The sequence below is a fragment of the Scomber japonicus genome, chromosome 17 (assembly GCF_027409825.1).
Source record: "Scomber japonicus isolate fScoJap1 chromosome 17, fScoJap1.pri, whole genome shotgun sequence".
In the NCBI taxonomy this organism is placed as follows: Eukaryota; Metazoa; Chordata; class Actinopteri; order Scombriformes; family Scombridae; genus Scomber; species Scomber japonicus.
Window position 1 is genome coordinate 13,234,720 of NC_070594.1, and position 288,358 is coordinate 13,523,077.

Here is a 288,358-nt window from a genome sequence, read left to right on the forward strand (position 1 = left end):
GAAATCATACAGAACTACTGGTACTTATTTTCAAAGGACAACACTTCATTCAAATAATCAAATGTACAAGATCAGCAGTGCACCATCTGAAAGCATGGTGTATTTGTAATATATTATATGATGTGCTGGAGCATCCTTTGCCTTAACAGTCAAATTTATCTTTGTATTTTTGACTCAAAAATCCACACACACCACAGTTATATTTAACTTTTTTTTGCTTTGAGCACAACCAGTGACAGAATATGATCTGTTTTTAAAATCTTTAACAATTTTTTTCGAACAAAGCTTATTGCAAATCTTGTGAGTGTGTTGGTTGTTTTCGGTGTGTAAGCCTTTGAATTAGGGCTGAGCGATATGGACAAAATCAAATATGATATTTTTGACCAAATGCCTTGATATCGACATTGCAGTAATATTGTAGGGATGACTGTTGGTGCCTTTTGATAAAGAATCATCAGTAATGTGGATATAATGACTAAGTGGGTGAAGGCAAATAATAGAACAGCTAGAACATTCTGGTGAGTTCGGAAAATTACATCACTTTACTGTAATGTAGCCTTTAAAACCAGGAAAGAATAACACTAATACCATATCAATTACAAAATCCATTATCAAAGACGATATCTAGTCAAATTGCCCAGTCCTACTTTGAATGTTAATTTTCAGATGTGTGCACTAAATAAGTGTGTGCTAGTGTGTGTGTGCGTGTGTGTGTTTTCCAGACTACATAAACACTGTCCTTCTCAGTCTCAGCTCCTCAGCAGAATCCCAACAGGCAAGAAAGGATAAGACAAGCCTGGTCGCCCATAACAACCACTGTGACCATTCAGAGGCCTCCATGCATACCGCCAACTAGGAAGTGAGCTAATTAACCCAGAGTTCAGGACGGAAGGACAGCAGCTTTTTAATAAGATTCTCTGGGTTATATAAACAGTGACGCCCCTCCAAACTCCCAGGAATATTCTCGCCCTGCGTCTGTCCATCTGCTGCAGGGAATGAGGAGGAGGAGGGGTCCTGTAACTGGGTTTTAATGAGGCACACCAGGACAGCAGAAGAGAAAAGGACCACAGAGTGCTATTTGGAAGGTACTCCAAACACACACACACACACATATGCATGCATACTTAAGATAGACGCATAAAGGCATTCACTGACATTTTAAAGTACTACTTGAAAGAATCTTAACTTACTACTTTCAGGCCTTGGCCCTCTCTGCTAAGCCTGAGATATTCTAAAATAAACCTATACCAACCTTAATCCTAAACCCAAGGCATAACCCTGAAGTAATGTTAATATTAAACGTTACTTTAATCTAGCCTGAATTCAATTCAGATTGTAATTCTAATATTATCCCTTAACACCATGTCCTAAAACCTAAAATCAACCCACTTTTAAGGGATGAGGACGGTGGCCCTGCTTCAGAGGATTTTCCTCACTATTCTTTCATCACATCATTTTGAGATAATTTAGTTTTCATAAGAAATACAAGGACATGCACACAGACTATATTATGTTACAGCAGTCTACTTTTGTATTGGGACACACGTCTTTGCTTAAGGTGCTGAAAGCATCAATGAGTCCAAACTGATAGAAAAGATGTGAAACACTGCATTGATCTAAGTGTGCAGACATGTTTAATACATGTCTACATGGTTAACCATGGAGTATTTTTTTTCAGGCACAGACACCTTTATTGATAGTGCATGGACAGGAAATAACGGGAGAGAGGGGTGTGTGACATGCAGTAAAGCTCCTCCGGCCATTCGGACCGGGGTCCGTTGCGCAACTGGCATGATCTAACCACTCGACTACCTGCGCGCCAACCATGGAGTATTTCACCGACTTTACACATGAACACCAATTTACTCGTCATGGGTCTGAGTGTAGCTGTTTAACAGAAAAGCCTGCATCAAAAACCTGGGCATGGAGTTTGAAATACGTTGGTGTTTACCAAGCAGGGAGCGCTATTTATCTTGACCATTTTCTAAAAACCTGTCTCTCCCAAGTGCAGCACTAACTTGCTGGAACAGCTCTCAGAAGAATAACGTGTCACAATCATTGCGAGAGGAGGATGCAATTCTGTCAACTATAGCCCCCCCCCCCCCCCCCCCAAGACCATATTTTCTCACTTGACACTAGCAGCCTGTTGAATGTGTCTATCCCGATGCTGGTTTACATCCAAATCTAGCTGTACAGTAGCTGCCTAGCTGATTTAAATAGTTTGACATAATTTAGATTATGAATTTTACATTATAAAGATCCATCTATGCTTGAAAACATTGGTAAACTCAATTGTAATGTTGTAAGAGTTACAAGAATTTATATCACTGGACTAATATTACATTAAGTGATGCTGTTGATAGAAAATAAATACAAATGCAAAGTGCCATGAACTGACAACTGAGCACCTGCACCTCTCAGACAGGTAGTAAGCGCATAGTATGGGAGTTAACTTGTGCCTAAATGATTAAGCAAAACCTCACAGCAACAGGTGAGGGCAGGTGTCACATGGCTGCATCCTCATTGGTAGTCAGGTAGTTTTGGCAGGGTTAATAGTACAAACTGAAACAAGTGGTACGATTTATGACTAATTATGTTATTGCCTCCCATCAATTAGTTAAACCCGAAAAATTCAGAACTGCTACTAAAAAATTCAGCAGTCAGTCTGAAAAAGGGACTGTAAAAGAGAAATGCTGATCAGTGAAAGAAAAATTGTTTAATGTTTCACTCTTGTATAGTTTTATGGTAAGTTTTGCCTTTGCCGTTATTCTCTGGGGTGTCAGTTTATTTCTATTTACTTTCAGTTCATTTTGTTTTGTTTGATTCTTGGGAGATTTGGTGCCATTATTATGTCACCAATTTAATAAAATAGGAGCAGCATAGTGCAGTGGTTCTCAAAGTAGAGACCGGGAATCCTTAGGGGTAGCCTACTTGAGGTAGCTCCCGGGGGGCTCCAGCAAAAAGGGGAATATTTATTTTCATATAATTCCTTCCATGACAGTAGGCCTACGTAAGACTATTTTGGCCACCTTATTTAAGAAAACGTCTAAAATCTTATCATACCCTGGGACAAAATCTTGTGAAATTGGGTCTAATTTGTTTCAGTTAGGGGGTCTTTAACGTGACAAAAGTTTAAGAACCAGTGGCATAGTGTGTCTTTACAAAGGGAGGAGGGGGGAGGTACTGTTTCAACGCATGGCGGCTACAGTAGTCAGCTGTTAGAAAAGCAGGGAGGAGCTGGATCTGGTTCTTCTGGATGACTCACTCTGTCAACCCAAGGCACACTCATTCACTTATTTGCGCACCACATAAAAAAAAAAAAAAACACAAGCGTGCGCGCGCTCTCTCTCACACACACACGCACACATTCAGGCGCATGCACGGTCGGGGGGGAGCCGAAGAGGGCTTCCTAATCAAATCGCATCAGGACCGTTCATTCTCCACTGGAGGGCGAGTGGTACAAGAGCACCGGGACACTCCGGCAGCAGAGGAGACGGGATAGAGCCTCGGCAGCAGCTGGAAGGCACACAGGCAGCCGCACACAGAGAAAATCCCGACCCGGACTCTGCAGAAAGCATCATTTATTTTCCGCCGTCGGATTAAACCAGTCCCCGTCTCTCCAACACCGCCGAAATAACGTAAGAAACAAACATAAACCTATCTTTAAAAAAAAATGTCTCTCATGGCCGCTAACGAAATATTCAGAGTTACTGTGCAGACTGCTCCGTTTTAACGTTGAAGCTACACTGTGCTGAATTAGACGTGTTAGTCCCGCTGGATGCTGTGCACCACACACACACACACACACACATACACACACACACATACACACACAGGACCTTTCATTTAAACTCCATCACGCTAGCCTTTTCTGAGGCTCACTCCAAATCCTCGCATCATTCAGACATCACACATCCTCTCTGTGTGTCTCACTGTCACACACACAGACACACACACAGCTGGAGACAGTAGCCTTTGCTAGCTAGCTAGTCAGAAGCATAAAAAAGGATCTTTTTTGCAATTTGATATTGAATGTACCTTCGCAGCGGCTTCTCTCACATGTATATATCGCACAGCAGAAAGCCGCTGCGGCTGGAAAACTTGATGAAATGCACGGGTTATTGATGTTTCCGACGGCTGGGAGGCTAGCCAGTGCAGCTAGCTGTAGCGGGACAGAGCAAGCAGCCAGCCAGCCAGCCGATGACAGGCACACTGCACACTGCATAGTGGCCATAAAAGTCAAGCGATAAACCCACATAACCTGGGTTTTTATGCCCGCTCTATTTAACTAACACACGCGTGAATGTGTACCTTGTGGTCTGCTGCACAGTTTTTGCAGTGTGTTCACCTGCCAGGTCATTTAATGTACAATGGGTCACTTGATGTGTGTGTGTGGAGCTGGTGCATCCAGAGACTGCTGCTGTGAGTCTGGGAGCTGCAGCCAGCTGCCATGCATACATCCCCAGACAGCAAGGTGTCATTGCTTTAGGGGCAACCGAAAAGTACAGGTTTCCTCTACAGGAACTTGGGTCTGTTTTATGTCAAAATCAGTGCGTTTTTTTTTGTGTTATAATAATGTTGGTTCAATTAGCAGCACAAGTGTTAGAATAAATATCACATTTAAGTGTTGTGATCTACAGATGTTGTGTTTGTTTAGTCAGTTTTTAGAGCATTCAGTCGCTCTGCATCAAATGACAGAGTAAAGAAGGTGTTGAATGTTGGATTTCAATGTTGCTACCTTAACATTAATTTAAGGTTACATCTGGAACTTTTCACCCATTTTCATTTACATGTAGATATATATTTATATAAAAGTGTCTTTCTGTTCTGTGATGCCGAAATAAATGGCAGGAGTGCTTGATTAGACATAGAGTCAGACAGCAGGTTTCTATTTTCAAAACCTGTTTTATCACACACACTCAGAAGATAGAGCGTGTTATTTGATCAAGAGCAACCTGCGGGCAACTCCATAGGGTTATTTGCAGTGTAAATAGAACATCATGTATGATTTTGCTCATGGTTTTTCTTGGTTTGACAGCTTCCAGAATGAATTAATTGATTAATAGATTTACAGAAGCTGGTGCCTGATAAACTTGTTGCATCAAATATTCCACTTGCTCTGTCTTGACATATTGCCTCATATAAGTTATGAGCCATTTTTTGCAGAGGAACCCGAATTTCCTCATGTAAAATGCAGCACTGGTGTATCACAGTGCATTTGGCCACTATATCTAATCTCACCAGGCTTTTGAACATGGGCCGCAGAGTGTGTGTCGGCCTCTATCATTGCAAAATTACAGAATGTGGTGTCCCGCTGCTCTTTTTGGTTGCGTGTCCTCTGCTGCCCATGAAAGATCGCAGCCATTATGTAAAGAAAAGCAAATTCTGCTCCGGCTTATTGACATTGCCGCGTAAACGTTTCAGTGGTGATTACAGAGGCAAACACTACCCTCCCTCACCCAATAACAATCCCTTACCTGTGGCTTAAACCCAGACTGTGAAGCATTTTGATGAATAGAGGTGGGCTAAGAAGCTTAAAGGCTAACTGAGGGTGTGCAGGTGTTTTATTTTCTTTTTTTGGACCAAATGGCATTGTAAGTGTTTTAGTGTCTTTGTGCACCCATTGGCCAGTGCTATTAATAGAAATTTTAGGGTATTTGTTTTCAGGAGTAAAAGGATGGCTGATAATCCTTATTATTTTTGATAATGTATTAGTTTTAATGATTTCACGGACAGTAGCAGCCAGTAGCTTACCATTCAAGTTGTCCTTTTGGCATTACGGATAATTAAAAGTATTCTCTTCTGAGTAGATTTTGTGAGCGCTGAATCTCCCACTTTTCAATTTTACTTGTTTAATTTTGATACCCAAGAAATTAATTATTCAGTTCAAACTGGCCAGTCCTGACCTGACAGGTGTGAGTACATACACAGTGGGCTCACTCACTGATTTATTTTAAATTGAATGAATTTGCCTTATGGTGTCCTGCTTGAAATGTATAGCATGGAAGTAGGCTGTGTGCAATACAGCCAGGGGTTGCACACTTTAATTTACTCTTCGGAGTTGGATAGATTGAAGGTGGATTGCAGCTCTTTTTTTTTCTCGACGTCTCCGTGCGTTTAGCCAGACAGAATAACAATATCTTTGCTTTGAGTCAAAGAGAGGCCAACAGTGAAACTAGATTTCGAGATGGAGGAAAGTAAACCAGTATCTTAGAGTCCTGACACATTAATTTCAAGCCTGCTGTAGCATTGCTTTTTACAGTTTCAGGGTTTACAAATGTGACTGATCCAGCCACACGTATGAGGTTGATCAGGCTATGAAACGTGTCTGATTCATACATTGCTCCCTGTTGTGTTTTGGGATGCTTGTAGTTCTATGGTGAGCTCGAATGTAGCTGTAGGGCTCCATTCAAACAACAATGAAGTGAGAAAATCTCTTTTTCTCTCATTGCTGTTACTTGCCAATATGATATTGAATTGCTCGGAGTTTAGAGGTTTATTCTAGTGCTACTTAAATTGGAATCCCAATGTCTGCATATTTCTTCTTTTTTTCTTTTTTTTTTTTCTTTTTTTGAGTGTTGGTGTACTCCCTCGCTCTCCTCCCTTGTTTATTTTCTGCTGCTTCTTCTTATAATCAGGAGGGTCTGGTTTTGATTAGCTCGGCTGTCTCCAGTTCCATTGCTTTGTTTTGATGAGACTTTCAGGTTTTTCGCAGCACAGATTCCTCCTCCCACAGCAGCCTTGACAAAACTGTCAGTCATCCCCATAGATGTTTCAAGGCCTCACAGAGAGATCTGTGAATGTGGAAGTGCGCAGATAGACAGCCAGATGGATTGATAGGCCAACAGAAAAGCAGAGCGGCACACCAACAGACGGGTCTAGTATTGTGGTAGTGTGTCGACAACATGTTGTGTCACAGCCGTCAGCCTGTCTGCCCTTGTTGTTAACTCTGACAAGCAAAGACTGCTGTTAAGTTGCTTGTTGATAGTGTGATTAACGTTAACGTTTTCCTTGGCAGTGGCGTAGCGGTATGTTGTATATGTGCTCCTTCCCGCTCTGCTCCTGCCCTTATAGCAGGTTTTTGATGTCAGCCAAATAAGTCCAGATTCAGTCCTCTGTGATTTATGAAATTCTCTTCCCTATCTTACTGTATATCCTTTTTTGTCTCTGCAGGCCAAGACATGAGCTTCTGAACGTTATTGATGCTGAACTGGTGAGTTTTGAGGCTATTCACTGCCCATGATCGCTGCTGCTCATGTTATTTTTATTCAATCCCAATTCTGCCTAACAGCGTTACTGGCTAATAACCATCTGGTAGCAATTGTTGAAAAGGCTCTGTTCCCAGAGATTGTTTAGCATGAACCTCTTCAATATTAGTTATTTCTTTCCAGGGCATCCGGTTCATGATTGCATATTAATAACCTACTCTGCATTAAGTCAATTGATTAAAGTGTTTGCATAATGTGTATGAAACATATGGCCTTTTCCAGCCTGTAGCTCTACCTGACAGGTTATGTAATCTAGATCTACGTGTGCATTATAATGTGTGCCTGATGCACAATAAAACAAAAAGGGGAAACATCTATCAAGAAAATGAGGAACTTTCCCACCATTCAACATGCAGCATAGATATCTATCAGATTCTGATTCAGTAGTGGTTTCATTATTTTGAGCTTTTAATTTTGACCTTCGAAATCACAAGCCAGTTCGCATATTCACCCTGGCATACAGTACTTGTGCGTGTTATCTCTTTTGCTGGGGAGATATTACATGACTAGCATCCTGGTTGTTCAGATCCTCCTGCTCTTCAACCAGCTTCCCCAGCTCTTCCAGAGCCATGGCAACAGTCCAACACGGACACTCAGCCTCTCCGGAGAATGTTAGCGATTTTCTCATTAAGGTTTGCGTTTTTTTCTAATTAATATCCCCCCTCAGGTAACAACAACATGAGACAAGCTGTAATACAGAAAGCAGCCACTCAGCTAGCACTTAGCATACTGTAGGAGCGACAGTGTATGTACGTAGTAATGATGATAGGTAAACATCATCATCTAAGGCTGTCCCTGGCACTGAGGTGTAGTTTTTAAATAACAACTTTATTTATATATATATATATAGTAATGATAAGTAATGATAGCATAATAATGATGAAAATAATAATAATAATAATGATGAAAAGTTAAGATGAAAAGAAAGGCTTTTTACCAATGATCTGATGATCTTAATAATTGAGACTCAATAGTCTAACAATGGCATAGTTGTAAGTGCTAAAAACAATGTGTATATAAAAAAATTTAAAAAATCTAATCATGACCTTAAAAACAAAAGTCAGATTGAAATGTGGATTTGGAGACTCATGAAACCCCTTTTATTTAGCATTCTTGTTACTCTGTCTTTGAGACCTCATTAGGGAATATGGACACATTTTCCTTCTAAGTGTTCAAGTAGCACTGAGAGCGGCAAACAACAGTCATTTTATTAGGTTTGTGTTGAATGATGTGGACACGGGGCCTCATGTTTCACTGTATCTCTCAAAAAAAGACGGATGTGCTGCGTTGGACAGTCCATAGCCAGACATCACTCATCGATAAGCAGATTGCGTGGCTGCTGCCATGTGCTCCGTCATGCCAAGCTTGAAACTGTAATGGGATAGAGAGGTGATTGCTCTCTATGTAATGTTCTCTATTAATGATATAATGTGCAGCATGAGGGCAGTCTGCTGGCGGGGCCTGATTCATTTTCAGATATTTCAGGCTTTATTTTTTTATAAAAGAGGCATGTATACATTTTCATTATCCCCAAGTAATGTTTGCTTCATTGTAAGTGCGCTGTAAATAATCAAACCTACAGACATACAGTACAGCAGTGAAGACTAGGAAAATCCTACCATAATACTTTGGGGCCTGAGCTTATAAAAAACTAAAACCAAACCGATTGTATTATGAGTCCAGTTTGATTATTTGAATTTTACAAGTGAACTGTAACGTTTTGTTATTTCAACCAAAAATTTCAACAGTTGAGATAAGCGTCAAGCAAAGTAAGGCATTTTTTAAACACATAGCATCACACGTTAACAAAAGATTTCACAGTTGAGTTTCGTCTTTCAATCATAAAAGATTATCCTCTTTAAATGTGCATCATACCGCTGGAACTGATATCACTTTATGTATTAAAGCGACTCTTACTTTTATTACATTTCACACAGCACTTTGAAAAAACTTGAACAGCAACAGCCCCTCCTCCCTCCTATGTCCCACCCCCGGCCAATCACATCATTCGGACCAAATGATATGATTGGTCAGAGTTTTCACTGAATATTATGAGAATGGAGTAATGATGAGTTTCTATGCCTGGTGGATCTCTCTAATATTTTAGAGTACCATTACCTTATTAATAGCATTTTAACCTAAACTACAAAATGTGTAAAAATGTAAGGTAAGGGTAGCTTTAATATTCGAATTACAGCACTAGACAAATGTGACTACATTAATCATAAAACAGAAGTTATCTTAAAGGACCACTTTGCAGTCTTCAACCCTATCTCTACATATCTGAATTTGGATTTTGTGTGAAAAAGTTTTGGGGGTCATAGGCTTTGTCTGTCATGGTGCCTTCAAGACGGTCAAATGTGGGTCTCCCAAAATAGTCTGCCTACCATGTTGTGCTAGCAGTAGGGAAAGGTAGACACAAAAATATCATACTCCTAAACATTTTAAAATATCAGCATATTTGCAAGAAAACGTGTCATGATACATGGCCAACGATGGCATTATGGGATCAGATGCTACACACTTTGGAGGAGAAAGCAGCCATTGCAGCAACGTTACATCAGCTTCACTGACTGCTGAGATTCTCAGTGGTTCCTAACAATAACGCAAACAAGCAACTAGCTTTACAATATCATTTCAGAGCAGAGATGTGACGTTACTGTTACAACTTATGAGGCTAAATTATGAGGCAAAATATCACGCTATATCAGACACTACAGAGTGTGGAAGAGGAAGTGACGAGACAGCTGATTGTGGTAGGATTCCCCTTTAACAGCAGTATGGGTAATCTATAGCCAGTTTTCTCTAGTCATAGATTTCAAAAATAATTGCACATTTCTGCTACATAGGTGACCTAGTTTTAATAAATCATCATATTCTCAGTCATGAATTTTCCCTTTAGGTTGTCACCCTTACTACAGTATATATATCACATCCTCTTCTCACTATAAACTTGCATATTGTCGCCTTTTTTGGTTGTTACCAGAATTTATGATTCCCACACACCACGGCATAACTACACACATTTGTTTGTAAATATCGCGTATATTTATATGACTTTGCATACTTCCAGGTCATTTTGTCTGACCCTGGCTTTGATTTTGGGTTCGCCTGCTGTTGGGATTTTTTTTTAAACACGAAGGAATTTTTGGCCTTGTGCCTAGGACAGATTCAGTATAAGAAGAAGCAAGCACTTGAACACTTGCAGTTTTTCCATTTTGTCCTAATGTGCCACATGTTAGCAAAGATATGACAAAAGGAAACACAGTTCCCCTCTTGGTAGTTGAGGGAGTAAATGGCTCACAGTAGACATGGTTTATGTATCTCAGTTTCATGGTTCATGGTCCAGTTCACTCCAACATGTACTTGGTAGAGCAGGGGAAAAGTGCATTTGCCCGTGATACAGTGGCTTCATGTTAAATCTTTAGCCTCTAACCACATTATGTAATCATGTAATAAAATACACTTTCATGTAATGAAAACTTTGCAGAAGTAATAATCAAAGACAGCAGGCTTATTATCAATTGCTTGTTTAAAAAGCTTTAACTCGGTAGTACCAGCCATTCATCCAAACTTCTAGGTACTATCAGCACAGTCAACATAGCTGAATCAATTCCAATTGCCAGTGTTTGCACGGATCCATCACCCTAAAACGCTGCATTACCCTCAGCTGCATTGTCAGACATTGACATTCATTGAAAATATGGATGCGACAGTCACTTACTTGAGGCTGCGACTAGGCAAAGGAAGCGGTCTCAAAGGTCTCAAAGGTCTCAAAGAAGCTGCATATTTAAGAAGAACATTGCAAAACCAAAACAGCTTCATGCTTGTCTAAAAGTGCTAAAGAAGCTTGTTTTGTCACATAAAAAGTGGAGTAAGGGAGATGTTTGGAGTCACTGTAGCATTTATGATTGTAAGAACACGGCTTCAAGGACTTCAAGTAGGGATATAAAGTAAAAATCACTACCAACACTAACAAGAATTGATTTAGCTAGGTTTTTTTAAAAGGAATACCAGCATAGACAACTTTCTGAAATATGACATGAAACACTTTCTCATCGTGAATGCTTAGTCCCACTCGGCTGTGACACAAGTATCCAGGCTCAGTAAACTCAATCTCTGCTCTCCGCACTGATAAACTACTCAACACCACAAGCCTTGCAAACACAATATAGCCAATCAAAACCAGGTCTCAACCTCATTGGTCAATGGTAATATGCGAGCACTTAAAGAAAAGAGAGAGATCAATGATGAGCGAGTGTGTCTTCCACTGCAAGGGTAAGTGTGGCTGGAGGGTGAATATAATGACAGGGGTATTCTCTGCTGTGTCTCAGTCAGCAGCAGAGAGGAGGAGGAGGAGGAGGAGGAGGAGGAGAGATGGAGAGTGGAAGCAAAGCGGATGGAAAGAGAGGGAGCCGCTTACTTTCACGCCAACAGATGGGAGCTGTAGTCATCATGTCAATATTTACTCTTTCTTAACAAAAAATTGGCAGCTATAGCTTAGCTCATTCAGTCACAGGCAGCAGGAGCATCCCGGTTTGAGTGAAAGCGTCTTAAAGGAGTAAAAACAACGCTCCAGTGGTAATAATTGTAGCTTGGCTCCACGTTTGGGCTCTAAAAATACATTGCAATTGAACAGGAAAGCTATTAGCCACCCCTACAGTCTTTGATTCTTTCCTCCTTCCACACCCCCCCTCCCTCTCCTGTTAAATGCACACACGCTTTGCAGTGTGCACTTTCACTTTACCCATGGCTCAATCCACTATGGGGATACACGTGAACGCAATTTGCACTTCCAATTAAACTGTCGACCTTCGCTCCAGAATGCAAAAACTTGATTTTGTACCATCCTCTCCTGGATTGCTATTATTACCCAGCCAGCCCAATAATAGAGAGAATGTGGCTTTACGACACACTGATGAGGATCATTGAAGTCAGCAAAATAATGAGTGCATTTATCACACTGTCAATATTTGAGAGGGTAAATTAGGAGAGCTGGAGAGACATTTAACTGACATTGATTTTTATATATTGTCTATTAGTGTACTGATTTATTATTCGTGTGACATAAGCAGCCAAGCAGAATCAATTCTGTTATTTGATCACTACAGATACCATACTACAACAAATGTTGTAATAGGCAGAGGACAAAAGGAAGAAATCAAAGTTGGTTGTAGGGCGAGAAAACTGTTTTCAGACACATATAATAGATCTGAAGTGATTCATTGATATAAATGATAATTAGTTAATCAACATTTTGATAAATAGTTGTTTCAGTCATATTTCAAGCAAAATTTCAAACAATACAGATTCCACTTTCTCCCATGTGAATATTTGCAGCCTTTCTTTGTCACATGTATGATAAGAGACTGAATATGTTGATGTTTTTGACTCTTGGTCAGATAGAACAAGTAATTTGAACATAGTTAAAAATATCCTTCATAAATTCTCAGAACCCAACGTGACGTCTCCATTCCCTTTGTGGATAAATTGATTAATAATAATAGTAGATCAGGTGGAAGTAATCATTTTTATTTATAGTTATCAATAGTCATAAACATTTTTTTCCCAGCAACCTCAAACTAGTGAACTACAAATGTTCAAATGTCAAGTTGCCGGTAACACTTTAGCAGTATATAAATGGTTTTCAAATGTTTATTAATGTACAGTTTTTATCAGCAACAATAACTTCTATAAAGACACATTTTATATTATCACACCTGTGTTTTGCTATGTTGTCATTCATTATCTGTTTATACACCAACATCCACTTATGGGTGCTCACAGGAAGAGTTATCTCCACTGTCACTGGCAAGTACAATAAACACTTATATCAGCTTATGACTACATTATAGTGTGTTATAAACCATTTATTAAGTATGTCACTGATTATAAATGCTAACTAGAGAAACTTAAAGTAAAGCAAGTTGTGTGTTCATGACAGTGCTTTGTAGAAGAAGCACAGTCTTTTTGTGTTTTATAGAGGGGACCTGACTTATTCACATGGAGTGAAGGAATAATAAGCCGAGAAGCTGAAAACACAGCAGAATACATTAGGCTAGGGTTAGCCTAAAGCAGGCTGTCGAGCCTCAAACACGGCTCCAACACATGACTCTCTGGCCAGATCAGATGACTAGATAAACAGCAGGAATGTTGCTTCTTCCTCTTTCTACAGCACTGCTCTTTTCTGTCTGGGAAAGGACAGAGTTAGACGCTGTTCTGTGTGTGTGTGTGTGTGTGTGTGTGTGTGTGTGTGTGTGTGTCTGTGTACAGTATGTGTGTACAGTATGTGCCAGAAAAGCATCTTTAATCAGCCCACTACTGTATGAGATAACAAGTCCAAGTAATTATGTAACATTTAGCAGCTAAGCTTATCACTTATCCTGTTCAGCTAAGTTGAAAAACAAAATATGGAGTGCAGCACAATTGTCTCTATTTTATTATTGACTTGCATAATCTAATGGCTGCGAGGGGATGTCTGGTTTTTATGCAGCGTGAGGTATTTAACATGGGTCTAATTTATGTCTTTAATTGTTTTGTGCACTAACAGACAAAGTGGATTTTAATAACATTTTTACCGGGTGTTCTTAAGACTTTACAACTAATAAAATAAAACTGCGCCCTGAACTCAAAGACTGAGGGAAATAAACAGATTTTAGGCTGAGTATAAACATTCAGTTTAACAGGCAAACAGTTCCCTCAGATGGATTTCGGACCAGTGGCAGATATTTGCCAAAGGTCAGCAGACATTTTTCATCCGCCACTTCTCGCATGTCATTTAAACAAACCTCCGGGCTGAGCACATAAATCCATTAGATGAATATCATAACAAACTGTGGAAGTAATGTAAAGTTTAGACAAGTGCCACAATCAAAGCACATCATAAGAGGAGTGACTTTTTTCTATTTGTTCTTCCTGGGAAAGAAAAGGAAATTATACTGTATATATCACATATTTAATGTCTCCAGTTTTAGCTTTGTCATGCTTTATTTAAATAGATGATAATTTGATCAGTTTGTCTTCTCCACCTCAGTTAAAACTGGCTCAATCATTTTCAGTCAACAATGAGATGAACAATTGTATGACTAGATGTTTTATAGTACAACATACTCATATATTTGGTTATAGTTACTTAAAAGATTGTTTACAATCTGCAGAAGCTGTTTCACTTGTGTACATACATTGTATGTTGTCCATTGTTGTTTCTATTTGTATATATGTATGTATCTATTTTTTCCCACCTATTTCCTTTATATTTATCTTCAGTTGTATTGTTGTTGTTGTGGCTGTACGTCCATGTGTATCTCCTGGACATTGTTGTGTGTAAGTACATTGATTCTAAGGCTGTAAATTAAACAGCTGCTCTTTGTTGGCATATTCATGTCTCAAGATGGTATACACTTTTCTGCTAAAGTAACAATTGAAATCAAACAAAGTCAGTTTTCATTAATTGATTGAACACAGGGAAAGTGTGGGCCATAAGATAAACATGATACCACTTGCCATACAGGTCAGAATCAGATCATTAATAATTCTTCTCTTTCCTCCCTGCCAACTTACAATATGAATATCCATCAACACATTTTAGTTCATTGTGCAGATTGGACTTGTTAAAGAGTGCCAACGTACAGTAACTATATTTGTAACAACGCTGGGGCACTGATAAGCAACATAACTATATTACTATATTCTATCTTATAAATGCTATATAGTGATAAGCTGCAGGGATAACAATCCCTCTCACAGGTCATTTATTAAGCTTTCCAAAGCAAAAAGGTTTTAAAATCCATCACTGATGCAGCCTTTGAGAGATGATTATTTTACATAACTAAAGGGGACATATTGTAGAAAGGGAGACTTCCATCCCTCTTTTAATTATAAAGCAGGTCTAGGTGCTATATAAATACTGTGAAAGTATCAAAAGGCTCAGTGAAACCCACAGAGGAATGCACACAGCACATAGTCAGAAATTGTGCCATTAAATGAGCTGTGCCACCCCTCCAACAGGACCCCCTGCCCCTCCTAAAAGAAGCAAAATATGTTTATTTATGTTATTTACTTAATTATGTGAACTTGACGTTTCATTTCATACTGCCTTTTGCTGTCATTTATGGTCGTGCTAGTTTCTCTCCTCTCCTCTGCTCTTTCTGTGTGTGTGTGCTACAATTCGTTACCTGTGGTTGGCCTCGGTTTGCGTCACTCAGAAGACAGTCAGCCAATCAGAAGAGAGGGGCATTGAGCAGACATGAACCAGTCCTTTTCTGGCTGGGTGAGACAGAGGGGTTGCATCCATTGATTGTACAGCTGTAACTAAGTGCTTTTTGACCATAAAAACATGAAAATATTAAACTGGGAAAGAGGCATTATATGAGCTCTTTAACTTCCATGCCTCCAGAGCCTAGTCAGAAACAGTTTTGATGATTGAATACTGCTAAAGTAATTTGTCAAGCAAAAATGCCAAATATTCACCAGCTCCTTTCATTTTGATTTAATCTTTAAAGGTTTTCATCTTACGCTTAAGTAAACTGAATATGTTATGATTGTGGACAAAAACAGCTCTGGCAAATTGGAAATTGATTTCTCATTTTCTGCTGTTATGTAGACCAATGTTTTTACAACTGAAAATAATCAACAAATAATGATATAAAAATAATGATATTTGATAATGGATGTAACTGTTGCAACCCTTAGTGCCATGTTCCGTAATGGTCCTATCTTGTTTGAGTAGAGACAAATTGATTCTTTTCATAATGGAGACCAATGTTTGACAGCCTGGTCTACAACCCTAAGCTTTCTCCTTAACAGATAACACTCAACAATGTCACAGATTCCATGTCTGAAAAAGAATAAAGTAACAGTGAAGTGCACTTGAACTTTGCACATTTGCAGTGGCTTCATCTATATAGTGTTACATGTCAATCTAGTGTATATAATAGGCATCAGTATTAACTATGGTTGGGTGGTAAAGAACATGGAAGGAAGGGTAGAACTGCTCTCCATGTGTGTGTGATGTGTGTGTTCAGAGAGATCTAGAGACCTAATTTTGTCTTAGTTAAAGACAATCGTCTATCATCCCCCAAGGCACAAAAAGTGATGTTCTCTGTGACTCACTTAGGTATGAAACTCTACCTCTCACCTTTTTCTCTTTGCCTGTATTTTACTCTCTGGCTGTCTCTTTCTCTCTTTTTGGCCCTCGGGGAGCTGGCTTCCTGACAGCATCACACAGAAAAAAAAAAAAAATTGAAAAGTCAAAGTGTATGTGAAATGTTTTTGTGTGTATGCATCTCTCTCTTTGTCTGACTGCCTTTCTCTCTTCTTCCATCATTCTCTGCTTCTCCCAGGACGCCTCCCCTTTTGTATTTACCTCCTATTCCAATTTCACCCACGTTTTTCTGAGAAGACAGTAGGAAAGTGTGTTGTTTCAAGTCATTCATGCCATTCAAGCCAGTGCTGGTCTTTTAGTTGGTTTGTATTTGTTTGTTTTTTAACTTTCAGGCATGTATAAGTCTATTCATGTATTCCTATTCATATATTTCTTCCTCCTGGCACATTCACACTGTAACATTTTTTCTACGTTTCTACACTTCTTTAGTGGTAGATTGGCCCATTGCTCAATTTCTCTCAGGTTTGATGGGTGTCATCTCCCAACTGCACAGATGTTCAATGGGATTCACATCAGGACTCATAACATGCCACTTCAGAGCGGTCTGATGTTTTCTTTTCATCCACTCTTGAGTGGTTTTTGATGTATGTTTGGGGTCTCTATTGTGCTGGAAGAAAAACTATCTATAGTACTGGCATGGATGTCTTCATATTTATCTTAGGATGCAATCTGTAAAGGTTGGTGAAACACTGTCTAGTAACATTAAGTGCACAATAGGTGTTCTAGTAGGGTCAATGTTAGGCCCCCTATTATTTAGCCTGTTAATGACCCACATCAACAGTGTCATGATGTAGAACTGCAAATGTACGCAGATGACACTGTTGTATATACAAATGTAAAAACAGCTGAGTTAACGGCTGCTGAGTTAACAGCTGCTGAGTCAACAGCTGCTAAGCTAAGAGCATGGTACAACATCAGAATGCAGATGATACATGATTGTCAAAAGTGAAAGGATTTTACACAGTCGATGATTTTAAATATATTGACGGGATTTTTGATCATTAAGAAACATGTTTAAAAAAAGATGAAACCCATGATGTACAACATGGCAAAATTTAGACACATGAGAAACTGAATCTCTCTAGACACAGCTAAAATATTTATCCATGCTATGATCCTTTCCCATATGACTTATTATATTACATGTTGTGGCAGGCTGGTTAGACAGCCATAGGACCTCTTGAGTAGTTATATAAACAAACTCTAAAAACTGGACAAAAAGAGCTTGTAGGGGCAGTGACAAAGCATTCCTTGAGCTGATACTTTGTCAGAAAGAACAGAACAGCAGGAATGCTGTATCTGCTAACAGTGCAGCCATACCAGTACACACAAACATACAGTATCAGTATGCTTTTAATGAAATGTTTTCTCAATAATTGGCCTTCATAATCTGATTTCATGGTGTTGTTTTCTGGATCCATTTTTGACGGTTATGTTCAGTTCTACCTGCATTGAAAAATATTACATTTTCTGGTGTCTGCTTTACAACAAAAGCCCTCCTGTGTTTCACCAGTTGACACTTACAATGTGAATTAGCAGTAGTAGGAAGTGTTTGATTTGCATTAGTAGTAGCATAAGCTCTGATACAGCCTTGGGAAGTGAAAAGCACAAACAGTGATCCTATTATCAATGAGGATAAAATTACAAATAGTAATTCTGGATTACATGCTTTGTTGTTTCATGTGAATCCCCCGTGGCAGGACCCCTTACTAACAATGAAAACTACTATGTAGAGAAGTTATTACAGAATGTAAATGTATTAAATGGCTGTTTTTGAAATATGTTGACCATAAATAGTATTAAAAACAGGGTTTGATTCAGTGTAAATCTCAAGGTCCATATCTAGTATTTCATTCATTTATTCCTTACATTCATTTTAAAATGAACACTAAAAGTTTAAAAATTGTGTAAGAATGTTAACTTGTTTTTCAAAAGTGCACAAAATAAGCAAATCTTTAACAGATTTATAGTCTAAAAAATGAATTTGCCTCTTTCAGCAGATTATGTAAAAGTACCCAGCATTTGAAGTCAGCAATATAGGTATTTATTTCACCCATGTATTCTTTTAATGAACAAATGAGGTTGGAAATTATAGTGATAAGTAGTTCTTAGTACAAAGTTGTACTACACTACTAAACAGCCAATTTCATTCATGTAATTGAATCAATCACCCCAACAGAATAATGGTTTGAAATGAAGTTATAGTGTTAGAATACATCCTTCCTATCTATAGGTCTCACTGTGTCATATTTCTGGCCACAGAATCAGCACTTTTCAATCTGGTGACCCTACTTCAGCCTTCTCAGAGACCTCCATCGCCCTATGGGACGCAGCTGCATGATAAGCAGGGGGCTGGGTTTTCTCAGAGTGCTTCTTCGGTCAGCAAGTTGGTGTTGTTTGATGTCCCTTCACAGGGACTCCCAGAAGAGCAATATAGAAAGGAAGAGGAAGATAGCTGCCATCAGGGACAAAAGGAAAGTTATCCTCTTAATACCCTGACAGGTGCTGTTCATGGCAGCAAAGCAGGCAACAGTGAGTCCCACAGAGAGCTGCATGACATTCTACGGGTTGGGTCGGTTTCCTGAAGTGGGAACATATGCTGTTAGCTCCTGATCTGTCCAGTTATTCTCTTTACGTCTAAACTAGCAATAACGGGTATGGATGGTATTAGGAATATTAAAGATACGATCAAAATAACATACTTTAAACTGTGAAAGAGGTTTGTAATTCTGAAGTGAGATAAAACATATGCAAAACACCATAAAAGATAATATGGAAAATACCATAAATTATATTAAAAATAACCGTAAGAGAAAACCAAGATGTGCCATAAAATGATGGAGGTTTACCATTAGAGACTAAAATAGCCTCAGTGAATGTACTTCTCTTCAACTGCTCATTCTAACAAAGCTGCCTATACTCTCTGAGAAGGAAGCTGCCTGGCAGTTACTTCTAACAACATTCAGGAGGTTGGGGTTAGGGTTAGGGGGGGTGGCCGGCCAATAATTTAAGATCCAGTGAAAAACATTGATCAATTCGAACCATTTGCTTCCTGCCCTGCAGTAAGTCAACAATCCAACAACAGAAACACATGGCATCACTGACTCCCATAAAATCTTTGAAAGAAGGTGTCTGTAATGCAATTAAAAACACAACTGTTATTGGACTAGTTTAAGAAGTTGTGGTCTGATCTCCTTTATGATGAAATGCTGAGGCTGAAGGATGACCGGCCACTCAACAGGTGTCACTGAACAAACATTCACCTACAATAAAGCTATTTTATTTGCATGTTTCCCTCCAGTGCATCTTTTTATTACCTGTTAGACTGCCCCTCCTATCTCATATTTCACAGCTTTATACATTACTTTATCTCCACTCTTAATAGCACCATTGTTATTTCCACAGAGACCTCTAAGAGCCTTGTTAAACAAGAGTTTGCTATTACTTAAAGTCACTGGTTTAGATTACAAACATTTTCACAGTAGTGTGAGTTTGTGTGTGCAGGTATGCTATTTTTAGATTAGGCTATTCCAGGTAACATGGATAATGTCACTTCCCCTGCCATATCCCATCTTGTGATACCTGTGGGAGATTGTGTGTGTGTGTGTGCGCGTGCATGGGTACATTTATGTGTGTAGTTGGCTGTGTGTTAACAGTGCTGTCCCTTTAATCAGCACCCCTGTGTGTTTCCCCTGTAGAGCCGTCATTGGTTGAGTGATGATGGTAGAGCTACCACTGTTTACACCATTTAAATCCTCATGCAGGCAGGGGTGAGATTACCAGCCTCTTACCTGTTGCCCTAATCAAAGTAATTATTACCACACTGCTAGATGTTACCGGAATAGCATCTTCTAAAAATACACACATACTCTAAACACACACACACATGCACACTGAAGGCAAGAGAGAGAGAGAGAGAGAGAGAGAGAGTCAGAGCCTTTCAGGTAGAAAAGTACATAGTATCCTTTGTTTGATAATGTGTATCCACCACTGAACTACTGTATACTAGCGATGGTGCTTGCTGGGAGTTTCCATGGTAGCACTTTAGCGCCTTAGTTTGCTTGTCCAGTTTTTTTTTTTCTTCAAGTATTGATCATAAGCGAGACTTACTTTTAAACCAGACAAATAGAATTAAAAATAGTGTTAATGTAGCTTTCACCCATGTGGCCACTCAGCAGCACTCTTTCTTTGATGTACTGAGGATGTCTGGCAAAAGACCAAAGCATTGTTTCTTAAACCTAGTAGTGCTGACAGTATGAAGGAGTGAATTACTTCCCTGTCCTAATCAATAAGCTGAGTGTTTAAGTCCTTATGAACCTACATCGGGGTGTCTAAGATGTCCCACAGTCCAAGCAGAAGAACAGGGGTGTCCAGGCCTTTTACTGAGGGGGCCCTAAGGCTATGATCTGCCTGAGGGGATCCGGTTGGCAAAATAATTGTCAGAGCTTTTTATACCATACATACTTGTACAGGCATGTTTATCCCTATTTTAGCTAAGAATGATCATGTTACATTTTTCAGGTCTTTGTTTTTTTGCTTATTTCATTATTTTCCCTGTTAAATTCTTTCTTGTATTTACATGTTTTAGTTTGTTTTCTTTTTAAGTAGTTATAGGCTATACAGCATTTTTTTGACTGTTGTTGAGAAAATGCACAATTCATATAGTTAACCACCATCATCATAACAAAACAGAAGGGGAAGTTGTTTTATTTAGTTATATAATTTAACCACAGAAAGGATGTTTCAGATTCTCTGAAAGCCATTTGAGATAACCACACATTCCTGATTTAGTAGTGGTTTTAACATTTAAATGACTTAGTAAATGTGTGTCAGATGTCTCCTCTATGGTAGAATAATGTATACATCTCAATTTATCTCTTTATATTTGTCTTTCTGTCTCAATTCTACTTCTGTGTTCTCACTAAAGTGCTCAGCACAACATAAATAGTAGCCTTTTTTGGTGCAGTGTACACTGATCCTCTACCCTGACTGAAGAGGCATGTGAACAGCTCTTGTCCATTGAGGCCACTTGACATGTATATAGAATATTTGATCCACACAAGAGGCCCATCCACATGGAGCATAGAGCAGAGAGAGAGAAAGAGAGGGAGAGCAAGATAAGAGATTACTCCAAAGACAGAGGGGATTGAGCAGGGAGAATATTGTGTGGATCACATGGAGAATACCTGTCCAAGAAATATTGGCTCTTAAAATCAGTTCCTTGCTGACCATCATATCCATCTATTGGAGAGCCTAATAAGGGCCTGTTGGGGTAATGTCTCACACAGGGACAGATATGGCTGGTGTCATAATTAAAACAGTGTAAATTCATATTGTGAGATTATTTTGCCATGATATTTTGCTGACCTTAATCTAAATAAGAGGTTATTTTAACCACTCTGTTAATATGGGCTTCTTTCATTCATAATCCTTTCATTGTGCTGGTGTACATAACCTGATTTAATACTCAAGGACTTTATATTACTATAAAAATGCTTTCAACATTGAGCTGAAATAATATATTTATTTATTTATTTATGATGTGTGACATTATGCATTCCACTGACTATTTTTGTCTATATTTTTAAAAACATTTTACGGGCATGATGGGTATCACTAAGCCTGTATAAAGATGATTCCTCCTGGGAAAGACACAACATTGAGGAAATGGCCATACAGGGAGTAACAGCCAAAGTTTCCAGAGGAACTTCTTAAGAATACATTTCTATGCAGTTGGGTTGCCGTATTTGTTGTACAGTGCAAGCTTCTTTAAACTGAAATCAGAAAAACATATAATCAATTACTAGCCAAGGATTAAAATTGTAGTTGTTATTGACATAGTAAATGAGTTAGACCATTGCTCATTTTAAACAAAGATGGAATCATATTCGTTTCATCCTTTTCAAAATGTACCAGAAGATGTATTACGAGTCCTCTGTGAGGTGGAACAAAGGGACCACTCACAGGATACATTTTTTATCGAGCTTTCAAAAATCAACATTAATAAGCTAGGATTATCTCAGACGTAAATACAATCTGCCGAACAGCAAGTCTTCCTGACTTAGTCGTTGAAATCTATCCTGCGCTGTCTGTGCTTATTTAGCCAAGTTTATCTTGCAAAGTGATTGTATAAAGAAACCATTACCGCCACAGTTCCTGTCCTGCACTGGGAAAATCTGGAGCTGTGAGGATGAGGTGAGGACAGACACGAGCAGAATCGCAGCCTTTGCTAAGTACAGGAAATGTTTAGGAATTTATCTTGTCTCCAGTGTGGACATAAAGATATATGATGCCTTACCAAGTGGAGGATTAGCCGTCTTTCCTTCTATACCTCTTTTTTTTCTCCCTGTCTCTGTGCTTGCTCCTTTGACCCAATCTGTACTTCATGTACATTTAAAGCTAAAGCAGACTCTCTTATCCTCTGTGACATACCTACCACTCAGAAGCTATGACAGAGCAGATGTGGAGGTGGTGCCGTTTGTCTAATTTGCCAGCTCATTTCCACCGCTCTCTCTGATGGAGGCAGCCTTTCTTAAGGGAAGCAGCTCCCTATTAAAAGTTTATTTAGCAGAAGCCAGAGGAATGATTAAAATTCTGCACCAGCCAAATAAGATGAGGAGTGTGAGGAGGGGGGAGGGGGGAGGGGACTGATTATACCCAAGTGTGTGTTGTGTGTGTGTGTGTGTATTTGTCTGTCTCCCCTGAAGGCATCAGGAGCATCTGTAATATTACTGTAAGTGTACAAGCTGATGCTGAATAATGAAGTCAGCAGCATGTTGGATATCTGTAGATTACACTCAACTTATTTCTTCATCCGTCCTTTTGATTAATTCCCCTGCTTTTCTTCCTTCTCTTCTTTTCTCTTTCTCTTTTCAGAGTGGTCCAGTGCTGTCCTCCAGTATTTCCCCTCCCCTGAGTTTTCTGCCCCTCTGTCTGTCACCTGGTAAGTACACTCATATTCACCCACTCTCCCACATAGACAGTATACCGTACCAAGGCTTTCAGTTTTTTCCAGTCCTTTACATAATCATCAACTCAGTGCCTTGAACTGAAAATTGCTGTCACCTTTAAAAAAAACAAGCATTGTGTCTTGTTAATGTACATGGAACATCATTGTGTGATGATAACATGATGGGTTTACAGACAGAGAGAGTGTAGGAAAACTCAAATAGATAATACTTGGTGTCATGTGCCAGATATCAAAGCGATAAATATAAAACTAAATATACACAAAGTTAAAACCCTAATAAAAAATCAGGCTGGGTCCATATTTCTCTCTCTAATATTTCCAAACAACAGACTCAACATTTTGCTGTTGTCACTATCAGCTGGCCTCACAGTAGTCATACACCTGTTGCATGCCAGTTCAATTGCATTCATATCATTTCTACTTCAGTTCAGTTTGAATTATCGTTATAAATATTTCTCATATAACTCACTCTTATAAATCAGTAGTCAAGTATCGTCTTTCACCCACTTGAGGCAGTACTTACAAGGATAAGAAATGATCCAACACTAATCTATGTAGGTTTTGGGGGAAATAACACTCTCTGTATTCATGTACACAACAACACAAGCCAGCTCTCATGTGTAATTCTCAGCTACATGTTATCACCAATTGTAAGACTTGTTTACTAAAATCAAGGGAGTTTGTGTTCGTGCGTGTGTGTGTGTGTGGTACTTTTAATGATGGGGTGGGGGGGGGGGGGGGCTTTGTTGAGAGATGCATGTTTTCTGGTAAAGCCTGAGGGGGTGTTTGGGCTGGGTGGGCTAGTGAGTCCCTCTGTCTCTATAAATACACACTGGGATCCCATTCAGAGGCTGAAATGTTCTTGTTTGTGTGTGTAGGGTGTATGTGTGCGTGCGTCTGCATGACGCCGCTGCAGCCAGGCGAGCTACAGGCTATTACTGGCCAGCAGGGTTGCTATGGAGACCAGTGGTGTCAGAGAGGAGCAACATCTGTGGAGTGTTTGTTTGTCAGACAGGTTTTCCTCTTTCTGTCTCCCCCCCCCCCCCCCTCTCTTTGTCAGTCTCTCAGTCAAACACACACTGCCTGGGAAAGACTAATGCTGACTGAAGTTATAAAGCCTGATGCTAAATATCCAGTCTCTGAACATTAGTGTTTTCAATCATTGGTAAACATGGCACTTGAATACGGAACAGATTTAAAAGCTGTAATTTCTTAGGTAATTGTTCAACTGCCTGTGCTCAATCATGCTCACAGTAGGTCCTTAGGCTGTGTCAGTCGGCAGGGACTCGGGGACTCTTTTTACTGGGTTCACGCCAGTGGAAAGCTCACATTCTGGGGAAGCATTTAACCCCTGGCCCCTTCCTGCTCCCTCTCTCTACAGCTCTCCTCTCTATATGGACATGTTCTATTTCTACAGCTTCTTTCTCTTGGCTGCCTTATCGGCAGCCCAGCAGGGCATAAATTCTCTTTTAATAGGTACATATTTGGGCAATGGGAGAAATCCAATATTTTCAAGCAATCCCTATTCCCTCCCCATGTCCTCCCCCTGCCCTGTTCTCCTTGTCTCAAACTCTCAAGCTTCTGTTTATTACTCATTTCTATTGCCGGGTTATTCCTCATTTCCCTGTGTCCCCCTTTGAGATAACAGAGGTCAGTCGTTATGGAGATTGAATGAAGAGTTTCATTTTAGGATACAATTTCAGATGTAACAGTGCTCTCCCGTGAATCGAGTTTCGTCTTTTGAGTAGTCATTCATTTGGAACATTTTAATCCACTTAAGGTGCTGTCCCAGGTCCAATATTGGGTTTGTGTTGCGGTTGCTAGCACAAACATGTTTTAATGTTAAGTTTTAAATCCTTGGAGTTTATCTGAGAAAAACAGAATCCTTCTCTAATAAAATTCGGGGGGGGGGTTTCTCAGGCACTTCCCATAGGTCAACCTAAACATGTTGTGTGCGTGTGTGTAAGCGTATGTGTATCCTTGGTATTTTTGACCATGTTTGGGCAAACTTGAGTGAGAAGATCCCTCCACAGGGTATGTGTAGCAAGGCAAACCAAACCTTCGACCTCCTAATCTGGTCTAAATGAGACTGTCACACACAGAGCACAGTGCTGCACAGGGCAGTGAGGCACAGAATCTGTGATGTAACATAGTAATTTTGGGATAATTTGTTATTTTCACTCTGCAGGCATCCCTCCGCAAAGGCCAGTTATCTAACGTCCATGCCCAAATTAACAGGTTTTTGCAGGTCGTCCGGCGCCTACCTTCATCACCTCGTAGTGAAACATCAATCCATTTGTGCCAAGATTAGACTAAGCCTTGAGTTATAGTTATGTTATATTTCTGGCTGTGTCCTCACATGCCTGCAGACAGATTATAATATGGATGCCAAATAGACGTCAGTGCGTCTTCAATATTCACTGATTCAATTGTGGGCCAACACAGCAGGAAAACTACTGTAGGTGAACAAGGTATAAATTTTCAGTTTATGTTCAGCCTTTAACAGAAAGTAATGGCCCTACTGCTTGTGTTCAGACAAAAGCTGCTTCAATATTACTTCCTGAGCCAGACCAAAATAGAGGTGAAACAATCACCTCGACTCCATTTTTCTATCACTTCTGAATTTACTTGACGAGCATTTCGAGGTTGTTCGTCTGTCAGAATAGAAATTTGTGCTGCAGTATGCTCACAGGCTCACTCCTCCGTCACATCCACATCACTGATGTCTTTGGCTTTAATAAAAAAAAAAGAAACATTTTCTTTTCTTCCCCACCTTTTAAAATCAATTGCACAGACTTTGACGTCTTTCTAATACCAGTGTTCCGGCGTGACGTTTTTATTATTAACCAGACACGGATACCATCTCCTAACGATCACCTTATGAAAAATGATCTTTTCCGTATTCCATTTGGTGGCTTCAGTTACACATATCCATCATGGTGCAATCACTGAGGATTCCTCTTCATATTTTTAGACTCTATTTGAACCATTAATCACAATTCTTTGTAGCATTTCGCCCCGTACAGAGCTACTTAAAACATCACTGAAATGTTGATTCTCATTCACCAGTGGTCGTAATACATTTTTTTCTTCAGTATTATTCTGGTGTAGGTCTACTCTCCAATTAACTGTGTCAAATTCCTTGTGCACCCTGTTATATTTGCAAACAAAAGATAACCGTATACTAATCAGTGTGTATTTACAGATAGCAGGGAAGGTTTTCCACCAGAGAGCTGTGTCCTAGTCACAGGGTTGGGTTAAGTGTGCTAATGCGTCAGCTTGGCCCCTCTACCTCATTACATTCAGGGAACTCCCTGACTAAGTGACTTTTTAAACAGACACACAAGCACGCACACACACAAACACACACAGTAAAACATGCAGTGCCTCTGATTATGATTGCTGATAACCCGGGGACAGCCCTTACCCTTCTCTCACCCCCTCCCACCCACCCAACCCCCCTTCCTCTGTCTCCCTCTGAGGGGCCTCAGTGTTCACTCAGTGAGGGAAGTCGTTGCCCTCGGGTCAACACACTCTGTCTCTGACACTCACACACACGATAATATCCACCATTTGGAAAAGGCTTCAGGCCATCATTTATTAGGTGGATGCTCCCTCCATTAGGCAATGTGTTAAGTTCTTTGTATAACTCAGTTCGGCAGAGAGTGTATGTGGATGGCAACAGGTATAAATAGAGCTCTTTTGGGGATGTGTTTGTGTATGTGTCCCAGGATACGTGTATGTTTTAATGAGCTAATTTACATCATGCAGTAGGAGTGAACCCTGCAAACTGACCTGACAAAAGATCTTGTGTTTGAAATGAGGGAGATCCTAGAGCTGTATTTGAATGTAGGAAGGTCAAACTCTGCTTTGGTCAGTGTAGTCATAGTCATGTCCATGCGCATGTAAAGTATGAGTTTTGTGTGTGTGTGTGTGTGTGTGTGTGTGTGTGTGTGTGTTTGTGTGCGTGTGCGTGTAGTAAGGGCTTGTATGTGCACATATGTTTTATCGGGCCACAGCTGGGCACTACACTGAGTGTGTATGACTGAAAGACAGCCAGTTTCCATCGCAGGCTCAAGTTAATTATGTAACCCCGGATCAACGAGTGAGCGAGCAGGGTGATCTTCAACTATAAAAGGCAAAGAAGAGGGTAGAACAGGGTCATTTGGCTTCGAAAAAGACATTCTTCCCTTCCACAGTATAATATGTCCTCAGCCATAGGCCCTGAGAAACAAATGGTGATTGCAGACTTTTGTACGTGCTGCACAAGAGAAGCATATCTGACCCCAGTAGACATTAGAAAGTATTTTTCATATCTCAATTAAGTACTGTAGCAAATTCTCTCCAACAGCCATTATGCACAGAGGGGTCAGTTCTGTTCTCCCTGTGTGATCACTAAGCAGATGCTTATACTGTAGATGTAAAATGCAATATTTTCTCACTAATTCTGACTGATGGAACCACTTTACTTGGAACACATTGTGGTTGTTGCATATTTTGTACTTTAGGAACAGGAAAGGCTTATAGTTATTGCCCCCATAACTCACTGTGTAATGATGTAGACTGTATGTGTTATATCACTTCTTGTTTTCTCTCACATATTCACAACTGGGAGCTGCCAGATACTCTTTCACAATCCAATGTTAGCCAATTACCAGCTCTACGGGAGCGTTTGTTTACCTTGGGTTGAACGCCTTGCTCAAGGGCATTTCTATGGTTTTTTGGGTTTTTTTTTGAAAGACACTTAAGCCAGGCTTGTATCACTTCTTGTATTTCTGATGAGTCAGAGGATAAATCAAACCTTTATGACAGTACACCTTTTCATCTATCCCATAAATGTACAAGTACCATCAGTTATAGATTTGCATAAGGAACTTGTAATAAGTTAAAGGGAGGCCACTTAGTCCTGTTTTTTTCTGTTGCTGAAGGAGTCAATATATCTGCTCCTTTGTTTTAAATGCCCTATTTCTATTCTGTCTGTACAAGTTTTCAATCCCATCACAATTCCTCTAACGTGTCCCGTCAGTCACTCTTCGAACTAAGAGGTTTGTGGGTAAGCACACACTGCTAGAGGGCCCACCGAATCCTCAGCTGACACTCAACAGTCAGTGAGCAACCAAAATGTAGATCAAGTGAAATAAACGAACATGAAATTCCAGAAAAGTAGCAGTTTGTTTTCACCACTCAACTTTTCTCTGCTCACTTACTCCTCAGTCCTGCAACTCTGTTCACTCATATGTTTCACTTGCAGAAATTGTTCCCTGCGTGCTAGGCTTTGTGTAAAATGTAGCTTACGTGCTACGTTAGGCTGTAGTTAAACAAAAGGAGGTGTGATAACCGGTGAAAATAAACATCTTACACAGGTCATATACAGACACATACGCACACAGGATCTCCATCCTTGTTAAGGTAAGTACATGTTTACATAGCGATCACTGTCCCTGCTGTTCAATGACTAAATGAAATGAAAAACACAAGCAGGCGATAGCGACATTGATTTCACTGCCCATATGTGCTTTTTCAGAGGTCTTCTTGCTGTAATAAAAACACTGTATTCCAGGCTGAGTGCTCTCATTGAATTAAAGACTACTTTTATCCAATGTAAACAGTAGAATTTTTATGGTATCGCTTTGTGTCACAGTCTAAGTGCTGTGTGAGGGATGTGGTACTGCAGTAGGAAGGTATGGGCAAACATGAACCCTGCTGCTAACTGGATTCCATCTGATAGGGCAGAATTTAATCTTATTCAAAGTAATGCAATTGAGGAAAACTGCCACCACCAGAATGTTTTAGTCTGTCTGTGATCTTGAATAAATGTCCCCTCAGACAGCTGCAAACCTGTTGAAGTTTGCTTCCAGGATATTGAGCATGTGTGTGTCCTTTTTTTTTCTCCTGTGTATCCTGGTTGGTGGTTGTCTTGCCGGAGGTCATAGCACAGACTGTTTAGTGTTTAACTAAACTAGTTGACCTGAGCCATGTTCTTTTATGTCCTGCTTTACCTCTTTTTGTGAATACTGGAAACATGCCACGTCAAGAGGTGGACACTATATCACACACTATTTGTATAATATTATGCAGTCCAAAAATCCTGCAGGAAATGTTGCCCTCCTAAAGCTTATGTTCAGTTTTTGTTTAAAGTGTGTCAAAAATATATTGATACATCAAAAATGTACTTTTTGAGTCCATAGTTTGAAGTGTTATGTTGGGATATAATATTTACTGTAGGGTGTTCTTGAGATAAGCAGTTGGTTTCATAATCAAAGGACAAATTACTAACATTTAAGTGATTTGAGCCAAATAAATAACTCACATATAACGTGAGACAAACAAGTGAAATGTTTGTATTTTGTCCTTCTTGACTAGAAAATTTGAGATGTGCCACCTTTTCCTATTTTTGGGAACACGCTCACTGGAACTTGGGTTTAACACTTCCCACTTTCCATTGTTGAAACGCATGCAATTGAATGCAAATACAACAGACTACTTGTATGTCTTCAGAATTTACTTTATCCTTAAATTAAAACTTTTCTTACATATCTCTTAGCTGAAAATGAAAAGGGGTGTCATGTCTAACCTCTGATAGACACACAGTATGTGTATGTACAGCAGTACAAAATGACCACGTAAGTGTTACCTAAACATGAACCTCTCACAGTGTTTGTCTACGGTCTACAGGAGTCTGTTTCATTTGCTTCCATTTTGCTCTCAGCCTTGGAGGTGGTGTTCATATTTTTCTGGCTCTGACATTGTACTGAGAATAATAAGACTTCAATCTAGACACTCTTCAACCAGGGGATATATTCAGAGCGTCACTGTAGATAATGATCCATTGTGCTTACCATGATTAGATATTGTGCAACCAACACCAGGCGATGGTAAAATAACCAGATAGATGTGTGTTTGGGCATACATGGGACTGGTTTGGGGTAATTTATTAGTTTCCTGGTTATTTTAATGCATTCTGGACTGGAGATACAATAGAGATGGAAATGTGCACAACAGCTAAAAGTTAACTTCTCTTTTATTGATTTTTCTAATGTTCACTCTCTTTCTTTCTCTCCTCATCCAAAAACCCCAGGAGTAGCAAACAACCACGTACATTTCCAGAATGTCTGCCAAAGTGCTGTTTAATTTTTAATTCTTAAGATGTTACTTGAATTGCAATATGATGTGATGCATCAGAATTATGAACCTAATTTGTGTTTGGTAGTCGTGAGGCAAGCAGCAAGTAATCGACAAAAAACACAAATCCACTTTAGTTAATCATGCTAAAAGGATTATCATGAAAATTCTTGATTGATGATGATGATGATGAACATCTTGAACATTTTAACCTACTGTCTCACTCACAGTTTTGGTAGCAGTTGCATTATTTTAATATGTAAAGGCAGACTTAAAAATGCAACATTTCAATATTTATACTATAAAGTCCACAACAGAGTCAGTAACTGCACATTATATTCATTTCATTAAGTGCATTATTGTGCTGAAAAACATTCTTAAAACATAAAGCACAAGAATGACTGACGACCCTTAAAATATCTCCTCCATTAACTTGCATTCAACTTCAGTGAGCTTTTGACAGCACTTAAGTTGATTTTGCCATTTGTGTGCACATACAAATGCTGTCTGGAGATGTATCCACAAAATCATTGTTAGAATAAGAGTTTTGACCTCCAGCCCTAGCAGAGGTACTGTTGTGTTCTGTGCACTGAGGTAAACAGCCTGTTTTTGTCAACTGACAAGGTGATGAAATGATTGCTGGTATTTGTCAAGACCTGAATGTGAATATGAATATTATGCAAAAATCTGACAGAATATGTGTATAATGGTGACCTGTATGATTAATATATGACTGATTGAGTATCTAAATTATTTGCTATATGCGGGTCAAGTTGGGACTGGCACAAAGATACACCATTTATATTTGTATTGCAGTTAATCATCTATTATAATTGGTAAAGTCAAACATATACAATAATCATTCAAATGGATCACAAAAACATAAAACTAGCCACATAATTTACATTTTAGTCATACATATAAATACTGTTGCTCTAGATTTGTGTCTCAAACTTTGTGATTCATTGAGAGAACTTGACTATTCTTCTATTCTTCCATATCAAAAGTGGAAGTTCACTTTTTTGTGTAAACTATCTTAGAGGGTGATTATCAGAGCTAAGAAACAAACAGATTTAAATTCACATCTTTGGCTTTTTGACAATTCAGCAGGTGCGTATGAAAATCGTTCTTAGTGGCGGTGGATGTGTGTTGGGTAGCAGAGAGTCAATGTAGGTGAGTTGGTAGATGTCCTAAGATGGCTTCAGCCCCAAGGGCTGCTCTGACCCTAATAGTGAGAAAAGAAGACTGATGCTATCGTTGAGGGGGAGGCACAGTATGAAACAGTGTAGGGGGTCAGCAGAGGTAACTTTCAACAGCTTTTTGCAGACATGCATACCAGGCCACAGTGTTTAATTGAAGAGCAAAATACTTGAAGTACTTATAGTTGTATCTCTGAATTTTTAACTGCACTCACAAAAGCACACTCTACACTCATGTTGTCATTGTTGGTCTGAAGTTTGGAGCTTTGTGTTTGTGAAAAGATTAGAGGATGTTACTGGTGCCTTCACTTCTATAGCTGGGAGACAAGGCAAATATCCTAGACAAACGGATAAGAGGACATGATGAGTCTTTGTCATATGTACTGTTCAGATTAGAATCCAGGGTGCAGCAACGAGACAGTCATATGACAGCATGTTCCTTTGTATAGGGGAAAAATAAGGACATGCTGCTGTCCTGCCAGACATGCAGTAAGCATTATGTCTGACTTGAATAAATATACTTTTCTTGCTTCTGTTTGTTTGTAAAAACCTGACTAAGCCAACAGTACAAATATGGAGCTGTACAGCATTGAACATTGTGATGTACACAAACGCTTGACTTCTCTTTAAACAAACCCCTGAAGTTGTCAGTAGTCATGAGGCACATGTATATTGAATCCCTGATGAACAAATGAAAGACAGTATTGAGGGGCGGCTATGGCTCAGAAGACTGGCGCTTTGATTCCTGGCTCCCCCGGTCCACATGTCAAAGCGTCATTGGGCTAAGACTGTGTCATCATTGTGAATATGTGTATATGATTGATTAGAAACTCCTCCTGATGAGCAGGTTGGTATCTTCTGCCATCAGCTTATAAATGTATGTGAATGTGGCATAGTGTGAAGTGCTTTGAGTGGTCAGAGGACTAGAAAGGTGCTAGATAAATGCAGTCAATTTACCTTTTTAAATGTAAAGTTTCAGCATAAAGTGCATGCTGTGTATCACATTAGTGTGTATAATAGGTTTGAGATGAACAACGGCTGCTTCTTTTTCTACCAGGCCCTGTTACAGTAGATTCATAGTTATTTTGTGTTAAATCATTCCTTTCAGTCTAGAATTGAATTTGTTTATTATCAGTCAGGTTACACAAATAACAGAACGCTTGTTTTTTCAGGTTGTGTTATAATTGGGGTGAAAGGAGTCAACCTAATAGACCTTTTTCACAGCAGGCATTTTGACATGTCAAAGCAGGAAAATTGCAGGCACAATTAATAACATGAGTGGCAGCTAAATCCCACTCATTTTATTTCAATTTCATTCCTGCAGTATAGTAGCTACTCGATGGTTCAACAGTACGCCTTTTTGAACACAGGAATGAAACTGAGCCGTTGCTAATGTTACCACTTTCACTTGTGCTTGTCCTGTCAAAATACCTGTCGTGCTGTTGGTGTAGATAACCTGCTCAGTCAAGGATAGTGAAAACAGGTGTGCATTGTTAGGTCATCTAAGCAGGGAGTGACAGGACAATGTCAAGTTGTGCGAGGAAGGGTATAACCGTCACTTGTGTGTAGGGTTGCAAAGGGGTGGAAAATAATTGTTTAATTATAAGCAAAATAATACAATTAAAACAGATACAATTAAAACAGATTTATTTATAAGTTGAACTTGATCAAGTTAAACAATCAAACAAAACACAAACATGAATGTGGAGTTAAATATTACTCAAAAATGAACACAAAAACACCCCCCCCCCCCCCCAATCCATAATCCAAATAAAGTCCCATTCAAAATGTTAAATAAATCTCTCCAAAAAAGTCCCAATCAACATGCACATAAAAAATGCACAGTGCATGTAGTGGGCGTGGTCTCAGTATGCACAGTGCATGTAGGGGGCGTGGTCTCAGTATGCACAGTGCATGTAGGGGCGTGGTCTCTGTATGCACAGTGCATGTAGGGGGCGTGGTCTCAGTAGCCCTGCAGTAAACAGTGTGCTATGTGAGCATGTGATAGCATAGATATTCAACTGTACTGCATGATATCTGGTTGTTTTAGTCAGGATTATGCTAAAATATTATTTTACACAACTATATTTAAGTTCCCTAATAAGAACATACCTTCAGTTTAGTAAATTCCTGAGTTTATTCCTGTTAATTCCCGTTAATTCCCATGAAAAGTTTCCAAGTTTGAAAATTCCCGGAATTTTGCAACCCTACTTGTGTGTCTGTACTTGAGGTCATTTATAATGCCAATTGAAACAAAGAAATCTTACAGTAGATGAATGTTTTTTGGGTTGTTGTTGTCTTAGTTGAAAGCTTTGTATTATTTAGCTCACCCCGTGCTTATCTGAACAGGTGGTGCGTTCCAGCCAGGTGAGGCTGAGAATGTAGAAGTCAGTGTTCAGCAATAGCAGCTTGCTGTGAGGCTGCAGGGTTTATCTGTTGATTCCCACCACCCCCCCCCACCCCCTTCCCACACACACACCAGCTTTGTGTTGGGTTTGCTTGAACTGCCCAGGGTTTATTTTGTTCTTCTGTTTCATCAGTGTTTTTGATAATAAACACTAACTTTCATTTTTTTATTTTTGCCATGGACACCTGCCAGCAGTGCTGCTTTGTAAGAGAAGAGTGAGGGGGAAACATGTAAATGACTCCTTTTTTAAAATCTGATAGGCTGCTCTAAATCTCGGGTGAAAATAATCCCATTTCATCTTTTCTCAGAATAGACAGATGAGCCAGTGTAGGTAAAGTTCACCACCAAATCATTATTTTATGCTGCAACCTTATATTTAATGCTCTATTCTAGTATTGTATATCCCTTTCATTCTATTTTTCTGTACTTTGTTTTTATTATATTTTTTATTAAAAGTTGGGGGTTGGGGGGGGGTAATTGTATATTTATATATGTATAATAATATTTTAATGTTTCCATGTTCTTACCATTAATGAGTTTTATATTTATTTCTTAAATTACATGTTTTGTTTATTTCCAATTTTTTCTGTTAAATAAAGCTGCCTTGCCTTGCCTAAATAATCTTTTTCTGATTTGATATGTCACAGCCTGAGATAGAACAAGACTATGTTTTAAAATACATTACTTAAATAATTAGAGGATGTACATGCAGTACTCCAGCATGCTCATGATGAGTGAAATGGAGCTTATGAGTCAGTGTTTATGTATTTTTTATTAGACAGGAGATTAGAGAGAGATGAGAGATGCGGTATGAGATGGGAGATGCAACAAAGGATAATGTTTTGATTTAGAGACGCTAGCCTGTGGTGTGGAATTATTGGTGGCAAAATTGTCTGTTGCATGTTTGTTTATCTCAAGCTACCCCTCTAGACAAGCACTTTAAAGTCTGACATTTTGGAAAACATTGTTATCATTCATACCCACAGTTGGACAAGACCAGAATAGACTTTAGTTTCATCTCTGTGCTCAGTACAGAGGTCCAGGCAAGGCATAGTTTAACAAAGACAAGAAGTGAGGAGAAACAGCTTGCTCAACCCATCAAAAGTGGAAAAAAATAGATCTAAGTTTTAGAGTTGTGCAGTTTTGATCCTAAAGATATAAATTCATAATATACTTTGTATACAAAAATAAAGCAAAAAGAATTGGTCCATCTTACATCTAAGACAAGTATTTAAAAGTCAAACCATACATGGTCAAACAATGAGCACCTTGGGTATCACTGTCAAGTTGCATGACGGAGATCGGGCTATACATCAAATCTTATCTTAAGCGCTAACTACAACCAGCTGTTTCAATCTGACACAGAGTGAAGAAACTTTTTTTTTCCCTGCTTCTGAGGCTACAAAAGGAGAAGACAGCAGGAAAATAGTCTTTTAGTACTTTTTATTAGCCATTGATGCAGTAGGTTTTTGTTCAGTTCCGCTGATAGACCACACTGTCCTGTTCCAGCTGTTATAAATCAGGTTTTAGAAGTGGAAACCTTTTGCCAAGTAGACTAGTGACTGAGTGTACAGTATGTACGGTATTGCATGTGATATTCTGGTTATCAGCCTTGGGAGGATCATACCCAATAGAACAGAAAAATAAGTAATGAACAGGATATGGTCTTAATTTATTATTTCAGGTGATTATTTCTTTTAAGTCATTTTAATAACAGTATTGGGACTGGTAACCCATAACTCTAAATTATACTTTATTTTCTGGTTTATCAGAGAAAAAGGGGAAACATGAAAATGAAACCCCTTTGAACCTCTTGTTAATCTAGGTATTGGTTCGGTGTTGGGCTTTTTTAAATCTGGAGATTCTCATTTCCCACAAGTGGACATTTTTGTGTAGCAGTATTATCCAAAACATGGGCTCAGAGGGTTTCAAATGTTAAATGTATTCATGATGACATATGTGACATGATAGCGCCAACAACATCAGGTGATGGTTTGTGCCGTAAGAATAAATGAAGCGTAAAATCAGGCCTCATTAAAAACGCCTGTTCCCCCCCCCCCTCAGTGTTCTGTGGTGTCACTGGATAATATGAAGCTGCAAAATATGTTATTTGTAATATTGGAGCTCTTTACTTAATACCTATTGTGTATTTCACAGTGAAGGAGAGCTTTAGTTATTATGGCAGCCACGTCAGATATGCCTCTCTGTGTGTTGCTCTCTTGTGTCCATTTGAGTGTGTCCCCAGTCAACCCCTCCACCGCTGGCTGACTGATGTAGCTGTAGCCTAATTTTAGTTTATGAGGTGTGGGACCGCTGGGTGTTACCCTAGCTGCCATTTTAGATGAGGAAGCTGGGAACAGTGTGCCTCACGGGGCTCCTATCTATCGTAATTATCTCATTGTCAGGGGTTGGACAGGGGGCTCGGACCTTACTCGCTTCCTTCTGCTTCCCTCAGCTCCTCACGTGCACACTCACACGTCCAGGAACTCAGAGGCCTGATGTGCATACTGGCTTGGCCTTACAGAACCTCAGTGTGCCGAGCTGCTATTGGACAGATTTCATCCCGCTGAGGAAAATGTTATCTAATGCATACTGTTGAGAGATCTAGGCTAATATCAGACAGGACAGCACAACCCAATTAGTCTAAATTAGATATGTGATTTTTTTCCTATCTTAATCATTTTAAATCAGGTTTTGGAATATGTAACATGTCTGTCAGGTTTGGTTTAGTATTACTGAATGAAATTTGGATGGTGTGCTGCAGCCGATTTACAGTAGTTTGGGTTGTGTTATAGGCACTCTGTGTGGTCTCAGTTTTTGATCTACACAGGAAGTGTGCATCTGTTTCATCGCCCTAACAGGATGTGTGTGTCTGCATTATGTACCACTGGTAGTACACCCAAGATTGTAGAGGACTGGATTTGATGAAGTTTGCCCCTCTTTGACATCACTATGTGTATTGACCTGGCCTGGCTGCTATACCTCCTGTAGCTCTGTGACATATAACAAACTGCACTTTTGGGTCAGGACCCATAATGAGCTAAACAGAACACCATATGAAAGGACTATCCGTATTTTTTTTTCTAGTATTCTATTGGGTTCACCTCCCATGTCAAGGGTAATTACATCTTTTAATGAACCCTCATGTACGAGTGAGATCAGCTCTTATTAGCTGCTGTATAATTGTACGCTCTTTCCGAATCATGCGTTTTCATAATGACAGCCCACAGACATCTAAAAAACCTTGCTTCAGCTGCATTTGTCATGCCGGGGGTGGACAGTAGCCCACCCAGCCAGGAGTGCTCTGCAGCCTCTGTTGATGTTGTCTGTGATCTGTGTTCCCCACATCAAAAGCAGACATTCCCCCCTGGTACTCACCGCCCCGAGCCCCAGCCTCTCCAGCCCGCCTCTGTCACACACAGCTGTTTCACTCGTCCATCTCTCCCTGCCCAAAACTGTTCTGTTTTATCTCTACGCTTCTCATGTTGCTCTCTCCTCATCTCTCATCTCTCTGTCACATCTCCCTGTCCCTCACCTCTTTCTACCTCTCACTGACTTTATATCTATCTCTTACTTTTAGTTCACTGCTTTTCTTTTCCCTTTGCCCATTCATTTTTCCTCTCTGTCTATCCTCCCATCTGTCTCTAACACTTACTCTGTTTATCCCCATTTCTTTCTCTTTCTGTTCTGCTTGTCCTCCAGCTCCTTCTTTGTAGTCTAAGCCATCAACATCCAGTTCACTTGTATTTATCCCTGGGAGGGAAATGGGTGGTTTCTGCATGAATTGTGGCACTTCCATTTCTGCAATATCTGCAGGGTGCTCACACACAAAGAAACATTTACGTACATTTGTAGACACACTGCTAAAAGTTGTGGTGAAGATACCAAAGATAAATTGCACCTTCAGAAGTCTTATAAGATGAAATTGCAGACACGCCAATCAGATTGAAAGTGTCTGTATGTATTTACAGTATTATCATGAAGGAATCTTAGAGTAGCCATGGCCAAGGCTGAAAGACCTCCAAATCAAAATCATATCACACCTCAGAGTATTCCCATAATGACTTAATAGCGGCTGAGCTCTTAGACTATACATAGTGTGTCACATTCTCAAGTGTGCTTCTCCCTCTCAGTTTTGCCTGACACATTTGAGGCTGACGTAAAAGAAACCTATATTTGGGTGGGTGGTGTCATCAACAAGATTACAGTTTCCTGTCAGGACCCCTTCCCCTCCCTACCCTGAGCTGGATGTCTTACGTGATGATACACGTGCACGTGTGTCACATGAATCGAGCCTGACTGAGTTTTTATATTTGAAGTGGAGTACAGTGCACATCCAGACTGTTTTAGGCCAAGTGCAAGATAAAAGTAGGCTTAATGGAAAATTCCACCCTCAGATACTCTTTAACTGTCAGATATGCTCAACCTGTGTTGTTCAGTCCCACCCAGGGGTTATCCTGTGATGATGTGGTGCACCTACGTTCCCTCAACCTGCCCTGTCTGCTTACACTTAACTACTTGTGTTGTACGTCTTACAGCTCCAATGCATTCTGATGTAATGAGGCTACTGGTGGAGAAACTATGTCTTTCACAGTAAATTGCTCCTGTTGTTACTAACACAACAGTTTTCTAGGGTTGGCTTTCTTTCAAACACCAGTTGGAAAATATATCTGCACTCTGTATTGCAACTTAACGCCACAGCACTATCTGCCTTGTTTGTTAAAACAGAAATACTGTGAGGCTGAATAAGGTATTTGTTTGGAGAAGCTGTGGCAGAGGGTTGTCCTGAGATGCAAAATATTTGTTAAAACTTGTGCTTCTCTTTATCTGCTCAGTAACTGCATGATCAAGTGATTGTGATTAGGAGCCCAGAAAGAAATTTCCATTGATGTCTTTTTACTCTGGTCAGAGGCTTTCTCTATGTCTTGTCACTAAATAGATCATTACAAATTTGTTTAAAATCACACTGCCTAAAGTAATAGGCAGTCTCTTTGTGCAGAGAGAGTCTGGAGAGATTGGATAAGTATGACTACTAAAATATGTCAGACTTGAATAGTTACTGCAGTTTTAAAGTTGAATTTCAGAGTGGAGTATAGCTTGGTAAGTAACCATGTTCATACATTGTGTATTTCGGAGCATATGGTCTCATACAGTGTATACGTTTAATTACCTGATGGTTTGGAAGTGTCATTCATATGGTTATCAAATATTAAAACATGCACAGTAACAACGTGAGAAGGCGAAATCAGCACATGTGTAAAGATGTCAAATAAATGTAGAGCTGCAATGATTAGCAAACATTCAATGGTATCAGCTTCTCAAATATGATGATGTAATGACATTTGAACATGTTACCTTGACTTTGAATAATTGGTATTTTCCTATCATTTTTTGGCATTTTACATATAAAATGATTTATTGAAAAAACAATTAATAATGAAAATAATCACCTTAGATGAATGATAAATGAGCTACATGTTTAATTGCAATGCTTCATGTAATGCTTACTGAAGTGCTTTTGTTGAAGTGAAACTAATGTGTTACATAATAACATAATAGCTACGCCTACATTTCTTCCCTGTATGCACTGCAGTGGCTCTCAACCTTTCTGGTGTCAAAGATCGCCAAATTGATACACACTGACTGGACCTGTATTTGCTTAGCTGTAGGAATCCCCGTCTGATAAGATTTAGTTATTCCATGACTGCTAATACTGCAAAGAATAACAGTGAAGATAGTGAAACTAATGAACACAATAGTTATTCTTATACATTCTCTCATTGGGCAAACAGTGAAATTAAAATATTCCCCATTTTTCTGGGGACCCCCTTGGACCTCTTCAAGGATCCCCAAGAACCACTGCTGTATACATTACTACTTTTTCACAAATACAGACCCACATTGATTACTTTTGTTCTGTTATTCATATTTCAAATAAATATATATCTCCTTTATATTTTAAATGAAGCAATTACTGTGGATGCAGACAGCTGTTGGCTGAAGGGGATTTGACCTGTTAATTACTCCATTTTTAGTATTTATTCCCCTTAATGAAAAGAAAACTATTATTACTATTATAATGTACTGTATTATTTGTGGTGTGTTAAACCATTTAACGGTTGTCAGATTCCTATTCTGAGCATGTTGTGGGTTTTAGTGCTGTAAACACACCCTGAAAACCTCACTGACTACAGTATCTGCTCTCACCCTTTTTATTGAATGTGTTTAACCCCAAAATACTCCTGCACATCAGGTCTTACATGTTACTCTATTTCATTATCTCATTACTCTTTCTCAGCAGAGGATATTTTTGGATGGGCCCCTGGAGGGCCACGTACAGTAGCTGTGCTCAGTGAATTCAGCATCTTTTTTATGACAACAGGAAAGAGGAAGACAAATATGAGTGTTCACATAACCAGCGTCCTGTTCTTGAAAGCATCACTAGCCTTTGCACCTCTTTGTTACAGATATTTGACTGATTATCTCTTTCTCTTTCTATTTTATTTGTGTCTCAGGTTTGTGAGCAGCCATGACAAAATCCTACGAGTTCAACTGGCAGAAGCACCTGCCTGAGTACATGCAGGAGGGTCGCTTATTCGACCGGTTTGATGAGGTAAAGATTGCACATTTCTCTGATGTCTATGATTTTAATGAAAATATAATAGGCTCTGATTGTAAAAATAAACAGCCTCGTAACCCTTTTATGCAAGATTGATGACTGATTACATCATCACATGATGGTGTGTGAAGTTTATGTTACCAGCTATGAGATTGTCATTAACCTTGTTGATACTGACACAGATAATTTACTCTGTCCTATTATCATCCTTCACCTTAATGACTGTCCCCAGGTCAGTCATTAGCATGGACACACACAAACACACACACACACACACACACACACACACACACACACACACACACACATACACACACACACACACACACACACACATGTAACAGAGCAGAGGCGTCTCCTTTATAACCTGATACGTCAGTGTTGTAGTCAGAAGTCGAGCTGTAGGCAGGTCACATTGATCAGGCTCATTAAGAAGCTTTGGTGTGGCGACTGTTTGTCTGCAACGCATCTACTGAGGGTCTTAACCAGCGCACTGAAGAGATTATCTGTGTGTGATGTCAGTGAGAGAGCGTGTTCTGTGTTTTTACACAGACCATTAATAATTTGCGTCATTGTTGTGTATTGGTTTATTGTTAAGTACAAGTGGAGTTGAACAATAAGAATGAAATTGGTAGAAAATGTGGGAAAATGCTTTATAAGAGAGTAAGGAGTAAATAAATGCAGATTTCAGTAGAGATCCTCCAGTGCTCACAGTGCAGCGTTTTTTTAAAGTGTTGAAGTCAGTGTCATAATAACTGAGATTGATAGATTATATCAAGATATAACTCACCCACTGAAAAATGGAAAATGATAACATTACATTTATATGGTAAACAATAAGACCTATCAAAGCAACAACAACAAAATCATTGAAAAGTTATAAACAGTGATAAGAATATAATTGAATAATATTGAATAATCACAGAGTTGTAGCCACTAGTGAATCCAATACCAATATAATTAGGAAAGATTCAGACATTAGCCAATAACATTAGTGTAACCAAATACTCATCTTGCTCAATGTGTGTCTTGTGTGTATCCGTATATATATGACCCTGTGTGTATCTTTCTCTTTTCGCCCATGTTTCCTCTGACTAACTTAATCAGGACAGTTAGCTAGGACATTTGCCGAGAAGAGGCAAAGTGTGTCACACACACGCGCGCACACACTGACATGCACGCACCCTTGCACACACCAGGAAATCCCCTCAGTCCTCTACATTTATATGGGCACAAGTGGGGGGAGGAGGATCCCTCTCAGCCAGAGAAGTAAACTTGAAATAGCGCAGGGAAAAGCATAGTCAAATCTGCAGCCATGTCAAAGTGGGCCGGCATGCTTGTGAAGATTGTCCTCAGTGTGTTGCTTCTGTGAATATCAGCTGGGCTTAGGCAGGATAGGATTAGGACTTTGCATTCGTCAGTCGCATTAATTAAGCTTTTTGTCATAACTGATATTACTCTTTATTTGATCTTAGCGGCAAAGAGGAGAATAATTTAGATAATAGTCTATTGTCAAATCTTTAGTACTCTATATCTGTTTGTGTGTGAGTGTGAGTGAATCGCTGTCGCTCTGTTTCCTGGAAAATAGAAAGCCTCCAGGGGACATCTGCGTCGATTAGAATGACATATGCCAAGTCCACCCACAGACATTCACATGCTCTTTATCAGTCCCTCTCATTCGGTCACTGACACACAAACACAGGCAAATATGCTAAACACCATAGATTTTTTTTTTCCTACAAAACAATCTCCAGCAAGTGAAACCCCATTGAGTGACAGATGGTAGAGACAGGTAATGTGCATGTGTGTGTTCGCCTGTGTGCCTGATTGGAGTGTCTGTGTGCTTTTCAGGGAGCTTTACACTGGACTTCTGTCACGAAATGGAGTCTCTCAGCATATTATAAGATGTCATTATCACCGTCCTCTCCTCAGATCAGTTTTATGTTCCAGACATCTGAATAATAGCTCTTTTTATCCTGTTTAGTCTGCTTTTTTTCTTTACCTTCTTTGTTTAACTTAACCTCTGTACAACACAGTGGAGGGGGCTTTAAATGCCCATTTATTATCATCCAATAATACATCAATTTTGTCCAGGAATGAGATATTTCAGATGAGTTTCACCCCCACTTTGACAAGTCCGGAGGCAGGAAGGTCAAAGGTTAAAGAGGTCATCAATTATCAGTCATGCTACTAGGCAAATGGCTTCCTCTTTCTCTTTCGCTTCCTCTGTGTGTGTGTGTGTGTGTGTGTGTGTGTGTGTGTGTTAGTCGTTGTTTAACTGATTGGAAATCAATCACTTAAGGTCTGTCTGGTATTTGGTTTCCATGGGGACTGAGCAGCCTCATATTGACAGACAGTTGATGAAGGCAGAATTGTGAGACACAGATTAACACACATTACTGTTGCTTATTCATTCTGTTAATTTTATAACATGTAATATAATATTGGTAAATATTACTGTAACTCATACAAAGCTCAGTTACCAGTCGTTATACACTGAATATTGCTGATCTATATACACAAGGGTTTAGTGCCAAAAAAATATCTGTCATCCATTTAATAAATTGACCTGCTAAATATAGCTGTTACCTCATTGTTAACAAAGCAGATCAGAAAAAAAGTACTTAGAAGATGAGGTAATATAAGCCTGTTAAAGCTACCCTTACCTTTGTTACATTTTTACACCTTTTTTTGTTTAGATTAAAATGCTATTAATAAGGTAATGGCACTCTAAAATGTTAGAGAGATCCACCAGGCATAGAAACTCATCATTATTCCATTCTCATAATATTCTGTGAAAACTCTGACCAATCATATCATTCGGTCCAAATGATGGGGGTGGGACATACAGTAGGAGGGAGGAGGGGTTGTTGCTGTTCACGTTTTTTTCAAAGTGCTGTGTGAAATGCAAGAAAGGTAAGAGTTGCTTTAATAATAGCAATATCATAAGAAAATTACATTGTATAATAGAATATTATAAATGGAGCTAGATTGGGTTGTAAGGGTAAATAATTACATCATTATAATCACAAAAAAGTATGAAGTGAGAATTATTGCCTTTTCATTTTTGCATTTAAAATCATTAATGAACTCTGTAGGGTTTCAGTCATTATCTGCAGAGCAACCAGCTGGTCAGAAGAGTCAGAGTGGCATGACATGAAATACTTCCTGTGTTTTCATCTCCCAGCCAATCTCGCTGCCTGTTAAATGCTCGAGGGCACATGTGCATGAGGGAGTGAGCGAGTGAGCGAGCGAGTGTGTGAGTGAGTGAGTGTGTGTGTGCGCGTGTGTGTGTCTGTTTTATGTCCCTTGGATGATCATTCATGTCGATGTAAACAATGGAGTGTTTGTGTGTGTTGTAATCTCCTCAATTAGCTCTCATTGAAGGTAGTTAATAAACAATAAATGGTCTGGTTATTTTTGTCGTAATGAATGAGACAAAAAAAAACAACTGAAAACAAACACACACAAACACTCACTCACTCTCTCTCTCTCTCTCTCTCTCTCTCTCTCTCTCTCTCTCTCTCTCTCTCTCTCTCTCTCTCTCTCTCTCTCTCTCTCTCTCTCTCTCTCTCTCTCTCTCTCTCCCCCTCTCTCTCTCCCCCTCTCTCTCTCTCTCTCTCTTAGCTGCTCTTGCCCAGGCACTTAGGAAATAGTGTACACATGTTTGAGTTCTGCCAAAACCAAGAGTCTGTCCGTCCCTTTTTGCAGAGAGACATTTAGCTAATTGTTCTTTTGCATGTGGAAGAACGGAGTGTTCCTATAAACCTCAGAGCTTTACAAGAACAAGCCATCTCATAGTCTAACAGTAGGCTGCTGTATGGTTTTTAACAGTGAAGGAGGCCTCATCTTTCATAGAGTTTGTTTTACAGTGTGCAACTGAAGCTTGTGTCAATCCTAATTGAGATGAAAGAGAGTCAAGCTTTTAACTGCAGTCTCTTATCTAAATGGAAGTAGGATTGTTCTGTTTTTTTCATGGTGGTTTGAAATGACAATGTAGAACAGTATGAACAACCAAATAACAAGACAGCTTATTCCTATTTGCAGCAGTGTATCTCATGGCAGCAACATCCTGAAATAATAAATGAAATGCGGGTATGTGCGAGTGTCACACTGTTCCCTATTCCTAATATTAGAGTTAGAGTGACCTAGCAGCCATCTCCTAATCTATTTTTTCTCACTTAGGTTTTTGTCTTTTTCAGATGTGTGATTTGAGTGGGGGAAAAAAACAAAAAGAAAACATACAAACACACCTGACAGCTTCATGATCACAGCTTTCAGCGGCTGATTGAACTGAGTGAAAGATGTTTTGGTAAAATAAGCTGGATAACGTTAATAGATTTTCACTCCTGTCGAACTTAATAGGGGTCGCTGCATGTTACATACCAGCTGATAGATGGAGAACTGAAGTATGTGTGCTCAGTAGCCTCATAGTAGCTGAGTAAGCACACTTTTGGATCCCTCTCAGATATATACACACACACACACACACACACACACACACACACACGCATCTCAGCCGGGGTTGTCCCCTGTCTCCGATGTACAACGCTGTGTTCTAGTCAGATGATTGCATTTAACAGCTCATGACGGTCACATTTATCTCACTCTGTGTTTGCTCTAACAATAGGTTTCATCTCCTCTGCACACAACATGTGTGTGTACATACTGAACGTGTTTGCACATTCTTTGTGTGTGTATTTTTGTGTTATGTTTGTGTGTGTGTGTGTGTCCTTGGGAAGGCAGGTACATCTTAGGAAATAGATTAGTGCTTGGTCTGTCTGGTTGCGTAGACTGTGTGTGTATTAAACTTGTTGGCTGTTTAATGTCTTTGCCATGTCTAATAAAATTGTGATTGATGAACCTTCTCCACTTATTAAAAAAACTATTTTTCCCCTCTGCAGGATCCGTACTTCTTTGAGCCCAACTGTCAGATGAAGGTGGATGAGTATGGCTTTTTCATCACATGGAAGAGTGAAGGAAAGGTACAACATCCACCTTTTTTTATATTGAGTCTTCCCTGCAAAAAACCTAATTATGATCATTATTTCGCTTTAGCACTGAAGTTGGTTGACATGTTTATGAACACACCTATTCTGGACTGTGTTATTCTTTGTTGACATTGAATTTGAATATAAGCACTTCTTCCTATTTGCAACAGCAGCCCGAGGATAAGGTGTTTTTTTCTTTTTTTTTACTACTCAAATAGTCCCGTGCTTAAAGCAAATAGTTCAACATTGTTTCAACACAAGGACAAAAGAGTAAATAAATGAATAAACATCACCTGACCACCAATGTATTTGATTTAAGAATAAAAGATATTTTAGGGAGGTAAAATTTAAGTCCAGTACCATCACACACATAGAATAAAATGAAATAAACACTTACATAAGAAAATAGAAAAGGATGCTATTTTGCAAAGTGCAGTAAAAAAATGACCTGTGTGTCCCCCATCACTCCCTGTCTCCCTCTTCTCCTACTTTCTCTCTGCATACTCCTCCTCTTTCACCCTCTCTCTTTCTGTCTGTGTATCTCTGCTGCAGGAAGGCCAGGTCCTCGAGTGTTCGCTCATTAACAGTATTCGTGTTGGTGCTGTCCCAAAGGTGAGACCTCAGGAAAGACCATTTCTTTGCCTCTGCCTCTCTGCCCCCTCCACCTTAACATTTACTCTCTTGCTCTTTTAGTGTTAATCGTGGTAAAAAATCTGGGGAGACTATCATGTCAGGCACGTTAGTCACTCTGAGCTTCTCTTTCCAATACCAGATTCATATGTAATATTTAACTCATCTATATTTATACAAGCCTGGGTTGAGCTGCAGGTTTTATCGGAAACGCCCTTTTTGCAGCCCTGGCTTGTGCTTTTGACCCAGAGAGGAATAATATCTACAGTATTATGATGGTCTGTCAGAGCACCACTGGCTTAAGGACTTCATACATTGGGATCACAGGTATAAGATCTTCTGTCTCTGTCTGACTGATTTTTCCTAATCCTGTAATTGGAAATGATGGAGCCCCTCCTGGGGTCAGCTGAGGAACAACAAAACCCACCCATGTGTAAATCTGTACTCTAGGTTTACAAATGTCTGCAATGCTAAACTTGACCGCTTAATAATGAGGTTCTTATTGGAAGTTTCCGGTCCACCTTAAAAGTGGTATAACGCCTGAAGATGGGGCAGTTCAGTCATTTTCAAGTTAATTCATTAAGTGAAAAACATAAATAGGGGGAAGATGAAAGGAGGATGAATCATAGAATGAATCTTTCAATCAATCAATCAATCTTTCATTAATTTACAATCCTAAATTTAGATCATTGTAACTGTAGCATTATTTTTCTCATTGCCCTTACTCGTCTTTTTTGCTATTTCTGCCTATATACTGTGGTCCTACCTGCCCAGTAGGAAAAAGAAAAAAGGAACCAATAGTATACAATATGTTGGCAGACACCACAGGGTATCATAATCCTGAGTTTTATTCACTTTTACTGCAGCTTTTTTTTTTTCTTATTGACTGAAGGTTCTTGTTCTCTGAAGACAAAAGTCGTTTGAGCGTATGGATTTCCAATTCCATGGTGACGGATTATGAATTTGAAAGCACAGTTTATAAAGCGTGCACAAGGATTTGTAAACCAAGAGTATAGATTTACACTCTTTTTTTTTTTTTTTTCAGGGAGACTGTAGGAAACTGACCTTGAAATAGCCACGTGCATCAACTAGCTGCATTATTATGTTTTGTATTTTTTCTATCTGGCAACTAAACAGTTGATATCAGCCCATATGGAGCCAGATACACAATATGGTTTCTCTGTATATCAAATATTGATTATTACAGCTTAGCGTCAACAATGATACATTGTAGTTTTGGGGCGTTGTGCAGACTAGATGAATCATCAAAGCTGTTATGGGAATACAAGTGTGGATGGATGCTGCTAATTAGGATGTAGACGTGCCAAGCCACTAAAAGTCAAAAGCCTGACGGGAAACACTGGTGGTTACACAGCCATTAGCAGGTTGCATATTGTTGACAGCAAGTGGTGATCTGTGCATCTGGTTGTCAGTGTGAACGTGTGTATGTACATGTGTAAGGGCACGTATACAGATACTGCAGCCAGATAGCAGCCTCTCCTGTTTGTTGAAACGCTGTATGCTGTTCTGTAAGTAGCAGACTAAGAACAAGTGATAGCAAGGCTTCTTCTCAGAGGCTAACATGGTTACCCAAGCCCTGAGAGCTGTTTCAGATAATCCAATGAACGAGAAAAGATGAATGTCATAGGATGATTGCTGGCTGAGGTTTTAAAACGACAGAGCCTGTTGCCTGTTGCTGTTAATTCAATCACATAACAAAAATACATTACTATCTTCCATGGTGACGATGGTGGCAGAGTGAAATTTGATTGAAAAGATGAGAGGGAGTAGTCGTGCTGACACTGAAAGAATGTTTCTCTTTCTACAGTATTTTACCAGTTTAACAGGAGTTTGAGGTCATTTCAGGCTAACCAGGAAATAACCAGGGTAACTACAGGTCTTTTAAATATCCAGAATATCTTAGAAGTGCAGGCTATTGTAATTAGGGATATTCTTATTTTCTGTGTTAAATATGGCCTTGAATTTAAAGCCATATAAATGCAAAAAATGTGCAGAATTCAGTAGAGCTCAGTATATATTGCTGTTTTTCTGAGTGAATGTAAAATTAGATCATGTCATTGATAGATTAAAGTGTAGGTCCATCAAGAGGTGAAGCAGTAATAGGGTCGGTTTTATTCAGTTACTGTATATCACATTATATCACATAGAGTCACATTTGTATCTCTAGTTAGGTAGTCACATCAAGAATAATCTACAGGGAAATTTGATTTTAGATGATTGGATTGGTTAAGACATTGTGTCAAGCATTTGAACATTATGATGTGCCCAAGCATTTTATTCCTGAGTGTGATTTTTATCGTAGTGCTCAATTACAGATAGCTTTCATACGTCTGTTCTTGTTTGCTTTGTGTTATAAACTCTTTAGTTTTGCAGTCTGAGACATTTGCCTAATCTGATACGTGACCTTTGATATTATGAAGGGTCTCATAAGAGTATGTGTATCTCTGTAGGCAGGCATCAACATTAAAAAACTGTGACTTTAGAGACAACAAATCATATATCAGTGTCCAAGAACTTGGATTTTCAGCAATCCCGTCCCACGTCATTGAAGCATGTTGTCAACAATATGGCTTCAACAAAAAAACTGCACGTGCCCTACTCACCTCACATAACTTCAGTTAACATTAACATTAGCTAATCCTTTTAAAATTTCAATTCATGTGAGTTACATAATGTTACACACCACTTGACAACTGTGCGGATCTCATTCACAGTCATTTCCTCTAACCTTCTCCAACCTGCTTCTGTTAAGTGGTGTCTGAAGTACTGCTTTCCAGCACTGTACTCAACCAAATCTGGATTCAGTGGAACTTTTGGATGATCTGTCACATCATTGGGATGAGTGATGACAACTAAGATTGAATTCCTTCTTTTATGATGGATATCAAGTATATCTTTAGCTGACATGGAGCTTAAAGTCTCCCAAGAATAATATGTACACTATATCATACTTTACAAAATGTGGCTTCCCCACAACAGCAATAAACGTTAAAGTCCCTCTCGCTAAGCTCCTTTCCCATTGTGTTTTCTTGTCAGTGACTATTTACTACAACAATACAGGAGTAAGAGATTAGAACCTCCCCTTAGCTTTTTTCCACATTACCCCTTCCAAGTAATCTAGATTTCTGAAATTATTTGACAGCCAAACAATAGTTTTCTGTACATATATTCAAATTGTCCTCCTCCCTTTTGTCACTTTGCTTACTACACTCTTCTTTTTCTCAGGACCCCAAAATCTTGTCATCGTTCGAGGCCATTGGAAAAACGGAGGCAGACTTAGAGGGCTGCATCATCTGCATCTGCAGCGGCACAGACCTGGTCAACCTCAACTTCATGTTCATGGTGGCGGAGAACCCAGACACAGCCAGGGTAAATACATGCATGCACCAAGCTAGCTTTTTGTCCACAGCTCAGTGCTTTGGCTCGGCTCTCTTCTGACTGAAGATGACAAATGGTGCAACGATTCGCTGTAGATGGAGTTGAGACCTTTGAGATTAAATTTGATCATTTTTCATGACAGTGTAAAATTGAAAGGCGGTGCAGCTTTTATCCAAATAGCACTGCAACGAGCACTATTTCCTATCGTCCCTATATTTCAACAAGGATAAATATAACTTTTTAACATTAACATTTTGTTGATACTCTCAAAATCATGGTGGCTTATCACAGTCCCAAGAATCAGTCTAGACAAGCATTTAAATGTATGTCCACGATGGTCAGAAGACCAGTTTGGTCTGAAAGCAAAGCCAGTGTAAACTCTGCTTGATGTATTTAACATTTCCACAATATATAAAAGCTAAAAGAACACCCAGACACAGCAAATATCTAATTCAGAAACTAAGCAAATTGCCAGGTGAATGGTTCATATGCCAACTCCTACACGAGGCAGATTTGGCCCTGGTTCACTCTGATAAATAGACACATTTTGAATGACTCATTTTCCCTGTCTCATCCCATCTCTATCTCCTTGTATCCCTCCTGCTCTCCTGCTTTTGCAGCTATTTTCTTTTCCTTTTGTCTTGCTCCCAGTCTCTCTCTCTCTCTCTCTCTCTCTCCCTAGCTCTGCCCATGTTATGCTGCCCACTCATTTAGAAAAAAAGCTCTGTGAGAAGTTTGACTGTCTTATTAAGGAGAGAAACACCTTTGTAGCTTTCACCTTATCTATCTCTCACTCTCTTAGTCATTTAATTGTGTGTTTCTGTTATGGGCTCAGACGGATGACACTTCCTCGTCTGTCTCTGCAGCACTCTCTTTTAATCAGTCGACGTTACAATTGCTGACCCCTGCTGGCAAACTTGCACTGTCAGTTATGGCATAATGTTTTACCAAAAAATTGTTTTTTCAATTATCAAATGCATTTGAAATGATCAAAACCAATATTATGTTCATCTGTCTCTCAATACTCTCCAACGTCAAAGCCAGTCAGTGGCATTCCACATCCCTGTCTTTCCTACAAAACAACGGGTCATAAATGTATAGTGTCATGTCTCAGCACACTTGTGGCATGGGTCTGTGGTTGTCAGGCTGAAACATCTCAGCAACTGTTGGATGGATTGCCATAAAATGTGGTACAGATACCAGTGGTCCCCAGACGATGAATCCTAATGACTTTGGTGGACTTATTATTTAGTTATTTTCATCTCATTTGTCGTTGAAATAACACTCCCATTAGCATCAGCTGTACTTTGTTGTCAGCGCTATTAGCAATTAGCAAATGAGCAAACAAACTAAACTAACATGGTGCACTTTATACCTGCTCAACATCAGAATGCTAGCATTGTCATTGTGAGCATGTTAGAATTAATCAAAGCACCACTGTCCCTAAGTACAGGCTCACACAGCTGCTAGTGTGGCTGTAGACTTGTTTTAATAAAGGCAATGTTGGGAACTGTTTGAGGATTAATACATATTTGGTGTGTGTTGGGTTGCCTAATGAAGGATTATGTCAGTCAGAGCAGCAGTGTGGCTCAGCGATGAGTTTTTAACTGTTTTTGGGCAACAATTAAGGTCTAAAGCTCAAAGGAATAAACTATGTCTGGCTTTGATTACTACTTGTTATTAGGATATATTCATTGTTGATTTCGGTACTTTCATGGGATTTGATGATAATTAGGTGAAAAATAAAATATGTCTAGCTTTTTCCTTAAACCTTTAGACAAATATTTGGATAAGTGAGTTAAAGATTACAGGCTGCTTCAAGGCAAAGAAGAAAAGGCTATGGAAAAAAGAGAACTGCGAAAGTCAGTTATCTTCTATTTAGTGACAAATCGAGTGTGGCCCAAAGGTGTGGCAGTAATTGAAAGACGCAAAGGGAAAGGGAAAAAAAGCACTTTGGCAACTTAAAGTGAGATAATTTTCTCGGCCTGAGGGATTTCTGTCAGGTAGTGCAGTCAATCCAGAATAAATAACATACAAATAGTTTTTGATAAAGTGAAGGATGAAGTATTTTTCAAGCAGAGAAATGTAAAAGTGAAGCCCACCAGCTGTGACGTAACACTAGAATTAAATTCACAGCACACTTCTAGACTTGATGAAAGTATTTTTATGTGTATATAAAGATGTCATTCTTCACACAAAAGAATTTCACAATCAGTTACAAACAAAACTGAAATCCATGTATGTTTTGTGCCAGTACAGATCTGTCATTTGGCACCACAGTGTTAGTGTTTATATATTTCCCATGAGAGGGTGTTTTTGTGATGATGGGTGTTACAAATGATGTTTGCGCTCCGCAGCACTTACTGCCACAGGGCTGCCAATGATATTCATGCAACAGCCTTCAGCAGGGAAGCCTGATGTTTCAAGCACAAACACACATGCACAGACACACACACACACACACACACACACACACACACACACACACACACACAAATCCAGATACACAGTGTCATCCCCCACAGTTTAAAACACATTCATTCTTTCTATTTCTGTCCTCCTACTACCCTCTAACACACACACACACACACACACACACACATATATATATATACACACACACACACACCATGACACCATCACCACCTCCCAGCATGCAGGTGGCCCTAAGTAGCAGACCTCGGGAGATGACAGAGTTATTTACATCACCAGGCAGACGTTCACACAAACACACACACATACACACACATACACACACACAGCTTCACGGACACCACATGCCCAAACAGACTACCCCTGCCGCACCCGTTATCTTGCTTAATGTTTTTATAATGATGTCTGTAATAATTTGTGGCAGAATTGGAGGAGAGACAGAGCTCAGCAGACAGAAAGGAAGACATGGGGGGGGGGGGGGTCAGAACATTTTCAGAGTATCGTCTTGCGTGACGTTTCTGTCAATGCATTTGCAAGCGTATTTATGTAAAGTTACAAGGCCCTTCTCCAGCTCTTTGTTTATTGTCACTGTTTGTAGCCCTGCAACAACTCACTATTTATCACTGTGTGTATATTGTGTATATGCGCTTGTGTTACTAATCGCCCCGTCCAGTCAAAGCACTGGTCCGTGTGTGTGTGTGTGTGTGTTTGTGTGAATTAAGAGGCAATTAATTTGCTTGTGTTCATTTCCCCAAAGGCACTGGCCTCTAAACACAGTGCACACTCTGGAAACTCTCTTAGCTGTTGTGTATGTGTGAGTTTTTGCTGTTCAGTGTGTCTTAGAGGTTGGGAGTGTGTATATGTGTGTGTGGGTGTGTGTGTGTGTGTTTATCCTGAATACTTGTGCTTATTTATTTTGCAGAAGTGGATCGAGGGTTTGAGGTCAGTGATTCACAACTTTAAGGCCAACAATGTCTGTCCAATGACCTGCCTCAAGAAGCAGTGAGTACATGTTGAAGCACACTCCCAACAACAAACTTTTGTTTTGCTTTCCTCAAAAATCTGCCCCATCAACATTATCTTGAAGGTCCATCTCTAATCTGTATTTTTCTTTTCCCTCTCTCATTTAGTTGGATGAGAATGTGCTTCCTGACTAATGTTAATGGGAAGATTCCTGTGAGAGGGTAAGAATGAATTTTTGAGATTTTTTGCCAACCCCCTGTTTCTTCCTCTGCCAGAACCCATCGTTCTAGTATAGACCTAATTCACTCAATTTTGCTCTCTCTCACCTGTCCTTGATCTTTCCCTCCGTCTCATTTATAGCATTACACGGACATTTGCATCAGGGAAGACAGAGAAGGGGATCTTTCAAGCTCTGAAGGATCTGGGTCTTCCTAGTGGAAAGGTCAGATGACAATGTGGACTGTCGTGGTCAGATTCATCAATCCATTCGTTAGTATCAAAGCTTTAAATCTGTGGCTCTAATCTTAATTTTTGGCGGTGCTGTTTCCACAGAATGACGAGATTGAACATTCAGACTTCACCTTTGACATTTTCTACGCACTCACACAGAAGATCTGCCCTCGCACAGACCTAGAGGAACTCTTCAAGAATATGTGATTATCCTTTGTTTGTTATTATTTTTAACCTGCCTGCACTTTCCTTTGTAAATATTATGTTCACTGATTTTTTTTGAACATTTAAAATCCTACAAGCAAACAACTTACAAGTACCCTTGCACTGCATTGTACTCCTGTTATCTTGTGCCTAAACATGAACGATGATATTCACTGTTAAAATATTCCCCCAAAGTGTGAGCTACTGCATCTTGTTGGAAATAATCAGGACAAATGTTTCTGCGCCTGCTGCACTAACGATGTCTGGACAGCCTAACCTGCTTCTACAGTTCAACATTAATTATATTCTACCTAATGACAACATTTAAAGAAAAAAAAAAAAGTCTTACCCAGACTGATGATTAACATGTTATTACTAAAAGTGTAACATTGAAGTATGATCCCCCTTCAAGACAGCTGTTCTGCTTTCTAATTTTAACTGAATGAATGTGAGGGTGTCTATTTTAAGAAGCATAACATTTTGTTGTTTTTTTTTTTCTAATTAATTCCTTTGCAGCAATGGGAGCAAAACTGATTATTTAACTGTAGACCAGTTAGTCAGCTTTCTGAATGAAGTAAGCTCTTTATCATTTGTTAACTTCTCTGTGTATTTGGCTTACGCGTGCCGCTCTCTGCAACTCCCCTGACCCCCCCCCTCCCCTCCCCCCCCCCCCGTCCTGCCCTGGGTGGAAGTTGCCCTCCGGCTCGGACTGCGCATCAGCCAACCCCTCATTATTTAAACTCTATTAAGGAGACAAAAATGTTTAACTTGCAGCCAGCCTACAAGGGCAACTTCATCCAGCTCCCCTATTCTGCATGCCCACACTCATCCCCATTCCCCATATTCCCCCTACTGTGGCTTGCCTCCCTGTGTCTGATTGGTGTTGCCATGGCAACGGGAGGGTAGAGGTTTCCGTCCTGTTGCTTCCTGCTCAGCTCATTTTGTTTCCTGCTGTCTGTGTCTGTGTTCTGTGGCCGTTCTCTTCTGTGTGGCTGCATACCTGCTTAGTCCCTCCACTGTGCAGTCGCGTGTCTGCTGTATCACGCTCTGGACCCGCTCATGCAGCCAAAGCTTTGGTTAGACTAATTCCCACCTGGTTTACTGAGTGGGCAGTTGTATTAGGATGTTTTGATGCTGCTGTGTTTTTAAAGTTGAACTGCCTCAAATCCCTTCAACATGCTCCAGGCTTTTGAGCAAACACTGCACCTATATGTGTGGCTCACATCTTGTAGTGAAATGTAGTTTTTGGTACATACTATTATTAATTACCCAAGTGCTACAATAATTAACCTAGTGAAAGCACCCATATTGCACATATGTATTATTCTACATATGTATGAACTTAAGACTAAATGAAAATTCTTTAAATGAGCCCTGTTGGTATACTTTGTCCTATGTTGCATTGAGTCGGACTTTGTGCTGTGTGTCAGTGCTTGATGTTTTTTGTATGTTATCTGTGGATTGGCGATCCTGTATGTGCAGACAATACGTGTGTATAACTGTGCATGTGTGTTGCTCCTCAGAACCAGCGCGATCCTAGGTTAAATGAGATCCTGTTCCCGTTCTACGACCCCAAGAGAGCCATGCAGATCATCGAGAAATATGAGAGAGATGATGAGCTGAAGAAGAAAGGTAAAAGACAGGCGTGGAGGGAAGCAAGACGCAGGGAGATATTTTAGGTTACGCTGCCACCTGCCTGTGTGACTCTGAAACTACAGCATCTGCCTTACTTCATCAACAGGATAGACTAATAATAAAATTTAAATAAATTCACTTTTAGAGAGACAGTCCAATTTAAAAGGCAGCATTTCTTGGAAAAGTGATAAATATATCCAGAATGATTTTCAGTTAATAAATACAAAATATATAGATCTCACTCTATCAATGTTTTAATATTAAGACTTTCAGTAATACACAGTAAATGGCCTTTTTTCATTTTAGGACACTATGTTAGTAGTAATAGACATAGATGTTTACCCTCAGTCTTACTAACTTCCTCTTCCAATCTTCTCCAGGCTATATGTCCACCGACGGTTTCTGCCGGTATCTGATGTCAGACGAGAACGCTCCAGTGTTCTTGGACCGGCTGGAACTGCACCAGGAGATGGACCAGCCACTGGCCCACTATTTCATCAGCTCCTCCCACAACACTTACCTGACAGGCCGACAGTTTGGAGGGAAGTCCTCTGTGGAGATGTACCGACAGGTCTTGCTGTCTGGATGCAGGTACTTAAGTGTGTTGAGTTCTGTGAGGATGATGGATGTACTGCATTACTATATGTGTGAAGGTGTCGAGGCACACGTGTGACACTCCCACATGAATGCACACTTTGATGCAAATACACCCTGTTACTTATATTGCAAACATACACAACACACGTGATATTTAACATGTGCGTTATATTACATGTACATCATTAGTGGATACCTGCACTCCAGTTAGGTTTCTCTTTACTTTCCTTCCTGTCAGATGTGTGGAGTTGGACTGCTGGGACGGGAAAGGAGAGGACCAGGAGCCCATCATCACTCACGGCAAGGCCATGTGCACAGACATCCTGTTCAAGGTGAACACACATAGCAGTACCATACAGTGCTGCCCTGCCCACTGCAAGTTTAGTTTTTTGTGGCTGCCTCTCAATATAATCTCATGATGTATGCCTGCCCCCTTGTGTTAAGAGTATGATATTGCATCTATCATGACTTCATCTTTGTCCTCTTATCCCCTTTTCACATTTTCCATCTTGTTTTCTTCTTCTTCCTCCTCCAACAGGATGTTATCCAAGCCATCAAGGATACAGCATTTGTCACATCAGAATACCCTGTCATATTGTCCTTTGAAAACCATTGCAGGTACTGTAGATTTACAATCAGTAATAAGGTTGTTACTGCATAATGGATTTTGTTTTTGTAAATAGCTTAGTTGCATTATTTTGTAAAGATACACTACATTAACTCAATTCACTCTGTACATGTTTTTGTGTATTACCAGTAAACCACAACAGTACAAGATGGCCAAGTATTGTGAGGAGATCTTTGGTGACTTTCTCCTCAAACAGCCTCTGGAGAACTACCCGGTGAATACTCCCCTCCTGATCCACAGTGCCTCTCAGAGTTTATTACAATTTAATGATAGTCTTCCATATTTAAACGTGTAATAATTTTCTTTGACAGATTGAAACTGGGCGCTCGTTACCCTCTCCAATCGAGCTCAAACGTAAAATCCTCATCAAAAACAAGCGCTTGAAACCTGAAGTTGAACAAAGTAAGTACAAAACTCAGCCTGTCAAACGGTTTCATCTGTTTGTCTGATTCTGTTTTCTGAGTAGAAGCCATCTTGTGTTTAATGTGTGTGTGTATGTGTGTCTGTGTGATACAGAGCAGCTAGAAGCCTTTAAGAAACACATGGAGGCAGGAGAGACCAACACACCTGCCATCATTATGGGAGAGGAGAATGAAGAAGACACAGAGAATGGCCTGCTAACTGTCGGTGTGTATTTTGCCATGTGTGAAATGATAATTATAAGGAATTAAGAACTTGACCCAGCTGAGTTTCTCACATAATTGCATAAATAGGACACTATAAGAAGTATATTAAATCTGAATGTTCACAAAAACACCAAGTTGTTCTCCGCTTGCTGGAAAACTAACACTGAATGCATCAAGTCATAAAATGTTTTTAATGTTTGGGGAAGATGTGTGCTTCAACATTCATTTTTCTGTTTTTGTGTTTGCGTGTAGGAGAAAAAGAACCCGAAGAAAAGGATTTGAATTCAGAGGCTCCCAGCAGCCTGTCAGAGACCAGTGAGAAAGAGGCCAACAGTGTTTCCCAGAGTAACGCTGTCAGCTTGAGGAAAGTGGAAGATCGCAGCAACAGTATCAAGAAGGTGGGCTGGCTTCTGAAAATACCAAAATGAACTATTTAGGATTGCCAGAAGCACTAAAAATGAGAAATGTTGTTCTGTAACTTCAACATAGCTTTAGAATAAATAGATGGCACTGTTAAGGTCTTCAGGAAAGCACACTCCACCTGCAACTATTAGGCCAAAACTAATTTGTTATAGTATGCCCATTTACTTCATCTAAAATTAAAGAAAAAACAGAACAGCCACATGTATGAGAAAAATAAAGAAATTACTGCTTAATAACAATGTTTATCAACTGTAATGATGTGCAGAAAGATACTTAAATTATAAAACTACAAACCAAAGATGTTGGTGCTTCTTATTGCAAGCAAGAAACAGCTGATCTTATGAGCAGTGTCCTCTCTGTATGGTTATGACACTTTTTTAATATAGTAATGCTTTTTCTCAATTAAATAAGTCACTGTCATTTAAGAAGTAAAGTTCTGAGATTGAGAATGAATGCTTGATCTAACATTTTCTGTTTGTATGTGTGTGTGTGTGTGTGTGTGTATGTGTATGTGTGTGTGTGTTTGTGTTTCCAGGTGCCTGACGATGAAGTGACAGAAATGTCTGAAGCCACAGAAGCAACAGATGCCACAGATATCTCAGAAGCATCTGACCAAGAAAACAAAAAGGCAAGCACACTCCTCTCTCTATCTCTCTGTCTCTGTCTCTCTCTCTCTCACACACACACACACACACACAATACATCTGTATAATCCAGTTTATATACATAATTAGGTGTGAGATTTATGTTTGTACCTGTGCTGTGCAGGAAGAGCCAGAAGACTCTGAAGAGGCTCTGATAGCTCAGTACACATATGTAGGAGCCACCACCAACATCCACCCGTACCTGTCAGCCATGGTCAACTACGCACAGCCTGTCAAGTTCCAGAGTTTTGATGTGGCGGAGGGTGAGCTTTGAGTTCCTTGTGTATTTTGCAACTTTTTATATGTTCCTACTTATGTACGTAAACATTTGGATCATGAATGCATAGGATATTTGGGATTGACCTTATTCCTTATTTCAAATATTAATTTTGAATATTAATTTGGCATTCTTAATATTAATCTGTTCCTCAATATAAAATAAGCACTTGGATAAATGCCATCAAAGTAAAAATATTAAAATATCTACAGAACTTTCCATTTGTTACATGTACTCACATCAAATCCTCCTGACAGTCCTATTTATTTATTTTCTTTCAGAGAGGAACATCCACCATAACATGTCATCTTTCAACGAGTCTGTTGGTCTGGGCTATCTGAAGACTAATGCCATCGAGTTTGTCAAGTATCCTTTGGGCTAATATATAATAGGGAATTAACAAATGGGGGGAATTATTTTAGCATCGATTTCATCACACATCTATCAGCAAATTTTCATTTTAATGAAAAATCAAACATAACTGAATGTGTCAGTGCTACCATGGTGATAAACTGTAATCTTGATGCATTATTTCACAATGGAAACACCTAACAAATTATGATCACCACTACTGTGATTTCCACTATTTTTTATTGAGCACAGTACATTAATGAGTGAAGCTATGTCTGAGTTTAAACTTAACAGATTGAGGTCACCTAAATGAGAGCTGAATGGTGGGTCAGAACGGATGTTTTTCAGACATATTTGTTTCCACTCTGCTGTCGGAAAAGGACTGTAGACCTCTAGAGACCAGTGTGCCTTTGACTGAGTGACTTGGCCTGACACACACACTCACTTTGCTTCTGTCTCTCTCCAATGGGACTGCTTGACCCAAGCTGTTCACACTAAAAATAGTTCTGCAGTCTGTCTGATGCACACACAAACATGTGCTGAAACACACTTGCTCTCCTCCTCTTTTTTTAAATTTTCCTGAGCATCAGCACAGCTACAACAAGCGTCAGATGAGCCGTATCTACCCCAAAGGGGGCCGGGTGGACTCCAGTAATTACATGCCTCAGATCTTCTGGAACGCAGGCTGCCAGATGGTCTCGCTCAACTTCCAGACCCCAGGTACCACAGCATGCAACATGGGACCTGTGACCTCACACACACCCATACAAGTATTCCAAATACAGTACATGAATATATATGACAAACACACGTGTACACAAAAGCAGGCACTCAACCCTCTGACCTAAGTAACTGCAACACGCACTAAACTTCTGACCTCACATATTTACACATCAAAGCTTCTTATGCATGTGTTGTTGGCTGAACATGAAGCCATTAATCAGCTACCCTCACTACCTAACCAACATTCACATGCACACAAATATTCATACAGGAAATTGAAATCATGCATTACAGTGTACTGGGACCATTAGGCTGTCACAAATGATAAGAATAAAGATAATTATTCATCCTCAATAATTAAAAACCTTTTAAATACCACAGATTTAGCTGGGAATATTTCTTAGGTTTAAAAAAATAATAATTTGAATGAAAACTGTACACATCAAGGTCTGTGGTCTGGTTTGATTTGGTTAAGCTACTGTAAATCTTTAAAGAAAAGGGCTGATTTGAGTCTGTGCTTGCAGAGATGTTGCAACTGTCATATGCAAATAAAGCGTGCAGGGTTTTGACAGCAGGCCAATCATTTTCCTGAAATAACATAGCAGCGTGTGTATGCTATACGTTCCGCCTTTAGAGGTTTAACACAAATTATTTTTTTAGTCTCTGTAATTGGTTATGTCATTTGGCCATATCTGGCTATGCATGCATCAACCCGAACACATATTTACTCTTCTTACCCACCTCATCTCTCTCTCTCTGTCATACACACACAGACATAACATTTTCACAAACTGTGGTTGCCGCATACACTTCTATACAGTGAGTGATGCCTGTTGGAGAACAGCTGCTGCCCTATGACCAGAGGCTAAGGGGTTGGACCATATGGCCTGCTGGGAATGAGGCATGTGCAAGGCTGGAGGGGGGTTCATGCAAGAGGTGGAGCTTCTGCAATGGAGAGATAGATGTTTAGAGGGGAGGAGAAAGAGAGATGTCAGGGGAAAATGTGTAAAGCCTTGGTCTTTTTCAGCCAAGAATAAACTCCACAGAAACAAATGCAACTGAACTAAAGTGTCAATTTAAGTGTTAGATTTTATGTTTGTTTGAGTAATGCAAGAACTTTATATGGGTCTCAGTCGCTAAACACCTCTCTCTCTCTCTCTCTCTCTCTCTCTCTCTCTCTCTCTCTCTCTCTGTCTCTGTCTCTGTCTCTGTCTTTGTCTCTGTCTCTGTCTCTCTCTCTCTGTCTCCCTCTCTCTCACAGACCTGGCCATGCAGTTGAACCAGGGAAAGTTTGAATACAACGGCTCCTGCGGGTGACAACAGCTCTTAACTTCTGTCCTTAGTACAGCGTCCCACCCCCCCCCTCTCCCCTCTCCAAAACTCATCAATTAAAGCTTGTCACATCTCATTAGTGGTTGCCGGCGGCAACCATCGCTACTGTCTGCCCTGAGAACCAATGAGTGCTTTAGAGAAAGCGAGCTCCTCTTCACTCGCCTCTGAGGCTTTCTGCAGTCATCTATCTCTTCCTCTCTCCATCGTTGTCTCAGTCCCTCGGCTCTAATACTGTCCCTGAGGGCAGAGATTTTACTGCTAATGCTGGAAATCTCATATATGGGGAGATCAGGGCTTTTGCAGATACCCATCATTACTAATGTCTCTCTGATGGGCCCTCTGTTAAAACACACACACATACACACACACACACACACACACACACACACACACACAGTGTATCCTCTTATGCTGGACCTTCTTATTCCCAATAGATCAGTGGGGAGCTCAAGTGACACTAAATACATATATATAGAACTATATTATTACAACTATTATTATTATTTATTAATCATCTGTGTTTGTGTGTGTCAGGTACCTGCTGAAGCCCGACTTTATGCGGCGGTCCGACAGGATGTTTGACCCTTTTTCAGAGACACCGGTGGATGGTGTCATTGCTGCAACCTGCAGTGTGCAGGTCAGGCCATCTGAAACTTTTAATTCAACAAGAAAACAATGAAAAGTTACAGCATTTGAGAATAAAAACTTTAATTAACTAATTAATTAAGGTAGATAAAATATATTGACATATTTATACAAGGGCGTCCTCCAGAATGAAAATTATTTCAAAGCATGACGGTTATCTTGTCTTCCTTATCTTCCTTTGTATGTGCTGTCAACAGCTTTTGTCTTATTAAACATCTTTACCTAACTTCAATTTTGGTTGCTTGAGTAATGCAGATGGTGCCTGATTGTATCTCATTCCTGCTACACCAGTAATATGGTCCACTGGGAATAATTACTTATTAAATATTATTTTTGTAAAATCTAAACCTCAAAATGATCATACTGATGTCCTTCCCTCACTTCAGGTGTTCTCTGGACAGTTCCTGTCAGACAAGAAAATTGGCACGTATGTTGAAGTCGACATGTACGGCCTCCCAACAGACACCATCAGGAAGGAGTTTCGCACACGTATGGTGATGAACAACGGACTGAACCCTGCTTACAATGAGGAACCCTTCGTCTTCAGAAAGGTAGCGAGAAGGGCAGGAGTGGGGTTGTTAGGTGGGTGAGGGAGGGAGGGAGGGAGCAGAGGAGGTGGAGATAACAGATACTGTGAGTTATAACAAATGTGCTGGATGCACAGGAGTGCTGACTGCATTGTGATGAAAGCGACAGGAATCAGAGGAAGAGGAGGAGGAAGAAACAGATGGAGGACAGCTAGTGACAGCGAAAGCTACTCACTGGGTCCTGTCATCAGGAAACCAGAGAAAAGAGATGGAATAGAAAAGAAAAGGGTAAAATGAGAAGTGTATGGTGGCAGTAGTATTAAGAGTTGGTATAAGAGAGGAGGAAGAGGAAATGGGGATAGTAATGCAAAAGTAGAACAGGAAAGACTGATGTAGTGATTTGGGATATTCTTGAAAAATAAAGATGGTGACTCTGGTCATTTGCAAATGTAGAGAGTGGGACAGAAAGAAAAAGACCAAGGGATATTAGTTTGCCTGTGTTTTTGGTTTAAAGAGAGGAAGAAAGGGAGAAAGAACAAAGGATGACAAGAAGAAAGGAGCATTCACTGAATCAAACAGCCAGAGATGAAGGAAAAGAAAGAAAAGGCGAAAAAGAAAGCGATGGGAGATATAGAGGGATAAAGTGAGAGGGAAACGTGTATGTGTGTGTAATAGTGCTGCTCTCAGCAGAATGAGAAGTCTCTCAGCCATGACTGTGACTCCAGCTCTCTAACACACACCATCAATCACAGCCTGCCGCAGTGCTGCTCTGCTCACACACACACACACACACAAACTCAAATCAAAGAGGGGCATCATAAGCAAAGCTGCTGGCAACACTCGTTTCTCACATCTACGCACACTCAGATACACAAAGACACAAATGCCCTCACATACCATACCTTTTGCATGCATACACAGCGCTGTCAAGATGACTCAGAACGAACAATACACGCCACCAGCAGTCACACACAGGGCTAAGTTTGCGTAAGCATACACACAAGCAGGTGCTTCCACCCATTCATCTCTAGTGAGTATTCTGTGGCCTTATCTCTTACCTTCCCCTTCGTCCAGGTATTAATCATCCTCCTCTCTCCGTCCACTTATCTCCACTCACAAGGCCAGTTAAGACTCTCGCTCCCGCTCTCTCTTTTTTCAAGGTGGTGCACACATGCTTATCCACAAACACAAGTTTTACACACACACACAACACACACACACACACACACACACACACACACACACACACACACACACACACACACACACACACACACACACACACACACGTGCGCGATATACAGCACTCCCAGGATACGTACTAGCTGTGGAGATGGCCTTGTCAGTAGTCAGATATGCTATATGTTGCTCTGTTATCATCTTCTACCTGTATCACACTGTGACCGTCCCCAGATAGTGTACCCTCCAGTTTCATCTTTGACCTTCTCCCTTAATGATGCTGCTTTTGCTTAAATGAGACTGTTTTACTGCAATGCTGTGAAATACTTTTCACACCAGAATGAGTTAAATAGACATCCCACAGTTCCATGGGGCTGATGACTGCTTCCTAACTGCAAGTGACTCTTATTTTCGGTTGCACTTTCTGTCCTCACATCCCTTTGCCTCCCCTGTTCCTCAAACCATTTTTTTTGGGTCTTTATTCTGGTTCTTTCTCCCTCACACCCTCCTTTTCCCTTCATCCCTCCCTCCTAGGTGATCTTACCGGATCTGGCAGTACTGCGCATCGCCGTCTACGACGACAACAACAAGCTGATTGGTCAACGCATCCTGCCTCTGGACGGCCTGCAGGCTGGCTACCGTCACATCTCTCTTAGGAACGAGGGCAACAAGCCCCTCTCGTTGCCCACCATCTTCTGCCAAATCATCCTCAAGACCTACGTGCCCGACGGTTTTGGAGGTGAGGGGAAAGAAAAACACACACACACATACACACGCACATGCACACGCATTTAACGCAGACACGTTAAATGCAAAATGAAAATTGTTTCATGTTCTTCAATGTGTAATTGCTGAAGTACAGGTTTGCTTCATACTGACATATGTTTTACTGCACTCGGTTCTTTCATGACTGGTAATAAAGTGGCATCTGTAGCCTTTAGGGAGAGAAGAGCAGGACAACTATTTCTCCTGCTCACTTACACCCTGCCTTGGGTTGCTTTGAACATTCAGAGTAATGGCATGGCACAAATGATGACAGTGAATCTGCAGGAAATGGGCACTTTAAAACAGGCAGAAGCATACAAATGAGAATGACAATTGTGGTTGTCATTACATAAAGCCAAGGGGCCTGTGCTGAGGAAGCATTACTGTAACCATTAGCCTTCTTCTATAAGATCCACAGCCAGAATTACTAACAAACACCCAGACACACTAGCTCAAAATAAAATCCTCTCCTAAAGAAACACTTTTAACAAGCTGGATCCTTCCAAGAATTGACTTCTCACCACTTCAGACGAGGTTCTTAAAAGTGAATTTCCTTAGATTTTCTTATTGTCTTGTCATTTATTTTTTATTCAGGAAAGCTTAGAAAAGTAGTTACGAATCTGTCATAGGTGATATTTGTATATTTTCTCACTCTACATTTAACAAAGCAGCAGTCTTCACACTCTTAAAGAAAAGTTTAATAGACGTACAAAGTTTATACAAAATAACACACTTTATTGTAGTCTTATTTAGCTCTACACAATAAACTTGCATGTCAATTAACCTTTTTTTCTTTATCAGAATCTGACCTTATAAATCATTGTGTGTTTTGCAGCTATTGTGGATGCTCTATCAGACCCAAAGAAGTTCTTGACCATAGCAGAGAAGAGAGCTGACCAGATGAAGGCACTCGGGATTGACACGGTACGCATAGCAGCAGAAACACACACACACACACACACACACACACACACACACACACACACACACACACACACAAACACTAAGTCTGACTGAGTTAATAGAACCACACTGTTTAGCATGTTTTCTCACTCTGTGGGGAAAAAAACACAGACAACAGTAACACTACTCTGTCCTTACATAAAACTGCAGTCCTACAACAGAGACAGCATCCGTTCCCACTTAAATCCATCCTTTGGTTTTTGTAGAATGACATAGCAGATGTTCCCAGTGGAAGCTCAAAGAACGACAAGAAGGGAAAGGGTAAAGGGGACACTGTGAAGACCAATGTAACACCACAGGCCAGCTCAGACATGGCCCAGACCTCCAACTCTGCCCAAAATAACACAGCAGAAACCAAGAAGGGTAAATACTGACCTAAATATATACACATATTAAACAAATACATATGGGAATACTACGTTCCTACATAGACACAGACTTCATTTTGTTTTTTCTCTGCTGTTTCAGATAATACACTTGTGCCTAATGTCAGCATTGATGAATTAAAACAAATGAAGGTTGGTATCCTAACTCCTGACTCTGAACTCCTTATAACAATGTTCCTGCAGCACAGTTTGCAGGTAATGCAAAGTAATAATGTAGTAAGTGTTCAAAAGTTGAAAAGGTACTTGTATTTAAATACCATGAAAGTATGCTTTTATTAGGTTTTTAACATCTATAACAAAGGTACCAAGTAAGATATGAGGCTAGAATAATAAGTAAGATGTGTAGTGATTTCATACCAAGTTTTATTATTGCTAAATGATCATGTTGGTATAATCTCATGAAAGGGCATTACTGCTTTATTAAGTAATTTATATTACTGCATAATTCTGTATGATATACTCACTGTAGCTAATGTAAATAAGTAGTAATTATTAAGCAACTAATGCCTCACTATTTCCTAATACCTACTTGTACAACTAATTACAATGTAAATATCGTATATATTTATAAAAGTACAACATAATTATCTTCCAGTACCAACAAACAACTCATAATTATCTCAAAAAATACCTCATACAAGTAAATACGGTACTATACACATCCTAGCAGAAAGCCTGTTCTCAACATAACCTGAACAAAATAATGATATATGCTTCTCTCCCACTGCAGACATACCTTAAATTGATTAAAAAGCAACAGAAGGAGCTCAACACTTTAAAGAAGAAACACTCAAAGGTGGGTAATTGTTTCACTGCAGAACTGTCTGTCAGTAATGCAAAGAGGCTTCAGCCTATTCTGGACAGTCATTGATGCTAAGAGCAAGGTGCCCGTTTCACCTTTCATCTTTCACTGACCACTGCTTCATCAACCCACACACACACATCCTGTCCATGACAAACACACATGGATGCAGCCATACAAGTATTGTTTTGTAAGAAATTAGACTTGCTAAAGTTGCCTTTCCTTTGACCAGAGCTCACCATAGAGACCGTCGTGGATGCTGGCTCATTCATAGTGCCTGATTAATTATTACACCATTAAACCCTATTGCATAAGACATGAATAATAGTACCATTCAGACCCATCTGTTGACTGAATAAGGATCACTGCTGGCTCATTACGCGGTGTAAGACAACAGAAACACATGAATGTTTTTTTTCTTTTTTTAAAATGATCACAGTTTATTGCAGCTGCCTGTTGTGATTTCAGATTCTGTTGTATCGTAGAGGCTGATACATATTTATATGTATTATGAAACTATAGTAAGTGATATAAATTGTTGGGGTTTTTTTCTCCAACAGGATCAAAATGTAATGCAGAAAGCCCATTGCACCCAGGTGGACAAGATGGTGTCTCTGCACGAAAAGGAGAAGACAAACCTGGAGAAACTACTAGAGAAAGCCATTAAGAAAAGAGGGTAAATAAGAGAGAGAGAGAAAAAAAATGACATTATGTTGAAATCATTGAGGGGGAAAAATTACAATGTATCAGCATCATAGCACTGCATGCCAGCCTAATGCTGAATAGAGCTGAACAGTATGACCTGTGTTTAAAGTAGTATTACAATGACATGGTAAAATATCTTTGTTTGGGCTACATTATATAACTACATTGTATTAATTATTCATTTTTGTCCACGTAAGATGAAAATCTTAACTCTAAGGACTACTTCAAACAGATGCTGTTGAAAACAGTACTTTGTGATCAGTAAGACATCTCCTTTGACCCTTTTCTTAGAAGTCTGATGTGTTTTTCTCTATAAATGTTAGAGATTAAATCAGTGAATCAATTGAACTGAAATGTTGAATAATTACGAATCTTGTTAATACAGTTTTATTTGTTTTCAGACAATATGCAAGAAGATATATTATATTTGACTAATTAAACCATAATGGAAGTTTCATATTTAAGAACAAACTGCAACAAAAATCAGCTCACCCTTCACTAAGGAGACTTAATTAAGGAATTATTCTGTTTGTTTTTTTTTTAAACTTTTTTGTACTGTTGTACACTAATTTATTTTGGTTTCTGACTAAAGAATGTCCTGCATTATTCACCAGGCTTCTTTTCATGTTCTTTGGCAAAGTTTAATCTCACAGTTTTGTGCCATTATGTGGACGTTGTCCATAAAGGTTGACTCTATGCAGTCCTTTGCATGGTCAGAAGAGAACAGTCACTGAAACACCAATTTCCACAGATATTCCTTGTGCCAAGTGTTTGCCCAACAGTTTTCCAATGCAAGGTTGCATAAATTGTCCTTGCCGTCATTTTTGAGGACGGCCACTGCCCCTGCAATTATTGGTAGTATTGGTCTTCTTGTCCCTCCCAACCACTGCTGCAACTGTGTTTTAGCAGGTACCATCACCCATTTTTATGACGTCTCACAATCTGGTGTTTTACTTCTTCAAGTTGTAGTGTTAAGGCAAGTCTTAATTGGGAATCACAGGTGTTTCAGTGGTCACCTCTGTAATCACTTTTGTGGTCTTTTGAGGTCTGTATTATCATTGTTTTAAATTGTAGGGTATCATAAGTTCAAATACCCTACAATTCACTGTAAAAAAATTACAATCATCGTTAAGTGATACAATTTTGACTAATTTAATATTTTAGCGTTATAGCACAAGGGTATACTCAGTTTTGTTATATAATGTATGTATTAATATGTATAATTTATATGTATTTGGTGTCCTTACAGGGAAAACAACTGCCAAGAACTAAAGAAGGAGACAGAAGATAAGATCCAAACACTAGACACTGATCACAAAGCCAAGGTAAAGGCTCCTCTGGCTGCTCACCTAAAACCAGCATCCTCTGCAAAGCCCAAGTTTAGTTTGATGTTGACAATCTCCTCAGCTATGGATAATATATGGATATGTGTGTGTGTGTGTGTGTAGGTAAAGGACATCACAGCACAGCACACTAAAGAGTGGTCGGAGCTGATCAGTAGTCACAGCAGTGAGGAGCAGGAGATGAAGGACAGCCACGTCACACAGCAGTGTGAGCACCTCAAGAAACTCCTGACCTCTGTCCAGGAGCAGCAGACCTTGCAGCTCAAACTCATCCATGAACGGTGAGAAGCTAAAAAACACACACACAGAAATATAATGTAATGTATACACACCTATTTACTGTAAGTGACCAAAGAGGCAGTAACCCTTAGATTTCGGTGATAAACTGGAGCTCTAATCGGCGTACTATTACTTGCAGCAAAAAGCATTACTCTTGATGTAAATGTTGTTTGTGTTCTTTTTATTCTGTATTCCCAAATTTAGGCAGAGCAAAGAGATGCGTGCCAATCAGGCCAAGATGTCCATGGAAAACAGCAAAGCCATCAGCCAGGACAAGTCCATCAAAAACAAGGCAGAGAGAGAGAGGTGGGTCTAATATCATATAATCACATATAATCAATAATATATGTGGCTCCGGCTGTTGAATGTTGAGAATTGTGATGTGATGAGTGTTGTATGGCACACGTAATGCCATGATCCTGCTTTATTTCTGTTCTTTAGGAGAGTGCGAGAGTTAAACAGTAGCAATACCAAGAAGTTCCTGGATGAGAGGAAGAGGGTAGGTTGTTTAAAAAAATAATACTTTTTTCCATTTTTAGTACTGTAGTGCAGTAAGATACAAAATGTTTATGTTGCATAATTTACACATCTTGCATAACAGTGTGTGACAGCTTGACAACTGTGTTAATGTTTTCTGGTCATCCTCTTATTTTATCCTCCAAAAAAAGTAGTTTGATCTCACGTGAAGAGAAAGCTGAAACACTACTTTCAGTGATCTTAGGTGACTTTGAATCATGGCTTTAGATTCAGTGTTTAAGTGTTAAAATGTACTAGTTGCTTATGATAAACAGTACAAGAGAAGTTATAACATGTTATCTTTGTCCCTGTTGTGTCTGCAGCTGGCCATGAAGCATCAGAAGGAGATGGAGCAGCTAGAGAAAAACCAGAGAGAACAGTTGGACAAACTGGATAAGTTCAATGAGCAGGTACAACACCGCAGAAAAGAAGATGAACTTTACAGTCAGGTTTTCATAAATCAGTTTGATACCATCGCTGCCAATATATTGCAGATTTTTAGAGGAAAACAAATGACCAACCGGAACTGACTGGCTTGTCCTGTTCTCAATTTCATGGTAGGGCTGGGCAATTAATTGAAAAATAAACAAAACCGACATTTAGAAACTCTAATCGACTTAATCTTGCTCATGTCAATTAATCGTGGTGTTCACTGTTGCCATGACAGTAAAGGTTGCATATCTTTAAGGAATTTGAAAACTTGTCTCCAGTGATCATTTTAACCCAAACCATGATCTTTACATAGTTCTAATGTAGTGGGTTTTGTGCCTAAACTAGACATTAACCACAGCGTCACACCTTAAAACATCATTATTTTCACTCCCTGAAGATACTCATGTGCGAAAATATAACAAAATATCATGTGAGGTCAGCAGTGTAAAATACAAAACAAAAGAAACTGTGAAAATGCATAGTTGTTCATCAAGGGTGGAGATAATCATTCATTAATCCCAGCCCTATTTCATGGCATTAATTAGACACACATCCTGCATTTTAACCAAAACACAGCAAAAAATCAGTTAGTTGGTGTGAATGACACTTGAGACTGGGAACTAGTGCCTTTCTGATTGACTCCTTTCTCAGATAATGGTAGCAGTTGTTGAATCATTTGTGGTTCTTACTGTAATTAGTTATGCAGGAAGTGTCCCACAAAGCTTGCAACACAGTTGTCTTAAAACTCCAAAAACAAGCAGCAATACTGGTTACAAAGAATAAACATCAAGTCCATATTTGAGTCTCAACTCTCATGTAAAGATTTGTTCATACAGTAGCATCACTTTGTTGTTCCTCAGTATTACACTTGATTGGACTGTATCTCAACTGTACACGTATACTTCAAATACTTAAAGCTCAGTGTATGGTTCATGTTGTAAATGAAGGTCTCACATCTCCATCTTTGTGTTTTATTTCCCTCATCTGTCACATCTGTACATGTGTCTTACATGTATGCACATATTCATTTGTTTTTAATATGATTTGCTTCTTCCGGCACAGCTTTTGAAATCACACCATGCAAACAAACAGGTTCAAGGTAGGCATCTCCATCTCACTCAGCTCTACCTCTGACACCGCCTCATGTTTCCTTCCATGTTGGTTTATTTTTCCTCTCTGACAAGTTACATTTTTCTTCCTCACCTTAGTTTTGTGCTGAGCCTGTTTAAATCTGTAGTTTTCTGCCATTTAAATGACTCCTATAATGAGCAGTGTTGAAGTCAATCACCGCTGAGTGAAGCAGGGAAACAGAACAGGCCTGTCTTTGAGGAGATTGCAAGATTTAAATAAAAAAAAGTGATTTATTTTCCATGCTATTGTGAAATCCCATTCCCACATTTTCAGTCTGCAGCTCTTTGGGTGTCAGCAGTGCCAACTAGCAGCTTGAGTCATTTATCACTGTGACTCACCAGCTATTACTAGGCAAAAACACCCAGGTCTCAACCTGCCCCACTGTGCTTTCACTCTAGCTCATAATCATTTGCTTTCACAGTATGTGACAGTGTCCCAGTGCAGACATTTTGTGGTAACGACGACATGTCACTCTTATTAAAGTATGTGGTTTATACTACCTGCAAAAGTATGAAAGGATATGCACCCAATAGAAGGGATTATTGCTGAGGTAGAACCGATTTGTCTCTTCCTGATAAAGGGATGAACAACATTCAGAACTTTAGACTGAAGCTCGACTAGGATGATAAGAGTGTTGAGTTATTGCAAACCATTTTATGCAAATGGTGAAGAGGTGGATCCTCTACAAAGTGTATTTAGTGTAATTTCTGTGTCTGTGTGATTTTCTAACACAGATTTCTGTCTCTCAAAAAGGCCAAGGACATGCAGCAGATGGTGAAGTTGGAGGAGGAGATGGACCGCAGACCTGCCACGGTGGTGTGAGCGACTGAGACCGAGACACAAACACACAAACACAAACACACACACACACACACACACACAGACACACAGACACACGTATGCAGGTGCAAAACACTCCACCACGGATAGCCCTCTACAATCCAGAGACGTAAATCCTGCTGACAACTCTGTCTCACTAATATTCACTCTGTGTTCTCCCACAAATGCACCATAGCTCTCCTCACCTCTTAGTTTCTGCTCATTTTTACTGTCCTCTCCACTCTTAGCCCACATACCAACTTTATATCACTGAGCCATTGGTGCTTATCACTGTTTCACAGGGGTTTTAACCACTTATCGAGAGAGGAAGCGTTACCTCGGAGACAAAGCAACAGAGTCAGACACATCCCCTCCTCCACTGTATTTACATATAAATTTTCTATCACTTTCACTGTTCTCTGCATCCTACGGGCACAACACAAGCTGCAGCTATTGGTGGTCACATACACACACACACACACACGCAGGTCAGATAAAGCGGATATCCGTTCCTTTTTTTGACTTGTTTTTTTTGTTTGTTTGTTTTTTAAAAATCGGTACCCGATAAACCGCAACAACTCCAGAAACAGTGTGGAAGAGGGGAGAAGAATATGTATAAGATTAAATGTTTCAGCACAAGTGAATAAACTTTTGTGAATACACTGTACGCGCCACACCAGTCCTGTCCTGAGCACTTTGTATGTGATAGGCCATCATAACAATGTGGAAAATGTAGCAGTGCACTACTGTAGGTTTCCTGTATTTCACAGTAAGAATGTATTTAAAAAATTTAAAAAATCACTGTATGAAGGAGTGGCAACCCCCCCTGCCCCCGCCCCAAGTCACCTTATCCTGCAATGCAAGTTGTTTGACTTCACAATGATGTATTGTTGATTTGTTTGTTGTTCAGCAATGTTACAACTGACTATAAAAAAGGCTTTTTATCTTGCTGAGTCAGAAGACTATAAAAGGGATCACGAGGGATAGATGTTCAGCTTTGATCGTCATGGCCAATTTCTCAAATTGTCTTTTAAGAGAAACAAGAGGAACACACACACACACACACACACACACATATATATAGGAGATGATGTAATTGATGTGCTTCACTTGAAATAGTCCCAATTTTAACTGCTAAACTCTTTCAATGCAACAAATGTCTGATTCTTTCAGAGTATCAAGTTGTACAAAATACAGGAAAATATTGTAATGATCTATAATAGTAACCAAAATATGGTTCATTGCATTGCTACAAACTGAAATGATATTTGTAGTTGCAAAACCTAATTGAAAATATGCTGATATGATAAACTGGACATCTGCCAATAGGTGAAAAGTTAAACAGGATTAAAATAGTTATTGCATCAAAGGGTTTTGCACTTAAAATTCTGTGAAAACTGAGCCAAAGCTGGTGACAAAATGAATCCATTCTTGGCAGCAAAGTAATTCTGCTGTAGAACATTCTTTTAATTGACCAGCTCTTCTCAGTCAGACAAGAACTTTGGCAGACAGTATTCAAAGCGATCTCGTCAGTTTCCCGCTCATTAAGGCGGTGTTGAAGTCAAAGTGCTCCCTTAATAGCTTCCTGACTGCACCGTTGCAACTTCAGCTTGTAATCCTCGTCGTTTCCCTGCTCGGCTTTGATCGGGGCAGATCACACACAGTAATTATAACAGATTTGTGACAAGGCCTCTGACATGGCTGCCATACACCATCCACACCGGTGGTTTCAGACGATGCCTGCATCCCTCTGTGTCTCATCCCCAGTGATGCTCTAACTGGTTGTGGGACTACAGATGGTTTGAGGAAGCAAGCTGGTGACACTGCTGGACTAAAAGCCACTGCATAGAGGGAAATGTGATGTGGAGGTACTATTATGAAGTAATCCTGTGGGTACTGTAGTCTTTGTGCACATAAAGTATGATCATGCCAGATATTCACATTGCATGGCATAACACTAACAAAGTTCAACCAAAATGACAAATAATCACCATGCCAATGACATGAAAATACACTTTAACGTGGGGATGAAAGCACCTCTAGGTTATTTTGGCCTTTTTAAAAGATTTATTCTGTTTTATTCTGCTGTAATTCACATAAAGGGTAGACGGGATGTACTTGTATATACTGGAATGTATGTAGTTTAATTTACTTTTTTGTTCAACGGTTCTGTCATACAAGTGCTCGGGGATAGAGTGGGTCTGTTGGATGTTGGGGGAAGACATTTATCAACCACTGGGTTTTCTCATTTGCTCTTTTATTATTATTTTTTTTTCAGTCTGCCCTTACTGCACCACACAACACAGTATAAAGCTCTCACCACATATCTAGTGCAGAGATAAATGAGTAAAAGTGCTTTTAAATTTTATTCCATCGCTTTCAAATGTGCCACTCAATGTCTGTTAGGACGTTTAAATTATTTTATGAATGATAAATGCCAAATTAAGGGGTTATTTATATGGAGATATATATAAATAAATGAATATATATATTATATATATTAGATATAATGTGTAGTTTAAGATTATTATGTTTGTTAGAGGCTTTTTTGCACTAGTTGAATGTTTCTGTTGTGTGATTACATGTAACCTTCAGCTCTCTAGTTTGTCAAAAAAGCAGATTATTTTTGCAGAGCAACGTCACCGATTTGATTTCCTCAGTTTCTACTGTATCTCCTCTTTGTTTTCTATTTTAACTGTAGCTTGTCAACAAACCATTCTGTGTGTGTTTTTGTATTTATATTGTATTGTTGAACTTATAGCAATGAAAATACTGTTGTTATCCAGCTCCTTTAATACTGTTTTATAGTATGTGTCTCAATAAATCCAGGTGTAAAATGGGACATAACCATGTGGCTCATTTTGTGTTTCTTCAAAGTGCAATTGGGGGGCATTGGGGGTCATTTTGTTAATTGGAAGAATGTAATATTGTTTTACTTCCATTTCTTTGTTTGTCAACATAAATTAATTTGAAAAATTTGAGTGGTGTTTTTGAATGGCAGGGATATTTCAATAAAGTGTTGAACATCATCAGCATCACAAATCATATATTTCTATGACACAGTCAAATATTATTCTGATGCCAATAACAGAGTTGCCCGTCCCTTCACTTCTAAGATGTGATAATTATGTGTTAAAAATGTCTGAAGTGGGGCACCGCCCACGCACTTATTTCCCAAACAATGACCACTGCTGTCTAATCACATTCAACAAGTGCAGCATGAATTCATCTCCCAGAGCCACTCTTGAACATGCGGCTCCAGCGCGGATGCTCTGTATTGTCATTATAAGCAAAGTATTTCCATTAGAAAGGCGAACAAAGCATGGTGATTATATTTGCGTTGCCCGGCAACTCCGTGGCTTTCTCGTGTCTATATAACAGAGCTGATGGCGCGGTTTGTTTATTCAGCACTGATTTGGGGGAAGAGGTTACCAAACCTGCTCCAAATTAGAGAAAAATGACCCTTCTTCCATAGTTTTTGACCTATCTCAGAACGATGCTCAAAGCTCCGGGAAAAGCCGATGGGCATTCAGGCACTAAAATCCTCCTGGAGGCAATGTCTAATGATAAAGTCCACCTGGCGAGGTTCGTTCTGGACGCGCTGGACGGAGAAATCGTGGACTCCATAACGGAGAACGCACAGACACCACTCATCTCTTCTATCCTGCTTCCTGACGGCCAGACTCGGTGCAAGTTTGTGGAGCTTCTGCTACAGAGAGGGGCCAACGTCAACTGTCAAGACGGCAACGGACGCACCGCGCTCAGTTACGCATGTGAGAGAGGCTACCTGGATGCTGTGAAGATCCTGGTCCGAAACAATGCGGACCCAGAGATTGTGGACGCCTGGGGGAATACTGCACTCATGTACAGCGCAGTGGCAGGTCACTACCCCGTGGTCGAGTTTTTAGTTAGAGCTTTCAAGAGGTTGGGTCTCCAGATAGACCGACAGAATAAAGCTGGTAACTCTGCTGTTGAAGTGGCAAAGTTTCTGGGCCACACAGAGTGCTTCGTTGCGCTCACTAACAACTCCAAGAAGAGCCGTGAGGCTGAAGGAGCCGCTCATGGAAACGCACAGCCGCGAGTTAGTCTGGGATGTGGTGAAGTCAGTGAGAAGTTTGAGCGGAAGGTTGGACATTTAGTGAACAAACTTGAACAACTCCAAACATGTAATAATGTCGATAGCTCAGTGGTTCAAAATTACAGCTGTAAACAAAGGCCTCGGATAAAGCAGAGTCGGTTACCATCGATGGACTCAATAGAGGAGTTTGATAGAGAGAATGAAGGCTCTTCCTCTCCACTACAGGAGGTGATCTTCTCCAGAGTCCTCACCCCTAAACCTCCTTCGCTGACGGACAATTCTTCCAACCCTAAGCACCCCAAACCCGGGGAGAGGCTGACCCCCTCTGATGACCATCTCCCCCCTCTTACCCAGAATTGTGAGGCTCAAAAGTGTAGTTTCTTCTCACCCCGGCCCAGCAGAAACACCCCCAAACCTAGCGCGCCCTCCACCCTGGGTATCTTGATGACTCCCATTCTTGCCAACAAAGGTGGGAATGAGTCGGGAACAGAAAAACTGAAAAAGTTAGACTTTGGGGTACGCAGGTTTCAAGACAGCTATTATCAGAAAAGAAGTAGCTTGCCAACCAGTATCCTTAGCCCTACACCTCCGGAACGCACACTGGTGCCTGTGCGTAAATCCAGAACCGTGAGGAGGCGCGAAGCGTCTCCCTCCAAACCTGACCCTCTTCAGTTTACTGCACCAACTGCCGCCACTTCAACCACGACTTTCTCAGTATTGAGCAACAAACTCTTGCGCCGATTTACCTCCCCGGAATTCAAAGAGGACGTGAACGATGTGGGGCAGGATCCGGTGTTGACTTCAGGGCGAATTCCGCGATCAGAAACCTTTCCGCAGTGCATAAGACATCCCCAGGTGGACAGTAAACCCAGCATCGACAGCATCAGCTCCGTGAAATGCGAGTTTGACTTTCAATTCAAAATGCCTCACTCTTAAACAGCCAGTACGCCATGCGTAAAATGTCCACCAAGCAGGACCAGCGCCTTACTTTAAACCTGGTTCCGTTGGAGTGGTAATATACTCATTCATTTTCTACATTCAGCCCCAAAACGCGTCCTGTGATCTCACTGACCTCCATGTGTGATCCTCAATGAGTTCCAAAACTTAACTGCTTTCCTCGTGACTGATCAGAGTATCCAGACAGCCCTGCAAAAGTGTCTGCCCTTTTACATCCAGACTGGCGATCAAACGAGTGAACAGAGGTATTAATAATGAACGTTACGATTTTAAATTGATATTTAATAACAGAAATTACAACGGCAATTCAAAGTACTTTGCGTAAAACTCGTGCGTAAATGCCAGCACTGGCAAGTTGGATTCACCCCCTTCACTGCAGCTACTGAATGAAAGGCAATGTGTAATCTTCCTGTCTTTGTAGTTGCTCGTGTTCAGCAGTATTTGCTGCTCGTTTGGAGTTGGGGTGGGGGGTTGAACTGGAAATGGAGGGGTGATCTGCAGTAAATTACTTAACTTGTATTTACTCACGTGGTACCATGACCTTTCGTTTTACGTATGCCTTTCAGCACACCACTGTACATTGTTGTTAGCCATCTTCATTTACTGGTTTTAATGATTGACAGTGAATAAACTCTCATTATTTGAAACAGTTTCCTGTGTTGTGTATTTGTGTATGACGTGTTCAGTCTCAAGAAATATCATTATTATGTCTGCTCCGCGGTTCAAGTGTTATAACTTTGAACGGATTTAGAGAATGTCGACAGAGGGAAAATACCGGTCTTATGCAACATGAACAGTTTATAGATAGAGGCAAATACTTAAAAAATCTTGCTCCACTTAATGATATAATTAGAGGAATATTTTGAGCCTCCGTATGAGATTATTTTTTGCAGCTCTCATTCTCTCACACTCAGCTGCAGCCTTGCAGAAGTGGAGTTTGGGAGAGGGAGGGCGGGGGTGTTGTCGGCGTTTCCCTCCAGACATACATCATTTCAGCCCAACCTACAGCTGCTACAACAGAGATGGAGACTACAGCATTGCGGGAATAACAGACTGCATGCCGGGTCCTTCCTTTCAGGAGACAAATTGAGTTGACGGACTTTTTCCCTCTGAAGAAGGACTATTATTCCTGATGTTAATAATGTGCATAGGGAGCTCAGTCCTGCAGCTGTGACTGGGTTAAAACCTGTCAACCTTGGAGAGGGAGGTCGGTTTGGACAGCCAGAAGTCCTCGGAGTCGGCTGCTTATGCAGCACAAACCGGATCTCACGTCCAACCTGGAGATTTTTTTGCTGCATTAACGATGATCTGAGCGTGACTTCTGGGCGCTGAGTAGAGGTATCCCTCCTCTCTCCTCTCTCTCTCTCTCGCTTTCTATCTATCTCTCTCTTGCCTCCTTTGTCCGTCTTTCTTTCTCTCTTTTCTTTTTGTGGGGATCAGCACCGGCTGCCCAGTCAGTTAGCCCCCTTTTTTTAGCGCTGGGGAAGCTGATAACGATGGGACGACTCGGTTTCAGCACCACGGAGAGCGCCCGACTTCTGCTGCTCAGTGTGTTCGGTAAGAGTCTGTGTGTACATTTGTCGTGACTCCTCGCCGCAGTGTGTGTGTGTGTGTGTGTGTCTGTGCGTGTGCGTCTGTGCGCGTGCGCATGTGCACCTACTGCCTTTGTTTGCCCATGATTAAGTGTATGTTCTTACTTTTCACCGAGGTGGCATATTTCGTCTTTTATTAACTGTTCGCATTGATTTAAAAGTAATTCCAACATGATCAGAGTTGCAGTTCGTCACTTGCAGTCGTTGTTTAGACTGCAGCCAGCGGCGTGCTGTTGCTCCCCTGATACTGCAGATTTCAGTCTCGAGTGTTTTAACCTGGTTTTGACTTGCTGTGAGCAAACAGGGCCGATATGCCAGTTATCTGACAATGTGAGACACCTCCAGGTACATCAAAGCAGCCCCATTACACCGCTGTTTCTGCTGATTCTGCATGTTCGGAATATGTGCTTGTGCATAAGAATCCGTTGGTCCGTTGGCATGAGTGCCACACCTTTAACTTTTCAGTATTCATGTATCGGCAGGTGTGCTGCTGGCTCTGTCCGTGGTGCTGGCGGAGCAGGAAGGAGAGAACCTGTCCGGTCTCTCCAACAACCCGGACAAAGCCATCTTCGCGGTCCGGGAGAACGGCACAACATGCCTGATGGTGGAGTTCGCCGTTAAATTCCTCGTGCCATATGACGTTCTCGCGCTCAACGGGATAGACGTAAGGATTCCCCCGTATCTTTTTTTTATGCATATGGATTTATGTGTGGCTTAAAAATGATCGACCTGGATGTTTCATACGTGTAAGCCTCATTTGTGTTGAAGGCATTCAAGGTTTATCCGTTGTGCAGGTTGTATAGGAAATAGGCAGATTTACATGTGAATTATAATTTCAAATATAATATACATTTTGTCATTTATTGACATAAGTCATTTTGTTTTATTATAAGTACACTCTATTCTGAGTACATTAGAAACGTATCTGGAAATTGGTCATGTAGCTTGTGGTCGTGCGTAAATGCTGACGCCGTATTGGACACAATCAGGAGAGGGAGTTTTTGATATTAAACCTTTACCGTCGATCAAAACCGACCTACCTTGCTGTCTGCAAAAAAAAAACTTTCAATAATCCTGTATGTTTTCTGGACATTGGGCCACCTTACAAATTCGTGTGTAAAAAATGGCAAGTTAACGAAAAAATATTTTTCCAGCGACATTCTGTTCTTCTGTGTAACTTCATCACGAGCGTGTTGAATTTTTGCAGTTGATCACCGAGCAGGCGTCGTTCACTCTGCCCCGTGGTGCAGAAATCGAGGGGAAATGTGGGAGCACGGAGTCAGAGATCCACATAACCTGGAAGAACAATGCCTACATCCTCAGTATCTACTTCATCAAGGTGGGCGAGAAAGCGACAAATTAAACTGCAATAATTCATAACAATAAAAATAATAAAGTCTGAACTATCTCATGGGAACATCAAGACACCAACACACAACGCTATAGGTGACGAAAAGTTTTTCCCATATTTTGTAAAGGATTTTGACATATGGGAATACAGTCGGTGTGTTTTTTATGTATTTATATCAGGTTATTTGTTTTCCCCTTCAAATTGTAATTGTATGATTCATACTTATGTTCTTTGTACTGCGGTGATAATTCCCGAACACACTGAAATATTTTAGGCAAAGCAATTGCAAGCTGGACACTTTTTGCTGTGTAGGCCAATCAGCCCTCTCCAAACGGAGAAAAGCCCTTTCCTTTGACGCGTGCGTTTTTCTCTGTGTGTTGCAGGAATTCCATGACAAGGGCACTGAGGTGTGGAAGATCAACAAGGTCCAGTTCGTCTACGACACCTCGGAGACTTCGCATTTCATCAACGCAAACAACGGTGAGTCTCCCGCCTAGCCTCTTTACAGTAGCTACTAGTTTTAGTTAATGCCTGGCAAGTTACATTACACGTTCTAGCTGAAAAATACACATTATTATACAGTCAGTATTAAACTTTGATTTTACAAATCTATTTGGTGTTCTCCTCTTCCAAAAAGAGAGATAATTTTAATGACCATTTATTATATTTTCTGAGCAATTGTATTTTGGTGTATTTTCATGCCATTCATGGCTGTAGATTATCAATGAAGTGATCATTACTGTTAACTTGACAACAAACTTGTTTTCATATGTCGGCTTTCATTGAGGCCAATTACACACACACCCACACACAAGCACTTTGAATCTAGTTACTGTACATCATGAGACCTCACTGCTGCCTCCCCCTTTTTGTCTCTCTACAGCTAAGAAGAACACAGCCAGCACCCACCTCCTCTCGGCCCTGGTGACCCCTGCCGGGCATTCCTACTTGTGCTCAGCGCAGCAGACCCTCACCCTCATCTCAAGCGACCACGGGAAGGGTGTCACGGTCTCCATGTATGAAATCCAGATCCAGCCCTTCGACATCACCTCTGACTTCATATTCAGCGAACGTAAGAGCAACTAGACACCTTTAACAGAGAAGCTCTGACAGGAAATGCAAGTCAAGGATGATAATGAGAAATCCTGGGGGTGAAGGTGTTAAAAGTTTTACATCTCTCTCTCTCTCTCTATCTGACTCACACACACACACACACACACGCACACGCACAGAGCTCTCTGGGGGGTTACTGCAGCAGTATGAGGAGTACATAGGGCTGCAGAAAGGGAGACAGGGTAACAGTAGAAAAAAAGCGGGGGTGGGGGAAAGAGACGCAGAGAGATAGAAAGAGAGAGAGAGAAGAGGTGGGGGGTCATTAGGACTTTATGAGTGCAGTCATATCTTTGCCCTCAATGCAGCTTTTATAGACATACTCCATGTACCTGGCTGTCCTCTGAAGCCAATCACCTTGGAAGAATCATTTGCTCTGAGCTGCTGTAAACTAGGCTGTGCTATGCTTCACTGCCTTCCTCCCAGTGTGCATTACTGCTGTCCACAGGGACAAACACCTTCAACTTTAAATGACATAAACACCCTGTGTACAGCCAGGTGCTGTTTGTCTGTTCCCATCCCCTTAAAGAGGCTTAAAAAGCTAACCTCAAAATGTGTGTGTGGGTTTGTGTGAGTGTGTGTGTGCATACTAACGCAACTTTAACACAGCACAAAATAAGGAAAAAAACATGGAACTATGTCATTTAGTAGATAAAAACATTAATAGCAGCCATTTCTGTGCAAACACACAGATGCTAACTAACTCCATTTCCACACACAAACACAACTACACTGCACATACAGTGTGGATACCGCTAACAAGCTACGCTGATGCCTGATGCCACCGCATGTGTTTCATACTGAATCCTACAACCACTGAAGACACCCAACACAGTAGGATTGAGCAATTTGGCTGCAATCACACTACATACAAAACTATTACTTTAAAATGTCACTAGTTTGATGTGTACAGTGAAATATATCAAAGTATAATTTACTTACAATCAATCATTTAAACAACAACTGAAACAATGACTCAATTAAGAGATCACTTCATCAACAGAAAATGAATCACCAACCAATTTAAATGATTGGGAAAGTTCATTCTTTCCAGCTTCTAATTTATGTTGAGTTTTTAGTGTTTAGCTTTGGATTAGAAGATATCACCTTTGATTTAGGAATATGGCATTTTTCTCTACTTTCTGACTGAACAGTTCTTTTAAAAAAAATCGGATTAGTTGATAATGAATATAATTTAAGATATAATTTTGTAAAATAATAACATGATAGGTTCATATGTTATCACAATATGATTCCATTAAAAAGGCACTAGAAACAAATATTTTATTATCACCCAGCCCTACAAAACAGTGCACATTAATTATCTGTCATGTTCAGTCAGTCCTGCATGCTAACTGTGCATATTTACACTTTCTGCAGCCTATAAGTGCATCATGGACCAGCGGGAGCGCCTGGAGGAGACCCTCCCCCTCGTCCTGGGCTTCATTTTGGCGCTCATCATCGTCATCACGCTCACCGTCTACCACTTCCACCTCAAGCTGACAGCCACTCAGCCACAGCTCCCCAGAGATCGCTCCATGTACAAGAACATGTAGTCAGCACGGCGGCGTTCCCTCGGCTCTCTCCAAAGCTACCCTGATAAAAAAAAAAAAAGACTGAAGAGTCCTCGATGTCCCAGGCCTAACACCACAGAGGATCGAGCCTTGTGAACTCCTGGAGTGAGAGATGTGTGTGTAGCCTGTACTGTAGGCCCACTGGAACTTTTTAAAAACACAAGTTAATGGGACAGTGTCTAAATGTTTTGGGCCTGGCATGGATGAAGTTGAAGGGTAAACCCACCAAAACCTGCTGTTTATGCTCAATCAAACCTTAATGTCATAAATTCATAGTCTGCATTACAGTAAGCAGAATTTTAATGAAAAAAAAAATTCATGCCTTTGTCATTTGAAAAAAAAAATCAACAACATGAGGTTTTAGTTTACCCATATTTCCTGCAACATTACTGGGGCCTATGTTATGACTTCATCCATTTTGATCCAACTTCTCTTTGAAAGAAAATTGCCTGAGCTTCTGCCGTCATTCGTCAACAGTTTGTCGTCTTCTCCTCTCTCTCTCTCTGAAATTGCTGCTAAATAATTTCAATACCTATTGTTGGTTCAGTATTTGCTAATTTTTTTTGTTTTGTTCAATAAACCCTTTTAAAGATTTTTTTAATGCAGCCATAGTGACAGTGGACAGTCTTGTAGTGTGTGCAGTGCTGTGGCATTCAGAGTTGCAATGTTCTTTGCTTTGACTTCAACAAATCTTTTCTTCACAGCAATGTGTGGAACATATCAAAAAAATATGATGACAGACATAAAAAAAAATTCTGTACTGAATAGTGAAGAATTTATCTGAATGCCATATGAAAGTACAGAGAGGTTATAAAATAATAAAAAAAAATAATATGTGTATAATATTTTAAGAAACAAAGTCTATGCATAAACCTCTGCTGATGCAATCCTGTGCAGTATTCTTCTGTTCATTGAAATAAATTGCTGGAATCATCTCTACACTGTTGTCAAGTTATTTTTACGATCACTCAAAACATGACTACAGACTAAGTTTCTCTTCAAACTTTCAACCATCACAAAAAACACAAATTGGCAAATACTTTAGTGAATATTAAAAACATACAAACAGCACTACAGTGTCCAAGTGAAATAGAGCGACTGGAGAAAAAAGGTGACTGATACAGCTGCCAGTGGAGACGCTGCTGGGATGAAGTATTGATTTTGTCGTCTGACTCTGGGCCTTCAAAAGGAAACGCAATATGAACAAGTCTAATTGAAAATAAATAGAGCATTCGTGTCAGTTACGGCTATTTGTTTCAGAGGCATGGACGTCGTACATCATCCCCAGTCACAACATGTCAAACTCAAAGCCCTTAATCCAGTTTTCACTCCGCCAGGCCACTTCATTGTTGGAAATGATCTCCAGAACTGTAGTTTTTGTAGATGTTACCAAGAACAGATAAATCAGTGTGACATGTGTGATTTCATTAAGAGTTGGTAGCCATCAATGTGACAGATTATAAATGATTTTCTGATGACAGACTGGTGTGGAGGGATCTTTCTTCTATACAGTCTATGGGAGGGACCAACAGTCTCACAGTCTCAATGTATAGAGGACATTTCCAAAGTCTATAACCAGCTTTCCAACTAAATGTTTAACTAAAAATCCTGACTGGGTTCCAGCCACAGTCTTCATGAAATGTTAACTCAAATTTAGCCAGGAGGGAGGGAATTTTGATGTAATAAATCAATAATATTTTAGTTAATATTGCTGTCATGTAGCTTCTACTCTACTCAACTGATCATATCATCGTCATATTGTATTTAAATTAAATTGCTCATATATTACATCTAAGTTGATTGTGTTACATTTTTAAATGATTAACAAAAGGGGCAGAACAAATATTTTAAATTAATCACTTTGGTAAAATTTTGAGTTTATTCAAATATTCTCAATTAAAATTAAAAAACTAAATTGGAGTTTCATCTCTCCCATGTGAAAAGTTTAATGGGAAAAATCACTATTTGGTGGAGCAAAAATGTTGGAAAACACTGGTTTCATCTTTAACAATGTGTTGTATTATAAAAACATGTTATATTGTCCATTGTGGCAAATCTTTATCTGAAAAGTAGCCTGAAGCTGTCCAATAAATGCACCGCACTACAGTACAACATTTACCTCTGAAATGTAGTGGAGTGGAAGTATAGAGTAGGATCAAATGGAAATACTCAAGTAGAGTACAAGTATCTCAAAATTGTCCTTAAGTACAGTACTTGAGTACTTAGTGACTTTCTAACACCGGTCCTCAAGCACACAACACCAAATCCACATGCCTGAGGTTGCTATGGCAACAAACTCAGCCATTGTGCTTCTCAGACTGATGAACTTTTGACAACCTCAACCAAGAATACCACAACAACAAGACTTTAAACACTCAACGAAACACAACCCAAAGGTTTGTAGGCGACTACATGGTCTTCAATACACCTGAGAAATGAATAGCCTACACTTTGGCACAATCAATTCAACAACTCCAACAACAACAACAACAACTCCTCTATGACTGATAATAACACAAGGCAGGCACTAGTTGACACACAGTGAGGGAGAGTAAGGCCTTATTCAGCAATCAAAACAGCTTTGTATCGATGCACAGTACCAAAATACTAACAAACAAATGCATACGGAAAAAAAAACCTCACCTGCAATGGAGCAGCACTTGAATTGTCCATAGGTCTATTCAATTCAAGTGCATATAGGCTATGGCTGAAAAGCAAAATACACCTTCATTTTCTGAACTTAAATTAGCTAATTAACAGCTTGTCAATCGCACGTAGAAGTGTAGTTCTACACTTGTAAGATGTTCTCCACGTTTTGTTTGGTTTGTTTTGTTTTATTTTTGTTTGTTTGTTTGATTTTACCTAACACATTTTGAAACCGTTTAAAACCCAATGTCCAATCCAGGAAATACACATTTTTCCCCACACTGGGCAGTTTAGCAAAAACACACAGGTGTAATCAATACCATTAATGATGGCTCTGCTGCATTCAGGTGTCCACTCGTCCTCTTGCAGGTAGTTCCGGGTCGCGCCAATTTTCTTTTTTCTTCCCCAGGTTGCATTGACCTGCCTTCTTCTGCCTCTCATTGGCTAGTACTCTTTAATCTTAGTTGGCATGAGCGGTGAGACTGGTTAAAGTTATGCTAAAAATATCGGCGTAAACCAATCAGGGACAGAGTAATGCGGATCATGACTGGGGGGGGGGGGGGGGGGGATCCTGAAAAGTGAAGCCATTGCGGAAGTGCCTTGAACCTGCATTCTCTCTAATGGCCAGCAGGGCGTAACTTCACTAGCTCAAAAAAGAAGCCCTATAGCATGTTAGTCTATGAGAAAATGACCCCTTGATTTATTGCCTCAGTAAACAGTTTTATGGTGACTTTATGGTCTCAATCTTTAGTTTCCAGCCTTCAATACTACATGATTTTCATTCTGAAAATTGTGACCAGATTAAATTTAAATGTAATGAGAAAGCAAGTCCCTACAACCCAAAATGGCCAGCCAATGTTTCCCAGTATAATACATCTATGTACTCAAGGCTTCAAAATGTGAGTCCAGTTCACAAACCGTGGGTGGCTTCACAGTGGCCACATCCATTGTTTTTATACAGTCTATAGGTGTCCCCAGTAAGCAACATTTGATTTGGCTCTTGACCTGACACATCTGAGTTGAGCCAAGGCCCTAAGTCATGACAAGACACCAACAAAGAGATAATTCATGATATTTATAAATAAAAATGCTGTAAATATTTTTCACTTATTATATCTATATTTTTTCTTTCAAGCGTATATTCTTATCCTAATACTTGAAGTGCTATCTTAAAGAATAAGAATTCACCACATTGCCAGGAATATACTTCTGAAGGAGAACTACTGAATCTTATATGTTTAAATATATATATAATATATAATTTAATATATATTTTAAAGTAATGACTAAAATATTATTATTAAAAAGACCAACTATACATCTGTTGCTGTATGCAAATAGATTTAAATATAGCAATAAATTCATTACATTGATTTCACCTGTGCCTGCTGCAAGGGTCTGCTGTGAAAAAAGATACTGAACTGAAAAAATAAACATCACAGGAGCAGATAATAATTATTGATGCTACTTCTGTGAGCTGATGGCAATTCCACCAAAACCTATAAGTGCAAATTCAGAATTTTGAATTTCTTTTACCTTTACATTATGTTATTGATTATTGTAACTCAAACATTGACTCTCTACAGTCTTCACTTTGACGCTCATTGATCCGCTGCAGTCCCACTGGCCCCAGTACTTGTGCTTTTATTTACTGAGCCGTTGGCGGAGGTATCTTTCTCTGTGAAAGAAGCTCCATTCTGTCCGAGCTAAATCAATATCCCATTATAGTGTTTCAGAGGGAAATGGCTCAGAGGAAAGAAAGAGAAATAACCTCATATATTATGGCAATGCCGATCCATGGTTGTGTCTTTTCTGCTTCTCTGTTCAGAGGTGAAGTTAGGGTGAAATAGTTGGAAATGAGAACTGTTGAATTTAGAAAATATGGAAGACCCAAACAACAAAGAGAAAATAAACTGTTGATGATTGAAAGGAACTCCCTTGAATAATCTGACAGTGTGCTGTTTAAAAAAAATATCTCAGCTTGATATGAGACACGGAGAGAGAAGAAGACTGTAGAGGGCGATGAAGGAAAAATCCATGCAACACATCTCAATGTTTTTATGGGCGTTTTTTTAATTGAAACCAGCTTCACTGATAACAAACATGCAATATCACTGTACAAGCCAACACCACAGATAAGTGTTACTCATTCATGTCTTGACACATTGTCAAGGATTTAGCCAGCAGCACACACACAAACACGCACACACACACACACACACTTTCAGATGTTGTACAGCGATAAACACGCTCTACCTCTTTTGCTCTTTGACATACGCAGACATACGCAGACACACACACACACACACACACACACACACACACACACACACTCTCACACGAAACAAACACACGCTCACACGCACACACACACACGTCATATTTACATATCACAGTGAATGATGGGTAAAAATGATGCAGGTAGGAGGATTATACTGTTCTCCTGGTCCAACCAGAGATGAGAATGGCAGCACAGTTCCAGTGATAGCGAGTGCGTGTCTGACTGAGGTGGGATAAGGAGTGAGATGATGACAGTGAGGATGTGAGTAGAAAACGAGACCTTTTATCACCATCCTAAAATGTGCGTGGTAGGTGGGCGTCCTCTCAGCATTTAGAGACAGGATGAGACTCCTAATATAAAAAGAACAGGTCAGCGTGGAGTAAATCTTTTTTTTTTCTGTCAAAACCACTCAATCTGTGCTACATTTAAATGCATGGTGTAATTACAGTATCATAAATACAGGGCATTATGGTGTCATAAATAGGTTTGGGGTATTGCTTGGATGATATAACAACTGATATCACTGTCTGCCGATGCACTCTTAGAAATGTAAATCAAAACCCAACAAATAAAAACAAAATAAACAAAAAAAGGCCACACTACCAAAAAATAAACCTTCAATTCCAATAAATAAATAAATATTTTAAAACGTCATACAAAATTCTGACATTACCCTTTTTTCCAACATTTAATGGAAGTTCTGTCTACAAATGTAAGATAATAAATATATTTAGTATTTTTAGTAACAGTTAGGTTTAGGTGGGTTTATTTGGGATATCTCTTATATCTTTAAGCAAAAACTGGATTATAAACAGTAGGAAAGATCTCTGCAGAAACTCTATTTAATACTGCTCATATCACAATGGTTACGACACGATAAAATACTGCAAATTATCAAAACTGTACAGAAAAACTTACAAGTTTCTCTAAAATACATTTTCACTGTTAGTGTGTGAAAAGAGAGATATAAGAGAGCTCGTCTGTTTGACCAGCTGAGCAGCAGCCCGTCCTTCAGATTTAGTCAGGACTGACGACGCACCAACAGTCTTTACAAGTCAAAAGCCCCTCTCCACCCGCAGCTGATCGTTCTGCCCGCTGCTGCACTGGTCTGGAGCATAGCGCCAGTCCTCAGGGTTGCTCCACATCATCAGCTGCTCGCTGCACTCTTTGAAGCTCTCGCTGATGGCTACTGCAACTCTACATGGAGCTGAAGACTTGGAGTCTAGGAAGAGAGAAGACTGCAGCAGGGCGAGCCAGCCCACACGTTTCTACTGGACGTCTACTGAGTTCCTCTGGCACAGAACTCTTCTACTCCAGTTCATAGTTTTAAAATAGTAGTTGTTTTTTTTTCTTCTTTTGTGTGTCATGTGTTTTTTTAATGTGTTTCTTAGATATTCCTCTAGCTAATCTACGTCACGGTTACAGGTGTTAGTGGCACACCACCAAGTGGTGGGGTGTTTTGGCTGGGTGAGGGCAGTGCCACCCTGGAAGTGTGTGTACAGTATGTGTGTGTGTTTTTAGTGTAGAAGAGGGCGGGTTTGGGCCAGGTGGTCAACGGTGGCGATAGTGTCTCATGAGGGGAACGATGCAGGATGGGGGTCCTGACATCTTCAGGAAGGGATGCTGGAGGAGTTCCTGTGCCGTGGCTCTCTGAGAGGGCTCCCTCACCAGCATCAGGTCTAGGAAGGAACGCAACACCGAGGAGACCTGGAGGATGAAATGGAACAACAAACTTTTACCATGATGTTATTGATTGTAAAACATCTACTGCTTACATAAATATATGCAAGAATGGCATTATTATATATGGGTTGAAAATGGTAGAACCATGATTTAAACCTCTGTCTAGGACCTTCTTCATAGATACTAAACTAATAAGTACATGTAGTGTGTATTTTAAAGCCATTAGAAACCAGACTCATGGGGACAAGACTAAGAGCCTACAACCATGCCAGTGTCTCTGTGAAGCTACTTTGGCACAGAGGTCCTTTGAGCTAAATGCTAACATTTTGACATTTAGAACGTTGACCATGTTTACCATTTTAGCTTGGCGTGTTAGCATGCTAACATTTGCTAAACAGTCCAAATACAGGTCAGGCTAAAGAGAATAACAGTAGTCATTCATTTTACATAAGCTATTTAAAAAAATGTGAATACTAATATAATATTCTTCCTTTACAGGGTACTTGGTTTCATTCTCAGAAATTATATAATGTTTGGTGTTCAATGTTGTTTTAATATCTTAGGATAAAGTACCGTACTTTGTAACTGTATGTTTTATAAAAGTGCAATATACATAGTTATACTATGTATCATACTATTACAGTATATCAATATTACAACCAATGGGCATAATATCTACCTATACTGTCATTAACCTATAGTATACGTAATGATTATTATCCAAATTATCAAGGAAGTGCCTATGAAAGGTTATCATTTAAGGTTAACTCTAAAATTCAAATGCATGGTAGAAAAAATGCCACAAATTACTGAATTATTTTGTTGTTCCAGCTGAAACTCCCAGTGCAGTGAGATGACCAGATACACAGATCATTGATGTGGCAGTCCAAATGTTTATGTCAACATTAATGCAGGTCATTTAGTGCAACTGTACTAGATTTGTTTATCAGGGTGTATACAGGTATAAACAAGTTAAATTTAAGACTTTTTAAGACCTTTTAATACCACTTCTAAATGAAATTTAAGACCAAACGTACGATGGAAATACAGTAATATTTCCAAGTAAACACACTGACAGTACGGTAAAATGACAAATGACGGTTGAGTTTAAGAACATCGGCTAAATGTGTGTCATGCAAAAAGATCACAAAAATGTCATCACTGTCCTAAATTAAATTACTGCGGCTGTACTAAGTGGTGGTGGTGTGACTCCTCATGTATGTTAATGGAGTGGACAAAATATTAGGAACACCTTTCAATATAATGCACCCTAATCTCTCAATAATGAACATAAAGCTGAATTTTCACCTTCTTGTCAAAAAATGTATAAACTTCATAAATGTAGAATTTATAGCAGAGCTGCTGTATTGGATTAAATTAGATTGGAAGCCAGTGAGTCTATTTTATGTAGTTAACTTATTCTCTGAACTATATTACAAGTTATCTAGTATTATACAGTTAAGTAGTTATATTCAGCTTCAGTAGCGTCATGTTTTTTGTTGAATGCCTCACTCTCTCTCTTAAGGTCTGTTGAATGAGAAACCTCTGAGTGACTTAAAATTGACGTTTTGTAACATCAGCTGATAAAACGCGCAGCACCACAGCATAGTGTATAGTAACGTCACAGTTACCTGTCTGAGGATTAACGTTGTTAATGGTGACATCACATGGAGCTGTTTTCATTAGTTTTGCGGGCTCCGCTGTTTTTTTCTGAGCAGGTTCTTCCTCAGATGATGTAGATTTATGTTTTAACCAGCGGTCTGTGTTTGTTCTTTAAACTTAATATCACTGTTAGCTTGTCTGTGTTATGCTAGCGGGAGGTGCAGAGAGCTACAGGTGTGTTCAGGGTCGCAGCCTAGGGACAGTCGGACACAGCGGTTCCGGCCCGCTGCAGACGTTGGTTGAACATTAATACATCGCTGTAAATGTGTGCGGAAATTTCCCGCATTATAAGTGTTGGATTTGCGGGAATCAATTAAATTGTGCGCAATACCCGCAATCCCGCGCTGAAATTCAGGCCCTGAATACACACTGCCAGGCACCGATCGTAACCAAGAGTATTCATTCCTGTCTAGCCATTTGTGATTGAACTTGCATTTCCCCATGTTTAAGTCGAGTGGCTATCAGTGCTGAATTAGGCCCACCTGTAGATGCTTTACCCTACGCCATCAAGAGCTGCGCAATACGAGCTGCGCAGTAGACTACGCTCTGACCTAACCATAGACAACGCAGCACAACGCAGCACCGGAGAAAAAATATTCGACCTAACAAAACAGATTGCCCGCATTTTCGCGGCGACGAGACTCAAATATTTAAGACCCAAGCAATCTGAATTTAAGACAATTTAATACTTTTTAAGGCCTTATTTTCATGAAAATTGATTTACGACTTTTTAAGACTTTTTAAGGACCCGCGGCCACCCTGTTTATGTAGTGACAGACTTAAATACCTCAGCACATTGTTATCACTATAACAATAATTTCTGGAATGATCCATCAATAAAGTTGTGCATCTTTATCTTCAGAGGTCTTTCTTACCTTGTGTGACTCTTTTAGCCGTGGGGGCAGGTTATCTCTTATCCTCCTCATGGCCTGCAGAGGGGGCTCGTTAAAATAAGGTGGCTCTCCATCAACCATCTCAATCACCATGATGCCTAAAGACCAGATATCGACCTGGACATACACCACAACATTCAGTCAGTACAGTAAAGGGCTATGTCTCTCCCTTCAGTATTTAATGCTTGGCGCAGAGTGAAATTAATCCATGTGTGTGTGGTCCTCACCTCAGTCCCATAAGGTAGTCTAGAGATGACCTCTGGTGCCATCCAGTAGGGCGTGCCCACAAGGGATTTCCTTTTGGGTACCTCTTTGGAAACTTGGGCACAAAAGCCAAAGTCTGATAGCTTGATCTGCAAACACACAAACACCACGCAGCCTTCAGTTTTCACGGGACATACAGTAGAGATTGTACTAGTTCAGAACCTCTGTGTTTGATGTCAAGAAGTGCACTGACCCATTGTGATGAAGAGCTTTTATAGAAGACACTAATCTCCCGTATTAGTGGTTAATTATGCTTCAATTAATCATGTCTTATCAGCTCGTTAGAAGGCATTAGGCAGGATTTAATTACTGGGGCACGAGTGGTAATTGATGATGATGAGTTTCAGCACTGGCTGTTGACAAGTGGCAAGACTGGCATCCATGGAGAAGGTCAGTCAGTGTGTGTGTGTGTGTGTGTGTGTGTGTGTGTGAGAGAGAGACAGTAAAATAACAAGTGACAGAAATTATTTTAACATTTGTGAAACCTGGGGTTGCTCTGTTTAAACTGGGATCTTCTGGATTAATAACATCACAAAGAACCAAGTGTGAATGGATATCACCTCTAAACACACACACATACACTCATCATGTGCCCTTACCCTGCCATCACTGGTCAGCAGAATGGAGTCACTCTTGATGTCACGGTGGATGACGCCCTGTGTGTGCAGGTATGACAGAGCCCTCAGCACCGACAAACACACTGTAGCGATCTGCTCCTCATTCATCCTGTGAGGACACACACACACACACAAACAAACATTTGTTAGCAATGACTGTGAAAGTAGCAGAAGATGTAGTACAATATTTGACACACTGAAAGAGGAAAATGTAAAGCTGACGGTATACAAAAAAACCCACACTAAAATAAAGGAAAATACAAGATGTTTTAGAGGTCACTATGGCATTGTTGCATTCATTTTTTTAATAGCCATGTACTACTCATGCCTCTTGCCTAATTTTTTTTTCCTTTCTTTCTTTTATTTATTCAAATAGAAATCTATTTGTGTCCTATATTTTTTCTATATTTTCTTTCTCTGTGGTGAACTGTTTGAAAGGTAAAGGTAGGTTTTCTTTTTTTCAAGTAACACACTTTTTACATGTGGAAATTAAAATGTACAAAAATCATTGTTTATTAGGCTAATGATAAGTTCAGCTACAGAATTTGCTCTAATCCTAAAGAGTCCAACACAACTGAGATGGAGCAGAATCCAGTTTGAAAATATCTCCCTGTAGCCTGCAGCGGCTGTAGCTGTGATGTGCAGAGCAGGCAGGAGGGTCCCATATGGAGAGAAGGCGCGATGCAGTGCGTCTGACTGAGCTCACGCAGAAACTCACAGCTCCACTGAACATTAACATCTAGACCCAGCTGGCCAGGCCTATGTTGTGAGTATGTGTGTGTGTGTGTGTGTGTGTGTGTGTGTGTGTGTGTGTGTGTGTGTGTGCGCGCATGTGTGTCTGTGTGTGTGTATGTGTACATGTATATAAATAGAGACACTGTCATTTGCAAGCATAGATCAATCTGACACACATACATGCAGTATATGTATAGGTATACGTATATGTACAAACACAATCATGTATGCCTTAACTTTTTCCATCACACACACCTCTCTCACTTATGACTCTGCTTACAAACTTGTCATTATGACAAACAACCCCAGGTCACTCACACACACACGCACGCACACGCACACGCACACACACACACACACACACAGATATAGATATACAAACACACCTCCCGATACGGATTGCAGCAAATTTTATTGTCACACGTATACATTTACAATCACGAGATAAATGAACCTTCTGCTAATGGAAAAACAACCGGCTAACTCACAGTGAATGGGATAGATAGGTGTACGCAAAAGCAATTCACCTCTTTCTACCCCCAACCCCCCGTTTTACCCCACCCCCGCCATCCGTCACACAAACAAATGAACAAACACAAACTAACAGAAAAACAGGATCACTGAAACAGAAAATTGTCTCAAACACAAAGCGAAAAACAGTTTTAATGAGCCTGTAAAGGTTGTCAAGGGGAGGAAAATTACAAACACACCTACGCACACACACACACACACAAATGTGTACACACACATGCAGGCATTTATCCACACACACACCTATACTTTTGCAGTTACACTGGATAAAATCTCAGTGAAGTGCAGCTCCTTAACAAACTCTAAAGTATAATTGAAATTTGAATTAGTTCAGAAACAGAGATGCCCATTCTGCCACTGCTGACTCGCTTGTGTGCATTAGCCATGTGTGTTTCTGTGTTTACGTATTTCAGTGTGTGCGTTTGCTGCCAACAGCCCAGCAAGCTGATGAGCCTTGCACAACGTGAGGCAGGCAGCAGTTATTTCCACAACAAAAGGCTTAACAGAAATAGCACAAAGCTTTCACCTGGACAAATACTGTATGGCTGAAATCATCAAGAAAAAAAAAACATGCTGCTGTATTCAACAGATTGTCATTATCTTGGATATCATTTCTAATAATTACACCAAGTGGTCAGTTTGTATGGTTACTCACCCCGCAAAACTTAATGATGATATCTAGCCAGTATGTATTCCAGAAACATGTTTTTTCCTCTTCATTTTGTTTAGTTGTTCTAATTGGTTGACAGTTTTCAAGGTGTCAATTTGACTTTTGTTTGAAACATATAAATTTACTTTTACTTGAAATTCATCCAACTCATTTTGGGTCACTGTGTGTGTTTTGCTTGACAGATTGTGATAAAGAGAAAAAAGAGAAAAGAGAGAACATGTGTGACCAATAATATCGTGTTTATTTCCATTAGTACCTCTACAAGCACTCATATGCATACTGAAAAACTCTCACACACACACACACACACACACACATACACACACACACACACACAAACAGGCCAACATCTGTGTGGGAGACTGTTCAAAATACTTCATGGCAGCAGCGGTGCTCAGCCTCACCAAAGCGTGTTATTAGCATCCGACACCGCGCAACGCTAATGCTGACACTCCACGCAAATGACTGTAATTAAACACCAAGCACGAAGTAAGCTTAAAACAATGAGGCGGCAGCTTAGAAACACGACTCAACAACAGAGATGCAATTAGGAAAAGTTGGAGAACAACAATCCTAAAACTATCAAAGCTGCTTATTTGTCTTGGTCATTTTGTGAAATCTTCCATCTTTCAACGTCACTGGGTGAAGTTTGAGGTGGGGAGCGAACGATCACCTTACGATGGTACAGTATCTTTGCTTGTTGGTTTAATGTCATCACTTGAATGTCAATTGTATTCAGACATACAGACATTCTCAAATAAAAATGAGCCTTCTTGCATAAAACTGCTCTTGCTGTCTGTTTCAGCATTTGAATAAACATTCAAGGCTAATTTATTCACCACAACTCACACACAGACACAAACACTCACGATTGACACACACAAAGCAGTGGCCTAATTTCTGGGATGTATATGATTGTTATTACATTAGCTTTTCCCTTATTAAATCTACATTGGCTTTTATTACCCTTTACAACCCTCCTGCATCCAGTCTAAACACAGTTGTTAGGGTTATAAAGGAACAGTTTGACATTTTGGCAACACTTATCCTCTTTCTTGCTGAGTTAGGTGATAAGATTGATACCACTCTGTCTGTTAGCTTAGCTATAGCATTCTTCTTGTGTTCTGCTTTGGTTAACATCTGGAAATGGCTCTGCCTCAGCTCTGACTACAGAAGTTACATGTCAGCGTAGCATTGGGCAGCTGTGGTCTCATGTTAAAGTTTCCTGCATATTTGATTTGACTTTCTGGTGTGACATACTAATGGGTTCCATCTCAATGCCGCTAGCTATGGAGATATGAATTTAAAATTTCTAAATAAGTAATAATAAGACCAAGGTGAGTAATTGTAAATCACAGGAATGCCCCCCATCACTACCTTAAGCCATCACAAAGCTAATTTCTCTTGTTTTCCACATTACCAGCTCTTTAAATCAAGTCAGCACCCTCTCCTCAGTAGGCATGGATCTCACAAGTCTTTCACTCTAAATTTCAGAGTAAAGCCAGAGGTGATTGTGTCCAACCTTCTGTACACTTTCTACCAATATTTTCGGATTCAAAATGTTGTCAAGAAAGTTCAAAGACTCCTTCCTCAGGCGCACCTCAATGCCAATTTCTAGAAACTGATGTCCACAACAGGGGAGCTCTGTCTATGTTTTATGGATCCCAGATATAATAGATTTAGGCCGACATTAGCCTTAATGCTACATATGTTCTGATCCCTCCTTTTGTACATTATTTATTGATTAATTTATCATTTTTTTAATCAGTGCTATTCACTCTCTTTTTATTTACCTACTTTCATTTTTAACATTGTATTATTATTGTTATTATTAATTTCCCCTGCTTCCATGCTGCACCCTGCTTTATTATCCTATTATCATTGTCACTTATAATTAATTATTCCAATTTATGATACTGTTGATGTTTACTGCTGTCATATGTGTGATGTCTCTTGTGCATGTTGTTAAATGAAAAAGCTAAAAATATAGTTATATTAAAACATTTTAAGATCTTACTAAATACTTTTAAAGCATGGAGTGTCCTGGGTTCCCATTTTATTTCCCTATGTTCCAGCCTTTGTCCTGAGATAATTTATACTCACACTTTGCTTCCCTTCTTAAAACTCTTTTATTCATTTGATTTTGTGTTTCTTTGATTAATTTAATTACATTTTTGGTATTTTCCTCTGCTGTATCTACAGAGTTTTTGGTATATTTGGCATTCTAATGTGTGAGTTACTCTCTTCAAAGGAGGTGATTGGTTACCTGGTATGAGTCACAATGTCCGTGAGTGCGCCGCCCTCAAGAAACTCCATGACGACCCACAGTTCATCTCCCACCAAGTAGCTGTTGTACATGTCCACAACATTTTCATGATGGTAGTCCCTCATGATTACCACCTAAAACACACAAAAAGAGAGACAGAGAAACCTCTTTCATTATATATTGTTCAATTTCTATTTCAAGTCAAGGGAAATGCTGTGTTTTTATTGGACTGATGCAGAGATATCACAAATATTGGCCTTTAAGTTATATACTCAGATACTAATACTGCATGTGTAATATGAGCAAAATTGAATTGAATATTTATTTCATTTAATTTTATTTAATTAAAATTATTTATTAATTAAACTTTCCTTTGTCTCATTTGCACATGTTCTGGAGGCTTAACTATAAAAGGATTACATTCAGAAATTAATAGGATTACATGAAGCAAATTAGTCCCAAACTGAACACCCACTGCTTCACATCTGTACACATGTGTGTTCATACATGCAGTCATGCCTTGTCCAACTCTCCTTTTCTCTCCTACACACACACATACAGACACACACACACAAATACACACACCCAAAATAGAATCAGTGCAATATTGCTTGATGGTGGAAAACATTTTTGCAACACAAGCAATCATAAAGTTTGTCTGCAATTATGATTCAATTCAATGCGACTGCAAATAATATGAAAGCGGTATAGAGCTCATTTTTCAATAGTTATCATACTGTAGATAGAAACAGCTATGAATAAATTTCCTGCCTAGGGTTTTCGGCATGCACAGTACTTAATTTTCAGTATATAAATGCAATTATGGGTGTAAAAATTCATTAGTGGTTTGATTTCCATGGATATATGTCAGAAAAATAGAGGCAATCCAAACTCATGTTGTACTGTATCATTAATAAGAGAGGTGGCAAGCTACTGTTTCAGTGTAAGATCTATTGTTTATTAATTTGGCACAAAATGCACCATATTTAATGATGTTATTTAAACCAGTTTCATCTCTGCTACTATGTACTATTCCTACTTGTTTGATCAATCAAAAAACAGTGACCAATGTTAACACATGTTGGAGGTTTGTGCCTGATTTAAAGTAGCAATCAAATCCATAATTACTCTATTAAACACATCTCAAAACCATATTTCCTTTTATTTTTGTATGAACTAATAACAGAGAAGTTAGTTGGCAGTGTACTGCTTTAGATGTGTATAATCTGAATATAACTATATTGCAGTAACAGAGCATCTCTGTCAGTCTTTCACACCTCATTAAAGAGCAGCTCTCTCCTCTGCTGTTTCCTGAGGTCCATCTTCTTCACTGCCACCTGCTTGCCACTGTGTTTCTCGCTGGCAATGCACACGATACCCGTGGAGCCCTCTCCAATTTTGATAAAGCTGTCCAGATATTCCCGAGGGTCACCTGATGGAAAACACAGTTCAGTTTTGATGCAACGCCAGAAAAAAATATAAGTGTTTATGTCAGATAGTTCTCTGTTGTTTTCATTTTCATTATCAGTTTGTCACCTGGGTTGACCACCAGTTGAAGTGCAGCTCTGAACTGCTCATGAGACACCCTGGAGGGCTGAGTGTCAGAACTGGACCCCCAGGAAGGTGGTGGGTAGGCTCCCGGGGGGATGTAGGGTGATGAAGGTTGTGAGTAGGCCCCCTGAGTGGAAAGCACACACATGCCCAGAATGAGAGAAAAACAGAAAGAGGCTATAAAAAGTAATCATATTTTACTCAGTTTATTGTTTTTGGGGAAAACTCCTCTATTTTATAGAGAGTTTTGAGCTGACAACAGTCCAAAAATTCAAATTAGTCTAGTTTGGCTTTCGTCAGTGATCATTTGGAACTGGAAAAGTCTTTCCAGTCAGGTACCATGTTGAAGTGGAAAGTCTCCACTCAGCAGGTTTCCCTCTTTTGAAGGAGAAGTATTATTAAGAATCTCCCTGTGATCACTTCAAGTTAATTTAATGCACAACAATTCAACTAAACTACAGTGAATTGCAAAACATCATGACATAACATGAAAAAAGATATATATATATATAAATATATATATATATATTTTGAGTTGAACATGGAAAATAATATGGAGATATGAGGTTTTTGTTAGGTCTCTTATGTGCAATTTTTCTGTTAAATCTATATGAACAAGAATTAAGTTTAATACTGAACCTTCCAGTTCTACAAAAGGTTAAGCTGTTAAATTGTTATCAACCCTCTGAATCCTGTGTGGGGCAACTTTCATCATTTGTATATGTGAACATACTGTACCTGGGGGGTGTATGGTGGGCTGGGCTGGGAGGGGGGATGATGGTAGGGCGAGGGTTTGTAATGGTGAAAGACAGGTGGGTAGGGCAGGTGCACTGGGGGGTAGCCCGGTGGCTTGGTGTGGCTCTGAGGTAGCTTAAGAGGCCCTCGGGGGTAGGTGTCACCACCCGTAATCTGGGGACTGCCGTCACGTGATGAACGCTCGTAGTCACCCTGAAGGAGAGCACAAGGACAGTTATGTGAATAAGTTCAGCTTTTCTACTAGTTGTTAAGATACTGTCACAGTTAAATTTGGTAAGAAGTTATTAGTGATTCAACATAGATTCACAAAAAAAAGAAAACCCTTCCATACAAATGTATGACCACAAACTCCGTCCCTTGGTGTCAACTAGAAACCGCCAGCTTTACTTCCAGGTATGTCTGCAGGTACATTAACCCTAGACAGATCTAATGAAGGACATTTAGTCCACCGGACAGGGACCATACTTTATCATTAGCTCCCTGCAACGCTCCACAACTACTCCATTCATCAACCAGGGGCCGAGGGAACATCAAGATCTGGGACACACCTCTTCTTTAGGATCATGGAAATACTTTTAAAGTAGTTTGGGTACATTAGTACTAGTATGAACAGAACATACACAGTGAGACTGTAGAGTTTAGTGCAGAGAGACCTATCAAAAGCTGGCTTGTATGACTCAGCTAAACAGATCTGACTCATAATATGCCTACTGCAGACACACAAACTTTGAAAAGACTCTCAAAACCATATGTGATGCCCCTCCTACTACAGCACTGCAGTGGTTATTTTTCAGTTTTGATGCTTTGAAGTCATAATAATATTATGTCAATTTTTTGGGTTGAATATTTCCCTCTGAGAAATTACCACATTACATCATTTAAAATAGAAAAGAGGAGGAAAAAGGTATTAAATCCTTTTTGGCATATGTGATATCTGATGGACTGCTACAAAAAAGTTATGTGAAATAGATTAAATCTTTTCAACTTTAATGAATTCCATTCATCCATCAAAGTTGAAGATGACAGTGTTCAGGCTAAATATCAATAGTACAGGGTGGACTATACACAAACTAATGTACTGACAGTAATGGATCAAGCTACCGCCATCTTGCAAAGGCTAAATTAAATTACCTTTGCCACACCTCCTGAAAATGCTCTTTATATAGCATGTTTTTTTTTCTCATAAATTCACAAGAGACTGAGAGGATAATATAAACTCTTTCTCTTTCCTTTTATTTATTCCCCTCTTTGTGCTCTTTTCCTACTACAAAAAGAGACACACACAAATACACACGTGCACAGACAGGGCAGGAGGAGGATCCCTGATGTGTTGGGATGGTGTATAATTACATGGTGTGAACTCTTTTAATCAATCACCCTCCAGCAGGTGTGGGGAGGAGGGGAGGTGCTGCTGGGACAACCCAGTCTCGCACCCCCCTATCGTTGGCCGGCACCGCTGGCTGGCTGTCAGCCAAGGGTCTCCTGATCCATGTTGGTTAAACGCGCATTAATCTGAGTTTGGCAGGGTAATCAACAACCTAACTCAACTGTGAAATTGAATTCCACGGTGGAACATCGTTCGGCCAGTTTTATGCTAAGGCTGCAGAAATGGAAAGTGCCGCAACATCAATTTGTCACCGAGAGCTGCGGCATTGAGCTCACACTCGCCACAAAACAGAGAAAGAGAGAGGAAGGAAGAGAGAGAGAGAGAGGGGGAGAGAGAGAGAGAGAAAGAAAGAGAGGGAGAGAGAGAAAGAAAGTGAGAGAGAGAGAGAGAGAGAGAGAGAGAGAGAGAGAGAGAGAGAGAGAGAGAGAGAGAGAGAGAGAGAGAGAGAGAGAGAGAGAGAGAGTGTGTGTGTATGTTTGTCTCTTTGTGTGTCTGTGTGTGGCCAAGTCTCTGTGCTGTCTACTGTTACATCCCCACCGGCTCCCAACAACAGCGGGGAAAAAGAAGGATTTACTTCAGTGGTGTGTGTGGGCTGAATGAGGGAAAGAGAAGAAAAGGCAGAGAATGAGAGAGGAGAGAGAGGGGTGGATTTGTTACAAGGTCCATGAGCCGAAAAGAATAGTGATTCTTAAGCTGCCAGATGACTCCTTGTTTTTTCCTTACCAATGCTGCAAAGTCTCCAAACATCACAAGGGAAATTAGGGTGCATTGACTCCTCTGCCAGCACTTCACTACAGCCTGTATTCCACTTGATTTCAAATTTCACTTAACAACACATCCTACATCAAATCAAATATCATCAAGCGAGCAAATAAAGTCCAGTGAAGTTAATATATGTTATCATTTTTAGCTTTGTGGACATTTCCTGCAAGTACTGTATATCTGTGGGAGAGCAAATGTTCCTCTTACACACATCTCAGAAAGTATATGTACGGAAAATGACCTTCTCTGGCATCACTTCCAATCCTGCTTCTTTTGCATTCTCCGTAGCTGTTTTTTTGTATGAGTAGCTATATACAGAAGCATGCAGGTTAAATGGTTTTTCATCAAGGCACCCTGGGATCTACATCAGCAAACCCAGTTTTCGTCTCAGCTACTGGACTCGCTGTCTGTTAAGGAGGGCTGGTGGGGAGCTGTTGATAGTGCTGGAGACTCCTGGGTAACGGGCCTAATGGAGCACTGAAAGCTTTGGAGAGTAATATAAAGAAAAAGAGAGCACCTTACAGATTGACCACGCTCTCTGTGTCTTAACCCTGTCATATTTTGCCCCCTGCTACTGTGTAAGATATTCTGATGCTTTCTTCTATTGGACCGATTGTAGTTATGTACAGTAATATTGGTATAAAGGTAGCACTGACTATATGGTTGTATTACAGAGCCACTAATGCATAGATGGGTTGTTTGCTCTCGTCTGTGGAGTCTGTGTGAAGGCATGTCCCAATCCTTCCCACTGCTCCACACTGCAGGTCTTTAATACACAAAATAAAACTGCAAAACTTGGCATCATGTGCAATTTTACTCAATCTATCAATACTCAAAATTTCTCTGTATTTATCTGCTGAGTGTATTTTATCCTCATAGGGTGTGTCAGAATTTGCACATAACCTTCATCATCACCTTGAGATCTACTTGTTTTTGGTTACACTGCGATACTGTTGACTGTGACTGTGAACAGCCATAGATTGATATCTTTGTCTAGCATGTTATCTGCATACAGAATACTGTAGATAGCCCCTGGGCATCATTTGCATAACATAAAATCTTACACCTTTCCTGTGCAGATGGTCATAAATTTAAGTCTGCCCAGAAGATATTTAATTGCAATCTAATAAAAGCAACTTTTCTCTTTGACTCACCAAACTAATATCACAGGTAACCACAATTGTAATTGTCTGTTACAGCTATAAGTAATAGTATATCTAATCATACAATCTTGCAATCTTCTGTGTTAAAAACATGAGTGGCATTTCACTGTGCGAGTCCTCTGATCAGGCTGATCAGGAAAGATGTGATGAGATTACATGTATCAATGCCTTTATCTCATCTTTTCATAATTATTGTGATTTCCTCCTCTGTGACCAAAGTCACAAATCATTGTGTTGTTTGCTGGTAGTGCAAAAAGCTTTTGCACAGAGCAAGATTTGCGTAAAATGACCCAAGTTTGACACCAAGATTTTGTGTAATCCTCTTTTTATTCGTTGCATTTTTCCCTAGTCTTTGCCGTTACTGCTCAATATCATTTGGTTTCACTAAAAAGAGGCATTTGTTAATGTAAATGTAACACATTATAAGAAGTTCTGTGCCAATCCTGGTTTAATTATGTCTACTCTGATTTAATCTAGTTCTGAGATTTCATTTGTCTTTCCTTTTTGTCACTTTATTCCTGCAACAGTATATATCTGCCTCTTACTTCTTTCTTTATTCTTTATTTTCCTCTATGCCTCTCTTTGTGTAGTCTGCAACTCTCTGTACTTCAGAGTTATCTGAGTGATGGTCAGAGTTACCATTAATTAATCCGTGTGCGGAGACAGTGGCTACTAAAGACAGGCAATTCTGGATGTGACAGCCTGCTTCCTTTGAGGAAGAGTAGATTATCAGATGTCAACATCTATTTGGCAGGAGGTCCAGAAGAAATGTATAAAGAGACAATGAGAGACAACTAGAAACATAGAGAGAGAGAGACTGAGCAGAGACAAAGAGTAAAAGGACTAAATGTTTTAAAGAGACTGCAGGTGGAAAGGAGGCACATGTGGGAATATATCTGTGTAATATTTCTTGTCAGTGGTGTATGGAGTCTTGAGTTAAACCATGTTTCTCAGACAGTCACTGTAATTTGGTAGCCTTAACAATTCTCTCTGGAGTTTAGAGTAAACACTGTCAAAGTCCCTGTCCCAATTATGTTCATAGGTGAAAGACAAAAATAGTACTTAAAATTATTAAACAATTAAATGTAATAAAACGCAACATTTTTACATTTTGTGATGGCATAGTTACCTTGGCCAATGTCTGTGAGTTGGTGAGACTCTCTGAGAGGCGAGGGTAGGTGTAGGAGCTGTATGGGTGGGCCTGAGGAGGGTTCTTGAAAGCCCCACTGGCCACACAGGGGACGTTTGGCTCCTGCAGTCCAGAACCTGACCGAGATCTCTGCCTTATAGCCGGTGTGGGGCTGGTCTGCGTCACATAAGAACTTTTGGGTCGTTTATCGTATTCATCCCGCAGGCCGCCATAGCTCCACTCACTGTCTGGATAGTTTATCTGCTCGCTGTGTAGTGAGGCACGAGATGGCGTGCCTACTGAAGTGTCCCTGTAGTCCTGGCTGGATGAGCCTCCCACAGATGCTCGGTAGTAGCCGCTGGAGCCCACCCCGCTCCCCACTGTGGAGGCCACTTCATCAGCTGAACGCCCCTTGCTCTCCAGGTAGGTATGGTAGTCTGGGGGGAGCTTGCCGTAGTCTGATTTTTGGGGCATGGCATCAGGGTAGAAGGGGCTGCGTATGGGGTGCGAGTGGCCATTCTGCTTGGTGAATCGATAGTGCCTCCCCATGGCCCAGTCCCCGTCCATGGAGAAACCTGGCTTGCCATGATCCAGAGAGAAGTCCCTGCTGGAGGTGTCCAGGTCACAGGAGTAGCGGGAGTAGTAGTGGTTGAAGCCATTCTCCTCCGGGGCATTGGGATGACCACTGCTGGGGGGTTTGGAAGTGCTTCCAGCCTGGTGGGGGCCTGGCGGGCTCTCTTTTCGCAGGGAGTTCGACCGTGTCACTGAGATGTTGTCAAACTCCTCCAGCAGGCCATTGATGGATGCATCTTTGGGTGGCCGGTTCCCTCGAACAATGGTCTAGAGGAAGAAAAAACATGTTTACAGTTAACATACAATAGAGTCTGCTGTTTGAGAGCGTGATGGAGGCAGCCCTGATACTTTGGGTCGCAGTACATTCAGTTTGAGTTCAATCATTCTTGATGAAAACTGAATGAGATGAATTGAAATTCCTGTTTAATCCAATCCGGTTAACATAAAAACATATAACCATTCAGGCTGGAATTTCAATTCATGTGTATCAGGGCATTGTGACAAGTATGAAATCAATCATCACTTGCAATAAATGAACGCTGGTAGTTGTCATCTGAAAGAACGGCAGATATCAGTCCACACAACCATTAGTTGTTGTGAGTTGGGATGCAGCTAGAGAATGCATGGAGATAAATGATGGGATACCTTAGATGCTTAAAGGAAACCAGTGGTGGATTGAAGGAGCTAATTCCTGCCCCATTTCCCTCACAACAGATTAGCTTCATTTTCAGTGGGCTGATCAGGATACATTAATAGTCGTGACGTTTGGTTTTTTACACTCGTGAGGTAGATGGGCACACCAGCATGCACTTGCACACACAAACGCAGAGAGAGCGAGGGGGAGAGGGAGCGAACACACATGCTCACATCTGCTTCAAAGCAAAGGCAGCTTAAACATCAGGGGTGCTGCTTATCCCCTCCTACCTTGTGTTAAGCCCTTTACACGGCTGTGTCGTGAGTCATGGGGAACTGGTGCTACAGCAGCACTCATTGAACTACACTCCTGTGTGCGTGCATGGGTATGTGTGCACATATCCTGTTTTTATGGTGCAGACCACGAGGATCACCACTTCCACACAGTAAAAATCATGAGAGTAATAGCAAAAGCCAGACGCATAGCTTTTATCTACCTGTCTCTCTCGCTCTTGGATGTTACAGGAGACATTGCATTAGTACAATAGAAATATGCTGCATGACTGCTGAATGCTTAGGGGTCCAACTGTAGGGATCATTTCAATTTTAAACTCTTGCATAATCTATCATTACCGCCTCTGAATACATGAAGTATCAAATCCATATACCGTATGGTAAGTGTACAAAACATACAGTAAAAAGTCAACGTCTTGTCACTCGCTGTATTTTTGTCTTACAAATCCTTGCGTGTTAACATCCAAGCTTTCCTGTCCTCTACTCACTTTTACCTGGATTAACATACTTGGTGTGATTTATGAAAGAACTAAGTACCCATGCCATGTTATTTTGTACATTTATTACTCTATTTCCACCTTGATGTTTTATGGTCTCAATGGTCAGCTGTTTGATTCCTGCTGTGGAGGCCATTGCTAGAAATGTACCACACACACTCATCATAATATGAGGAATTTCGAATGCAGCTGCATAGCGTATGTGGTAGGTATCATAAGTCAACAACAGTATCAATAAACAAGAAAATGTCATACTTAAGAGTAAGAATTTGATCTGGGGATATAACCAATGAAACTAAAATGAATAAAACCTGATCTAAACCGACCAAGATACCAAACAAACTTGTCTACTTAGGACTTTTCACCTCTGAAGGTGTTTGCTGAATATTACTCTTGGACAACTGACAGTGTCACATCAGCAAGTCCTTTGACAGCATTCACGCCTTGCTGCCTGTCATATAACTGTCATACTTGCCTCTGTTGTAGTTTGCCCATGTCACATGTGCTGAGGCAGACTAAGAAAAGCCGGGATAATCATCAGCTCTTCGCAAGATTGTGCTGACAAAGGGATACATCTAGACTCCTTTATTTAGCTACCTGCAAACTGTCACTGCAAACACACTCACTTCCTCTCATCTCATTCGTCTATCAGTGCGTTTACATGCATATTTGTACCCTGGTGTACAGTTTTTTTCAAGGTTTTGATCATGGTGTTTACATGGACTGGTAATTCACATCCCTGTTTACATCATCAAAACAGTATCCAGGTTTCTGATTATCAGCATACATGTATGCTGCATTTACCACTCTGCAGGATTCAGTTTCTCCATCTAATCATCAGTAAACTGAAACAAAAAAAAAGAAAAGAAAATGTGAGACAATACAACTAACATTTTGAATTAACCAAAGTCAGAAGATTATCATTTCTTTCTTTTATTCTTTATATATAAATATTTTGGGAGGCGTTTTATGCCTATATTGTAGGGACAGTGGAGAGATGACATGAATAGAGTGATGGGGGTTGACACACAACAAAGGTCTAGACTCAAATTTTGATTATATCAAAAATAACCTCTTAACCAGCAGGCTGCTGGGGTGTGCTCATAGTGTTGTTTTAGTGACTATCTACTACGTAATTTGAGCTGAAGGCACACATGGCAGAGACTTATCAAAGAACTGTTTCCTGGTTTCTATCAGAATACTCCAGCCAGCATATTCAGGTTTCACTGAACTGGGAAAAGGGCTTATCCAGTTTTCTGAGACTAGTATATGATGCTTATACTGGACACACAGTCAATAAAAGCAGTATTATTATTTATCAATATTCCATTACTGGCCTGGGCGATATGGACAAAATCACTGTATTTTTGACAAATACCTTAATATCAATATTGCGCATCAATATTCATCAATAATGCCCAGGTGGGGTCACTAGTCCCAGTTAATCTGTGCACACTTACTCAAAACAAAAAGTACTGAAAACAAGCAGAAAAGCTACCAAAGTAAGTACGATGTAACAAATGCATTTTATCGCTTAATCTCATACAATGGGTGTGCAGTGCAAACTAATGACAGATGTTTGAAAAAATTGTGTGGGTTACCATAGAGACAACCCATTTTAACTTTTAACTTGCTTTTTCTAAAAAACCTAATACAGTTGTTTCAAACTAAAAGAAAGCTCTCTTCACAAGCCTCTACTATTACTCAGGCTGCTTCTTTCACACATCATCTCTTCCTTCTATTTTGTTACTTGGTGAGCCTCCCCCCTCTCTCTCTTTACACTCCAGTTGCCCCTCTGTTTGAGAGCTATAGGCTGTTTGGCGCTGTGAACTGGAACCCAAGGTGAAATGGCCTATAAAAGCAGTGAATAAAGTCTAACTGAGAGGCTGAGGCTGCAGGACGGATGGTCTTTTAAACAGGTCGGTGAGTGGAAATCGATCATGCTTTGGACAGATGTTGCAGTACCTAGACCTGACAAAGAAAATCACTACTCATACACTTTGATCTTGATGTGTAAAGCTGCATTTTACTCGAAACAATGCCAATTCAACATTAATGATCAAACTGTGCTCTGAATTTCAAAATGGTGTGCTTTGTGTGAAACCTTAAATGATGCCAAGTCACATAATGTTACGCTACGTGGATGCTGGTGATTCAGAGCTAATTCAATTGGCATACAACAGTAGGGAGTGTCAGTTATCTAATAAAACATCATCATCTCCATTTGGTTCATAATCAATAAGACTGTGTCAAGGAGCGTGACAGGTACAGGAGACAGAGAGAGTTGGAGAGAACACGGCTGCAAATGAAACCGAGGGGGTGACGGGGGTGCAGAGGGGAGAGGGAGACAAGGTTAATTGTGTGCCAAATCACTGTCAAACGGTCGGCATCAAGCCTGAAAATCTTTCCATTAATTTGAATTAGGGGACTGCTAGTGGCTTCCGAACCCCCCTCCCCCCTCTCCTTTCCCCTCTTCCCCCTGTCCTTATAGCTCTTGCGAGCTCTGTGCACGGGTCGTGTTCAGCGGCAGCTGTGACAGCAGCCATATTTCACCGGCGTGCGTTGTTGGCCTGTCCTTTAGTGATAAGCTGTAATAGATCTACTCTCTCTACTCACCATGGCCTGTTCAAGGTAAGCACAGGAGAGGAGAGGAGAGGAGAGGAGAGGAGAGGAGAGGGGAGAGGAGAGGAGAGGAGAGTGGAGAGGAGAGGAGAGGAGAAGAGAGTGGAGAGGAGAGGAGAGGAGAGGAGAGGAGAGGAGAGGAGAGGAGAGGAGAGGAGAGGAATGACCAAAAACAAACAAAAACCAAAGACGAGCAATCACAAAGTAGACGAAAGAAAGAAACTCTGAGCTGCAGCTATGAAGGAAGAGGAAGAGGGACTCGTAGAGAGGAAAGGATGGAGAAGGGGTGAGGGAGGGAGGCGTTGTAGAAAGGGAGCCATGAAAAATGAGGCTCATTGGGAGATAAGGGGGGATTAACCTTGCTGGTAATGAAGGGAGGGTGTGATGGGAGGATGGAGAGAGGAAGAGAGGGAGAGATAATTAATGAGCTTGCCCTTCCCATGACTCCTAGCTAGAACCCTGGTTTGGAGGCTGTGCTTCATTGGCCAGCAGGGTCCCGGGACGACTGAGGGGCTGGAGAAGGAGGAGGAGGAAGAGGATCGGCTCTGCTCTTCTGCTGCATGGCTGTTGCTTTAGAAGCACTTTTAAGCATTATAAAATCACAGCAGCATTCACATTTGTCAGGTGAATTTTCCTCATTTACTCTGAGGCTTATGAAAATTAATTAACTGTCAAACTAAAAACTAATTCTTATTGACATTTTCAAGATGACATTTTAGTATACTTTGACAAAGCTTGCTTGTACTTTGTTTACATAAAGATTTTAGCTCTTTATTAAGAGTAAAGCAGTTCTCATTGGAAAGAGTCAGGCGTATCCAGACACTGTATTAAAGCTTGACACTTTGGGAAATGCTCTGTCACATTATTGCTGAGAGGTATTTTAGAGGATTAGAGGATAGCACTCTCATAAAAAAAGGTATGAAGCTGTAGCTTCATATGAAATTATCGGCCATTTCATACAGCTTCATATTAAACAGGGAGAAACAGCTGGCCTTTCCAAAGACATAACTATGCATACTTGCACTGTTGTAGTTTCTACCCTTTTACATGTTAGTTTTTTTTTTTAAATAAAATGAGGCATACTGTAACACTAAATGAGCTTTCAAGGTGCTATTGGGCTTTTTTAACCTACAGACAGAGCCAGGCTAGTTATTTCCACCTGCTTGGAGTCTTTATGCTAAGCTAAATTAACCAACTCCCGGGTGTAGCTACATATTTAATGAACAAATAAGTGAGTTTTATCTATCTTCTTCTCATCTAAGAAAGCCAATCCGTTTATATATGCCAGTGTTTAGCAATTCATTTAAAGCTGCACACTGAAAGAGGCAAGTTTTTAACCCAACTGAACTTTGTCGGGAGAACAGCTGACCTTGACGTCATTGTGATGTAATCTGTTCTCTGGATAGATTGGTATGTGCACACAGAACACACAGAGATTAGAGGTTGATAGTTTTTCAGGACTCCTGTGGGTTACCAGGATTCCTGTGGGATTCCCGCAGTATGGGAGTCAATTTCACTATATTACATGACTGGGAAAGGACAGGGGAAAAAATCAACAGGAATGGGCAGGACTGGAATCAAAATAACAATAGGTCAGTTTTTATATTTAAAGGTATCTAATATGAATAAAAACGATCTGCTCTGATTGCTGTTTGCTGACAAGGTGTGGTGTGAATAAAAAACTATGTAGTAGAACACAAAGTAATTTATGCATGGTGAGGACATCATATCAAAATCATTACATTACCTAAAGATTAAACTACCTAAAACAAAATGAAAACAAATCAAGAGAATGGAGTCATTCTTCCAGGATTGGAACAGGAGTGTTTGTGAATGTGGGATGGGACAGAAGTGAAAATCCACAACAGAGACACAGACATGAAAATACACATACACACACACAAACGCAGAGGTGTAACTCCTCCCCTTTGTGGGTATTTAGTCACACATGAAAGCTCATTACCACACCCCCACTCTCTCTCTATCTCTATCCCACTCTCTCTCTCTCAGAAACACACACACAGACACACACACACACACAAACACACACACACACCACATACTGCAGAGTATCGCCTACTCAACACACCCACTCTAAACTCTCAGTCCTGCCAGAACACGACCACATAGAAATTATATTTTTGACTGGGACATGCTCACTGACATGCTGTGAAATACTGAAGTACAATGAGATAACATGTGTGATTACAACAGCAATATTTCTCATCCTCCATCCAATTCTCTCTTTCCTTATTTTTGTATTGAATCCTAGGCACCATCTATACTCTGTGAATCTCTCTCTGTCACGACTCACACTGCAGACAAAAAGCACACGTGGGTATTTATATGCACACACACACACACACACACACACACACACACACACACACACACACACACACACACACACACACACACACACACACACACACACACACACACACACACACACACACACACACACACACACACACACACACATCAGACCATGGTCACTTTTGGGGGAATTACATAGACTTACATTCATTTCCATCACCACTACTTGCCTAATCATAACCTTAACCTTAACCAATGACACAAAAATCAGCTTATTCCCAATTGGGAACACATTGTTTTATCCCAAAACAGACAAGCTATCCCCAATTAACTGGTCCTAAGAATGAAATTTGTCCCCAGAAGTAGCTTATGACAGACCACACCTACACACACCGCTAGTAGTACACACTTCTACTACTACTACTACTGCTGCTGCTGCTGCTGCTCCTCCTGGAGTGCAGTATCCTTCTGCATCAGTGACCAATTTGTAACACAAGCTTATTCACTGCCGTCTGAGAAAGATAATATCAGAGAGCCCTTGAGACAGCAGACAAAGGGACTACTCACGACTCTCCTTTGGCTGTCTTGATAAGGACCAAGCATTACCTACAGTACTGATTAATGATTGATCAAATAACACAACTACCACAGGTGATACATGTACAAATAGTTATATTATTAGTGTGAAATGAAGTGTCCATCATTCATATGGTGATGAAAATAGCTCAATGTATCACTGCTCTGTATCAAGATCATCTTTGATCTAAGTGAAGACAAGGATTTATATATTAACAACAATGCATAGTGGATATATAATCTCACTCAATTCAGGTAAATGCAGACATTAGGATGGCTTTATCCTCTAGTTCCCTCTGGTGGGTGGAAGGTGTAAATGCACCAATCTGCTAAAACTAAAATGTTGTTTATGCTCCATTATACACGACTTTGTCAATAAAAAATTTTATGATAAGGCTATGATGGTGAGGTGATAACAATTTGATAAAGTTTCCCAGATGACTATTGTATTTTTTTAAATAATGTTTGTTTTTGCTCTCTATTTAGAATAGCAAAACATGACAGTATCAGTAACACAATTGTACTAAACACTACTACACTATTGTACTGTGTTTATTATATCCATATTTAGCTTAATATAACTCAAAATAATCTCTCAGGGTTTATAAACAGATTGTTTGGGTAACTTGAGGTGGAAATTATATTTCATTTATAGTTCACTTGCAAACACACACATGTAACCTGGAGATGGGAAAAGAAATTAACTTCCCATGTTAGTCTATCTTACTCCAATACTTTCTGGACTTCCTGTCCGTGTTTGTGGTGGACAGCCCCAAGACCATTAGTGCATAATGAAGAAGAAAATCTGGTCATGAATATATAGCTACATTTTCTAACAAGTATTTGACTAAAACAGCTGGGCATAGTACTTTGAGCAAATGGAGTGAACAGGAGTGAATAGTGAATATGCTGGGCACTATTTCTCAGCTGCGGATTAACACACATTTTGTGTGCTATTGAGTGAACAGTACAGCACCTGGGACTGACTCAAAATAAACAACAATGCACATTTTCATACAAATGAATATGTCACCTAGTGCAATAGTATGGCTCACTGATGAGTTTGTAATAGCGTTTGGACAAAAACGTAGCTCTATGGTAAAGAGGAATAAAATCTGGTCAGATTTTGGATGCACAGACAAGACAAGACAACACTATAAAACTATAAAATATAAAAGAAAAAAAAGGTTGATTGATTGATCAGAACAGCAGTTAAGTCTTGTACTGTTTTGGGTTAAATCCTAAAGAATATACAACGGCCAATTCAGACTGCATGAATGCAAGAGTAATAACAAAACACTGTAGTGTCAAGCAATGCTAAAATGAGCCAGAAAGCCTGTGGCAACAGTGTTTTCTGTGAAGTAAACTGAGAGAATTACAAGGTGTCTTGTGCTCTGCTGCTCTCTGCTGGTCTGACTCAGTATTTCGTCTCTAAACCAGCACATATATTGTGAATTAAATAACCGTGAATAAAATGATGTGGATGTTAATTTCACTGATAAAGGGACAAAGTACAGTGAGGCTTCTTGTAATAAGATTCCCTGAGGCACATATCTTGGATCTTAGTTATTAATTAGAACGACTAATCCTGACCTCAAAACCCAGTCGAATATGACCTCAGATCTGCATGCAGGCTGACAGGTTGACCCACCTGTTATTACTTAGAGGAGGATTTCACAGAACAGTTTCGCTGAGTTCTTGACATGTTATTAGCTGAACTACTGACGAGGTCTCAGCAAACATGAACAGGATTATTCAAGGAGTGAATTTTGGAGCATTTCCATGATTAATAGGCTGTGAGCTGACCTGTTTCCTCAGGCCATCCTGCTGCCTGTTAGTTACAGTAGCTAATAACCATCATCTCACCATGGTGAAAAAAGGCTGTGCACTGGGGGTTTCTAATCAAAGCTGACTTGAAAATGATTCTGATAAAGCAGATTACAATTTCTCACAGCAAATGTTTTGTCTTTGTACACATATGCATGCATGTGTCTATGTGTTTATGCACAAAAGAATGAAGGAAGGGCAAGTATTAAAGCATTTGATTGTAACTAAATATCTAAAACATTGACAAGAACCAGAGGACTAGTGGGACCACCTCCATTAAACAGTGCAGCACTGCTGTCAAACATGGGGGACACGACATCCACATGGGATCATGTGATGAATGCTGAGTGGTTTTAAGATGATTATCAGGGTAGGAAAGAATAGACTATGTTTATTATTCAGACTTTTCTTTAGTCTTTGCTTTTATCTTTTGAAATACCTAACAGTTTAACTCCTTCACTACTTACTCAAACAAAATATTTCCTTTTGACCCCTGCATTTCATACAAATTGTCCATTGGTCCATATCGCTTTATTTCAGACTGAAATATCTTTAAACTAGTGTATGGACAATTGTAGGCACAGTAGTCTTCTTCACATCTTATTTGCACATTTAACTGGATTGGAGATTCCCTGTACATCCGCAAAAAATCTGTCTCTGAGAGTGTGTAATGAGATTAATATGTGTGTGTATATAATTGTTTGTATAGCACTGATTTATGTATTGTGTCTGTTTGTTGTTCTCCTGTAGGCCGAATGTGGAAACCCATACACAAGCTGATGAGTCTTTATGGCTTAAGTATTTTGCTCGTTTGACGTTATGCCTCCGACCCCCACAGCTCCCCAGCAGGCAGCTCAGACCAGTGTGACCCAGTCACCTTTGACCTCAGCTGGGGTAGAGTCTCAAATACAAGCTCCAGGATCCATGAGTCACACAGGGGGCAACGCGTGGAATGAGGGATGATTTCCAACAAAATGGATTAGTGGTGGAGGCATAATGAAATACAAACATACATTCGGACCAAATCCCCTGACCTTAAGCATATTAGTGCAGTAAAGCCTGAACACTCATCTTTTTTCCCATCCCTCTAAGCATTGGCAGATTTAGATTTTCTGCTGGCAGAAATTTCTAGAAAATATAATACAAAGATGATGAATAGACTCAATAAACTGCAGCACTGTGTTCTTGCCGCTGTGATCAGTTAGTGTGATCTGAATAGTTTCTGGCATGGTCTTCCCTTTTCGAGCAGTTTCCAAGTGAATCTGTCATTGTCAAAGAAACTTTCTGATCTAAAGGAGGAGAGAAGAGAGGAGACAGAGAGCAAGAAGAAGAGGAGGGGATCAATTAGATGTCCCTCAGTTATCTTCTTGTCAACTCTGAGACAGATAAACAGACAGCTGTCCACTATAGATTAATTACACACTAGTGCTCATTAATCTGAGCCCTGTCAGCCAGTTATAGGCCCTTCCAACAAATTGCTGCCCTTACCAACCTCATTCAACACTCACTTTCTACTCTCTTTTGCACTCATTAGACTGCTCAACCTGTTGTCTTTTCTCCCCTCATTTTTATTCTACTCCTGTCGCTGACACACACATATACAGTCTTTGATTCTCACATCTAGCTAATCTTCAAGGTCACTCTGAAAAGCAGAATGAAGGCCTATATGTTGAATAGATAATGAAGTTTGCATTACTGTACAATGATAAACTAGAATCAGAGCAGGTAATGGGGAAGAAACAATAGGATTATTATAATATTATAATATGGCACTTTCATCTAAGTTCACAGCTGAGTGTGAAAAACAGTAAAAATGCTGGGGGAAGGTGTCAAAATAAGATGTTTTGCTGTTTCCTTTTCTACAGCATGGATACCTTTGTCCTCTATCATTTTGCAATGTAAATGTGAAACAACAAAACTAAGATCCTGCAGTCATGCTAATGGCTCTGTGACACTGTACAGAGGCACAGCAGTGCTTTGAGCTAAATGCTAACGTCATCACGTTAACATGCTCACAATGACAATCAGGGTGCAAAATCAACTTTTGCGTCCACCAAATGGCCATTGAATGTTCAAAACTGACCACACTATTGCATATTTACCAGCATTTGGCTGGTGGCTGGTGTTCATTTTGGGCCCTGAAGAAAATTCTAACATGCTAATGTTTACCATGTTTACAATATTAGTTTAACATGCTAACATTTGTCAATTAGCTATTAACACAAATTGCAGTTTATAGACTGATAGGAATGTCAAAAGTTTTGCAGGTATTTAGTCATTAACCAAAGTACTGGACAAATTAAAAATTTGACCTCATGGTAGTGCTTTAGAAGTCAATATCACCAAAATTATTACAATACACATTTCATCCAAAACTGAAAATATCAACTTCATGGTGGCAGTAGAGGAAGAGGAGTCAGTAGGATTCATCCCCTTGAAACATGGATGTCTGTATGAACTTTCATCGAAAAGTATCCAATAGTTGTTGAGAAATTTCAGTGTGGACTGACAGACCAATAGATAGCAACAACAACAATAGCCATCCATACAGCTATTCTGCTTGCATGGTTAAAATTATATCACAAACATACCAGGGATGATGTTTCTATTCCACAGTCATTTGGATTTACCACATCAAGTCAGTCAGTACAGTTAAAACCAATCTCGTGATAAACAATTTGGAGCATGTCCTATGTTTTGAAATATAATTATTTGACAAGACTTTTTGTAAGTCGCAATAACAAGTAACAATATTATCCTTGTTCATCCATAAGTATATGAAATGGTGTTGTTATGAGTTTTCTGGTTGTGTAGATCAAATTAAAATAGATTAAGCTAAATAATAGTGGCATAGGTTCATGAAATAATTCAAATAATGCTTCTAAAATGATGAAAGACGATCATAGACTGATTTCCATTCATTAATCCTCCAATAAAACAGGAAGAGTACGGGTTTGTAAAACTGAACTGTGAGTTGTAATTTGCTATCTGGCCACACGAGGATACTACAGGTCCAGTCATCAAACTACCTCACACTGAGTGTAAGATAGCATTTGCTGATTGGAAAGCAAAGAATTCAAATAATGTTGTGGACTCAATGTTATTTCATAATGACACCAGCTTGTCCTCAGTGATGGTGCTGATTTTAAAATGCTGCGATTCACTTCAGGAGGAAGCAAAGACCCACATAAGCACATGAAGGGACAAAAAGAGACACATTTATACTCACTCCACAGGACACTAAGTATTAATGTGTTCAAGAAGATTAGGATTTTGAAAAGTCACCCTACAGTTTCTCATCAAGGAACTGGAAAGCACTTCCAATCCATTTTAACTTGCAGCTTTTAATGTCTGACACACCAGTCATCTCAAATAAATTTTCCCGCAGCAATCATTCCCTATTTAAAATTCACAGCCTAAATGTCCTTCCAAAAATCCCACATTCAGACACTGAAGGATGGTTGTTAGCCAGGACATTTTGAGCTGCCCTGGCAAAGTACGGAGAACGCTGCTTAGAGCCAAAATTACCCCTGCTGACTGTGACTCCGAAGCCTCTGTGAGAGGTGATTTGCAGAGTGTGACTGTGAATGGCAGCCGCGAGAGAAGACAAAGTGAGAAAGTAGAGGAGGAGGAGCAGAATGGAGAAAGGAATGAGAGAGGTCTAAATCAATGCCATCCACTTCAGCTCAGTGCCAAGAAAGACAGATGCTCTCTCTGTCTGTTTGTGTGTGTGTGTCTGCACACACATCAATCAAGAGTTATTTTCCTTCAAGTCTATTTCTGCTTTGACCAATTTAATCCCAGATCAATGTAAGATGGAATGTAATACATAGTGACTCGAATTTAAATTAAACTTGAATTTAAACATATCGATCACAGCGTCTAACTTTCTTTCTGTCCATTAAGAAGCTGAATGACTGCCATGGTCACTGTACATGACAATCTAGAGCACAAACGCAGTTTGGCAGATTTGGAGCAAAGAAATACTGTCATGTATGTGTGTATCTTCAAATATGCACCTGTGCTGGAGGAGGCTAAAACATCAGAGAAAACGGTCTCATTTCAAGCTCCTTTAAAACATTCATCCCCAAAAAACACTTTATGAGACCATCTGACATGTTTTTCGGCTACAACAACTTGTCAAGAGGGGACATATTTAAAATTCTGGCTCAGCTCCACATCTGAGCACTTGTCTAGACCTCACTCATTCTCAGTGTAGAGAGTTCACTGCGTTGGAGCTCACCCAACATCATTAATACACACTGCTATAAAATGCCTCCTCAAATTAGCTACTTCTCTACACATGTCACAACTATAATAGCCTACCTCCCCATTCAATAGACACATGTTTGCATTTCTGCCCCTGAAGCAAGGACTGGGTGACCCTGTTCAATCAGAAACACTATCTCTCTTAGCTCCATTTCCACATGTATACATACAGCAAACCAAGCAAAGCTACAAAAATAACTCTGCCATGCAGCACTTAAATAGCGCAAACCAACCCTCTCTCAAGGAACATGAGAAAACAACCTTCACTCTGAACAGCTGTAATTAATAGACTGTCACAGTTCAGTGTTAAAAAATGCAGGAAAAACTAATAAAAACAAGTTTTAAACACAGTCCTTCTCTGTAATAGTGTAAGCACAAACCCAAAGAATGATCACTAGACAGAGCAGATATAATCTTACATGCACCATCACTGTTTAGTCTGATATGTTTTCACTAGAACTGCTGGCAGTGAGAACTGGGACCTGTTGCACAGACAAATCTGCATAGCCAGCATACCAGCATGCAGTCTTGGCTCACCAGAAACAGAAACAGTTGAACGCCCTACCTGTAACTGTTTATGAATCGTCTGTGCCTGGGGTTTAAACACCACCGCCTCCTCAGTCTTCATAGCTCCCACCACCTGCCTGAGCTCCAGCCTCAGCTGCCACTTCCGTGCATCTCTCAACCCCGCAGTCCTGCTGCTCACTCCAGCCTCGATCCCTGACGCTCCTTGCCCCCCTGCCATGACAAGTCCCACTGCCTGGCTGCAGCTGCATCAAAGCCCTCTGCACCCAGAGCAACTACCATCTGAGCGACCCAATGCTCGGGTTTCCATCTCCGTCACCTGCCAAAGACTTGTTGGGGGGTGGGGGTGGGTGGCTGTGCAGTGCTATCACTGACCCACTGACATTTACAGTAATGCTGTACCAGTTATCGCCCTGTGCATCATGCCCATTGTCATGTGCTGTCATTCTTACTGTGCCATTCCTTTGTCTCAGCCTCTCTGAGACAGTCTTAATACTGTTTGACCCTGAGTAAAAGTCCAGTGTCCACATACAAAGACTCAGTGTCATTTAACTCACTGTGATATGACTTTTGACTGTATGGATGAATAGCAGAAAAAAAGAAGAAAAAAGGCTGGATTGAAAGATATCTGGGACCAAATATATATTGAGTTTTAGCAAAGCTACAAACATTTTTTACAGTGACACTTTTTACAGCCTGAATGCTGTACTGTTCTAAAGACTAAAGTGCCCAACAAAATCCAAACACTTTACACTTTAAATAACATCTACTGGCAATTTCGCTTACAACTCTGGGTGCAATATGCATTATTTCTTCTTCCAATGTGATGTAAGGTTGAGATATTTTGAGTGCAGCTATAATGGGTTTGACAGCGCAGAGATGTTCAGCTACCTAAAATATCACCAGAGCTCTCTCCACCTACACTACCTACAGTACATGCAACCCACAGCTCAATGCAAGAAGTTAAAGCACAGACTCTAGAGGCTGTCAGCAGTCATTTTGGGGAATGCAAAAGAAAACAAGGCAGATTGATTTTGACAGTATTTTACCTCTGAAGCACATGTACTTCATGTACTGATATAAATGCATGCCCCCTGCCCCACTGCTCTGGGCTAAAGTACATACGTAATTATTAGCGCTAATGCAACCCATTGATGTTCTCACCCTGCATGTCACAATCTCACTTGCCACATGGATCCTTTCCTGCAGCCCCTGCAGCAGTAACACCAAACACATCCTAGCCATAACACCAGCTTATTTCCTTGTACCAACATTATCACTCATGCCATTTTCCTTAACCTTAACTTCAAGGTAAGAAACCATCTAAGATGTTTCTTTGAATGTGTAATCTAAATACGGTCAGCTTTAATTTCCCTGTACTAATAACTACAGATGTGATTTTGTTACCACTGCCTTGAAGTTTATCTCTTAAAAGCTGCTTTTATCAGAGTTATCTAAAAAAAAAACCCTTTGCGTCAACTCAAGATCTTAAAGTACTTTCCACCCACATGGCCTAAGCCTGAAATTGATATTATGATGAAGCCATGCTCTAAGTGTCAGAGTATGTAATTAAAGCTTGAAAATTGACTACCTTAGATGGCAATTTTTAGAAAATAAGCAGGCATTATTCTGCTGTATTTGCTGATAAAGACTCAAAGAATCACAAGAGGAATTCAGATATCAGGAGATACACAGGAGAGATTCAGGAGAGATTTGATTTTCATCCAAAAGAGGAGCAAATTATTTCAAGAAGAGAGAGGGACTAAAGTCCCCATCCACTAAAAAGTATGTTTTTCTTCTTGTCCCCACAGTTGGATGTTTGAGCTTCACTGTACAGAATAATACATGTGCAGAGTTTGACACTAGAAGGCTGTTTTCACGTTTATCTGCTGAAAGTAGAACATCTCTTTGAGCTCATTGAAAATCACAGAGGTGGGCCTACAAGCATGCTTTATGATAACACAAATAGTTTGGAAGCCAGTGTAGGTCAAATATTCAACCTACACCAGTATGTGGTATGTGTAAACTTGTAGCTTTCAGAGCACATTTGTAATGACCAATAAGGAGTAGATGTACTTTTAAGGATTTTAACAATATAATTCAACATTTTTGTGGGAAAACCATGTCAGACACAGATTATCACTCAGAGTATATACAGAGTAAAACATGTCTGGAGAGGATCTTTAGAACGTGATATGCATGTCATTCCAGTGATCCCACTAGCTTCAGATATAATCTGTGAACAGCAGCTCTTCTGCAGCTACTGCAGAATTTAGAGGAACAAGCCTACAGGTAGTCTTGGTGAATCTTGATTCAGGAATCATTATGGTCCTATAAAATCCTTGCAGTTGTTTGTTTGCTCTCTCTCTCTCTCTCTCTCTCTCTCTCTCTCTCTCTCTCTCTCTCTCTCTCTCTCTCTCTCTCTCTCTCTCTCTCTCTCTCTCTCTCTCTATCTCTCTCTATCTCTCTCTCTCTCTCTCTCCCCCCCCCCCTCCAACTACTTATCATGTCTTTACTCAGTATACTTTACCCAGTTTTTGTCTGAGATGGCAATGCTCTAAAACTTTTGTAGCCATCTTCCTCTTTCTTCCTTGAGCACTTTGTATTAGTTTAGCTCTAACCCATGACCTATGCACTACTGAATATTGGTAATGTAGGACATAAGTCTTATTCTTTTGTTGAATGAATGTAAGTTTCTCTGCACCTTCTAAAAGCTCAATATGCAAACTAATGTCTAATATCAAAGCCTCCAACAGAGGCAGGAAATACAGCAGAAACACAAGCACTGCAAAACAAATCTGCTCAAACTGCAAGTCTTTTCTTTTACATGTGTCACCTTACATACACAGGTCATTCTGGATCCCATTTACAAGAACAAAGACATTCAATATTGGCCCATGGTTGAGGAAACATGAGCAAAGAGAAGGAAGGAGATAGCATTAACAGGCCTGTGTGCACACACGCGCACACACACACACACACACACACACACACACACGTATGGTATTATACATATGTGCCAAACACATACGCAACCAAGTGCACACACAAACACACACTATCATGGTGAATTACCCCTTCGGCTCCATAGGAGTCGGCAATTTGAGGGTGTGAAAGTCAAGGTGCAACATGAGACCACCATTAATAATAGCTGTGGCAGTGCCCCTGCTAGTGCTAATGAATGCAACACATTAACACACATGTAACCTCGCCTCACACACCCACCCACCCACACGAGCACCCACACATTTGAACCATTAACGTCAACATCAAAAAGAGAAATGCAACATAAGAATGAAGATGTTTCGCAAGAAGGTAATTCTAGTGCACTTACTCATGCACCACGACACACTTCAAATTGTATGACTGAAGAAGCTTTAAGAGCACAATGTATAAAACATGGAAATGCTGTTAGCCTATACTTCTGGATTAGCATGTGTGCTGAGGGCTGGTGGAGGAGTAGGGAAGAGGGGGAGAATAGAGATGAGAGCCAAGGCTTTAAGCAATACTAATGCTCAGTTGAGATGAGCAGTCTGACAACAAGGCTACAAGCCTTGTGAATAAACGATGAGCGCAAACGCCAGAGGGCAGAGATAGTAGTTATTTCTGCATGATGACTGCACCGACCTCTCAAACTGCTCTCTGTGCATGTACACTAACAAAAATATACATACACACACACACACACACACACAGTGAGACATGCAAATATGCACAACACAACGTTGACCTTTTACTGTACTCTGTCCCCCTGTACTATTTGGTGAGCACATCAATGTAGGTCTGCCAGACTAGAAACTGCTTTGTCCATGCCCACCTGGTGTGTGCATGTGGAACACACGCAACACACACACACACACACACACACACACACACACACACACACACGTCATATTGTGGTAACTTTTGGGGACATTACATTTTGGGGGACAAGGCTTTTGTCCCCAATTGGTCCTAAATCAGAAATGTGTCCCCAAAAGTAGCCTATAACGGAACACACACACACACACACACACACACACACACACACACACACACACACACACACACACACACATACAGGAATACATAGAGCTGGGGGAGTCTGCCAAGCAGAGGAAACCTTATGTCAATCAACTGTCAGGGCAACCAGGGGGTGAGACCTATAAATAACATAACCCACCTTGGGAGTCAGGGTCACACACACACACACACACACACACACACACAAATGCCCTTACATACATTTGACGCACGGACGCTTATTTATACAGTCATTACACTGACAAATTGCCATTAAAAGGGATAGAGAAGCAACTAAATACCAAAAAATCTAAATGGTAATTTTTGAACACAAAGTTTTGAGAGGAGGCCTGAACTGTGTCAACAGTGTCGCTTAATGTAAGCAAACCGCGGGACTTTCCTTCATTTGTTTCTTTAAACTAGCACACGACCAAACTTACACACAAACTTGGCAGTTTGCATTTTTTGTGTGCACACTGCAACCGAGAGCAGTGACCCCAAATTCATCAAACTACTTTCCACACCTTTTTTTTTACTAAATGTGAACCACAATTAAATTTGAGCCCCATTTAGAAGGGATTTTTTTCTCTAGGGGACACTGGGTCAATTTAATATCACATGTGCTGATCAATCATGTGCGTATGACTATGACTAAGAGTCTTGTCTCGTGTTATTGAGTTTAACACTTCTGGGTGACAATGATCACATGGTTTTTCAGTTGAAATATCCTTGTCTAGTTTAACAATGGCTCAAATGACTTCTTTCAATATTGGAAGTCAATATATGAAAAAACGATCAGACAGATATAGGAATGTCCTGTGTAAGCCTGTTCTTAATTAACACCTTTGGCAAGCACCATGTAAGATTCAGAAAGCTCAGAAATTGCTAACACAGGTGGAGAAAACTGAAAAAAACAGGAGAGGAGGTAAGTACAGGAGAGGAGGTAAGCACAGGAGAGGAGAGGAGAGGAGAGGAGAGGAGAGGAGAGGAGAGGAGAGGAGAGGAGAGGAGAGGAGAGAAAAGGAGAGGAGAGGAGAGGAGAGAAAAGGAGAGAAAAGGAGAGAAGAGGAGAGGAGAGGATCCACCTTAGCCCAACTAGGCTCTGGGTCAGGATCCAGAGCTGGATTGTAGGAAGGGTTCTTCTAACACATGCAAACCCTTTATGACCTACTTTCTACTCAGTGGTGGCCTACAGCAGAGCAGAATCAGCTGTCATGGCAACATGCACTTCACATCTCAGCACCCATCATCATGATTATCATCATTATGATTATCATCATCACCATCATCATTATCAATGGCGCTCCATAGCAAAAGGGAGAAACATGGGGACATGCCACTACAGTTAATCTAGTCTTTTCTGGAGAGGCTCATGCGAATGAAACAAAGGGAGAGTGGAAATGAGGACTAAGAGAAAAGACTTGGCGGCACAATGTAATTATGTCATGTGTGGAGTCATTCTCTGTGTTTCTCTCTGTTCCTGCTGACACGCCACCTCCACCTGAATGCATGGCAGCAGGCAGCAGAGGAGAGATATGGTAACAAAACAGCGGGTTGTGATTGTGTGAGTGCGACCAAAAACAAAAAAAAGAGAGAGAGAGAGAGAGAGAGAGAGGGATTAAAAACAGAAGGGAAGAGGAAGTCATACTTTGGGCAACGGCGTTTCGGATGACCGGACTTTCTTGGGAGATATCTGTGAAGAGAGCAAGAGAATTATTTTCTTGGTTCCCCCTCTTCAGAGATATCTCCTTTGGCATATTGCTGTTCTCTGTTACGGGAATTTTGTAGATGTCTGATCACGTATTTTCCTGTCAGCAGTACCTGTAAGTGGTTCCTTAGAGACTAATATATAAGTTATAAAGTATAAGCTTGTTGTTTTAGATTTATTCAAATGCAAGTGCTGCACTGTTACAACTTTCTAAATCAGAAATGTGAAACTGTTTAAAAAAGGTGTGAACAGGTGTTGTAACACACACAAGACAATGAGTCCTAGATTTTGAAGATGAAGGGCGGTGGCCTTCTGAAAGGTCAACATTTGGGTCAGACATACTGTATAATGGAACCACAGACCGCACAGGAGAAGAGTAAGAATGCCACGTGTTAAGCAGTGACCCAGTGAAGAGGCCTAATACAACATACATTATGCAAGAAAAGGCCCTCAGAGTGCGAAACAACCATATGTTCTGCTACAACCCAAAGAAAGGTGCACAGAAATATGAAGGAGTAATTTATTAAATGTTCTGGTGTATTATTGAATTTTTCTACTTCAACAAAAGTGTCATTGTGTGATACGTTAATAAGAACCAATGAACAACAACACATCAGAGGAGACACTCAGAAGGTTCAGAGACAAGAGGAGACACACAATCACAGTAACAGGGAAGGTCAGGAGGAGAATAAACACAGCCGAATGAAAAAGAGAAATCCCTTTGCTTTACTGTTAATGGAAAATGAATAAAGTTTAATAAAATGATCTCTTTAAAGCTGCATTAAGCATTTTCTAACCAGTAGAGGGCAGAAAGACAAACACAGACTACTGGCTCATCAAGTCCTTAAGGGTACCATGTAAGCAAACATTTGCTTATTCACAGAGACAGCATACACAGGATTATATGAACATCTCATTGGAGTCATGTTTCTGGCCAGCTGGCAATTAGTACTGCATCAATTTGTCTGTAAAAGTGTATGTCAAATACACTGGCTAATGGTTTGGTCTCATCTGCTCAGAAAAAAAAAGTCTCTTGTAAGATTTTATTTGAGACTTTTTGCCTTCATTAATCATGCAACAAAGTGGGACCATATGTCATATTTCGTAAGTTACACTTTTAGTACCATTAGTCCTAAATGACACAAATACCTCAGCTGTCGACTTTTGACCCTTTTGATCCTCTGTTTACCTCAGTTCTCAGCTGCTTTGTGGTTGGCAGTTAGCGTTCAGTCATTTTGTCAGAGCTTGTTTGCTGTCTGCATTATGTATATGTCTATATGGTAGGTTGCTGAGACATATGTGCACCCACAGTACCCAAAAAAGAGCTTAAAGCAGATAAAATGTACAGAGAATGAGAATTGGCAGTTCATTCTCAATGGGTGTGGCACTACAGGGAAATATATTTGATTCAATGTAACTTTAATATCACAAATGTAGTTTAATGCAGGTTTAAAGCAGTATGATATACATTGATATGACTATAATTTAATATACCAGGGCAATTTGTATTGTTAAGTGGCCAGATGGCACTGGAGAATTAAAAATGTTGCCTCACAAAACAGACAACAGAGTGTAACAAGTATAGTGGAGTGGTGGGTGAAAGCAGAGACAGAAAACTAAAAAGGAAGAGTTTCAGAACAGTGATGATACTGTTCTGAAGGAAAGAATAAGTACAGATATAAGACGGTGTAGACAGAGTGAGTGAGGATTGGGCAGGAAGCCAAAACAGGACAAATAAGGATAGGAATGAAGAGTGGCAATTATAAAGATGCAACACAGAAAATTGTGATTTGTCCCCAGTGTGCAATGTGGTTGCTCTCTGTCTCACTCTACCTTCATTGGTGCCAGCTGGATGGGGGTGATGTAGGAGGGGTCCACCATGGGCTTTGGGCGGTTGGCAGTGTCCGCCAGGAGGCTTTGCCATTGCTGTGGCAGCCCGGTGAACTTCTGCTCCCGCGGATCGAAGCCCGTGTGGACCCGGTGCTCAAAATTAGATGGAGCTGAGATCTCCAGCCGTTTCTTCTTCTTCCCAAACATGCTGGAAAACCCTGACAAACCTGCCAAACCAAAGAAGAGAGTTGTGGATTAATATTTTGTCAGATGCATCAAACAACTGAATTTAAGAAAAACAAATACAGGAAAAAAGGCAGTAATGCACATGGGGTGTACAGTGCAGTTCTCCCCTTTCAAAGGTTTGGCTTTTTTCAGTCTTTCAGTCAACAACTCTATTCGACTGTATATTGGAGATATGATACCATTTCTACACCATGTTAAAAATGTTCTCTCCTACTGTTGAAAAGCCTTTCAATAAGAATTTAACAAGCAAACCCAAAACTCTATTAAACTCTTTTATCTCATTTAAAAGTAAAGACTACCTTTAGATATTTGGCATGAAGCAACATTTTAAGTTGCCTAAAAATGTTTTGGGATCTTTCAACGCCTCACAAACTGTCTCTCACCAGCTTTTCCATCCAATACTGAGCCTTACAGATGGCACAACAGCGAACTTCATGGAATATAAAAGCCAGAATTAATAGGAAAGATAATTAAGCAATCACCCTGGTTCTTATTAAGTTAGTATAGCAATCAATTAGGTTTTACTTGCCATGCCTGCAAGCTGCACGGCTGACAAGTCAACCAGTTTTAAATTGATGTTTCATATTGTGCTGTGATGTAATGTATTCTGCCGTTGTGTAGCATGCTATGCTCTGCCTTATAATGCTGCAGGATACAAACAGAAGACAGAACAAGCAAAAATGTCCAAACATGCTAAAAAAAACAAGTGTCCACTTTGGTTACATAATATAAACATCAGAAAAAAACCAACTGATGCACTGAAGCAGAAAAAAAGGAAGAAAAATTAGATGCCAAGTTGAGATTGTGAGGTTTTTACATAGAGTATGTAACAACATTCAGAGGCATATCATGTATGCATGGCAGCACTACTCCTGTGCTTTTAGTACTTAGAAATCCTGTTGTGGTATTGGTGGTTTGGGTGGATGCATGGTGTCCAGTCATAGGAACAAAATGTCATGATGGTTGGAGTGGCTGTGAAAGAAGCCTATTGTTTCATTCCTTTCTAGGAGGCATTGTCCACAGAGAAAAACAAAGTCACCCCCCAACCCTCCTTCTCATTTTCCCTCTTCCCTCTGTTATAGCTTTTGCACTGATAATGTTTACTGTGACAGTCCATGCTACTCAATTCTTAAATTTACATATGGGTATTGTACATGTGATTTGTGCACAAAACAATCAAGAATCCTCCACTTAAGCAAGCGCTTTGGAAGGTCTTAGTAAAAACCACCTGAGGATTTTAACATCTACATTGTATTAGGAAAAAATGCATATGCCGGTCAATATGAAAATATACTATAATATACACAGTGGTTAATGTGCATTCGATCAGACTGTGTAACTCTGTAACTACCTGTGTACTAAGTTACTGTTACTACTCCCGTTTAGTCTAGTATAACACCAAAACAGTTCACAATAATAAGCAGCAGATTCACCACTCAAATTTTCATTCATTTTTGAAACAATGGGTCTTGGAAATTCTCAGTGTCCATGTTTACATCCACACTATTATTCCGAATATCATAATATTATAATATTCCATTTGGATGTTCCAAATTAGGCCTTATTGCAAATGTAGCATTTTCCGATTTAGATATGTGGGATATAGCGATATTATTTGGGTTTTAGGAGCATTCTTTGGACAGCGTGTTCAGAATATGCATCTCATTTGGGGGTTTTGCCGCAGTTTCCGTCACACAGCCTCTTGCCAGTTTATGGTCAGCTCTGTGCGTTGTAAACAAACCAACTAGCCAACAGTTTGCAGGCTGAGATAGAGATGCATGACGGGCCTGTTGTGTAACGCATCCCTGCGCAGGAAAAAGGACATATGCTGGAGCAGGAAGGCAGATAGGAGAGGAGAGTGGGGAGCTGTTCAGGGCGGGCTGCAAAGACAAAGCACGCCTACACGGTATGATGCACCAAAACCACTCAGCAATGTAGTAAACATCTTGCGATAACTTTGGTCCTAAATGTGCCCGTAACTATAAATTAATAATATCAGTCACATCCATGTCACTTATAAATATCAGGCAGCAGCTCGCTAAAGTTTTCCACTTCGCTGATTTACATCACTGCCTACGGAGATCTTGTGATTCCCGTTCCCAATGAGCAGAGGGAAACCCTGAAAACCCTCTGCATGTAAATGTGAATATGAGTGGAATCTTCATTTTCAATAGCCTTAGCGGGAATATTGTCTTTATCGGAATAGGGACGTAGACATTGAAGTAAACAAAAGCAGAATTCTGATTTCTACCAGATGACCATGGATTTTGTGGAATGAAATGATGACTACTGCTAGCAGATTTTGTCAGCTCAACTATACTTGTGTAATAGTAAAAGAACTTGAAACATAAAACTATGAGTTGGTTGAAACAACGTGCTGTGCCATTGGTCTGATGGTCCATTATTCCAAAATCCCAATCCAATAGTCCAAAACAAACTTCACAATGGATGGAAAGCCCATAGTCTGACGGCCCGTTTTCCCCCCAAAAAAGCCCAGTGCCCTGAAGGCCGTAGCTTAAATGCAGATATACCAGCATTTCAGCTACTGCACAGTGAATGTTCCAGTCTTGAAAAGGTATTTTTCTAATGTAACCCCAAAATATTTAGCTATAGAAATGACTAATGACTAGTAATTCTCGGTTACTGTGTAAGCTGATGAATCAGGCATGCTAACATTTGTAGTAGATAAACACACTGTTTAAATCGTTTGTTACACTTGTTTTCTTGTGTTTTTGGTTTTGCACTGGTTAAAAACAGTCACTGCTCTAAAAAAATATTTAGATAGTGTATAGCTCTTATTAGAGCTCCATGCACACTGCTAAGATTTGGAGAGTAACCAATAATTTGGAAACAGAATTGTTGAGTAAGATGTTACAAAGACTACAAGTGTTAATTAAGTCAGCATAGCAGGGTGCTAAATCAGTTTTAGTTGAGAAAATGACTAACTTTTGACTTGGCAGCATGTCCCTAACAGCTGCAGTGACAGAAGTCACCAAAGATTCAGTTTCTAAATGTAACTTTAAACAGGCAAGGCAAAAAATGTAATCATGGAAATCTTTCTCAATCATTTCCTTTGCTTCCCAGCAGGAGAGCCAGACAGACCAAATTAGAGGCTTCAAACAGGAAAGATGGAGAGATAGATTGATGGGAGAGAAACAGATGAGGGGGGATGGGTGAGCACAGAGGATGAGAACAGAAAGGGAGTATGGTCAGGAGGTTATGGAGAGATGAACGAATAGAGGAAACGAGCGAAAGAGAAAGAGACAAAGACATAAAGAGTCACGAAGAGAGGATGGAAGCTGAGAAGGCTTAAGGCTTTTGTGATGCATACAGTGCAGCACAATCACAGCACAACAGATTATTATGCAGCACATGGCTGCCTTCGGAAAGCTCAATACTGGATCAAAAAGGTGTTAAGATAGAAACCTCGTCCCACAGGCATGTTTACACAACCCTACTTTCTACGCTGCATTCACTGTAAGCCTCAGTTTACACTGTAATGACTGGAGGATGTATTGCATTGATTGTAAGTAAAATATGCCATTTTTGAGCAAAGAGAAAAGATAGAAAGGGTTTATGTATAAATCAAAGCACATCATTTGATATTTATTATGATGTGAACTCAATTTGAGCATGGAAAATATAGAGATGCAACATTTAACTTTAAAATTGTGAGTCATTTACTGCATGAGTCATAAGAATCACATCAGAGTGCCGGATGCATTCAGGAAGAGGAACTTCCACAGCCATGTATCACATTATATCCCTGAACGGAATAAATACAGTAGCTTATAGATCCATTTTTATGCAGCTATCGTGTGACCCTGTCCTTAGTCATCATCACCTTGTGTAAACATCTAGCAGAGAGGTACATCATTAAAGAAACACATGATCTTACACAGGTGTTCTCTTAGATAACCAGCATAAACAAATGCCTAACAACCCTCAGCCCTAATCTTTTCGATTTTTTGCTGATCTGCAAATCGTCTCTTACGCAACACTGACATGTCAGCAACCCTCTCCACTTTTGGCTGATGTCCACTTAAACCTCCACAAATCGAACCAAGGTTTTCGACCTTGTTTCTATTTCTAGAGCATGTGCACAAAGTGGCTTCTGTTAGATGCAACACTGACATGTAGACATTATGCTGATGAATGAAGACAAAATGAAGTCAATGAACACAACGTCATGGATGAGGCTGAGGATACAGCTTCTGGGACAGGAATGGTCTGACAGAAGGCAACGCTCAAATATTTTGTAAATATCGACAACAACAAAGTTGCCTTCCACAGACGCCACAGTCAAACACACACTGACTAAACTGGGTTTATCACTGCCTTGCACTGAATCATCAACTGAATCATCAGCTGACACAAATGTGGTAGTTGAAGCCCTTGCTACCTCAGAGCAATACACAAATAGAAATAAAACACATCCCATAATGCTGGATTCAACAAGCATTCATATTTGAGCAAGGTGGCGGAAGTGATAATTAGACTGGGACTAAAAACAGAATTGTTGTGCTGCTACAAAACTACGAACATGCATATTATATTGATGTATGTACATATGTTTGTCTGTAAACCACCTGTAAGTGTATTGAAGTTTGTAGGTGGGCCACTGCACTCCAACCAGGCCATGCATTATTCTTATACCAAAATTCTATTTAAAAGAACTGTGTGGAGCTCAGTAAGAGGGATATATTTATGAAACATTAATTTTATGACAGACAAAATGTGTTCAGCAAACTATTTTTCACCAATGACCCCTGACCTAGATGGCACGTCATGGGAATAAGATTATTAAAGGCTAGTGGGGCTTAAGTCGTCTAGGCCAAGCTCAAGTGCTAAGAGACACAACAACACATGCACACACACTTATACGCCACTGAATGCATGCAAGACAGCAGATGGAGACGCGTGTTGATGCACTGACACAGACCAAATGTACTCCTTCAGAGCTTTTAGCAGTGAAATGAATCTGAGTGTGCGCCGCTGCCCTCTCACAAAAGTTAAAACTGGTTTGGACTGAGGCGTACTTTAAGTATAGAGGCCTCTGGGAATTGCCTCCATGCAGAGGCAAGAGGAACTACTTACTGCACAACTTCTCCTGCTTGCCACATAAGCACCTCTTGAGCTGTAATTTATGGGCAGATTGTAAAGCACTTTGTGAAGTTTCACACTAATGCCTGGCAGGTTATTCTGCCAAAGAGTAACAATGTCACACTCATGAGAAATTGCACCTGGTAATATATAGCAGAGATTATTCAAGCTGTGCAAGACTCGAGTGAGCTGTAACTCTGTCTGTGTGTGTGTGTGTGCGTGTGTGTGTGTGTGTGTGTGTGTGTGTGTGTGTGTGTGTGTGTGTGTGTCTGTCTGTCAGTGAGTGACATGCATTCACTCACAAACTAGCTCTGATGCTTCTAGCTGAGTGACCCCTGAATAACTACAAATGCATATTGTTCTGTCACATGAATATGTACCCTTTAAATATGTGAAAGCAATATATTTTGATGTTACTGTCACATTCAGTGTGCTGTTACGAGAAGCATTACATAACTACACCTACACAAGCCATGAATTTACCAGAGATGCTCGGCCGCGCATTGGCACACAACGACAGGCACACGCAAACACGTGTGTACATACGACACCTAACCTGGATACACACACGCACGCAGGCATAAAATATTCATAAAAGCAAGCACACTCCGCATACATGTCAACACATGCACACAAACATACTTAAAGGGGCTACTAGTCCCAGGGCAGAGATCCTGACTCCCAGGCTGATTTGTCTCCAAACCATCTGTCACCATCTGAGCCTCCACAGGCATTTCCCCTTTTGTACAAGAACACCTCAACACACGCACACTTTCACTGGAACCTGTCCCATGTTACAGCAAAATAGGGACGCTGTACATGTGTGTGGCTGTGTGTCTTTATGTTGAGTGTTTGTTGTGCATGTACACTGTGTCTATTTTTGGTTCCTAAGCACATGTTAACGCCCTGCAGCAGCATAGTGTGTTTGTGTTTTCAAAACACTAATTTTGCCTCCCTTAGATTGTAATTTAGAAGCATAAATTGGTATTGAGATGCAGAGCATTCACTCATGCACAAATATGCAAATAAATTTCATACATAATTTAAAATGCAACATGAAAAGGACACAAATTCCCTCTGATAAACAAGTCGAAGGACAGGGGGCAATGCTCTCTCCTTCATTTTGCTGCTACAGGGAAGAGGAGGAATTCCTAATTTATTTAAAAGGTCAAATGTTTCACAGGCAAAACCTGTTTTTCCATTTTTGCTTAGGTTTTGTTTCTCCCAGGGTCCTTAAATGCAGCTTTACCTGGTTTAAGTGACAAGGGGCTGCACAAAGTTAGACCAAATTAGTTTATGCATCCTCATCAATGGTGGGACTGTTCTGCTTTTGTCCTGCTCTGTTGTGTGCTGCTCAGCTCTGTACCATTTGCATTCACTTGTTCTCTCAAGACCTTGTTCCTTCAGATGATTTAATTGGCTCAAAAACTGTTTACACAGACGCGCATTTCACCTTCCATTCCCTGTAGATGTATTTGTAGAGTAGTAAACAACTTCAGCTGACAATCTGGAAGAGGCTTTTTTTTATCATTTGCTACGCTGTTTACAACTCGCTGGGAAGTGTCATCCCTCACTCAAAACATAATTAAAGACTTGGAATGATCAGGAAGCTGCAGCATTTTAAATTATAGATCAGATTAGTTGTCAGTAAACTCGTTAAATCACTGCTCTTACCTGGCAAAAAACTGACACTGTCTTTCAACCAATCAAATTGTTCTGGATAAGCCATGGCGAGTCAGTCCGGCACAGTCAGATCCACCTCAAATGTGTTGCTTTCATGTCAAATTGCACTCCTGATAAATCCATTATGCACCCCAATTTTCTTTCAACAAAAAAGGAAACAGCGCCCCTGCCCGAGCCATGATTGCTGAATTATGAGCCAATGATTCCCTGGAGGGGCGACACTTCAGTGAAGTCATCGAATTGACAAATCAGGTCAGATTCAGGACCCTCTGCAGCTCCCAATGAGCTGCTACTACTATTGCTAGCCTGCTGCTGCTATGACTCTCCCTGCCTGCACGCTCTGATAACTCCCAATGTGAGATGCACAGGGCACGAAAAAGTGCCTACGCCAGCAGCCCGGTACAAGGCACGGCCAGACAGCTTAAGCCCGGACCCATCCCATTTCACTTTGGTTGTTTGTTTAACTCGGTTTGACCGAGTTGTTCCGAACTGAGCACCCTTTGACCTTTACTGTCCTCCTCCCACTTGTCGATCTGTCAACAGAGCCACAAAAAACAACAGAGTGTGTAAGTGTCCTCTGTGTTCCAACATTCTATGGGATAGTGTTTGTGTCCTGACTGCTTTGTCAAACACACACCTCACATACACACACACACACACACACACACATAAAAACTGTCACCAACTGATGCCAGCATGTGCGGATATCAACTTTGGTGTCAAGTGCTACACCACCAGGCACCCTGTCACTGCCTCTTTCGCAAGGCAAATCAGAGAGAGGAAGACAGTATGACGGAGGAGATAAGATGGAAGAAAGAGAAAGAAACAGCTGGTCCAGTCAGCGGCTGTGACAGAGTCTGGCCACTTGCCGATTGCTAAAGGGACATTCAGCGGTGGCAGCCACGGACAGGCTCTGTGCTGAGGGCAAACACACACTAACACTAGCACTGGGCTGTCAGGATCACATTGTACAGTATTTTCCCCTTAAAGAGAGCATGAGAGTGGATAGAGGGTGCCAGGGAAATTATAATGTACACCTCTGCCTTGGCTTTGGGCCAAATTAAAATATGTTTGTTTTGGGAGACTAAAGAAAATTATACCTTTTAGCTGCCAGTAATGTCTCTGACTTTGTCTGTGTTGATCTGCTTCTCTGTCAGACTGTAAAGAACATTGTTGACTGTGATGCATAATCTAGGCCTCTTGCACAGTGAAACCGATGCTTTTTATAAAGAAATGGGCACATATGGCCGTATCATTGGTAAACTATGAAATGACTAAAAATGTGATGATTTGAAACTTATTTGTGTCACTCATGATAGCAAACTGAATAAGTTAGATTTTACTACTACTTGTTTGCTTTGCTGTAGACACAGACAACAGTTTCCAATCCAGGAAATGTGACATTCTTTCACAGGAGTGATAGAGAGAAGAATATATGATGCTAAAGCTACTTTAGCTTTATGGGGAAGAGAAAATGTGTTTGATGGTTAAGAGACTTGCACAGCAGACACACCCCTACACAAGCAATGTGGGATATAAATACGTATGACACCTTCATGGGGGTCACCCAGGCTTTCTCACTATCTGTCTTTCCCTCTCTCGGCCAAATGCAAACACATGCAGAGGAGAAACACAGAAGCTCTGGAAGTGGGGAGCTGCAGGGGCAGCTGCAGACTAAATAGAGAAAGAGACAACTAGAATTATGGCAGTTAAAGCTCATTTGGCTATGCTAACCATTCCACCCTTTAAAAGCATCAATACAGCACCCTGCACATGGCTAATGGCCGGCTACATCATTATTGTCAAAAGACCAATGCTTGTTAGTAAGAGTAATAATAATTCCTCTAAAGTATTTTATTGCAAAGTACAGGCTGCTACTGTGTTCTTTGGAGGTGTGATGATTAGAAACATCAAAATCACCAAAAAGCCAGAGACATTTGTGAAAGGGAGACATCCAGTTCACACACCGGTTTCAAGTCTCTGAACTATCACTATCGAGGGAAAGTATCTGCTGTTTCTATCTCCTCATGTGGTAACAGAACAGATGAATATAGCAGGGAAGGACGACTCTGGGAGGTACAGAGAGATCAGGGAAGTAATCTAAATGAGATCACTTCAGTCCTGAGGACAGAGAGTGTGTGTCAATGTCTGAAAAAGAGTGTGTACATGTGTGTACATGTGTGTCCATGTGGACGTGCACAGCAGTGTGCCTGCGATAAAAACACATCAAAGTAAAGGGTAACCTAAAACGAAAAAGTCCCTGACGTGTCTCTTTGTGGATGTAAAATGAAATCTCACTGGGAAAAACTCACAATGTTTTACTATTTCTGCCTTATGAAGAATCAGGCAGGGCCCAAATGTTATTCAATAAACTAATAAGAAAAGGAAAGATGCTTTTAAATGCCATTTGAGATACCAGAATTTTGTTAAGTGGTGACTGACAGACCAATGTTGTCCATCCATTTTCCACCACTTATCCTGGTCTAGATCTTCTACTGCACACTTAGTAGAATAGCCCAGACATCCTTTCCCCAGCCACATCCTCCACCTCCTCCTGGGGCATTTGCAGGCTACATGAGATGCGTTATCCCTCAAGCATGTTCTGGGTCTGCTACTAGGTCTGCTTCTAGTTAGAAAAGCCTGAAATACTATCATAAGCAAATCAAGAGGCCTCCGAGTCTCCTTTCAGTGAAAAAAAAGCACTGGTAATATCCAAACAATGCCAAAAAACAGAGTAATTTAACAGTTTACTTACAACCACGGTTTTGCTAGTTAGCTAACAACTATACAAACCAACACAAGCAGATGGATGAATTAATTATGAACAATGGGTGAGACAAAAGTATCAGTGTAATTTCAGCTGCCGTACTCACAGAGGACAGCACCTGTCGATAGCGATTTCCACAAAACAAATACTGATGTATGACTGACGTATGACTGACGTATGACAATCAGATTTCTTCAATGCATTTCCACTTAACTTTAAATATCCAATTAAATACATTAAATGGGGTCAAACCCACTAATCTTTTCAGTAAGTTTAAGCCCAAAAGCCATCTAACTCTGGATGCAAATCTAAATGCAATCATTTTCATTTGGTGAGTCCATAAAGTTCATTAGAGTAGGTAATGGTTGGTTGTGTAGAATTTCTGAGTTTCATCACCATGACACCCTCATTGCAAATCCACCTGTTGATCCCATGCTTCATCTAACCTTCAGTGCTGAAGAGAACAAATATATATAAATGTCATGTTTTGAATCATTTATTTGGAGTGTCACTGTGCAGTTTAAAGCACTCAAAAGTACTTGTTGAGAGATTAGATACTCATTGTGCTTTGGAGCTAGACTTTTTTTTTCTTTCACAAGTATAACCTGTGGGTGGACACATAAGTCTGGTCATTGTTGAAATAATTCCTGACTCACATAGATGCTTGCATGGGTTTTACAAACTGTCCACAAAGCCATAAAAGAATAAAACTCAGGAAGAATTAATACTTTCTGAAATCTTTAAATCTTTAAAGCAAAATGTAATGTACTGTTTTCTGCAGCCGACACCATCATGAAACGAAACAAAGGCCTCTATGAATTAAAAATAAAGTTAGTCAGTAGTTCATTGTGTCCCTGCAACCCATCTCCTGGTCTGAGCCAAATTTTGAAAAAAATGCAGCTTTCTCACACATTCATTCAGAGAGAATTTGCTGGGGGAGTGAGCTGTGGAAAAATAACACACCAACACAACAGACACAATAAACTCTACCAAAAATGTGTAAATACAAATAAAACCGCTACACAGATTTGATAAAAACCAGTTCAGATGTACCGCAGGAAATAACACAGTGTAAGTCGAGAATACTGCATGTCTCAGTCAACATGCAGAAGTCGATAAAGCCATGAAGCTAACCTGCACAAGACAACTGATCCGCTGGTCGAGAATAAACATTCCTCAGTCCTGCTATCAACACTATAAAGCACATTAAAGAAGGCTCTGCCATATGGTATTAGTTTCAGTGCCCAAGGGCTAACATCTGTATGCAGACAGCATCCACATCCAGACTGAAGAGACAATGTTTCTTTTTTTCTTTTTTCAAAACTGAGAGGAGTCTTTTCATAGACTTGCCATTTCAGTGGGAAGCAGTCAGACATTAAGAGAATGACAGGCAACCCTGCAGGGCACTCTGTGACTATTTGTTTATGTTAGCAGCTGTGTGTGTGTGTGTGTGTGTGTGTGTGTGTGTGTCTGTGTGTGTGTGTGTCTTTCTGTCTATGTAGATTTGCGTGGTCAGTTATTGGCGCACGAGGAGCCACAGCCTTAGTGGATGAATTTCTGTACTGTCAGACCACTTTAGACACGTTACGCTAAGTGATGAAAGACAAGATTACAGATTGTGTAATTATAACCATGATGAAGTAACTTTATTCATCTTTATCCACTTTTCAATAAGAGCTCAGTGTTTTATTTATTCTATGAATATCTATGGGGGATATCCTCAAGGGATGAAGAGTCACATACCTACTAAAGCGTTCACACCCATAGACTAATTTATAAATCTCAATCTCTTGGTTATTTCATTGGAGCTACTGGGTTTAAGTATCCTGCTAAATTCAAAGTTGTTCAATTTAAACCCAAGAGCCTCCACTCACCTGGTACTCAGGATTTGTTTATTCAACAAGGCATTTAAGGTTAAAACTGGCCAGTACAGGAGTACAATTAATATATTTCAATGTGTACCTGCTACTGCTAATGTATCACCAGCAGAATTTCTTAACCAAACCAGCTGTGGGTTGCACCAGCTGTGCATAAATTCAAACATAACTTAGTTTGAATGCAATTTTTAATTCAGGTTGGAGTTTACGTGCTACTAACATTTTATGGCTTGCACCAGCTGAAATAGTTCCAACGTTGACATAAGTTACAACTTAATTCTTACACCTGGCCATTAGTGGTTATAAAGTTCTCCGTAAAATAGCTGTTGGCATGGTTGGCATAGCAATTGCCATAGTGCATCGTTTTGAAAGGTGGGATAACTTGGAGGATGAGCAGGAACGAATTATACCGGCTGTTTTGCGTCGGCAACACGTTCTGCCTGATAGATTACACCTCTTAGACATTTATGATGACTTTGATTTATACTTGCGCGTTCATTTTCCTTGAGCGGCGATAGAGGAGGATTACCAACCTGCTGGCAGCAGACTTGCAACATAACACTGACAGAGACGGGGCCTTCAGTCCTTCCCTATAAATGTGCCTGGCACTAAGATGTTGTGCTACAGGATCATTTCAAAACTTGGTTTGTTCATTCAATTCAAGTGCATAAATCTACTGCATGTAGAGCAATAAGAATAGTTGCACTATTCATTATAATCATTATATCAGCGCTTTACCTATGATTATGTTAAACATGACAGGTTACAGCCTAAAAAATAATGCATTAAAAACAACAATAAACACAGGTTGACAGCGCAAAAGATGCTTTATTTATTGAGGATCACAACATGGTGAATTACAATGCAGTGACGGTGAAGAGCGTCACCACAAATTGTAATATAACTAAGTTACTTTCTATAAACCTAACAAATAGCAATCATTTGGTTGGTGTTAATGAAATATGTAAGCCCTAATTTGTGGTAGGCAATAATCTTCTCAGATTGTCAGCCTGATTGTTTTCATTCTTTTTATGTAATTTGACAAGACAGTAATGAACACTCCATCAAGAATAGTGCTTTTCCCTGAGCCTCAGAAAGTGAAAATGTCTTTTTCTGTAGTAATATTTCGGTTAATGTGGACTTCACACCAGTGTGGCTAAGATGAACCTTATGTCTCTGTCATGCATCTGAAAATCGACATAGCTATAATAACAAACTAACTAGTTTAAACATATTGTTTGGTGGAGACATTGCACTCTAACTTGAGAGAGAACTTACACATAGCTGGTGCAACAGGCAGTAGATCCAGAGCATCTGAGTCTAGAGTCAGTTGTATAATCCTGTTTTCACCCCTTGGCAGGGGATTTCTATCCATCATTTGAAACACTGCACTTCATCGAATCTGAACCTGAACCTGCACTCAACAAACGTTTTAACCATACAACCCTGTACTGTCTATAAGAGACCACCCAAACTAAGAAACCTGCTGGTGAAAACTGACCTTCCACCACTGACCCAGCCCCATTTTTTTACAGACTGTACCATTACAGATGAAGTAGCTTCCCACAATGCAGTTTCACACACACAGCCGCATTCATCTGCCCACAAACAGGATAACCTTTTAACATCAAGGGTGTCATAACATGCAACACCAATAACACCAATGCTGAAATGCCCATGTGGCCTGGCCTACATTGGAAATACTACCAGACCACTTGCAACAAGAATTCTAAGCACAGATTCACCATCTGAAACTATAATATTAGAAGCCAAGTGCCAGTGCATTTCACACAAGCATCTCACAGTATTTCTTCTCTCAAATACATGAGCATCAGACTGGTCAATCATCCCTGTTCTGGAGGTGATATAAACTCATTATTACAAAAAAAACATGCTGGACACACTGGCTCCAAAATGTGGATGATTTTTTACATGACATAAAATGATAATCATTCATTCACATTGACTTTAAATATCTTGTATTACATGTTAATATTAAATTATACCTTCATTGAAACAAATGTATTTAAACCTACAACGACAAATATTTTTTGCCATTTAACCTTTAGAGCAGTCATGAAAAAAGCATTATCATTCCAGTCATGCTTCTGGCTACCTGGTGAATGTCAGTCCAATATTCACTCTCAATATGCTCTGTTTTCTGGTGTCTACTAACTCTTTTGGGAAATATTTGGCTTTTTCATTGCTAAATGCTCGATATATTCACTAACTGGTGGCTATCTGTGCCTGTCCGGTGGGGATCAGGTGCTATAGGTTTTGAGAGAGGTGCCTGCTATGGCCAAGAACAAAGCTATGAAGCAAAGTTGTGGGTTGGACAGCGAAACAACTAGCGCAAAGAACTCCTTATACTGTAGCTTCATCGCGACTAGCAACACCTCTCATATTACACATTTTCATTTGATAAATCGTTATTCTAAAATAATTGAATTATAGATGCTTTAAGTATATTTTATGAACCCTGCACAGTAGAGTTAAAGATTACAATTTCAACTAAGTCATCTATATCCATCTGTGACAGAGGAATGCCTGGAAATAACCTACACTCTACAGCCCCTGACCATTAAAAACTGTGTACTTCCTGCTGTTGGTTTTCTGGGCTAAAAGCACTCTGTTCTTTGAAAGCCTCCTCCTTTCCACCCCATTATCTACACAAGCATGTTAAACCCTTGACTTAATCGTTTATTATTGATAGCTCAGCAAGAAGCCTTCCCTCCTGGTGTTGTGGGAAAATGGTTAAGACTGAGATGTAAAAGATGTAGGTTAAGGATTTGTGGAGCTAGCCACTGCACGTCACGACGATACGCACAAAATCTCTTTATGCTTCAGCCTTTCGACAGCTTTTCTGTATAACTAGTTGTAGCAGAGAAGGGTCTATGTGTGACACTGGTATATCCGGGGTCATGTTTCTTTAGATGCTGTGGCAAGGCCTGCTGTTTATGAGCTGGATAACATGACTCTGACAGCATATCAATCCCTCACATTTCAGCCAAGGACACCCAGCAAAATGTCAGCTTTGACAGATGATGCGGCACTGGATATTCACCATAACAGCGGAGGACTATCCAGTTTACACTACTGCTTCAAGTCACTTGTAGTGTTCCTATTAATCCTCAGAAAGCCACACACATGCAGCCGAGAAACACCATGTGACCTCGTTTTCAAGAGTAAAAAGGTCATGTTATCGTGCAGCAAACAGAAAAATAATGAGGAGATAATGTTCAGTGAGCAAGCGGACAAATCAAGACATCTTGACTTGATCTTGATTTTCCAACAATGACCAGCTCCATGCGCAGCATCTCACTTATGACAATTCTACTTACCAAAGATATCAACCATTTAAAGAGTAATATTACTATGAAATAATGTGCATACAAGTCATCTACAACCTTACGTCAAAACAGTAAAACAAATATTTCAAGTGGAAGTCATCTACAAAGACGTCTGTGTCTCTTCTACATTGCAGCAGAACTGGAACCATGGCAACGTAAACAAATCTGGCCAGATTGCTGTTCAGCCTCAAATTTCATAAATTAAATGGTTTCATGCTGTCTAAATTAAAAGTAATGTTGGTTAATTGCACTGCTGGTTAATTGCATTGGGGGTTAAAAAACAACAACAACAACAAGCGCACACAATGCAGGGACTTATCTTGACAACACTGCCCAGTATGACTCACAACTCCACCATTAGCGCACACATGGGAGAGCAAAGATAAGTCTAACCAACAGACATAGTAGTGATACTCATAAAACATTGATCAGACCACCACTACAGTCTGTGGACCAATCATTTGCCAGCCCTCCCCCTCCACTATCCATCCACCCAGCGTGGTGCTTACATCGGACCGCCTACTCTTCCACTTCACTTGTCTTTATCCGCAGAAAGTAAATGGAAGCTTATACCTGCTGACCTACATTACCACTGTCTTGCCGGGATTGAGGATTGAGGGTCATCCCTTGACTGGGCCATATGGGTTCATGCATGTAGGATAGCAAGCAGACAGTCCTGTTCAGATGACAGCAGTAAAAATGGAACAAAAGGGAATTTTCCAAGTTATTTTTTTAATTTTCTTAGGGGCAAGAGGCAAGAAAAGTAGACTTTCAAGTGCTGCTCATGAACAACTGTGGTCAGATTCAACAGATGCAGACCATTGGGATTAACCTCCCACTGGCCACATTTTTTCAAAGTTTTTGCATTATTTACATCCATGTTGACTTCATTGCATTGCTAAATATTCTTGTAACCGGTAGATCAGTAGAACAGTGTGCCTCTTCATGTGCTTGCAAACTTAATATTCCTGTATGGGGCAACAAGTGTCCAACAACTCCACCAGGTATCTTTAATCGACAGTTCAAGGTACAACCAAGTAAGAGTTTATGGAGTTGGAGTTCAATGGAGCCATATGATATTTATGTGGTATTCTTTTTAAATCTCACCTGACTGAAAGTTTACTGACAGTGAAACCTGTTCTCCACATGCACTTTCACACCTCTTTCACACATTTTAGGGCAGCCAGCACCCTAACAATATTGACCCACATCTCACTGACATTCACATGGGAGGAACTGTCTCCTGCACCAGTGCTGTTTATGGACAGAACGTCATTGCTTACAGGTTTCAGTTTCTAACAAACAATGTTCCCTAAAGGCTCCATCTGCAGACCAACTGCCAGACAAATCGACAATGCTGGCACTGTGCAAATACAGTGTGTACATTCATAATGTACTGTAGGTCTGGCAAAATAAAAATATACCTACAGAGACTGTGATATCTACATTGCATACAAACTGTGTATCAAAATACTCAATCACATATTTCAGACAATTTGGTGCAAACAAATACTGAAAAAGCCAAAGAAAAACATTTGTATTGATGCTGAGAAACAACAGTCACTTCTGGACAAGCAGAAATTCAATTTAGGCACTGGTCCAAAAATAATAATACAGTTGCTCAGTGCAGACAAACAACAAGTAGCAACTACAATACAGAGTGATTACAGTGTTACAGGAAATCAAACAGTCCCACATGAAAGAATTCACTTAATGTAAGCAGATTCAGCTGAAAATCAGTGTTTGACAAATCTTGGACCTCTACTAAATGGAAAAATGATGAATACAGAGAAACAAAATGAAATAAAGTTTAATAGTAAAATAGGAATTGTTTGTAGAGCACAAAACAAATGTCTCTGTAATTTTGACTACATATGACTTTTGGCTGGTCTCCTGAGTACAGAGTCTGTTGACTACATGTAATGCTAAAAATAGCCCTTCTCTCTCCACCAAACAGCTTCTGAGCTAATGTGGCCTGCTAGGCAGTGGTGGGTCGGGGTGTGAAAGGATGACATGCATCCAGTGGAGATGCTCTCATCAGCGGATCTCAGCTGCGCAGCGTTTGAGGATCAGCCGCAGACTCATACCAGTCCACATGACTTCACACGCTGATGCTCACTGATAACGTGTTGGGATTAGGGCCACTGTGTGTCGATATGTGAGTGCGTACGTGAATGTGTGTGTGTCTGAGTGCTGTTCTCAGGCCTAGGTCTTATGGTAAAGCCACAGATACGCACCCCCCATATACCCACTGATTCCTGACGGTAGCACCCATGGTGGGCAACTGCATATGTATCCCAACCTGGGGGTTGGGACCTGCCCAAGAGGTCGCAAGAGGAATGTAAGGGTAGTTACCAGGGTTGGGGGGTAAAAAGATGCTTATTTTTGTGTAACTCTATTTAGACTTTGGTGTTCCTTTTTGGTGGTGCTTCTGCATATTCCTCATTTAAATGGATTAAATGAAACAATATGAGATGGAGACTCCTTACAGTTCATAACTTACGATAAGGGCACATAAGAAAACAGTTTCTGTATCAAAGGGTGATTACCCAAAAAAGGTTGGGAACCAGTGGTCTATGGACATAAGTGGGGAGGGTTGAGGATTGAAAAACTTGCTGGAGTTGGAGCAAACTTTTTAAATTGTAGAGAAACTAAAAATGAAATGAGAAATAAATGGTATAGTCAGGTCACTCTTTAGAGTTCTCACAAGATAAATGCAGAATGATGTAGGCCTGCCACGCTCATCTCAAATGTTCTATTGTGCTAATTTTGTCGAGAGTGGAGGAAAAAAAAGTCCCATAGCTACTTTAAAGCTCTGTTAATGGTTATGAAGTGTAAATGGAGTAAAAGCTTTTTCTGTATTTCCCTTTTTTTCTCTACCTGTGCCTTACTCACTATATTCCAAGAAGAAATGGGAGCAGATAATACTGTCAAAGCCTGTTAAGATCAGGAAACTGTGTGTATTCTTAGTCTCAAAAGCCACACACAGTTAAACTTGACTTATTTTGTTCACCCATTCTCTCTTTACTTGCCTATCTACTGTGACGATATGTGTGTTTATCTATCTGTCACTGTCCTCATTGGCTCATTTTCTTGTATCTTCTCAGTTCATCTTATCCTTTTAATTATGATTTGATTTTTGACCTACATACACTAAATACAACCATGTTGTACATAAACAGTTTTTAAGAGCGCAAATAAACACACTCATCACATATTTCCATGCAAAGGATATCAATACATTTTAGCATATGCAGACACAGACTTCACACAGATGTACTGACAAACAGAAAAGGTAGCTAATAGTAATGCTGATTTTTCATGTCAGTGATGAGCAATCAAAAGGCATCACATATAATTAAAAAAACATTTAAATGTGACATGTTTCCTGTGAGGTTTTGTGTTTAACTAATGTCACTCCTATTTAAAAACCATGACCATTAATAATCATAACGATGTAATATAATAAAAGATCCCACAATAGTGGACATTTTAGCAAAGATGTTCAGAAGGTTTGAAGCAAAACCCACAGCTACTGTTTGTAAGCCACAACACCTCTTAGATCCATTTCTTACTACTCATCACACACACACACAACATCTCACTTCAGGGGGATTGACTGGAGCTGCCTGAGAAAGTAGCAGCCACCATTACCTTGTCTGCTTGTAAACCACGAGGGCTATAGCAATCATCACCCTTAAACACAACGTTTCCTATTACTCAGTGCACGCGCACACACACGTACACACACTCGTGCATGGTCCATTTCTGCAGATGGATAAATTACAGGAAGGGAAATGCACAGTGGCACAGCCATCTGAGGCAGAGGAAATGAAGAGGCTGGGCTAGAAGGATAATACAACGACAGGGGGAAAACAAGGCCAAATAATTCATAATGCATTGTAGCAGGCTGCATAACTGCACAATCAGGAGAGCTGCCTCTTTCCTAGAGCATTACAAAAGGGACGAGACAGCTGCTTACGGGGCTGAAAGAGGTGAAGGACCTAGTTTTGCTGCTGGCTTTTTGGGGGAAGAAGGTCATGCTATTTTTATCCAGATAATGAAAATAGATACAACTGACCATTGTATATGTTGCTACATGACCAATGTTAATGCATGAGTGACAAGGCAATTGCCTTATCTACTCAAATCGGTTCAAGGATAATCACTTTAGAATTACATGATCCCTTTGTTAGCCAATTAAAAAACTCAACTGTTGCCATGAGAGGGATCCACCATTTTGTTTGCTTTGTTGCTGTAAAAACACACAATAAACAGAGATGTGCAGCCGATTTATATTTCAGCAGCATGTGGCTTCCTCCACCTCCTCCTCCTCCTCTTCTTCCTGCATCTCATGGCTGACTTAGGGAGTTGTCTTTTTGTTTTTTTTCTTTTGTTCTTAAACACACGGGGGGTTTAAAAGAAACCCGTGCCTGGCTTAATTAGAGCTACGCTGGCAGCGCTGTGAATGCTGCACAACCAGAACCCTGCAAGGCTGCTGGAGCTCCTCTGAAAGAAAGAAAAAAAAAAGACAGTCTGGCAAGCAGGCACACAACAAACCCCCATGGACTACATACAGCTAATAAGCCTATATGCTGCACATTTAGCCTTGCCTTACACTAATGGATAGCTACAATTAACTCAGCTACAAATTAGCAAGTCATTCTAAAAGCGTGAGAATGTGGATTGTAGCTTACAGACATCTATTCATCTGCATTATCTTGCTTTTGTAAATGCTATCAGACTACAAAACAACATGCATAATGTTGTGAGTTATGATTATTTTGCCAGTAATTCTGCCTTTATAATGTCAAATAGCTAAATAGTTTGATGTTGGTCTTGTAGCATTGCAGTGCTCCACAAATAGAGAAGTATATCAATCAATCTAATAGACACTAGATGAACATTAGCCTGCAGCAGCTGCTCTGACAAGTTACAGAGCGTTAACATGCCACACACGTCAGTGTAGATCTCTCTTTTTTTATATCAGCTAAGTCTCTGCATCCCTCTTTTGTTGTAATTTCCTGCAGTTTCATGCCCAGGCATCAAAGAGAGCACAGCTGTGTCATTGGATGAATGCTTTAATCTATTCAGCCAGCGCATCTGTGAGCTCTGTCTTACGCTACGTCATTAGCCCCCTGCCATAATGTGTGTATTTGCGTGTGTGTGTGTGTGTGTTTGTGTGCATGTGGTTGGTTAGGGTTATGTGAGTATTCCTGTGAATGCATATGCATCCACTCATGCACACATACAGCATACAGTATGTATGAGTCTAACCGCATACTGTATGTGCACTGTGTGTGTTCTCATGCATGAATCACAAATCCAACGTACACACTGAAAACACACACACACACACACACACACACACACACACACACACACACACGTTTGCACAACTAACCTTGTTAGGACATTGCATTGACTACCATTCATTGTGGACAGCCTAGCTCAAACTCTAACCATAACCAATGTATACCTAACCTTAACCTTTCCCCAACATCAATGAGGACTACTGGTCCTGAAAATGCTGGTACATTGGAAAAGGTCTAAATTAGGTAACTAACACACACACACACACACACGCACACGCACACGCACACACACACACACACACACACACACACACACACACACACACACACACATTTGTCTTTATAGCCTTGGGAGGACACTCATTGACATAATGCATTCCCTAGCCCCTTACCTTTACCTTAACCATCACAACCAAAAGTCTAAACCCAACTCTTACCTAAACAAAATTCTAACCTTAACCTTAAAACCTAAAAATCTTAACCCTGTAATTGCCCTCAAGTTGTGAGGACTCGTCAAAATGTCCTCACAATGCTGACTGTGAAGTTAGGTGAAATTGGTTCACCTAAGGATAGAAAGATATGCGAGAACACACACACACATACACACACACATACACACACATACACAGATGATGACATGAGAGGATAATGAGACTTTTTTATGCCCTAAGTTGTGTTTGGTTCCCGGCTGAAGGCCATGTTAAGACATCACATCACAGATGCTAATCTATGTGATGGTCAAGTTTCCAAGCAGTGCTAAACTTAGGCCAGATCGCTCTTAAGACTGATGAAGGATGAGAAACATTATTCTTCATGGTCACAGAAAAAAAGGAGGGAGGAAGAAGAGATGATGAAAAAAATGCCAGGACAACCACATCCCCAAAAACCAGCATTTATACTGTTTCAGCACAGCTGTACTGCAACACATGTCTATTTGTGATTACAAGGCTACATCAGCTGACATGTGAACACATCTACTGTGTTGACTGAAAAGCATGGCAGGAATCTTGATTGCAAAATTGACTCTGGGAACTGAATTGAGTCCATTTTTATAGAGCACAAACCAAATATTAGGAGAGATTAGATTTCCTTGGCTTGTATAAATCATAGTCAACTGACTGTGTCCAATCAGAAAGTCATCTATTCTGTAAAATTAGCTTAACAACAGGATGCTATTTGTCTGCTGTAATGCTGATTTGAATGGATTTCACTCATTTGGTCAGAACAAATAGGATTCCAAATACTTGCTGATCAATGGGAGAGCACTGTTGTCCAGTTTTAGCTCAATGACTTTGACTAACTATGTTATGATGTTTATTTAGATCAGACTGGACCATTAGTGAACTTTAGTTCATTTAAGCATCCACAACTTGGCAGAACAGGCTTTTATAACCCTGGATTTTTCCACATGTTGAAACAGTGTGCATGGGGCTCTAGAAAGAGCTATACTTAATTGTGTTTCTTTAGACTGTCCAAAACCTAAAACACAAGAGTAAAAGTTTAAGGAATATGATATGATATGATGATCTATTCTAACCTAAGCTGCAAATGTTCGCTAACAGGTTACATCCTACAGTAGTAACCCAGAATTACTACCAACGCCAAGGAGTACATTGTTAAGTAACTTCATTAGTTTGTGCGATTACAGGTTACATAAAAAGCCTCAGTCACTGTGGAGTATTTCCTCTGTGTTGAAGCCAGTCCCAAATACTGACATGTTAGGGTAATGTTAGTGGCTCTGTCCTGCTCTTTATTTGGAGGTGTTTACACTCCAACAGCCCAACCAAACTTGGTATACGAGACTGTTACATTTGCCAAACAAAGTCCTCATCCTAAAAGTCTTTGGTGTAATGTTAGAAAATGATAATATACTGTTTCAAAAATACCTACTAGAATGAAAACTAATATTACATTTTTCATCACCATATTTGTAATGCTGGGACTAACTAGCTGGACTCATAGCTTCAATAATCATAAAGAAGTTCAAGGTGTAAATCTGGCAACAAAATCATAAACAGCAAACAGTATAACTGCTGAATGTTTGAGTGAGAAGGTCCAAAGGTCAGACTGAGGGATGCATTTGGCTCCAATACACAACAGTCAGGTTTGGGCCACTGTTTCACGATGTCTCATAATTACCTCCCACATGGTGGATACAATGTGGATGGTGAAGAGGATGCTATGATGTAAGCCTCAGTGCGATAGCAGTCTGCATCTTCAACCTCAGAGTTTCCTTTGAAGTCTCCCCTTGGGGGTGTGGGAGCTGGGGGTTGGTAATGAATCAAGCTGAGCCATAATGAATGTCCTTATTCATGTCTGCTTTGATGAAACTCCACCGAACTGATCTCAAATCACAGAACAAAATAGTGAGAGCATGCTGACAACTGTTATGAAAGCTATACTGACTGGAAATATGATGGAGGGATGAGCGACTTCAGGGATTCCTTCGGGATACTTTACTCTGTTTCTTCCTTTTGCTCGTGCCTCCCTTCTCACTTCCTCTGTGATCACTGACTGGGATGAAATCAGATGAGTGCCTACAGCTGCTCGATTAGGGCAAATAATCATGACTATTTTGGTCAATAATGAGATCACGATTACTCATTGACACAAAGAACAGAAAGACGTCCATTTTATTAAATTTATCAATCCACACTGACTCCAAGACACACACGAGTAACCTCCATCTCATGGAAATCCAAGTCTATTTCTACTGCATTGAGTCAAGTGCAATCTGCACAGACAGCTGTTTAAATCATACAAATATCCCCCTGTACATGTTTCAACTTTATTAACTGTACCTACAATGGTTGATTAAGGCTCCTAGTCTGTCTGTGAGCTCATATGTTTTACTACTGGTAGATTCCCCTCACCTGGTATGGTGAGTGGGGAAATAAAATCAATGAATCAATATAATACAAACATTGTTGATTTCATCCTGTAGAGCCGACATGAAAATTATTTTGGTTCAGTAAATTTCTGCTGTCTCTCAGCCTGGTGAAGGCAGTTTGTCCGGCTGCTGTCCTCTCAGCTCCTCAGGAGCAGTGGACAGAGACACTCAACATGGGTCGGAGTCCGTGTGGATTGAACAGATAAAACGTGCCGCTCACTTCTCACTCCCTGTCTGTATTCCCTGTGAGAGTGAGTTTGAGCTTTTAAGAGAGAGTGAAAGTGCACCAGAAAAAGGGTATGCTGGTCTTGGGTGCAAACAAGACAAAACAAGAGCATCATTGTGAAATGGAATGCGACACAATGTTTTATCATGATTATTTTGTTTTCATAAAAAATTGATTAATCACCAAGCCCAACTGTTATACCAATGTTAAAGGACCAGTTTGTAGGATTTAGTTGCTGTGAGATTGCAGATTGCAACCAACACCACCCATTTCAAACATAGCCTACAGTGACTGCCAACTGGCAAAAAATGCAAAAGACCCTCTCTAGAACCAGTGTTTAGTTTGTCTGTTCAGGGCTACCATAGATACATTGCGGTGCACAACAAGTCCTCTTCAGGTCATTATACACTAATTAAACCATACTTATATTATATTTGTATCAAGTCTGTTCCACTAGATGCCACACTTAATTCTACACATTGCACCTTTAAAGTCCAACTCTAGACTTCTGGGTGGTTGTCAAGCTTAGTAAATGTTTGATCCTCTACAATACACCATCATACAGTATATAGATCTGCTCTCTATAAGAACATAATGCAACCAGAGGATCATTTTTAAAAATGAAACATAATTTATTGTTGCAGTTTTGAGCTAGGACCTGGTTTTACAATTATACATACGTGCAGCAATTAACCTGTTTATAAGCTCTACAGAGTCCAGTGTGAGCCTTGCACATTTACCAATGCATTGTGTAAATATACAATTAAACACATTAAAACATCATAAAAAACAAGCTGCAATTTCCCTTATCTTACAATTGATTACAAAATAACCATCACAGAGGCCACAGAAATGAGCAAAATGGCTTTGTACACTTCATATAAGAAGAAGTGCAGACTCACTGCTTTATAGAAGTCTGGAGCCCATCTGGAAACTTTCAGTATTCAGGATAGGTAAAGAAGATTGCCAGGAGTAACAAAAGAAGTAAGTATTTACAGAGAGGGATCTCATAGACAAAGTCTGCAACAGACTGCCAACCGCATAAAAACCAACTGCTGCTGCTGCTGCTGCTGCTTCAGGTTATGAACTATGTCTATGATGGTTTGCTATACAACTTTTGGTTTTTGACTAGACTTGTAACAATGCAGTAAAACTGTCTTTTAAGCTAGATATTCCTCCCTGCCAGGAAAACACCCATGTCTCTCAAGCTCCACACATCCAGTTTGTTTATTTGTTTAGTCTCCAAGCCCGTAAAAGAGATATCCCCCGATGACATCATCAAGGTTATTTTCTCTGACTTAAGAAAGCTCCCTGCAGAGCCGCAGAAGACATTATACAACTGTTTTATCACAGACTAAGTAGTTATCTCCATGACAAGCAAATTAACCATTAAGTGTAAAATCAACTGAGCATCCCTTTAATTGACTGCTGTAAGAGGGCATAGTGGATATGAAACAAAGTGAGACTGACACTAGTTTTTTTTTTTTTTTTTTGCATCAGTACAGATGATTAAAACTTCATGGTCTTAAAGGACAGTTTCAAAAAGTGATTTGGGGGAAGGGCACAGACACAGCAATTGGCTTTCTACGACTGTCCATTCTAAACAGGTATCGCTTTAATAGTGATTAAATTGGAATTAGGCTTCTATTGGAGCAGTTTACTAACCCACGCTCTCGCTCACACACATATACATACACACAAACACACACACACTAAGTATAGTCAAAATATTTCTACCTCTATGGAACATGTAGAAGCGTGCACAATCACATGACTTTTAGCCAACATACCAAGAACACAGACATTTACCACTACAAACATGCACAAAAATAGCGTACCACCCTCAGCCTGGAGGGCCAGTGACAGAGCTGTAAGGGCCAGTGCTGTGTTAGGCAGCAGCAGAGGCAGATGCAGCACTCAGTAGCCTGAGGGCATTGCTGGGTATTCAAGCTTCACTGGGCCTCCTCATAGTCCCATGACCAATGACACACACACACACACACACACACTTCCAGCACAGAGTCAGTCAGGCCTATCCAGCCTTTTGGACAAGAGGGGAATCAGTAAAGAAGTAGAACAGCCTCATAGAGTGCAGACACACACAAGTTAGACTGAGAAAAGTGAAGAGGATGTAGGTTAGGTGTTTCTTCTACTACTTCTGATTCTATGGAAGTATTTAGGTTAACTATTTCTGTGTGTGTGTGTGTGTGTGTGTGTGTGTGTGTGTGTGTGTGTGTGTGTGTGTGTGTGTGTATGTGTGTGTTTGTGTGTGTGTGTTTGTGTGTATTAATGTGAGTGTTTTCAAGCTGAGAAAGGACACCAACATGACACAGCTCAAAGACAATTAGGACAGTTTAGCTTCACCTAAGCCTTCCTTATGACAAACAGTTTTTTGATTCATTTACTGCATGTAAGATGACAACAGATTGTGTTAAGACCTGCTTTGATGTACACAGTTGAACAGTTATTTCATGACCAGAATACAACGCAGAATTACTGATCACATTATAAAGATACGATACAATGCGTGTACCATTTATCAACGCCGCTACTGGTCAATTGGATGGTCGGTCCAGACTGAAATATCTCAACAACCACTGGATGGATTGGAAACATCTGGAATATGCAAATTCTGAACCTCCTAAACTTGCCAAATACTTTGTGACCAAATACAAAGCACCTGTAATAGTAATCCCTTCAGCCTCAGATGAACATGGTGTTTAGCCCTAATTGGCAAATACGCTTAACTAAGGTAAGTAAGACAATGATGATACCAGCTAAACATCATAATGTCTCACAGAGCTGCTAGCATGGCTGTAAAGGCTTATGTTTGTATGTAAACTATGGTAGCTTTTGATAGCACATATCCCTAGAAAGCCCCTCACATGTACCTATACACACACAAACCCAGTGTCCTCCCATATCTCTCTAAATTGCTTATGTTCCTCTCCTCTGTCATCGTGTCTCTTTCGTATGCTCAATCTCTCCCCCCTCTCTCTCTCGTACACAGACAAAAATACACACACTCACACATATACACGCATCTCGTTCTGTTACTGACATATCAAGTCATGCAGAAAACACAAGGGAAGCTTTTTTTTTTAAATCCCGGGACAAAAACAGCAAAATGCAATAACCTGGGACAAAAGTGCTGACATCTGAAGATGAGTCTGACACTTGGACAGACTGCTCGGTTTAAGCTGAAATGAACATAAGCGTCAGAATAAGAGAAATCGAGAAGTCAAAGACAGATAGCTTACTGGTTCCCCTATATTTTCTCTCCAATAATATCATCCCTTGAGTTGATTCTTCTCTTTTTGCTAGTCCCTGGCCTTCTGATCCTCTTATTCTCCCCCTTCTTTTTCCCTCATCTTCATTCTTCAGCCCCCCCAAACTCATCCCCCTTTTTAGCCAAATACTTTACCCATCTGTATTTTACTTTCATCCCCACCTCCTGTTAAACCACCACCACCTCTGGGCTGCAGCTTATCTCTCTATCCCCCTTCCCTCGCTCTCTCATAGTCACCTGTCCTGCTCTTCCTTTTGTCTACCCTCCTCTCATATCCTTTCTTCTCACGTCTCATCTCTTCTGCTTTCTTCCTCACCCCCCTCTCCCTTTTCTCTTCATCTTTCCTCCTTCGTCTTTCCCTCACCGTTCTCGGTCCCCTGACTATCCTTCCCTTTTTCTCTGCTTTTTCCTTTTCATCCTCTCCTCTTCTCTATCTGGTGCCTTGTTTGCATCCTCACCAATTCTGCTTCTTGATTAGCGAGATCGACCAGCGCGAGCCTGCCAGACACTTTGGTTAAAATGGCCAATGGGTCTTTCGAGAGGCACCCATATAAATAGAGGGCTGAATCAGATGCTTCAATTACATTTAACACATTCCCACCCCTGCATTTCAAACACTATTTAACCACAAGGAGAGAGATGGAGATGTTGGCCTATGAAACATGAGGTCAGCCTTGAAGGTTGAGGAAGTAGCACCAACAGAGAAGATGTAATAACAGTGTGCACACCAAAGCACTGCTGATTTTCTTCTTCTGGTCAAATTATTCAATGTATGACTCCCTCGGACTCTTATGTAATTGTGAATTTGTGTGAGCAACGAAGGCTGCCTCCTCATAGACAGTGAGAGCAGTCTAGTGCAGAGCCATAGGGACTAAAATAGTTAGTCATGTGTTCATTATCGCTATCCTCTTTTAAATACTCACCCCATATCCAGAAACATTAAACAGAAGAGGACCTTCGAGTGGCGCTGTGCATGTGTGTGTGTGTGAGCAAGGTTGAGAGACAATGAGAACTAGAAAGAGAGTGAGAGAGAGAAGCAGAATATGAAGGGAATGAGGTTATGGGATTGTGATAACTTCAAAGGTTATTATTATTATTACTGCAGGCTGAAGCCATGCTCTGGCATCCCTCAAGCTTTGATCATTATGTAAAGCTGTTGTGCTCGGTGCTGGCACTGAATACATTACAGAGTGGATAACCAGGGAGTGTGCAAGCAAGCGTACCCAGACCAACACATGGACTCAGCTTCTAAGTTTCTTTGGATTTTTTAAAATAAATGCACATCTTCATCTCCAGAGAGAGCCTTTAATCTCACCTTGACATGTCATCTGGACGGAGGGACGCAGATGGGGAGAGATTGGAGAGCAGCAACAATATTCAATTTGTGATTGATAGCAAAGGGCTTAGCTTTGACTGACAAGGTACAGAGATCACAACAATACCATTAACATAAGAATATAGGCCAAAGAACAGCACTTTGGTGCAGGGCAATCCCTCCTAAAGGAATAGTTTCATATTTTGGGAAGAAATGCTTATTTGCTTTCCTGCCAAAAGTGTGATGATTTGGCATGTAAGAGACAAGACATGTTAATTGTTGAGTGCTAGAGGTGCTGGCTTGTAACATTTTGACAGAGCCAGCAGTTCTCTGTTTCTAGGCTTTATGCTAAAATAAGCTAATCTACGGTCTTATTTATCATAACAGAGCGGGATCAATATTCTCCTCTAACTCACTAATCAGTATATTTCCCAAATTGCCAGTTTTGCCACCACAATTTCCAGCAGAATATAGCTTGCCAATGTCTCAAGGCTTTATGATACACATTTGTTATGTATGAATTGATACTAGGCCTATAAGTTATATGACAACAGAAAAAAGGCATGTATACACACATTTCTATGAAAATACTACATGACACACTGGGTTTTTGGCTGTTTTGCAAGGCTGTACTTGACAATTATATCACAGATTAATCTGCAGATTAATTTCCTGGTTTAATTTCAAAAAATGCTCTATTCATTTCTTAAAACACCATTAATCTGCTAATTGTTTGGGTCCTAGCTGTTGCATTAGGATGCTTGTTGGCTGGACAGTTAGCTCCCTCTATATTGACATCCCAGTAAAGCTCCATAACACTGCAAACTGAATCCACTGTATCTCCTAGCTATATAGGCCTTACACTAGCAAGCATCATAGGTCTATTCTCCATGTTTAAGGGTAAAAATATAGGTCTCTTGACAGCTTTAGGGGTTTTATGCTAGGTGTTTATATTACCCCTATTAATAGAGTGTAGTTGTTAGGGCGATTATGGGCTTAGGGGGGGAACCCTAGCTCAGAGGGGCCTAGCCACCACTTTTAATTTTCGTCTACACATTGTAATCCGAAAGCCACGTTGAACTTGAAAACAAGCCATCTGTTCTTTCACTTACCTGGCCTACATTAGCGAGAAAAAAACACACATCCAAGCATGGGCAGTGCAAATACATGTCTTGCACTGTCATCATCACTGTCATACAGTAGAGCGATGGAGCAATATAGAGTGGTGCTACAGTAAATGGGATGCTGTCAGAGTAATAATGGAACAAATAGAACAACATGAGAGCTAAAAGTCTATTAAGGCTGTAAACTCACTATAGAGCTCCATACACACATACACACACTGAGTCCCTGCTAGATTAGCGGGCTGTAGGTGAAATACAGTGATTTTTTTTCTCTCTTCGACCACCAACCATCGACAACGACTGATCCTCCTTTCCACAACAATGACAGCATTTAGGAAAATTAGGCATAAACAAGGCCTTCAGAGTCTATTTGCAACATGCATTAGGTGTGATGCCCACCCCAGTTCAATACCAAGGACAGCGGTCGACGCACGGAGAGCCTGACAGCCATGACAACACATGCACTACAAAATGACAGATTTATTTCTGCACGGATGCACCGTAAGCACCGACACAAACCTGGCCCGAATGACACTGCTGTTTCAGTTTGAGACATTAAACAGGCGTAGCCTACCGTGAGACAGAAGCACAAGCGAAACCTTTAGACAAGCAATTCGCCTTTTCTGAGCGGCTTTTTTGCCCCCCTGCAAGAAGGAGAAGCAGCCCCATTTCACCAAAACCCACCGTTAAAGCGCGTTTGTGAAAGAAAACGCTGAGCACCTACCTGCTTGTCTTGGGGTCGAAGAGCTCACATGTCCCGTCGCTTATTTTGGTCTGTTACGGTGGTTATTATTACAGTGGTGGGCAACGTTATGTGTCTGCCAGCGCCATGTTATTATCACGGAGTGTAGGACTGTGCGGTCCTGTGCGCTACATCCGGGCTGTTGAGGAGAGCGAATGAGCGCAGTTTGTGGTGGCTGAGAGGGCGGAGAGCGCGCTGGATACAGTGTGTAGAGCACCTGTGCAGCACACTGTACCTCCGTTGCATCCACACACCTCCACTGCTCCGTACATTTTCCAGGAAACTCTAAGCATCTGGTGTTTTCACTTCCTTTATTATTCAAACCACTGAAAATAACCAAATCGTCTTCATTAAAGGGATGAGAGTCTACAGACAGGGCCAGCCATGATTATGTTGGTGCCCTAGGCGAGATTTTAGGTAGCGCCCCAATAAAATAAAGTGCAACAATGGTTTCTCCAGTCAGTTTGGTGGCTGTCAGGTGAAAATTGACTGACCAGAAAGGCTTTGAGGACCTAGTTGAAAGCCCACGTCAGTCAATCTGGGGGGAAAGAGGAGAAACATTTAGAAAGGTGAACAAGTGTGGATTTTCAGACCACACACATGTCTGTCTAAAAAACAAACAAACAAAAACAGTCCCACTCATCTGGCCCCCCTCCTTTGGTATCCTAGGCAACCACCTATAAGTGGCCTCTGCCAAGGGCTGCCCCTGTCAATAGACAAAGTGAGGCTGACCATAGGCACACTGTGCTTCCACCTATATGCTGACATCATCATTCTAACATGCTCACAATGGCAACACTAGTGAGTACAGTATAGTGTTTCGCTTGTCCATAATCACAGTTTTATTCACACATGGAATTTGGTCCCGGCTATGAGTATCTTGCAAAGCATTTTTATTTGGAACAGAGGTACAGGTGTACATCATATATAGCATAACCAAGTGCTCCCATCACATTTCAGTTTTTAACATTTACACTGAAGAAACATATAGTCTACTCTAACCTACACTTACAATTGCATACATGCTATGATATGTATATATTTACATTCAAACTTGCAGTCATGTACATATGTGTAAAAAAGAAAAATAAAGGAAAAAAATGTGTGCACATACAGTATAAAGTATAATTAGTTATGTCTTCAATGATGTTTCTTTTGCATTTGCAGCTCTAAATTAAGTTGCATTCATCTATGAGTTCATCCATTGGAACCATGAATGTCTGTATGAAGTTTGCTTTGACATTGTTATAGAAAAAAGTAAGGGAATCAGTTTGGTGAACATCTGTTTCTAAATTCATGGCAATGCTGAGATATATTTTTTCCTCTGGGAATCATGTCAATAAGTTAGTAGTTGAAATACTTAAGTTAGCCCTGGTACCAACCCAAATACCCTTGGGATGTCCCCAGACCCACCAGCTCCATGTTAGTAGTTCCCAGCCTGGGGTCCATGCACCACCTGTGAAATGTAGAAAATCTTAAAAACATGTAGTAGTATAAGACATGACCCTGCCAGAACAAAAATAATAACTGGTGCTCTAACTGATTTAGTGGATTATACAATTGTAATGGGGTTTTGAGTAATGCTACTCTCATGACCATATAACCTTCAGTATTGAAGATTATGGCCTATAGTCTTTTACACAATGGTTTCACCTGTAGACATTGTATGTTGTCCACCTGTTATTTCTATATTTATGTATCTAATTTTTCATCCTAATTATCTTTGTTTGGCTTGTTGTCCTTGTGCATTTTTCTGAAGATTGTTGTGTATGACGACATTGAGAACCATTAACTGGAGTCATATTCCATGTATGTTAAGACATACTTGGCTATAAAGCTGATTGTGAAATGTGTAAGTCACATCCTCTAAAGTACATTACTGTATATCAAGTTGTCTTTTTTGAAGTGAATGTAAGGTATGCGTTTATATGTAAGTGGTTCTCAAGGGAAACCGACACAGGCTGTAGCCCAAGAGTTTGGGGATACACACAGCTTGACAGCCGCTCCCATCTCTGACAGTGTCAAAGCCCTCATTGATCTCCCATCTTTGTTTCTGACTTGCTGTTTGTAGCACAGGGTTCTTCGTGTGAGGGCACGTGTCAATTTCTCCAGTTGTGGCAGGAAAGTCCTTATGTCTTACTATCTGGTTAAGTGAGGGAGAGAATGAGAGAGGAGGCAGAGAGCCAAGTATTTATTAAGGTCTAACTCTGTGTGTTGTTGTTAAACTTAGGGGTCAATGAGACAGTAGCTTCAACGTTCTCCTCTTCACCAGTCAGACAAATCTCATCAGTTGACTTGCTTGCGAGGATACGTCTTGCCTTCGCTCTTATACCAGCTGGTCCTTACAGGTGCAGACCCCAAAGCTCACCACGTCTCACCTACAGAGTGAATCTTTAGTGCATTCCTGCTCTCACTGCACATATGTGCTACATATGTCTAACCACGCATGCATGGATGCTTGCTAAAGCACACACACACTTTGCAAACTGTCATACACTCAGATACACATAACTTCCATCCACACAGACACAGTATTGCTTCCTCAGTATTAGATCTTTCCCTAGCTCAGATGACTTTTCTTCTTGTGATGATACTGTCCCCTGCCCATGCTGCCACCCTACCACCCATAAATCCCCTTGGGGAATGTGAGCCTAGACTGTAAGCAGTGGAAACACCCCTTCAGCTCAGGGCTATTCCAGGCTGAGCCACACTTATTATGGGCTTTATGGACAGCCACATCTATCCTTCAAATATAGCCACATGGGGGGGAAGGGGAGCAGCTCAGTAATGCATTTTTGGGCTCTTTTCAATCATATTACACATGATTTACAGATAGAGTTGATATTTAGGATGGAACAACTGATATCTGTAGTGAGCCAAAGATAACCAAAGGTACACTTCGTCTGTGCTTTTGAGACTGTTTTACCTCGTAGTTTTAGAAATGTTTGTGGAATACACTAGATATAAAAACACACAAAAGCTTTGAAGAGACACATAACAAACATATCTTATAAATATAAAATATTAATCCTCTCGGAAGTTGGTTGTAAAAAGTTGCATGTAAGAGTACAACAGCTTACTGGTGGAATACCACTTTAATTGGACTTTCATTAGATCCCTATACTGATTTTTGGCTTGGTCATGTCATGTATTGTGGTTTATCTTTTATTTATGATCCATCTATTGTCTGACCGGACATTTGACCGGATATGTTAATTGATTACAGACCTACACAATCTCATTGCCATTTATGGAACATGGAATACCTGATACATGACTGCTGGCCCTATGTGAGAATTTGATATCCCCATCTAGTGGTATATTGTGGCAGCACACAGGTTACAATAGTGCACCTAACTTTAAGTTGTAGTAGTAGCAGCTATCTAAAAATATTAGTTACATCACTTCTGAGTAAATAATGCAACCCTTTGTTATATAAAATTGATCTCATAGTGGTCCCGGTAATATGATTTTTAACTCAAACTCACCTAAATACACACATGTAAACACACACAAAGATACTCGGTTCCCAGCAAAAACGTGCTGCTGTCCCCATGGCAACTGTAGCAATATTGTTTCTTTTAAACTGCCTCCCGCTTTCTTACCCCCTCTTCCATACTCACTTTGATTTTATCTCTTCTTCTTTCATTCTTTAATGGCTCAAAGGCACTTCTATCTCTTGGTAAGAGCTGCCACACAGCCACTGGTTAAAGAGAAACACTATCTCACAGAAAAAACACTGCTAAAACAATAAGTAAACAAAAATTGTACCTATTGTAAACAATTACCCTGCAGAGCTCTCTTTTATACTCCAATCATCCAGTTATTTCACCTTTAAAAGGGGAAAGTGGTGAAGAGGAGGGAAAAGGGGGAGAAAGGGAGGTAAGGGGGTTGCAGCTTATGAGTGTTGGAACGAGGCCTAGAGCTTATCAGAGGCTAATGCCACCGCTGTCACTTTGGAAAACCCTGCTCCTGCCAGAAGGCTCTCTTCTGCCTAACAGCAGCACGCCTCACAGTTGCCTCCTATTTTCTTAGCTCCCTCATTGGTTGAAACTACAAACAGAGATCTCCGATAAGTGACATCATTGCTCTCTTTCCCATCACACAGCGTGTGTCATGACCACGAGGAAAACATCCAGTCAAATGACATAGTGTATTTTCCTCTAAAAGTCAAATTGAGCTATATTTGAAACACAAGCATGCACCTTTTTGATCAAATTATCCAACAGGAACAGATTGGGCTGAGTGCATAGATGGGTTGAGGAAACAAGTGTTGCCAGTTTCAGCTCTTGACAGACTGACCAACTAGGAGACTAACCATGAACCAAATGTTCTGGATTGTTTCTTGGCAAAAGATCGCTTATGACGATGTGCAGGTTAACCAAAAAAATCCCCTACAATTCGCACAGGAAGATTCATTTGAAGTTGTTGCTGGAAAACATGAGGCTGGTCTTTGTGTAGTAGGCTGTTCATAAATGTGTAAATTTGTCAATAAAGTTACTTAAGGGATTTAGTGGAAAATGGTAATTATGTCTGCCTGTCTCATTCTAGTTGAGGACCTGATACTCTACAAGATCTTACTGTTCACACAGTTTATTTCGAGGTTCAATATTTCTGTGGCTGACCTTGTGTCTTGCAAGCATACGACAATTTCATCTATGAAATTCATTATTGTGTGTGACAGCTACCTTTAAAGCTATTATAATTTTTTTTCCCACTAACCCTAACCCTAACAAAATAAGCTGTAAACACTGACAAACAGCATTTTCCTCTTTATAAAGAATGTGTAATCAAACAGTTGCCCATTTACACAACAGCACACAAAGAGCAACACTGGCATTCATTTGAAGCTGTGTCTCTGGTCACCCAGTAACAGTAAAAACAATAATTCACCCTCCTTTTTACCTAGTTTTCTCTCCACCATGTACTGAGAAAATATCTGGCTCTTAAGGTGCTAAAATACCTACTATGTTCCCGAGCTAATTGCTAACCTTATCTGTCTGCTGTATGGTGCTACACGGGTAGCAGGTCAGGGCTTGCTGAGAGTGATAAGATTGAATCAAAACAGTTGTGGGCCAAACAATGGCCTGAAAGACTCTAAAATGCTCCATTCAGCTGCAAAGATGGGTGATCATTCGCTTTTGGTTTGTCACTACAAGCAACCCTATCCACATCATACATCATCATTGGATCCATTGTAAATATATGAATACTAATCAATGCAGATTTAATTTGCACTCAACAAAAATGCCCATCCATCCATTTTCTTTACTGCTTATCCTCTAGAGGGTTGCAGTGGAGCTGAAGCCAATTTCAGCTGACATTGTGCGAGAGGCGGGGTACACCCTGGACAAGTCACCAATCAATCACAAGGCTAACATGCAGTATAGAGACAGACAGCCATTCATACTCGCATTCACACCTACAAGCAAATTACAGTCATCAATGGACCTAACCTGCATGTTTTTGGTCTTTGGGAGGAAGCCAGAGTACCCACACAGGCACTGGGGGAGATGCAATCTCCACACAGAGGGGCCCCAGCTGCCTGGTGGGTAGGTTCAAAGCCAGAACCCTTTTACTTTGAGGCAAATGTGCTAACAGTGCCACCAGAACACAGTATAATATAATATTAGCCAGTTAGGGTAGTGTGTAAACATACTGGAAGCAGACATGTGGACTAATATCACAGTGGGTTCAATTCAGACCTACATACAGTATAAGATCCAATGGTGTCAACTCAGACCTACATACAGTATAAGTTCCAACCAAAAGCACCACAACAAACAGTGGAGCCAAAACATTAAATATTAGCAATTGTGTCTCTCCATGATAGCTGAATAGTTTTCATTTATGACATATTGTAGATGTCATAGCATTTATACCATATCTGTTCACAGATATGGTATAAATATGCTATGACATAGTTTTGACAAGTTTTAATATTTACAGTAAAATAGTTTAGAAATTCCCAGTGGTTTCCATAAGGCACTCTGAATCAAAACCACTGTCTGCTGACTTGTGATTAGAGAAGAAAAACTAGGTTTATGGTCATATTCACTTATATCCTTGGAAGCAATAGGTCTATATTGGTTGATAACCACCTTGAGGGTGACACATCTGATTTTTAGTAAAATATTTGATTTGCCATGAAATTTGTTGTAGACATTCAGGTTCCCCACATCATGAATTTATATAACTTTGCTGATTCCTTAACAATTTGTTGGTCAAGGTTTTAATTTTCTCCGGTACTGTAACCAAATACCAAATACCTGCAATTTAGCAAATGTTTGAATGCTAACATGCTAAACTAAGATGGTGAACATGTTTCCAATGTGCTGATACTTTCTTTTTTTTATATATTAATATTGATTGTTAGATTGTCTGTCCTTGCCAATGTCCCAGAAAACCTCAGAGCTGTAGCGTAAGTCAAAATAACCCTAACTGACTACTTAACTGAAAGGAAGGGTCAAAACTGAGAATTTCATCTCATTTCATTCTCTGTATTGCAATAGAGTTTTAAAGTAAAGACCGAGTTGGATAAACATCAGACGTTGAACTCTTGGAGGATAAGGTCTCAGCATTTTGTGCACATTGCGCAATTTCTGACATTTTTTAGCTCAGATGATGGCTAATCTAATAATGGTGTGAGGACAACTGATGCAATTGTGCAAATCCACACATTTGAGTGTTTTTGTTGTGAAAAGGTTGCCTTGGGAACATATGAGATGATTATATCATCTCTTCTTAGAAAAATACTTAATATTTTATTTGTTTTGAGTGGTAAGCATACCATATATGCATTTTATGAATTCACCTAACACCTCCATCCACTGATTTTACACATTTTCTAACACTTTGCCTGAATCTGTGCTAAAATGAAATATTCTCTGCCACTTTAATCTCACTCAGCAATTGTCCAGAGAGGCATATAAACTGATGAACATACTGACTGAACCAGGCAGTAATGTTGGCTGTCAATACTTGAGTATTTGGACACAGAGAAAACAGCCTGACTCCTCATTCTTTGTTTCATTGCTATAATTGTGTTATTTTGTGCAACCAAGACAGATATGGCATTAACCATGCATGGTCCCATGACTATACCACACTGTCACAAAAACAGGCCATTGTGCTGTCAGTAACTCCTGACGAGCTAAAGAAGAGGAATGTCATCTGGTGGAAATAATAACATTTAAGATCAGCTGTATAAATCACACAGTTGCTTGTATTTTCTGTAACTATTCAATATTTGCTCCCTTTTATTCACTGTGTAAAGTCTAAAAAACCCCTGATAAATATTATGTTGCATCTTCAAAACTTTGAAAAAATACCACCACCATATCTTATCTATGTTATGACATATGAGGGTGTGGCATTTCCTTCTGGCAGTGGAGTGATGAAGGGAGGAGTGGCCAAGTGGTGAGAGGCTTTGGGACTATAAAAGTAGATTTCATTGGGCCTAGCTACAAGCCGGCTGATTCGCCTATATCACACCACAGCCCACAGCCTGCTCCTGTGTTCACCTGAGGACTGAAGGCAAGAAAGGTAACTTGAATTATTAATCATATATCTGATAGTTTATCCTAAATGTATGCATGTATATTTCTGTGGATCGAGCCAAAAAAAATCATTTTGTGTGTACAGTGCAATGGTGCAATGGTGTACTAACCAGATGGACCATAAATGTTTTAAACCAGTTATAAGAATATGTTTTACCTTCATATGTGTGTATGTAGCTTATCAGTTTGATTCATTTATTGGTGATGTTGGTGATGACAAAGCTATTGAAAAGTCTTAAACTACGTTAATCGATTTATATATGATCTAGATTAGACCATTTACATTAATATGCATTAATATGGTTAACAATACTAGTACATAATACTAGTATAGTAATATTACTATTAAAAAGCTGTCGTAAATAAAACATTTGATTTTTTGTGTGTTGGGTTATATTTATAATGTAACAACAAACATCAACAAATAGCATAAAATAGCAATTATTCAAATCAAGAATTAATTTAACAACAGTAATTGAATCTGCAGTCACAAGAACAACTATATTAGTGGTATTGCCCAACCAAAGAATCATTGTGATTGCACATTCCTCTCTAAGTGCACATAAGTCACTGATACAACCTAAAATCAATGTGCCATTATGTTTCTGCAAGACTCAGGATGATTTCTGTGGCCATCATCCAATTACTACATCCCATGGCATTCAATAAGCTTTAGTTAACACTGTTTATGGAGTCACATAACCTTCCAGTGAAGCATTTGCTGACACTTTGACATCTTTATGAGCTGTGGAGTCCTCTGGTGGTCACCTGAAGAACAATTTCTTCTGTCTGTAGCTAATTAAAAACCTCAGTCTATCTGCAGTGCATGCTCTGTGTCTTAGTAAAAAGTAACATGTGAATACATTTGTATTTTATGCCCTCATTAAATATCGTTTCTTGTCTCTCTGTACGCTAATATCCACTTCTCAGTTTTACAATTATTTTGGATTCAGTATAGCTCAGTTTGGCTGGCTGTTAAATTCCACAATGTGCAATTTTCATTTTTTGGGATTGTTGACTAAACTAACATCTGTTTAGGTTTAGTGCTGTCTTTAATTTTCTGTCTTTGAGAAGTAATCTGAGACTTCCTTATGATTATAAAAAATAGTAATAAAATAAATAAAAGTTTACTTGAACTTGTTCTGACAGGCAGCATGGATGTAAGTACCTCATCAAATTGTCAGACCCCTAAACCGGTAAGAAAAACACTATTCATCATTTTACCTTCTAAATATGAATGCCTGAATCTTTGCTTATGTCAATGGGCCTTGTTGCAACTGCAAGTTGGTGTCCTCTATCCTGTCCACCCTCTCTCTGCCCCGTATCTCCCTCCTGGCTCCTGATCCTCATCTCTCCCCATCCTCCCCCTCTCCTCCTCCCTCTCAGCATTCTGATGCTCTGTGTGGCAGCTACCCGTCTGGTTGCGCCCCACAGGCTAACAGCCTTTGGCCCTGCCAGCAGTCTGGAGCTGGGTACCCTGCATGGCCAGGGCAGCCCACCCAGCCTGCACCATGCTGGTCCGGACAGCCAAACACACCCTGCTGGCCTGGAACACAACCAGCGCAGATGTCATTTCCAGACACGGCTCAAGCCATGTCAGGAGTCCCTGCTCCAACCCCAACTATGGTCCCAGCTCTAGCTCCAGCTCCAGTCCCAGCTGTGGCTCCAGCTGCAGGGCAAAGCTACCAGCCTTGCTGGCCAGGCCCCCAGTGCCAGCCTTCCCAGCCTCCCCAGCCACCAGCTCCAGTTCAAGCTCAAGTCCCTGTTCAAGTCCCCACTCTAACTCCTGCCCAAGTCCCAGCACCTGGTCCTCTTCCTGCTCATAGCATGCATCCAAATGTACCAGGTTGGCACCCTGGTTGGTCTTACAACCCTGGACAGTCAGGATGGCCTGGACAGCATCCTTCTATCATGCCTCCACACTGGCCTCCACCCACATCTGGACCACTAGTGAGTAAAACACAAGGAATCTGGACTTCTTTGCTAATATACAGGAGTTAAAACTATTTAAATATATGAGAGGACATTTTATTTGCTGCATCTATATATGGATGAATGTGTGGAGGGTGGCCTTAAAGGTTGAATATGTAGAATATTTATTAAAAGCTTTTTTTTTTTAAAAATAATACAGCCACGGGGCGTTTTGAGGGGTACAGAATGAAAGTATTGCTTTTCCATAAAAAAAATATTTAGTCTGAGTTAATATTTTTAAAATTTTTTGACGGGTTCGACAATGACGTTCTGACACGTTCTGTGTACATTGTACCAGCCAATTAACGGCCGGAATTGCGGGTTGCCAGGGTTGTCTGTTGTTCCGGTGCAGCTACTGTAGGCTGGCACTGGGTGAAATGGAGTTGTAAACAAACACGGCCGTGTTGGACTCACTAAAACCAGCGTTTTTTGCTCTCAAGTACAACTTTTCATCACAAAACTTCGAAGGTAAGACAGAATATCTGTTAGTCGCTGTAAATAAGTGGTTGTTTACCTTTGTATGCTGCTGGTTCACTGAGTTTTTAGCGCAATAATAGTGGTACTGTTGAACTCGCCAGGGTCTTAGCTTTCATATGAGATGCTATTTGTTTGTGTACCATGAAGTATCAAAACGGTAGCAATGGAAATGTGGAGAGTGGGTTGACTTTCTGACGCTATTCGGATTTTGATATTTGATCATTAACCTCTTAACGCACGCTGTTCCGTTCACGGGACGGGACGGATGTTAGGAGGTAGCCACACGGTCTTCTGAATGTTTTAAACACCAACCCTTAAACATATATACTCATGCCGTACATTGTTGGAAAGCTTAGATTGTTCTGATTCATTCAAGACCACTCACGACTTATATGGTTGCTCACAGCCGTAATAGTATTACCGATTAGCTCGGCTAGCCACTCAGCTAAGTGAGAAAAGCTATAATGCCTACATACCTTCAAAGTCTTCCCTTTATCCACAACGATCATCTTATGACTCAGGACTTTCTGTACAGCTCGCCAAGTATCCATTCTTGTGAAATATGAAATCCGTTTTCCTAAAACCGGAATATTTTCCTCAATATGTCCATGTATTTAGTCCAACACATAATGTAATAACACAAATAACAAACCATATACGGTCCGTTTACGTCATTTCCTGACCTGCGCGTCCATCTCAGACTACACGTGACTAGATGTTTACGACCGTGAGCCTCTTCTGCTTCTGACGACACCACACACAAGCCAATCGGTGTTTAGGATTAGGCAGTACATGCAGAGACATTGCTGCTACTCCCACTGGCGTTACAATGTAATGTACCTCGGTGGTTTCAAGCAAAGTCCTTCTAAGGCTCTGTTTCAAGTCAGTTACAGCGAGGGTATGTTCGCTTCCTGTTTTCAAAATAAAAGCACTAACAAGAAGCCAAGATGGCGCTCTAATCACCCGCGTTTGGACGAGCTCCGCAAACCTAACTGATTTTTAAAAGTGTAAAGTGCGAACAGACGAACTACCTTAATTGATAACGACTGTATCTTCACCCGGATACTTCTGGAGAATGTCGAAATCCAAAACGAAAACTTCTGAGAAAAGAAAAAGTGATGCTTTGAAGATGCTAGCGAGCACTGCTAACTGTGCTAGCAAGCCTGCTACGCCCACGCCTCCCGCTCCTGACGGGCTAACTGGAGCCAAGAATGCACTCATTGACACCATGCATGACTACTTCGATGCGAACAACGACCAAGTACAGGTATCACTCATGGAAGAAGAGTTTCCACCTCTACCCATTACACCGTCGAAGCCTCCTGCAGTTAAACAGAGAAGAGTTGAAGACACGGAGACGGCTGCCATCCTGTCCCAGTTCTCCTCTCTCTCGCAACTGATAAACAACAGAGCGGACGCCCTGGAAAAGATGGTTAGTGGCAACTCAAGAGTGATTACAGAGGTAAAAGAAGCGGTCAAAGAAAACGCTACACAGATTACAGGTCTCCAGGAGGCTTTTGAGTTTATCTCTGCTGACATTAAGACCGTGAAGCACAGAGTTGATCGCGTCGAGTCAAAGATTAAAGAACACGAAGCAAGCCATGACACACGAGAGAAGCGCTTAGCTCATCTGGAGAGCTATTCCCGCCGCTGGAACCTGAAACTCTATGGCTTGGAAGAGAAAGAAAAGCAAGACGTTCGAAAGGAAGTCATCCAGGTGTGCCAGGCTATTCTACCAGAGGCCAAAGATAAACTACCAGACGTCGTTGACACGGTGCATCGCCTTGGGCCCAGGAAGCCAACCAACAACCAACCCAGAGGCATCATAATGCAGTTCACCTCTCGCATTTACCGCGATGCCATCTGGCATGCGGCGAAGAAATCATCCTTCCTGAAGAACAACAACCTGAAGCTAGCTGAGGACTTGTCGGCAGAGGACAGACTCAAGAGGAACCAGCTGTGGCCCGCTGTTGAAAAGGCACGCAAAGAAAACAAGCTGGCTTTCTTCGTTGGTGGCCGTGCTTTTGTAAATGGAACTGAAATTTTCCCACCATAGAAATATGACTGGTGAGCCAATGAGATGTTATCAGTAAGGTTTGCAATATGACCTTTCATTTCTTCTCTCTTCTTGAATAATGCCAGAGCCTGAGGGTTGTATGTTTTTTTTTATATAAATATATATTTTTAACAATGGGCATAACATTTCAATGGCAAGGTAATCCTAGTAAGGAATAAAGTGCCTTCAAGTTAAAAGCTGCTATTTTTTAGTTTACTTACAAATATTACTATTATTTTTAAGATACATTATAAAAGATGTTTCTAGATACAGTCTAATGCAGCTGTTTTTTAGTTGTTTACCTGCCTAAAAATGCAACTCTGCTCAAAAGAGAAGAAAAATAGAAAAAAGAAAAAAAAAAAAAAGCATATAAGTAAGCATATTTTATTACCTCCTCAGTTTATTCCTCTACTTGAAACCACACCATAGGTTCGCAACTGTTTAAAAAAGGGTTTGCTCTTCTCATCTCCTGGTTAGTAAGTACACTCTTAAGGACCGTAAATTTCCTTTACTTGGTCTAGCACTTAATCTTTTTTACATTTCTATTTTTCCTTCATATCCCTTATGTCTTTATCTGTTATTTCACTAAATGCGAGAGGTCTAAGAAACCATATCAAACGTAAAGCTACATTTCTTTATTGTAAACAGTATAACACTGACTTCTGTTTTATACAAGAATCTCACTCAACTGAGCAAGATCTTAATTTTTGGAGGTCACAGTGGGGGGGGGATCTATGGATGTCCCATGGTTCAGAACGCTCAGCTGGTGTTTGCATTTTGAGAAACCGTTTTAATGGGAAAGTTTTATTTTCAGAATGTGACAAAGATGGTCACTTTATTCTCCTTGTTCTTGAGATCGCTAATTTATATTACATCTTAATTAATGTGTATGGGTTTAACTTGCAAGCAGAAAATATCACTTACATTGATACATTAGAAAATCGACTGCTCCACTGGCTTTCAAAATTTCCAAATTCTTCAATACTATTTGGTGGAGATTTCAATATTGCACTGGATAATCAATTGGACAGGTGGCCACCAAGAAACGCTGACTCCTCCAGTTCTCATTTGAAGAGGTTTATTGATAGATTTATTTTAACTGATGTTTGGAGAGATACACATGTATCACAGAAATCTTATACATGGTCCAATAAGTCAATGTCTAGTTTGTCACGTATAGATTACTGGCTGGTCTCTAAAGATCTGAAAAATGCCTTAACAGACATTCTGCCTTCGCCGTTATCTGATCATAAAACTATCAGTATAAATATTCCTTTATTGTCTTCCCCCTCCCCTGTTAAATCCTCATATTGGAAACTTAATAGCACCATTCTCAAATATAAAGACGTAACTACTGAAATTGAAAGATTGATCAGACACTATTGGAACAAAGCTCTGATTGAAAATGTATATAGCAATAATTGGGAATTAATGAAATATGAGATTGCTAAATATCTCAGGAAATACAGTGGAGACTTAGCAAAAGCGCGAAAAGCAGAAGAAAATGATACAATACTTAAGATTAGTTCTTTATTATCCAAACCACTAGAGGCTCTTAGTGAGTCAGAAAAGATTGAGCTCACTGAGCAACAACATAGGTTGGATGAAATTTACAAGCGAAAAGCTGAGGGAGCATTTGTTAGATCACGTAGAAAGTGGCTTGAAGAAGGGGAGCAGAACTCTGCCTACTTTTTTAGATTAGAAAAACACCAAGCTAAAAACAATACTATACAGCAATTGAAAATAAATGGTTTAATTACTGAAGATCAACAAAGAATAGCTAATTATTGTGCTGAATTTTACGGTAATCTCTATACCTCCAAGTACTGCCATCAATATAGCTCTGACTTCTTCGATTCTATTCCTAATATTAATCAACTGAGTGAAACAGATAGTTTTTCTTGCGACCAACCTATTGTTTTGAATGAAATCATCAATGCTATAAATCATTTAAAGATTAATAAATCACCTGGAATAGATGGTTTTACAGCCGAATTTTATAAGCAGTTCTGTGAAAATTTAGCCCCATTCCTAAAAGAAGTATATGCAGAAAGTATAGACAGAGGTTCACTCCCCCCTACACTATGTCAAGGTCTTATCACCCTCATCCCTAAACCTAAGAAAGATCACCTCGTATTAGATAATTGGCGCCCAATATCATTATTAAATAATGATTACAAAATTTTTGCACTTGTATTAGCTAACAGGCTTAAATCTACACTAGATACCATAATAGATGAGTGTCAATCAGGATTTATGCAAAACAGACATATCTCTAATAATGTAAGGTTAGTTTTAGATGTATTAGATTACTCAGATCTTATTCAAGACGACAGTTATATTCTTTTCCTAGACTTTTATAAAGCTTTTGATTCCTTAGAGCATGATTTTATGATGGTAACTCTAAATAAATTTGGTTTTGGCAATTTCTTTTGTAAAGCAGTAAAAACATTATATACAAATGGAAATAGTTCTATTAAATTAAGTCATGGTACCTCTCCAAGATTTCCCTTAAATCGTGGCGTTCGTCAAGGGTGCCCTCTGTCTGTATACCTCTTTCTTCTAGCTGTACAACTACTTAATCTACAGATCAAAGCCTGCCCTCTAAAAGGTATTACTATTGCCAATAGGGAAATAATCATCAATCAGCTGGCAGATGATACAGCTTTATTTCTTAAGGATGCCTCTCAAGTGTCAGTCGCAGTCAAAACTATCCAGTCCTTCTCTAAAGCATCTGGGCTTTATCTTAATCTTAACAAATGTGAACTGTTACCAGTAAATAACGGTACAGTGTCCTCAATTTTTCACATTCCTGTCAGAGACTCTGTTACATATCTTGGTGTTCAAATTGTTAAAGATAGGAAGCTCAGAGGCACTTCAAATTTGGTTCCAATTATTGAAAAAACACAAAAAGTCCTCAACCACTGGCTACAAAGAGACTTATCTCTGAGGGGCAGGGTTCTGCTCACTAAGGCAGAAGGAATTTCACGGCTCACCTATGCTGCTCAATCATTGTATGTGAATAACTCCATATGTAAATCTATTGATAGGATGCTCAGCAACTTCTTATGGAAAAACAAAACACACTACATGCGAAAATCTGTTGTTTTAAATGAATATGACAAAGGTGGACTAAATTTTATAGACTTCAGCTCTCTTAATAATACATTTAAAATAAACTGGATTAAACAATATCTAAAAAATCCAACCTCTATCTGGAACTTTATCTCTCATCATGTCTTTTCCCATTTGGGTGGCCTTAAGTTCATTCTGCTTTGTAATTATAATATTCAAAAAATCCCACTTAAACTGTCCAACTTTCATCAGCAGGTACTTTTAGCTTGGGCGCTGATTTACAAACATAATTTTTCCCCACAGAAATGCTATATTTGGAATAACTGTAACATCTTGTACAAGAATAAGTCACTATTTTATGATAAATGGTTCACCAACGGTATTCTTTTAGTGAGTCAATTGTTTAATTGTAGGGGACTTTTGTACAGTTACTCTGAATTTCTCGCCCGCTATAATTTACCTGTAACTCCAAAAGAATTTGCTGTAATCTTTGATGCAATCCCATCTGGTCTGTGTATATTATTTAAGAATGCTGACCACTCTCCACCCGTTTCGTTGTCACCTTCTGATCCATTAGAAACCCCATTAGGTAAATTTTGCTTTTCTTTTAATAAACGTATGAATTCCAAGGTAAGAGCCCTGTTTCAAGGGGATTTGGTTTCTGCTCCTGCAGCAACATTTTACTGGAGCAATTTTGTTAGTAATATTAACTGGAAAAAAGTTTGGTCGTTACCACAAAAGTTTCTTCTAACTAATAAGGTAAAGGAAGTTTCATTTAAACTGATACATAGATTCTATCCAGTCAAACATTTCTTACAAAAATTAAAGAATGATATTGATGTAAAATGCTCCTTCTGTGAAGCTCTTCCTGAAACATGTTCTCATCTTTTTTGGTACTGTGAATTTACTCATGATCTGTGGAATGAGATTAATAGATTTATAGTTACCTGTATTTTCCCAGACCTTGTCTTATACTATAAACATGTTTTATTTGGTTGTTATGAACACAGCTGTAAAAATGAGGATGCTTTTTTTCTTATTAATTTGATTTTACTGTTAGCTAAATTTCACATTCACAAATGTAAATTCACAAGCAAAAAACCTAACTTCACTGTGTTTATGAAAGAAATGGAACAGTATATTTCAACAATTTCCCCCTCACAGAACAAAAAAGCGATCAAAACTCTGAGTGTATGCTGTACTTTTAAGGTATTTACGTAATCTGATAATTTATTCTCGCACCTCTTTATTTTATTACTATTTATTTACTTTTATTGCTGCTAATATTTTTATTTTTCTCTCTCTCCTTTTTTTCTTTTTTTTCCTTCACCTCTCATCTCTTTGTTAATGTTTTGTTCTCTCGGTGTTGTGTTGATGTTCACACCAGCAACAACGTATTGTATGGTATTTACATTTGTATGTGCTGGTCACTTTCAATAAAGTTTTTTGAAAAAAAAAAAAAAAAAAAAAAAAAAAAAAAAAAAAAGTACATGCAGAGACATTGCTGCTACTCCCACTGGCGTTACAATGTAATGTACCTCGGTGGTTTCAAGTCAGTTACAGCGAAGGTATGTTCGCGTCCTGTTTTCAAAATAAAAGCACCAACTCTATCGTTATGGTTTTCTTAATAATAAAAGGCAACGGGTGTTTTATTTTGTGAAAATGACCGGAAGTGCGTTACTCGCTACGGCTAACTTGAGTGGCTCCGAATTCGCAGGAACAAAACTTTAAGCAGATGTTATTTGGACAAATTAGCGTCACATTGTGGATCTAAAGGGCTACTTTCTCGCCTAAAAAGGTTAGACATGTGGATAAAGTGGTATATTTACAGAGTTAGAGCTAAAATAAAATCCGGCACCGGACCTGGCAACCCGACTGCTGGAATTACTTTTTGGTTGTTGCGACTACGATCTCGAGACATTAGATGGCGTTGTTCTGCTCATTCTACATATTCTACCTTTAAGTGTAGATGCAAAAACACTGATAGCCAATATATGTTTTAACACTGGGTTTGATTACTTCATTATTCATCTTAATGTTCTTCTCTCTGTCCGTTGCTATTAAGAGTGTGCCATATAACTTGAACCTGGCCCGCGGAGTGTATGACAAGATGATGATGACCATCTTGGGCCATGTCAAACCAGATGCTAAAATGTAAGCTTATGTAAACGTCAATGCTGTAGAGACGCAATACAGTGCCAAAAATGTATCCCAAGTGTAATGAGCTTTGGTCTCCCACAGGTTCACGGTGAACTTTCTGAGAGGCAACGACATCGCCTTTCACATCAACCCTCGCTTCAGTGAGGGTGGCAAGCAGGCGTTGGTGCGAAACCACAAACTGGGTGAGCGCTGGGGCGCAGAAGAGAGGGACATAAAGGGACCCTTCCCCTTTGCTCTTGGGAGCCCTTTTGAGGTGAGCAGTTACAAATAGGACTCAGTTTAGGCAGCAGTTTGGAGAATGGTGCTTAAAGATGCTATGTGTGGCATGTTAACATCAATAAAATCATTACATTTATTTGGCAACATTTTTATTGTATTTTATATTTACTGTACAAAAAAGGAAGATTATTGCTCCATTGACACTTAGGTATTTATAATCTTATCATTTTCATTGTTGTCCCATCTGATAATAAAAATAGTCAAATAATTCTACAGTGATATGTTGATGTTTAAAAATGCTACACATGGTGCCTTTAACTGACTGTAGGTTACTTCTCCATGGTTAATGTTAGGGTAACGTTTGGCTGAAAAGATGGAAAGGGTTGGAAAGTCGCTTGGGCAAGCGAGTCCTAGATAAGGGAAGTGCTGTACTGCAGGGAGACTCCTGGAGGTCAGTGGGGGTCTCATGTTGCTCAATAACATCAATAACAATTATGCTTTACAAACATAGAAAAGCGGTTACTAATCTGAAGAGCTAATTCTGTCTGTGTCCATGTTTAATAATCAATAACAGCATGTTCATAGACATTCCCAGTGTATTACTAACTCATCTGGTACCATATTAAAGTATAATATGTTATATTTAATGGGTAATCTTATCAGTTATTTGTCAGTTAAAGTAGGATTTTCTGGATCTTGATATGAAATCATCCTAATTGTGAATCTTTTTCTTTTTGTGTATCTCCACTTAGATTGGCACTGCAGAATAGCTGCTCCTGAATGAAATTGTGATTCAATACATGCATTTTTAAAATTTGAATCGGGTGCTGCATGTGTGGTGGCTCACATTATTAGTGTTCTGCTCTGTTCCAGATGAAGATCCTGTGCACCCAAGAGGCGTTCAGGGTGGCAGTCAACAACATCCAACTGTTTGAGTTCCGGCATCGCATCAGAGAGCTCAACCAGATTGACCGAATCAACATCTTGCATGATGTCGTCCTCACCTACGTCAATGTGGAGACACTTCCATAGAAAGTACATGCTTAGTCATAGAGCACATGTATCAACACAGGACAAACACACGAGTGGGTTATAAATGCATATGAGCAAGAATTTGCACATACAGTATATACACCATTTATGCCCTACATTTTTTAGGACCTAAAATTTTCCAAATTTTACATGATGCTTAAATATTGCATGAGTCAGTGTGTTAGTATGTAATCAATAACGACATGAGCTGAACTCATTCCATAATGTGTACTCCTTCTGCCACACAGCTAACCTTTTATACACAAAGCTTTGTTTTTCTTTGTCAAAATTCTACTTCTACTACTACTACTACTACTATTGTATTTATTGTGTACAATGCTATATTTTATTAAATTGCTACTAATAGAAAATAGGATGTGTACCAGTACTGACTGAAAACAACAATGGGATTTACAATGGCTCATAATGGCTCATTTATATGAGTTCATGTTCAGGTCAAAATAAATAGTCATGGTTTCTATTGTTTATTTTATTGGAGAACAGTGCAACAGTTTGAAACTGCATGAAAGTAACACAGAGGAAAAATCTCTTCCAGAGAAATATAAAATTCCAGTACAACATTAAAATCAGCTCTAAGAAAACTAGCACAAATTCACAGATAGAACAAGAAATATTTATGATTTACATAAAGGACAGAAAACTGCTCTGAAGTTAAACCTGCTTTAGAACAAAGTTGACACCATTGGCACAAACATATGAATGGCTGACATGACAGAGGTTGCCTAAACAAAACAACTTCTTGTGTTCTTTATCTAACACAATCTTTAACCTCATAACTCAATACAATCATTTAAATCATTACACCTCAATGAACTTACTCTAATCTCCTACCTGAAGAAGTGCTTTCCACCCTAAACCTGAACATTAGCACCTATAGCTAGTTCCTAAACAGGATGTCAGGTCCAGGTCCACCTGTTCAACACTGTTGGCCAGATTGAACACTAGTCTGAATATGTTTAGTCCTTCAGTGGATTATTCATCATGGTTAGCTGTTGACCTTTCCTCTAGTGTCACAATCAAAGCAAAACTTCCATTTATTCAAGATTTTAACAAAAACCAGTGAGCTGATCATTATCAAATCCACATAACCTGTTTCCCAGAGGCCTAACCCTGTATGGTTTGAACAGTTCATTGTGTGTTACCAAACTGACCAGAATAGCAGTGTATCAGACAAGCTAAAATATCTCCTAATCTGACCCTAGTTTTTGATTACCTCTTCATGTAACTTCATCACCTCTATCCTTCTAGAGTCTCCCTTTGTAACACTGTGTAATTCATTCTGCTTATAAAATTTGACTTCAAAAGTAGAAAACAGATAAAGAAGAGCTATGTCAGCTTACAAAATAAGGCAACCTATGTTCAGTGCATAGTCCCCAACATCATTTCTCTCTGCCTTCAGTCTTTAAATAAACTACCAAAAGATTTCTGTGCAAATAATTAAATGTGCAATTCAGAGTGCTACTGAGTATGCATGTGTCTGCCTGCCTCCTACTGGCCAAACATCAGTCCATCCCCTCAGGTCTTGGTATCCAGTTTTCTCTCCACTGACTTCAACAGCAGCTCAGCATACTGCTCCAGCAGAGCCAGGGCTTTATCTCCTTCACCTTTGACTTCCTGGTCCCCTTGGGCCTCCTCAAACTGTGAGTTGGGATGTGGCAGGGAGTCCAGCTCAGTCTTAACCGTGAACAGGGCCTCGGACAGGATTCGCTTCATCTCCTGTTGGTCTTCACTGGGCTCTGAGCTGCAGTGTAGCACCTGGTTTAAATAAGCACATACATGAATAGGATAAAGCAGCCAGTGAGGTAAAGAGTGAGACCATTCATCACTTTTTCATTTGTTCATCAGATAAAATACACTGCCTGGCCAAAAACAAAAAGTCACCGCCAAAAAACAAAGGTCACACACTCTAATTTTTCCTTAACCCCATTGAGAATCTTTGGGATGTGCTGGAGAAGGCTTTGCGCAGTGGTCCAACTCTCCCATCATCAATACAAGATCTTGGTGAAAAATTAATGCAACACTGGACGGAAATAAATCTTGTGACATTGCAGAAGCTTATCGAAACAATGCCACAGCGAATGCGTGCCATAATCAAAGCTAAAGGCGGTCCAACGAAATATTAGAGTGTGTGACCTTTGTTTTTGGTGGCAACTTCTTTTTTGGCCAGGCAGTGTTCATAACTCCATGTGAGCAAATTCATGAAATAAACATCAACACATTACAAAATGTATGTGTGAAAATGCAGTATGAATTTCAGTGAAGATGCTACAAACAGCACCAATAGTATCTGTAAAAAATGACAAAACACTGCATTGTGAAAGGAGTGGGGCTATAAAAATGTATAAATATCAATATAAATGAGATAGATAGATCTATATGTAGGCAATTTAAGGAAGGGGCAGAAAGAATAGGCATACAGTATTTGAGAAATAAACTATTTCCCTCTTATCTCTCTATTTGCCCTATCTTACTCCTGATTATATTTTCCTGTCACACTCTCTTAACCCCCCCTCTTCTTGCTTTTTCATTTTCACACACACAGATACACAAGCTCACTGACCGTAGTGTAGAGCATTATTGTTCTCTTCAGACTGTTGTGAAGCTCAGTAACAGCCTGCCTACAAGTTTCCAGGGTGATAGAGTGATCTGCAGAGAGAGAGAGAGAGAGAGAGAGTGAGAGAAAGAAGGACTCTTTCATGTCTAGCGCAGCATGTGGAAAATCAAAGTGTTCACAAAGATGCACATACAGTACAGTGTATACACACATGCAAGCACACACTGTTATCTAGTGAAGTAGGTGCACAGTAAATGTTCAGTGAAAGGTTGAGGAGCATTAAAAGAAAAAAGAAACAACTTGGTAGCAGGAAAGAAACTATAGAAAATATACACATGAGGAGGCTGCAGCACAAAGCCAAAGAGCAGTGGCTGTTCAAGCTGTGAAAGTGAGAAAAATGATTTCACAGTTTATATCCTCCAGCAAAACACAGTCGTGGGTACAAATGCGGACTGGATATCACTTACTGGCATTTATGTTGTCTGTGTTTTTAAATTCAACCGAAATGAAATGAAACCTGTTGCCTTCATGAGGCAGTTGGTGTCCTAAAAACAGCAAGCGAAGAAGCACGGAGAACAGAATGAACAAGTTATTTTAAGATACACCTCAGCATTTTTAACTCCTTTCTCTTTTACTGACTGAGTGCGTGAACAGTGTGAGGAAAACAATGTGCAGTGGCACTTCAGTTCTGGGGCTGTAGCATATCTAGTATTATACAATGAAACTATGGGAGCTTGCTTCTTTTCAAAGAGGAATACCATATTTTTATATCTGGTTTGCAAAGCTGACATGGTTTATATGAGGTGTAATAATGGGAAAGAGTTTATCCTCAAGGAAGTATAGATTTTATTGCAATCAGCCAATTAGAGTTTGATATTTCTTTATACAAGGGGAACATTTGGTGTGATGGTGGTGCTAGAAAAAAGTTCAGGGGGCAGAAGTCAGACAGAACAATCCTGCTCCTTCACTAATGGAAAAAATAAGAGTTGAATTCAGAAGTTCCCAGTCTCTCTTCAACTCACCATTGTGCTCACAGCACTGATAGCATAAAGAGGGCAGCGAGAAAGATGGAGGGACATGAGAGAGACAAGCAGACTGACAAACAGGCCGGAAGGCAGACGGTGAGCAGTGTGAAGAGATGGACTCATGAAGAGGAGGAGTAGTAAGGATGGACAGGTTAGTAAAATGGCTCTGGGAAGCGAGACCTGGCTGGGGGTCAGCACTCGATGTGTGGGCTTGTTCAGGCACCAGAGGGCACTCTTTAGCCGCAGCCACCTGGCTTGGCTCCTTGGTGCTGGAGGGGATGTGAGAAATGTGGCAGTTAGAAAATGAAAATAATACAATTGAAATAAGAAGTATCTATAAACTTTGCTCAATACTGCAACACTCCTATGTGTAAGGCAGCTATACAAAGATTATTCGATGGTATTTTAGTACAGAAAAGTGTATTTCATTAAGGTGATAATGTAACTAGTAGGAAAACATACTCTTAAAGCTCCTTGTCCTAAAAAACTACTTAAAGTTTATAAGTGCTGTAAAACTGTACCTCTCACACACAGACCCTCTCTTTTGCTTCACCGGTAATGAACTTGGCACAGAAGGATCCACAGACAGATTTCTTCCCAGAGCTGACAACAAGATAAACACAAAGTGACACACGTATTCAGCTTTTTATTTCCTTAGTTGTGTGTTTGTGTGTGACATCTATAGAATGAGGCTGGCTGTCTCACCTTGTTTGTTTCCTGTGGGGCATGTAACATCACATCCTGAGCCTGTAGTAGGAGTAGAAGCCCTCACAGGGCTTCCACACAAATTTAAGGTTGGCATCACTTCCAGACAAAGACTGCGGCGAGGGCTGAGAGGCTGCTTAGGGAGCGGGATGCGAGAGGGCGGGATGTTCTGAGTGAAAGTTAGATGAGAAGTTGGTGAGACTGTAGCCATGGGATGGAAGGGAGATGCGGAGGGACTGATAATAGGTATAGGACACGATAAGGGGGACAATGGTGAAGAGACAGACGATGGGCATGCAGTAACAGGAGATGAAGTGAGCAGAGGAAGCTCTACCTCCAGCTCCCCAGATGATCTTCTGCCTTTGGGAAAGGAAGGAGAGACAGGTGGAGTTCCTATCTGGAGACCCTCACCCACCGACGAGGAGTGGCTGTTTTTGGCCATGGAGCTGGCAGTTGGGTTCATATAGGAATGCTGGGGTTTGAGTTTGGGGCTCTCCCAGGGTAAAAGGGACTGGGGAGACTGTGGGGACCCAGAGGAGGGGGAAGACAACTGGAATGAAGGCATGGAATTGTCACGATCCAGGAATAGCTGCTGAGGTCTCTTGCGCGACCCTCTTCGGTCACTAGAGGGCACAGGGGAGTGAGGAGCTGGAGAGTAAAAGATGAAGAAGAGCATTTAATTGCATTGTGTGAAATTGTTCTGAATTAATTTTCATGACTTCAAAGTAATTACTTACAGTTAGATAAGGGAAAATAAATTAACTGTATATTTGAAAGAAAATGTGGAATCTGCAAACCAAATTATGTTTAAATACACTCTTGAGGCAGTTAAACTGTCTCACATTGTGCCACTATTGGAACTAATGAAGTTCATTAAAAACTATGTGATAATTATTCAAAAAACAGAAGCAAATGTAAGCAAATGTAAATGTATAGTAAAAAAAAAACTGAATGACAATTAAACGTACAGTCTGAAGACAGGTTCTGGGCAGAGTGAGATTTCTGCAAACATGTTGATATGTCCTGCAGCAGCGGAGCTTTGGATGGAGGGTTGGACAACCTCCACAAGTGGGACCCTGAAGATTTCTTCTTCTGGGGTCTTAGGGTGGGAGCACAACCTCTCTCTGGAGCAACTGCATCTAACCTGCTGAGACACAACCCCACAGATTACTACTAAAGTACACAGCTATTTAATTTTGACACTTAAACAAGCAAAAGTAAAATATCAATAATATTGATTAACTTCCTCATTTTCTTTCGTGTCAGTGCAACATTTGGGCCCCACTGTAAGAAAATGTATTTGCATGTTCGATGCCCGAGCAGAACATGTCTGAAAATACACCATCTATGCAGTTTCTACATTACATTACATACATTCTGTTTTTCTCTTCTTACTTTGGCCGCTCAATCCTGCCAGGGGATGCAGGGGTCTTGTCCTCTGTATTTCTGTGCTGGCCATCTTCCATCAAGGGCCATACTTTTGACACTGGGGGCTTAGTGGTGTGGTTACCTTGGTCCTTACCATGTATTTTGGCAAACTGAGGTATCCCCCTACCACACACAGAAGTCACCGCAGAGTTAGCAGACGAGTAAAATAAACAATGAAACACTAAAGTAAGCTAAAGGAATAGTCTGACATTTTGGATTTATTCACTTTCTTGCAGAGAGTTAGATAAGAGGATTGATACCACTCTCAGGTTTGTACGGTAAATATGAAGCTACAACAAGCAGGCGGTTAGCTTAATGGCAAAACTGGAAACAGTTATCTTGATTAGCTACATTGCCCAACATTGAAATAGTCTGGCACATAACATCCTTATAACACATTAGGATTAAACAAACAAGTTATAATTTCTTAATTAGTGAGCTTTGGTGAGATTTTTTTACATTTAGTGAGGTAGGCTGTTTCCTTGTTTCCATTCTTGCTGCTAAACTAAGCCAACCAGCTGTTCGCTATAGTGTACCGCAAAGACATGAGACTGTTATCAATCTTCTAATCCAACTCTAAAGAAAGGGGATAAACTTATTTCCCCAAATTATCAAACCCTTCTGTCATTTGTACAGTTAAACGTCTCGCTGCACTTTCCAAACCTTGCTTTGTCATTCACAATGCATTATTAATTAAATTAAAAAGACTAAAACCTGCATGAGAGAAGCTAATCTTCCTCTCTAAGACAAAAAACAAATACATATTTAAAATTGACAACTTGTCTAGATCAGGAAGGTACACAGATGGTTTAACAGAGCAGCGTGCGTAAGCCCATAAGGGTTTGTAATTATAGCTGTGCGTCCACACTGGAAGCGCAGTGGTCAACAGTACCTGTTATTATGTCCTCTGGCCAGGAAGCGTGAAGACATGCTGAGCCTTGGGACTCTGCTCTGCTCAGCTGTGGATGGACATCGAGTGTTAGAAAAAAACAAAGGAGGATATAGAGAAACAGAAAGAGAGGAAAAACACAGACACAGAAAGTGGAAATGAAACTAAGATATCTGTGCCTCTATTTGCATTTGCGGTCGTCCAAAGAAATTGTTCAAAATTTGGGGAATTTCACTTATTATTAACCACATTAATGCTCAGATAAGAAGAACAATAACACTCTCATACATCTCACATATTTTTTTAGCTTTGAACAGAGCCAGGCTTCATATATCTAACTATATAGACATGAGTGTGGTATCCTTCTTCTTAACTAACTCTTGGCAAGACAGTGATTAAGTGTATTTCTCAAAATGTAAAACAGTTCCTTTAAAGGTGCATGTGAGTGTTTGCCCTCTCCTACCCGCACTGCAGCTGTCTGCCAGTGTCTCAAAGTTCTGCTTAAGAAAATCCTCTTGGCTGTGTTCAGCAGCGTCAGTCACTGCCCTCAGAGCCTCATCCATACTCGTCACTTTTGCCTTTAGCTCCTGTTCCTCCCTCTCCTCATCAGAACTGTCTTGGCTCAAGGACTCCACATCTGCAGAATCTGAAAGCAGACGGAAGAACAGTTACAGCTGAGGCACTAGTGAGACAAAAAAAAACCTTGACCTTGGTACATCTACTAGGTACCAACTAATCCTTGACAAATGACCAGCCAGAACACTGAGGCTTATGTGGTAGTATTATCTGACATATTTCTATCAAGTCTGAAACTGAAAAAAAATCCTAGACTCAGTGTGCTCAAATCCCCCTCTGTGGGTATCAGCTTTACGGTACTGTATGTTGAAGAGATATCATAGCTTTCATGTAGATTTTAGCTTTTCATTTTAAATCCAGCACTTGACACACTTTGTGAAGACATTTATAACTTGAAACATAAAGATAAAAATGCTGAAATATAGCATAAAAGGGTGACTTTGACATCTATTTCATATTCTCCAGAGGGTTGCCTGTTTTATTCAATCTTATTGCACTACTGCACTCACTGAAAACTACAGAAAGAAAAGAAAACATGACTTAAAGCCATGTATCTGCAGAATATTTATATGATACCTGTAGACAAAGGATAGGTTTGTGCAGTCTATGCTGGGGAACAGTACACTGTGGTCTGCCACATTGCATTTTCTGATATTACCACCAGGAGGTGCAATAGTCAGACATTTTCAAACTGTACATAGTGGCTTTAATGATAATATGAGTATTTGTGCTCTTGTGTTTTCACTCTTAGAGGAGTTAAATTAATCTCAATCATTGTTACATATTTTCTGTTATTATGTCTCTGATTGATATCATCAAAGTAAGTCTCACCATCCAGGAAATTTTCAGGGCTGGACCCTCTACTGTCATAGCCCAAGGAGCAGGCACTGTCCGGACTGCGGCTGTCCTGGCTTTCACTGCGGATCCCTCGCCCTTGCATCCTGCAGTGCTGCTCCTTCACCATGTATTCACTGACGTAGGAAAACAAAGAGAGGAGGAAACAATGAGAAGCAGGGGAGGTGTGAGATTCAAACCAAGAATAGAAAAGCCCTTCAGTTCTCTTTCTGTGTCATTGTGATCACTTAAGTGAAACCATGTGTGCTGGACAGTGATTTACCTGCCCGGTAGACCTGTATCGTCCTCATTTTCCTCAGGGTAGACCACTGCTCCGTCGGTCCCCTTGATGCCCTTGGATGTGTGTGAGGACAGCCAGTCAGCTTGTGGCCTGGGCCGATGCCGATGCCGCTTAGCTCTCTCCTCCAACTGCTGCTGTAAGAAAGACAATGAGTTGGGAGAGAACACAAGTGAGAGGCAGAACACATTTGAACCTATTTCAACATTGACATTTCTCTCTTAGACATGCATCCATCAATACGTACCACAGGCTCCTGAAGGCTAGATGTGGTCTGTCTTTCTCTGTCATATGGGGGGCAGTTGGGGTTTTTCTTGTGAGCAAAGGTCTCCAGCTGCCTCAGGTCCAGCATGGATTTAACCATCAGCTCAAGAGAGCCCATACGATGAGACCAGCGCCTCCGAGGACGCCTATTGGAGTCAGGACTGACCGGGCTTACAAGTCCACGCTGGAGACAAAGCGCAGTAACAAAGAGGTTAACAAACAAGTCAACTGAACTGTGTTTTTTTATTAAAACGGACACCTGAATCAAGAATATCACACAATAAATTTGGCAGGTACTAAAAGTGTCGTTTTCTCCCAGCTCTAGTTTTCAGTCCTTCCACTTTGGCTGTGTTTTTTCCAAATGGATTTCACATCACTTTTTATCACTTAAGACTCAGCAGGGAATTTCCTGCTAGTAACATCACAGAGGATTTAATCTCATTCGTGGTAGAGTCAAGCCTGAGATCCTTAAGCCACTTCACTCCTTCTGAAGTACAGACAGAAAACTAAAAGAGATACGAGATAGGAGCAGTGACTGAGCTGTTCATTAACTGTCCATTCTGCATATTTAAAGCATTTAATGCATAATACATACTGTTAGTAAAAATGTTTATTGAGGAGACAAAGTAGCATTCAAAACACTGGATAATAGAACATCCATTGCTTTTCTACCTCGCTCGTTGCTATGAAACACATATTTTATTATAAAATTATCAGAAATGCACACTGGAATTTGCCTTAGACCTTCTTCCCACAAAATCTGTTCCCTGTCAAGTTTATTTTTATGGGAATAACAAAGTAAAAAATAGTAATGTGAAGTGTACTGACAACAGTCTTCACATTTAGTATTTCCCAAAAAAAAAAAATTTTTCATTTAAACTGGTAAAGCACCTACCTTTGTTGGCTCCCAGTCTTGTCCTTCATCTGAGCCACCTGTTTGATGAAAGAATGCAATGATAAAAAGCTTTGCAACAGCAACAGGATACTTTTATTCCTGGATTGTTGTTCAAATCCTGTTGCTCTCTACTGAGAGGTTAAAGCAGGGTCCTCATTATCATGATTTCTAGAGCCTGAGTGAAGGACAGTCCTAATTTCCTTGTTTAACATCTGAATTAGGGTCCCAACTGTGTGTTTTTATTCTCAGTCAGTTCATCAGACATTACCTGTGTCCTCTTCACCATGGCTGCTGTCAAAGGAAGCGCTGATTATGTTGTCGTCTTGGTCGTTGGAGTCTTCATTTTCTGCTACATCCTCCTCATCATGTTCGTGATCACTGTCAGAGGACAGACCACCCAGAGCCGGGGCACTGTATATCTCTCGCCTAAAGTGACACAGTAAGAGAGTTGTCTATGGAATAAATATGATTCAATATAATGAAAGGTCCTTAAAAAAATGTAAGCTAGTTTGCATCATTACCTGAGACTCAAGGTCTTGCAGGGCGGTGTGTTTGGGTTTTGTCTGAGCTGGCAGAGCCTCTCTCTCATGCTGATTGTCAGCTCTGGAGCCAGTCGCCACACAAAGATACAGCTAGAAGATAAAAGCATTCAGGCATTAAAAATTCAACATTTCATTTGAGCTTGACTATTGAAGAAACTGTCTGGTAACACATTTCCCCACTCATTTCCTCTAGCAGAAGAGGGTGAAGAGGATTTTAATTTGGGTGCGGATCCCATTGAAGTTTTGCTCTCAGTATTATTCTAGTGCAGTGTGCAGAACTCAGTCTATTCATATTTGGATATCCCATTGTTATTATAGCTCTGATTTTAAATATATAACTAGTAAGAGTTATTTGGGTTTTTTTAGCATCACTGAGTCTGAAAGAATCTGAGGCACCACAATGACAACCACACATACAGGAATGTCTCTCACCTGTCCCCTGACACGGAAATCAAATGCTTGCAGTTGTTGGTAAACTTCATTCCAGTGACGATTTCTGGAAACCAAAAACGTCAATTTGTTAGTTGGATGGGATAAAATCCTATCTTGCACTGTTAAGGTGTGTATGTGGGGTACAGGTGTATGTTCTCTTACCTGAGTGTCCAAACATAGTGGCGACACACTCCCCAGTGTAGAAGTCAAAGATGCTGATGTTTTTATCGGAGCAGCTTGTAGCCACATATTGACCTGAGGGATCGATCTGAACCTGCCAGGCCGAAATCAAAAAAGTTCTACAGTTTATATCCTGTATCATATTTTCCCATGTTCCTTGGTGAAGAAATGACAATAAAATGAGTCTGAGATGTTACCTTGAGCAGACTGCCATCTTCACTCAGTGATCCTTTGTAGAGTTTCTTCTGTTTCCCACTGCTGATGTTAAAAATCCTGAAAAGAGAGAGAGAAGAAAGGACTCTGATGAGCTCAAAATTTCAAAAGTGAATTCCACTTAGAAGTATTTTACAGTGATAACCTGCATCTTTCTGAAAAAATCCTCCTGTGAACTGAAATAATCAAGAACATAGATACAGACTTTCAAAAAATGAAAAACACATTCACCTGATGCAACGGTCCTGACAGCCGACAGCAGCATACTTGTTGGTGGAGTCAACACCCATGTCGTACAGTGTGGTTTTCCTCACCATGTGGTGAGAGCGCCTGAACTCTGTTCCTCTGTCAGTCTGCATTACAAAAAAAAAAAACTTACAATGCTTTACTGGAATGAAGTGCAATTGTAGCTTCTCTATTTCATAGTACGGTGCTAATTCAACCTTATGAGGAGCTCAGATACACAATATACAAACTCAAAATGCAGAATTTATTATTTCAAACTCAAGTCAGCTGAAAATGACAGCTTACAGCTTCCTATTTGAATTGGTATAGTTAGTCTAGAAGGTGTGCCATTCTATTTCAGCATCTTTAATGGATTTATATATTGACAATAGCTAAATATTAACATTACAATTGCCTTACTGGACCTCGTTGTACAGTAAAAAGAGCTGACCGCTCCCTGAGTTGAATTATTCATGATCTCTGGACTTTAACATGTACATTCTGCACATTTAACAATTTTTCTTTTTGTATTAGTTTGTAGTATTGCATGTACAGTATACACAAATAACATAACAATTCATTGTATTGTTCATAGTAGTATAAGTATTATATTATTCATAGTAGTATAAGTATTATATGTTATAGACATGGTATAAGTCTCTAAAACTATTAAGCATACTTCATTTTATTCCATTTAAACCACCCTCCACCTCATCTAATAACAGAGAGAGAGTTAAACAGGTGTTGTAGTGAACTATAAGCATTGGTATTGTTTGCAAACAATGTCACAAACCTGAAAGTGCATTCAGTTATCTAAAAGCTGCAGAGATCAATAGCAGTTAAGCTTAAAATGCATTAAAGCCAGAGCATAGCATTCGCTTCGGTCAAAATTTGGAGGAAAGTGTATGTGGATCAGAGAGTCAATGCTAGTTAAGATAAGTCACATAGTTTTTGAAGTTGAAGCCATAGAAAATCAGCGTTTGCACATCTAATCACACAGACATGGTCCAAACAGAAGACTATTATGGTTCATTTAAATTCCTTGAAACCAGAGAGCACGATAACCGACAGCACAGAAGATGCTCATTTACGTTCTGCAGGGAATGCAGGCCTGTCACAACACATTTCTAAAATAAGTACTCCATAAATATCTGGATGCCGAGGAGAAGTTTTGCTCCAGACTAACAAGCCATTGTTTATTGTGCTTTATAAAAATGAGTCACAGCAGTGGCCTGAATCAAGTCTTAAGTTTAAGAAGAATGCTGTAACTTATGCAACTCTGGCTGTACAGGAAACTGCCCCAGTAACCCAGACACAAATCTACAGGAAAGAATGCAGCATGATGTCTCCTTTATCAAAGTTAGTAATACAATTCAAGGTCCAAATCCTCCTTTTGTGGGTCATGATGTTGAGTTTTATTCAAAAACAGAAGCTAATTAGATTTGAAGAATGCTTTTAGTCAATGAAGAAGCAAAGATGGCTAAATCAACATCAGCTCCACAATTGTGAGAATTTTATTTAGTGTGTCATGTGATTGTGCTGTTTTACCAGAGTGTAAAAACCAGCTGCAGGAGAAGCAGTGACTCAAATGGCCCAACTGCTTTCATAAAAATGGTAGGAACATCTGATTAAGTAATGACAAATCAAGTAATGACAAAAAAGCTGTGTCATTAAAGGAATAGTTTGAAATTCTCGATGAGATGATTGATTCCATACCTACATGACAGAAAACTTTTTACAACAAAACAAAGACAAAACAGAAATACTTATTTTTGGTGCACAGGCTCAGAGACAGACAACTGCAGCACATCTCAATTGTCTGTCTCTGGAGAGCAAATCTACAGAAAGTAATCTGGAAATAATAATGGACAGTAATTTAGATTTCAAAACTCATATCAACCACATTACAAAGACAGCATTCTATCATCTCAAAAATATTTCCAAACTAAAAAGCTTCCTGTCACAATCCGATTCTGAAACAATAATCTGCGCATTCATAACAAGCAGATTAGATTACTGTAATGGATTTTTCACTGGCCTTCCAAAATCCAGTATTCACAGGTTACAACTAATTCAAAATGCAGCCACACGTATCCTCACTGGAACTAAAAAATATCAACAAAACAAGAATTGATTTCAAAGTCCTCCTTCTGGTTTACAAAGCTTTAAATGGCCTCATACCTCAGTACATAACAGACACCAGCAAGACCCCTCAGATCCACAGGCAGCAGCAATCTATTTATTCCTCACACAAAAACTAAGGAAGGGGAGGCAGCGTTTTGTGTTTATGCCCCATGCAGGTTAAAACTTTTCTTTTTGTGACAGTGTTTGGTTAGGTGTGTATGTGTGTGTATCGGTGTGTGCACATGTGTGTTTGTCTGTGTTTGATTGGACTTGTTTTTTATCTTGTTTTACACTTGCACTTTGTTGTTATGTATTTTATTATGATTATTTGTTGTGAAGCACATTGATACCTTGTGTATGAAATGCACTTTATAAATAAAATTTGACTTGACTATATGGTAAATATGTGACTGGACACTGGCTCCGTCCAAAAGTGACAAAATCTGCCTACCAGCACCTCAAAAACTCACTAACATGTATCAATTTGTTTAATCTATATAAAAACCTAAGTGTAAGTATAATTTCTTGACTGAGAGCAGTTGGCAGCTAACCAGAGTCCACGTGCTTGCCGAGAAATACTCTGGCACATAAGCCCCAGTAAAATGGGGAATTGTTGTTTTTATAGTGGAGGTGCTGAATGGCAGTTTTCTTCACCTTTAGCAAAAGCCAAGCTAGCTGGTTCCTCCTGTTTCCAATCCAGATGCTAAGCAAAGCAAACTGACTGCTGGTTTCAGTGACATATATCTAACCTACAGATGTGAGAATGCTATAAATCTTCTCATCAAATTGGCAAGAAAGCGACGTAGAGAATGTGTTGAATTATTCCTTTAAATAATCATTTACACAACAAGTAATATAGTTCTAGTTTAGGTATGTACCGGTGAGTTATATCCAGGTTTATATACAGGTTCTGTGTTATTCTTTTATTATGCACATATATATGTTAATTGGATCCTGATCAGTCATGTCTTACCTTGTGTGCAGTGCGGAAATAGATGCTCTTATCTGCCCCACAGCTGATCATCCTCACCTTGTTGTCGTTAGCTGAAGAATGAGAAGAAAGGCAAATGAATTCATGATGGGATGATGTAGAGAAAACATAGAATATGAAAGAGGAAATTCAAGACAGCAGCTAATTCAAATATGTACGTTGGGAAAGAAGAGACAAAATGCAAAAAACTGATAATGCATGACACAAAAGGCTTTTCTTAATACAAACAAAGCTCCACTTGACTACGCATGGATAGTTGTCATCTATTATTTAAACAAGCAGCGCTGCAAGTAAAATAAAAGAGGGACTTTTTGAGAGAGGGACTGGAGATGAAAGCCAGGATTAGGAAAAGATTAGCTGTCAGATGTTGACAGAGTCTCGAGTGGCTCACCAGCAAAGCGGACGGCTGTTATGGATGAAGAGTGTTCGTCGAGCGTCTGTACCAGACTGTAGTCATCCTCAGCATCCAAGACATGAATCAGACGGTCCCTGCTAGCTGTGGCCAACAGCTTCAGACCTGACAGTAATAAGCTACAGTTATACACGTAGTGCCGATGCACAAATACTTGTCAAGTTTGCCATCATTGTAGTCATTAGCATAGTCACAGTGATATACACTTACCTGTTTCTGGTTTACTGTACTCAAGACAGAGGATTTCAGCATCATGGGCCTCCACTTTCAGAATCTCCTCCATGCTGCTGAGGTCATGAACTCTGTACAAGATACATACACATTACATTTATTGAGATGCAGTGGAGGTCAGGTGTGAATTGAATCACGTTTACTAGGCTTTATGTATAGTCAACATTTTCAGTTTTCTTTTCTTGTCCTACCTCAGCATCCCGTTGCGATCTCCAGATGCCAGGTGTTTGCCGTCTGGACTGACACAGATGGTCCGGATTCCTGTCCTGCTTTCTGCTGCCTGTCCATCCCCTAGCTTATCTGCGTTTGTATTTACCACACATTCTGGATCCTGCAAGGCAGCAGTGTTTCCATCTACGTAAATAATATTCAGGAGATCCTTCAAAACAATAATGAAGAGAGAAATCATCCATCACAAAGAGGTGAAACAAACACATAATCGTCCACATTTTCTTTTGTTAAACATTGTTTGAACATGTGTTTGAAGCCAAACTCACATTGCTGAGGATGTTCTGAGAATGAACATGAGTTTGTGTCCAGTCCTCCATGTGCCACAGTCTGATGGTGTTATCAGCTGAACAAGTAAGAAATGCACCTGATGATAGACCGGCACCCATTTCTCCAGAAACATCTGGAAACATCTGAAGAAGGATGACATAGAAGATGGGTGGGTAGGTTCCATGAGTTAAAAATGTATAGAATTCAAGTACTGTACTGCAAACATGGATTCTCTAAGAACCATAACTTTGACTTATCAAACATCTATGGTTAGCTGTGAAAATGGTTTGATGATGCAGCAGAATCAGGTCTATACATGGCATGTGTCATAGAGCTTAAAGTTGTTCACTTCCTCCTGGCAGTGTTTACCTCCAGGTCCCAGACACAAGCAGCATGGAAGAGGGCAGAGTGCACCTTCCCCGCCCTGTTGACGTCTCTCACATCCCACACATACAGACTGTGATCACTATATACACAGCTGAGCCAGTGGCTGACAGGATCATAGGTAACAGCAATGGAGTCTGGGTAACGGGTGTCTGTCTTGGTGGAGAATAGGTGGCTGATGGGTGAGAGGATGGAACACAGTAACTCATTTCTCAAAATTAAGTGAGATATTTTGGTCAAAAAACAGAAACAGAAGAGAGGTTTGAACTGTACAGTGAAGCCATTTGAGACAGGGAAAACTATAAATAGATTGCATTTGATCCTAGAGTGGATCAATGCCAAGAAAAGGCTGTGTTACTCCTGATCTCTTCCTCACCTGGCCTCAGTGATGGCTGAGACGTCAGAGCCGAGGGGGTGCGGCCGTGGCAGAGTACAGACAAAGTGCAGATCGACGGGGCTGAAGGCTCGCACTGTTCCATCAGCGCAGCCGCAGAAGATCACATCCTCAGACAGAGACAGAGACTGGGCCACGCCCGTCTATAAAGGCAGGAAACAATACAACAGCCACATCATTGCTATGTTCCCTGCTTTGTATTACACAGCTCTATAATTTATAGGGATATCATGTCATGTAATAGTAAAGTAAATAATAGTTTTTAAAAAATAGGACAAACTGCAACCAATGTAAACTAAAATTCTATAACAGATTTAGGTAAAATGTATTTTATTACATAAAACTCAAGGCATTCCCAGGCACATGAGTTATGTAGCCCCTCCAGCAGCCTGGGAGCGTCTTGGTATCCCCCAGGACGAGCTGGAGGGCATGGCAGGGATTTCGTTACTCAATCCCACCACGACCCAGTCCAGGATAAGCAGCAGAAAATGGATGGATGGATGAATGGATGTTATAAAATCCAAAACATAGTCATATCATCTCCACAAATAGAACATTTAACAGATGAGTCTACAACAGCTCTGCATGCCAATAAAGTTACAGATGTTGAGGAACATAAATGCGTCCTCATTGGACTACTTCCAAACACAGTCTGTACTTGTCCTTGTTGCTAATCCCTCTTTGATCCTCTGACAGAAGGCAGGAGCACCTTCAAGTTCACCCTCCTGATTTAACACCACAGCTGGACACTGACTATAAACTACTACTGGTTCAAAACTATTGTAATGTATAAATATACTTTACATTTTACACTGGTAAAGGGAAATGAGATGACTGAAATAATCCATTAACAATGCAGATACCCACCGAATCAATAAGAACAAAATTTCGTTAAAAGAAGTAGTGTAGCATTATAGCCATTCAAAGTTAGAAAAATGTCCTAAAATAATGGATGTCGTAATGTGATTAGTTTGACATTTTGGAAAATATACTTATTTGCTTTCTTGCCAAGAGTTAGATCAGAAAAACAACACCACTTTCATGTCTGTACTGTAAGTATGAAGTTACAGTCAGACCGTAAGCTAAGCTTAGCACAAATAAGAAGAATGGGTCAACGCTGGCCTGCCCTCAATCTTTTTGTATAGAAAAAACAAAATAATTATATAACATTAATTAGTACACTTGAGAGGTTCAAGTAAGCCTTTTGTTTTGACTTCAGGACAGAGTCAAGCTAGCTGTTTACCCCTCTTTCTAGCCTTATGCAATAGGCTAACCGTCTCCTGGCTAAGCAGACTGTGAATGGTAATTCTCAGGAAGAAAGCACATACGCATTTTACTTGAAATGTCAAACTATTTTTTAAAAGAGTGACAGACTGAATTATACACCTAGGGTCGAGGGATTAAGTCTAGCCGAAGACTAGAGTTATTCCTTGATGGATATTTTCACTAAATCTTGTTTTTAGTCTTAATTTTTGTCTGGAGTCTAGGATATCATGATTGAGCTCAAAATGATCTTTCATGAAAAGACATCATTAGCCCAGTCAATGCACTTTCCAAAGTTCCAACAAAATGTCAAAATGCACATCATATCACACTTTATACACAGGTAATTGCAGAATTATTATATTTGTGGTTAAAAAACAAAAAAAATTGTTAGCACCAAAGTAGGGTTAAAAAGTGTGATTATTGTCATATAATGAAAGACAGTGATTCAGTAAAAGAGTCCAATGTTGCATATCAGCTTAACACTGTATACAGATAAAGTTAGATGATGGATGGAATGACATGGCTCAATAAATATCCCCTCCATCATTCTGATATGGATAAAAACAATTTACAAGATTTTAAGTAGTGGAAGCTAAAGAGCCCAAATAAAACAAAACAAAAGTTGGCCACTTTCCCTGTCCATTACTCACCCGTAGGTCCACCCACTTGTCCAGCATCCTCTTGCTGTTAAACTCACACAACAGGCCCGAGGAAGTGATGCAGAAGGTGGAGTCCGATTTAGAGCCTCGCCCACAAGCCACATCACAGAAGAAGTTGTTCCTCAGCTCTCCCAGCAGCCCTGAGCGGCCAAGCAGGGGGACAGGAGCACTGGCCTGAATACCACAGAGGAGTGAGGGTTAGTTTATGTGGTTAAAGCATTATACTGGTTGTATTCACTGGTACAACCCAGTATTTCTACTAAGATTTCTTTTTGGTATCATTTTTAAAATAAGAACTTCTTGGATCTCTGACAAACCTCCCAAGCTCTCACGGAGGTTACAAGGAATAAAAGACCTACTAGTTCAAGGATAAACATTCAATATTGTATAAAATTTGGGACTCCTTCTTGAATTACATTGAACAGTGAGTGCACAGACTTTGCAGAGAGGCATCTATGGACAGAGGCTCATAAATTAGTCTTAACTCTTCAGTGCATGAATATCTGGTCATTTACCCATCCATCTGACAACATTGTTTTCCTGTTGTTATCTTTTGTTGCATATCTAGCAATTTCTTTTCTGATTTCCATCTTTATTTTCCTCCATTTATTTGGTTATTTTTACCATTGTGTGGGAGTTCTTGTTGTAGTGTATTTTATGTACAATAAAGTGCTCTTATTTTTTCTTACAAAACCAATAAGGATATCTTAAAAAAGAACTTCTTGGTGTGAAAATTGGCATGCAGCTAACCAGACAAGCACAATGGAAAGATACATTTCTCTGGTTCAGCAATTATAAAAGACCACAGATGGGCATTATTTCAATACCTTGTTGGCTTTGCAGTGATCCAGGTACCAGAATTTGACATGTCTGTTGCCTGCAGTTACAAAGTAGGAGCTGTCCTCAGAGAAAGACACACCGGTCACCTTACTGGACACTTTGTTGGCAGCCACTACTACATCTTTCTGCAAGGGGACAATGCAACAACACATATTTAAATCATAACAGTAATTGTATGTGATACAAAATGTGTTAAAATCACACAGATTCACACAAATGCCTTTCTTTACAATGAGATTCATACTCAAGTACACACATCCTTTTTTTCATTTGGGGCTGAATGCTGTTACTGTACAATGTTCTTCATAACATTACACTGTAAAATCCTATTATACAACTGGAAATTAAACACAATTGTCTATTAATACTGATATCCAGTAAGTCTAACACACGCATTCATTTTATTAAGTGGGACTCAAAAAAGAAAAAAACATAAGTAACAGGAAATATGAATTTCAATGATCACTCAGGGATGTCATTTAAGGCCACTTCCTGAGGTGTGACCTATTTTGCATCCTCCTACTTGGCATTACATGGGAGAAATCTATGGAGGATAATAATGTTTTGTGGCACAAATCTGCCTTGTGTGACAAGTGAGGAAGAAAAAGGGGGAAGCTATAGTTAATGGCTTTTAGTTTGGACCAACATGAGAAACACCAGTGTTCCCATGGTGCAACATCAGCTTTGGCAAGAGGAACTGAATGTGGACCTAAACTTCAGAGTGAGACGTACTTTCCACGCCCAGACGTTGACCATCATGTCATGCTGGTTTCCCACGCTGACAATGTACTTGCTGTTTGGGGAGAAAGCCACACAGGAGACGCCATATTTGTGTTTCTGGAGCTCCGCCACCTGTCTTCGTTCTGCCACGTCCCACAATCGCACCGCTGGTAGGTGGCCGCTCTGGTAAGGTAAGAGGGGTGTGGAGGGGTCAGTGATTGAAAAAGGGGGACATGGAGTTAAATAAAGGAAAAAAGTTGGTCATTCATTAATAAAAACATGAGTGTGTCCCATTTTTTAGATGCACCGGGAACAGGCAACATATAGTTGTCATCTGTCACTCCTGTGTGCCAATCCAGCTTTCTGAGAGATTATCTTCTATCCTTTGACCTCTGCTCACCGTATACAGTTACTTGTCTTTTGACCTGCTCACATTATTCCCTCCCAGGGATCAAAAGGTCAGCAGGCTATTTGTGTAGTGTCTCACTTTAATATGACAGAACAACCTTTCAAAGGTCATAGTAAATAGGTGAGAAGAAAGGCAGCCTGAAGGACGCTGGAAATTGATTACAATCACCTAAAGACTGAGTCACATACAAAAGAGACAGTTATAAATAAATAAAGACACACAAAAAAGATACGGCTGTCTGCTGTCAGCCTGTCCTTCATGTAAATTAGCCACTGTTTGGTGAATGAGTGTGTGTGTGTGTGTGTGTGTGTGTGAGGAGGGACATTTCTTATCAGATCTTTCACTCAGGAAAACCTTAAACTCGTCTCCTCTTTCAAGGTGCACAGGAAATCCTATCACAAAGCTATGATATAAGCACTGAGCTTTCATCACAGGAACACAGCTGGTAAGAAAAACAAAACAATGCAGGCAGCTGACTGTAATAATATTGCACTTCAAAGACTGGCCTGTAAATGTTCTCATGTAATACTTTGCTAGTTGTGGTCTATAATCAATTTCACAAACTCAACTACATGTATGTTGTCAGTCTATGAAAATTCCTTTAAAAATCAGCAGAACAACCAAATTAGGTCTTTTGAACTTTGGTCTTTGCCGTCATGGCAACTGGTGCGTCTTCATCCACTTACATAGAGAAGTCTTTAATCGGCTTTGATTGGCTGGGGCGGATTTAGATGGTGTGTTGTGTTGAGGCAACATAACCAGAGAGACTCCTTGAGACTCCTTATAACGGGCAGTAAACACTAGAAACATACGTGAACATCTTAAACACACTGCCATGATGTATAGTACATCCTGCTGGGATATTGTCAGTGAATTCTCATGCTGCAGGCTAAGGGACTCACATTGGCTAAACACTGCAGTAACAATGCAAATATCATCTAATATGATCACTGATTCTTATCCTAATAAAGGCTCTTAAATAAAAATCTAAAAAGGCAAAGACAGAATTGAACTGTGTGTTGTCCATATGCAAAGAGAAATAAGCCAAGATGTTCTATTTGTGGAAAATGAGACAACTGCAGACTCAAAGAATGATGCAGATTGACAGCGAGGAGCGAGGCTGACAACTCACCTCTCCTGTGACCAAGTACCTGCCATCAGGGGAGAAGGACAGAGCCGTGATGGTCTTTCTGTGAAGATGAAACAGACAAAGACAGACAGCTCAGTTTGACTCATGTTTAGGTCGTTTGACAGTTTAATGTTGTTCTCTTTAAATGCAGTTTGTGTTCAACTCACCTTGATGTGTTAATAATGTGGTGCTGTCGGTTCTTTTTGGGGTTCAGCAAGACTACCACACACCTACATGAGAAAACGATCATCAATTTCATTACATGATGCAAAAAAATCAATAAATAAATCCATGTTTGGTATGAATAATTTGTGCTGAGATCATAGTAATAGTAGTTGAGTGTGAGTGGAAAATTCCCTCTGTGAGTTGGAAAGAAATACAAACTCTTGTCCATAGCTGAGAATTTTTCAGGTCAAAACATGACTCTCATTCCACAGTGCTGCTTTAAGGTTAAGCATAATTTTGTCATAAATGCTTTACTTATTATACACTATGACCTTAAACATATTTAAATTCTGATACAAGTAGACATGCAGATTTGCTCTGGAAACAACAAATATGTATAAAACTAAGCCTACTTTTACTAATCTCTGTTGATCTGTAATTAAACCTTATTCTGCACCCCCAGAGGATTATGGCAAGAAATACAACATCACTGTATTCATGAATGCACTTACTCTTGCAGGCATTTCTTTAATGATGTATCTATTAACTCTAAAGTAGGGCTGGGCAATATATTGATATTATATCGATATCGTGATAGGAGACGAGATATCATCTTAGATTTTGAATATCGGAATATGGCGATATGTCATCAGTGTTTCTTTTCCTGGTTTTAAATGCTGCATTACAGTAAAATATGTCATTTTCTTAACTTACCAGACTGTTCTAGCTGTTCTGTTATCTACCTTTTGTCCACTTTGTCATTATATCCACATTATTGATGATTATTTATCAAACATTTCAGTGTAAATATTGTATTGTCATCTCTACAATATTGTTGTAATATAGATATTAAGGTATTTGGTCTAAAATATCGTGGTATTTGATTTTGTCCATATCGCCCAGCCCTACTCTGCAGAACATACTGCTTGTTAACACCTACTGGACATGGATCTGAACACTTAAGTTAATCTGCATTACAAATGCTGCCACAAAAGGTGGCTCATTAGGTTGAATGCCAATGAGCAGCCTTTGTGAAATACATTGTAATGACCATGGACAGGTTGATCATTTCGCTGACTGGTTAATGCTGTTGTCAATGGTCTGAGTGATGGGGATTCATGCGCCATTTTAATATGTGACGTCAGAAAAAAGAATTAAAATATGCATGACAACGTGTGACAAACACTTGTCAATGTCCTGTCAATGTCTTTTAGTCAATGTCTTTTGTTGTCTGACAAAGCAGACAACTAGTCTATTTCCTCATGAGGGTCAATAATGTGGAGATATGTAGTTTTCACAGGACAGCGCAGAGCCAAACAAACTGCATCACTGTGAAAATACAATTATATTCCTCTATTAGGGATGAAACCTAACATTACTCAACTTTGTATGACTGTTTGCACCAAAGATATGAATGCTTCCAAGTTACATGCTTTTTTCCTCATTAATTCATCAAATTGTTATGTGGTTATTCTTTTCCACATTCAAATAACACAGGTATAGCATTATTATTTCCTGCTAATAAAATGTCCTCTGTACATCCTGTTCAGGAGTAACACAGAGATGCCTCAGCTGTTAGTGAGCTGCCAGTTCTGCAGCTTAGGTGCCAGGAAACCTGGTACCAAAGCTTGTGCAGATACTGCAGGTGGATTGCCAGACTGTGAACAATTTGGAAAGTATAAAGCTTCAGAACCAAATACACACGCATACACCTGCCCACGTACTCTATGTGTATACATGCTTGCACACAATCACACACATCCTCTCCTCCTTGACACAGCAACACTGTAAACAGCTATAATTCTCCTGTTTTTTGTCAGCCATCGACCTTCTTAGTATTAGTACAGCTTTGTCAGAAGATTTGAGAGCATCACAAAAGAGGCTCAGTGCACTGTTTCTGTTACAGCCTCTAGGGACCCACTGTACTTGTTTTTAAACTCTGCTTTCACCCTGGTGGAGCAGCAGCTATGAAGCCTACGAGCATCGCCACTCTACATCTATACCAACCTGCAGCCCACACGTCTCACACAGCCAGTGTCACTGTTTGCACAGACTTAATAATACTACACGATGTTCTTTAAATCAGTGTATCGCTGAGAGAGTCAAAGGAATCCTCCCTGAGGATAGGATAATAAAAAGCTTTGGAGTTTCTCTGATGAGAAAGCCCACAGAGCTGTCCTCCTCAGTTCTTCTGAGATAGTGCTGAGATAACACACATGCACACAGAAATTTGCACACTGAACTTCTGCGTGAGGTAGATATCATAAGGAAGCTGGGAAACCATACACTGTTCATAAATCAAAGGTCAGATCTCAAGATAATGATCTAGAAATAGTCTCTTTTGGTTGTGTTTAGCTCAGTGGGTAGAGCACCCGCCCCATGTGTTGAGACTACAGTCCTCACTGCAGGCGACCCCGGTTTGAATCCCGCGCCAAGCGATCCTATCCTGCATGTCATTCCCCCCTCTCTGCCTCCCATTTCCTGTCTCTCTCTCTACTATCTACATTAAAGGCAAAAAAATATACTTTAAAAAAAGAAATAGTCTCTTTCTTTCATCTTACCCTGCAGGATAAGCGACCAGTCCAGATCGGGGGTCGCAGGCCAGACCACTATTTCCTAAGGCTGTGATGCCAAGAACCTTCTCCAGAGTTACCTATAAAGAAACAAAGCAGGGATACATCTAAAGCCATCTGATTTCTGCTCAGGATTTCATCACAGTGAGAAGCAGAGTTGATTGACAGAAGGATAACCTGTAACAAAGCATGCTCATCAATCAATCAGAGTCGGACATGAATTGGTCAAAATCAGAGTTAAAAGATCAAGTTTGACCTATCAATTACAAAAAGAAGCTGTGACAGAAGGCTTGTCGGGTCATGGAGTCTGTCTGTCTTTGGATTTAAAAAAAGCAGCTGTTAGTGACACTGATCAGTCTGGAGTAACATATAAATGAGTATGAAATGTAACTAACTGGAAGTAAAGAACAGCAAATTTTTAAAAAAGGACTACAAATCAGACAATGTCAGGCAGGCAAGCAACCGGGACAATTAAGCTTTTGAGAGTATTCTCATATATCAGATTTACTATATATAATCATCTAGGTACCATTTTTCAAAATAATGCACCTTTTACTAAATTGTTAATGCATAATTTGCTAATGTTATTAAATGGATTTTAATCCTCTGCAGCTGATGATCCAACCAGTTAATACACATTTTCACAAACTGGCCACCCAAAGTCCTTATTAATTGTCTTTTCAAACCATTAATCCAGCCATTAGTAACAATTTATAAACCCTTAATAAAGAGTGCTTTTTAAATTGGTGGTTTCCATTACAGAAGCAACTTGCTGTTTAGGTACAGTTTTGTTTTGTTTTACATTTAACTTCATTACTAGTCTTGTATATATTTCCATGTGTGTTAAGTGTCATGACTGAATTAATGATCATTTTAAATTGTCTATTGCAAAATTCTTCAGCATTATAGAAGAATTGCTGCAAGGTACCTCTCTCTTTCTGACAGGTGATTAAAGCTACTCTTGAGTAATTAATGCGTACCTTGCTGGTGAGGTTTTCTTTCCTGTTGTTGTTGTGTTTGGTTGATGGAGAACGCAGTAATTTCCTGATGCGACTTTTGAACGTGAACCCATCGCCTGGCATTTTTTTTTTTGGAGCCTTGTGACACTTGCTCCGAGAAACTGCAACAAGCCACCAACCAGCCGTAGTGAGTGAGTGAGTGTATGCGCAGGCTGAAGAGCAGAATGAGCGTCCTGTAATGAGCCTCCCACCACCAAACCTCCACCACAGACAAACTACAGAGCTTTACAAAGTCGGACAGTGTTCTTGCTGCCGGGACATGTGGACACTAATCTCTTGAGTGGGTTTGCTGTTCTCTTCTGTCGCTCCACATCAAGCACTACTGTTCGCGTAGCCTTCCTCCACTCCTGGACTGATGTGTATATCTCAACGTTGCATCTTTGCACTGACAAGCAAAGAAAGCCCAGCTGTTTTTTCTCATGTGTGCCTGTATGACATCACTAGTTTAATCTGGACCTGTAGCGGTCTCATGATTGCATCAATGACTGCTTTTGTTGTTGTTGCGCCTAATTGATTAAATAGGATTAGGGAGAGACTGTGGGCAGCTTTGCGACTGAATGGATGTTAGGGTAGCTTTGTTTGCTGCTGATTGAGTGATAAAAAATTAAATTGTTCTGTTATAAGAATATTTGCTTAAGTTAGGGTAATTTCAATGCCTTTACTCTTTTTTTATTGTTATATGTGATATGTTTAGCGTTTGATGTATTTATTTAGACTACGTACTCAGTTTGGCATATATTGCGGTCTTGTGAAGTTAAGACATTTTTCTGAATAGACAAAAAAAAAAATCTACCACCTCAAAATCCGGTTGTCACATTATTTCAATAGGGATTTGAGCGTTTTTTTTTTACATGCACGAGGTCATTTGTACTGGCCCGGCCACGTGCGCTCAACAACCTGCTCTCCAAGACAGACCACACCTCTTACAATGACGTCACACCAATCCCAACCGCTGCTCCATGATGATAAGAGGTAACGTTACGGCTGAGTTGCTGTTAAATGTAATAGACAGGATGTTAACCATTTACTCTAGATTATGTTACTCTAATCCAAACCAGCTCTGAAATAACTCCTATTCATGTAAAATGTATGTTAATTCAACTATTTTAGCTTTGAGGCAACAGCAGTAGGGTTCTTTGTCCCATCCAAGCTATGTCATATGGTGGAGAAAATATTTATGTATATGAAAAAGGGTTCATCTTCTGAGTTTAGAGGTAACCAGTAACATCACCATTTCCAAATATAAATATATGAAGACTTGTGAACATAAGGTTACTGTGGTGTGTTACCGTGATTATGTAACCAAGATGGATAGTCTGTTGAATTTTATTAAAGGTTTCCATTATAAATGCATGTCGTTTTTATTCATTTTCAAGGCCACGTGAGCTTGCAATTTAACTCAAGAGGACAGAAAGAAAAAAAAAGAAATTAAAAGAGAAATAAAATATTTACAGAGGTTATTTTCATAGATACAATATATGGCCAATAGCTTTTATCCTGATTACTTTTGACGGTCAACATTTAAATTATTTAAGTTGTCTGCATGTGAATGAACTCATGGAAAGTTTCTACCAATAAACAAAGTGCTACTACATATTATTTTCATTCAGTGATTGAAAACATAATTTCAAAGTAAATTTTCATCAAACTAGCTCTTAATAAAAACAGAAAAGACATTTTTAATGTGTGTATGAAGTAATATTGCCTGATTGTATTCAGGATAGAAATACTTAACTTACACTGTAAGGCTGATATTAACATTGGATTTACATAATCTGATTTCATTTGCATAAGACAGACTCTTAATAAATGATTTCAATAAACTGTTATATACTGTTTCTTGTGAAATGTGAAAAGAAAATAATGCTGGCAACATTTAAAAAAAAAAACAGAAAAAAAATTAAACTGAAAAACTGATCGTGGGAGATACCATAAATTTCATTCATACATTCAGCAGGTCAATTAATGCTTTCCCGTATATTCTGTATATCAAATACAACCTCTCTCTCTCTATAGTATGAAATAAGTCCACTGAGTTTTGTGCCAACATGTACAGAAAAAGAGCAGCATCAAGTATTTCAGTATCCTTGGTCCTTTGAATTCACACACAGGCACATTTGGTGACACCTCTGATGGCCTATGTAAATGGAAAGCAAAAGAGAAACCTCAGCCAAATGAGTAGGACCGTGAGGATGAAGCGTGATAAGATAATGCTGCCTAAAAAGGAGGTGTGAGGTTTCAGTGTGAGACTAACTGAGGTCAGATGACTAAAATGTGTGCATTGGCTTTTATAGTGATGGCAAGATAAGATGATTATTTGGACCCCAGCTCAGGTTCCAGTTCCTTCTCTACGTCTATCCAGGACCGTTTCTTGGCACTGGGGAAGTCCTTTCCTAAAGCGCCTCGGGTTAATGGCCGTGATTTGCTGACATCCCCAGGGAAGGCGTCTGCTTCAGGGCTTTCCTTGGATTTGGTTTCAGGGCGTTTAAAATTGTGGGTGATTCTGAAAGGGCTGTCCTCACTGGATTTAGATAGACTTCCTTCTGCTTGCATAACCTGAGGACTCAACGATTGTGCCAGCTTACTCTTCGGAGGCCTCCCTCTTCCCCGTTTGACTACCACAGGGTTATCACCGACCACTCCTGGGCTGTACTCAGCTTGTGTCTTTGTCATTTCCAAAGTCATCTTTTCACTTTCATTGCTGTTTTGACTGGTCTCTTCAAACAGAATAGGGGGTTCCCTTTTCTTTTTAACCTTTTTTTCACCTTCACTAACAGAGGTATTGGGGTTCCTTGGCGGTCTGCCTCTACGACGTCCCATTACAGGAGGTATAGAATCAAATTTGGGCTCAGCATAAAAAGGAACATGCTTCAAAGGGTTGAAACTCAAACAAGCAGTCGCCAGTGTTTTGTTCAAACCCGCCACTGTGCCCCCCTCTGGGTTTTCCACAGGTTGCAGAGCCATTGACGACACAAAAAATGATTTGTTAAGGAGGGCAAGCTCAGACAGGGGGGTTGTTGTAGCAGGATGCTTTGATTCAAAGTTTGAGGACTGTACAGTTTTGTCTTCCTCCAAAGTGCAGCTGCTCTCTGTATCTGAAAGGTGCTCAGACTCAGATAGGGTTCGTTCTTGATTCTTGGATGAGTCCACATCAGTGCTGACATCGTCATCCTCTCCCTTCTGCTTGGCTTGCATGACCATGAGTGTATAGAAGCCAGTACCAGCTGTGAGCAGATAAAAATATATTTTATTATGGCCAGATAATAATAATAATAATAATAATAATAATAATAATAATAATGATACTACTACTACTATAATAATAATAATAATAACAACAACATATTTCAATGAAACAGAGGTAATAAATGACTGGGGGCATCTGACTTGACATAAGGTAATAACTTACTAGGTTTCAAAGATGAGGGGAGTATAATCCTGCCAGTCTTGGAGCGGATCAGAGGAAGAGAAAGGGGTTGTGGAAGATGAACAGGGTTTTCTTTTGACTTTGTTGTTGAGGATATGGGCGAGGCTCCATCCTTGTCTGCAGTGACCTGAGGTGTAGCTGTGACTGAATGAGCTTGAGGCTGGCACTCCATTGGAGTATTGGGTGTGGTGACCTGGGCTGGGTCTGGAGGTGCTTCCTGATGGTTCTCCAACTGTGACTGATGTTGAGTGACTTGAGCTGAGGTCACATGTTCACCCGGCTCCTTCTCTGTCTGCAGTGGGGGTGCGGTGTCCTCAGTCTGAGCCGGAGATGATTCAGCCTGGGAATTTGATCCGGGAACGCTGCATTGGATTGGAGCTTTGTGTAGGTTGGGGTGAAGCAGGGACATCCCTGGGTGTACACTGTTTTGGAGTGGCGTCGTGTGCAGGTGTGGCTGAAATGGAAATGTGTACATGTCTGGCTGTAACAAGGGTGTGGGCTGGGTCTCGGGTTGGGAAGCGGTGGCTTGTAGAAAAGCAGCTCTGGTCTGGAGTAGATGGGAAAAGGGCGTCATTTTCATTGCCCTCTCTCTCGCTTTCTGCCTCTCACAAATCTCATTCACCTTCTGTTTAATCAGCTGCTCCGACTTCCCTAAAAAAAACACACACACACACAAAAAAACAGGAAACATTCATATAACACAGTGAAAGCAGCATCATATGTGCACAATAACACATTTATTCTGTTCATCCAGGCCTGAGCATTTTATTTATTCCATTCAACATATGTTACTATTTAATGTTTAGCTTTACATTATTTGGAATTGGCTGTTATTCAAAACCACAACTGTTCCCAAGCTCATTATTAATGATTTAAGAAATCAGATCAAGTGAAGACGTGGTAGATTTCATGGCAACCAAATGATCTAAACATTATTATATCATTGAAAGTGAACAAGCTTTTACAAAGGAGAGACCATTTGTACTGGATAACAAGCTTCAGATAATTGCAACATACAGAGACGTAAATTGTACATACCAGACAAGAGAGAAAGCTTTTTCATATAAATGGCTTGCATCTCATTCTGCTTCTTCCGTTCCTCCTCCAGATGTTTTGAGTTCTCATCCAGTGTCTGGATTTCTTTTAGAGTCTGCAAACACGACATAAAAAGAGTGACGACTGTGATACGGAGCTGTGAATGGAATCTCTTGTCAAATTTAATTGAGTACAAATATTAAGTGGACAGCCGTGCACAGATCTGCAGCACAATATTCATGCATTTCTGTGGAATGCACCATCTTTTTTAAAATTGGTAACATAAAAAATGGAGTAAACTGAATTACAAGTTTAATATATACATTTCTCATTGAAGGGGAATTGTTGAAGTTGTTTCTACTGCCCATCAGAACTATTTGAATTTGCCAGTTTCACAATTATGAGTATATTTTTAAATAACTACTATTAGCCATGCATCTTCAACTGACTAAATCTAACACATTTTAAGTGTGAAGGTTAAAATTAAGTTGAGAAGCTTTGTAAATTTGCGCTCATCTTTTTTTTTTTTTTTTTTTTGTTAGATGTTTAATTCAGAATTCAATGTAAAATAATAAACCTGCAGTGGCACAGCTGGAATACTCTACTAATCTTTATTAGCCCTTATTATTTTAAGTTTCTACCCTTTCTTTGATAGTGACTACAGTATTTCTGGTCATTTGGATACTTTTAGCAATTTATGACTACAATAAAATGTATCCTTTTTTCTGAGCTAGTTTTCTGTCACGACGGACAAACTCCTCCACATGGCAAGACAGGATATGGAACTGACCAGTGTGAGAAGGCGCAGCCTGGGGGTTTTGGGGTCACTCTCAAGGATAACCTGGAGTTTATCGAAGAGGAGCCGCTGTTCAGAGCGTCTTTGCCTTTCAATCACAATGTGGTTCTTCCGCTTCTTTTTGCAACCACACATGATATCTTCACTGTCTGTTTGATTCTAAAATGGAGAGACAATAGAGCTGATCAGTAATGCAGACATATTGCTTGACATACAACCAAACTGACTCAAAGGGCCAAATTAGGTCAAACCTGTTTGCTCCGTGTCCTTGCTGATCCTGAATCACCAGTGGAACATCTGAAGGTAGAAAAAGAAAAAAATCAAAATGTAATACTACTCATCAAAAGAGCAGAACAGATGCAAATGTTCACAAGCACACATATAAACATGTATTACCGTGACTTTGGTAGTGCCTTGCTGGCAACTTGGTTCATATTGGTGATGGCCATGCTGTGTCTCCCTTCTTCTACTGTCTCAATGTCCACTGCTTCATCCTGAAGAAAACCAAAATGCAGTGTGCAGTTTTTAGATATGACAATGACTACAATAGCAACAATCACAGACTTTGATATTCTAAGATTATGAAAGTCACACTTTATCTTACACATAAACAAATGTTGCAGAGAAGCTTCTTCCCTACACTTACATTTTCATCACTCTCTTCACTGTCATCTGACGAGTCAGAGCTTAGGTCTTCAGAAGCACTATCTATGCTTGAGTCAACGTCACTCGCTATCAGCCTGCTGTTGGCTTGATCTGATGATGTTGATGGCCTCCTCTCATCACACCTCAGCTCAGGAGCTGCTCCAGGCTCTGCTGATCTGCCACTTGATGGATCCTTAGCGCCATTAGGGGTGTCCATACCAAGCCAATTCTTGATTTTTGAGTGGTCAAAAGTAAACAAAGAATCCTTTTGTGGCTGAGTTTTACCAATGCTATCCATGGTTGTAGTGTTTCCAGCCTCTGACTGTTGTGTTGAAGCTCCATCAGCTCCGGGCTTTGGGAGCTGAATGAGAGTGAAGCCCCCAGGTAGGATAACCCCAGGTAGGTTCTGGCTTCTCGTGCTCTGGTTGGCTGGAGGGCAAATCCTGAATGAGTAGGTCCCACTCTGTGCCAAGAAGCTGGGGGTTTTCAGAGAGGGGGACACAGTAAGAGATACAGGCGAGGATGTAGAGCTGTTCTGGAAGGGGTTGACGGTGCTCTTTTGGCCTGATGCAAACATCTGGACAGGGTTGACGGTTGAGGAGTTTTGCAAATGCTGAGGATTGATTATGGATCCCTTTTTCCAAGAGTCTGGCTGTAATAATTGAACTGAGCAAAACAAAAAAACAAACAAACAGGACAAGTTGATGAGACAAATAAATGATCCTTATCCAGATAGAACATATCATCTTGATTATTATATCTCAAAATATAGAAAGAAAATCAGACAAATCATGAGAAAGCAAAACATGAAAATGCTTCCTTTCCCTTTCTATTATTGTACATTAGGGCTTAAAGAAATATTTAACTTTGTTCCTACATCTGCACTGCTTGGAAAATATCAAAAGTGTGCTGTAGCTGCAGGTGTGCGTCTGTGCTGAGGGGGGTTTCTAGTAGTTTTCTTTTCTCTCCTTTGGGAAGCAATCAGTTTACAACTATGTGCTTGTGCTGTGATCCCAAAACAGAGAAACAAACTCACCTGCTGGTTGTGTCAGCGTCTTAAGATCAGTGGTTTTCCTTGCAGTAATAATCGGAGGGACTGTTGTGCCAGCGGTCTTTATGTTCAGAGTACCGGAAGTGTTGTGTGCAGAACCTGGTTTCTGAGGGATTTTGCTAGAAATGTCGCTGGGAACGTGAAGTCGACCTGTGACGTATGCTGCAAGGCGGTTGGCTGGATGAAGAGATCCTATGCCTCCGAGTAACAGCCTGGCCTGATTGTAGGATTTTCCATTCACCTGTTACAGTTAGAAGAAATATGAATCTGGTTTCTACAGACTGATTTCTGCAGAGTTAATGTAATTATTAGTGAGGAAGTGTATTTATATTTTTTTCTCTTGTAAGTTCTACTTTTTTTAAAAGTGCTGTCAGAGGAATTTGCAGGAACATTACTTTTTCAAATACACAGCAATGTTTTCTGTCATGCATCAGGCGATGGTTCCCACCCCCAAGTAAAACAATATTTTTAAAAGTAGATAAAAAGCATTTCCATTAGGCTAACCTGTATAAGTCCAGATACTTTGCAACCAGCAGGTTTGGTCCTGGCTCTCAGTCTCCCAGCAGGTAAAACTCCACTCAGAAATGGTGTGACTCCAATCTGCATCTCTTGTTCGTACATTTGGCAGTCTTCCTCATCTGCATCCATGTCCCCATGGAAGCTTTTATTGCCATTCTCTTCATCACTGGCATCAATTTCGTCCTCGTCATTATCACTGACCTTTTCCGGTTTACTGATGTGTACCTGAGAGAAAGTGTTATATAGAATAAAAAGAGTTTCATCACGGGGCAAAATGGGACAAAATGTGCACGCGCCTCTTCTTTGCATTTCATCCATCCTTCACAGAAACAGTTATACCTGTCTATAGTCGTTCTTGTGTATATTACTTTACATTGTTGTGTTGTTGCTACTAAACCAGAGTGAAATTCCTTGTATGGTCAATCAGTAGGACCTGCACCTTGCCATTCCATCCAGTGCTAAGAAACTGTTAATATTTTCTTAATGTTTATAAACACTTGGAACAATCACTGGGAGCTCATATTATACAGAAGCCACTCATATTTTTCTTGACCTGGTATATGAATAATATGAAAGTGATTTTGAAGGTTCATCATTGCTACATATATACAGTATTCCTCAGAGACCTACCCTGTAGGTGACAATGGAGCCACTGGGCTTCTGCATGAAGATCTTGGTGATGAGGCGGATGTGGTAAGGGCCTATGTAGAAACGCTGAGACAATCTATTCTGATTCATGCGTCGACATAAAGCTTCCAGGACCATTTTCCGGTCCTTGTCCCACTGACATGCTGACTGGATCTCTATTTGTTTCCTCGCTTGTGTTTCATTTGATGCTGGCTTCCCTGCAGGGGGGCATAAGACATGTATTATGTATAGAAATAGTAGCATCTTCAATATCTTACAGTCTGATACATCATCCAGCAAACAAAGGATTTAAGGATTTGATTTTAATAGGGCAGTGTAACACACAATTATTAAGTTCTTTACCTGCTTTTTCAACAGTCATTATGGATCTGTAGTATGTTTTCGGCTGCTTGTCAGTTGTCTTCTTCGTCTTTGTTGTGGTGTTTGGTGGATCAGGGATCTTGAGTTCAGGAGGAGGCTTGCTGTTGAACTCTCTCACACGTGCACATGTTAACTTGCTCTCCAAGTATTTGTACACTGGATCCTTATCCTCCTCTCGGATCTGCTGTGATCATTTTTACAAAGTTTGGTTTTTAAACTGTCACACAAATCACCAGTCTAGCATTCAAACTCCCAAAAGGGGACAAAAAAAAACCCAGAAGATTTTTACATGTAATCCACATATTTCATATTCTACTGACTGTAAGCAATAGTTGCATCAGTGTGTACAAATAAAACAAGCGTACAAGCAGACAGATTTTATATTTACCACTTGAGCTGAATAAAGTGCACTGCGTTTAACATGCTTCACAGGTAATGGTTGCACAGGAGCACTTTTGGGGGTGAAGATCGGCTCTGGATCCACATCAAGAATGTTGCAATTCCACAGTTTATTAGGATGGGAGCCTGTTCGAGGCTTGACCTCAAACTCCATATTAGCTGGGGAGAGATAAAAGCATTTCATTAATACATCTGACTGGCCGAGGGTTGTGACCAACCTGGGCAGTAAACACAAAACTATGAGAGCAAATTATCCCATAATTTCAATGACAGTAATGATCTTACAGTTAACAGGATGGATGCCTCCTTCACTCGCCTGCTTGGTGTTTTTGTGCTTTAAGCAGGCACAGCCAAACATGCATTCAGGCTGGCGGCAGTGAAGAGAGCCTCTATTGGAATTGTGGAGACCGGAACAAACGCAGCCCAGTCTGCAGAACTCCTGGCCACATTCAGTTTCAGCAGCTTTGTACTTTGGATACCGAGGTGCCTTCGGAAGCTGACTGGACAGCGTCTGATTTAAATGGAAGGAGAGGAGGAAACCATTCAAACCATTTTCAAAGCATTTTCTTCATCTTACATGTCAGTGTAGGTGTGTGCTGTCTATTAACCAAACACTATTCTCAGCAGCTCCTCATTCATTGATTTATATTTTGCAGAATAGAAAACCCATTATCAATATCAAATGACAAAGTACACATAGACACACAGAGTACACTTGTACAGTATGTTGCACACCTGTTTTGTCAGCATTACAGACAGAGCATATGATAGTCTGTCTGCAGTCAGCTGTGTTCTGTCCAGGCCCTCGTTCAGGGCTCCAATCTCCATCTGAAACAGTTTGAGCTGGCTCTTGGTGAGGCCTGAAGTTCTGTGTGTTGCCCCTTGGCTCTGCCCATAGGTCACCGCTAGTTTCTGGTTGACCTCTGGTTGGCATGTAGGTAATCTAAAACAGACAGGAAGCAAATTAGCAAGCAAATTACTGTTTTTCAATTTAATCTGCCTAAAAATAGTTACAACCATGTACTTCTTTAAAACCACAAAGCACATGTCATGATTTACTTCTGAGGTGGAGGAACAAAAAAAATACAGAACATTGTAGCAGCAGATTTTTAACAACCAACTCTTAAAAGTATCCAAAGGGGATACTTTGGTCTGAAGAAAGCACGTTTACATGGAAAGCAGGACAATTCAAAGCAGCTTGTCCTTTTAAATAAAGATATGTGCTACTTTTTCTGATGCTAATTTGGAATCATTTATATTGTGCAAGTGCTAATTGTACTGCAATCACGGGCATCAAGATCACATTAACTTATGATGCAAGTGGCCCAAATGAGACATTAGCTCAGGTGTTAGCATCCCCTATTATAGAGCTCAAGGAATAATGAAATATGGATCCACAACCAGCATACTTATAAACTAATCAAAAGTGGCAACTAATTGTAGAAAACTAGAATATCAATTTGAGATTAAGTTTCCCTTTTCTCTAGCTACTGATTCTCCATTCATTAGAAAATACATATTTAACATGCTTAATGTGAATTAAAAGACACAAAAATGTTGAGAGATGTGTCAAACAAAACATTTTTTTTTTTAAAGCTGAGACACTTCAAATGAAGCCTAATGACATCCTTACCCCTGTGAATGAGAACTAGCTTTTGCACCGACAACCGGCACAGGTCCAGGTGGTGAATGTGAAGGTGTAGACCGCTGTATGGACTGGGGTCTTGCTTGGACAGGCGTTGCAGGTTTGGCCAGGGGAGGAGCTGGTGATGTCAGGGCAGAGTAGAGGAGGGGTTTGTGGGAAAGGGGACATGGCCTGTTGGTGCCCACTGGGCCTTTAGAGGCAGCGTTTCGATGCTTGAGTGCGCTGTCTAGGGTTTTCACATAGCTGGAGCTTTTAGCAGGCAGCTGATAGGCCACAGAGCCCTCAGGGTTTGTGGAGAAGGCAGCAGCACGTTCACTGATTCGCTGAGCTTCGCTCTCCAAGTACTCATCCAACATGTTGCTGCAGAAGGCAGATAGGTTCTTTTGTGATCCTTTTGAAGAGGGAGAATAGTGAGATTAATTCATCAATGAGGAATAGTAAATCAAACACAAGCATATTCAGTTTGTTTTATTTCAGCTAATCTTTTGGTAATTAGAATGACTAGACTAATCCCATTGCGTGATAAAAAGAGACATTGCAGCTACAAGAAGAAGGGCAAACCGCACCATCACTGCAAGAAGGAGATGTTTCTTTGCTTCTAATAAACTTGTTTCTCCATCCCTTTATTTTCGTCATGTCACTTGTCTTTCCTGTCCGGGACATGAAGAGTAATCCCTCATCTGCAAAGGAAACATGCTGCATTAGCTTTCAGAGTAAGCCTGTATTAGCACACCTAAAGAGTGCTTTGCAATGTTCTGTTTAGTACCACAGTAGGAATACAGATAGACAAAAAACGTCTGGTACATGATGAATTGATGTAAATCTTCACGAAGGATCTTGAAAAAAGGCATTTACTCAGTAGGCAGCAGAGCTTAATGATAATTGCTGCCTACTGAGATTTGGACAACATCCACTTGCTGTGGCTCAGTTGTTTTTTTAATCCTGTATTTTGCTTGCCCTCAGAGTAAAAATCTCTGCCTTGCAGAAAAACAATGCTCCTGTCATATTAACCTACTCCAACTAAAATAGTAAATAAAATAAATCCTTATTTTACACGAATCCCTCCCAAACACACCATTCAACATCTGAAATAATTTATGAGCGAAGAACTGGGTGCATTATTTATTTATTTATTAATCATCACAGGGGCGGAGGGGGAGGGGGGCTCGGGTCATCCTTATCCTCATATTTCTTGTATGGAGGTCAGCTGCTGAGCCAGAGGCTACTAATTTAATTCTAACAACAATTTAGCCATCTCCATTTCCCCGGCTGTTGAAACTACAATTGCCAAGCATCCTTTGGGTTTCTGCTTCATTCTCTTATTTTGACAACAATGTCAAAAGTTAAGATCATGTGTAACTGGAACTTGTCAAAGCACAGCCCACTACAAGAATGTAGCTTAAGCCAAGCACACACAAACTGTCAAAGATCAGTCCTACTTACTGTCAGCGTCATTGTCTTGCTCTGGTAGGGTTGGGGGAGGAAGTGGCAGTTGAACCCCCAGATAATGCAAGTCAATGGACTTAGTGGGGTCTAGGGAGCTCAACTTCAAGCCCACTGGAAAATGAGAGAGAACAATACATTTACACTATAATATCACCTCTCAAACCCTGGGATGTTTTATATATATGTTTGTGAACTCACCCTCCTTGAGCACAGGATGGATGACCTGTCTGTGTTTGAGAACTCTGAGGTCCTGCAGCAGGATCGCCTCCAAGCGGGCCATCTTGTCTTCATCAGTCTCTGGAGTCACCACAATGTTTACAGAGGATCAGATACATGATTCAATATTGGGTGAAAACAACAGAACTTTACGGTTAGATTTCATTTAAGCATCAAAAATAATGACAATGAAATCACTTTCTAGCATGCAGTGCACCAAAAAAATCATTGTTATGTAGCCCCGTCAAATCAGATCTCAGATTTCTTACCTTGCCTCAACTGTGTCGGAGTTGTTGTTGATAAGGGAACCGGAGAGACTGATGAGGAGGGATTGGCTGGCTTGTCCCCGACATGAATTTCAAGGGCTTCCTGTGACACAAAAGAACACAGCAGAGCATAAATACTTTCAAAACCTCTACTGTGCAAACTACTGAACCTTCAAAATCAGCATCCCAAATATGACATCAAATGCCATTTCAGGAAATCAGTATTGCTTCAGTGAAAACTCAACCACCCAGTTCTCTGACATTAGGTAGGTCACTGGAGGAGGCACCACATCCTGATACAATCAAATAAATCCTTTATGAATGTGTTGATATGTGCAGAGCATTCTTTGTAATTGTTGAGTTTTACCTTTGAAGTAAATGACACAAACAGCAGGCCCTCTACATCATCGAGCTCTGGTTGCATAGCGACAGTCAATGATGGGCTGTGGACTACCGTGGGGGAGGCAGCCGTAGCTTTCCACTCTTTTCCCCGGGAATTAGCCCAGCGTCTGTTGTTCTTTTTCCTCCTCTTGCGGTACCCAGGTGATGATCCCGGGGTGGACGTTGCCGATGTGGGAGTCAAGGGTGCTTTTTTGGGGGTTACTTTGGTGCTTTTCTGTGTGTTAGGGATTACACTAATGCTGTGTTTTTTCTCCTTGGGTTCTGCATGTGGACTTTTTTGGACTAGCACAAGCTCAGCGAGGCCATGTCTGCCTCTTCCAATTCGGGCATAATCATCCTTGCTGGAAGGGGTAAACATGATGGGCTTCAGGACCAGTCTGGTGTCTTTTTCATTTGGGAGAGAAGCAGAAGCCTTTTGCGTCTTAGTGCTGTGAGACAGTAAAAACAGGTTTAGTTAATGGATAGAAAATACATAAAAGTGAAACCAAAAGCAAAAATATTCTTTTTGATGGCACCCATTGCATTCATATTTAAAGCTTATTTCAGCCATTCTATTGTTAAACAGACCACATGTATTTTCTAATGTATGTCAATGTACTTGTATAAATAAATACTGCATTTGAGTTGTAACATGCTTACTGTATTATTTTCTGCTTTACATGAGACACGCTAACATGAGGGTCTACTTAAGACCAATGTGCTTAACTGTATCATCTGTAATAGATACGTTGTCCTGTTATTTTACTTTGCTGTGTCAAACTGGATATAGCAATGGATCAATATTTTTAAAAATCAGTTATTACTCCTGTTACATTTAGTGTTATAAACTTGGCAAAGAAAAACAAATATATGCAGGATGAACAATTATGCTTCCAAAAGTCCCATACAGTCATTCTCCACATGTATAATAATAAACAGAGTGAATGAACCAGATATTAGAGAGTAAATGAAATGTAAAACTCAAAACCTTACCTAAGATCCACAACTTCCACTTTGCTTTCACTGGTTTCAGCAGGTTTTAAAACAGGAGGATGAGTGTCAGTCTTCACAGTTTGAGTCTCTGTAGTGATTCTGTTCAGGCGGGGGTTGTGCCCGTCCTCTCTGAAGCCCTTTGCGAATGGATTATGGTTAATTTTCAGCTGTGTGATCCGAAAGTTCTGGTAAGTTGTCACAGCCATAAATTCAGTTTGCGGAAATGTAAAGGTCATGCTTTCTGGTCCCATAACCACTGGTTTGTCAGGTGTGGGTACATCCCCTTCTGGGACTGGCAACACATGTAGTCTAGGAATGTAGCGATGCATGGAGTGTAGGATTATATGACCCTCCTGATCTTGGGAATTATTGGTCAGTTTGAGTTTGTAAAAAGACACTAGCCCGCTCATCCAATCCGAACCGCGACAGGGTGAGTAATGATGGCAAAATGCCCGGATCAGACCTTGGGACTGGTTTTCTGCAGGTCCAGTGACCTCCCATTTGGTTGAGTTCCAGCGGTACTTGTAGAGGTCCGATGGAACTATGGACAGGACTAGGGTGTAAAGGCGCTCAGGATCTAGACCAGTCAGGCGATATCGACAGCATGGGAACATCCGGCGACCTGGTTTAGTGAGAATCATCTCAGTTCCACAGTGGTTAAACTGCTTCCACATGGTGTTATTCTCCAGAGTGACACTGACACCTTTGAAGGTCAGCAAAGCAGGAAAGTCACCTTCCAGGTCTGAAGTGCCAAATGTGGTCGATGGCGACTCAGACAACAATGGTAATGATTCTGATAAGTTGACAAGGCTTGTCCCTGTGTATGTTAGAGAGTCTGAAGCTGATGCTATCTGTGAGGTAGCTGGGCTTGTTTCAACAATCCCTTCTAAGGTAGTAGGTGATGATACAGCAGGCTTAGCTGGACTAGCTTCAGCAGGTGAAGAGAGAGCCGAGCTGCAGTCATTACTCGCCATGGAGACAGCTTTGTTCTCCATCACTGTCTCATTACTGAGACTCAGTCTCACAGTGGTTGGAAAAGGTGGAGCTGAGGAGGGGACAGTAGGTGGAGGACCCAAGGAGAAGATATCACTGAAGCTCCTCTCCATATCCTCCATTGCATGTGGGTCCTTCATGGATGTGAGATCGGGGTCTGTAGCAGGCATCACCAACTGCTGTGCTCGTCCCACTTCATTAGATACCTAACAGAAAATGACACCATAATAATAATAATGTTATTTATGCAGTATAGCAATGTTCAGAGGTACAACATATATTACAGACATAATGAACAAGAGAGAAGTGATCAAATCATACAGAAGATAATAATGAAAGCCAAAAACAATCTTTACAATGCTGACAAATGTTAGATAAGCAATTACAGCTCATCCAAGCAGAGAAAAACCAGCAGGAAAGAAATAATAACCGCATCACGAAATGTAAACAATTAGAGAATCAATAAAACTCCTAATGTGCAGTTCTCTATAAGGCTAAAAACAGTGGAACTCTGGCAAATCTATTTACAGAACCATTCAGATATGAACTCACATGGCAAATATGTATTTATAGACAGGTTAAATACCGTCTGCAACACTTCAGCGCTACTGAGTGCTGGTTGATTTACAGCTAGTTGCAGAATCAGCGGTCTTGTACTATTGGTTGCAATAAACAACAATGCCTAGATGTGTTGACTGCTAAGAAAAACATGGTCATCCAAAATTTCAGTTATAACCACCAAGTGGGGAACTGAAACAACTGTAGTCAACATCTAAACAGCATTTCTTACACTATGCAAAATCAAAGAACATCCAACCAGTGGTTTCTCAGGTTGCTGGCTGTGTGAATGTCTTGTCAGCCACAGAGCCCCTGGACCAAATTTCATGATGTCCAGTCTGCATAATTCATAAATATGCTCTGTGCATTTGTGTCCAACAGGAATTCCAATAAGAATCAAACCACTGAAGAGCATTTTTAGGATAGACTGTACCCTCCTAAAAAATAAATTAGCTACTAATGGAGAAATTATAATTTATTTAAAGCCTCGGGCCATGTGTGGTCCTTTAATAGGTTGATGGTGACTTCTTTTTACTGTGTATGGATGTTTAAAATGTATTAATAAACTATATCTAACATAAAAAGACCTATAATAAGGACTCTGCTCTCACTGAGCTCATGCAGGGTGTTGATTTGACTTTAAATGTTGCATGTTTGTTACTGTGATGCAACATATCATCAGTGCACAAAATCTGCACCAGCCATTTGCCAAAATCCAGGTAAAATATGCAAATGGTTAGTAGATTTGCTTCACTCACCAGCCGAAATAAGGAACAACGGTAATCTGTTGAATGTCTGCCAAAATCTAAACATAGCCATTTGGCTGGTGGACAAAAAAGTTAATTTTGCACCCTGCATTATCATTATGTGGTCTAATTATGTACTGAATAAAACAAATAGCATGTTGAATGGAATCTGGACATGGTGACACACCGATGCTGAGTCACCAGTGGAAAGCAGGAATTAAAAAACAGCATCCCGTATTCCTTCAGTTTGCACCTTTAAAAGCTATCATTACATGACGAATACTATGCAGACTAGAATAACAAAGATGTGATGTGTGAGTCATTTTGAGAAGTTATTAAGTACACCGGTACAATCTGATACAACACCTATGTCATAAATTCTAAATGTATGAAGCTTATACAGTTTCAGTTTTTGTTGACATTGTCAGAAAGACGATAACTATGTTTATAGTTGAGGTTGGTGGTGGTGTATTAGGGTGCATTATATTGAATGGTGTTACTAATATTTTGTCCAATAACATTAAAGCCTGATCAATACCTGTGAGCCAATATTATTGGATTATAGTGGCCTATCACAGATATATTGGTATTGGTGTATATGTTGTTTGATATAAATTATATAGGCAGTATATTATGTATAGTTGATTTTTTTTAACTCAAGTTTAATAAATGCATGTGTTTTCAGTCATAGTCATAATTATTAAATTGCCAGTGAAGTTCACCGTTGTTTCATAAACACACTTGAGGGATCATTTCAAAAAAGGTGTGTTAATGTATATATTCTGTATATAAATAAGATTATTGGCCAATCTGAATTTTCTGACTTGGTAGTATCGACATTGGCCCCAAAAATCCAGTTGCATATCAGTAGGTCCCTAATTAACATATGTAAGGGGAGGACAATATTAGGAACAGTTTTCAATACAAGTCACCCCAGTACACCACCACCCAATACTACCTCAATAATAAACATTAAGTAAAATGATCACCTTCCTGACAATGTCACCACTGAAACTGAAAGCGTAGAAGTTTAATACATGTAGAATTTCTGGCAGGGCTGTTTTTATTGGATTGAAAATAAATTGCACATGTGTTTCTAAAAGTGGCCAGTGAGTGTCTATCTTGTCAGTCTGAGAGAATTGGACTTTGGCTGGACATGGCTGAAATACCCAGACAGGCTTGTGTTAACTATGTTAAAAGAAAAAGAAAAACACTCAAGTATAGACCGTTTGTTATTTGTGTTTTTACGTGAGAAACCCACATGTACTCTGTGCAACGGCATACTGTAAGCCAGAAAGGCCTGTTTTCTTGTTGTCCTGCCCCTCACCCCCCTGGTCAATTTACTAATCACACCAACACACGGATGCAGCAGTCTAAAGGTGTTAATCGACTGAGCGCGTGCATCAAATGGGTTATTACCAGTATATTTACTACAAAAATCCCAAACTGCTCTCCGTTTAACTATTTCTCCTCAAAAAAAAAATTATGAAGCCAAGATAAGAATTGAAGTTGCTTGATAACAGCTCTTTCTTCCTCACACGCCGCAGAGAGAGAGAGAGAGAGAGAGAGAGGGGGAGAGAGGAAGGCCGCCTGCTCAAACACTCACCAAGTTGGAAAAGTTGCAGGTTTCACTGACGCCTCACCTTTACGCCGTCGGTTCGACCGGTGTATTAATAACGTTCACGGTAAAACTCTCAACTGTTGCACGTCGCCGTCACCGTGTGAAGGGCCTCGGTGAATCCCTCGAACATAAACGCAAACTGGCAAATGGAGGCCGAGAGCCACGCCAGTGTCTGTGCTCGCATCGACCGACCCCGAGCGTGCACGCAGCGGAGCCAAAGCGCGTGCACTACACCGTATCACCCCCTCTCTTCAATGGCGCGTGATTCCCGGGAAGCGGGAGTCCACCATCCCGCAGATTTTTTTTTTTCCTCCGCTTGTTCCCACCTCGAGCTTAGTCCGCGCGCTGCCGGTAAAAAAAAGGACAACTCTCACCAAGTTTACCCGAAAAGCGACACTTCCCCTCCCTCCCTTTTCCTTTGTGTTTCCTTCACTTCTTCTTACCTTTTTCGATCACATTTCCATTCTCACCCTCTCTAAAAACAATCACACATGTACACACACACACTCCTCTGTCCCTCTCTCTCTCTTCTCACACTCTCTCACACACAAACACGCACACACACACATCCGTGCTCTCGTGCTGTGACGTAACACGCTCACCATGGCGGTAGAGCTCCGGTAGCCAATGCGCAAGCTCCCTGCGGAGTATTTCACCGGCCAGTGGTTTCACCATGGTGTTAGTGTCCTGAAAAATGTGACCAAACACACCGACCACGGACAAAAGTTACATAAGAGACATGACATAATTAGTTGAAGTATCATCATTAAATATTCTGCGCGACAAAGTGTCAACATGTGTCTCCTGAGCTGTACTTCTTTTTTCTATAGAGACAACGCCGCAAGTCAACATGACTGGCTTTGTTGCTCTTGAGAAAATGGCGGCTTGACTTTTCAGGTCAAAATAATTGGCCAAATAAAAGTTTTTTGGAAACGTTGCATGAGCTAAATAACATATAGGAGTAGGCAGCTACACATGGACGTGATGCTTCCGCCATGTATCAAAATTTGTTACCGTGAGCACATGAGTTAGTTCCATTTGTTGGACATTGTAGCCCAGGCTAGTTAGTAGGATGTTGCATTTACTCCCACAGGGAAAAATGTAGATAAAGGAGCAATTGCCTTACAAAAAAGTCTGCAATATGCTTCAGTTTTAAAGGAGCGCTCCAATTATACAATTTTGTAAGCGAGAGGAGTATATGTGAACATTTAATTTAATTATAACCACAAAATACACAGCAGCTGTAATTTAATCCAAAGGGCCCATTATGGAAATAAACCTCTGGGTTTGATTATGTTATCCTTTTTCCTTTTATATAAGAACTAAATGGCATGGCAGAGCTGTTTAAAAAATAATAATAATAACTGTCAATAAAATCAATCAATCAATTAAGAGAGCTATATGGATCAAGCCAACTAGCTAACTAATAAATTCAAGGTTATCTTTAAATGTGATCTATATAGGGTTTTTCGCCTATGGCAATCAACACTTCTTGTTGGCTATAGGATAAATACATTAACTGTAACTGTATGAACTTGTCTAAATGTGTCTGAGAAGAAAATCTTTTTTTTCTCAGATGAAATAGAGTTGGAGTAGGAGGAAATGGCTTATGAATATGTGGCATCTCAACTGACAGGTATGAGTAGAGATGACCTCATATTTGGCTATAATTTATTTTTAGGGCAGGAGGGTGACTTGAGGTGTTTGTCATGAAAATAGGATATAGTCAACAACAATATAAGGTACAATGTAGATTTATAATTTGGCTAAACAGAAAGAAAACATAAAATTATTGCAAAATGAAAACCAATATGTTATTGAGCCAACAAGGCGGGGCCAAACCAGTACTAGGAAGTGGGAAAGTAGCCAACATGAACCCACCCATCTTTTGTGTTCCACGTGGAAATCTCGTGGTGATAATCTGCAGCCAGTTCCTGCTGGGGAGCCTCATAAAACATGTGCAGTTACTCAGTTCAGATAAATGATAGACAAATACTTATTGTTTGGCTGTGAGGAATGCACATTGAATGCTAATGAAGAGGAGACTGCCAAACCAAATTTCGTTGTATTATGTTCTTATGCAATGACAATAAACTTATCTTATGTAGCTCTCACGTTTCATATTAAGACATCTGCACCAAGCCACATCTGGCAGGGAAATCATATTAACATTAGTCATTTCCATAGGCACACACTTCAATTTGTGATGTGGGTCTCTCTCTGTTTATACTATTATATTGATTGTTTTGTATTGTTTTATTGTTTACTTTATTATCATTATTATTACCAATGTATTGTGTTCTGTTTAAATGTAATAAGTACATCTCAAAAATAGGATGGTGTATCTCAAGAAGTTTATCCTCTAATCTTCTAATAAATAAATACACAATTTCTCCAGTAACAGAACTACTTATTTGTTATACATTAAACATTCATGATTTACTATGCTATGACTTTAATATTGTATCTAAATGTTTTCATAGATGAGGAGATAGAAAAAAAGAGTTCCTCGGGTTACAGTTGTGCAAATAATGCAACACCAGACAGGGATGGTAATAAGTTGACCTAATTTCTGATGTCTGAAAATCAAAATGAGTTAGTCCTTACAATTGTTCTACAAATAATTAAAAAATTTAACATCATTTTAGGTTTTTTGTTCTCATCTTGTGACAGCATCATTTAATTTGTTTTCTATTCTTAATTTTTAGATTGTCCAAACTGATTTAAATATAACAAGGCTAGTGCAAGAGCTTATAATAAAGTGTGTTTTTGTTATTTTCCTTACATAACAAACAATACAGTACGTACCAATAGCTACCAAATTGTGATGTCACTGAAGTTAAATCAGCAGTGGCAGCACAGACAATGAATACTGCAAAGACTTTGCATGGCCTTTGTGAGTTCTGTCACAACTGTCAAACCAAGTTTAAAATCACCATGAAAAGACATAATATGCAGTCATCACCACAACACACAGTGGGGCTAATGAGAGATTGCTTTGAGTGTAGACTGTGGATTTATAGTTAACAGTGATGTATATTTTGGCAGGATTACTTTAAAGGGCCAAATTAAGATGTCAAGATAGAGAAAAAAACAATAGTCATTTCACAACAGAGCTGGGCTGTTCTCAGTTTATCAGTTTGTACCTCACACGGTGTTACAACCTAGACAGTATTTTCAGTATTTGAAGTATAATGTAACTGGGGCAATATAGAAGCTCAACAGACTGGTTTCAAGTTTGTTGTGATGGGGTGGAGAATGTGCATTTAGCCTAATACCAACTATCTAAATAAACCCAACTAAATTGGTCACAAATAGACTCAAGCAGACCACCGTGACTAATATATGACCTGTTTAACTCTCACTTGTAGCTGGTACTTGACTCACACTGAAACAGAATCAAAACATTTCTCCATATTATATTGAAATGTATCTTAAACTCACAGTGACAGTTGGGTCAAGATTAGCCTCAATGCATGACGTGTCACACTGAGGACCTCGTCACTTGACTTATTGTCCTGTAAATACACATCATGTTGGTGTTAATGGTGTCTCTGAATAAAGATTCTAATGCTCATAAATCTACAGCTGTTTTGTGTAGAGGTGCATTAAAAACACAGGGCAATGTGTGGGTTAGCATTTATCAGAGCGAGTCAGAGACTTCTTATGTGTTTAATGTTTATTTTGGGTTACACTGCACCAGCTTTGAGATTTGCTTGCCCCACTCCTGCCGCAGGGCTGTGAGAGAGCATCTTCAGCAATGAAAACAGCCTAAAGAATGACAGTCCTTCAATGCTTTTGTTATTCAAAAAAATACATTTGCAATATCATTTAAAAAGAAAACTTTTCCCCTTTAAAAATGTAACATTCCTGACAACTATTCTTGATTAAAAACAAATCGCAAAGACAAAATGGGCACCAAGGGAGCTTTTTGATAATCATATTAGATTTAACTGAAGGTCTAAATTTACAACACAAAGCTGCAATCTGTTTACAGAGGAAAGGAAGATTATTCATGCAAAAAATCTCAGAAAAAGGGGCTTAAAATATCAGCTCCTGCTCCTCTAAACTAACACAGTGAGTTTAGTAACATCATATAGTTTAAAACATGTCATTATAAAAAATAATTTAAATTCAGCAAGCACAACAAATATCTGATTTGGTTCTTCAGGATCATATTATAGCACTAAAAACAAGGTCTCACTACATATTGAAAAACGTATTTGATGTTTTGTCCTGAAGTAAAGCTTTAAATTACTTCTTTATAAAGTTCTTGTGAGAGAACAGGTTATTCCCAATCCCATACACATACGGACTCAGGGATGTGTAGGAAGTTGAGATACAGAACTCAACTTCAGCCCAAAAAGGAAAGTCAGTGGGGTCGGAGGTCAGCTGAAAGAGCAGATAGATAGTCCAGTCTACCTGGAACAATGCCATGGCTGCCAGCACAGCTACGGTGCTTCGCTGAATCCTAAAACCGTTCCTCTTTCTGTCAAACTGTCCTGTCCCACTCACACTCACAACCGTTGTCACTGTCTTCCTCTGGCTCAGCAGCACTGCGATGATGAGGCAGCCGCTGACTGTGACGATGATCAGGGGCAAGAAGTTGCAGACCAGGATGAACAGGTATTTGTAAGCGCAGTTGAGTATAGGATAATAATCTTTTCTACACAGAAAGAAGTCTGGGGAGCAGTCACTGTTGTTCACTGTGATGTTATCCACAGAGTGTTGCAGGTTGATGACAAAAGTGGGGACGCTCAGGAGGGCGGACAGCATTACACAAAGCCCACTGACCAGCCAGGCTGACCTGATGCTGTCCAGGAAGATTGGTAGGTTGCCTCTTTTGTGGGCATCTCTCAGCTTCTGGCAGCGAAAGATGCTGATTAGGACAGTGAAGAGGATGCTGCTAATTTCACCAAACACAGTCAGGAGCTTGAGTGAGCGACATGACCAAGTGCTGACAGTGGTAGAAGGCTGGTTGATGATAATGTCAAAGATATTCACAATGACAATCTCCTCTAAGTTGGCTGCAGCCAGTCCTAGGAGGAACAACTCAAATGATTTAAGTCGGGAGAACTTAGTCTGAAAAATAGAAAGGATTAGAAATACATTACCCACAAGCCCAATGCAAGAAATGCAGATTCTTAAGGCCTTGAATTTGTCAGAAGAACTGATCATTATTGAAGGTATAAGCTGTTTGACACCAAATATGTGTCCTTGCCACAGAAGCAGACAGACGTATGATTTGTCAGCATGGAACTGAAAAAAAAGAAGTTGTAGTGTCTTATCCCCCTTCCCACTTTTCCGCATCAATGACCACACACCCTTGTTATCAAGTCCTCAAAGGTGGCAGGAATTGAGATCTAGATCCGTGCCTGGCTGTGCTCGTTATAAACAAAGGAAAACAAGAGGAGGCTGGAAACATGGAGGTCTGGGAGTCGTTAAAGTTTTACCTCTGAGCTTTTCAAAAGCTTCATCATGAGACCAGCAGTGTGTCAGGTTTTGAAGCAGTTAAGTGTTTTTCCACTGGCTGACATCTTCAAATGCAATTCTGCAAATTTATACTCTTTGACACCTGTTCTCCACCTCATTTTTAAAAATCTTTTTCTGAATCAATTATATTTTGAATTACATTACACTACTGTTCATATCAAAAAATTACCTAATGAAATTGTTCTTAACATCTCCACTATAACACAATTGTAAGTAGGAAATGCTCTGTTTCTCAACCCATTAAACAGCGCCGTAGATTCAGATTAAAAGATGAATAATTGAGATACTGAGAGAGAAGTAAAAATGGTTTTACCTTGAGAAACTTACATACTTAACCTCATATACTGGTGTGTGCGTGTGTGTGTGTGCGTTCGTGTGTGTCTGTGTATAAAACAATCAGTTACTGGTTTTTATATTGACATTTTGTATTGTTCAGAGAGGAAATGTTTGCAATTGAGGATAAAACTTTTATAGAGTGCACAGTTGACAGTTGTGTGTCTAAACACTTACTGGAACAAACTTCCTTTTTTCGGAGTAAAAGAATGACTGTACAATTGAGTGTGAAAAAATAAGAACTGCTCAGTACTGAGAACTGACATCCAAGCAAATGTGGTCACTCAGGCAAACCAGTATGATGAGATTTGGATGAGGGTACCTTAAAGTTGAAATATCAGCACCAAATATGTTTCGGGCTATGTTTATTATCTTTTGCCTGTGTGTTTTAGTGTGGTGGACAAGCAGAGAAAAAGACTTACTGGGACAGAGTCTCCTGGACCCTGTTGTTGACAGAGGACCAGTTCATGTTCCAGCTTGTCTCTTTCCCTCTTTCAGCGTGCTGTCTCGTTAGCAGACCTTCTCTCCAAGCCCTGCATCCTGATTCAGCTTAATTGTGAATCCCACAGTGTGTGGACTGTGTACGTGCGTGCGTGTGTGTGTGTGTGTGTGTGTGTGCGTGTGTGTAATTAAGGATAAGCTCTACACTGGCAGTAAATGGGTAAACTAGTGTTGCGTAATGAGCCTGGCCAGCTTCGGAAGTTGTAGACCTTTTTCACCATCCAATAATAATCAATCAGGGACCTGATCAAATGGCATTTACTAGTCATCCTTATAAGCTGCCACATACCTTAGTTAATTGATTCCTCTTGATCTTTTTGGATGCTACAGGGTATTCATTGTTGTGGTTTCAGTCAAATACAGAGAAATGTAGTGGGGTTTTCCAAAGAACACAATCTGTTGTCTTCCTTATTTTGTATACACACTCACTAGACCGTGTTTTCTGTAAAACCTCAACTATATCCCACCTTTGTAGAGTCTAATTACTTCAAGGCCACACACTCTTATGGTGCACACACACAGGAATTTTCACTTATTGTCTGATTCAACCTTTTCTAAGGCCTGTGTGGGTGTGTGCAGACTGTGCACTGTTGACATCTCTCTGATCCTCCTGTTAGTTTTGCCGCATCTGTTAGTGTGGAAGAGTTACACCTCAACAACTGGTTCCTGCAGTTTAGTGACCTCATGTAATTTCTGCATAATAGCTATGCCCAACTTCCATCTAAACAATGAGCCAGAGCATGTGAAAACTGGAAGACAAACTACTGCAGTCCCAGCTACATTCAAATCATGCTGTATGTGTGCTGTAATTTAACATCAAATTGACTGAAAGCAGGGTCAGAGAAACTGTGAAAAAGGGCTTTGTGACTCTCCCACTGTATTCTTTTCTCTGTGTCTCTTTCGACCTAAACATGAATAATGACCACTTTACTGGACACCACACAGAGTCATGCATGCTACATGCTGTTAGAGGGTAGTACTTACTGCATAAAGCATTACATTTCCATTCCAGTCTAGAACAACATATGAACAAAAAATGAGACTTCTTAACAAAATGTATGCTTCAGATGCGGCTGGATGATACAGTACTCAAATCTGTTTGGCTTCACAACTTATATGTTTTATCACTTGTGATATGAATATTATATGAATTATTATGGATATTCATCACTGTGGACTTTTTAATGTTATTCTGTGTGATGTTTAAACCTCAAGGAAAAATCTAACAGATGCCGGCTCTCATGACTACATTTGTTGATTTTTGTATTTGTAGTGAGTTACATAGTGAAAGTACGTTAAGTATCGTTAGTATCTAATAAAATTGATTTTCCACAAAAAGCATTATGACATATCACAGTAGGAAAAGCACAAGTGGACGTCATACCATTGATTATAGCTCAATTCTGTTTAGCTGCTTCAGTTTTAGGGTCCTGCCATTGCTGACGTACTGTCACATTGTCATGAATTACTGGAGACACTTGAATTGAACAGTGCTTTTATTAATGTCATTAGTAAAACCTCTGCTTTTCCTACTACAAGTCAAACGTCTGCTGTTGTGTAATGAGATTAAATATTATTGTGCATGTTTGACACACTTCAATTGTTCTTTTTTTGTTTAGTTCTTATATTATTCACAGTGGATACTGAGACTTGGACTTGGCCTCCCAAGGACTAACTTAACATAGACATGACCTTGGTGATTTGGACTCAAACTTAAAAGATCAGGATTTAGTATTGGACTTCTTGTGTTAATATGAAGGCGTTGCTGCAGTCAGAACCATAGACTGTATATAAGAACGCATCACTTGTCAATCACTTTATTAAGCTTACTTTTAAAAAATGATTCTGCTTGGTGGAAGAATTTTATTTAATTACTAGTTAATCAAAATTAAATGCGTTTGACACTTGTGGTGAACTTTAAGCAGTACAGAGATGACTTGTCTCTGGAGTTAATTAAGGGTGTGAAATAGAGATTATAAGTAAGACAGATAATGTGTGTTTGATTTGGAAATCCCACGAGTAGCAGTTTGAACAGGAAAGCATCCTGTCTTGCATTAATGGTTTGAGGCCGCTACTTTTTCACCAATCAAAAGCTATTCTTCCACAGCAAAAGACTATACCTTTTGTTACCAATGTGAAATTCTTTGACTTTGTTCAAAAAAGAAATCCAATTTAGGCAAGGCGTGTTTTGTCAGCGCTATTTTGGGAACAGTAGACCTTGAGAAAACTTGCTCTGAAAAGCAAAGTGTTCTTTCAAAGTCTCACAGGAAGCACTGAGGTGCACTGTGGTTATAGTAACACCACTTTTCAATTGGCCAACCTGAGTTCATGCACCCACATAAAAAAAAACATCTAAAGTCACTGTGTCTCTTCCATCTGTAGGACTTTGAAGCTCTGCTCTGATTGCAGAAGGGCAAAGTTAATTTTCCATGGGGGTCAAAGCAGACAAAGAAGACATCACATTATGAGATTACCATCCACTGACAAAGAAGCAGGGCTGGATTAACATGTTATGTTCCGGGGCAAAAGTGTGTTGTTGGGCCCCTAGTCCCCCCCCCCCCCCCCCACGCCCATGCATACATGCTGTGCTTCGTTTTATGCATATGATGGAAACCTATCTGGTCTCAATCTGTCTTTACTATATATACTAAAACAATATTATCAGTACAACATTATTTAGTAATATGCTCCATGAATGAATGAATATGAATGATAAACTAAAATAATAATTTGTATGCTCAAAACCATTACTTTTCAGGAAATTAAAAAATCCGCTGGAGTAATGAGATTTAGTCACAGCTCTATTTTCATACTTCTCATTGGTTAAATATTTGTAAAAACCCACAAACAGGCATAAAAGCTGACCAATAGTATTAATTTATGAAAAAAAGACAAAATATGGAAATACAAGGGGAGCACCACCACCACCACCACCACCACTTTGACTGATGTCACCCAGGACCTCAATGTCGAACTTAAACAGAAATAGTAAACCATATGAAGTCAGCAGGGACAAATTAATTATCAAAATAATGAAAATTTGGACTGATAGAAGCACCTGTGAGACACCCCTGGAACACCCCAGTCCGTAGGATTAAGGTTGATATTTGCATTATTTAAGCCGTCAGCTTTTATTTAGTGCCAATGCAACCAGCATGCAGTCTTTTTATTGTCAATGTTGAACTTCTACAAATGTGTCTTCTTGCTTTTGAAGTATGGTATGATTATATGAAAAAAATGACTGAGTTGTGTTCAAGTTTATTGGGCATACACCTTGGTTTGGACCCATACTTGCAACCCTTGGAAGAGGGCCTCTGCAAACAACAGGGACTTCCTGGCCTGAGCCCCACTTTTCTGTACACAGGTGCTTGCAAGCTGCCTGACAGTCATCACCGTGTCCAATTAATGCCACGGCGCATCCCTCCAAGAAAGTTAACAAGGCAACCTCTGCCTGCAGTTAGTCGCGTGGATACCCCTTTAAAAGGCTCACCATGTTGCCATCACATGCTCCAGCACAGAAGTAGGATGAGGATGTTCTTCTTGTTGTTGTTTTTGTTGTTGTCGTTATGTAAAACACACTCAGAAAGTCTGCAATTCCGGCGAGCCTGGAGAAAGACTTTTGCCGAGGATTTCCTCACTTTTGTGAACCGGGAGGGGGCCCGGCCCACCTCCGTCTGTCAGCCCTGCAGTCAGTCAGTCATGTTGTGCTGCTAGTTGTTGTTCGGTAGCACCACACAGGACTGGTGCGCAAACTGAAAGCTGCGTACAGTGTTAATACCAAGTGACGGATATAAGCGACGTGTGTGCGGGCTACTGTAGCCTACTGTACCTCCAGCAGCACTGCTCAAGGCTCGCATTGGAAGAGTGGATGGGATAGAAAAAAAAAGAAACCACAGAGCCCAAAAAAAAACCTCCTGCTCGTCTCGGGACAGGAGTGTTACCTCTTCTTGCGAGGAAAGAGAGTTGTTTGCTCCCGTCTCTTCTCTCCTCTTCGTCGATATTTTAAAAAAGGGGATCCCCTCGAGTGGAGTGGCGAAACATCGGCGACATTCGTGTTTATTTCCTCTAGTTGAGCTGCATCGGTTAAGCAGTCGGACGAGGCAGACTTGCATTTACCTAGCCATTTGGAAAACAAGGTGCCCCGACTGGCTACTCGCACCATTGAAAATTAAACGCTATCGTGCCAGCTACACAGAGAGCTACGTTACGGTAAGTAGCGGCTGCTCCACATTATCATTTCTCATTGAGCTTTTTTTTTTATTCAGGCAGAGCTGGGTTACATGGCCAGCTTTCCTCGTTTTTGTGTATGCTTTTTTTTTTTTTTTGTCATGTCTGGAGGACGTTGCAGAGGCAGATAATGGCTATGATGATGAAGGAGATTCCCAGGGAGTGGTACTCTGTTGGACTGGCTGTGCAATGTGTGTTATCATAACCCCCCCCCCCCCCCCTCTCTCTCTCTCTCTTTCGCTAACCCCCTCCCCACCGCCACCTTCTCCACTACCAGCAGCAGCTACGAAAGTGCAATGCCACAGCGATAATGGTCTTCTGTCCGCGGAATAGACTCAAACAAGGTCAATGATAGGGACACAGTAGCCTCGGAGCTTACTGATATTAGGATTGGCTGGATGGATGATGCACGGTTTGTTCACCTGGATATCAGTCCCACTGTGTGTATGTCTGTCTGTGTGTGTGTGTGTGTCAGGTATTCCACATGTTATGGGGACGTATGTTTACACAGTCGATTGTAGGGACGTGTCTCTCTTATGGGGACAAAAAGAAGCCCTTAACATAAATGATCGATTTTAGGGTGAAGACTTGGTTTAAAGTTGAGGATAGTTTATGGTGACGTTAAGGTTAGGTTAAGGCAAGTAGTGGTTATGCTTCAATCAATGTCCCTTGATTGAAACACAACTCTCTCTCTCTCTCTCTCTCTCTCTCTCTCTCTCTCTCTCTCTCTCTCTCTCTCTCTCACTCACTCTCTCACTCTGTCATTGGCTACTTTTGGGGACTACTTTCAGACTTAAGACCAATTAATTGGGGATGTATTGTTCAAATGGGGACAAAAGTTGTATCCTCAATTAGAAAAATCCTAGTTTTGAGTCAATTTTAAATTTAGGGTTAATATAAATGTCCAGGAAATGAATGCAAGTCTATGTAATGTCCTCAAAAGTGACTATGATCTGATATGTGTGTGTATGTATGTGTGGGTTATAAACTTTATGGCACATATATGCCTGTGGCATTTCTTGAGGGTTAGATTTGCTCTGCTGTGTGATTCATATTGGGCCTTTAACGGGCTGCTTTGGGGTTGAGGGAAAATAAACACATCGGCCACACTGTGTGAACTAAAAGAGCAGTCGTCGTTTTCAATTCAGTGTGTTGCTCACGTGAACTAAAAGGCTCGACAAATGCCAAAGCAATTAGCTGACAACACAGTTTGCCAATCAGGTCATAAAGGCAATGAGCTCATAACGGATGATGCTATTATGACATCATTGATAAACCACCCGAGGCAAGAAGCTGTCAGTGAATGATCTTCAGCACATGCACTGCTGCAAACCGTGAGAGGAAAAAGTGGTTAAAGCAACAGAAGTGCTTTACTGAGCAACAAATGACCTCTTTTCCAAAGTTATTTTTTGCCAAAGAATCGGAGCAAATAAAGTCCAGATTAAAATAAAATGTGGACTGAAGACTTCAGTCAAGTGTAAATATCTCCACAATTTCATAGACTCATTAAACTACACAGTTCATCAGACAATGCACAAGAAATTAGTGTGTGAGGGCTATTTCCTGTTTGTAGGCCTACAGATATCTAACCAGACTGGAATCTGGAAAACTAAAGCATAATTGTTTCATTCTAAATCATTTTAGTCTTTAGTGGCCCATCTTTAATATTTGGATAGTGCATCATAAGCTTATTTTAAAAGAAAAATTTGATCCATAGTGGGGTAAGAAGTAGTAAGACCTATACTATCATTTACTGTAAAAGTACAAGTTAAAGCTCTGTATTAAAATCCTACATATGCATCAATGTGTAAGTAACATTTTAGTGTTGTAGCTGCTCAAGGGGGGGCTCATTTTAATATTTTTAATGTACAATTTGGTAGTTTAATCCAGTGGTTCTAGACTTCAGCACAAATCTTTTGGTACATTGTTAAATAAAGGATGATTATTTTACTGCTATCTGCTTCAAACAGCTATTTAAATGAAAGTATCTGAAAACTTTAGAGGGGAAGTGACTCTTTGATGGGACTACTAACAACTCATGAATATCTGAAACGTGACAAGGGGCCCCAACCGGACACTGCTATTTTGTAAGAGGTAATAGGTCAGTGAAGTGTATTGTATAAGCTCAAAATGTGTTTTTTTAATGGAAAGCCATAATGAAAGCTAACTAGTACTTATTTCTGTAAAACAAATGTAGTGGGGAAGAAGCTTAAAATAGCATAAAGTTCCCAACTCTGGTCTGTCTTATGTTATATGTGTAAATTTTTTGTGGCTCAGTTTTTAAAGAAGTTGCTCCACCACTTCCTCATTAATCTGACTTTATGTTTTAATATACAAAGCCACCTTTTATCCTACATGTATTTCTCAATCTTGCTCCCTCTATCATAAATGAATTGCTTCCGTTTTGCTGCCAAATCTCCTTTTTCAAGGCTACCATGAAGCTGTCTTGAGTGTAAATGGAAAAAACAAAGGTGCCAGGCAACTCTTTGACACACTGGTTTATTGGAGTTGAACATTAATCTATGTGGAGTTTCTTCAGCAGACTTACGCTTCTGTATACTTCACTATCTTCGTACCTTTTTACTGCATTTTCTCTTTGATGTATCAGACCACACCTCGCCTCACTTAACCATCATTAATGTCATAAAACTTAATGTAGAAGTGTTTTAATGACTTACATCTAGACCCTTCATTAAATAGCACACAGGAACTAATAACTGAGCCATTACTGTAAAGGCTGTTATCAGTGGATTTCTGCCAACATTAAAATGTAATGCTTAAATCACTAACCAAATAAGGGCAATTAGAATTGATTTTGGAACAGTGGCACAGTTTGGATTTTAAAAACATCTTTCCACTCAGTGACTATCTTGTGCTTACTCTGGTGTAATGAACATGCTCATTTAATTTGTTTATCATCCTTCATTTGTGCTCATCATTGACAATAATTTGGCCTTTGTTATTATTTTTTGGTAGAGAGAAAGTAAGCTTGAAGTGTGATTCCATTTGCTGGTAGAATTATGCATTGATGATGATACACCTAAACATTTATATCTAACTGGCTTTGCTTACTCGGTCATCTGTAATGACACATAGATCTCCATTTAAAATGACTGATAAGTATCCTAAGGGTGCTGTCTTCTGATTTAGACATGTTAGAATGAGCATGGGTTGAATTCAATTTGGGTGATGACGCTTACTCAAATATATTTGCGCCTCCACGTGTGTTTCCACTGGCTGTCATTTGATCAGTTCCATACAGGAGCACCTTCTGATGAGAGGTGAGATTAGTGTCATGGTTGCTTGGTTTCATTGGAGGAGGCTTGTTTACGTTCGCCCTGCTGTCATTGTCCTGAAGAAACCTTGCCTCCACCAGCCAAATTTCCTGAAATAATGACATCTACTTGACTGTTTTCTACCCCATTAATGCCTGGCATTGCACACATTTTACACTACCATGTTAGTGTCAGCATGGTTGGAGAGAATGTGAAATGTACAGTGTACTTTGTATAGAAAATAATGAGATTTTAACATTTTAAAAAAAAATATAGCCAGAGCCTGACCTTGAGAGTAACAATAAATCTTAATATGTGTGACACTGTCCTTTTATGATGCCTTTATATTCAATTCCATAATTAACCCACTGTGGCCCTTCAACTGTAGACACTCTGGCCTGATAACTGAATTAATTTTCAATGCTCTGCTGTACTCTGTGACCAGGGTAACTGAAAAGCTTTTGTGTAAGTTTCAAATGGCAATCAGAGGTGAAAAAACCAAATGAATGCTGGTCACTGAGCAAATTGAACTGGGAGAATATTGTATGTCTTCAGATTTTGAGGCAGTCAACACTCAGACCTGTGTTTGAATGTATGGAGAGAGACTTGATTGCCTGGGTGCCTTTTTTGTTTTCCTTTTTAAGAAACCAAAAATGTATGAAAAAAAATTCTGCATACCTGAGTAGTGTCATTTGTGTCGGAGGAAAGTGCAACCTGTAAAACAAGAAAATGTCCCGCACTGTCTTGCTCACTGCTATATGTTCACTGAATCACAATGTTTCAATCTATCAAACCCTCATCAGGCATATATCTATATTTTTTTTAAACCCCAAAAAGAAACTTCAACAAAAAGCTACCCACTCAACTTCTTCTTCAATATTACCAGTTAGCTCTTTACATACAGTCTATGCTCTAACACAGAGGTGTCAAACTCATTTTCATTCAAGGGCCACATACAGACCAATTTCATCTCATTTGGGCCGGATCATTAAAGCGATGGAGGGAAGGAAGGAAGGAAGGAAATAAGAAGGGAAGGAAGGAAGAAAGGGAGGAAGGACAGATGGAAGAAAGGTAGGAAGGACAGATGGAAGGAAGAAAGGTAGGAAGGACAGATGGAAGGAAGAAAGGACAGATGGATGGAAGGAAGGACAGAATGAAGAAAGGAAGGAAGAAAGGAAGAAAGGGAGGAAGGGCAGATGGAAGGAGAAAGGAAGGAAGGAACAAAGAAAGGATAAAAGGAAGGAAGGAAGGACAGATGGAAGGAAGGAAAAGAACACAGGAAGGAAAGTGGGCCGGATAGCACCCCTTGGTGGGCCGGTTCTGGCCCACGGGCCGCATGTTTGACACCCCTGCTCTAACATAAGCAAATTGTAATGAATGCAACTTGTTAATCAGTTTTTTATATGTTCACAGGTTGCATAGACTACAGTCAAAATGAATCATTCAAAATGTTTTAAACAGTGTTAAACAGATTTTAGATGCCTACCTGAAATGTCATGTTAACAGCTACATTTAGTGAAGCCAAGTTTTCCTCTCTTAGTGTCGCTGACTGTTAGGATTTTGTCACAGGATCACTGAATGAGCAAACTAAAACTCATACAGACAAGCAATACTCCTCAGCTTGAAATCCTCATACAGCTGAAAGGTAGCTGTAAAAAGTTTGCTTCCTCACAGAGACCAGAGCTGTCGTCTTTGAGGCCTCACAGTGGTGACAGCTGATTCTTCTGTATCCAAAGTTTCAGAACATCCACAGAAACTTCTCTCAAATATCCCCTGCCGCCCAGCCCCCCCCCCCCCCCCCCTTTTTGCTCATTATGCTCTCAGAAGTCATTTTTGCCAGCTTGTATGTTGGTCTGAGTTCTTATGTGTTACTGATTGGCTCACTGCCCTGACACTCTGTTACATCCTCTATAAAATCAACACCCAAGGCAGCAATGCAAGGCTGTAATAATTTCACTAAATGTGTGACTATAAAACTTCTGCTCTGCCACGCCCCATTTTGTTTATAGCAACTGCAGCATCCAGATAAATAAATGCAATACAGTTACATTGTGGTGAAGTTGAGCTATAACTACTTTGCTTGGATTTAGGGAAAATTGCATCATTATGACTGCTTTTTTTTTAAACCCACATTGTGATCCCTGGTCTCCAATATAAAAATCTCAGCACCAACAACTCCACACTCTTACCTTTTTATAGACTGCAGTACATTGGTATTCTATTGTAAGTCATGTACTGCAGGATCATCTTATAATGAATGTAACTTATGTGCATACTGGGCTGCCTGACTAATGGAAGAGCAGGAGACATGAGGATTAAGTTGCTGAAGAAGCTGTGTATTTAAATTTGGGGAAAAATATGATTTTTAAAATCATGCAGAGCATAAGGATGTCCAGCAGATATTTACATAATGTCTTTTTTCCCATAAAGACTGGCCACATTTCAAATCTGCAGGACGCTGACCTCTGCTCTCCAAGAAAAAAGCAAACTACTAACCTTTTACAGCTACTTTTTATGTCTGTTTCAAACATAAAATGTTATTTCTGTCTTGTTTACACTACATACCTCTATGAATGACCCCTTTATTTCACCTCTGTGAACTAATCGATACCATCTTTTACATATAGCTTTGGCAGAGATATGCTCTCAAATCAAATGTACATTGTCAACATTTGGAGGTTTTCAAAGCCATGTGTGATTAGTTTTTAATGTAACAATAGTTGTGATTGGATCAGCGTATTGATTATTTGACATTGCACAATGTGACAATCACTCGAGTTGCTTTCTCACAGCACAAAAAGGCTGTAAGAGGCACCTTTTCAAAGAGTTTGAATTGATGTAATAACTGTGCATTCAACTCTTTCATTGAACGATGTGTGTAAAATTCAGCTCTTTCAGCTTCTCTGACTTTCATCACTATTTCTTGCTATTAAAGAATTGTGGGGTTTGGGCCAGGCAGTGAAGTGGCTGCTTTCATTGATGGCAGGTTCTGAGTCTTTTAGATTACATAACATTTGACCAAAAAAAAAAGAAGCCATTTAAACCCCTTCAGGAGCCTGAGTGCAAGAAAGAAAACATAGTAGACACTCTTTACAGGCCAGATGCCATTCAACTGGATAAATATAATATTATGTGTGATAACAAAGAGTTCAGGAGTGGTTACAACACTTTTAACAAGCAGAGAAACTAAAACTTTCGTGGTTATCTGTCTCTGTTAAATTGTACAGCATGAGTTTTTCTACTGCAGTGGCAGATGGTGTGCTGGAAATATTTACGATGGGTAACCTAGACTCAATCATTGCAGCTGTTGCTTTATTTGTGGCAAAATTGATTCTTTTAGGTTACAGATTTATGGCCACTGTTCTAGGTGGTCAATGTTTGACATTTTCAACAGGCAGGATGTGGAGTGATGAAGTCTGTAGCATGCAATTATAGTTCAAGCTTTTTAATAAGGTTCAGTAACTAGTGTTTGGATATAAAACATGTCTTTATCATAGTGAGATAAAGGAGTGGCAGTGTAGACATTGTGGCATCACAGCACTGACTAGATGCAAGCAACGCCCAGAACCTCATGGGATGATCCCTTGGGAGACACCTAAAAGCAGGGCGCAGGCAAGATGACGCCTACACCACTGCTTCCTCTTCTTACTCTAATAAAGACCTGAGCAGATATTAGTGGCTGCACCTCATTAAAAAGCTCTAACTACTGTATAACGTATGTGCTCCAGACCTCATGGCTGTACATCCTGCCTCAGCTGTGCTCTGTTGAGGTTTGATCTCTGCCAACAGGCCGTTCATAATCTGTAATGGATTACATTTTCACAAACGTGAGTAATCTTTTTGGCATAACTCTCAGCATGCAGTAAGAGAAAGTAACCAAGTACATTTCATGAAGTGCTCTGACATGTTCATTATCTGCTTGCATTGACTGCTGCTCTGTACTTGTATTACTATTGTACTTTTTTTTTTACTCAACTAGATTAATTTTATAGCTTGCTACCAAACAGATTATGATACATTCAAAATATATGGAGATAGATAATACCTAGCGAACACTGAGGTCATGTCCTTGGTATTTGTTGTGCTAATTTAGTGTTTTTTAGCAGCCTGGGGGAAGGTTACGTACACATTGTGGACATTTTAAAGGCTAATTCCAGCTTTTTTAAAACCAAATATACACTCACTGGCCACTTGATTAGGAACGTCTGTAATCTCATGCAACCTGATACCACAGCTTTGTCATAAATTCTACATTTACACAGCTTATACAGTTTCAGTTTTCGTTGACACTGTCAGAAAGGTGATCATACTGCATTATGGTTATTATTGAGGTAGTAGTGGTTTTGTTGTAATATTTTGTCAACTCCATTAACATACATGAGGGGGAACACCATTCAATATAATGCACTCCAGTACACCACCACTACCCACTGTGACCTCAGTATAAACATAAAGTAGAATGATCACTAACGAAACTGAAACTGTACTTCATAAATGTAGAATTTATGGCAGAGCTGTTTTATTGGATTGCACAGGTGTACCTAATTAAGTGGCTGGTGAGTGTATATTAATTTAACTAATTTGACAAAATACGTAAAGGATTCAGAACTTTCCCACTAGTTTAATTAGCAGTGTGAAAGGCATTTAGACTTTCATGTTGAGGAATAAAATGTAAGAAATATATACATGATTAGTAAACTAAATTAGTCAAAAATGAAGTCTTTAGAGATTCCAAAAGTATACTTATTATATTATATTTTTTTAAGTATACATTTTGCTGACAATATCCCAGTACTTCCACTTCAGGTACATTTTTAGTAGTGTGTTATGACTGTTTATACTTCATAAAGAACACTTCCACCGCCTGTGTGTTTATTACAATTAGACACACCCAATTGGACAAGCTTTCATTTCCCATAACTGTGAGGCCATGTTGATGCAACTCACTCATGCCCCCTTCTCATTTGGACATGTGGGTGTTTTCTTCTCGATCTGTTTGAGTTCATGTAAAAAACATATAGGTGCTCTGACTTCCATTATTCTCACAAATATCATACATAAATAGGTCTGGCAATTATTTTAAAAATGTACTTCTATCATTTGTATTCTTTAGAGCATATTACATGAGTTACAGTGTACTACAGTTAATTCAGGGGTCATGAAGATTTTTGGCTTTGAAGTGAGTTTTAGGCTGCTTTACTTTTCCTTTACATCCCTCATCAGAACTTCGTTAAATGGGAAGCTTTTAAAAAAAAAAAACCTTATCTCACATGCACCACATGGGACACTGTTGATACCGTTTTGAATCCCTTCCTCCTTGTTAATCCTCCCTGAATTTCTCTAGACGTGTTTCAACAGTCTGGTGGTTGACTGGTTGTGCTTTGGTCACGACAAATGACAGGGTGAGGCTAAAGGGGGTGAAGGGGTGGTGGTGGTGGTGGGTGGGTGGGGGGGTGGGGGGTGCAGTAACATCCATCGCCCATGATGTAGCAACGTGTTTTAATACACATGGCACCAAGTTACACGGTTACTGCAAATATTTTAGTTTCTTATCCAACCCCTGCCCTACCCAACACCCCCCCCACCCCCTCCCACCGACAGTCAGTCCGTCACAATAAACAGCTGTTTGTCCGTCATTGGAGGACGGTGGTGTCAAGCGAGGCTGGTCCGTGTGGCAATTGGTTCAGATTAAGTTTTTCTGCAAATCGGTGGAAGCCCAACCAGGAAGAGCACACACACACATACACACACACACACACACACATACACACACATCTCGCAGGCAGCGCCACCGACCGTCCTCCACTCCCTCCCCAGCTCTCCCAGTTACGGAGCTCTTGCCATCGCACCAGTCCGGCTTCCCTTAGCTCTCTCTCTCCCCGCAGGTTTTGCTCGACGGTTCCCGGCTGGCAGCAGGAAGCGCGTAAGTTACCAATCTCGATGGTGTGTGTGTGTTTTTTTTATTTTGTTGCTATTTCGCCCTGAATGTTTGAAGTTGTTCCGACTGCCCAGCCGTCCAGAGAGGAGCGCAGAAACCCATTTTTCGCTTCGTGCACCAGAAGCGATACACTAACACAGGCTGCTGCTGCTGCTAGACGTGCCATATCCTCCCAGCTTTCAGCCAGGACTCTGATCATATCAGCCACCGCGTTCGGTAACGAGGAATCCGGTTAGAAAATGTGATCAGGAGGGGTGGCTGCCCTTGTATTTTGCTGTGTGTATTCGGGTGCCCCCCCCCCTCTCCAGCCCATATTTAGAGCCTGGCTGGCTACTTCAGATGGGCAAGCTACGTCAAGCTTTACTGTATCCTATCCCACTGTCTTCCTCAGCCACTGTATGTATGTGTATATATATTCACTTACACATGTAATATAAACGCACGTCCTCGACATCTCAGCGGACGGTGCTGTAGATCAAGCTCAAGGCTGAGTGTTGGGAGAAGTAGGGGGGGGGGGGGGGGGGGGGGGGGGGGAACCCAACAGTGACCTAATGTTTTAAATTCTTGTGGTTTTTTTATCTCTTGATAAACCTCAACATGCCAGCGCCTCGTGTTATAGCTGCCTGTCACCAGCTGTGACATGGAAAATGGAAAATATAGCAGCCACCTCAGTTTGATCCGCAAAGACTACCTTAGCCAGCTGTGGTTTATTTATGTCTGATGTGTGGGGATTTTTGCGGGGGGTTTTGTGGCTTTCTACCTGCAAGTTGAAGGCAGAAACGTAGTGGATGAGATATTAATCACAGGTGTAACACCGGTGTTATGGTGTATTTGGTAACCCATCAGATTATGTAGCCTGTAGTGTTGGCAGAAGTACTCCTATCAAAGCCTATCAGTACCACGATGTATAAAATACTTCATCGCAGGTGAAAAATTCTACTTCATACTTCAGTAACAGTACAACAGTATTACTAGCTAAATTCACTTAAAGTATGCCTACCAAAGTAAAAGTACTAATTTAGCAGGAAATTGACCACAGTATTAGGCTATTACTTTAGCAGTACTAGACACAGTATTACCACTCTACTTTTTTTTTTACTTTTGATTTTTGAATCAATACCTCATTATAAAAATACTTAATTACAAGTAAAAGCATCCTGCATTTAAAATCATACCTATTTAAAATGATATAATTATTACCAGATAAATGAGTACTTTCGCTTTAGGACTTAAAGTAGGGTTTTAGAAATAGTTTTGATTTGTGGTATTCATACTTTTACTTCCAGTAAGGAATCTGAGTACTTGTTTAAACACTGCAGGTCACATAATCTGATGGGTCAGTGAATACAGTGTAACACAGGCTGGTAATATGTTAATGTGACTGTATATGACAGCGCTCACAGTGTGACTGACATGGTGCGGGGTTGATGTGTGGTGGTTTTCTTATTGGTCAGTTAGTTTGTTAACCTTTTTGTTTTGTGACCTTTTAAAGTAAAGCAATGTGTGTCTGCGTGTGAGCCCTTTTCACAAGTTACCATGTTAGTGTGCACATGAGTGGCGTGCAGTTCAAGAAACAAGTGATTTTTTTCTTTTCAGATTTGTTTAAATAAGTCAGTATGAGGGTATTTTAACAAAAAAAGCTATATTATTAGTTATATTTTACTTAAATATATCATTTTGAGATTAGGGATTTGTTTCCCCAACTCAATCATTTTGTACAGTCCCTTAAAGAAAAGATATTGATACAGATTCATTGTAACCCCCTCTATTTAGCATTTATAAGCAGTGCATGACACATTTCAACTACACGCCATAGTGTAAGGCAGTTTTCAATGATTTATTAATGTCTTTGATTAAAACTCCTATAACCTCTTAAAAGCATTCATCACCAGTGTATTACTGCTTATTAAGATAGTATAATGTTCTAATCATGTATTATCATTTTTCATCAGTATATATACAATACATTTATAGTTTGCTGCATATGTGTACAAACAGTTAATACTAATGCTTTATTACACACTATATCAAATTGTATTGTAAGCCAGTATATAAATATCTCAGAATAGTTATGAACTATAAACAGTTTAAAACTCTTACCTACAAAAAATGTTTAACCATGAAAAGGAGAGACAAGTTTATAAATGTATTGAAATCTGCTGCAGACATCTGATTACGACTATCTCACACCACTTTTTCATTAACTGTTAATACACATGTTAGGAGTTATAGTCCATAAAACAATGAAAATGACCTTAGTTTGACCTGTGTTTTAAACCATTTTCATCAACCATGTCCATCCAGTATAGTGCTTATCAATGCTAAATAGGCAGGATTAAAATAAAGTGTATCGATTTTCTGTAACAGATTGTAATCCTTCATATCCTGGTGACCCCTGCAGAACAACATAATGCACTGAATTTGTGGCCTGTTATTATTAATATGATATGTGGATATGTTCATGTAATATTCTCAAAGTCACTCTTAATGTCTAGTATTCACTTCTGTGGAGCTTCATATTGTGGCACTTTCATCTCATAACATCACAGTATTGCTATACAATTCCATTTAAAATACAGCCTCTGTGCTTAACACTCATTTACTGTGATATATGTGTTTTTTTTTTACTTTTTGCTTGTTAATATTTGAAACATGCTTCTAGTTGAATTTGTAGGCTTGTGCATAAACCTTGTTGGGTTGCATGAAACATTTTTAGTTTTGATGCAGTGTGTGGGTGCTTCAGCTGTGCTTCAGCCGAGACAAAAGGATTAGCAGAGTCTATAAGTTATTATTAAATTGTAGTTGTGAGTTGGGCATTTTTGTTTCTGTTCAGCGATTACTAAAAATCTATCCGGCTTGCTGTTTTACACACGTTTTCTCAAGGGTCTTGCATGTCTTATCATTAAAAAGAAAAGAAGTGTGCTCTGTGTTTGATGCTCTGAGAGGAGCTGATGATCTGCTTTCTAACCAATTAGAGACAGAGTGCAGGGTCATTGATCTTACTGTATATGAGAAATTATTTCTAGAGCATCACCAGGCCTGTGTTTAAAGAGCCAAATTGCTGTTTGGCCAGAACGCAGCCACATGAGATAACATCTTGCAGGTTATACCTCCCCAGTGCTCCCCACTTAAATTACACTTCTTAGCAGTGACACACCACTGATGAAAGATTGTCTTTATGGGTTTAAAAAAACATGATAAAAGCTGCCTATTTAAGTTAAAGTTGTACATTTTTGAACCCTAAAAGAGCCTAGAGATAATTTTAAGATAAACTTTTGAACTAGGTCATTTTTGTCTAGAAAATATTGGCTTGATGTGGGGAGTACTGCAAATAAGTGCTAAATATTTGTATGTTTAATATGAAATGCATCAAAATAATCAATTCACTTTAGTATATCAATGATTTTTTCCCGAATTCAGACTAAAATAAGAAGTGAAACACCTCTGAATGTTTTGTTTGAAGCATGTCATTCTTGTATTAAATACCAGCATCAGCCATCAAAACTGATGACATGTTGTCTGAGAAGCACAGTTAAATGTCCTGACACCCACACAAAGACAGGGACCACACACTACATGAATTTGCCATTTTTCCATAGCAGATCACTTTAAAAAATGTTTGACATTGTTTCTCACCTCATGGTATTAAAGCTATGTGTACCTGGCATGTCTATCGCAATGTTTGCTCCTCCCAATAAGATGAATGAGCAGTTTATACAGAGTGGAGGAGGCAAAGCAAGTTTAAGAAGTTGCCATTCAGTTTTTTTTAAGCCTGGAGCTAAAACATGCATTGGCTATTGCCAGGATCACTCACACATTTCTCTCTTGGACCGCCTTCACGTTGCACAAGCCTCATCAGATTGGGACGGACAAAGTCAAACATGTTTGAAAAATCTTGTCAGGCTTTGACTGCTATGGAGTTGTCAGTTGGGCGAAAGTCTTCAGTCCCGAATGTGTTCCCATTACAACGTAATCAGCCTCAACCATCAAGCCTTTAGTGTCTTTCACTGCCACGCTAGTCTGAACAGATGCCCTGGCCTGTAATTCTTGAAGTACAGCTCTTTACAGAGAGAAGTGGAAAATGTTACAGTGATAAGACCTGGGATGATTGTTTCTAGGGATAAACTGATAACATCACTATGATCTGAAATTCATTTAGTAAAACGTGTTGTTCTACACGAGTAGAATAGAATGACAAGCATACATCCTAAAATTCATGTCAACAGTGTTTTTGGGGGATTTCATTAACTGGTTATGGCTAATTATGGGAAGTAATGATGTAGGTCAAAAAGCTCTTGTGAGTTGATTTAAAAAATGATGGAAAATGTGTGATTATAATAGCTTTATGGAGTTAATTTCTTTCTCATCATTTGTTACTTTTTAGTTTCAGCTTTCTTGCAGTAGTGTTGTGGTTTAGTGGTGTCTTAGCAAGTGGTTATAATGTCGGTAGTTGTGTGTGCTTGATTAGCTAGCTACCAGTATTTTAACAATACTCATCCATGTCATACTCTGTAATGAGGTTAGCAGGTTATAGAAAGGGGGGGGGGCAGGTTATATTGGGGGGGGGGGGGGGCAGGTTATATTGCTTGAGAGGAGGTATTGCCTTAAAAGCCAAAGTCTTATGTGGAAGTCTATAAGGTGATTGGCTGCAGTAACAAGTGCACTGGTACATATCTGTGGCTATTTTAGGTACATATACAATAATCCCCCTGCCCAGAGGTTACACTGTATTCCTGCATATTGTCCTCCACTAGACCACTTGACTGTACACTAAAGTGCAAAAAGTATGTACAGTTTAAGCTCTAGTATAAAAATACATGGTCTTGAGAAGAGAGTCTTAACCCAAAAATGTAACCATCTGCATATGTAAATTATTTAAAGAACAGTTTCTTAAACAAATATACAAATTCTTTTTTAGTTGTTGTTATGTTTTAATCTTCACAGCATGCTCAGTCTTTGATCTAATTGTTTGTTGATAATTGAGCTTAATTGCAAAATGATTTTGCAGTGAGCTTCTGGAGTATTTACTGTATTGTATCATAGATGTATGCATAAGATTCTCTTTGTGTTCATAACATGGTCACATTTTGATATGGACACATTTTGAAGACATGAAATTAAAGTGACAAAAATGTTGCCTGGTGTGAAGAGGCATTTAGTGAGCCTGTTAACTTGTCTTATTTTACTCTGTTGAGCTTAATGTTGTAGTAAAGCCTTTTTGACATCTTCCTGTCAGACTAAACATTTCAGACTAAACAATTGGCCTTAACAAGCGGTTATTTGCATGCTGTGTGCACACTAGGTGATAAGGCAATGAGCGCAGTGAATGAATGACAGAATGCATCAGTTTCTGCTGCGCAACATAAAACACACACACACACACACACACACACACAAACCCGTTATAATGAGAGGCTGAGAAACTAGCCACATGATCAAATGAATTCAGTCAGATCACAAAATCATGCAGCTTAATTATTCATCATTAAGCTTCTTTACATATTGAATCAAATGTTATGTTTAAATCTAAACTAGAGGTTTATGTAAGATGGTCGATATATTTGTTATGCTTGTGTCTCATTGGCTTTTGCTTGTTTTCATTCAGTTCAGTTCTTTCTACACAACAGCAGCTCTTCCTGCATAATCTGGATTTGAATAGGAAATAATGTATTAGATGATGTTAATTGTGCCAAATACACCCCATCAAGCCTGCTCTAATCAGTCAGCTTGGTCCTTTGCCTGCTTATCATAATATCTGCTGACTGATAATAAAAAACAAAAGTTATAAAGATGTTATTGATGTTAAGAACCACCTTACAGGATTCAGTTAAAAGCTTTATTTGTAAGCAACTTAAAGTACAATGTAGATCACTGGTTGTTAGAAGAAGATGGTGAAAGTAGGATGAACTTCAGTTTTGACCCGTTGTTGGTTTCTTATGTCTCTAGGCCTGGTGGAGAAGCATGTGATGACTCACGCAAGGCAGAAGGGTTCCCTCCAGCAGAGCCACAGTAGCACTGAGTGGTGGGACAGCTGCCCTCTGTGGACACATGGTGGCACTATGGGTGGCGCCTGGCCAGAGCGCTCCCTACGATTCGGTAGGACAAAGAAGATAAGCGAGGTCATCAAGCAACGGAAAGTCATGGCCAAGAAGGTCAATGACAAGAGAGGAAGAACCGAAAAATCAGATCAGCACAAAAAGCCGGACCGGAGGTGCGACAAGAAACGCAACAGGAAGTCGTATCCTTTGCGGGGGAGGACTGGAGGCTCAGATGGAGAGGGGCTTAGTTGCCACGTCCTCCTCACCCGATTGGAGGAAAGCATCCGCGAACAGAAAAGTTCTGAAGAAAGGGAGAGAAAGATGTCTCTCAAACAAAAATCCAGAAAAGGGAAAAGCGGCAGTGAAAGAAAAGAAAAACAGTTATCACCAAAAACTAAATCAAAGTCGACTAGCCCAAGTCAAAGCGAGTGTATCCATGTCCTGCAACCACGCAAGCGGCGACTGGCCTCTTTGAATGCTGAAGCTGTGAACAGTCTACTGCTTGAAAGAGCCACTGACCCTCAGCCGGCAGCCAAACAGGCTAAGAGACAAGAAGAGCCCATGAGTGGAGGAGGTTCTCTGGATGCAGATTCATCCAGGAGTGGCCTCCATGGAGGTCCGAAGGCTTCACGAGGAAACACCGGTAAAGCCTCCACGTCTCACAAACTTGAACTGTGCCAAAGCTCTAAGCAGGTCAAGAAGGCCAAAGCCAACAAAGGAGAGGAGAGCAGGGGGATGAGTCTGGAGAGTCTGCATGCTCCCGCCCCAAGGCGCTTGGCTGGTCTCAACGCCGCAGCCCTGCTGAAGTTAACCAGCTCGTCCGCTACAAGTAAACAGAGAATGAAGGCTGCACCCACAGCTACTGTCACATCAGACGGCAAGGCTCCGGCTGCGGTCCCCACCCCAAAACAACACTCCAGAGTCAAACACAAAGGGCGATCACAATACCATAAGGGGAAAAAGGACTCTCACTTGCACAGTGGCTGTACAGCTTGCAAAAAGAAGGCGGATTTTGAGCCCAAAGTGGAGTGGGAGACAGGCAGCTGCACTCACAGACTGACCAAACCCGGCTACCAGTCACGCAGCATGCTAGCATACCCGCTAAAGCAAGTGAAGGAAGAGCAGCTGGAAACCGAACTGAGCCCGTACTACTGCTGTCCCCCAGAGGGCTCAGTGGAATACTGTCACCGCTTGGCCTTCTTCCTAGGCCAGCAACCTTACGGAGAGTCCGACGATCAGCCACTTAACTCAGCCATGACCCCTGTGAAGCGCGAGTGCCTCGTAACCTCACCGTCCCTGACGCATTCCCACCCGCATACAGCCTTGACCCTCAGCCCCCACCCTTGCCTCTGCACCGCCGACCACTGCTTCTCTAGCTACTACGTTCACATCGCCCATCCGACACACACTGGAACAACGTCAGCAAGCCTGGCCCCGCGACCTCTGAACTTTTCCCCCTCCAGTTTGTGCCCTAATCAGATGACAGGCTCCAAGCTGCTGGGTCCGCGGATGTCCCACTCTTCGGGGTTGCCCCATCCTGCCTACTGCAACACGGTGACTTCGCCCTGTTACGGTGAAGCCTGCGGGATCAGCGGCTACACCTACAGAGCCATGCCTCCCGTCACCAGCAGGGGTTGCTCTTTCAGCACAGGATGCACTGGATGCACGCACAGCATCAAAACAGGTGAGTAGAAAATATTATTTGATTTGTCAAGTATGATTTGCCACTTGTTTGATTCACTCTTCTTCAGTTTTCTTGTGTAGCTGCTATTATGAAAAAAAAGTATTACAATGTTATAATAGTTGTTACAGAATTAAACAGTCCTTTGTTGTTTAATATGTGCCTCAAGCTATCGGTGGCCCAACAAGTGTGAACATTTTTGGGCTTTGTTTTTTTCCTTTTTGTTGCTATTGTTGTTTTTTTGTTGGTACGAGCTTTGAAAGTGCCCCATAGCTTGAGGCTCTGACTTAGATATTTCATGATAAGGGTGCTGCAGGCTCAAATGTTGTGTTTTCCGTAACAATTGTGTTAAATATATATATAGCTGAACTGATGAATAAGATAAAAGAAGCAGGTTGCTTTTAAGCCAATCTACAAGGGAACCGTGCAATTGCTCATTTAATAGTTTCTGTTGTTTTTCCACTCATTTAAAGCAAGACTGTGTAACTTTTGCTGAACAGTGACCACTGAACCTCCTACCTTAAAGATCCCCTCCAGACATGTTTTAAGAAATCTAAAACATACTCTGTCTTGAGGAGTAATTTTCCCACAAAAAAACAATTCTGTTACCTTATGAAAAGATGTCTCTGGCTTCTATGATTGGCTCCAAATTAGTTGTCACAAAGTCACAAATCATGCTCAGCATTAAATGAGCACAGTGAAGACTTTCCACTTTCACTTTTCATTAATGTGAAACAGCCTTCTAGTGTCAAACTGTGCATATACATCATTCTGCACAGCATTCAACTGAAGGAACAAGACAAAAAAGAGTGGTGGGTTTTACTAATATTAGCTGAAATGAGCAATCATTAGCTTAATGGTCACACCAAACCAAGTCAGGCTGTTGCAGAAAAATCCCTAAATGTATTGAATTGACTGTGTGTGTGTGTGTGTAAGAGTTATTTATATAATAACTAATATATAATTGTGTTATTTTGTCTTTGAAATCATTCATGGTCTTGTTGCTTTGAGTGGTAGTTGTATCTTGTTTGCTTTCTTGCTGCATTATTCAAAAGTTTGGCATTGTCCCTTTACTTTTTCAGAGGGTTACACCTCCCCTCAGGGTGACCACAGCTCCTCCCTTCTGGTTCCCCCCTCCATGCCCATCTCCAGCTGCCCTTTATCCAGCGTTCCCACTTCCACCCAGGCTAAACCCCACCTGCTGACCCCGCTGTCGGGGCGAGACCAGCCCCAGGCCAGATTAAAGCTGGCCAGAGAATGCCCGCAGAGCACCAAACCCTCCAACGGCTCCCTGTCCATGGGCCGCACACGGCTGCCCCAGAAACAGCCGTCGCCCGTGCCAAGCCTCAGCAGTGCCAAACAAAAGAGAGTCAGCCGCAGACGTGCCACCAATGGCTGGCGGCCTGTCGGGATGCCCACAGAGAAGGAGGTTTTTATTGCGGTACGTTATTTGTGATTGAAGATGAGCGAGAGATCAGAGAGCCATGCGGTTGTTTCTCTTGTGAGAGTTTTTTCTTGTATACCTGATAATACCCTGTCAGTAAAAACCTTAGCTTCCACACAGCTGCCTGACAGACAGAAGAAAAAAAAAGCTCTTCGGAGAAAATATAATTGTATTCTGACCACACAGCTTCATGTGACAGATTCCTTTTTGTCTTTATAATGAGAATTATATCGGTTCTCGTCCATGTGTGTACGTGCATGTGTACATGTCTGTCTCAGGGAGAGGATGAGACCGCCCTGCGGCAGTGTTATGAAGGAGTCGAGAGGGACGGTGAAGTGATACATGTCAGAGACACTGTGCTGCTACGATCAGGCCCCAGGAAGAAATCTCTCCCATATGTTGCCAAGATATCATCACTGTGGGAGGACCCCAAAACAGGTAAAGAGGCGAGGAGGGGGAGATCACAGATAGTAGTCGAGTAATGGATGGATACACGGAGAGGACATACAGACAAGATTGCTTACCTGTTTGTGTGTGTGTGTGTGTGTGTGTGTGTGTGTGTGTGTGTGTGTGTGTGTGTGTGTGTGTGTGTGTGTGTGTGTCACCTGCCATAGGAGAGCTGATGATGAGTCTTTTCTGGTACTACCGACCCGAGCACACCCAGGGAGGCCGAGATCCCAGCGCACACTGTGAGGTGAGGCTTAAAGGACTCTTGCATGATTTATTCTGTCCAGTAACGACGCACTGCAAAGCTGTTTGCCCCTCTGTTAATAACAAGGAAAAAAATGAATGCAGGATGAAGAGAGTGTGTACAATTAATTGATCAGTGATTATTTGTCATCACCATTCCAAAAATTGAAGATTGAATGAACATACAGTTATTTAATTAATGCTGTGCCAGTATTTTATGGAGATCCAAGGATGCAATATTAAACAAATGCATTTATTTATTAAATACATTTGGTCACCATAATATTTTATAGAAAATGTAGAAATATCAGATTACCCAGGTAGTGGCAATACCACCATACAGAGAAATAAAGACACACTGTTACAACTCAAAATGAAGTGTGCTGCGTTCAGGGATTGACTGAAGAATAGAGAATATTCATTGATTTTACTTTTAGGAATGTCACAGCATTGTTAGTACTACTTATAAAATCCTGTTGTAAAAGAAAAAAAAGGACATCAATTTTTTTTCTATTGCTTATGTTGCCTTTTAGATTAAGTCAAGCAACCATAACATTATAGTTGACAATTTGTAATGTGTTTGTATGTGGGAGGAAAGGTTCTTGAAGCACTGAGTGAGGGCAGGTTCGTCATTGCATATTTACCGGTGCAGCGTAATAGAAATGCAGCCATTATCAATGATTTGTTCACTGCAGTTAAGTGATAATGCACAACAAGGTATCCTGATGGGAGAAAATAACGGACGAGAAGGAGGTGAACAAAACACCCCCCTTTTGCACAAATATTGAGACACTTGCAGCTGCTGGAGCCATCATTATCTTTCTCTCACCAGCCCTTGAACTGCTGCAAGTTGGCAAGCTCTTCAGTCTAACCACAACGCCTGAAACGATGATATCTCTGCCACCTTAGTCGTAGACAAACAAAGAAAAAGAGAATCCACTGCTACAGTAGAAAGTGAACAATGCTCATATTTCTGTTGATGGTGGATCCCCACAGCATGTGTTGAGTGAAGCACGAGTGTTTTTTTTCTGTTAGCACATGAGGTTAGAAGGCACAATACTATTGCACATGAATAATTACGGTTCCCTCTGTGCTTACAGTTTGAAAAGTGTTGTCATTTCTTCAGCCTTTAGTCAGCACAATAGGAAAAACTTGCGTCAATGTGACAATGTACACCCACTGTTGGTTTCAGAATGAGATTTTCGCCTCTCGGCATCAGGATGAAAATAGTGTGGCCTGCATAGAAGACAGATGCTACGTTCTCCCATTAGCCCAGTACTGTAGGTGAGTAGACACACACACACACACACACACACACACACACACACACACACACACACACACACACACACACACACACACACACACACACACACACACACACACACACACACACACACACACACACACACACACACACACACACCATATACACATCATCAGACAGACAGAAACACACTCACAGATAATCGTTAGCAGAAAAGCTTTTCAAAAGGTTTGGAGTCGCTCCTTTTAATTAACACCTCAGCTGCTGAGAAATGTGGAAGCTCTTATCATACATCAGTGACACTGTAGCTATTAATGAATTCCAGTGAAGGTCATGTTTGTTTGGACATCATCGTGTTTGAGTTCAGTTGTTGTTGTTTTTTTTCATGTAAAGGTGCACCACAGTAGCATTAAGACATATTTGATTTGTGCTTCATATCTCAAGCAGAGTATCACCTTTGTTTTCTTTCCTCCTGTGTGTGTGTGTGTGTGTGTGTGTGTGTGTGTGTGTGTGTGTGTGTGTGTGTGTGTGTGTGTGTGTGTCTGGGTAGATTTTGTGCCTTGGTGAAGCGGCGAGCCGAGGGCGCCCCACCTGGCAGCGCCAGCGTGGTGCCCTGCTGCCCCGACTTCGCACCCCCTTCCCACCGCTGTGTGCCCACAGATGTCGACCCCGAGCTGGTGTATCTCTGCCGGCATGTCTACGACTTCCGCTACGGACGCATCCTGAAGAACCTGCAGTAGAAGGAGAGGTGGCATCAAACCCATGAATTAATCATCACCTAGCTCCCCCCCGCTACACAGAGAGAGGGGGTTGAAGGACTGAACACCCCTGTGTTTTCTGTTGGGCACCTCACCATACGAGGGAAGGGGGATGTTGGGGTCTGGTTTTGTCAAGGGACAGATGAAGCAAAAATAGTTTGTGACACCTTATGAAGCACAGATCCCTTTAGAGGACTAACGTGGAGTTACAACGCGATGAATTGATCCATCTCAGTCAGAGCACCAATATTTCCTGTTTGGGAAGAGGAAGGAAGGGAGAATTCATTTATCAGCTTGGATTTTTTAACTTCCACCACACTCAGAGGTTACATGGACCATTACCAAGCTTGTGTATGCCCCCCCCCCCCTCCCGGCCCCCTTTCCCCTCCCTCCACACACCTTTGCCTGCCAGGAATGATGAGTACCAGGCTGGACTGGACTGTTGTCAGTACTGCATTTCCCCTAAAGCATCTTAGCATAACAATCATGTTTGTTCCATTTGTAAGCCAATGGCTCAGGGATGGTCCGGCGCTAAGGTGCTTCCGGAGGAACACAAGCCTGCGCTGTCAGCTCAATGTTAACGCTGTTCAACCATCCAGGGTGAAGGAGCAGCTAACGGAGAGAGTCGTCTTATTTCTCCTGATTTGAGTTTGTCTCAGTTGAAAGAGCGAGTGTGAGAGTGAGTGTTGTCAGTGTGGATAAATGGATAAATGTGGGTATGTGTGATGGTTTTTTTAGGCGGCTTTCAGGCAATCAAACCAAACAAGCAGCTTTAGAGGAAGCAGAGCTCTCTCCCTGTCCTTTCTCCTGTGTGCCACAGCACACTGACACTGATAGAAACATTTTCATCTCGAACAATGCTCTGCGCAGTCTAAAATACTGTACATGAAGGGGGTTTGTCAGACAGATCTTTCCTTACCAAAGTCGACTCTAGAGCAGGGCTTCTTTAACTTGGGATCAGGACCTTTAAAAAGGCTTTAAACTGGTTTTATTCATGACAAAAGCCCCAGCAGACACAGTCCTGGCTTGAGGAAGCTTTGTTCTAGAGAGGCTCTTCTAAGGGTCCAATAGGGAGAGCCCTTACTGTTGAGCCCTGTGAAGGTTTATGAAGAGGAGGGCCATTGTTCATGGTTATTATTTTTTAGTTTTCTCTTATATTTCTCCATCTTTGATGTTCCCTGTGACTTGCCTTATGACCTGCAGGTAGAGATTTAGGCAGCTAGTCTCACCATGTACAACTAAAAAGTGGTAGAACAGGTGTACTGTAGTCCCAAGAAATAGGGTTTGGTCGACTGACTTGACAGCTGTGACACAATCACTGGAGATGCACATTGAAAACGCACTGTTTTAGGGCTGCAACTAATAGTTATTGTCACTATACATTTTCTCAGTAAATGAGTTGATTATTTTGACTATAAATTAAAAAATGCCCTTTTTTGATTAACCATTCCCAAGGTGACATCCTCAAATATCTCGTTAGGTCTTATAACAATCCCACAGATATTCATTTTAAGATGTGTATGTATAAGGAAAAAAAGAATGAAATCTTTACATTTGAGGGCATTTTTGTATAGAAACTGACCAAAACAATTAGGGCAATTCATTTTCTGTCCGTTGACTTGCGTTGCAGCTCTACAGTCGCACCAAATGGTTTTATCCCCCATTGCCTCTGTGAACAGTGCACTTTTCACATCGTTGAGCTGCTGCGCTGTAGCTGCTCCCCTCACTGCTCCCCTCACTGCTCCCCTCGTGTCCCAAAGCGCCAACAACTTCTCAGAAATGTCTGTTCTACTCGCTCTAACTCTATACCACACACTGATTTCTGTTCCTCCTCCTCCTTTGAAGCTTCCCCTCCCCCGTCAGATAAACCAAAGGATGTCACACAAGCCAGAGTCCCTGTCTCCTCCCTCGCACTTCTTCTCCTTGTCAGCACTCCAGCCCTCGTTCCCTTGTTATATTGCACTAATCCATTCCTTAATTACAACAAACGTGTTCAACTTTTTTTTTTTTTTTTTAATGTTCCAGCTACTAATATCTTACCGGGGGGAACATACTGTGTATCATTTATGTGTGTGTGTGTGTGTGTGTGTGTGTGTGTGTATGTGTGTGTGTTTTGTAGAGAAGGAAACAGTAAGGATGTCATGGCTGCTTTTGTCAGTGCAAACTGTATATTTCTTCGCCAGTATAGGAGTCGGCCAGCATGTGTTCGTCATGTTACCTGATGCACAACCTGTTGAATCCCATGGAATTTATACAGTATATGTATATATATATTTATATATACATACATATACATATACATTACTAGAGTCATTCCATTTGAATCTTTCAATCAGCTCTTACATACTTATATAAATATACAGTATATATATATGTATGTATCCACAATGTTAATGTGATTAGATTTCAACAAGGCATCTGGATGGAGACCTTGACTCGTTGTGCGGACAAACATAGCACCATGTTAGATGTATGTTTGGATTTGATGGGGTGTTGTGGGTGGGAATGTGGGAGGGGGCGGGAGGGGGGGGGGATTGGTGGTTGGGTCGATACTTAATTGAGATGTGGTGGATGTCAGACCACGCTCATTCATTGCCTTTTAACCTGCAAGTGTTTTACTGTCACTCAGAAAACGAGTAGTGTTGGAGTGTGTGTACCTTTAAAAACAGAAAGAGTACCCGATTGCTTTCCTACGCAGCAAACGCCCCCGTTCTTCAACATTGGATAAGCCGTAAAAAGTTTCCAATACTCTAAAGCCATCTTAAACCTTTTCTCTATTTGAGCAGCATGAATCCCAAAACCCAAGCAAAATCAAATCCTTTTTTAAAAATTATTATTTCTATTAAAGTCCAGATTCTTCAAAGAGGTAATATATATTCTCCTACTTTACAATTTCTCCTTATTAAGAATATTTTATTATGTCAATTTCCTAAGATGGCATATGCAATATATTTTTAGAATTACTATTTTTGGAAAAATGAACTTAACAAATTAAGAAAAGAACATGCATTACCTTTATTTTATTTCAAATTAGTTTCAAATCATCGCAGCGTTAATTGAGATTTGACCAAATGAAAGAAAGAGGAGAATGAAGGGACTTTAAGGTTGCAGATAAACTCCCTTCCAAGCGATTTCTAATGAAGTGTACATATCTGAACCCTAATCCAGGAAGCACCGGGCACTCTTTTAAACAAGCGGACAGCCAATGCACAGTGTAGTATTTTTGCAAGATCTGTAATAATTATATTTAAAGTAAGAAAAAAATATTTAAATGGAGTAAACAGTACAATATATTAAGATTTCAATTTAACTTATTTGGAAATACTGTGTCTAATTGATTAACTATATCCTGTTTCTTTGTGCTCCAGGATAGAAATGGTTTCTGTTTATTTGTAAATTATGACTTTAGAGATTAAATGATTGCGGTTGTGGACAGAGATGTAAATGTCGTTTAGTTTCTATCATTTCGTTGTCAGGGGTGGAGATGAGACCAAAGCACACCCTGGCAGGAAGGAGAGCTGAAGTGGCGCCAAACACAGTCCAACGTGACGAGACTCCCGTTTCTGAGCCGAGACCTGTGTTAGGAGATGACTTCATGCTCTCCTGCTAACCTGACTGACCTTAAGTGTGACATTTGGGAGATTTACCGTAGCAACATGGTCACCTGAGCCTGTATTGATTTGTCCTATTAAAGGGAGAGACCGTGAACACCTGAGACAGGGCAGGACAGGATGGGAGAGGACGTCCTCTGGACTGCAGGGAGGAGATCCCCCTCAAGCGCTGATTTAAGACCAGTTCCCTTTCTCTAAATTTAGCCCACCATCATAGACGGTTTCAGGAATTACTCAACTAATTAAAACCACAAGGTCTCCAGTAGACTGAAAGGATTTTAATACAATACATGAGTTGATTAAATTAAAGCTTTTCTGAACGCTCTCTCCCACCATCCAAGTCAGTTTGGCCACTGTTGCCTTTCTCCCAGATGTACATTGATGGTGTTTGGCCCCTAGAGGGCAGGAATTTCTATGTGCGCAGAACAGTCTCATGGCCACGTCCCAGGCTGCTCTCCTCCTCTGCGTTCTATGTCTCCTCATCTTAAGGCAACTAAAAGATGAAGGGACTCTTTTAGAAAAGCAGATGAAGAAATCTCAGCAGGGACGTCCCCATGAGTCGTCTTCCTGAGTGCCGGCCAGCCTTGAAAAACGCATGGACTAGATTGTATGTTATTATTTACTTTCATTTCCTAGCAGCTTTGCATGGACACAGTTGCATCCTTTGTACACCATGGCGCTCAAGCAGGGCTGGCACTCAGGAGCACACATTGTCTGTGTATGTGGGGCCGCCCCCAGAGGCCAAACACTGAGTGAACTTTCACTGATGCCACACAGGAAGTGTGTTCACTCCATGAGTCAAAACAAAAGCACCCGACCAACCCATGAGATCTTGCTTTCTGTGGTCTGTATTGATGCTTATTGTCGACATATATTTTGATATATTTGGAAAAAAACAGGGGATATAAAAAGTCTAGATATTTTTGGAGTAGAGAAGCAATGTGTGTATCAGATTATTGTCACTTTGTCATGCTCTCTGAAAATCTCTCAGATTTTTTTGGAAGAATTATATAACATCCCTACTGATTTAATGTTCCATTGAAAGAATATTTATAAATTTTAAGTCCTTTGTGAAATTTCTGTGCGTGAGTTTTTATTTTTGTTTTTTGCTGTGACGATCTTTGCTGTGATTTCTAATGAGATGAAAACCTGTAGGTTTGTTTTAATCTCATCTAAAACAGTTGGGTACATTTCAATTTAATTTTCAGATGAAGATTTGACACAATGGATAATATAACAAGCTTTTAAAATACAACACATTGTTAAAGATGAAACAGCTTTTGATGTATTACAAACAGCAGTGTGTAGTTGGGCTCACATTTCAGATGTCTATGAACTGTTATGTTAACAGCTCCACCAAATAGGGATTCCCCCCCTAAAACTCACATGCCTTCATTTCAATAACTGTTCAAATAATCCCATGTTTCACCAAAAATGAAAGATTAGAGAAAAAGTCCAAAAACCAAAAAGCAGATTTATGTTAGGAACCACTGGACTAAACTAGCTATCTGTTCACAAAACAGTGTAAACTAGCTCCACCTCCAGAAGCTACAACAGTAACATGTTGCTATAACACTGATGCTTCAACATTAATAATTTAATAATGTCATATATAATATATCAATCAGAGAGACCAAACCACTACTTTTACTGCAATACATTAACTACATCAAGCTGATAATACTAATGTACTTAAGTAGGATTTTTCATGCAGGATTTTTACATTGCTGTATTGGTATTTTTACTGGAGTAAATGATTTGAGTACTATACCACTGTATTTCAGACATACAAATTTGCAAGGTCACTTAATATGTGTTTATGGACAGATCCCAACTGTCATCCACTTAAAACCCCCTGCAGCATTGTTTTTCTGCTCTAGTTACAAAAGTGAAGGTGTTCTCACTCTATAAGATCAAGTCTGTAAAGTTCATCGACCAGGATAAACTGTCATGTGTAACAATCTCCACAGGAGGTCAGTAGTGAGACAGCATGCGCAGATCAGGGTCAGACTTGCTTTGACCTCTGCAGTTGCTGTAGGTACTTATCAGGCTGTACACTACATAGTCATCTGTTAATTTAAATTCAGCATGAAACAGGTGTCGACCCTCTCTTGCCTCTCTCCCATGTTTCCCTCTCCCTGACATGTCCTCTGTCAGCAGAGTCATTATCTGTCTTTGGCCTTTATCCCTGTTCAGGCCTCATGGCATTAGGAATGTCCAACACACACATACATTCACTCACACACACACACACACACAAACAAAGACAGACACACATGCACACCACAGGGCCTAAGTGTCGGTTACACAGGGATAACAGCAGCCAGAGTGGGGCAGGCGATTAGTGTCGCATGATAATATAACCAGCTACACACTTTGACCTTAGAGGCCTCTCATTGGCTGACTCAATTGCCTCTTTTGTAGTGAAGGACCCAGTGTGTGGAAATTAGACTGTAGGTTAAAATAAATGGGTGTGTGAGGATTTCTTGTGTTTGCCTTTAGGATTTTGAAAAACATTTTTTAGTGAATAGCTTTTATAAATAAAGCTGACCTTAATTCATCACCCCTTATGTTGGTAGATGTAGTAGAGTGAACTACTTCAAAGTACTTGATCTTGTGCTTGAATGTTGTTTTTTCAGCTCTTAGCAAAAAGGTTAATGCAAAAGCACTTCTAATTTGACATAGGTCAGTTTCTGATAAAAGGGGGCTCTTTTTTTTGAAAAAGCAAAAGTTACTATGAAACCAGCAAAAATCACCCATCTAATCATTATTAATCAGATGGGTTAATAAATACTATTAATTTGTTTTTATTATAGATGAATCTGCCTATTATTTTCTCACTTACATTACTAATTGCTTCATATGTAATCATCACAGATTCCCAGAACTGAGAGTGACATAAAGTGTCTTGTTTTGTCTGACAAACAGTACAAACCACAAGATGTTCAGTTTACAAATAAAACAGAAATGAGAAGCATATTTACCACTTAGAAGATGGAATTAGAAAGTCGTCTGCATTTTTTTCTTGGATAATGACTTAATTGATCAAATCATTTATCAAAATATGTGCAGAGACTTTCTGTTAACTGATTTGCAAGTCATCGTTTTTTCTTTTCAGCTCTAAAACCACCTTCATCCAGAAGAGCTTTTTTAAAAAATAAAGACAATCACTGATTTGTGAAATTAAGGGAATGTCAAAGATGAGACCTGCAGTTTCGGTTCTGATTAAAGTTAACATATGTTCTTTTTTTTCATTTAGGGACTTTTGGTGATGACTCAGCCATGCTTTACCATCTTTGATTTGAATTTACAAAAATTGGAAAACTTACAAAAAAAATGAATGTACTGGAAAGCAAATTTTTTAACCTTCTGGGGAAAAGAGGACTTCCGCTAAATGGCCAGAAAGCTTGACAGATCAGCAAAGGGAAGCATCTGGTAGACAAATATTCAATCCAACAAATGCAAAATAGACAGAAAGCCAGATTACTCTGGGGGAGACCCTTACTCAATCGCCTAACTGGCTTTTCACCTGCTCCTGTTGTCTTTCTCTGTTGGGCTAATTACCACGTCCGGCTTATTGTCCTCTTGATGACTGTTATTAATCAAGTTGTGCTCCCTAATCTCTGAATCTCATCATCCTTTATGTACAACAGGGCTGGCCACACCGGATGGTATCCTGATGTAAGCTCTTTTGGGGAGTGTAATTGTGTGCTTGTCTGCAACTTTGCGTGCAACAGCAAAATTGTGCGAGCCTATTCTGCCGTGTTTTCTTGTCAGGGCCGTGCCTTTTCTCTTCTCAGCACACCGGTCAGTAATTGTTTCTCATCGGTTTCCTTCATGAAGCAGTTTGCAGGGAGGATTTATGCAACTTATATTGTAGGAAGTTATTCTGGGGCCTTTTATGTTAAAGTGTTTTCACTGACTAAGGCCTCCCTGACCCCTTTGTGCATGCTGTGCAATACACAAACACACACGCACACACATGTCAGAGTCATGTCCTCCCCTGGCTGATGGCTTCAGATGGCTTACCGGGTCCTTAATCTGTCCTCTGAGTGACATCACCCTCTCCCTGCACCCTTGCAAAACAGCGGGCGAGAGGGAGGGGAAAGCGAGAGGTGGTTTAGGAAAGGTGAATTAGCTCAGCAGTAGTTGACGAAGACGAGGAGACTATAGTGTGTGACAGGGGATCACAGCCACACAGTCTGTTAGGTCCATGGCAGCGGGCACAGCAGAAGCACACATGGAGGAGCTGGTGGATCAGGGTCTGGGGATGGAGGAGACGGCCCACGACAGCCTGCTCAGGAGGCCCTCATTGAAAGAAATCTACCACAGCGATTCACTGCTGGCACCTGACACTGACTTCATGACAGGTACAGTGTTCAGTTTAGATGTTAAAGGGCCAATTCACCCTAATTACAAAAATAATCAAACATGCTTCTATTAGTATGTAGCTCTGTAGATAGTTTTGTTTCAGATATCTGTCTCCAGTATTTTTCTTTGAATTGTAAAACCTGTGTAAATGAAACCCAAATTGACTGCAAGACACCACTATAGGTTAGTAAAAAAAAGGGAACTGTCCCTTTAAAGTGTTCTCTATAAAGAGATTAATACACTTCCTGCAACTATCTGTGTGCACATAATGTGTATACATTTCCAAGGTAAAACATTTGTATTACTTATGAGTGTGTATGGCAAGAAAAAGAACAGATGAACCTCCGCTGTTGTGAAAATATTTAAATGTGGACGCTCTACATGTATCATTCATTGACTGAAATCAAGTCATTTAAGTTACGTTAGTGGAGTTGAAAATGACTAATGTGATGGTTTGTCTTATATATGGCCTGTGGCTGAACGGAGGACTTTTGAGACTCTCATGTGTCTTAAGGGTTATGATTTTTTATTAAGTTGTCATTTTACAAAAACCTTGTATTGCCAATTTTTAAATTAAATTATCTGTTTCAATTGGGAGTACAAAAGCCTTTATAACTTCACTCAAAGAAAAGAAAATGAAAAAAGGTTTATTAACAGACTTATCAGGCATATTGGTTAAAAATCCGACTGGTTATAGCTTCACAGGATCCTCATGATTACACCTGGTACTCTACTGTACATAAAAAAGAAAAGCCATATTTTGTCTTCTTTATTGGCACTGCAGCCTTTCACTTTAACCTCTAAAATTCTTGTTTTGAACTCAATCAACTTAGACTTGAACTCTTGTCCTACATATCTGTCAAAGAATCACGGTCAAATTGCGGGTGTTATGGAATTTGCCTCGGCTGAGGAGATTTAGGGAAATGCCTGGTCCCCCCTGGGGATATTAGTATCAGCGGACTAATATGTGAAGGATTGCTTGTGCACACGTGGCTTGTGTGTGTCAGCATGCAGCATGCTGATATGAGCAGACAGATGCTGTTCCTTCATTCAAGAAACACCATCTGCAGGCAGAGATTAAAACACTCTGCTGCTTCTCCACGCTGCAGCTATGCCTTACGTATTCTAATTTAACTAAGATGTATAAGAGGCATATGAATTTTGAAACTGTTAGCGCGGTCCTGGCTGTGTGTATATCTGTGGATGTGCATGTGTGAATCAGAGACACAGAAACAGACTTAATGAATGTGTTTGTATGTGTGTTTACATTTGCATGAAAGGCATCCAGGGAGCTTGTTCTTTGTATAGTTGAGTTAGTGCAGAGATTGAGCTTTGGGCTGCTAATTCCCTTTTACAGCACTGGGATTATGTGCTATTCTAATCCCAGTCCCATATGGGGTGTGTGGAGGTGGCACGAGGATGATGTCACGGTCAGGACAAGAGGAGAAACAGAAAATCACAGGCCTACACTCTCCATGAGAGACAGATTACTGCTGGCTGCATGCTCGAGTGATTACACTGAAAATCTTTGCCCACAGCAGATCATCGCTGTCAGGGGGAAAAACATATATCTCATGCGAGTTACATCGTCCCCAAAAATTGAGGAAAAGTCCATTTTTGGAGTTCATTGGAGAGGATGCATTGTAGAAACTATTCAGCAGGTCTCAAGGCTTCATAGACACTAAATTCTGAAAAACTTCTCAAGCATAACAGCATCAGGCAGCAGTTTAGTTTAGTTGGTTCCCAACTTTTTTGTCTTGTGTACTTCCACAGCCTTGGTCTCAAATAGCCTGTCATCAACACCACCCATCGTGTTCCATTTTAATCTAGTTATATTAAGGTAATGTCCACTATGCAAATGACTGATTGAATGATTTTGCATGTGGTTGAATCATACTTTGGTATATTTTAGTTTGCACTTGGTGTTGCTGAAGCTGGACCTCTCAACACTGGGGTGAGGGTGCTATAACATAGAAAGCAAGCTAGGATGGTCAGACAGGTGATTTATACTGACATGGTGATAACTGAAGTAATTTACCCAATAGGATGCTGTGTATTTTGTAACATACTATCCTTGCTTTTCCCCTGATGGAAACGTTAGGCCTTTATTTATTATGTTATTGAAGTATAATAAGATCAAGTCTGTGTGTGGTCCTCCTCTTTTATACCTCTCAATGCTTTATCCAGTCATTTTCTATTCTTTTAGCAGTAGTAGTAGTAGCTAAAAGATAGCTCTGTTTCAACTGTTTATATCCATGACCATCTCATTTTTAAAAACTAATTGAACTGCCTACTAACAACTACACCCTTGTAGTTGCTGATCACGTTCATGTGCTATAGCTTTTTTAATCAAATTGTAATTTATATTTAATCAAATTAGTGGAGCTACTCCACAATCTTCCCACATATCCCCTGGGAACAACAGAAGTGCCCCCTGGGGTGCAAGTACCCCTGGTGGGGAATCAGTGGTTTAGCTTGAGTAAAAAAATACACATATGGACACAGATTATGCAATTGATCCCTTTTGTTGATAATCAATTTTAAGTGTCAACCACAAGGAAATGACACTTCATCGCACCTTCGTTTCGGCAACTACAGTACAGTAAAGCATGAATTGGTGACTTCTTTCATGTCTTCCTCCTCTTCCCTATCAAGATGTTTACTGCAGCACAACACAAGAACCAGCCACATTCAGGTTTACTTCTGCTGTTTCCTCTCTCTGTCTCCATCTCTCACAGTGACATGGGGCTTATGTGTGGGGGCGGGGTCAAAGAGGCTCAGTCTGAGGGATTATCATTGTACCCTGCACACCCACACACACACACATACACACACACGCAAGTATATGCGCAGAAACACACGTGCACAGACAATTTAGGCTGAATTGGACGACTGCTGAGTTTTTAAGCATGATCAGCCCCACCCCCACATTTATACACACACATAGACACACACACACACACACACACACACACACACACACACACAAACACTATGAACAGAGGGCTTTAAGCTCTGTCATACACATCACCATGTCCCAGTGTGTGTCAGGCGACCACCGTGGAAACATGAGAGGATCAAAACATCAGTAACCTCATCTCCTGCTGCAGAAACCTGGATACTGTAAATACAGAGGCGGACAAAAACACCAGAAAGGCTGTTCTGTGAGTGTGTGTCGCTGTGTGTATGTGTGTGTATGTGTGTGTGTGACATAAGTGGAGCAAAGGAGATGAGATCTTAGTGGACACCAGCCAGTGGATCAAAATCAGATGGAAGCAGAGCCAGCCTATATGACTGAAGCCAGAGAAGGAAAAAGGGGAGAGAGAGTATGCTCGCGAGAGGAGAGGAAGAGGAGGAAGACTTCTGGGGTGGTGGAGGAAGGTCCACCCGGACGGCAGAGACACCCTGATGACTCATCAGTGTCCAGTGTCTCCCACGGTATTCACATCTGAACTATTGTTACTGTGTGAGACTGCGGATGGCTAGTGATGATGAAAGTTTAAAGGAGCAGAAATAGTTTGGCAGAGATATTAAAGTGTGTTAGTGACAGTTGAAAGTGTTTTGATTGTGTGCTGGGCTACCTTTGTTTACATGCTGCTTTGAGATCATCTGTGTCCAGCTGTGCTTTGACCTCATTAGCTTGATTTCTACTATACATGCAAGAACAGGGGATTTTAAAGAGTTTATTCCATTCTGTGTAAAATGTAAAAACACTCTGATTATATGTAACATTTTGTTCCCACAAGAGATTATCCTTAAAATAGCCTTTTATAGTAGAGTTCACCTAATGAATTATGCTTTGGCTGTAGTTTTCACATATTTTCCTTTACCAAACAGTCCTGTGGTTTAAATATGAGTCAACTATCTATTGCATATTAATTCTTTACTTGGCACCTTCCTCTCCCACTGTGTGTGTGTGTGTGTGTGTGTGTGTGTGTGTGTGTGTGTGTGTGTGTGTGTGTGTGTGTGTCACTGTGACCCTCTAAAGCATCGCTTGGATAACAAGGTCTTTTGCTCTGGTTTTTTGTTCGTTTAACTCTAAAATGTGCATCTTTAAACATATTTAGACATGGTTTGGAGGCAAGTAAATGCTGTTTTGTTTTTTAATGGACTAACACTATCTTTAAACACGTCAGCAGTTATGTAATGGCTTTGAAAAGGCATGGCAAGTGAACAACATAATCTGTCTTTCTATTTTGTAACCAGCTTTCCTGTTTGAACTCACTCCTGTTCCTGCAGATGATCACAGCTCGGCGGCCAGCGGCCTGGATGTGGTTGACCGGCTGACCTATCTGGAGCAAAGGATGCAGATGCAGGAGGATGAAATCCAGCTGTTGAAGATGGCTCTGGCTGATGTGCTCAAGAGACTCAACATCTCTGAGGAGCACCAGGCTGCTGCTGCAGCTGCTGGAAGGAGAACACCAGGAGCCAAACGTGAGTCAAGATCTATGTTTTGATTTGCTTTATTGTCATTATTTACACGTCAGTTTATTGATGTGAGGTTTGTCGATGTGGAGAACACCCTTTTATCTGTCCTTTTAGTAGGGCATTGATTTTCCTATGGATCATTGTTTGCAATGGCTGTTTTCATCAGCTTAACTAAAATGAGTCACTGTAAACCAGTGTTGTTCAATGTGCATGGAGCATTTATAGTACACATGCAGAAAAAAAAAATCTTTTAGTGACAGGGGTAGTCTTACATTGTACGCTCAGGCCACATTGCTCAGAACTCTGACAACTCAATTTGAGGGCTGCTTGCTCTGATATGTACATTTTGAGGGTGCAACTAAATTATTATTTTCAGTATTAAACAGTTGGTTGGCTGACAGATGGTTCCCTTATATTCATAAAATGTCGGAAAAAAGTGGAAACGCCTGTTGGGATTTACTAAAGCCCAAGTTGATGTCATCAACTCATGTTCAATCAATTATTTAAACACAAATAAATTCAGATTACTATTACATAAGACAAGGAAAATCAAATAATCAAAGATTATTTTTCTGTCAGTAAACTAATCCAGTTAATTGACTGTGAATTGAAAGTGCATCATTCCTAACACCTTTCTGTATATTTTTGTTAAGAAGATTATCAACTAATATAATCAATCACATTTTTTCACCTTACAATAATCCATCTAGTGTTGGCTTTATACGTCAGTATATGTTTCCTAGACCAATAGTCAGAATCTGAAAACCTGGGGAAAAAACCTGATAATGTGTGGTATACTTGACATAATACATCTATTTTTATGTATACAAACTGACATTTGTACATGATCAAGTTCTAGTTATTTCATTTTCTACTGATTTATTTAACCAGACAAAAAAAGATCAGTCACATCAACCAGTAAAGCAAAAAATCAGCAGAAAATAATACATTCAAATGAACCACATAAATACATCCTTTTACCCTACATACACAAACACACATATATCATACTCACTGCTGTGTGTGTGTGTTTCCACAGCCAGGCCAGTGTCTCTGGCTCTGCCCTCCAGACCGCCCATGATGACCTCCAGCACTGCCTCCCTGAGGAAGAGCTCCACGCTGCCCTCCAGCTCCACAGCCAGGAACTACAGCCCGACATCATCGCGGAGGTATAACACTACTGCTCACTAATTTGATATAATGAAACAGATGCAGTTTTAATATTTAGAGCAAATCATGTTGGTGTTTTCTGAGCTGATTAAACCAATGCTCGTTTACATAAGTCTACTTGCTCTAATTTAGTTTCCATACAGTAAAACTAAGGTTAAAATTGTTAATTGACTTCTAAGTTCATTGCTCACTATACAAATCAATCACAGTGGTGATTCTTCTATATCCTCTGACAACACTCTTCATAAATTAAACCCAGGGCAATGAGTAAGTGACTGCACATTGATGCAAAAACTGTCCTAACAACCCAGCTCACAATGAAGCTTCAGTCTCATTATCTAACATGCAAAAAGCAATCAGCAGGTACCCTCCATTATCCAGAGAAACACTGCACATGGATGCTCAATAATTATTCCAACGCTCTCCTTTATTTAAAAAGCTATAAAGCAGCAAACCATTTCTACACATCTCTTCCTCTCAATTACCTTTTGAATGATACTGCCATTAGATACCATTAGTCAGAGCGCATGATAGGTTTTCTCTGTGGTACCTTAATGTGCGATTGCTATATCTGGGGTATGCTGATATAATTGCACAGGGAGAGGTAAATCTCCATTCACTTAAACCTGTTCTTTTAGTGTTACAATGGAGTGAGGAGCATCATTCTCATCATCGCTGTCATCATTAGAAACACCGGAGCTTTTCTCCCCATTAATTAATCTCATTTTACCTTCTGCCTTTTCCCCCTACTCTCCGTCATATTGATGTCCTTTTCTTTTGCTTCTTCTTTTTACTTGATGCCTTCAGGTGCTTCCCATCCATCGGTCTGTCCTTCTTTTAAGTGCTAGAGTTTCCTGTCGCTCATTTGAATTTCTAAGCAAGTTTATTTCTTGAGTTAGGTAGAAGTCTTAGATCTGGAATTGAGAAAACAATTGAATTATAAAGTTTTAAAAATATATTTGAATGCTTCAAATAAAAAAAATTCAACATTGCACAAAATACATACAGGCAAGTGCAAATTATGCTGCTCCCAAGAGGCAGCATATTAATACATTTTTAGTTTTGTGGTAAAAGCTTGAACTCACTTTCTATTAACACCAGTAAACAGCCACTACATTTCTTCAATTTAGTGGCTAAAATGTTTGCTCACCTTTATTTTTTTGTTCATAAATGTGTATGTCATCTGTGAAGGGAATACAGGGCATATTTCAGTCCAAGTTTGAGATTCACACGGTTTAAAAAACCTACCTAAAAAAAGATAGAACATGACCATATATTTGTTTTCTCTTCCTTTCAGCAGTGTGAGGAGCCCACCAGGTAGTGTGAAGGACAGTCCGTGCAAGTCTGCCAAAGCACGAACCTCCTCTACAGCCTCAACCTCTAAGAAAGTCCATGAAGGGTAAGCTGCTGTTCCTCTAAACTCATGTTCTGTAAACAGGACTTGACTTAATCTTACCATGAAATTAAAAGTTGCTTTATTGTGCCCCTGAGTGTACTGTACTGATATCTAACATATGTCTGACCAAATATATATGATCAAAATCCTTCCCTTTTTTCTGCCTGTGTTTTTGGGGTGATCAACCTGGTTGCCATGTTACACTATTACATTATTCTCACATTGTGTGTATCAATTGTGCTCCATAGCCTTTAATACAAATATATATGTGCAGTTTCAGAATCTACTCTCACAAAATCTTTTTTAAATTTTCCAACTCTGTCTTTCTGTGTCACTGCATCTCTCACACTGTTTGGTCTCTCCTTCTTTTGTCCTTCTGCTGCCTCGATATCACATTTTCCTCATTACAACAGCAGCAGCAAGTCCAAGGAGGCTGCAGTAAGTCTGGGTAAGAGAGCTCTGGTCTTTGCTTCCCTGCAGTTGTTTTTTTTCCAGGCTGTAATTGGCAGTATTCAGTTACTTAACAAGAATGTGAAACAGCTGTCTAAGCCTATATAAAATAGAGATAAGTGATTTAGCATCGACATGATCTGTTTGCTACATGCAAATAACTACAATCTGACTTCTCTTTTGGTGCAGGGACGAGGCGTGTGACACAATGCAAAGGTAGGATTCATCCCTGACTCCAGACCAATTCGTAACTCAAAATTCAAGAAATATATATATACATAATATATTTATATCTATACTATCATAGAAAGTTAAGAGAGTAGTGGTTGAGCTGTTTTTTTCCCCTCATCTCACCATGACATCTGTACCTCCCCTCCACCCTTGCCCCCTGTTTTTGTCTCCCCTTTATCACTTCTTTAAAACATCCACACTGTCTGCCCTGTCGTCCTTCCTGCTGTCTGACCTCCACTTCGTCTGCCTCCTCACCTCATTTCACCACTTCACTTAGTGACTATGCAGATCTATCTGAGCCCCCTCGCAAGAAAGACTGGGTCTTCTGAGGCCGCAAAATCCGTAGCCACAGTGCCTGCCAACGGCGGGCGCCTGGCCACACCTAACAACCCCCAGGCGAAGGGGGGCACCAAGCTAGAGATGAGGAGGAAAAACCCATCCTTCACCTTAAACCTTCAGAAAACCACAACCAGTCAGAACACACCGCAGGAAACAACCAGTTACAAAAGCCCACTTAAATCCCCCAGCCAATACTTCCAGATCTGCTACTGAGGCGGGAGGAAGAAGAAGTCTTCTGCCTCTTAGCACAAATTTGAAGTCATTGAGTTTACTAAAGCACAAGGTCAAGCAAATGAGTAACCAGAAACTGCAAATAAAGACTTTCTTTCAGAGTTGACAAAAGAAGAAACTTTTCTTTTTTTTTGAAATGTGGAAGATGGGGAAAGTAGGGATGAGATGATTTTTCTCTGTAGCTCATGCATTGGTGAGTTTTTGGTATGTAAACAATATGAGCACTGGCAGCAATTTGTAACATTTCCATTTAGACGTCTGGCTTCATAGTGTGAGTGACTGACTTTGGCAATATTGTGTTTTATAACATATTTATTTCATTTCAAAGATAGTTTGAGTTGCATTTAAAAAAAAGCATCTTTAGAGCCCACAGCTTAGTCGTAAATCTATTTCTCTGCATTGACTCATTGGATGCCTGCCTATGTTTAAATCTTCTCTTCCTCACTCTAATTGTGAAATCTTCAGTTTGTTTGGTAGTATGTGTGTATGTGCTGTAGTCATTTTTGAGTGCTGACTGTATGAGTTATTTAAGAGGGAAACTGTGTTCAATGTCAACAAGTGTGTCACTGAGTCTGTCTCATGCCTGTTTGCTGTGATGTTTCCAGTTTTGTAGTTGATGTTCCACTTTAAGCTTAGCTATTGTACAGTACTGTATTTACCAGAATCAGCCAGCAACACTCACTCTAGTTCAGGGCTCAAACAATAAAAAACTCTGTTGTGATCACTAATAAGGACGTCTCTTCTTTGTATTATCTGCCAGTAAGTGTGTGCAGGGTCAGGTTTGTGTCTGTTAAATGAAAGAAGTTGCCTGAATATAAAGTGTTTCTTACAGAGTCAGGCAGAGATCCCATTACAGTGTGTGCTGCATTTTCCTGGCATGGTTATGTCCAATCAGCCCCTTGGAGAGCAAGAAAAGTGCAGTCACCTTAATCTGATATTGAAGCACTTAACTGATGAAGGAAACGGGCTCTTTCAAAACTAACTGCAGGGCACAAATGGCGACTGAACATTGATGATGAGCAGGAAATTGCTGAAAATCATGCACCATGACCTTTTCAGTGGGATAAACATTCAAATGAAGCAAACAAGGAAATTCAGAAAGCTGAGCCTGATGCATTGAGCGCTTCCAATGTTAGCAAAATGCCACAAGATAAACTTTTTTTCATTCTTTCCAATAAAGCTCAAGTCAGATTCTGTGTAAAGGTGCATCTAATTTCTTCTCACTAGTGGAAATTTCCCCTACATTAAAGCAGGTTTTTGTATTATTCCGTCCACATTTCTAGACTGGACTGATTAGATTTATCCAAGTCCAAAACTCATAAATCCTTTTTTAGCCTTGTTTGGAAACATGATGATAGTAAGGTCTGCTATGACTTTCCATAAACTTGTGTGAGACATTACAGAGCTCTATGTGGCAGTGAGCATTTATCCTCAGCGCCCTCTTGTGGAGACAAAAAGCAAGAGACCCAAACGATGATCGTCACAGAAATATGTGTGTATTACTGAAAGGATGCACCAACTCCTTCAATCCAGATCAACTAAACCAAAAAGTTCAACTGCAACAGGAACTGTATCATGTCATGACCACCCAGCAAGTGAGGAGAAGCTATGACCTTAAACTGGACCCACACTTACATTTACTATGGACCAAAAGGGAAATTCTTGTGCTCTTTGGAAATTGGGAGGACCTCTGCTGGTGAGAAGGCAAAACTACCTTTGAGATATCGCAATCACTTATCACTATACAATGCTGCAGTGATATATCCAAATAAAAATATAAATAAAAAAGCAAGTTATTGCATAAGAAAATACATTAGAGCTTTATGGCTTTAATGTGGACCTAAATGCAGTCCATTTGTGAAGGAACAAAGGATATCAGATGCAGGAAAAGCCCTTTAAGGTTGGAAAAGGTGTATTTTCCTGCACAAAGTTCATAACCAACAGCTTTATACAAATACCTTCAATTACTTATTGAGCAACCATCAGCTTCATAATTCTTACTTATCCCTTCACTTCTTGCAAGTTACATTGAAACCTGAATTCTGAAAGAAGGTGGACAGGGTCGGCAGGCATGGAAGTTAAAAAGAGAGAATGCTATCCAGAGGAGGAATAGAGGGATGAACGTGGTCAAGAGTAACAGTGATTTTTCTCAAAGTAAAATACAAGTTGGATATGGTTGTGCTTGTCAGGATGTACAGCACGCAACTCCTAACAGAATCCTGAAAAATTGCATCAATATGTCAAACTTTTGCAGAGTTTACTTGAAAAGGTGTTACTAATGGCAACAGTTGTGTTTGTTGTTTCACATATCATAATGACGATCATTTGACAGATTATTTAGTACTTTAACGCATCCTATAAGCTATAAGTTTGCCATGTCAGTATAGAAGCAAGTCAGGTTTAACTGTCTGGAGTTATTGTCGGGACAGTTGTAACAGGTGTTTCTTTCATCCCTCTGCAGTAATGTTCTAAAAATTAAATGTAATAATTGTTTATTAAGATAAAGGCCATTTTATGCTTGCAGTTAAATATTAACAAGGACATTGTCAGACATCTTTAAGAAAAAAAAGAAATAAAAGAATAGAAACAATTCCAAGTTTATACCATTGTGTTACTTTTGACAAATCTGTGTGTTCCTTACTGACTGACAATGCACAACATTTAAAGTCAAACTGTACCAAGATTGTTTCACATTAGTACAAAATATCACCTGGTATTGATAGCTGTCAATCACAACAAAAAATAGTTTCTGTCAAATATAGTATATTTTAAAATCTAATTTATCTGAAAAGTGACAGTGTTGTCCTGGTCCCCCCCTAATTTTAAAATGGAAAAAGTGTGTTGGAAAAATGTAATAGAATATAATAGAACAACAAGTAATTATGTTACACTATGTCAGCATATTAAATGACGTCATTTGCAACATGGATTCAATCTTTAGTTAATGTGCACATCTGTAAATGCATCATACAGTCCACTGTAATGTCAGATATAATAAATCCTACACCTGCATGAAATCTCAGATGGACTTTGCACACAGAGGAAGGAACTTGAAGACCTGCTTAACTGTCCTCAGTGGAGACTCAACCGAGCCTGTTTGGCCTCCATGTGAAGAAACAGCAGCTGGCTGATAAAGACAGAGAGACAGATGTTGGCTCTCTATGCCTGCTGACAGGTGTGTGTGCTTGTCGTTTTCTATACGGTGTCCTACTGCGTCTCTATTCACACAAGTTATCATTCGGTACAGCAGCGAGTAGTATAAACCATCAGTTAAGAGGTAAGAAGAGGAAATATCACAGAGGAAGACACAAAGTACATATAAGATAAAACAGCCATGATAGCTCTATAACCCTATAACCATTAATAATGAATTATTTTAACAGTACAATAATATTTCAACTAATATTTCTTATGTATACTCTTCTTCCATTTTAACACATTTACAAGTAGCAACTATAACATGACCTGTTTTTTACCTGAAGGACCAATAAAGTATTTTTGATTCTGATCCCCCCAAATCACACACTCACACACACACACACACACACACACACACACACACACACACACACACACACACACACACACACACACACACACACAGATTGGGTGGACAGGAACCGCTGACTAATGTGGTTATAATGTTATACAGGAATGAATAACCAAAACTTCAGAAGCAGGTAGTTTTAACCGACATTATCTCAAATCAAGGACTATTTTAGTGCACATCTCAGAAGGTCAGTTTCGCTCCTCAAGACTTAAAAGAGCCAATTTAGTCGAGAACTAGATGTCACTGTGAAACCACCCCTTACACTAAACTTGTATGAGATAATGAAAGAATAATGATAATAATGAAAGGAGAGTGCACAGAGGCTGGATGAAAGGAGAAATAATTACATGGAAATAATTCCATCCAAAGTCTGACTTAAACTGCAACTAAAGCAAAAGCTGCTTCTTTAAAGACAAATTGACAAATATATATATTATTTCTAAACAAAGTTGTGTTAATTTTAGCCCAGCAGTGGTTCAGATGTGTCATTTTACCAACCATGTTAAGGAAAGTTAACTTCAAACTTATAGTATTGTTCAGTTTCGTAACAGACAGCATATCACATCATTTCCTTATGTACTACAAAACTTATAAAATGAAAATGATACAGGTACAGATCAGTGCTGAATAGAAAGACTGAACACTGAAAACATCCAAAAGTATTAACGCATACATCAAAAACATGACTTAGCTTCAAAGCTGACAGTGTTAATACTGCTGTGGCTCCTTTTAGTATTTAAAAAAGTCTTAATTCTAGTAACTTTAAGCTTATTACTCGATACACAGCTCAGCTTAGAAACCGAACAAGAAGACAGACTTCCTGCACACTCATTCACAAATCACACAACATCAACAGCTGACTGAACAACCACTCAATTAAATTCTGGATCGATTTCAAATTAATCCAACTCTTTCCATGTGAGTCCAGAAAGCTCACTGTAAACAGCTTCAGTGTCCAGCCAAATGACCTACAGCACATTATATAATCTCTTCTGCCTTATGTTTGAAATGCATCACTGCCAATTTAATCTTTCCTTCTTTGATTTTGTGTTCAATAAATGAGCAGAGCTAGTCTTTTCTGATAGGTTTCACATTGCAATGTGGCATTAAATGACTGTCTGGAAGCAAGTGACATACTACAAACACTGCAAACTTCACAAGTTAATTTTAGAGTATTTCCTCCCTATTCTTGGCGAGTAGGTGACTCAAAAGGTGAGGACCATAGTAATTACAGTCAAACTTCAGGTAACTGGAATTAGTGATATCATGATAAAATCTTGAAGGCCGGGAGCCAAACTTACAAACCTCAAAGTTCAGTTGTCAGTTATTTTAGATCAGTTCTCAAGTACAATAAGTTAAGTCTCATCACTCATTGGCACTAACCAATGGTAAATCTAATGTGCCCCATTTACACTCTGACATATTTCTAACCATGAATGTAATTTGTTTAACCAGTATAAAATATTTATCTGTAGCATTGCTAGCACATACTATCATATATGAGTTTGTTTGTGTTAAGCATTAGTTTGGTTATAGTTAAGTTACATTACATTACATTTGCTACCTAAATCAAAACACTCAGGTTGTTACCATACTCACCTTGCTTCCTCAAGTTTCAAAAAAAGGGGGGGGGGGGGGGTGGTGCAGCCAAATACTTCCTCATTTTATGCTCTTGATGACATCACCAGTGATGAAATGGGTTACACTAAGTATGAAAGGGGAGAGGGGGAGGATTATTCAACTCATTGTTAGTCTCTACTTATAAATTCCCAATCAGTCATTAATAAATTATCTTAAATAATCTTCTGGAAAAAAAAGACATTCACGATCATTATTTTATGATACTGGAGAACATTTTATAGAATATTATAAAGTATGTTTTAATTCAGATTTTGTTTTTTAACAAACACAGGTCAAACTTGTACATTTACAAATATAAAAATGTGCCATACAAAAAAGATTTTTATTTCCATTTTGCATACTGTGGGTTATATTATAAAAAAGTCTGGCTAACAAAATGTGTATAGGGTGTTTTTACAGCTCTCAAATGAAAAAACATTTGACCCTCAACAGTATGTAAGGATTCATTTTGATTATAATTGTACATTTGTGATATATTGGTATATATATTGGTACATACAGTATATATTAGAGAGGTATCAACTGACAAAAGTAATTGTCATTTACTTGTTATTAGTGTGACAGCCCTGAGAGAGATATGGTTATGACTAAACTGATGACACAATAGATTTATGAGACCTATTTAAAGGTTGAATATGTAGAATATTTATTAAAAGCTATATTTAAAAAAAAAAAAAAAATACAGCCACGGGGCGTTTTGAGGGGTACAGAATGAAAGTATTGCTTTTCCATAAAAAAAAAATTTAGTCTGAATTAATATTTTTAAAATTTTTTGACGGGTTCTACAATGACGTTCTGACACGTTCTGTGTACATTGTACCAGCCAATTAACGTCCGGAATTGCGGGTTGCCAGGGTTGTCTGTTGTTCCGGTGCAGCTACTGTAGGCTAGCACTGGGTGAAATGGAGTTGTAAACAAACACCGCCATGTTGGACTCACTAAAACCAGCGTTTTTTGCTCTCAAGTACAACTTTTCATCACAAAACTTCGAAGGTAAGACAGAATATCTGTTAGTCACTGTAAATAAGTGGTTGTTTACCTTTGTATGCTGCTGGTTTACTGAGTTTTTAGCGCAATAATAGTGGTACTGTTGAACTCGCCAGGGTCTTAGCTTTCATATGAGAGGCTATTTGTTTGTGTACCATGAAGTATCAAAACGGTAGAAATGGAAATGTGGAGAGTGGGTTGACTTTCTGACGCTATTCGGATTTTGATATTTGATCATTAACCTCTTAACGCACGCTGTTCCGTTCACGGGACGGGACGGGTGTTAGGAGGTAGCCACACGGTCTTCTGAATGTTTTAAACACCAACTCTTAAACATTTTAAACACCAACTCTTAAACATATATACTCATGCCGTACATTGTTGGAAAGCTTAGATTGTTCTGATTCATTCAAGACCACTCACGACTTATATGGTTGCTCACAGCCGTAATAGTATTACCGATTAGCTCGGCTAGCCACTCAGCTAAGTGAGAAAAGCTATAATGCCTACATACCTTCAAAGTCTTCCCTTTATCCACAACGATCATCTTATGACTCAGGACTTTCTGTACAGCTCGCCAAGTATCCATTCTTGCGAAATATGAAATCCGTTTTCATAAAACCGGAATATTTTCCTCAATATGTCCATGTATTTAGTCCAACACGTAATGTAATAACACAAATAACAAACCATATACGGTCCGTTTACGTCATTTCCTGACCTGCGCGTCCATCTCAGACTACACGTGACTAGATGTTTACGACCGTGAGCCTCTTCTGCTTCTGACGACACCACACACAAGCCAATCGGTGTTTAGGATTAAGCAGTACATGCAGAGACATTGCTGCTACTCCCACTGGCGTCACAATGTAATGTACCAAGTCAGTTACAGCGAGGGTATGTTCGCTTCCTGTTTTCAAAATAAAAGCACCAACTCTATCGTTATGGTTTTCTTAATAATAAAAGGCAACGGGTGTTTTATTTTGTGAAAATGACCGGAAGTGCGTTACTCGCTACGGCTAACTTGAGTGGCTCCGAATTCGCAGGAACAAAACTTTAAGCAGATGTTATTTGGACAAATTAGCGTCACATTGTGGATCTAAAGGGCTACTTTCTCGCCTAAAAAGGTTAGACATGTGGATAAAGTGGTATATTTACAGAGTTAGAGCTAAAATAAAATCCGGCACCGGACCTGGCAACCCGACTGCTGGAATTACTTTTTGGTTGTTGCGACTACGATCTCGAGACATTAGATGGCGTTGTTCTGCTCATTCTACATATTCTACCTTTAAGGGAGCGCTTGTTTGCCATTTGTGAGAGGAAGAAAGAGTGATGGCTGTAATATGTGTGCTCACATGAGCAAACTGCAAGTTGTGTGTGTGAAGTTTTCCTCAGCTAAGCAAACTTTATCTGTTTTTTTCTCTTTCTTCAACAACAATGACAACAACAACAACATATATTTCGTGTTATATCTATGAAAAAAATCAATAAGTGAGGTTTTCCATGCTCATCAAGCCAAAACAATTAGGAGGTGCATCACTGCCTGAACAACAGTGTTATTATTGGTCAGCTCAAATGAAAAATAAATAAGTTAGCTGGTTCCTAGACAGATATTATATACTGTAGATTGGTCTGGATCCTTTTACGTGTAGCCCAAGACCACTGAAATAACTTCCACGCATCAAGCGTTTAATTTCCTCAGTTATTAATTCAATTATATACAATAGACTCAGGACATCAGGAAATATCTAAACACCTCAAACACCACTACTTTGTGATCCCCATAAATGCAAAATTTCAGATATACAGTGTATCAATATACGAACTTTTTACCAGTCAAAGGTAGTGTGCGTTTGTTTTGTGTACCTGGCTGTACAGTAGCTGCATCACCAGACCGAGGGCGCCACCGTGCAGGAAAAAACAGCAACACATAGCAGCTTTCTCTCTCTCTCTCTCTCTCTCTCTCTCTCTCTCTCTCTCTCTCTCTCTCTCTCTCTCTCTCTCTCTCTCTCTCCATGCAGCCTCCCAGTGGTTGAAGGGAGGAAAAGATGGCACCTCAGGAGCTGCTGTCAGCCACTCCGCCCGGCTTCTCGTCCTTCGGACAGCGGCGTGCTGCCTGCTAATATGGCTCCGATCGAACCACCAGCTGCCTGACAGACACCGCAAAGCAATCATTTATTTTAAAAGACAGACCTCAAAACTGTGGACATCCGTGTAGCATTTTCCACACCCTGTCGCCTTTCCCACCCCCCCTCAACATCTGCACATCCAGCCGGCTGCAGGCTTCGCCGGCAGCACCGCTGTTTTTTTATTAAAACACCCAGAACTGCTGCTGCTGTAGGATCTGGATCATTTTATTAGAGCTGAAGGACAAAACACTTAGCAGATAGAAAACATCATTCATCTCATTCAGGCGGACAGGAGAGGAAGATGAGGTAAGCAGAAGCATGCGTTGCTCCTTTGCTGCACAATGAAGCGCAGACTGCAGTGATTCCACTGCGTGTTATTACAGTATGTTAAAGGATAAAGCAAGATGAGAGAAAACATCCCATTAACAGGCATGCTGCTCGTTTTATTAGTGCAGTTTGACTCAGGGGCCTGGGATGTGCATGTCACCGCAGCACAAAAGGTGTATCATAGAAGCACTACGCGCCTTTATTGACCAGCAGGTCACCTGTTTGCCGACAGAAGATGAACCTTTAATAAAGAGTCTAGTTACAGCTGAGGGAGATTTCCACATGTAGAGCGACAGACAGGGCTTTGACATGAAACAAGCTAACATCTCTGACTCCAGCTCTGTGATGGGATGTGTCACGTGGAGGTAGTCTGCAGAGAAAATGAGGTGTTGTCATGGAAACCAGACTACAATTGTGGAAGTGTTACATACATACATTAAGATACTTAATTTCGACACGTTTGCATCATTTGAGCACACCTTTGTATGTGCGCACACGTATGCACGCATACACACCTTCCCAGCTGAGAGCCAATGAGCTGCGAGTATCCATTAGAGCACCTAACACACAGCTGTTTGCTGGGATGCAAGCACTGGGTTTACTGGCTGACTGCATCGTCCAATCAGGTAAAATGTTACTGCCGGGACCAGCCCATGCAGCCAATCAGGTGCAAGGCTGCTGCTGCACAGGGTGGGCGGTGCCAGCACCAGCACTTGGCACAGGTTTACCATAAACAGGAGGAACCCTTAGCTGACTAATTGCTGTTGGCTTTGAAATATGTGTGTGTGTGTGTGTGTGTGTGTGTGTGTGTGTGTGTGTGTGTGTGTGTGTGTGTCAGGGTCAGAGTGTGATTTTGCCACTAGAGTGCCCTGCAGTAGGTCAGTGTCTGCTTTAACCAGTCGACCCTCCCCCTCAGTCTCTCACTGCTTTTCTTTATACAGCTTGACATATGCCCTTGAGCAAGGCTCTGTAAACTCATGGAAGTTAATGAAGTACAGTCTACTGTATGGAAGATGGCAGATTGGACAAATCTCCAGTGACTTGACTGATTGACACTGCCTGGAACAAAACATGTATTCTATTTCCTCTTTCATATTGCATACACATTGTACTGTAGATAGAATGTAGGTTCTTAATTGTCATATAGTTTTTTCCAGATACAATTGATGTATTTCATAATTTTATAATATCTAATTTTTAATGTTTTTCCAGAGTTTTGAATATTATTTTTGTTTCTGAATTGTTCTTTAAGCTGTTCTATCATCATCCACTTTAAAAAAAAAAAAATTGTATGACCTAAAAGCAGCCGCTCCAGTTTTTTACAACTTAGCCTTTAATATGCAGTTTTGAAAAGTCTTTATTCCTGCATTTATTATTCCTAAAGTATTATGGCTGCAAAATGTACTCGTATAGGTGTGGATCCCCAAACTAGTCAAAGGAGTACAGAAGTGTGGGTTTTTGACAATCTGTCTGCTGATACTGTTACCGTCTGTGTGACAGACACTAAAACACACGACTGTGATGTAGTATGAGGGATTCTGTGCTACACGGAGGCGCTCTGTAGGTGGCAACATAGACTGTCACTCACCACAACAAGCCAGCACTTGGTAGAGTTTGGTTCAGCTCAGCTCTGGCTTCATGTGAGTCTGTCTCTGTGTGTCTGTGTCATCTTTTGACTACATCTGCTTCTCTGTGCAGTTGTAAATGTGACAATTTGTTTTGCTGCCCTGCAGTAGTGTGCATGTTAGCAGGATTTTAAAAAAGTTGACAATATGCTCGAGCTCCAACTCAAACATACAGTAAAGTTGAGGTAAATTTATACTGCAGCTTCAAGTGATAACACTGAAACTACAACTAAATTATTTTTCAGTCTTTTTAAATGTCATAGGTCATGGATAAAGGATGGCAACACAGCATGTAAAAGTGATAATAATATATATTTATATGTAGTTCACTCTCAGTTTCTTGAACAAAGAATAGTGTGGTCTACTCTGTTGTTCAAACCAAAACTTCACATTCCCACAAAATAAGTATTTACCATTTCTATTCCATATTTGATCCTGTATATGAAATGAATCATAAAAAACAACAGGGGCTCATGCTTTATACAATCTGGTAACTACTAATCCTGTGTCTGTTTTTCCTTTTTCACCAATTATTGAAGGAGTGAAAAAGTTAAGTTCAGCGCTGTCACTGTATCTGTTTCTCATTCGTCAAGATTAGATGCATTAGTTTCAATTATCTCCAGCTGTGGAGGGGTGGAAGGTGCTGCAGGTCTTTGGGGAAATTCTGGGACAGTAAAGCTTGTGTCAGCGATTCTAGTGCAGGAATTTGGGTTAAAGCACTGATCCCTGACTTGATAGATCCAGTCTGTCTGATTCACCTTCTTGAGGCTGAGCATTTCTCTTTCCAATGTCCTTCATTGCCATCCCTCCCTCTCACTCTCTCTCCCTTTATTGATTAATAGACTGTTTTTCCAAAGACAGCAGCCTCTTTTCCACGTTAATCTACTGGTTGACACTCCACTGATAATCCCTGGATATGTGGTGTAGCTTTTTTTAGACAGTTTGTTTGTCTTTTTGAATTCTAACAAAAAAGGAAAACAGTACAAAAACAGCATGAAGATACTGTCCTTGGAGCGTGGTGGGACATAGCAAGGGCCTTAAACTGCCCACCAACCCACTTCTCATGCACTTTTCACATTTGACTTATGTTTGAGGAGGCTCACATCCTCACCCACTACACCAAATAGTGCACAACAAAGGAGTACATGGAGTGCAAAGGAGGAGTGCTTAAAAGGTTGTCCACAGACCCCTGAGAGAGATTTAAAAATACCTGTGTAGTACTTGTTAAGTGAAGGGAAGGACCAGAAAGAGGTCACCCAGTCTGGATTTTGCACCTCACACATAGGGGACTCACACAAAGATACATTTTGGCAAGTTTCCACTTAGAGAAGTTGAAAGAATGATGTAGGATTTTGTGGTACATACAGCAGACACGGCCATGACATGTTCGTTAGTGCTCATTAGTGCTGAAATGATTGGTTGATTAACTGACTGCCAGCAAGTTTTATTATTGATTCATCGAAATGTTATTTATCAAGCAGAAAAGCTACAAAATGGCGAAACTAGCAAAAAAATGTAAGCTTTGCTGGTTTTTCCACGTCACTGTAAATTAGACATGTCCAAACTATTCCATAAAAGTCTGTGTGCCTGCAGGTTTTTGTTCCAACCAACCAAGAGCACACGATTCAACCAATCAACTGTGTGAAAGTGCTTCTGCTTGTTTGGAATGAAAACCTCTAAATCACTCTAAATTGAATATTTCTGAGTTGTGAGCTGTCAGTTTTTGTGATTGTGATGTGATTTAAAGACACTTTCTAGACTAAGTATTTTAATCGAATTATAACTACACATACCATGAGGCATTTTATCTACTCTTTGCAGACAGAACTAACACTAAAGTAGTAATGTAAGAACACTGAACAAATGGCAGATTTCTGATGTTCTTGTCTATTTCTGAGATAATAGATTTTTGGTGTTATATTAATTCACTTTGAGTAGTAGGTATGCTGTTCATACTAATACATTTTGTCTCACTATTGCTTTGGTGGTTATCTATATCTGTATACCAAGTTGTTGCCTCAATTACTTAGTATTACCATCTCTCACATAAGACCAATGCAGAACTGACATTCACATATGGTAGAAAATACTTAGAGATTCACATTAGTGTGGATAACTAACTGCTCAAACAGCTGCTACTATGACTGGTTAAGTGGTATTATACTGTAACTAAATGACCCCTGTCAACATTTGCTAGTGACTGACCCACCCCTCTCATACAGTTTGACAGCAGGATTGATGTGTTGTTCTGCCTGCAGCCTCAGCCTGCCTGTGGTGGCCTCCCGCTATCACCACCTCCCACATTTGCGTGGATGGGAGTGTTTCATCATTATGCTCTGAAAACTAAACATTGGCTCTATCGATCCAGCATCATCACAGTTGCCTGATTTGTATTGACAGGAGCAATTGGTGGTATGTGTGTGACCCATATGAATACTAATAATAATAGTAACAGTGTGCTGGATTCATGCAGGACAAGGGCAAACGCAAAGAGAGGAACTCAGTTTAACCTGGATGTTCATTTGTACTAGCAGGCTGTCAAATGCAGATGTTGTGTAGAGTTCATATACTCATACTGTGTTTGTGTTTCAACAGGAAAACAGCTTTAAAGAGGTTGCTGGTACTATATGAGGGAACAACTTGAGCATGTGCGTTTCCCAAATACTCCAACACTGTAAACCAATATTCTGTTCATCTGGTGCCTGACCTGAAATAAATCATGAAAACGTCATGGTTTATAGTGTTGGCTGTAAAGTCATCCTGTACCACAGAGCCATGCATGGTAGTGAAGGTCAGATTTCTCTCTGTGTATTGTTCTCATTGTACAGCTGTGTGCTTTGAAGCTGCGCAGGTGTGTGATCCTGGTTACAACCTCGTTATGAAGTTACAACCTTAAAGTTGGGGTTTTGTTCCATAAGTGTTGAAAGTTTTGAGTAATTCTCGGCAGGTTATCGAGGATGCAAACATCTCATGTTCGCTCAGCGTGGTAAACACTGACTGCACTGCTTTCCAACACTTTTTATAATGTTTTTAAATGTTGTATTTGGAGCAGTTGTGCTAGCATAATAAAATGCATAACATCACCGCTAAATGGCAAGTAACAATCAATCACATGTTAAAGGAATAGTTCAACATTTTGAGAAATAGATTTATTCACTTTCTTGGTGAGAGCTAGATGATAAGATAGATACCACTCTCATATCTGTGAACCAAAAATGTTGCTACAAACAGCAGCCTGTTAGCTTAGCATAAATACTTCAAAAAAGGCGAAACAGCTAAACTGACTCAATCTAAAAGTAAGAATTTGCCTACCAGCATCTCTAAAACTCACTAATTAACCTGCTATACCTTCTTTGTTTAATCTTCAATAATTAAAGCATAAAAACAACATACTGTAGTTTTAGAGGAGGTCATGTGACTGGCTGTTTCTTTTTAAGCTTTGATTTTTTTATAGATAAAACAAACAAGATGTAACGTAATGGTTGTAGGCAGATTGTGTAATCAGCTTAGTTGTTTCCCCTTTTTCCAATTTTTGTGCTAAGGTAACTGTGATGTGAAGTAACTAGTGCTTAACCTGTGGGGGTGCCGTTTAGTTAGTCACCTCCTGAATCATTTATAATAATAACACACCAATTAAAACACACCAGTGCTCTCCATCCAACTTCGTATGCACTCACTGCTCCATAACAGTATATGACAGTAACCAGCTGCTGGTGGTAGCTTCATATTTACTGTACAGACATAAGAGTTATTGACATCGTCATCTAACACTTTTCAAGAACGTGAATAAGCACATTTCCCAAAATGTCTAAGTATTTCTTTAGGTTTTACATCACAATGAGATTCCAACATGTAGCCATTCTGCTAACAGCTACAAATAACTAGGACACTTTGATTTGCTGTCATTAACTTTTGATTCATTTTGCTCTTGCCAAATGTGATTTAAATCAAACTTCATTCAAAAATGCTGTTGAGTTGAATGAGCAGAAACATCTATGACATCATATGGGTGCTGTAAGCTGAGCTTTGGTTGCTTGTTTCTCTGCTTTCTGAAGCAAAATGAATGGACTTCCAGTGACTTGTATACAGTTATATGTTACAGATTGTACCATGATGCTTATGCAACCACACTGCATAGCAATAACAGGCACATATGTCAGAGTGGAGTCTAACGTACATAAAACACAAAATGGAGAAGGATGTAGCACACTATGATACATCCAGAGTCAGGTGTAAGGTCACGTGTTTTGACTCTGTATTGGATCTGTATCTTAACACACACAGTGCATTCTGGGTAACATCAGTGTGGCTTATGAGTCATAATTATGCACACCAAGGCGTCATAAGGCAGAACGATGAGGCTGATCCACACAGACGCATGTGTGTGCCTGCGTTGCCTGTGTGTGTGTTCAAGTGAAAGAGAGAGAGAGAGAGAGGTAATCCAATCTTTGTGAATGAGAGGGAGATCACTCCCTCCTCCTTTTCCCCGCTCCGTCTCCCTTCCCCCTCTGTGTCTCCTCTGCCAGCTCCCATTGGTGTGTGGCATAATTAAAATGATCGGCTCATGTGAGTCAGACATGTGTGCATGCCCACTGTGTGTGTGTGTGTGTGTGTGTGTGTGTGTGTGTGTGTGTGTATGCGTCTGTTTGCAACTAAAATTCAGTCCCCAGGCCTGAGAGGATGAACTAGTGTGAGTTAACTGAGAAGACAGGAAACGTCAGAGATCTTTAACCTCCTCTCTGTCACACCTCTGACACTCATTTCATCCCTTTTCTTTCTCCACCTCACTTTACCTTGTATAGTGTGATTACATACAGGTGGATTGTGGGTGTTGAGGGGATGAAGGCAGTGGGAAGTCTGATTGGATTATACAGAACATGTGACAAGATAGGCAGAAAAACATACAATATAATCTGTATGTATTGGGACAGTGACACATCTTTTATCATTTTCAATCCTGAACACTCGATTAGAAATGGTCTACAAAGTTTTCACATCTATATTACATGAACTGTGTAGTAGCTATTGTCATTTTTGTCCCTCTTAAATCCCCCAATTTTAGTTGAACCAGTTGAACAATTGGGTGCGTTGCAAGTAAAGCTGGCCATCACAAAGCACAACAGGCCGGCTTTTATGTCTCAAGAGAAGAGAGGCCAGATTGCAGTGGGAAAAAGGGTATTGAAAGTAATTAAACATTGTTCATTTTAATGCATTAAAATGTGACTTTAATTCCTTCCTCTAAATTCCTCTGATATTCAGTGTCTAACACACACATACACATATACTTCATGTGGTTTTGTTTTGGGTGAGTCAATTTGTGTGTAAAGAAACATAAGACAGCATTAGCAAGGAGTTTAGTGTTACATGCTGTCACTGTAAAGATCCTTTTAAAGGTCACTTTTATTGGCTTCCTCAGGAGAAACTTTATGTCAGGGGTCAGCAAGTAAGTTTGGCCAGTTTTTTTCTAAGCCATTAGATGATGGGTCAGAGCGAAGCCAAAGATTAAAGAACAAACTTTTAAAGAAAATGTTAACACAAATGTTTTTATATGTGATTATTAATTCTGACTATATTACCCAACAGCTTCTAGCAGATCATGTGCTGTAGTCCAGATGCTGCCTGTAGTTACACGTGTTAAGACATTTCCCAAATCTGATGCCACCTTTCATGCCAGTATCTCATCAGCAGCACCAATGTCCTTTCCTTTCCTTTCTGCCTTATGTCATACACACACACACACACACACACACACACACACACACACACACACACACACACACACACACACACAGATACACTTAGTCATGCTGTGTGTCAGACAGAAGGCCATCCCTCCTGCTGTATGCTAATAGCCAGGTTGTTACAGTAGCAGTTGGCTATACTATCTCTCTCAATCCTTCTCTCTCTCTCTCTCTCTCTCTCTCTCTCTCTCTCTCTCTCTCTCTCTCTCTCTCTCTCTCTCTCTCTCTCTCTCTCTCTCTCTCTCTCTCTCTCTCTCTCTCTCTCACATACACAAACACACACACACAAACACGATCCATGCATGCACACACACACACATTTGTACGCACTCATACAGTGGAAACGGTAGGTGTGTAGCTTTGAGGATTAAAATACAATCTGCTGCCCGTTTCAAACCTGAGAGGTTAGATGGATTGGGGGATGGGTGTATACTGTAAGTGGATGTCCTTTCACCCTTCCTCTTCTCTCTCTCTCCATCTTTTTCTCTATCCCTCCCCCACATTCTTGCCTTAACTCTGACTCTCTCCCTCTCTATCTCTCATGCAGCTTATCTCATCCCACCCATGCATTTAACTCAGATGGACAGCCTACCTGTCTGCCCATCTGTCCATTCCTCTATCCCCTTCCATTGCCCCACCTTCTTTTTTCTGCTTTTGCTCCAAACATCTCAGACTCCTGCCTCATGTATATGTTATAAAATCCTCTCATCTGTCAATCTGCTGCCTTTTTAAAAAATGTTTCTGTATTTCACCCAGTTGTTCTATTTTTTTGTTTGTTTGTTGTTGCTCTTTTGCTCACAATGACAGTTATTCCACTGCTCATATTAAGACTGAGGCTGTACACACTCACTCATCGTACGATACACAAACACACAAACTAAAGCAAAGGCTACTGTGGTGTGTTTCTTGCTACTAGAATATTGTGGTAAGTTGTTGACCTCTGAAAGAAAGAGAAAGATACATGAAGTTCAATCTAGGAGAGCTAATTTTCGTCTTGGGTCTTATGTTCATCTCTAACGAATTGCTTGGTTACATGGATGCTCTTGTACCACAAAACATGCCACATATTTTAGATTTCTGACATAACTTAATTTGTGTTTCAGGTCAATTTAATGTCGAAATTGTAGACTAAATGCCTTAGACTGGGATTGGACTACAGCCCAATAATGGACTGACCTATACTGGGGTCAACACAAGATGTAGCATTATGATGTCTTCATGATGCCTTCTCACTTAGTTTGACAAAGTTTGCAACTTGCTTTTTGCAATGTTGATACAGTGGAGCACAGCATGCACCTCACCCTCTGTTCACTCTTCTAAATATATGCTGCACATCAACACACTCACTCTCTTTCTATGTGAGAAGGATAGAGACGATGTGCTGAGTGATGATGGAAGCTTCCAGTTTCACTTTCATTCATATGTAAATATGTGTTGGTGCTGTCAGGTGGAACAGTGAAAGTGGCCCCTGGCTGTCACTTGTTTTCCTCCCTCATCCACCCACAGTATGTGATGGGAGTTGTATAGAACACCATGATTAGTCTAATGTATAGTCTTCCACGTTTCTAGGCCAAATAATAGCAATCATTTATAACCTGAATTGACACAGTAACTTTATAAAAAGTAAAATATTTTGTCATCTGATGATCCCGGCTTTTTCTTTTCCAGTGTATTGTGTGCTTTTAGTAGCTTGTGTTAAACAATGTGGATTGATGTAAAATGCTTACTGATTGAATTTACCTTGTAAAGTATGCATCAGTCTGGCTGCATAGAGCTGCTGGCCACAAAAATGGTTTAACATTTTAAGTGGCACTTGGAACTGAAAATAACAAGCTGAAACACAGACTGAAGCCACTTGACTCAGTTCAGTTAAGTTCAGTTTACTCATCATGGGGAGTACTGCTCAGCCTGTTTTTTTTGTTAACAGGGTTAGGGTTAGCTGAAAAACTGGCATGAAGTATGAAAGACGCTGACATATGCCAGGCAGGGGGGGGGGGGGGGGAGTATGGGAAATGTCTAGCCTTTTTTGTCACTGGACCCAAACTTAAAGGACCAGTGTGTAGGTTTTCGTGACATCTATTGGTGAACTTGCAGATTGCAACCAAATGAATACTGCTCCCCTCACCCTCCCCTTCCAGGTGTGGGAGAACCTATGGTGGCCATGAAATATGTGAAAAAGGTGAATGGCCTTCTCTAGAGCAGGTGTTTGGTTTATCCGTTCTGGGCTGGACCTGCTCCCTCTGTAGATATAAGTGGCTCATTTTAAGGTAATGAAAATACGCTTCTTATTTTCAGGTGATTATACACTAATTAATCATACTTATGAATGTTTTCCTCCCAACTTTGTGGAGCACAAAATCACGGGAGTACCTCTTTAAATCTTCTGAAACTGTAACGATGCCTCATTTCTGTGCACAGCCTACATGATGCAACTTAATGCAAGCAGACGTTTTCATCCAACTTGAAGTAAATATGTTTCTCCGGGGTCTTGTAAATATGTGAATTGATATCCAAACGATTTGAAGGATGAAAAAAGGATGGAATTCGATTTATTCAACAAGACGAGACTTGTTGCCAAACAGCATTTTATGGAGGCAGGTAGCCAGCGCTAAATTGCTTACAAATGCTGACTGTCGTCCCCACCAATTACAGAGCAAACCATGTCATCCAACAACTGTATAGCCAGTCCAATCAATGAAATTGCCTACTGGCAAAACACAGCAGGACAGATGTGATGTGGATGATGTGAGAGGAGTGAGCTGTACTAGAAAGAGACCATGGGTGGGATATTTTCCTGGGATGTTGGAGTGTATACAGTAAATATGGGAGGGATTTATTTGTTACTGGCAGACCGTTGTGATTGGAACCTACTCAGAAGATTAGTAGCCACACACCACTTTACTGCATGTCACTTATTAAGGGCAAATGTTTGCATTGCACTGACAAATTCATGCTTATGTTCCTTCTTTATGTTTTGTTGGTAGGAACTGATGCTTAGTTCCTACCAACGTAGGTTATTTATATGTGTGTGTGTATTTATAAATATATATATATAATTATTATTATTATTTTTTTATATATATATTTTCAGCTTTTGGAAATTGTATGGTGTGTTTTAGGAATGTTCTATACAGAAAATGCTTCCATTTTGTAACATGGTTTACATTTATTGTTGCTATTGAGGCTTATAGTCATGTATTGCTTTTTTCTCATCCCACCTGTGTCCCTTTTTGTTAATGAGCATCCATCAGTTCATGTATGCACGTGCTCGTGTGTGTGTGTGTATGACTGTGCTGCACCCCCAGCTCCACCCAGGCCTGGCATGCCACTTCAAATCATATGCGAGAAAGACGGGAGCCATCAGATGAATTAAAATCTGTTGCTCCTCCTCCTCGCCTCTCCTCCCTCTCTCCAAACTGGCTTACGCATCCTCGCCTCGACCAATCCGACAGTCTGGAGAGGAGAGAGCTGACGGGGGGGGTGAGAGGGGGAAGAAGAGAGGGGGAGGAGGGGCAGGACCAGCAGCCTCCGGGGCTGGCGGCCCATCGCTCTTGTCACAGCTGGGAGGGGAGGGTGGAAGGGAGGGAGTAGGAGGAGGACGAGGGAAGAGAGGAGGGGGGATGGAGAGGGAGTAGGTAATCCAATGAGACACAGAGAGGAGAGGCAGTGCGAGGGCAACGCCTCACAGCACCGGGAATCTCTCTCTATCTCCATCTCTCTTTTTTCCCCCCTCTCTTCTGTCTCTGAAGCGTAAAAACCAAAGGACTCTCAGTTCCCATTCAGTCTTCTCTGTATGTGGCGGAGGGCTGCTCTCATATTTTTAAGTCTCTTTCATAGTGCCACTTTTCCTCCTTCATATTTTTTGACAAATTTTGCTTATCAACCAGCTAAAGGATGAACTTGTGACCAAAAACCAGGATTATTTTGGTTACTCGTGTGTGTCTGGGAGGCAGCATCTTTCAATGGAATCATCTTTGTTCTGAGCTCACAGCTGCTGAGTGTACAGAGGCTGCTAGTGGGGAAATAGGTTAGTGTGCCTGTTCGGTGCTGGGCAGCAGAGGTGATTGAATGTTCTGTGCACGGAGGAGACCAAGAGGAGGGGGATGCCTTCCTGGCGGTAGCGCTCTGTAACCCTGCGACCATTCGGGGAGAAGGTGACCGGGATGCTGCCGCTGAACTCCGACCTCTAGCGAAGTGTCAGCGGGCAAATTCAGCACAAAGGAGATTCCAGCTGAAGAAAAAGCAGCTGAGACAACAAATACAGACTTTTTTTTATTTTTCATTCATAGTCGCGAGACAGGGCTGACCTGTGTGTCTGCTGAGTGTGGGCACCATGGACATCAACCTTCAGTCACACCGATTTTACTTCCCCCAGATCTACTGTCCTGAACCGGGGGCTCAGCCACAGCTCACTGAGTTCAAAGTCAGGTAGGCAAACAGGGGTGGGAAAGGTGTTTATGAGGGATCCATCACTAACTATACCTGAATGAAGTCAGGTCTGATGTCTCCATTTGCCTTTGTCATACTTCATGTTTAAATCTACCTAAAATGTAACCTGAACACCATGATAGTCTTTTACAACAGACCCCCAGCTGCTGCTGCTGCTGCATACACATTTTTGTGTACGATGAGTGCGGCTATGAGCGGCTGGTTGCCCTTGCAGGGGGATGGGGCTGCATGCTAATGTGTTAGCTAGCTGTGCAGAAAGTGTTAGGCTCCTGGGAGAAGCAGAGGGCATTGATGGTCTATGAAGGAGCTTGCCAAGTTTGGACAGAGGGGGTGACAGTGCCGCAGTTGTGTTATATTCGCCATCCACTCCCTGTGGCCGCTGTAGCCCTCTTGTTGGCTGCCTGTGTGGCTCTTTTGTTCTCTGTGTTTGCGCTCTTTCTTACTCTTCCTCTCCAATCAACGCTGAAAGTGCTCAGGGTGCCTTGTTGCATCCACAGCCGACGCCTGCCGTCATGGTTTCAGAGTGCTCCAAGACGCATGCTCAGATATGCAACAGCTTCCCTGCTCTTTGTCTTGTTGAGATGTAATTGTACTGGATGGAGCTGTTGCATTCAGCCATGCAAGAACTCACACCTGGTGCTGTGTGACACCCATTCAAGAAAATGTTTAATTTGACTTCAATGAACCACATATTCACCTGTTGTTATTATTGGGTCTTCTTTTTAACTATATCTCCTTGTATACATCACTATACATCCATGCTTGCATCCATGGTTTGAGAGCTCCTTGTAATCCAGTGTGCGATATGTTTGACGATTCCTTCTCTAACAGCTCTGATTAGTGCAGCTTTAAGGGACTCAGCCAGAGTTTTGCCCCACTAAGCAGCTTTTCACTTGGCCGGGGCTCCAGGCGGGAGCAGCTTTATGGGGCTACAGCGTGTCACTATCACGGCCTGGCCGAGCTCCCTGGTGGCTCCACGGGAGTCGGAGGGTCGCATCATCGAGAAAACGCAAGAGAAAGAAAAGAATAATCTGTATTTTAAACCATCTCTATTAAAAGAAGGAGAAATAATGAATGGTGTATGTCTTAAACCATTTCAGTTTTTATTGTTGTTGGGCATGCTTTTACTTGACAGACAGTGTAGAAGCAGTAAGCTGGGAAGAGTAACAGGGGTATCAACATTCTGGTCAGGAGTCGAGCTGTGGATGTTGCGGTTATGTGGTATGCGCCTATCTATTAGCTCAATACAGTTTATCACATTTTTAACCCTAATGTGATACTGTCATACGTGCTGTGTTTTAGCATTTGACAGTTTGGCCTAGTTTGGTTATTTATGTTAGAACATTTTAAGCCTAATAAACAATTTAACAGATAGGATCCACTGCAGTTTCACTTCAGTGGCCTTTTGTGAAACGTCTACTCCAGCAAACATCAGAAAATGTCAGCAAATATCAGCATTGGATGTGTCTGTGTAGATCTTAATGGAGAAGAAAAAAAAAACGTCTCGCACATTTCCAGGCTGTCTTTACACCTCAGCTCTTCCTTTCTGCAAGAGGGATACACAGGGGAGGAACACCAACACCAACACACACACACACAAACACAGCAGCAATTAAAGAGTTTTAAGTGTGATGCATTTTTACAAAACCAATTCAAGCCCACTAATCGGATTTTATGCAATGAATACTCACAGACTGCTGTATGTGCTTCTGTGCAGATTAATCACTTTCATATTTTTCTTGAATGTCAAAGTTAGTTCAGCACTATGTAAATAGGAAACAGACACAGCTACACAGGCAGCATCCATAACCATGTTATTGCAATTGTAATGGTGATCCTATTAGAGCTTGAGTGAGAGGGAAGATGAAGCAGAGAAACTGTAGATAAGAAAATGAGAAAGCGGAAGAGACAGAGGGAGAGAAAAAGGCATCGGAGGGACATGAGATGAGAGGGAGAGAACATAAGAGACCAGGGGAGAGAGGGGGATGGTGAGAAAAGCAAAGCTAAGCAAAAGGGAAGAAAGATTGGATTGAAATGTGAGAGGGAAACTGGCAGACCGATGGAGGTGGAATTAGAGGAGGAAAGAGTGATTGTAGAAAAAAAAAAAAGGAAAATGTGTTTAAATGTTTTGGCGGGTTTTTGGTGCCTCACACGCCTTTGGAAAAAATCCTTTACAACCAATGCTGGGGTACTAGCACCAGCCTAGGTTCCATGGTGACTGAGGTAACCGCAGTATAGCCAGATAACCATGACAACCAGTGCCGGCCAGTCCATGCGAGCACAGACACATACAGTACATGTATGCACAGACATGCACACACACAAACACATACAGAGAGGGGGAGAGCGATATAGGGAGAGGGGGCTTCTGCTGCAGTACATCAAGCTGTAAGGGAAGGCACATGCTTTCATTCTCCAGAAGATTCAGTGCAATTATATTAATTCAAGAAAAGCGTCTTGTTCATTTTGAAAGCAAGTTTTACTTTTTGATCGTCCATCTGTTGACATGCTGTCCATTTATAACAACTACTTTTATTAAATGATACTTTCATGGGTATAAATATAAACTATAAAAATCCTAAATATTTTAAACAGCAAGAAAAATTGTGAGGATAACCAAATCTAAATGTAAAATAAATTCAAAATAGAAGACGTTTTGCTGGTGGCAAGTTTTAAATGACCGTTAGCAAGCTAAAACTTGGTATTTGCTGTTAAGCTGCATTCAAATGTCAGCAGAACAGTAAGGTTTTACTGCTTTTACCATATTGGTTTTTCAACATGGGTGTGTGATACCAGATGAAGCTGTGTGTTTACCCTTTTAAATTAGCTGAATGGACTGTATTAATGCTAATATGGGATTTTTATGTGGCTATAGGCTAACTGCTATCGTGATATTTGCAGCCTTTTAGCCACAGGTATGTTGACACTTCTGGAGTTTCTTTCACCACAAAGGAAATATTATCAGTATTTTAGGATAGAATTCACAATATTTCTGACTCAGAATTACAACTAGAAGTTCACATGAACATTTCCCTCGCCCCACTCAGCTTATAATAATTGAATGATGTAAATGCGACATTAGCTCCATTATCCAGTCTTTTGTCCAAGTATAGTATCCACTGCATGCAATATATTTATCCTTAGAAAAGAAATATAATGTGAAGGAATTCCACAACTTTATATAATTGATGATGACATATATTGATATATTGATGTACAGTATGAAGCTGTTTGTTTCTGTTAGCCAGAGAGGGATTAAAAAGGATCCAATAAGAGATATCTTTACACACCTCAACATGCCCCGTGTTAAACAATAAGGAGATAAGTTTCTTGCAGTTGACTCCCAAAGGATGAAAGGAAAGAGGTGATGAGAGGACAGTTGCTTTTTACTCCAAGTGTGCTTTAAATCTGTAGAACTTATGACCCCACCCACTCCTTTCAAAAAATTAGTTTTCACTTGTCCATGCCAATATATCCTTAGCTCCTTTACTTCATTCACCTTAAAAGCCTTTGACTTAAATCCAAGAGCTGCTGTAATGCAATCTAAATTATTGCTTGAGGATTAAGACTTGGGATGATGGAAGGGCTTTCTGTTTTTCAGGATTCCCAGAGGAGCCCAAACGTCAGTATTATTCCCTCAGCGCACTGACAGATTAGAGATGCAGTCCACCGCACATGCATGTCAAACATAAGAAAGCACTGCTGGAAATTTGCAACGGATTCTGGGTCATTGAATCCACTGACCGATGATTTGTGGCACAAAGCGGGACGGCACACGACCACATGTCCACCGTGGCGCTGTGCACAGTATGTCGCAAAGGAGGACGAGTCGCCCAATTACAGATGCATCGTATGCCTGTGAGTGTGGGTTATGCAGACTATCAGGTCCTACTGTAGTCTGCAATGGAGAGCACTTAACCTAATGGTCCTCAGCAAACGTTCAACAGTTAAATGGATCACATGGAGCCATGTCTCCCTTCTGTGTGTGTGTGTTTGTTTCAGTGCATATGTGTGTATATTTGTGTGTGAGGCTCCACAGTAAGTA

The 288,358-nt window shown here is 40.1% G+C and overlaps 9 protein-coding genes across 10 annotated transcripts; 5 read left to right on the forward strand and 4 right to left on the reverse strand.

The window, feature by feature from the left end:
* Nucleotides 1–3,545: 3,545 nt before the first annotated feature.
* Nucleotides 3,546–72,386, forward strand: LOC128376927 (1-phosphatidylinositol 4,5-bisphosphate phosphodiesterase beta-4-like). The gene is made up of 40 exons (XM_053336776.1): nucleotides 3,546–3,638; nucleotides 7,174–7,213; nucleotides 23,308–23,374; nucleotides 40,645–40,742; nucleotides 45,653–45,733; nucleotides 46,292–46,351; nucleotides 49,616–49,759; nucleotides 53,124–53,203; nucleotides 53,332–53,385; nucleotides 53,525–53,606; nucleotides 53,717–53,817; nucleotides 54,335–54,392; nucleotides 55,342–55,450; nucleotides 55,834–56,044; nucleotides 56,289–56,382; nucleotides 56,589–56,668; nucleotides 56,808–56,892; nucleotides 56,990–57,080; nucleotides 57,195–57,290; nucleotides 57,557–57,702; nucleotides 58,263–58,355; nucleotides 58,496–58,634; nucleotides 58,930–59,014; nucleotides 59,595–59,719; nucleotides 60,984–61,035; nucleotides 61,589–61,691; nucleotides 62,086–62,250; nucleotides 63,940–64,144; nucleotides 65,006–65,094; nucleotides 65,340–65,496; nucleotides 65,602–65,651; nucleotides 66,250–66,315; nucleotides 66,882–66,997; nucleotides 68,276–68,351; nucleotides 68,475–68,650; nucleotides 68,853–68,954; nucleotides 69,090–69,147; nucleotides 69,488–69,574; nucleotides 70,659–70,695; nucleotides 71,481–72,386. Exons 4-40 carry the CDS (start codon nucleotides 40,659–40,661, stop codon nucleotides 71,555–71,557), a joined length of 3,714 nt encoding a protein of 1,237 aa, XP_053192751.1. The 5' UTR covers nucleotides 3,546–3,638; nucleotides 7,174–7,213; nucleotides 23,308–23,374; nucleotides 40,645–40,658; the 3' UTR covers nucleotides 71,558–72,386.
* A 5,691-nt stretch (nucleotides 72,387–78,077) lies between these two features.
* On the forward strand, nucleotides 78,078–82,190 carry lamp5 (lysosomal associated membrane protein family member 5). The gene is made up of 6 exons (XM_053337216.1): nucleotides 78,078–78,138; nucleotides 78,656–78,837; nucleotides 79,381–79,512; nucleotides 79,908–80,004; nucleotides 80,408–80,596; nucleotides 82,015–82,190. Exons 1-6 carry the CDS (start codon nucleotides 78,078–78,080, stop codon nucleotides 82,188–82,190), a joined length of 837 nt encoding a protein of 278 aa, XP_053193191.1.
* A 6,496-nt stretch (nucleotides 82,191–88,686) lies between these two features.
* pak5 (p21 protein (Cdc42/Rac)-activated kinase 5) lies at nucleotides 88,687–125,083 on the reverse strand. Its single transcript, XM_053336577.1, has 10 exons — nucleotides 124,880–125,083; nucleotides 103,205–104,044; nucleotides 98,746–98,955; nucleotides 97,993–98,134; nucleotides 97,734–97,888; nucleotides 96,457–96,590; nucleotides 92,237–92,363; nucleotides 91,601–91,726; nucleotides 91,356–91,490; nucleotides 88,687–88,842 (listed from the first exon to the last, which is right to left on the reverse strand). Exons 1-10 carry the CDS (start codon nucleotides 125,081–125,083, stop codon nucleotides 88,687–88,689), a joined length of 2,229 nt encoding a protein of 742 aa, XP_053192552.1.
* A 38,433-nt stretch (nucleotides 125,084–163,516) lies between these two features.
* LOC128377167 (galectin-3) lies at nucleotides 163,517–173,366 on the forward strand. The gene is made up of 5 exons (XM_053337076.1): nucleotides 163,517–163,558; nucleotides 163,749–164,312; nucleotides 172,007–172,095; nucleotides 172,183–172,354; nucleotides 173,194–173,366. The coding sequence occupies exons 1-5, from the start codon at nucleotides 163,517–163,519 to the stop codon at nucleotides 173,350–173,352; spliced, it is 1,026 nt and encodes a 341-aa protein (XP_053193051.1). The 3' UTR covers nucleotides 173,353–173,366.
* Nucleotides 173,367–174,888: 1,522 nt separating this feature from the next.
* Nucleotides 174,889–198,310, reverse strand: LOC128376816 (mitogen-activated protein kinase-binding protein 1-like). Its single transcript, XM_053336670.1, has 33 exons — nucleotides 198,209–198,310; nucleotides 197,217–197,308; nucleotides 194,658–194,720; nucleotides 194,494–194,551; nucleotides 192,965–193,135; nucleotides 192,220–192,357; nucleotides 191,384–191,566; nucleotides 189,450–189,610; nucleotides 189,059–189,248; nucleotides 188,689–188,832; nucleotides 188,383–188,570; nucleotides 188,171–188,262; nucleotides 187,940–188,065; nucleotides 187,531–187,601; nucleotides 184,440–184,561; nucleotides 184,193–184,268; nucleotides 183,978–184,089; nucleotides 183,816–183,879; nucleotides 183,363–183,473; nucleotides 183,110–183,267; nucleotides 182,842–182,879; nucleotides 181,935–182,130; nucleotides 181,668–181,845; nucleotides 181,382–181,521; nucleotides 180,438–180,620; nucleotides 179,978–180,044; nucleotides 179,053–179,208; nucleotides 178,626–178,804; nucleotides 177,658–178,305; nucleotides 177,474–177,555; nucleotides 177,133–177,221; nucleotides 175,934–176,019; nucleotides 174,889–175,128 (listed from the first exon to the last, which is right to left on the reverse strand). Exons 1-33 carry the CDS (start codon nucleotides 198,308–198,310, stop codon nucleotides 174,889–174,891), a joined length of 4,704 nt encoding a protein of 1,567 aa, XP_053192645.1.
* A 2,140-nt stretch (nucleotides 198,311–200,450) lies between these two features.
* On the reverse strand, nucleotides 200,451–216,272 carry magl (MAX dimerization protein MGA-like). Its single transcript, XM_053336671.1, has 22 exons — nucleotides 216,015–216,272; nucleotides 212,075–213,273; nucleotides 211,068–211,530; nucleotides 210,704–210,803; nucleotides 210,417–210,515; nucleotides 210,216–210,329; nucleotides 209,339–209,452; nucleotides 208,761–209,163; nucleotides 207,863–208,070; nucleotides 207,413–207,638; nucleotides 207,117–207,286; nucleotides 206,711–206,912; nucleotides 206,351–206,565; nucleotides 205,706–205,945; nucleotides 205,187–205,442; nucleotides 204,152–204,816; nucleotides 203,902–203,999; nucleotides 203,757–203,802; nucleotides 203,500–203,664; nucleotides 202,713–202,824; nucleotides 201,657–202,325; nucleotides 200,451–201,471 (listed from the first exon to the last, which is right to left on the reverse strand). The coding sequence occupies exons 2-22, from the start codon at nucleotides 213,235–213,237 to the stop codon at nucleotides 200,561–200,563; spliced, it is 6,639 nt and encodes a 2,212-aa protein (XP_053192646.1). The 5' UTR covers nucleotides 213,238–213,273; nucleotides 216,015–216,272; the 3' UTR covers nucleotides 200,451–200,560.
* Nucleotides 216,273–220,246: 3,974 nt separating this feature from the next.
* LOC128376819 (uncharacterized) lies at nucleotides 220,247–221,170 on the reverse strand. Its single transcript, XM_053336672.1, has one exon. It carries the CDS (start codon nucleotides 221,168–221,170, stop codon nucleotides 220,247–220,249), a length of 924 nt encoding a protein of 307 aa, XP_053192647.1.
* A 4,960-nt stretch (nucleotides 221,171–226,130) lies between these two features.
* On the forward strand, nucleotides 226,131–250,120 carry LOC128377329 (bromo adjacent homology domain-containing 1 protein). Of its 2 annotated transcripts, none has more exons than XM_053337260.1 (7): nucleotides 226,131–226,528; nucleotides 241,706–243,481; nucleotides 244,561–244,919; nucleotides 245,201–245,360; nucleotides 245,537–245,616; nucleotides 246,805–246,896; nucleotides 247,430–250,120. In XM_053337260.1, exons 2-7 carry the CDS (start codon nucleotides 241,726–241,728, stop codon nucleotides 247,617–247,619), a joined length of 2,637 nt encoding a protein of 878 aa, XP_053193235.1. In that variant the 5' UTR covers nucleotides 226,131–226,528; nucleotides 241,706–241,725; the 3' UTR covers nucleotides 247,620–250,120. The 2 variants fall into 2 exon arrangements, with proteins under 2 accessions (XP_053193235.1, XP_053193236.1); XM_053337261.1 differs by lacking the exon at nucleotides 226,131–226,528 and adding an exon at nucleotides 235,562–235,744.
* A 5,341-nt stretch (nucleotides 250,121–255,461) lies between these two features.
* LOC128377349 (echinoderm microtubule-associated protein-like 1) lies at nucleotides 255,462–263,846 on the forward strand. Its single transcript, XM_053337290.1, has 7 exons — nucleotides 255,462–255,618; nucleotides 259,859–260,053; nucleotides 261,087–261,216; nucleotides 262,515–262,616; nucleotides 263,033–263,061; nucleotides 263,253–263,279; nucleotides 263,572–263,846. The coding sequence occupies exons 1-7, from the start codon at nucleotides 255,462–255,464 to the stop codon at nucleotides 263,844–263,846; spliced, it is 915 nt and encodes a 304-aa protein (XP_053193265.1).
* The last annotated feature ends 24,512 nt before the right edge of the window (nucleotides 263,847–288,358 follow it).

Coding starts and splice junctions, on each gene's coding strand:
- LOC128376816 (XM_053336670.1), bottom strand. CDS start 198,310: ATGCCAGGCGATGGGTTCACGTTCAAAAGTCGCATCAGGAAATTACTG. Junction 189,249..189,449: donor TCAGCCATCACTGAGGCCAG/GTGAGGAAGAGA, acceptor CTCACCCATCAG/CCACCTATTCTCCACCAAGA. Junction 183,474..183,815: donor ATTTCCGTGTCAGGGGACAG/GTGAGAGACATT, acceptor TTTATCTTCTAG/CTGTATCTTTGTGTGGCGAC.
- LOC128377349 (XM_053337290.1), top strand. CDS start 255,462: ATGGCAGCGGGCACAGCAGAAGCACACATGGAGGAGCTGGTGGATCAG. Junction 255,619..259,858: donor TGACACTGACTTCATGACAG/GTACAGTGTTCA, acceptor CTGTTCCTGCAG/ATGATCACAGCTCGGCGGCC. Junction 261,217..262,514: donor AGCCCGACATCATCGCGGAG/GTATAACACTAC, acceptor TCTTCCTTTCAG/CAGTGTGAGGAGCCCACCAG.
- lamp5 (XM_053337216.1), top strand. CDS start 78,078: ATGGGACGACTCGGTTTCAGCACCACGGAGAGCGCCCGACTTCTGCTG. Junction 78,139..78,655: donor TCTGCTGCTCAGTGTGTTCG/GTAAGAGTCTGT, acceptor ATGTATCGGCAG/GTGTGCTGCTGGCTCTGTCC. Junction 80,005..80,407: donor TTTCATCAACGCAAACAACG/GTGAGTCTCCCG, acceptor GTCTCTCTACAG/CTAAGAAGAACACAGCCAGC.
- LOC128376927 (XM_053336776.1), top strand. CDS start 40,659: ATGACAAAATCCTACGAGTTCAACTGGCAGAAGCACCTGCCTGAGTAC. Junction 58,635..58,929: donor GAGTTTTGATGTGGCGGAGG/GTGAGCTTTGAG, acceptor ATTTTCTTTCAG/AGAGGAACATCCACCATAAC. Junction 70,696..71,480: donor TGCAAACAAACAGGTTCAAG/GTAGGCATCTCC, acceptor TCTCTCAAAAAG/GCCAAGGACATGCAGCAGAT.
- LOC128376819 (XM_053336672.1), bottom strand. CDS start 221,170: ATGATCAGTTCTTCTGACAAATTCAAGGCCTTAAGAATCTGCATTTCT.
- LOC128377167 (XM_053337076.1), top strand. CDS start 163,517: ATGGATGTAAGTACCTCATCAAATTGTCAGACCCCTAAACCG. Junction 164,313..172,006: donor CACCCACATCTGGACCACTA/GTGAGTAAAACA, acceptor GTTGCTATTAAG/AGTGTGCCATATAACTTGAA. Junction 172,096..172,182: donor GTCAAACCAGATGCTAAAAT/GTAAGCTTATGT, acceptor GGTCTCCCACAG/GTTCACGGTGAACTTTCTGA.
- pak5 (XM_053336577.1), bottom strand. CDS start 125,083: ATGTTTGGGAAGAAGAAGAAACGGCTGGAGATCTCAGCTCCATCTAAT. Junction 98,135..98,745: donor GCCCACCATACACCCCCCAG/GTACAGTATGTT, acceptor CTTTCCACTCAG/GGGGCCTACTCACAACCTTC. Junction 91,491..91,600: donor GACTACCTTATGGGACTGAG/GTGAGGACCACA, acceptor GTGTATGTCCAG/GTCGATATCTGGTCTTTAGG.
- LOC128377329 (XM_053337260.1), top strand. CDS start 241,726: ATGACTCACGCAAGGCAGAAGGGTTCCCTCCAGCAGAGCCACAGTAGC. Junction 244,920..245,200: donor AGAAGGAGGTTTTTATTGCG/GTACGTTATTTG, acceptor TGTCTGTCTCAG/GGAGAGGATGAGACCGCCCT. Junction 245,617..246,804: donor ATCCCAGCGCACACTGTGAG/GTGAGGCTTAAA, acceptor TGTTGGTTTCAG/AATGAGATTTTCGCCTCTCG.
- magl (XM_053336671.1), bottom strand. CDS start 213,237: ATGCCTGCTACAGACCCCGATCTCACATCCATGAAGGACCCACATGCA. Junction 211,531..212,074: donor GTGGAAGTTGTGGATCTTAG/GTAAGGTTTTGA, acceptor ACTGTCTCACAG/CACTAAGACGCAAAAGGCTT. Junction 207,639..207,862: donor CTGTAATGCTGACAAAACAG/GTGTGCAACATA, acceptor CATTTAAATCAG/ACGCTGTCCAGTCAGCTTCC.